At 39.9% G+C, this 288,358-nt stretch overlaps 17 protein-coding genes, 3 long non-coding RNA genes, 1 other non-coding gene and 1 pseudogene across 32 annotated transcripts in view; 3 read left to right on the top strand and 19 right to left on the bottom strand.

The window, feature by feature from the left end:
* Positions 1–6,971: 6,971 nt before the first annotated feature.
* oxtra (oxytocin receptor a) lies at positions 6,972–14,691 on the top strand. Of its 2 annotated transcripts, XM_081717993.1 has the most exons (3): positions 6,972–7,733; positions 7,887–8,305; positions 13,490–14,691. In XM_081717993.1, exons 1-3 carry the CDS (start codon positions 7,384–7,386, stop codon positions 13,741–13,743), a joined length of 1,023 nt encoding a protein of 340 aa, XP_081574119.1. In that variant the 5' UTR covers positions 6,972–7,383; the 3' UTR covers positions 13,744–14,691. The 2 variants fall into 2 exon arrangements, with proteins under 2 accessions (XP_081574119.1, XP_026853410.1); XM_026997609.3 differs by having other exon boundaries at positions 6,972–8,305.
* A 1,933-nt stretch (positions 14,692–16,624) lies between these two features.
* Positions 16,625–19,805, bottom strand: cav3 (caveolin 3). Its single transcript, XM_026997610.3, has 2 exons — positions 19,516–19,805; positions 16,625–17,533 (listed from the first exon to the last, which is right to left on the bottom strand). Exons 1-2 carry the CDS (start codon positions 19,624–19,626, stop codon positions 17,192–17,194), a joined length of 453 nt encoding a protein of 150 aa, XP_026853411.1. The 5' UTR covers positions 19,627–19,805; the 3' UTR covers positions 16,625–17,191.
* A 4,124-nt stretch (positions 19,806–23,929) lies between these two features.
* Positions 23,930–28,040, bottom strand: LOC113569401 (caveolin-2-like). Its single transcript, XM_081717372.1, has 2 exons — positions 24,966–28,040; positions 23,930–24,707 (listed from the first exon to the last, which is right to left on the bottom strand). Exons 1-2 carry the CDS (start codon positions 25,162–25,164, stop codon positions 24,595–24,597), a joined length of 312 nt encoding a protein of 103 aa, XP_081573498.1. The 5' UTR covers positions 25,165–28,040; the 3' UTR covers positions 23,930–24,594.
* Positions 28,041–30,685: 2,645 nt separating this feature from the next.
* gpr61l (G protein-coupled receptor 61-like) lies at positions 30,686–35,188 on the bottom strand. The gene is made up of 2 exons (XM_026997273.3): positions 35,058–35,188; positions 30,686–34,272 (listed from the first exon to the last, which is right to left on the bottom strand). Exon 2 carries the CDS (start codon positions 34,208–34,210, stop codon positions 32,921–32,923), a length of 1,290 nt encoding a protein of 429 aa, XP_026853074.1. The 5' UTR covers positions 34,211–34,272; positions 35,058–35,188; the 3' UTR covers positions 30,686–32,920.
* Positions 35,058–43,771, bottom strand: parp3 (poly (ADP-ribose) polymerase family, member 3). The gene is made up of 11 exons (XM_026997553.3): positions 43,423–43,771; positions 41,940–42,139; positions 41,396–41,521; positions 41,021–41,200; positions 40,567–40,705; positions 39,910–40,133; positions 39,400–39,555; positions 38,784–38,861; positions 38,464–38,641; positions 38,092–38,235; positions 35,058–37,892 (listed from the first exon to the last, which is right to left on the bottom strand). The coding sequence occupies exons 2-11, from the start codon at positions 42,117–42,119 to the stop codon at positions 37,723–37,725; spliced, it is 1,575 nt and encodes a 524-aa protein (XP_026853354.1). The 5' UTR covers positions 42,120–42,139; positions 43,423–43,771; the 3' UTR covers positions 35,058–37,722.
* LOC145658709 (uncharacterized) lies at positions 42,147–50,414 on the top strand. Its single transcript, XR_014124496.1, has 2 exons — positions 42,147–42,893; positions 49,870–50,414. It is a non-coding gene; the product is annotated as an uncharacterized LOC145658709 (long non-coding RNA).
* Positions 49,396–80,674, bottom strand: grm2a (glutamate receptor, metabotropic 2a). The gene is made up of 6 exons (XM_026997544.3): positions 79,874–80,674; positions 70,757–71,500; positions 55,437–56,274; positions 52,964–54,027; positions 49,896–50,073; positions 49,396–49,533 (listed from the first exon to the last, which is right to left on the bottom strand). The coding sequence occupies exons 2-6, from the start codon at positions 71,261–71,263 to the stop codon at positions 49,460–49,462; spliced, it is 2,661 nt and encodes an 886-aa protein (XP_026853345.3). The 5' UTR covers positions 71,264–71,500; positions 79,874–80,674; the 3' UTR covers positions 49,396–49,459.
* A 1,438-nt stretch (positions 80,675–82,112) lies between these two features.
* Positions 82,113–133,484, bottom strand: tex264a (testis expressed 264, ER-phagy receptor a). The gene is made up of 4 exons (XM_026997633.3): positions 132,988–133,484; positions 122,550–122,771; positions 89,094–89,259; positions 82,113–83,711 (listed from the first exon to the last, which is right to left on the bottom strand). The coding sequence occupies exons 1-4, from the start codon at positions 133,243–133,245 to the stop codon at positions 83,437–83,439; spliced, it is 921 nt and encodes a 306-aa protein (XP_026853434.3). The 5' UTR covers positions 133,246–133,484; the 3' UTR covers positions 82,113–83,436.
* Positions 133,485–133,664: 180 nt separating this feature from the next.
* fancd2 (FA complementation group D2) lies at positions 133,665–153,644 on the bottom strand. Of its 6 annotated transcripts, XM_035523913.2 has the most exons (44): positions 153,424–153,644; positions 152,843–152,950; positions 152,620–152,751; positions 152,428–152,495; positions 152,238–152,347; positions 151,863–151,914; positions 151,705–151,757; positions 151,390–151,468; positions 150,522–150,646; positions 150,189–150,276; positions 149,907–150,011; positions 149,664–149,755; positions 149,385–149,493; positions 149,233–149,268; positions 148,961–149,107; positions 148,486–148,620; positions 148,086–148,217; positions 147,682–147,789; positions 147,490–147,599; positions 147,308–147,362; positions 147,078–147,197; positions 146,849–146,922; positions 146,233–146,382; positions 145,900–146,000; positions 145,253–145,368; positions 144,945–145,053; positions 144,762–144,863; positions 144,415–144,512; positions 144,092–144,241; positions 143,380–143,496; positions 143,017–143,145; positions 142,739–142,857; positions 142,427–142,537; positions 142,009–142,142; positions 141,780–141,879; positions 141,524–141,646; positions 141,300–141,393; positions 141,016–141,087; positions 140,718–140,756; positions 140,521–140,595; positions 140,270–140,344; positions 139,638–139,784; positions 135,616–135,705; positions 133,665–134,185 (listed from the first exon to the last, which is right to left on the bottom strand). In XM_035523913.2, the coding sequence occupies exons 2-44, from the start codon at positions 152,910–152,912 to the stop codon at positions 134,123–134,125; spliced, it is 4,314 nt and encodes a 1,437-aa protein (XP_035379806.1). In that variant the 5' UTR covers positions 152,913–152,950; positions 153,424–153,644; the 3' UTR covers positions 133,665–134,122. The 6 variants fall into 6 exon arrangements, 5 of the variants coding, with proteins under 5 accessions (XP_035379806.1, XP_081573943.1, XP_081573944.1 ...); XM_081717817.1 differs by lacking the exon at positions 152,843–152,950; XM_081717818.1 differs by lacking the exons at positions 151,390–151,468; positions 151,705–151,757; positions 151,863–151,914; ... (3 more) ...; positions 152,843–152,950; positions 153,424–153,644 and having other exon boundaries at positions 133,667–134,185; positions 149,907–150,027.
* A 103-nt stretch (positions 153,645–153,747) lies between these two features.
* Positions 153,748–154,789, top strand: gpx1b (glutathione peroxidase 1b). Its single transcript, XM_026997566.3, has 2 exons — positions 153,748–154,034; positions 154,226–154,789. Exons 1-2 carry the CDS (start codon positions 153,819–153,821, stop codon positions 154,574–154,576), a joined length of 567 nt encoding a protein of 188 aa, XP_026853367.2. The 5' UTR covers positions 153,748–153,818; the 3' UTR covers positions 154,577–154,789.
* Positions 154,790–155,404: 615 nt separating this feature from the next.
* usp4 (ubiquitin specific peptidase 4) lies at positions 155,405–169,841 on the bottom strand. Its single transcript, XM_026997528.3, has 22 exons — positions 169,611–169,841; positions 167,957–168,084; positions 167,359–167,489; positions 166,773–166,899; positions 166,478–166,623; positions 166,275–166,336; positions 166,031–166,177; positions 165,701–165,818; positions 165,326–165,499; positions 164,917–165,075; positions 164,323–164,547; positions 162,264–162,347; positions 162,072–162,166; positions 161,745–161,927; positions 161,285–161,517; positions 160,955–161,179; positions 160,762–160,832; positions 160,567–160,682; positions 160,247–160,396; positions 158,149–158,252; positions 157,602–157,690; positions 155,405–157,351 (listed from the first exon to the last, which is right to left on the bottom strand). The coding sequence occupies exons 1-22, from the start codon at positions 169,757–169,759 to the stop codon at positions 157,229–157,231; spliced, it is 3,039 nt and encodes a 1,012-aa protein (XP_026853329.1). The 5' UTR covers positions 169,760–169,841; the 3' UTR covers positions 155,405–157,228.
* Positions 169,842–170,660: 819 nt separating this feature from the next.
* On the bottom strand, positions 170,661–178,463 carry emc3 (ER membrane protein complex subunit 3). Its single transcript, XM_035524744.2, has 9 exons — positions 178,299–178,463; positions 177,481–177,674; positions 176,655–176,712; positions 176,261–176,354; positions 176,058–176,162; positions 174,004–174,085; positions 173,673–173,752; positions 172,134–172,216; positions 170,661–171,871 (listed from the first exon to the last, which is right to left on the bottom strand). Exons 2-9 carry the CDS (start codon positions 177,633–177,635, stop codon positions 171,743–171,745), a joined length of 786 nt encoding a protein of 261 aa, XP_035380637.1. The 5' UTR covers positions 177,636–177,674; positions 178,299–178,463; the 3' UTR covers positions 170,661–171,742.
* Positions 178,464–179,281: 818 nt separating this feature from the next.
* On the bottom strand, positions 179,282–183,244 carry sec61a1b (SEC61 translocon subunit alpha 1b). Its single transcript, XM_081717727.1, has 5 exons — positions 182,993–183,244; positions 181,165–181,354; positions 180,829–181,013; positions 180,613–180,717; positions 179,282–180,431 (listed from the first exon to the last, which is right to left on the bottom strand). Exons 1-5 carry the CDS (start codon positions 183,094–183,096, stop codon positions 180,251–180,253), a joined length of 765 nt encoding a protein of 254 aa, XP_081573853.1. The 5' UTR covers positions 183,097–183,244; the 3' UTR covers positions 179,282–180,250.
* Positions 183,245–188,575: 5,331 nt separating this feature from the next.
* ip6k2a (inositol hexakisphosphate kinase 2a) lies at positions 188,576–194,483 on the bottom strand. 3 transcript variants are annotated; one of them, XM_081718161.1, is made up of 6 exons: positions 193,233–193,867; positions 192,291–192,946; positions 191,934–192,147; positions 190,972–191,144; positions 190,415–190,590; positions 188,576–189,991 (listed from the first exon to the last, which is right to left on the bottom strand). In XM_081718161.1, exons 3-6 carry the CDS (start codon positions 192,053–192,055, stop codon positions 189,395–189,397), a joined length of 1,068 nt encoding a protein of 355 aa, XP_081574287.1. In that variant the 5' UTR covers positions 192,056–192,147; positions 192,291–192,946; positions 193,233–193,867; the 3' UTR covers positions 188,576–189,394. The 3 variants fall into 3 exon arrangements, with proteins under 3 accessions (XP_081574287.1, XP_026853393.2, XP_081574286.1); XM_026997592.3 differs by lacking the exons at positions 192,291–192,946; positions 193,233–193,867 and adding an exon at positions 193,872–194,483; XM_081718160.1 differs by having other exon boundaries at positions 192,291–193,867.
* Positions 194,484–202,595: 8,112 nt separating this feature from the next.
* LOC118241069 (uncharacterized) lies at positions 202,596–213,132 on the bottom strand. The gene is made up of 2 exons (XR_004775829.2): positions 212,576–213,132; positions 202,596–203,327 (listed from the first exon to the last, which is right to left on the bottom strand). It is a non-coding gene; the product is annotated as an uncharacterized LOC118241069 (long non-coding RNA).
* A 14,698-nt stretch (positions 213,133–227,830) lies between these two features.
* Positions 227,831–227,903, bottom strand: trnaf-gaa (transfer RNA phenylalanine (anticodon GAA)). Its single transcript has one exon. It is a non-coding gene; the product is annotated as a tRNA-Phe (tRNA).
* A 2,804-nt stretch (positions 227,904–230,707) lies between these two features.
* LOC113569649 (G-protein coupled receptor 22-like) lies at positions 230,708–244,489 on the bottom strand. The gene is made up of 2 exons (XM_026997607.3): positions 243,752–244,489; positions 230,708–234,011 (listed from the first exon to the last, which is right to left on the bottom strand). Exon 2 carries the CDS (start codon positions 233,874–233,876, stop codon positions 232,413–232,415), a length of 1,464 nt encoding a protein of 487 aa, XP_026853408.2. The 5' UTR covers positions 233,877–234,011; positions 243,752–244,489; the 3' UTR covers positions 230,708–232,412.
* A 241-nt stretch (positions 244,490–244,730) lies between these two features.
* cidec (cell death inducing DFFA like effector c) lies at positions 244,731–252,463 on the bottom strand. 3 transcript variants are annotated; one of them, XM_026997611.3, is made up of 6 exons: positions 252,364–252,462; positions 251,626–251,679; positions 251,301–251,442; positions 250,281–250,430; positions 249,094–249,284; positions 244,731–247,644 (listed from the first exon to the last, which is right to left on the bottom strand). In XM_026997611.3, the coding sequence occupies exons 2-6, from the start codon at positions 251,676–251,678 to the stop codon at positions 247,473–247,475; spliced, it is 708 nt and encodes a 235-aa protein (XP_026853412.1). In that variant the 5' UTR covers position 251,679; positions 252,364–252,462; the 3' UTR covers positions 244,731–247,472. The 3 variants fall into 3 exon arrangements, with proteins under 3 accessions (XP_026853412.1, XP_081574262.1, XP_081574263.1); XM_081718136.1 differs by having other exon boundaries at positions 249,094–249,299; XM_081718137.1 differs by lacking the exon at positions 244,731–247,644 and adding an exon at positions 247,659–248,566 and having other exon boundaries at positions 249,094–249,299; positions 252,364–252,463.
* Positions 252,464–257,175: 4,712 nt separating this feature from the next.
* LOC118241073 (uncharacterized) lies at positions 257,176–258,070 on the bottom strand. The gene is made up of 3 exons (XR_004775837.2): positions 257,674–258,070; positions 257,290–257,345; positions 257,176–257,201 (listed from the first exon to the last, which is right to left on the bottom strand). It is a non-coding gene; the product is annotated as an uncharacterized LOC118241073 (long non-coding RNA).
* A 5,111-nt stretch (positions 258,071–263,181) lies between these two features.
* On the bottom strand, positions 263,182–268,102 carry uqcrc1 (ubiquinol-cytochrome c reductase core protein 1). Its single transcript, XM_026997630.3, has 13 exons — positions 267,985–268,102; positions 267,103–267,243; positions 266,808–266,894; positions 266,590–266,719; positions 265,854–266,052; positions 265,671–265,750; positions 265,434–265,549; positions 265,159–265,302; positions 264,893–265,053; positions 264,625–264,710; positions 264,261–264,349; positions 263,900–263,975; positions 263,182–263,778 (listed from the first exon to the last, which is right to left on the bottom strand). Exons 1-13 carry the CDS (start codon positions 268,045–268,047, stop codon positions 263,714–263,716), a joined length of 1,437 nt encoding a protein of 478 aa, XP_026853431.2. The 5' UTR covers positions 268,048–268,102; the 3' UTR covers positions 263,182–263,713.
* Positions 268,103–268,311: 209 nt separating this feature from the next.
* Positions 268,312–273,997, bottom strand: LOC113569239 (tubulin monoglycylase TTLL3-like; annotated as a pseudogene). The gene is made up of 12 exons (XR_014124695.1): positions 273,866–273,997; positions 273,324–273,421; positions 273,109–273,212; positions 272,868–272,956; positions 272,506–272,619; positions 272,204–272,328; positions 271,955–272,026; positions 271,323–271,501; positions 270,332–270,539; positions 269,821–270,064; positions 269,117–269,562; positions 268,312–269,022 (listed from the first exon to the last, which is right to left on the bottom strand). The product of XR_014124695.1 is annotated as a tubulin monoglycylase TTLL3-like (transcript).
* A 9,938-nt stretch (positions 273,998–283,935) lies between these two features.
* LOC113569250 (RNA-binding protein 38-like) overlaps positions 283,936–288,358 on the bottom strand; it is an 8,540-nt gene continuing 4,117 nt past the window's right edge. The window contains exon 4 of the mRNA XM_026997305.3: positions 283,936–285,741. Within this exon, the coding sequence (XP_026853106.1) occupies positions 285,429–285,741 (313 nt within the window). The 3' untranslated portion in view covers positions 283,936–285,428. The remainder of the gene's footprint in view (positions 285,742–288,358) is intronic.

Below are 288,358 nucleotides of genomic sequence, written 5' to 3' on the forward strand. Positions count from 1 at the left end.
TTACCAGTTATCGCAAACGCTTGATTGCAGTTGTTGCTGCTGAGGGTGGCCCAACCAGTTATTAGGTTTAGGGGGCAATCACTTTTTCACACAGGGCCATGCAAGTTTGGATTTTTTTTTCCCCCCTTAATAATAAAAACCTTTAAAAACTGCATTTTGTGTCTACTTATTTTATCTTTGTCTGTCTGATATTTAAATTTGTTTGATCTGAAACATTTAAGTGTGACAAACATGCAAAAACAAAAAGATATCAGGAAGCGGGCAAACACTTTTTCACACCACTGTATAATCATATAAGAATATATGAAACCCATAACTCAGTAGTAAGCATAAGCATTGTTTAGGACACAAACATCAAACGCTTTGGATAAAAGTGTCAGCTAAATGCTGTAAATGTAAATCAATCTGCAACCTACTATAAATTACTTATTTTTTCCTCATTTCTTTGTATAGGGTAGGTGTAACTTTTGCCCTCACTAGGAATAGTATTTTATACATCCAGAACTTTCTGTAGTGGCATATTGGATTATTCTGCAAGAAAGTGCTGTGGTGAAAGGGGCAGAAATCAATATCCTCACTCTGCAAAAAAGGTTCAGGGGTGTTTAGAACTAGTAATTTGAGAGGCCATGGAAGGTATTCCACTTTGTACTGGTGTTCATAAACAACCATTAAATTTGTTTAGCATGAAGCATTATCATTATTATCTTGGATGGGAATATCAAGAGGAAACAGTTTTCATACCATATGGTACACCTGGTCCTGTAAAGTTCTAGTTATACATTACAGTCTTTAAGCATTTGAAGAGTGAGGGTTTTTTTTGTCTACTACAGCACTTTGGATTTGAAATTAAACAATGACTATGAAGTTTAGGTACTGAATGTTAGATTTATTTCAGGATTGGTGTGCATGTCCCTATCAGACCAGTCATAATTGAAGCCCTGTTTATGCATAGTGCCATATCTTTAGAGACCAGCATCACTGCATTAGTTCTCAGTCCTTGGAATGGCATGATCTGACATATGTGCACATGTTTCTCATTACCACATACTTGAGGCATTGTCGTCCTCTTTGCATTCCAGCACTCCACTAACACAGTGTCTCCCAGAGCCCACAGCATTAACCATTTGCAGCAGAAAAAATATTAGAACTGCTGAATGCCTGTTCTGTATTCCACAAGGTACAAATATGTTGTACATGACTGCAAGTAAGCAGTATTATGGGCAGTATTGTTGCTAACTAATTTTAAATAAATCCTGTAATAAAAATGTAAAACTGTTAAAGATGTTAAAGGGTTTATTAGTAATTGGTAAATTAGGTTTGTTCCATAACCTAATGTGGATTTATAACTAGAGGGTTGGCTGCATAAGTGCTTTATGCTGCAGGTCCTCCAGTTCCAGCTTTATGCATGAGACAGAATGTTTTTTTGTTTTTTTTCTTCTTAAAACCTTGGCAGCAGTTACATATTTAAATGCCTTTCAAAACACGTACACAAGGCTAATGCTCTACATTTGTCTCTGAACTGGAGAAGCTCAAGAGCCTCCCAAGCCAAAGTCAATATAAAGGTTGACTTTATTTTCCCATGAAGAATTTGTTCGGTCTTGGGCATGAAATTCACAATGGACTCAAGTTAACCCAATTATAGCATCATACACAGCATACAATGAACAAAAGAAAATCACAAATTTGAAATCTGAGAGCATTATGAAATCTGAGAACTGAGAGCAATAAGTATGTGCTTTATCTATTAGTTGTAATTCAGTGTTACACTACTATCTAGTACCCACATACCTGAGAGTCTGGACCGGGAGCTAAGCACCACACTGCTGCACTGCCTCAGTTCTTTAGCCATTACTCCTCTGTCTATATGGGAGGTGAATTACATGTGTTGCCTGTATAGCCTTAAAATGGACAGATTTTCTTCAAAGGTGTAATCACAATGGTGAACTTCATGCTCTTGGAATGCTGAATGCTCAGAGTGAAAAGATGTTATCTTGTTGCTTTATGTACTTTCATTTCTACAGTATAATTATTTGAAAGATGATCTTCCACTCTCTCATATCAACTTAGAATATTATATTTGTTTTAAGCAAATGTTTTATTTTGATCTTATATGTGACAATATGATCAATCCCATGGCTATTTTGAGCTTACCCCACTGCTGTCAAAAGGAACAAAAAAGTACCTTAGGCCACTGAAAGAGGAGAAGTAGGAGAGTGATATTATCTCACTCTGTGTGCTGTGTGGATTAGGAGAGTGATATTATCTTATTCTGTGTGCTCTGTAGAAGAGTGATGTCTCACTGTGTGCTTTGAGAAGGGAGTCATACCTTACTCTGTGAAGTAGGAGACTGATAATATCTTACTCTATGTGCTGTGTGAAGTAGGAGAGTGACATCTCACTCTGTGTGCTGTTGAGCATTCACTGTTACTCAATACTGAAGTGGATTTATTTATTTTTTTTTTGGCTGATTAGCAATATTCTGAGCAGAATCCTGAAATTTAGCCAAATCAAAATATATTTGAGTGATTCATTCTTTTTATTTTTTATTTCTTTAAACCTTTTGTCCAGACTGACTTCAACATAATTGCATATATTGAACTGTGTCTGGTTGTTCTTGCTGTTCTAGGCCACCATTGGTGCATGGATATGGTAGGAAATTAAATCCTTTATTGAAATTTCTTAGAATGTCACTGTGTTGAATTCCTTCTCTGTTATATGGCCCATTTTACTATTCATGTATTAAGCTACTTACATTTAGTAATAGATATCCAATGTATGATTTGTTGCTAGTAGTTAGATATAGGCCATAAAAAACAGCCTAGAAATATTATGGCACTCTATTAATTGCTACCTTGGCAAAATGACAAAATCTGTAAATTACACTTTTTTGGTAACACTGAGTTTAGCCAGTAAAAGGGGGGCTTAATAGAACTACTGCATGAATTTGACAGCCCCTTTTGTTATGTTTTTGCTCAAGATATTTAAACAAAAAACCACAAAGCTTGCAGTGATAAAATATTTGTTTTATCTCTTTCTTGGTTTCACACATTATCATACTTTTGCATGCTCCACCTATGTTGAGTAACTGAAAGTCTAGTACTTATTGTAGGGTATTGTTTATTGCACCTTTTGTATGTTATAGAGCTTATGTCTTTTGCACTTCTAGGTATCATCATTGATCCCTGTATATCAAAAGCATTCTAGTTTAATGGCATCTTGAATTCTGAACTACTGTACTGGCTAGGATACATTCTATAAATGACAAAGCACTTTTGTAAGTTGCTCTGGATAAGAGCATCTGCCAAATTCTGTAAATGTAAACATAATACACTCGCAAATAATACAAATTTGATATTTCATAACAAGCAAACAGTCACCAACAAGTGCCCAACCAAAGGGGCTGGTTTTTCAGGATTACAACTTCCAGCTAATGCCTCAAGTCCAAGATCGGAGGATTTTTTGGGGTCAGTTTTACAAGTATACAAACATATCACAAATAATGGAGGCAAATTGTGAAAAACACATCTAAGGTTTTTGTTTGGTTTCAAGGTATAACTTTTGTTGGTCTCCGAAAATTGAAGCTGTGTTGTAGAATTTTTTAACACATGCCCTGTCCTCTAATTCTCTCCAGAACAAAGTGGCAGCAAACATAGGAAAAAGGATGGAACCCAACATTCTGAAGAATGTTGGGTTCATTCTGAAGAACTTGATTGAGTTTATTAGCATACATGATTATTTACTTTGAAATGTTTATAGAATTTGATTGTGCAATTGTTCTCATTGAATATGGGAAATGAGGAAATCTGCATGTCTGATGAGTTGATTGAATTTGATGACAATTACAGTGCTTATGCATTTTAGTTCACTAACATGTGCTTTTTTCCATTGCCAGAGTATAAAATAATTTGCATGTAACATCTAAAAATGACTGTCTCACTTTTACAAAGAAACGGGTCCAATCTAGGTGGAGACTGACTTGTTGGTAAGCGGCATCTTCCTGTAAGGTGGAGATGTAAGGTTAGCTACTTTAGACTTTACAAGTACACTAATAAGAATGATTCACAAGAGGACATACTGTTTTGATAGCCATTGCCAGCACCTCTTGGTGTGTCTTGTGTGTCTTACTGTACCATATACCCTGAATACAACAGTAAACATTCCACTTTTAGATTACACTGCAATGCACACAAGATGGAAACATTAACTATGGAGTTGCAGGATTAGGGGTGTGGACTGGATTATTGCATATAACAGCAGATAACAGATTTCTTATTCATGCACAGGTGAGCATTTAAAGTGATGTCTATGGTACTGAGAGATGTAATGCAAAAAGTAAATCTGTCCAACTACAATACATAATCAAGCTGCAGATAAATCAACTGAAGGTAAATCTACAATTTCTTATTTCTTATCTTTCTTATTTTTCTCTATTCAAATTTTCCACCTCTCTGAAAGAATATTCAGAGTCAGTACAGACTTTAGTGATTGTTTTCTTCTTTTTTGAAAAAACTTTTATCCAAATATTTACAGGCTGAAATAATTAACCAACATCCCTGTAAGAGCATAATGTAATTCCAGGGTCAATTGTGTGCATGTGCTCTGTAATAGCAAATGTTAATGTCACACAGGTACACAATCACTCTCACGAATGGTTCATACACATGGAGGTATCAAAAGAACCTCAGTGGAGCATGAAAGGACACTAGCTAATAAACACTAACCTGGTTTCCAGGGGATAAGTGAGTTGATGTTGAACCCAGCTGGTATACAACAATGACATTTCCCTTCATTTGATTTATTGGTGTGATTCAGGTAACCATGTAAATTGTCTGATCACATGCCCAAAGCCCCACAAGCACTGGGTCTGTTTTAACATGTGTGCTTTCATACCCCAAGAAATGGTCCCTTTTCAATAAGCTTGGTGTTTATGAACTGAGATTTGCAAGTACATTTTTATTTTCTTACCCTTGGGGTGAAAACTTATTTTTTTCCTTTTAAAAACATTTACAAGATTAACAAATAGTAATCTGTTTTGATTTGTAGTTTGGTAAATGCGGAACATCCGGTTATTGTCTCTCTCAAACTAGATTCTAAAGATTCTTGGTTTACAGAGTGAGCATATAAATACCTTGTTAAAGAGAAATGTTATTTTTCTAAACCATTGTAAATGAACATGTTAATGAATTACACATGATCATTTAAAAATAATATCAGATGTAATGCAATTTTCATTATTACAATTGGGTTGTAAAGATTTATTTATCAAATAACTTCTACAAAAAGTGTGACAAAATAAGCTTGGAAGAACATTGTATACTTCTTGGAACAAGTATTTTAAAAAAGATCCAGTAAAAGTTAAAATGTTTCCTAGGCAATCAAATAGGGGATTGAAATATTTTCATGTGAGAATGATAAACATTGAACAGTTTAATGTTTCCACAATGAGTCTTTATTTGTACCTTTATTTGAGACTTCTAAACAATTGAAGCAGCACTTCCAGTGACCTGTGGAGACAGGACTGTTAATATCCTGCTATAAAAAACAAAGATGGACATAAGAATGGATTGCAAGATTAGCTGATGTATTTCAAAGTGAATGGCCCTCAGTGGTGCCAGTGAGATGTTTTTATAAGGAATGCTGCCATAGTGCGATGATCCCAGGCAGTTACATTTATATAATTAATATTATATAGTTAATTTATATGAAGTGAAGTGATGCCCTTTCGCTGATGCCAAACAAAATATTAAAAGTAAGTTTAGTTGTACATGTTACAGCAATACTTTAAAATGTTTCAAGTAAGGAAGAGGTAATATTTCTGGGAACAGCTTGAGCTCAGAATATATTCTAAAATGTAAAGGTTATTAATATCCAAGCTTGTCTTTGCTGGTACACTGCAGGTGCTTAGGAACATGCACAGCAAGTATGTGATGACCTTCAATAGCCAAACCATATGTAAACTCTCGCTTTCTTTGGTTTACATAAATACAATTTAAACACTTAAATGCATCAAAACAGACTCAGCTGAATACATTGTCCTTGATTTATTAAGAAAAACTATTTTCTTCCTGAGCTGTATAAGAATTCAGAGAGGAGGCCTGAATGGCGACTGAGTGACTGAGATGACATGCCAGTGTCTTCACATTGGCTAGTACAGCAGCTCAAAAGCATGAACTGATGTAATGTTGCCCTTGTGATATTGTGGTGACATGAGGATTCCACAGTTAGAAATTTCATGACCATAAATATTCATTTTTCATTGTGTCTGTTTCTCTAATAAGAGTATTTTAAAAGTCAGTTAAACATATTGTCTTCATGTTCTTATTTCTGTTCCGAATTTAACATCTTTTTATCCTTTTGAAAAAGTATCTACTTTTTATACCTTGGGCAATTTTTAAATTGTAGATTTTCAGAAATTCTTCTGGCCCTAAAATGAAAAGGCTGAGACACGGATAAGAATTCGGGCGTTCATTTGAGCACACGTGATATGTCTCGTTCAGCGCATGCTAATAACCCTCTTCAGACAGAAGCGCGACCTGCAGAATGGAGTTTTTCTACTTTAGTCACTTTTTAGAGTAATTTTATTTTCTACACATTTACTGTTATAGGGTCGAGTATTCTGGTGCTCATGCTTTGTTTGAATTTGTATAAAATGATTTTTTTTATCATGCGATTGCTTAATTACATTTTCAAATATATCAAATGTATCAGAAACCTATGTGTAAAAGAAAGAAGTTAAGTAAAAATATTTGAGATTGCGAGATATAGAAAAATCCACAATTCCACGATAATTAGTTGATATTTCCTTTGTATAAGGGATTGCATAGGTAAGACCCCGATCAATAGATGTGTGGCATACGGACATCTAGTGGAAGTGATGGGTAAGTTTCTTTGCCGATCTTTTGCGAATATGTAAGGGTATAAATATCGTGACGTTGCTCATTCTGAGCGCGCTTAGCGAGAGAGAAAATAGAGGCTTTGCATCACTTCGAGGAATTTATTTTGCGTTTATGTTAGTTATAAAACTGGCTGCAGCATGCACAACCACTGTAAGTAGCCAGAGTCATAGACATTTTCAAGTAGTACATTTCAGGTAGTAAATCTTGTTGAAATATATTTATATGTCTGTATTTTTAAAAATGGTAATTGGTTTACTTCGACCATTATATCTGAAATAACAGGTTACGATTATAGAGGTTCTTCACATTTTTAACTTGAATCATCTAGATTTTTTAGTTTGCTTCGTTGGACGAGTGATTTCTTTTGGTATAATAAGTTGCAAAGGGATTGTTTTGGATACCAAATATGCATGAAGAAACAGTATTATCTGTTTAGGATAATCCTTGCGTTCTGTAGAGAAGTAAGTGAGGATACAGTAGTGGCATTATGGAAGAACTCTTCAAGGATCAGTACTTTTTGTCTTTCAATGATTCATGGAAAAATTCTACTTTGGGGAACGAAACTGACAGGTTAAACCAAACAGTGAACCCCCTAAAACGAAATGAAGAGGTAGCAAAAGTGGAGGTTGCAGTATTGGCCTTAATCTTGCTTTTTGCTCTCGCCGGCAACATATGTGTTCTGGTTGCTATCCATACAGCCAAACACAGTAAATCTCGCATGTATTACTTCATGAAGCATCTCAGCATTGCGGACCTAGTGGTGGCTATCTTCCAGGTCCTGCCTCAACTTATCTGGGACATTACTTTCCGCTTCTATGGACCGGACATCCTCTGCAGGTTGGTGAAATACCTTCAAATAGTCGGAATGTTTGCCTCGACTTACATGCTTGTACTGATGTCAATAGACAGGTGCCTGGCTATCTGCCAACCACTAAGCTCTTTGCATAAAAGAAAGGACCGGTTTTATGTCATTTTCTCCTGGGTCCTCAGCTTGCTTTTCAGTGTCCCACAAGTTTACATCTTTCAACTGAGAGAGGTTGGATCCGGCGTATATGACTGCTGGGGAGACTTTGTACAGCCCTGGGGAGCCAAAGCATACATCACTTGGATAAGCCTCACTATCTACATTATTCCAGTTGCCATACTAAGCATTTGCTACGGACTAATAAGTTTTAAAATATGGCAGAACTTTAAACTGAAAACTAAGCGAGATGAGTGCATTACACTGACCCCAACAGCATCGAAAAGCAACACGCTCGCGCGAGTGAGCAGCGTCAGACTCATCTCCAAGGCAAAGATCACGACCGTTAAAATGACGTTTGTGATTGTCATGGCGTATATCGTGTGCTGGACTCCGTTTTTCTTCGTACAGATGTGGTCAGCTTGGGACCCTGCAGCGCCCAGGGAGGGTAAGTTCTTGTCCCAGTGCGAGAATCGGGTGCCATTTCTTTTACACGGTAGCGTAGAACGTCGTTTCGCACAGCGCATACACCGTAGCATCAGTCCTCTGTGGTCTGGTAAGAAAGACACGTCGAGGTTGCTGGCATATTCATAACCTGAAGTCTAAATTCAGTGGCAGTACAGAAGTTTGTCAAGTCACTTTCCACCATGCGGGAGCTGCGACTCAATGGCTCTCTGATGCGACATTTTATTGTCTTCAGACGTAAACAGTGAGAATTTAACAACTCTGTCATCGAGAAGCCTGTAGGTTTTCTTTATCTGAAATTTAACAAAACACGACTAAATCAAGCGGTTCATCATTGTTTTTATGTCTTAAATATTAAATAAAAGCAAATAAAGAAAAATGATTTATTCTAAACAATTCTAAATGTTCACTCCATTAAGTGCACTGTACAACACTACAGAATAGGTTATTCACGATTCTGACACCTCATCATGATGGAGGAGAATGTAAAGAACATCTGAATTCACATTCTAAATGCTATCACAGTCAGTTCATGTTTTAAGAATACAGATAAGCTAAAGCCGGGGTGGGCGTGGGTGGGGGGTGGGGTGTTTCAAAGATTAATGCTGTATATTTAATGTTCAGTGTAAATTTCACACTTTACCGTTACCCCATTTGGTGTACTTCAACTCTTTTACATATAATTTAGACGAAATAGTGTTTGGTTTATTGTCTTCATAGGCAGGGGTGTATATAAAGTTGCGACTTAACGGTTTCCCCAGAGAATGCTTATTTCTGAACAGCTGTGACGTCGATCACTTGCATGATGGATATTTAACATTCATATCACTCCGCATAGGCTGTACAGCAACTGTTCCATAAAACACCACAGCGGCCTTGGGCAAACCATTAATTAATATTTAATTAATTCATTCGATTAATATTGAGCAATAAGAAATTAATAATAATAACTAAATTTAATTAATTAATATTGATCAGAACTGCGCCATTAAATCATGACTGTCTGGAGCATGCGAAATTATTAATGTTCTACAGTATCTCACCTATTGATGATTTTCTAAAATGGTAACCACTAATTCGGTTTTGATTTTTCAGTTTATAGCTTCTGCTAATGTTTGGTCAAAGCCAGTGTGTTTGTATAATTCAAGTTCATTTAAAAATATGAACTTGCTACATGAAAAAAAAAATATATTGGTCATCAGTGTTGTTTATTATTTTGTCAGTTTAGATCTGTAAAGAAAGTTAGAGGACCTTTTATAATCTCTTATTACATCACACCAATATTCATGTGTGGGCCATGAACACCAACTAAAATACATGCCCAACAACCACATTCCTCAGTTATAATCACAATTTCACAAAATGTGTTGTAATTAATAGTATCATAAATTATAATTATACATATATGCTTTTTATACTCCAGTCTTATTGGAGGTGTCACAGTATAGTTACACTGGATATTCTGTATATTGTTTGATTTAAATGATTTTTGTTAATGGTTACGCAAGTTGGTCCATTGAACCTATTTAATCATATCTCAGGAAGACTACCAGGTTAGAAGTCCATGTATTCAGTAATGACAGGCATGAAGCATGCATGATCTCTGTTGATGTATGGGGTGCAAAATGATTTCTGAGGTGCAGCATCCAGAAAAGAGCTGAGTCTAAATCAAACATTATTATCCAGGTGGATTTCTAATTACTCTTAATCAATTTAGAATCCTTCCAAAACCTTTAAAAATGAAGTATGAGGTTATAACTTTAATAGGTTGTTTTTGTGTCACCAGTGGGTATTTCTTCCATTCAGAGGAAGGTCAGTAAATGTCTAAAGGAAATCATGTGCCTAACCACATCATGAGGTGTTTTAGAAAGTTTAAAATTGGGGTTGTTGGAAATCTCTGGTTGTGTGTTGTACAAGAGGTACAAATTACACCTAAATATGTTATGCAATATAAGAACAATTTGATGTTTCTGAATAGAATGAACAGACCAGACTGTGATGTATTATATTTTTAAAGGTAAATGCAGACTGTCACTAAAACTGGATGCCAAACTTTCTAAAACAACATACAAATCTTCAGTCCTGGGAATATTCCCAGTGATCTTCTGGCCAGTCTGTGGGCCAGTGAAACAAGACTAATATGAATGTGTCTGTGTTCTCATATCAGTCATGCACACCATAGAATAAAAATACTGAATTATTTTACAGCATTTATTGACATTGTTATAAAGGAATGTGAAATCAAAGTCATTTGCTAAATCTGCTGCTTCTGTGGCGTAAGACTGGTTAAGTGTTGATGTTGCCCAAGTCTTGAGTGATTTTCTAATATGACCGGATGGTATGACTACATCATAATGTCCACCAATTGAATTGCATTGATTAACATGCAGGAATTATCTAGATTGGAAATGAATAACTGTTGGATTTAGCGGCATCATGAATAACCGTGTTGGGTTTAGCGGTGTCATGAATAACTGTGCTATGTTTAGCGGTCTCATGAAGAATTATGTTGGGTTTAGTGGTGTCATGAATAACTGTTGGGTTTAACAGCATCATGAATAACTGTTGTGAGTTTAGCGGCATCATGAATAACTTGGGTTTAATGGTGTCATGAATAACTGTGTTGGGCTTGGCGATGTGATGGCAGATTTGGTCTCCCATTTTGATCTCATCCTACTGGCTTTTTGCTTACATCACTAGAGGAACTAGTCAAGAATATTCTCATCTCACTGAGATTTCTTAATGTACTGAAGTAACAAGGAGTCATTAGAGCCACAAATGAGATTCATAAAATTCACTCAAACCCTTTTATGTTTAGCTAATAAAGAGAAAAGAACAGATGATTATAATCAAGAAAGCAATGAAATTCTCAGTCAAAATTTTTCATATCCATATCTGCCTTCCATATTCAACTGCACTTTATTCTTTTATCTATATTTAACTATCCCACTTAAATATGGGAATTCAAAATTAGATCATAAATAAATAGAGTACTATTTATGTTTGCACCTTGAAAACTTGGAAAATAACATCTAATGTTACTCCTCACTCAGTGTCCAATATTAGCAGTTATTTTTCTTTACCCCTGTACTAGTCTAACTGCAACTGGAAAGTTGCATTCATCCTGCTCTCAATGTTCCATATGAACTGAGCACAATCAAAAGAGCTACCCAAAGCAATACAGTTGACTGAAGAAACTACATGTGGGCTTCTTGTTTCCACACTGAGTTACCAGCCTTCTCTTCCTCAGCTCTGAGAGACTTGTAGACGTGGAACAGAACCCTCACATGCATCCTTCTTGCAGCATCTCACCATCTCCGAGCTGATCACTTGATTCTCTTAGCCAGTGTTTAAATGTGTGACTTGGGCAAGTCAGTTACAATGTATGTTATAAGGCTATCATCTTCTGTTCACTCCCTTTAAGACTGTGGGTTGTGGTTTTGGAAACAGCAGCTTTGTTCCACACAGGTAACAACAGAAATTCATCTTTTCCAAAGTAGAGACAAGATTTTAATGTTCAGTTTCACTTGTTTTCATTTAGCTGTCATGTTCAATTAAGTCAAATTATCTGTAATGCTACCATTATATGCCCATGTAATAAGGATTAAGTGTACAGTATAATATAAACTACATGACTTTAAAGAAAGAATACATCACAGGGTGTGTGAGTGTGTCAGCTGTTTCCGATTCCATGAAGTGAAAACAGGATTAAAAAAAAAACATCTGGTTGTAAGACGTATTGATGCTTTGTCCTGTGAAATGTAGAGTTCCTGTTTAGAGTGGACCTTTGTTCAAGCCATGGCTTAATGTATTGCCAGAAATTGTTGCTCTGGGGATGTTGGGGTGCTTGGTCCGATCTCTGTGGGTGTGCTCTAAAAATGTTGACACAAGCAGATGTTAAACATTAATGCTTTGATGAAATGGTGTTTTTGTTTAATTATTTTTAGCATTGTTGGCCGAATTAGGTGGCCTACATATAGTGCGTATAAACCTGATTTTTTATGTAGAAATATATCTAGAATTCTCCATGTATTTCTGGTTATCTTTATAAATAGGCATTACCTTATATGGATAGGAAATGTTTGCACTTGCTATTTCCAATATGTGCTAGAATTCTATATTTACACAATCAAATACATTAGTTTAATAGGCTACTAACTGGTAACAAACTGGTGATTTCAAAAGCCAAAAAATCACGTGTCCTTTTTTAATTTAGCCTCTGTGTAATATGCATTTTACATGCATAGTACATGTACACTAAGGTCTAGGCATGCTAATGTGCTTAGTCGTAATCTCAGTGATATCTCATACCCAAAGGGACATGTGCAAAGATGTGAGCTCACATTGGACAATCAGCTGTATGTATTCCAATTTTAAAAGACAGAAACAATCGAAAATGTCTGATGCTTCCTTTTTTTTCAAAAGCACATGCAGATCATTCTACCTTAATGAAATATACCTGAATGAAATCAGTTGTTGAATATCTCAGCATTTCTAATCACAAAAAGCATATAGGCAGACTTTGTACATCAAGAAAATATTAGTTTTGGTAGGTTGGTAAATGACTTTCATGCAAGAGGTTTTAAAGACTTTTGAAATGTTTAGAAACCTAATTATGTTGATTCAGCTGGTTACACATAAGTTTAATGAAACATACAGTAGAAAAGCTATAGATGTAGCTGCATACTTTAGACACATGGCACATGCTCATTTTCCCTGACACGGTATGAATATCTTGAGCCCAGATAGAAGGCACACACTGGGCACTTTATTGATTGAAATACAATATGTTTCTTGCCAGTACTTTTATAGAGCAACCGCATGAGAAGCTTCAGTGTGCTTTAGCCTTCACAAATCAAAATGCTGGTGAATCACTGAAAACCTGAATCCTGTGGTTTGGCCCTACTGATGCTGGCTTGTGCTGCACTATTATTGCAACTGATGAATTTATGTCATTGGTTCAATAAAACATTCAAAGCCATTGGAGTAACTCCATGTATGTGTATGTGTGTGTAATGTTATTGAAACACCCATAACATGGTAAACCAGTGGTGTAATTCCAATGCAGACAGGCACACAATTAGTAAATGCTAAAATGTGAAAATTTGGAATTACTGCTTAGTTAAACTGCTGAGCAGCTAAATCTTGTCTGTCTGTCCCCACACAGCCATGCCCTTTATCATCTCCATGCTGCTGGCTAGTCTGAACAGCTGCTGCAATCCCTGGATTTACATGTGCTTTGCGGGGCACCTGTTCCATGACCTGAAGCAGAACCTGCTTTGCTGCCCAGCGATCTACCTGAAATCATCCCATTGCCGCTGCAATCTGGAGCACGGCTCCAGCCGCAAGAGCAACTCCTCAACTTATGCCATGAAGAGTACCAGCAGCCAGAGGAGCATCACCCAGACATCCACCACATAAACACCATTGCAGGCTACGCTGATGCTAATCACACGTGAGGAATTGGAATCGCTGCATATATAGAAGGGCGATGTCACAGAAGTCTGTTTAACCTTGGATAGCAGACTAATAGGACTCCCAGATTTGGGCAATGTGAGCGTCAACAGGAGCTTTGGCTCTCTCACTGCAATTAATTCTTGGAGATATTTAAAGGGGAATGTCCTTTTCCTGAACCCTATGCTTCTTGACATAAAAAAGACTAATTCACACTGTCTGAGAGCTTGGGGGTGTGTAATATAATATCAGAACTCATTAACGTTAAATGGGATCAACAAAATAACTATCAGAATGTGTTTGAGTTATGACAGCTCAATACAGAGGGCATTCTGAGCAGTCACTTCTGGTCTTCTAACCATTACTGGAATTTAACTTCCACTAGCCTCAATACATTCACATCATTAACTCTAAAAATAATTTTTTTAAAAGAGCGACAAGAAATGCAGCATAGGTTGTTTTTCTTACTCTTTAGACTCTCATCCTGGCAATATTGTGTATGTTTTTGCAGATTTACTAATTTACTTCAAATATAAATTTTAAGTCAATATTAAAGACATGACCCTAAGTCTAGATCTATTCTAAACATGAAAACAGCAGAATCCCTTTTTTGTTTTGTTTTTAGATGTGAAGTACTTCATTAAGATGGGTTTGATGCCATTTATTATTCATTCAGTCACACACTTGCACATGTTTATTAGGTTGAAAATTGTCCACATGGGAGAGTTAACCATGAGTTGTTTTGCATTCATGAAACTTGTTACTACTGCACATTCATCTTCTTAAACGTGATTACATCCAAAGTTCTGTAGTCACACACCTTTAGTTGCTTTATTCTTATGTGTAATTACAAAGAACATCTGATAATATTTAAGATTTTAGAGAGTTTGATCCTGGTAAGAACTTTGTTAACTGTATTTAAGTAAACAAAAATATTCTGAATGTCAGTCTAAAAACATTTTTTTTTGTTTTATTTTTCCATCTTCCAAAGATATTTTAAAGCAGAGTATATTTGTAAAGCCAGCCAGAGAATAAATTTGACACATTTCACATAAAATATCACATAATTTAAAAAGAAATAATTTTTGCAATGAGTACTACAAGAAATAACTTGTCATTCAGTTTCAAAATGGTGCAGTATTGCAAAGTGGTGCAGTATTGCTTTTTTCACATCTTGTGCTGCTGTTTTAATAAGGGTGTCTGCCTGAGACTATCCAATCTTTCACCATGTTCTTACATTCTTCTATGTGCTAAAACAATTTTTGTTAAAAAACTACTGGAAATCAATGCCCATTTGTAGTTAATATAAACAACCATTAAGTAATTTATTGATAAAGTGTATGTGCAAATAAATATGACTATGACATAATGTTTTCGGTAAACATATTTTCCAAGAAAATGTGAATATTGATTTTCTGGCTTTATGAAGTTCACCAGTAAAGAAAAAACCCTCTTTTTTACTGTCTTAGTTACATTCCTAGTTCAAGGATTGCTTTTATGTGGCTATTGTGTGTAGTAGCCTACAAACATTTATTATTAGAATGGCCATATAAATGTTGTGTCCAAAGCAATATAAAGGTTGGGGGGATGGGGTGGCTAGGAATGATTGTGATTATAAATAAATAGAAAATACTCTGTTTTAAATGTTGAAAAGGAAGTCCTGAACACATTGCCCATAAAGTAACTCGATGGTAGGCTAATAGCAATGATTGAGCCCACAGTGTATTTTGTGAAATTGTACTGAATGCGTGAAAGTGAACTGGAAGTGAACTGAAATATCTTATGCAACTTTTTGTACTCGCTTCAAGCTTGTCAACCTAAGCCTGATTTTAGCTTGTTAGTTTCTTGACACATATGTACCAATATGTAATATATGTACTCAATCCTCTTTTGAGACGAGTTCATTCTGATGACATGAAGTATAACCAGGAAATACATATGTACCAAGCAACTGTCAGCTAACATTACACACCATACAAAAGTAACACTGGCGAACTCAGGCCATGCCTCTCTAACATATGTAATGTACTTATTTTACTGTTAATGAAAAAGAAACTTCATTATTGAAATTTCTTAATTTCTTAAAAATCATCATGCTCTCTGCCTTATCAGCTATAAAAGACTCAATTAAAAAAATCGGCAGCAAACATTCCCTTAATTTTCTGCCACCCTATATTAGGAGGTTAATGGCGAGACCACTTTTTGTAATTATTTAGTTGAATTCAGCTATCCCAGTTTCTTTTATCATGCCGATGCAGTCTAACGTTTGAAACTATGCACATTGTTCTCCTGCATTTTGATGCATTTAAATGATATTCTGGTTACTCTGCTGTTATTTCATGATAGTTTAGCACCGAGAAAGTCAGCAGGACTAAGTGGCCAAGGACATTATCAAACAACTCATTCCAATTAAGATTTTTTTTCCTTTAGGTTTATAACACCATATAGCTCTGCTATTCTCTCTACCCTTTTCACATTGTTTTCATATTTTAATAATCTGTTGTCTGGTGAGGTCTTAAAAATTAATAGACTATAAATAAAATATTAAAAGTATGACCTCACAAACGATTATCATGTTATGATTATTTAAGTGAAATAAACCAAAAGAAATCATATTAAAATGTGGCTAAACTGGATATATTACAGACATATTATTCAAAAATATATGACAATAGTAGCCTATCCTCCTTCATGAAGCAACGCATACCAAGGCATGTTTTAGTTCATGTCTCTTTTTGAAAACAAAACTGAATAACTCCTAAAGTCCATTATGATGACATGAAGTTTAATCAGGAAATATATTTTTTATCCCCAAATGCCAATTTATCACTTTAATGTGAAAGAACAGTTTGACCTTTTAAAAATATATTTATTTTGTGCACAGTACACATTACACAGTACATGTCATAGTGATAAAGAAAACATAGATATACCTAATTAAGATACATTTAATCTAAAATACAGGACTTTGATGACTTCTATGAGCAATTTTACCTTTGAATGTCTTATTTTTGTGACATTACATACCCCCCCACCCCCCCCCCCCAAAAAAACCCAGCATCAATAGCACCCATTATAAATGTCTATTGAACACACAAAGAGAAGACTTTATTACACAGAGGAATAAGACTCCTCTGTTCTCCACTTTCAGCACTCAAATGTTTTATAAATATTTCTCTTAACAGGTGAGTGGCCACACCTGTACAACATGAGCCCCTCTACACACACCACTGAAATTAAAACACTGCACAGGTCAGTACAACTCAGCATTCAGGCACCATTGCTTATAATTACCCAGTCATTTGTTATAGAAATGTGACTGGAACCAAGTTTAAACCCATCAAGATTTGAGCTCTTTATAAAAGCTGAAGAAAATGCATAACAGAACTTGATATCATAAACTCCTTCAGGATCTTTACACCTCTTTGCGAAGTGCAACTCGTATGCTGCTGAAGACCTTTCCCAATGCCTCAAACAATGGGTCACAGAACGTATGAATGCAGAGTGAGTAGATTCGACTTAAACACTGAGTCTCAATCAGGTAGCTCTTGATGCAGGGCATCACAGCCCAGATGTGGCAGAAGGAGATGCAGGCAAAGCAGAATCCCCACAGCAACGCCACTGGGATACCAAAAATGGCTGATAGCACGCGATAGCACCAGTACTTAGAGACAGTGAACATGGTGTAGCTTGCTTTCCACACTCCGTCCAGACTATGTGTGCCATCAGGTTCAGCGATCACGTCCTCAAATTCCACCTATGTTACAGGTAGATTAACACAAAATAAAATTATTAGGCAAAACATAGTTTGGAGGCAAGCTTTCATTGCAAAAGATTACATTGCAATTCAAGTAATTCATTCGGAGCCATCCTTGCTAGTGCTGTGATGCTATTGATTTGCTGCAGACCACAATGAATTCATCCCACCTTATTTTCAAGCATCCTATTCAAGCATCCGGTGGAGCGGGAGTACACAGAACCTGCACTGTGCTGACAAAATCCCATAGCACTGATGGAGTAACTTAGTGTGATTTGGTAAGACACAGTCTAGAAGATGTTTTCCTTGTTTCCGTTCAAATAATACAGTATGTTTGGCCTAAAGGGAGTCTTGCAGCATAGTAACTCTGCTATTTTAACTCTCTAAATGGTGATGGTCAGTAATTTGATATCAAAATCCCGTCCTAGCAGATTTAATGTATTTTTTTGTAAATACATGATAAATTGCTATGAGCATTAAGAGAGACTATATCAGTAATTTAAACTCTGTAAACAGAAGCTATATTTATGAAAGAACATATCCACCTTAAAATAGAGTTCTAAATCTATTAATGTATGACAAATGTGTATGCCTGTCTTGATCTTACTTGTGAAACATTATTTTTTTTTGGTCTAAATACAAGCAAATTTTATGATTGACAACATTGTAACATTATATATATATATATATATATATATATATATATATATATATATATATATATATATATATATATATAGTACATATTGTATGTTACAGTATATATGTATATATACACCTACGTTGCACTTGACACCAACTAGGTGTCAATGTATCATCATTCTAGTCCTTAATGAATGAAGCCTTGATAGAGCGCTTAACTAAACAAGTTATCAGAGATATATATTTTTTAAGGCCTCTCGGAATCACTTCACACATCTAGTACCAAAACTATAAAATAGTATAAATAGTTTAATAGCTGTAATATGCCATTCTGTGAATGTACTGGCATTCAGCTCATTAGTATTAGTAATAGAAATGAAGAAATGGTTGGATAATTCAATAAAGAATCAAACTGTAAGGCTTTAAAAGTAATGAAAAGAGTTTACTAAAATATATACTCTTCATATAATATGTATAAAATCAATAATATCCCAAGAAAAAATCTGAATCCAAGTTTTCAACAATAAAAAGTTAAAAACGATGTAGGATTAATGAGAAAGAAATGAGCCAGAACTCATAACATTAATGTTCCCAAATATTTTCTGACTAGAATAAACCACAATTATCCAAGTGCAGTGTACTTCATTACTTCAACTTATAAAAGCAACACATGGGGTTGCTAGCAACATGAGCACACACACCATTCATGAGGAATGACTCATCTCTAGCAACTGAATCCTAATGCAGCTTCCCACCACATAGTGCCATAATTATCTTTCCTGATGTAAACATAAATGTTGTATGCTGTAATTCTTAATGCATTTATTCTATGATTAATGAATAAATTGAGATACTACCATTACTGGCTGAAGGGACTGGAGCTCTGATCTAGCTGACGCACCCTTGTACCCCTTCCATAAATAATGGCATTGCGGTCTGGCCTGGAAGAAGTATGCCCAGTGGCTATTTTTGGGTTATGCCTTGCAGCTACACTATATAGATATGTGCAGGATACATGCAAACACATCTGTTACGTGCAAAAAGATCTGTCTCTAAAGACCAACTTTGACTGAATCATCATAATACCACCACATTCAAATACTGTTAATTCATCTGAATATTTTGGTTTGTAGAAAACAATGCTAAAAGACCTGGCAATACTTCACTTCGGTTGTAAGTATTAAGATCTTAACATGAGTAATTATGCTCTTTATATGCTAATTATGTGTTTTTCATCTTTAGGCCCAGAACAACCAAAATCCGTTTTATAATCAGGGCCCATTTTATATCTGGCTCATCAGAATGCACTGGATAAATGGGTCTTCCAAACTCTCACATACCTTTACAACATCTTCATTGATCTGTTTGGGGTCCCTGTTGATCAGGTCAATCTCTTTGGCGTGTCTGTCCTTCAGGATCTTCTCCTCATTGATGTTGTACTGGTCTGCCATGATTGGAGCCTGGGGCCCAGTGCTAGCCAGAATAGGACAGCAGTGCTGTGGTGTGGAAGGTTCCGAGTGACGGGGTCGGAGTGACGGCTAGCAGGCAAGCAGCTATGGAACTAAAGGGTGTGTGAATGCATGAGCAGTTGCCACAGAACCTCCTGTCGCTGATATGATGACACGTCTGGAATGTTACAGGACAGCTGCACTAGACTGGCCTTCGCACTAAAGTTGGTCTCTTGCATGCCCACGTCCTCTCTCTCTCTCTCTCTCTCTCTCTCTCTCTCTCTCTCTCTCTCTCTCTCTCTCTCTCTCTCTCTCTCTATCTCTCTGTCTCTATCTCTCTATCACACATGCTGTTCACACACACACTCTCTCTCTTTCTCTCTTTATCCCTCTTTTTCTCTCTCAGCCCCTTATCCTTCCTGTGCTATGTAAATGTAGCATCTAAATGGAAATTCAGAGAATGTGTCAGATTTCAAATGTGGTTGTGGAGTCAGCCAGGTATGAGATACAGACTGGCATGAAGTTCCACTTTGGGGTAGCACTCTAGGAGCTGGAGCTGCAAATGATCTTTAAAAAGAAAATAATGCTACCTAATCATTGTTGCTGTTGGGGAGTAAAGTAGTTTTAACTAAATGGACTTTAATGCTGTAGTACTTAAGAAGTACTGTGTATGATTGTAATATACAAAACAAAGTGCAAATTTAAAGTGCAAATGATTTTGCAGAAAAAGGTGTTAATGAAAGTTATTGCTGTCACTAGGAGAAACTTTTGAGGCTAGCTCAAGTTATACTGTACACTAGGGACAGTACGATTGTGGATATCATAAAGCATATTTTAAATGTGACCAGTGCTCTACAGGAAGGCTTTCTGAATGACATCAAATTCAGAAATAGGTTTTGTCTGTCATAATCATTCATCTAAATTGGAGATTACTGAGCATGGATAAGCAAAGTTACATTGGGGTTTTTCTTTTCCTATAAGGCTTTTTTCTTTTCTCTATAACAAATTTTGTATAAAGAATCCACCATTTCCTGTATGCTGTATAATAACATGCCATTAATATGTATACCATTATATATGCATAACAAATACTGTTATGCATATATAATATTATGCATACTTTTGCATAACAAATTTGAAATACTTAATCCCATTCATACATGCTGTACATGAAGAGTAATCTTTATGTACTGTTATTGACCTGTGCCTTATGCATCTTCTCAAGTTATCACCCACACAAAATATGCAAGCACATAGTACAGTGCTTCATCTGGATCTTTTGAGATGTAACATGTTTAAACTGTAGAGTTCCCTACCATGCTACACAGGGGAGTTCCCTGCCATGCTACACAGTGCTTCATCTTCTTCACTTAGTCCATTTCAGGGACACAGTAACTGTAGGCTGAGGAGAGAAGCACAGGTGTCTCTATCCTCAGCCACTTTCTCCACTTTCTTAAGCACCTCTTGGGTGATTGCCATATTGGGAGATGTAATCTCTCAAGCAGGTCTTGGGTCTACCATGGGGGTTCCTCCCAGCTGTCTGTGGCTGGTATAACTTCAGCAGGAGAAGACGAGGGGCATCCTTATCAGATGTCTGAACCACCTCGACTGGCTCCTCTCAACTAGGAGGAGCGATGGTTCTACTCTGAACTCCTCCTTGGTAACTGATTTCCTCACCCTATCACAAAGAGTGAGCCCTACAACCTGATGGAGAAAGTTCATTTCAGCTTGCATTTGCAATCTTGTTCTTTGGGGCATTACCCAAAGTTCATGGCCATAGGTGATGGTGGGGATATAGACTGACTTTGCTTCGCTTTATAGTTCAGCTCACTCATCACTTCAATTCAGCCAAGCAACTACATTAATGCAGCCTCTGTAGCTAACCTATGGTCAATCTCACTATTCTTCTTCCCATCATTCATGAACAAGGTACTTAAACTCCCCTACTTGTGGGAGGTTCTTGCCCCTATCTCAAAGGAGCATGATATCCTTTTCCAGGACCTAACCTTGGACTCAGGCTTGGAGTTGCTGATCTGCATATTGACTGCTTGAGACTCATACACATCACTTGTTCTCATATGACTGACCATGACTTCATGATTATGTTCATGATTTCATAATTATTACTTCAATTATGATGGCAAAAATATTTTATTCTCATCTCATGAATGTAAGATGTTCTAACCAACTTTGTAATCAAATCCTTCACATTTTTAGTAAATTATAGTAAATTATAAATGTATGTTTTGGCTAAAGCTTATAGAGACGTAAACGTCCTGGAAATTTGCGTCAGTGGATGAATCCAGCTACAGTATATTTTTTAGAAATTCAAGAAATGATAGCGTGATTGAGGTCATCTTAGAAGTCATCAGTGCAGAATCCTTGTGAGTTTGTTGAATGTCAGTTAACTAGTAGGTGGGAAAAAAAAAAAAAAAAAAAAAAAAAAGTATTTAATAACTTAAAATTGTATTAAATCTGTTAAAATGTCACTTTAATGCCATTATATGGAATAGCAACTATTAATATTGTGACTCTCTGTAGGCAGAGATTGACCATATCTAATAGGTTTATGGTTGATGGTTTAAAAAAAAAATATTCTTCTGTATCTTTTTTTGGAAATCATTTGAGCTTCGGTTTAGTTCATTTTAATATTGTGTACATATGAGCTTAAGTTGCAAAACAGATTTTTTAAAAAATATTTCAGATATTTTGCAAATTTTGTGCGTTCTTTCATTCTTCTGAAGGCCTATGAGTGAAAGGAGAATGTCAGGAATGATATAGAAGTTCATTCATTCTGCTGCTTCCCTAATTAGTGGAATATTCACAGTGTTCTGTGAGCTTGGGTGGGGTTTGAACCCCAGTGGAGAGGGGTACAAAAATACTCCACATAATAGCAGGGTTGACATGCCTGAGTCTACTGATTTTGCCAACACAGGCAAGTGAGTGTCTTGTCTTTGCTTAATATGGAGATGCTGCATAATACTGAATTAACGATGCAGTTCAAGACAAGACATTTGAAGTATTTGAAATCAGATGGTTGGTGTTTTTAACTAAAGTACTAATAGTGTAAAAACATCTCAAGCAAAATCATAACATATAAAGTCCAACAAACAGAATGTGCACAGGTGACTATAATTTAATTCTGTGGAAAGCTGTGCATTTTTTTGTATAGCACAAAACAAGACACCCACCAAATCAGCAAAACCCAAAATATAAACAAAAAACAAAAAATCAAATGTGCCTTTCTTTAATGAGAATAAACTGTAATGGCCAAATCATCTTTACTGCCCAAAGCAGCCTTTTCTTATAAATCCAAGAATATAATTTTATTTTGTTGTGTGTGTGAGTGTGTGTGTGTGTGTGTGCACGCGCAAATACAGCATGTCATAAACTTTGTATTTTTAGATGTTTGAGATGTTGAACATCACACATTTCTTTGTGAGATGTTTGAATCTTCTGCATAAACCCATTTGTTATGCGATGTAATTGCATTTCAAAATTATTACACTGATGTGTTGCATCCATTTTCTTTGAACATTTATTATTTTACTATAAATATTCCTATTTCTATGACTATTAACCATTTATCACACTGAAATGATTTCCAAGGTGTATACATTTATTATGAAATTTATTATGATTTTTAAAATAATGTATCATGCTAATCCTGTTAGGGTTTTGATATACTTGGTAATAACCCATTTCACTGTTAAAGGTATTACAAAATGATTTTGTCTGTAATATATATGTTCAGTATGTTCTCAAGGCTGCATATTTTTTATAATCAAAAATAATATATTATTAATATTCAAAGTTGTCTTTCATTTTAACATTCATTGCATTTAGATTCACTATTCCCATCAAACATGGACGACATGAATCTGAAGCTACAGTGTGTACAGGCTGACTGAAGCTGAAGACTGGCAAAAACGTGCCTTGCTGGGTGAATCTTATTTCCTACTGCGACATGCAGATAGGATGGTCAAAACTAGCCATAAACAGCACAAATTCAGGCATTTGAGTCTAACAGCACCAAATCTGAGTCTAACAGCACCTTTAGGATGTGGTCCAACAAGAGATGAATGAATGTGCAGCATGAGGTGATAAATCTGCATTTATGTCAGCATGGATGAAAGTTCTAAATGAATATATCAACAACTTGCAGAATCCATGCTATGAATAACCAAGGCTGTTCCCAGAGCAAATGGGCCTTCTGCCTTGTACTGTGTTCCTAATAAAACAGCCAGTCAGTTTTAGTCATTAATGGTCAATTTTATTAATGGTCAATGGACAAAGCAGCAGACCATGTTATTAACCTAACAGTGAGAATGAAACATTTAAAAACTTCAGCACCACTGCTGTGTCTGATAAAGTTGTTTCAGCGTAACACCCACAACAAAGCCTCTACCAGGGTTAGCGCTGTTCTGAGAATGGTCTGCCACCCAGTCCAACCAGGGATGAATCACAGAAAATGATCATTAATCATGTATACTAACAGATATACTGTGTACACAAACAAGCTACACTGAATCAATGTCCCTACAAGATAGGTGTACATAGCGAAGTGTCCAGTGATTGTAGGTACAAGGTAGGTGTTTCTAATAAAGTGTCTTGTGAGTGTATATAGGAAGTAGGCAACCTATAAAGTGAACTACACATTTAAAGCATGTCCCAAAATTATAATATGACATAATTCCCTCTGTTGGGCCTGGATTTTAAAAAAGTCATTTACTGCCAGGTGGATCCATTCCTTTGAGATTTCATACAGGTTCATTCCTGAGGGACAAGGTAAACATCTAAAATGTCTGCACATGGTGTCTCTTCAGTTAAAGAGTATTTGCCATATGTTACATGAGTCATCATCAGTTATGATATGATGTAGAATTACGCTGTGCCAGTTTAATAATAACTGAAGCAGGGGCTTGCTGTGAGCTAGTCCTTTGTCCAGCGTATGGGGACAGCACTAAAACGTCAGCCCAGACTGCTGAAGAAGGGAGCGATGAGCAGGTCCAGCACACTGCTCCACGCCACCCTCATCCAGTGCATGTTTATCAGGAGCAGCTGCACACTGGGCATTATCAGCCTGGAGAGGAGAGGACACAAAGCCTGCCATTATTGCATATGTATGCCCAAATATTCACCTGAACACTGTACAAACCTTCATAATCTTGCATATGTTTTTATTGCTTTCTAGTGAATACATTTAAACAGTAATGATGTATTGTAAATTTTAAAAAGCAAACAGACATAGAAATATATGTGAATCGAAAATATCAAAGCACAAATTCTGCATGCAGTGGCTATGTTTAGAGGAGCTAGGCCAGGCTGTGCCTTTGCTCTCCAGATGTGCAGGTAGCTGAGAAGGGCGAAGAGCAGGCCTTTCCCCAGTGCAACAGGGACAGCCAGCAGCAGGGAGAAGAGCCGGTAGAACCAGAGCCTGCTCACCTCGAAGTGCACATGGCTCCAGAGCCAAACCCTGTCGAAGCTGTGCACAGACGCCGGCTCCGCAATCACCTCCTCGAAGCTCACCTGAGAGCACATGCGGGTGATCTCGCAATAACATCAGAAACACTGATCAGGTTCACTACAACTGAAATGCTGTCATACCTTTGGGCTCTGCTCTGGTTAAAGCTCAATGCTCCATCTGGAATCACTGTAACACTCAGGCAATTTTTGTATTATTGCAGTATAAAAGATGGTCAAATAATGAGGATGTCTCTACCGACATTTACAGTATGGGTGGCCAGCATCACTGTTGAGTAGTTTTCATATGCTTGTGAGGATTGTTTATGATAACTGGTGCTTTTGGTCTGTAATGTAAAATGATGTGCACTGGTGTGCCTTCCAGACTGTTCATAAAAGCCTAACAATTTATTGGGCTGATATGCATTGGAGAAATAAATAAGACTAAATGAGAGTAGTAACTCAGTTTGATTAAGAGATTAAAAGGTTACGGTAAATGAAACTCAAGGGGGCAGTAGACCACAATAACCACTTTCACATTCCCTTACCTTATGTATTAGATCAGTGTTGCATACTTTGTTCTCAAAAAGTAAAACTGTGAGATGCAGAACATTATTACAGTTTCGAGGGAACATGGATAAGGTCATATGAAAGGAACTATGGTCCAGTGTATCTGTGACTGTGACTGTGCTTGTAGGTTGCAGCAGCAAAAGGAATAAGAACTGGCTGAAATACCTTAAGGTGCTTATTGATTCCCTTGGGATCCCTGTGCTTGTTGAGACATGTCATGCCATGGTGAGGAGAATCTTCTCCTGGCTGCTCCTCTAATTCCTCCTCCATTGAAATCCCAGGAATATCATTGGGATAAATCCCATGTTGTTCGAGGAGAGAATGCTGATGTTACTCTGCATTGAATTGTCCTGTATGTCAATTCTTGTGTCTTCAGAAGTGCCAGACATTGCTTGTGTGACTGCTTGGGTTTGTCTCTATGGAAGTCTCCATCTGCCATTATCGGCAGAGGGAAAAGGGAGGCTGGCTCCCCATGGAAGAGATTAAGTCATTAGCACGACGACGTTACATAGTGAGAACATTACAGCACTGTCTCTCCAGTATCCAGATGAGTTCCCCCAGAGTCCAGCAATATCGCCTCCCTCCCCTTAGACACTGCCACATACTGCTCAAACTGAAACATCATCAGCACCTGAGATGTTTCTGAGAGGAAGCAGCACTTCTTGACCCACTGTATTAAACCACATTGAAAGTGAATGGATAGCTACTAACTGGATTGCTGAGATGGTGATCTTTTGATTGCATTCAATTTATTACAAAAGAATCAAGCCATTCTTTGCATTATTTGCTGGAAGTATAGCATATATGTGTTTGAAGACACAAATAATTGCTGGGTTTAGAGATTTTCCTAAGCTCTGTCAGTTTGATTCCTAAGTTACTCATCTGTATAGCTGTGTTTTACAGAGATTATTTTCTGATCGCTTTGGAATTCATGTCAAGGAACCGGTTCCTTGGTTTTGTGACTCTATGACACACCCTACTGGCCAGATGCAAGACTACCTAAAAATAAAGTCCTAAAGTTCTAAACTTAAAAGTACAAAAGACATGCAAACCCTGTTCTGTTTCCTGACTCTGCAGAATTCCAATTTTAGTCAACTTCTTCAAGTTATATATTGTTTAGGAAGTAAACACTCTAAATTGGTTATCCTTCTTTATTTATATAGTATTTAAATGTTTATCTGTACTGTTCAAAAGCAATACATCTAATTACCTCTATCTTTGAAATGCAGCAGAGCAATACACTGTGACAGTCTTGTTTTGCTCATCACTGCCTGTTTTAATCGTCTTCTAAACAACAGTCTGAAGAAAATAAATCAAGACATGATTCATTAGGCTGCATAAATGCATTAGGCATTAGTATATCTGCTAAGCAAGACAGATGACTGCTAGATGAGTAATTACTGTTCTAACTTAAAGAATGACTTTTGAAAAGAGATATTTTCTTTATCTATTAATTTTCTGGTCATCATTCAAACAGATAAGAGAAAGACTTGCAAGAGCAACTTTCACTGAATATATTTTATGTTCACTAGTTCCTTGCCAACATCCCCTAGTTATTTCTATAATGTAAATATAATCACAAAGGGGTCATTTGTGCTGGGAGCAAAGCTCCATGTCAATGCCTGTAAGGCACGTTCCGGACCAGAACTGTGGAAGAGAGCAGTTATCAACAGTGTTAAGCAATAAGCAACAATGTAGGTCTTAGCCTCCCTTGAACACCCACCTCAGTGAACTCATATGAGATTGCATTGATCACAAGGAGAATATGCCTTCTCTGGTAAACAATGGAAAACAGATTTATTTTATAATCTGAGGTGAGAATGATACGCATGGAACAAAACCCTGCACAATGCTGTCTGATCAGCCGAACAAGTGGTAGAGTTCAAGGTTGTGTGAATTATAAGAGTTTACAGCAATTGTATTAGTCCGGAACTGTGAATTATAGGAGTGTACAGCAGTTGTATTAATCTGGAACTGTGATGCAGGAATGGGTCCATGTTGTTGGACTATGGGCTACAGTATTCCATGATCTTTTAACTCAGGCCAGCTCTGAGGAAGGGAACCAATAATGGATGTAATATGATCTACTGTCCCAGAGTGTTGAGTTCCAACACAACTGGAAATTATATTCAGATTCTTATGAAGGGTATGAATAACTGAATAAACTGAATTAACTATGCTGGATATGCATCTCTCAGGGCTGTTTAAAACCCAAAATTGCTATACTCCATATACTGTATAAATTAAATCTATGATAATAATGGTGCTTAGTCATTTTTCTGACATCTTATTTAATATGGTAATGGTGATTTTGGATGAAGCTCAAATCTGGAATTTGGCATCAGTGTTCCAAATATTGAATTTTTGTACATTTTGTTTTAGATTCCATAGATACCAATTGTAGTAGCCAATATGCCCTTCAACAATCAGTTTGTTGGAGTTCATCAGAAAAAGCAAGTCACACAAGTATATTTTTCTCCCTTTTTTACAAATTGGTATTTATTGTTTACTAATTACTGGAAATCTTTTACACTTGAACTTCTTGTCCATACTATCTCTAGACAGCAAAAGAAATTGAGGGAAGAGAAGGTAAAACTGTTTGAATCAATCAAGTGCTTCAGTGAACCGGTACCAGTGGAGGGCCACATAAATACAGAGCTGGTGGAGGACAGACTCTTGGGCAGGAGGAGACAGTTTCATATGGCCATAGGAGCTCTGTGGAACAATTTGTACAGCTTTTGTGTGCAGGTACTAATTAATTCATCAGTTGCAGTAGTTGGACCCTTATCTTTGTGAATCTACAGTAATGTTTATAATGCAGGATATTTAATCTTCCTGAGTGACTGTCTCTACAGACTCCACTAGGATCCTTTCCAAAAAGAATATTTTTGATGCCTACCTGTCAAAGCTGAGGTTTCAAGGGGAAAAGCCCATCCTAATGTGTAAGATGAAACGACACTGTCTCTATCTCAGGTCTTCTACTACTGCAATTCTGCTTCCCAAACAGTGTGCTCTGCAGGGGTGCTCAGATCTCTTCCGCATTTACACAGGTTACTTCCAAACCTGATCTTGCAATAACAGAGTTCAGAATTGAATGAACTGAAAGATGTCATTATTATCCAGCGGAACAATATATGCTAACATTAATCATCCCCTTAACATGGACCAGTGAGGTCAGGGTCAAATCAGGGAAAATTATATTCATAAACTATTATATACACAAAATTATATTTAGTTTCAGTAATTTGCAAACTGAATTAAAGTAGTGGAATTTCATAGAAATGTATCAGTGAGTTTGAGCTGATTGCATTTCATTGCAATAAATGTATAAATTGGATTTCAATTCCATCTAAATTTGAAATGGAACTCACTACAACACTACAATCCTCACTACAAGGCTGTGGTTACTTTTTTTTTTTTTTACTGAACAGTTAACACAAAACTTGGCACCATTATTTGCTTTCACCAACTGATATAAGTTAAACACTGTGGATCCATAAACAGCTATTTACATCTTGCATATTATAAAATATAAACTACTGTATATGTATAGAACGTTTATTAAAGGGCTGTGAATTTTGTTCTAAGATGATTCAGAGCATAGGAAAATTACATGATGAATACAGCAGAAGAGTGGATTTTGGACCATCCTTCCACTGCAACTGCATGTGGAAAATCCCCATCATCTTGGTGCTTATTTCAGTCCCTCTCACAAACACGGGCTCAGAAGATTTTTCCAACCTTTGGACCCATTAAGAGATCATCTTCCAGAGGTAGCTATCAATAACCACCATCAGCCTTGAATGTTTCTAGCAGTGGGGCTTCCCCCCACATAGCTAAGCCTCCCAGACAGACCTGCCACAGGTAGACTGTCTTGACAGGAGCAAGTGCTGCTTCCAAGTGCTTTTGTAACTCTATACATTACACTTTACTAATATTGTTTACAACATAATTACCACTTAACGCATTCATGAATAAAAAGCAATGCAAATATAGTAATTAACACCACAATACATTCATCATCTTCAGTGCCACCCATGGCTAAATAGACTATTGTGAACACTAAGACGGCAGGAAAGGCAGTGTTGTAATGGGCAGTGTTACATATTGACGGGAATGAAAAAATGTCCCTTGAGTTTGGAAAATGTTTAAGATTTCAATAAGCTTTTTAAAAGCATGACTTATGAGTTATTAATGCAGAGGATAATGATGTAAGTAATGATGGTTATAAGTGTTGTAAATAATGTTAGATATGGAAATTTTAAAGTATTTAATGGTGTTTTTACTGTACTGATGTTTAAAAAAAAACCAAATCATTAAACATGGACAACATGGACATTACAAGTTGACATAAATAGCATAAAACCATGAAGAATAAACATATGGCCTTAAAATAATTCATCCACGGCCTGTAAATTTCTGGATGAGAAGCAGAGCACATCTTTGATACAAGACTTTGAAACTTTTAGGCTTATAGAATGTAGACAATCTAATTTTTAATTTTTTAAAAAGTCTGATTAAATAAAGGCTTTGTATATAGCTGATTATAAGTTGTATGTGAGCGATTAATAGAACAGCACTGCAGTTAACATAATGTCAGACAGTACTCATGGACACTTTACAAAAACAGTGACTTTGTTAAATTAACGTGCAGGTGAGTAGTTTTGTAGTTCATATAATAGTTATATTGGAGAGATGTCCACTGTAATGGAGTTGGCCAAAGGTAAGTAGAATGGTACCTCCAGAGGAAGAGAAGGGGAATAGAGATAAATGAATGAGTTCAGAGTTAGTTCGATCAAGGCAAGAAAGAGCAATGGCTATTCTGGGACAGCCACCCATTTTGTTATTTTACTCAGTGGACATTTCAACGGTGGATTTAGTTGCAATCCCAGAAAATAAAAGTAGTGTGAAAAAGTCTCAAATTAGTTCTGGTTTCCATCTCAGTCACTGCTGTTATCAGAATCAGAATCTTTTATTTGCCAAGTACAAAATGTACAAGGAATGTCTCTTGGTGCAGGTGTTAACATAGGGGGATAACTATCTATCCCCCAATGCTAAAATATCTGTAACATTTATAGATATTACATCAGATTCATTTGTGTTGTTTTCTAAGATGATTTACCATAATGCAGAAAAAGGTGAGAATATTCTTCATGGCCTAATGTTTGTGAATATGATGGGGTGATTTCTCTGTTGAAACCAGACACCTTCCTCAAAGATGTGACCTGGATCCTCCTCATCCTCCACTGACTGCATTCAGAGGCTGCCCGGGGCAGCATTGTCATTAAGCCAGGATGGGAACCCTCTCTTTATGCCTTCTGATAACTGTCCTGAATATGCCACATGCGGCCGAGTAATTGGACACTAAGGTACCCAAATGCTCCTCCTGCGAAACAGCTGGCTTCCAGATACATCTTAAGGCATGGTGGTAGTTTTATCATTTATTATCAAAAACAGTGAAAAGCTGAAAGTGCATTATTCTAAACACCAAATCATTACTTCTAATTCCTCACATGTTCCTCACATGTCAGTGACTGCAAAAAAGTAAATGTTTACATTTCTTCCTTATCAAGAAAAATGTTGTTGCCTAGTGACTGAGGGTAATAGAGGCCAAAATTAGATGGCAGGAACACTGTAGGCCACTGCAAATAAACAAACAGAATTCTGTGAAATCATGTGCATTTCAGTTTTACATTGTATTAGAAAAGACATCAAATAGATAGATATCAAATCTAGGTAATGAAGTCTAAGGAGCTTTAACTGATTTTAGAGATTGGGTTCAGAGTGCTGTGTTTCGATATCCACGTCTCTACAGCTGTTACTGCAGTTTACAATGATGGCCAAGAGATCTCTCCCATGACATGACTAAATTTGCTGAAAATAAGATACCTGTTGAGGTATTTAATTGATAGGAGTACATGAGAGTATCATGTGTTTCTGTGTGTAATGGTGAAGTACTTCAGTATCCCTCATGTATTTAATAGCTGGATTATGTTTTGGCCATAGAGTCAATTCCTAAATAATGCATTGTATGACTAAGGCCTGTGAGCCATGCTAACCTGCAGTCAGCATGCTGTGCTTGCATCCCTTCACCTCCATTCAGGAAGCAACAAAAGACTGCTCACTCCCATTTATTCATTCACCTTTAATCTTTACCTCGACGTCACTACACCCTTGCAACTTCTGTTTTGGTCAAGCATTTATTTTGATCATGTCAGGTTCACTCAAGTATAAGAAACCCTAATCATGTACATCAAAAGTAGTGATTTTTTAAGTCATAGGCTCAAATAAAATATGTTGCTACAGAATGTTGATCAAACATTCTAAGTGTTCTTGTTAAATAAACCTTTCCTAGGAAGTTTATAAACCAGGATCACGGGTGGATTTGTCTTATTTCATGCCTTTACAGACAAAATCCCTAAATGAACATGACACAAACCTGTAAAATGGTCTGTCAGTGTTCCCTATATACAACTAGTTGCTCCTCATTTTTCCTCATTGTTTGTCATGGCCCTGCACAAATACAGAATAGCTCATAAAACCTCACTACGTTATCTCTGCCTGAGCACTTTCACTGTGTGCTAATGACTTTTTGGCTTCCTGGGCAGCATGTGTATATGTTGCTGTGTAATAAATGCATTTAGACAGAAACCTGTTTGTTTTATCTAGACATAGTGAGGTGATAAGTGGATTATCAACAGGTAATGTATGATCTCGGCTTAGCTTGAGTGAAAAAGCTACTGCAGGACATTGTATTTTATCCAATTTGCAAGAAAACCTAAGGACTCCTCACAAAAGAACCCTGTTGCTATGCAAGGCTGTGGCTAAACAGCATTTCCATGGTGACGAGCAGATGGAATTAGCAAGCTACATCAGGGCCTGCTTGCACTCATGGGGAAAGCTTTTGCCTCATAGCTTAGAATTAGTTCAATTAGATCCACACTTGCAGTTGTATGTGATAAAAATCATGAAAACATTATAAGATCAAAAAGACTTCTGGTTTACAGTTGCATTGTTCATTTGTTTTCAGTTTGTCACAACATGTAAGAGTTATATTGAAATTTAAATGTTCTTGCATACAGTTACTGTTGTTATTGTGATGGTTACAAAGTCACAAAGTATTGTATGAATACTCAATGAAATCATTCCATATCATGTATGACGCATTTGTAATTGAAGTGCACACCCATCCACCCACACAAATGCCAAGAATTCATGTTATATCTCAAACATTGCTCAAGTATCACCATGTAATGGGTCTCAGTCACTCCTCAGGTATCTCCCCAGGTATCCTAACCCCATGGTCTAAGGTATTTCTAGGGCTGGAGTTTGCACAGCTGGACCTGGTGGTCTCAATTGTGCTGTTTGTCCGCTGCAGGAACTGCAGAAAGTTCTCCTGGATGGATCCTTCATGGCTTGAGGCTCCAAGTTCCATGGGCTGGCTGGGAGCACAGCACCTCCTCAGCTTGATGAGTTCCTCACGGATCTGCCTGTTGAGTAGGCCGTAGAAGAATGGGTTCACTGCAAATGAGGAATATGCCAGCCATGTAACAGCCTCCTCTATGTCTCCCGGACTCTGGAGCGGGGCAGTGATAGACATGTGGAGGTGGAAGCTGAAGTATGGGAGCCAGCACAGCAGGAACTGTCCTACAATGACCACAAGAGTAAGGGCAGCTTTTCCACCCCCAAACACCCTCTCTGGGGACAGTCTCTGAGGCAGACTGCGGGTAGTGGTGATGATGGTTGTCTGGCTATTGATGGAATCTGAGCGGCACTTTGCTTGAGCAATGGCCCATGTGGGCATTGGAGTGTGCTGGAGGGCAGCCGTTCGTGCGACCTTGTAGACATTACAGTACACAGTGAAGATCACAACCGCAGGAACCAGAAAGCAAACCATGCAGAAGAGTACTGCAAAAGATTTCCTAAGACGACTATGGCTCCAGTGCAGAGAACAATGGGCAGCTGCAATGGAGCTTTGGTTCCCATATGCTGGCCAGCCAAGCAAAGTGACAAGAGCTAAAAGGATGGACTTCACCCAGATGAATACCATGACCCCAACCGCCAAGTGAATAGTCATCTTAACCTCATAACGCATAGGATGAACTATGTAATAGTAGCGCTCTATGCTAATAGCAGTCACTGTGAGAATAGAGGCACAGACCAGAAAAACATTAAGAAAGATGTAGACCTGACACTCCAGGACTGTAAACACTACAGTGCTAAAGAATGGGGAACTGGATACTATTCCAAGGGGCATCAGTAATATGGCACAGAGCAAATCCACTGCACAAAGATGACACACAAATGCATATCTCTTCATATGAGGGGCTCGGGCAATGGCCACCATAACTCCAGTGTTGCCAAGCAGAGCGGCAAGGTTAAGGGTCACCATGCAGAATAACCCTATCAGATCTTTAATCTGAGACTCGGAGTGAATTAATTCTTCCAAACTCGGTGGGGTAGGCTTGGTGGGCCTCCACTGGCTAGATGTGTCATTTAGAGTGGTGTGATTGGTCAGTAGACCAAGAATTAGACCCGATTTGGTTTTCTCCATAGTTCACAGCAGGGATGCCACATCAGGATCCCCCATTGCTAATTTTCCCCCCAATTTTATTTCTGGAAAAAAAAAGAGAAGAGTATTCCATTACAGTAAAGGACTGGGGATACATGAATCATGTGAAAGGACTGATACCTTTTCACCTGATAATGATCACATTATGTAAATCTACCCCTTTTTTTTGTACATAAACATGTGTACTCTCAGAATGAATTCTCTTATTATCATGATCATATCTCTATTTCAAAACTAGTGCACATATATTTAAAGGTGAATTTCATATTTAATCACTGAAAACTTTAATCAACCTAAACTTATAGCTCATAATATAAAGATGGTCATGAAATCTGACTGGTGTGGGGGGAAAAAATTGGTTTCTTAGGAAAAATAAATGACCTTATTTTTAACATATTTAGTTTTTTCAGACGTTTTGTTTTCATTTAAGATTGGATACAATACAGACATGTAGCAGAACCACTGCCATTGCAGCTCAACACCACTATGCTAGTATTTTTTTCTGGGATTAATACATAGGGCTCAAATCTAGGTTCTCTTTCTACGCTTTTGTTGACCTTTCCAACCAATGACAATTTAGAAAAGATGAAACAAAATTAAAAATAATTTCAACTTTAAAAATGTTTTTTTTTTGTACTACATGAGCATTAACCTAAAAGTAAGCACTCTTAAAAAGTTCAGTCACCCCACTTTTTTCTGTTCTCAAATGTTTTTGTTTTTTTTCTCAATCAGACCAAAGATATTTCACTTAAGACCATAAAACCCCAAGTACCTCATCAGTAGTAAGGTCCTTTCTAAATGATGTAGAGGACAGATAAAAAAGCCATACCTGCAGCATCCAGGGCACTATGGTATTTCTTCACCCAGACAGCTTGGCACAACCTTTCTCCTCTTCTCAGGAGGACTAGATCACAGCCTACTTATCAGGTGAAACAAGTCAACACAGTTCACAACATATCCTGCTCCCTTTCTCACAACCCCAATGTGTTAGCATCCAGCCTGTGTCCTGGTAGAGAGATGCTTCTTATCAGGTTCAAGATCCAAGACACTCACAGTTGGAACAGATGTCATCTGACCTTCTTTAAGGCCCAGGTACGAGAAGAGAATACCAGCCCATTTGCCAGTTCATGCTGGTGTTGATCAGGATTTGCACCAATCAGGCTGGTGTTGTTATCAGGAAGCTCTCTTATGCTCTTCCTCACTCCCTCTAGTGCTGTGTAGGGCAGTGACTGTCACACATTGTATTCCCTCCCTTCCCCCCCTCGCTCCCTCTTTCTCTTTGAAACACACACGTTTCTCTGTCCTAAGGAGTCTCAGTGCTTCCCTGGGTCCTACTCTACACCTGCTCACAGGCAGCAATATGGAAAATTCATTGCAAATCATGGTACATAAATCACATATTATGCTTTAGTTTCACTTTAGGAGAGGTTTCATTGTAAATGTGGCTAAACAAATTTTCATATCATAGTATATTTAATGAAATGGATGTTATTATTAACTGTGAAGTGACAGATTTGTTAATACTACAAGGCATTACACCTATATTAATACTACAAGGTTCCTTACAAAATAATAAGTATAGGTTCTGGAGGGTTAAGACAGATGTAACAACTACCTAACCTGAAAGTAACAGAAAACTGGACATGATTCTGATAGCTGAGCACATGGACAGGAGATAAATTATGAAACTGATCTAGGTGTTGGTAGTTTCAGCTTTGGAACTCAGGAACTCCGATAATGAGATTTAGACACTACAATGGCACAATTTAAACAAATAAAACATATGCTTAAAAGGTTATTTTCCCAGTTACATTTGAATCTAGGTTTTTCCTAGAATCTGGCTAATTCAGTATATTATTCACAGTCAATATTGTCTCTTTTGTACAGGCAGTCATTGTGGAACAATTTATCAGACAAACTATTCACAGAAAAGCAAGTAAAGAAATTCCAGTATTGTTTCAAGCAAGAATTCTGTAACAAAAAAAAAAGGCAATGGTTTATAAACGCAAACACCTTATCTTGCACTATTTGCATGCTGGCTATTCATGGCCAGTCTCTTGTGAATTTAAGAGTAAGGAATTCTTTAGCCCTTTGGTCTAATTAAATGAGCAGACTTATTGTAATGATGTTATTGGATCCTGTAAAGAATAGCAGAAAACTGAACGTTGAAAAAACAAATTACTGTGTATTGCTACGCATCATCAGAGACTTCTCCACTACTATTATTTTCTGAAAAACCCCATTAAACAAAAAGTGCATATAGCTTAAATGGCTAAACAGACATAAATATTACTGTTGAGTACATAGACAGGGGATAAGGAGTAAATTCTAGGCTAGTTTCAACAGTGACATCTACTGGACACTGAGTACCAATGAAGCCAAAATTTCAGATGTAAACAACTATTTATTTTTTTGCTTGTTGAGCTGCACAGCAAGTACTTGACCCAAGGCACTCATAGAACCTACACATTCCTTCAGAATCAATTATAACAAAAGTGCAATACAATTACTACAATATCATGGAGTGCAAACAAACAGTATACACTGTAAAAACAAAAAAGCATCCAGAGATTATATTCTCCATTATCTGCAGTATGGCCACAGTGCAATATGAAGAACAAACCCTTTTAAAATATTAATGGGAGTAACATGTAGGATGAAAGCAGTAGATGGGTTTTTTGGGGTGGTTCTTGGCAAGCTGAACTTGCTTTAAGTAAAGTAGTTACGGAGCCTCTGCTTCAACAGCCTTTCCGGTTTAGAGAAAAAAAATATATATATATGTATGTGTGTGTGTGTGTGTGTATAGTGTTTATTAAAAAAAAAAATTATCTAGAACATTCTGGTGTACAAAGATTCATGCAAAAGCAGTCTAAAGTAGTTCTAAAGGCTGTTCAAAGATAATTAGAAACCTGCATTTCCACATATTATTGCAATTTTTACTTTTTATTTACCATTTTTATCTCTTTATTACAGTTTTACACTGTAAAACTTTTAAGTCCCACATATGGCTATTAAACGTTTGTTAATTAACTGTAATAATTATTTACTGAAAATGTGATTAACATAATTAAAACTGATTATATATATATATATATATATAAAACACACCCCATTACTACAATGTCAATCAGAACCACACAAAACAATCATATAGCAAACCTTATTTACCAAAGCCTGTCACAAGGAAAGGTGCTTTTAATTGTACACTAGCAAAATTAGTTCACATATTTTAAGTAAAAAATGTTTGCAACAGACTAACCGGTTGAGCAAAAAAGGATCAACAGAAAACCATTATCTATTAACCTTTGTTCTCCTCAATAATTTGAGGAATCTGATATCAATATTATTTCTTACATACCAATGTAATTTGCTCTCATCAAATTATGCTGAACATGCCAGCAAATCAAACTTGACTTTGGCTCACTGTGAAGTTTTAATTCAAGAGTTTCCCCATTTTTCTTTCCCCGTTTCCTCTGTTCCTCACAAGGAAGCAGCTAGAAGTGGAGCTCCAGGAGATAGCGTATACGACACTGGCTCTCCTTGTAAATGAGATACTCACTGTTGAAGAAATAGCTGTGCTCATACTGAGCTTGGTTTATGGCTTTGCCTTGCGGCACTGCCACCTTCTTCCCACCTAACTGAATGAAGACATCTTTTGTGGGATCTGAGAAATACACATAATTGGTGATTAAGCAGTTTCCATATTCACTAAATTAACATTCTTAATCTGGGGATACACTCATGTAACACTTTATTTACAGATAGATATTAAGTCTCCTTACCAGGGGTCACAATAAAGAGCTGCCATTTTAAAACATTATTTTGTACTGAATAGGACATTTGAGGGGTAAAAGCTCACCCACCTGGTTCCTGTCTGCCCCGTGCTACAACACTGTGATAACCATCAGGCGCCTTCCTCAAACTGGAATCATCAGAAACGATAGGGTATTCCTTTCCCAGAGCAACTTCGTTCAGAAACATAATCCCAATGCCATTTGATGGATGCACTGCCAAAATACAGGATATTTACCTTAAAATCTTTATAGCACCATGCTATACATATGTCAAATTTAAACAGAACATCTAAACACCACATGGGAGAAACCAGAGGTGATAGCAATGTCACAATAATACTGATCTGTTTCTGTTGCAAAGATTCATGCAGTGACATTGTCGTGAAGTGTTTTTCTTTAATTCTTGGGCTAATATTGTGATAGGGAGGTTCTTGTCCTCACCATAACCAGCAGATTTGACATTCTCTGAGGCAAAGTAGATGCCCCGGCCTACACGACCACCCGAGTGTGGCATGATGCGAAGGCCACTCTTCAGAATGGCCGCCACCACTGCCACATTAGTACCATGCCAAAGCAGCTTCCGGTTCTCTAAAGCATCGTTCTCACTGAAGTGTTCGGCCTAAACACAGTTAACTGTGATTATGGATGCTTGCTATACTATGATTGACAAAATTGTCTAAATACTTCGCTATCAGAATTAATCGTGAACTCATTATACACACAGCACATACAAATACAGTATATTCAAACATACACCTTACCTCTTTATCTCTGTCTACTTTCCACACATCTACTATGGTAAGTCCCTCACCAGTAGCACTCAAGTACTTTTCAATAATCTTAAAACAAAACAAATAAAATGCACAAGACATTCAGACTTCAAATGGTGGGGGCTTGTGAGGGCACTGAAAATGTGCAAACAATGAAATAACTATTCAAACTATTAACATAATTTACAATGCACATTGGATTCACATATAACGTTATTTATATACAAAAATGTCTTTACATAAACCCACATCAACACCATCAAATTTACTCCAAACTTTACAATGATCTGGAAACAATCAGGTGTATATTAAAGGAGCAATAAGTCATTTTTCCATCGGTTCTTGTTCACGGTAGTAAACAGCCATTGACGCCTGCTGGCCTGGATGTTTCAGAACTTGTACTACATCCATTTTAAACATAGCTGCCTCCATGTTGCACCCACTCTACAGAGCAAAAACTGGTTCATGTTAGGACTACAAAGCAATCTGATTCTTAATAATAAATAATCACTTTAATAAACATTATTTGCTGCTTTTTGGTGACAAAAATAACTTATTGCTCCTTTAAAAATATCTCTACTTGTATGTTCTTGATAAGCCAATATACCTTAAATTCCTTGGATTTCTTATCCAGCAAGTTGAGGCTACATTTTAGAGATTCGTAGTCCTGGTCTATAGGATGAGGTACAGTCTCTACCATCTCCTCCTTGGCCTTTTCTGACTCAGCTTTGAGGCTTTGGGCTATCTCTATATCTGCCAACACCTACCAGGGGATAACAGCCATAGACAAACCATGAGGTCAACACTGTCATCACTGCAGTCACAATATGTAAATTTTACAATGCTAGACTGTTGGACAGGACAAAGACAGTTTGATAGACATTTTCCCTCATAAACATTTGCGAGTTCTATCTGATGCTGAGGGTAGAAACAGGTCCTCCAGGACAGAGGCATGTTAAACTAACTTACAGAAGTCAGTCATCTCACATTCCGAGTACAATAACAGTTTCCCAAAACATGTGCATCACAACTCACATGAGGAACATCAGCCTGATAAGGCTATATACTCAGCAAGCTCTACTACATGCCTGCTGAGTATATTCATGACACATCTTACCAGAAGCATCTCTTTCTTGCTCTGAAGGATGGAATCGGTATTGATGACAGGAGGTCTGTTCCGGCCAAAGTTATGTGGAATAATGGTGAAGAAATTCGAAGTGAGCTTTGCCAGCTTACATTCTTTACTTTTATTCTTTATCGCCTCCTCGAGTTTCTCGAGTGCCTCAAAGCCTTTAGCAATCTGCTGCTTACTGAGCTTCCCCAGGGGCATCTTCTTAATGTCTGCACAAGGAAACAGAGTTACACACAGAAACTCAAGATCTATCAATTTTGGTAATTCCTTCCTTTGTGCTGAGGGAATGACTTAGAAAAGCAGAACTTAGCTGCTCTAGGTCAGCCATGTTTGCACTTGAGACAGCTTAAATCATCTCAGGCTGTTCTGCCTCATATGAGACAGGACTGCAGGTTATAGAAAGATTCACATAATTAAGTCATATACAGTATGACTGTCATCTCACCTCTAATTTACTTTTTTGCTTTTAAAAGTTTATGTTCTCCTACCTGTTCCAAACTCCCATAAACAAATACATTTAATTAACAAAATAAATACTGCTATCTTAGTTGCCAGGCAGGTTGGTTTACTAAATAAACTATGATGAACAAAAAAGGCTTCTTAAGGCCTTAACTAAGCAAGGAGGCTGTGCTAAAATCACACCCAGGTTCATGTTCTCCATGGCCTCTTTGAACATGTCATTGTTGAAGATGAACTTAATGAGTCTTTGAGTGGGGTCATCCAGTTTGCAAGGCAGAACGTTCTTTTTCATCACCAGAGTTCCACCATCTACTGCATCAACCTGAAATATACCCCCACACCCCCACGCCAAAAAACATCTGAAGCAGGTAAAGGTATACACACTGTAACCATTATTTATAATTATTAATACAATACACCATGTTCATAGATAATGTCAATGACATACAAGTGATAAAAAGCATGTCTCAAACTCTGAAAAAAGCATCATGATGTTCCCCTTGCACCCCAGATCTACTGAAAAAGTGGTCATGAGTATTTATAAATTCTCTGACAGTAGTAATATTTCAAATTACTTCTAATACTTGAATTGTTAGAAAGGCAATATGCCATTAACTGGGTAAATTTCAGAACTTACCTTCAATTCAGCCTCCTGGTCCCCATCCACTTCAATCAGAGTATACTTCCCTGAATGTGAAACGAAGTTTTCCCGATCAGTCCAGTTATTTTTTGTCTTGTCTTTGAATTTTTTCTCAAAATTTTTAATGGCTGCATCAACATTTGAAGGCCCAGCTAAGTTATTCCGTCCTGACTCTCCCTGGCAAGAGAAAGAAGAAAATTGGACAAATACAGAGTAGGAATATATATGTAAATAAGCCAACATAAGTACACAAGTTATTTATAGCATCATCATCATGATACTACAGTAAAATTGTATGTATACTATTTATTTTGTATTATCAGTTAAATAAATAATAATACAACCCATTTTGAAAAGATAACCTAAACTTACCACTCTGCCCCATCTTGTCCAACAATAATACTGTCCTCCACTTACTAAGATTTGAATTACAAAGAATTTGTTGTTGTTATTTCCAATGTCTGTTTGATTCAGCATACAATCATAATCTTCATAGACCTGTAGGATCAAATACCTTATAGATTACTATCTACAGAGAAGTAACATTACACTGGTTAAATCACATCGGCGGTTAAGGCAACGAAATCTCATTGATTTGAGTTTCTGCTGTTTTAATCCACTCTGAATTAGTTCCATTTACATGTTTAAAAAAACGCCAGGGATGACAAAATACAGACAGAGTGACAAGTTTCATTTCAAGTGACATAGTAAAATAGGCTATTTCATGAGTCAGGTCAAGCATGAAATTATCCTCTCTATGTGTGTAACCTTTGCCAGTGAATGAATATTTTAACACCACTTAAGATGCTATGGCAACAAATAATTATTCATGACAAATAATTATTCATGTGGCTTTACTGATGGATAATGAGGCAATTTGTGTTCTGTCATGAAAACTGGAAGAAATTGTTCCAACCTCAGTATCTAACAGGTTACAACAGCTGTCGGGTTTCCTCTTGGCTTTATTCTGTGATCCTGTAGCTTTCAGAGCTTCTTTAACAGAGGTGAATTTATCTTTTACTGGGGCTTCAGGCTCCTCTTTAACCTTCTTCCCTCGTGCTTTTGTGGCAGATGCTGCTTTTCTCTTAGGTGCCATCTTCTCTCTTCCTCAAAATGCTATAGCAGTTATGAAACCATTACCAATGTTATTTAGTCAGGTAACTCACAAGAGTTTACGCTTTGACAAACAGCTTAAAACATGTTATAGTGTAAAAGAAATCGATGCATGTTTCAGCAGTTGTTTGCAGGTTTTTATCTCTGATGCCCGTGTTAGTGCCAGATGTACTGAATAAGCAGATTTACACTGGAAAAAGGACAATTCAGTTAGTTTGTCATAACACTGATGTTATTCCACCAATTATGAGCTTTAGAAAAACATATTGTTACCGTGTGTGCCACATATCTTAACAGAAATGTCGAGGAAGCTAGAAGCTAGAAGCCAATGTACAACATATACAAAACTATAAAACGTAGCATGATGACTCGTAATAAGCTGTCCTGAGAGGATAGATAAGCCTGAGCACAGTGTCTGGATATGGGACGATCATTGGTCAAGACTTGGCGACGGCCGTCTCAGTTCCATTAAGGTCCCAGAATAACGAGTGACTGCCCGGGCTTGCCCAAGTGACTATCTAGCTAAAAAACCGAAGCTGGATGTATCCAGATAATAGCTAGCTAGCACGCAAAGTGGCAGATGAAATCAAGAACGAATGCTGCTTTAAGCTGGAGAAAACTTTCGTCAGACAATAAGGCTCAGAATTTCTAGGGTATGAAACTCATATTGCACGAATCGCAACCTGTTCTGTTATACCGCAAGTGAAATATTGATTTAACCTAGCTGTCGCGAAAAAAAGTGAAATCCAGAAGCAAGGTAAGTAGTTAGCTAAGTTATCTATCTGTCTAGCTAACATAGCTAGTGAACTAAAGACCTAGTTACCTAGCATTAGCTAACCTGCCTGCTTTGCTTATTAATTATTAGGCTGTCAACAGTCTTTCTAGATTACAGCTCCAAGAAGATTTATTTTTAAAACAGCCACAAGTTAGAAGTTTTGATACGGGAAACTCGGACAGCCGCTAGCATTAACTAGCTAACATAGCTAAACACTAGCTAGCTAGATAATGAACTACATACCGTTGAACTACGCATCCAACCAACATAGCAGCTCAATGTTAGCAGTGCAGCTAGCTAGCTGTTAGCTGCCTAGTAAAACGTTAGTAACGTGCAAAGTTGCAACAGACGTTAGTTAGCTAGCCAATTAATCAGCAGTTCATTATTGAAACAGGCTAATATTCTCACCAGAATACAATAGCGTTAAAGAACTGACTTAGCTAGCTAGCTAATAGTTTCGTTTGCTACTTTTGTCTGTCAGTGAGACTCATTGAAACTTTTCGATACCCACCTCCCGGGACGTGGACTATGTTGAGATTCAGATAGGGACCGGAACGTTAGGAAAGAAATCCAATGATTGTTCCTTCAGTTGCGCGTCGTTGGAATTGGCAGAGTGCCGCTATCCGGTACATGGGAACCAAGGTAGTACGCCCAGTCAACCACATAACACCCAACACACCTGTCCCCACTGGCACCCGTCGCGTCACATAGTAAAGAAAAATAGTTAAGTGGGCAGGGGAAAGGCGGGTCATTAGTGATATGAAAATTAAACAAGAAGAAAGCGTTCTTTTTTTTTTTAAGTTCTCGAAAAGTAACGGGGGAAGAGAGGGACTACGCATGCGATAACATGCGTAGATGCAGGGAAAGGGCATCTAATCGTCGCTTGAAAGCTGCAGTTGCGGGTGCCATGACGACGTCCTCAGGGAGGGAGTTACAGGAGTCTATAACTCGCCTACAGAGCCGAGCCAAAACAATCAGACTTAGGCTTAGTCAGTGTCATATAATGTCCCCAAAGGGCTGGTAGGGGTGCTGGTGTAAATAGCCAAGTTAGGTCAGGTCCAATCTTATGCGTGAGTATACGATAGGTGAGTATGAGGTCACCCCGAAGCCGCCTATTCTGCAAGGAGAACATTCCTAGGATTTGAAGCCTAGTGCCATAGGCCTTGCCTCGGATACCATCTTGGTGCCAACCGATCTAGGGCACTCTGTAAGTTGTCTGCCCCCCTAGGCTTGTCCGTAGGAACCCATAGTTTAAGGTCATCCGCAAACAACAGCGATGACAGATCCAGGACTTCTGGGATATCATTCACATACAAGGAAAACAGTATGGGCCCAAGTACAGACCCTTGAGGGACCCCGCTAGTAACAGCAGTCCTGGGTGACATGCTGGTGCCAACACGAACACTGTTCTCTACCGTTAAGGAAGGCCAAGATCCCATCCAGCAACCTTCCACATATACCAAAGGTTCTCAATTTGAAACAAAGTCTTTGATATGGAACCTTATCAACTGCCTTGCAGAAGTCTATAAAGACTACATCCATGGCATGGCCCTGTTCGAGCATGTCGGCCCACAGTTTCTCTTTCAACTGTCGGTTCTTGCAAAAGTGACTTCTGCAGTACTTATCAGCACTATCCACACATCACCTTCTGGCACTACCCTTTTGTTATGTGGAAATCCTTTTTTTTGGTACTCATTTTATACTTATTGGTAAGACAAAGAAATACTACAATAGTCGGCGACAGCCTAAAAACACACAAACATTACTCTGAATATATATATTATATCATTTCAATTTTATATATATATATATAAAATTGAAATGATATAAGGCTAGCTATTTAGCTAGGTGACAATCTGACCCTGTGTACTTGAAGCAGATTTACGTATTTAACAATAAATACGGTTTATTGTTCCGTTTTACAGGTTAGCAGCTGCTTTAAATGGAAATAATAGATGTTACTGTTCTAAATTATTGCCTTCAATTAGTTTTACTGCGGTTATTGTGAAATTAATTATACCGACTATGCAAAAGAAATCGGCAATTTAAATGGTTCAAACACAAGAGTATATTCTGCTTCTCCCTCAAATAAAGCAATCATGAAAACGATGCAATTTAAATTGATGTACATTTTCTGAGGAAAAGCAGCATTTTGTTATGTAACGAAAACACAGTTTACCCAGAAGAACAAGGACACAGTGCCACTGATGGAAAGCACCACTGTTACATACTGCTCCCAATTCAGTACTTTCATCTTATGGCTTAGTAAAAGTGTGTGAGTGAGTGAACAAGTGAGATACATGACATGTCCATGAAGGTTTTCCCCATGTAATAAAATGTAAAAAAAAAAAAAAAAAAGTCCTCCCAGAAACCAGCTGTAACTGCATGGCTTGAGGACAAGTGAATCAGCTCCTGGGTTATGACTGCACAACACAAATGAACATATAGTTATATTATCACAAGTATTCAGAACATTTAGCATTGCAGTTAAAGAGGTGTTTGGTGTTCAAATTCAGATTCTTATTTTACTATTGTCACCTTCAGACAGATAAAACTACTTTAAATGAATATGGCAAAATAGTAGTAATATTTGACATTCAAGGATAATAGCTGTTCTAGATTGGAAAATAGTTGTCCAGGAAAATATTTAACTGTAAATGCTTGCTAAGAATATAAATAGATGAAAAAAAATCACCATAACAGAATTGAATGCATTGACTTCAAAGGACAATTTCTTCCATGTCATTATGTCTTTGATGGGTACTATGATGAATGCACACTACTTTTTTTCCCCCCTAAATCTATAAATGATACTGGTAAGACCACTTGAAAGGAATCAGCCATCATTTGAAAAATAGTTTAATTTAGTGATTGCATTTGTAAATTTGTATGAATGTACCAAGAGTGATACAACTATGGGAAGGGAAAGAATATTATTAAATATGCTTCTCCCTCAGTACCAGATACATAGGAAACACAGTAAAATGGACTTGGATATTATACATATGTCAGCTTGCGAAATACACTTCACAGCTTGTGAAGTGATACTTTATCAATTGACTGAACACTGTTCAGCTGGAAGTAATTTTATATGGACAAGAATACTATAAAGCAGGATATAATATGTCAATACGCAGGGTACATCCCATTTAGTGATTAAAGCTGTCATGTACTTAAATTGGCTTTGAGGAGATTGCTTTAATCTAGCCCCAAAAATTTGCCAATTAGTCATTTGCCTTGGTACTTGCCTGCAGCATGATGTCTAACATTTCCGGAGACCTCACTATGAAAAGTAGAGTAATCTGCTACAGCCATGCAGGTACTATGTATTTATTAGTGATTTAATGAATAATAAAGTAGATCTTCATCATGATCGTGATCGTCTTTTTTGCAGTGATGTTTTATATCCACTAGATGGGGATAATATACCATGTTGTCCATCACCGACGGCCCCAGTAAGCTATAGACACTCTATTCTTCATTCTCCAGACGTCCAGTCTATTACTGTTTGTGTCTTTTAAAATGAAATGTTTATTCCTATATTCAAGAGATGCCTTTAGTCTATATGGTCAGCATGATTATCAGGAAATGCAAAGTATCTGAAAGCTTACTGCTATTTTCTCATGCAGCTCTGAGCATTATTACCTAAAATAGTATGAAATAGTGAATCAATAAACAGTTTCAAAGAATTTTGATAACATATATAAATGTATATAGGCCTATATAACTATAAACGCAGACTGTAAACTTATCTTTTTGTGGAATATTTAAATGACCTTTGTGACTTGAGATCAGACCAGACGCTTGGGGATAACCGGGTTTTATTTGTAGCAAAACAAGCAAGAAACGAAAACAAAAACAGGCGAGGGTAGTAGCCAGAAATATATGCATGCACAGTGGGACGTGCTCCGTATTCGCGATAGAGAAGCGATAATACTTCGCAAGGATAGAACGGAACAGGAGAGGCTAAATAACGCAACAAAGATGTGATACATGTGAAACTTAAACCGGTGATGAGGATCTGTTGAGGTTGTGTCGAGGTGTAGTCATGGACTGGGGTTGGTCGCGTGACAACCTTTGATCCTGCACCTATGTTGAGTAACTGATGCTAGTACTTGTTTGGTATTTTTGTTATTACACTTATTGTCTGATATAGAGTTTATGCTTATTTTGCACTTTTAGGTAACAACATTGATTCCTGTATTTCAGCAGTATTCTAGTTCAATGGTATCTTAACCCTACTGTACTGGCTAGAATATATTAGGATACATTGTACGTCTGCTAAGTGCCGAAATAAAACACACACAAACAGCCTTGTAAAACTATGCATATGCGGGAGAGGGGACTATGGATTACTCTATTACATACATACAACTAAACGTAATCATAACCTAAATAGCATGCATAACAATATATATATATATATATATATATATATATATATATATATATATATATATATATATATATATATATATATATATAAAGGCATTGCATCTGGCCTAGTTCCTAGCTTATATTTTTGTGATTTTTTTCTTCTGCATTATTTGTACCGTTTCATTAGACCAAGTAAATATCAACATTTTGAAAAACTATGCACAGAATGACATTTAGCAGACTATGCTTAACAACATTTTATTACTTGCACCCACACTTACACTACACTGTGTTATAGATATTGTAGGTGAGTTTTATAAGTGTAGGAATGCATGCAGTTTGTCAGCCTCCTGTTAGAATGGACTGGTCAGTTTGTGACCACAGGACCACTCCTGACAACAGTCAACACAGCAAAAACACTCACATGGTAGTAACATGGTTGTGGGTGTTAAGGTGGTAAATGTTTATCAGTGTTTCTGGGGTTTTTACTCATGTCATTGTCCTTGCTGGATTGGGAGTGGTTTGTCACCCAAACATTTCAGCTGTTCTGTGGTCAAAAGCTGTCCAGTGATGAAGGGTACTGTGCATGACAATAACTGGGCTACAGGCTATAACTATACACCTACAAAGACAGTATTTTAATAGCATAATGGTGGCTGATGGGTGTACATGTTGGTAATGACAGGGTTTGTAATTGAATGTCATGTAATGGGAAACCCAACACTGATTTCTTACAAGGTCCTCTGCCAGACATAATGTACACTATATGACCTAAAGTCAAGATCTGTGCAGCTCCACACCAGACTTGTCAAACCATGTCTTTATGGACCTTGGGGCACAATCATACTGGAACAGGATAGGGCCTTCACCAAACTGTTGTCACAAAGTTGGAAGGATATAACTGTAAAATGTCTTTGTGTGCTGTAGCATTAACATTACCCTTCACTGGAAGTAAGGGACTTGGCTAAAACCTAAAAATCAGCCTGAGACCATTATCCCTCCTCCACCAAACTTTACTGTTGGTAATGTGCATTCAACTAAGTAGTCCTGGCATCCACTAGACCCAGATTCATCTATCAGTCTGCCAGATAGTGAAGCCTAATTCATCACTCCAGGAAAAAAAAGCTTCCTCTGCTCCAGAGCCCAGTGGCAGCATGTGTCAGACCACTCCAGCTGAAGCTTGGCATTCCACATAGTAATCTTAGGCTTGTGTGCTGTTGCTCCACCATTTAAACCCATTTTATGAAACTCCCAGTTCTTGTGCTGATGTTGCTTCCAGAGGCAGTTTTTAAAAATTGGTAGTGAGTGATGCAACAGAGGATGGGCAATTTTGACGCACTATGCACTTCAGCACTCAATGGGCTTCGTTCTCTTGGTTAGTGTCTACTACTGCTTCATAGCTGAGCTCCTAGATGCTTACATACTGCAATAACAGCAATTACAGTTTACTGGGGCTGTAAGACATAAACTGTCTTGTGGTAAAGGTGGAATCCTATGGCGGTGCCACATTTAAAGTCTCTGAGCTCTTTAGTATTACCCATTCTTCTGCCAGTGTTTGTCTATAGGGATGACCTGGGAATGTACTTGATGTCATACATCTAATTAGCAATGGGTGTGGTTGAAACATCAAAACAATAAATAGGAGTGGTGTTCATATGTTTTTGTCCATACAGGATATGTGAACAAAGATTAAAACTTAATTCATTAGAAATACATTCAATATAAACATTAAATCCTATTATAAACAAACCAACCACTAATCCCAATATTTATATAAAACACATTTTATTTACATAAATTACAAGAAAGCACAAACCCAAATCACCAAAAATCTACATTAAAAACATCCTGTATATAATATATTAAACAGATTTACTATAATTTTACTTCATATCTCAAATAATACTTTTTCATATTTTCCATAAAAAGAAGGGGTATACAGAGCTTTAACTGGCATCTCATTGATAATTTCTAACTAGTCAAGATAGATAGATAGATAAATAGATACAGAGAGAGAGAGCGAGATTGTAAAATTGTACTCACAGCACACTGAGAACAAGGCACTCTTTACTGCGAGTGGCCTCTTTAATATCAGCAAACACCTGTTGTTTCGACTAATAATAAGAGTAATCTATATCACACTTTTTGCAGATCGACCAAAATGTTGTCCTTCAGAGAGATGATGTTGTCGAGTCCACTACTTCTCTTCCATTACACACTGTTGGCACAACATTGGAGACAGACGCTGCCAAGCAGAAAACTTGCATTAGTCAGACAGCACCATGTACTTGCTTTAAAACAACTCAACTCCACCAAGACAACAAGATAATTTGATAAAAGGTCACTTTGAGATGACTAGCCTATGAAACACTTCATTTTCTGTTTCAGTTTCACTTAATTTTCTGTTTCAGTTTCATTTTCTGATTTGATCATTGACCCCATTCCATTACCCCACTGTGACCCAACTGTCAGTTACACTAGAACCTCATAATGTTAGGCTCTTATAATTTGGTAATTAGTGGTAACTATATGATGCAGTGTCTAAACTACAATATCAGGCCTGAGTTTTGCTGTCTCCTAGTGGTGATGGTCGTGGGAGCAGTGTACCTTGGGAGAAGCTGGAGCCAGGGCCAGTGGTGACACTGAAGCGTGTGGTGGCCACCCGGAGTGTGGTGACATTCTTCTGCGGCTGGAAAAGGATGATGTGGATCTTGGGAGCGAAGAGGCAGCCCAGCACCACAGAGCCACTCAGACTCACCGAGATGCACATGGTGGTGGTCTGCACCTGAGAGAGCACAGATACACACACCAGGACTTTTACTTTTTTAAATCATCTGAGGGGTGGAACACTTACATTATTAATTCCTATCCTTTATTACTGTTGTGATAGCATAAAGATCAGAAATTCCAAGATCTTTTAAAAAGCAGCATGGCTTCACACTCAGTGATAAGCTCAGGTCTATTAGCATGTGTTCTTATGTAGTATAAAGGTTAAAGTCTCCCTTTTTGGGCTATCCATATTTCCAGATGGTCATCACTAGTGATCACAGCTTTGAATAAAGGGCATCTCATATATGCTTGGAGGTGCATTTGCAGGTATGCTTGTAAATAAATAAACAAAATACCTTCTGCTTGTGTATTACGGGTTTACGTGGGTTTACGTGTGAACCAATAATATGCTCATATGGTCATATTTTCTGGATATATGGTAAAAAAAAAGACTGTCTTCACATCTAAATAAGAAGCAGGTGCTTGTATACAGGACATAATCACTGTTGGACCTTTCCCTTCCCTGCTGCTTCTGATACTGATGTACACTAGCAAACTCTATCATTACAACCACAAAATTATTTATTTTAGTGCTTGTATCCATGATCTTGAAGCTAACATCCATGACCTATACAATGGATTATACAGTATTAACATAGGTGAGACTGACCCTAGCTAATTGGCTAAAGTTAACGCTTATCTCACAGGTCTGTCAGCCAATTTTGCTTTACCAATTGAAATAAATGGAAATTTATCTTAGGCCATTTACAGTTGAGTTGCTATAATTTGGACAGTGCTGGTTTTTTTTTTGTTTTGTTTTGTTTTTTATACTGAATCAAATTATTTAATGCTTACAATAAGTTTATTTAAATTATTAATGAATATTAACATTTTCTAAAACAAAATTTTACTATATCATATATGCTATTCATTTTCTTTTTTAAGACTTTGAACTAAATACCATCTTCAAGGAACAGATCTGTTGCCTTTGTCCTTTCCAGAAATAGATTTAGGAGTTTCTGCACGAGAAACATTGCATAACAATAAACGAGCGCTTTAAAAGGGGCTTTAAATAATACATTCCATAGAGTAGTGAAGTGTAGAGATGAATGTGGATGTCCCCAGGAAGCATGGCTCCTCTCTGTGGACACTGGCAAGCTCATGCTTTCTGGATTATATGAGAAAATAACGGTTTTCCTGTTTGCTTAGTATTCCTATAGGTGATTAATGTATTATATACCCTGCATAACCCCACTCATATGGCTTGACTTCACACCTCACTTCACACTGGATAATGCCTCCTGTTCTCACATGTTTCCCTCATTCTTGCTCTTGGTATTTTCTTTTTCCAAGCTTCCCTTTTCTTCCTGTCTCTCCTTCCTGCTCACCTCCTCTGTGGGTTTCCTCTCCCCTGTGTCTTCTCCACATTTCTATAAGCCTTCCACACCCTTTCTTAACTGAAGCATGTTTAAATGTGCTTGATCTGCCCTTAGAATCTTGGAGGCTGTCTTTACTTACTCTTTGCTTACTGTTGTGACTGTTAAATACAAAAGCATGTAATCATTGTCCAAAAAGCCCCATACGATTACATAACTGTTTATCTAATAGTAGCTGTCATTAAGGGCACGTGATGGAAAGAGGTTCAAAAACATTCCATTCAAACTCCAATAAGTTGCCAGGATGTCATCGTCCTCACCCTTTGTTCTCCACTGAGCAGCTTTCCAGATACATGAAACGAGAGCTGCTCCTTGCATCATCACGACAGACAGCCGATCAAAGCAATTTTTCTGTCTGTCATCTGAAACAGCAGGTATTGCCCATAAGGCAAACTCACCGAATCATGCTGTTAGGAATGCGGCAAATACAGCAGAGAAAGCAAGAGTTGACTCAAGAAGTTACAAGAGGTTATCTCACATAAACCCATTTGAACTAGAAATAAGATGTTTTATACTGTCTGTGTCTGCAGTGTGATTTAAGTCACTCTGGAAGAATTTCGTTTAGAATAGCCCACAGCTCAGATAAGCTCAAGGTTTGTCCTCAAAGAAATAAAAACATGTATTGGAAAATGTCATTTTAGAGATTGAGTAACAGGAGCCAATAACAATAGTTCAAGAATTTGCTTTAACTGCTCTGGGCTAAGTAGGGAAAAAAAATCAAACATCCCGATGTTCATCCATTGTAGTGTAACAGCATCCATAAAGGTAAATGTAAGTGTTTTTGTTTAAACTGTTGGAACGACAACAATCTGCAAAATACTGAACATAAGCTGTAAATAGATGCTTGTGATCTTGTTCTGTTTTCAGATCAGGGTATAGTAATAAGAATAACAAGAATATTGCAGTACCAATTAACAGTCTATTAAAGGAACAGTAGGAACATTGAGGCAGCTGATGGTATTACTTGGGTAGGATACACATGCTTTCAGCCTGAGATTACAGTGTGAAATAATAATAATAATAATAATAATAATAATAATAATAATAATAGTGTATGACCGGGTGCCCAAATCTGGTCCAGGAGATCTAACAATCTAATAATAAGCTAATATAGATCTAATAATAAGCTATTGAAGAACTTGATTAGTTGTATATGTGTGAATATATGTGTGTTATATTAGTAGACTCCCCTGATGTATTATATGATGAGGTGGCGTGCATATGAATGTGATTCAGATCTGAATTGTTTCAGTGTCATTTTGCAGAAGTGCAGAGAAGTGATATTTAGAAATAATATTTAAGTGAAGTGATTTTTAGATCTTTGCCAATTTTTGTCTTAAAGCTGCTTTAAGAGACGAGGAGTAAGTATGTAGTGCTGTTAATCCATTTCTTTCTGCTGAAATTCAACATAGCCACCATGATAAGTAATGAATCAGCTGTGAGAGCTACAGCCAGCTTGGCTCTGCCTACCCTGTAGTCACTGGCTGTGACGTAGAAAATGGGCTGGAATGCCAGCCAGATGATGCAGGTGGTGTACATGGTGAAGCCGATGAACTTGGCCTCGTTGAAGTTCTCTGGGCACTTCCTGGTCTTAAAGGCGTAGAAGGTGCAGAGAGTGATGAGGACACAGTTGTAGGTGAGTGACACCAGCATGCTGGAGTCCTTGCTGTTGCACTTCAGCCGTACCACATCCCTCCTCTCAGGGCTGACCTCCTTCCTCACGCCCGGTGCTTCCACCAAGAGCCACACCACCACCACCAGAAGCTGGCAGGAGATGAGGCCAGCGCAGATGGCCACTTGCGAGGCAGGACTGATGAACCTTGGCCTTTGGGCACCATCCTTGACGCCGTTGAAGATCCGGGCAATGCGGTTGGTCTTGGTAAGGAGGGCCGAGTAGCAGACTGCAAAAGAGGTGCCCAGGCCGAGGCGCCGCAGTGTACACACCACCGCTGATGGCTTGGCAATGTAGATAAAGGTCATACAGTAGCAGAGGAGCACGCCCAGCAACAGGATATAGGAGAGCTCTCGCCCGCTTGCCTTCACCACCGGTGTCTCGTTGTTCTTCAGGAAAAGGCCGATAATGAAGAGCGTGCAGAGGATACCAAGGCAGGCGATTGTGACCGGCCCCACGGCCCAGGCATCCTCCCAGTGAATGTACTCTTCAGGCAGATCATAACAGCCAGTCAGATTGGCCAGGGGCCACTGGCCAAAGCTGCAGTCGGCACATGTGAACTCATTCAGAAGGTATTGGTAGGGCTGGCAAGGGATGCAGATCCAGCAACACACGTCACCAGGCTGCATGCTCTTCACCTCGTTCTTCCTGCAGGGGTCACTACACTGTGATGTGGGTATCACTTGGCTCTCCCAAGGGATTAAGCTGTTGTTTAGGCTAAGGCTCTGAGCCCAGTAGCCCACTTTGCTGTACATGTATGTGCCATCCTCTCTGTGATAGTGGAAGATGTTGTAGCGGCCCAGGCTGTCCCCATAAGCATCAAAATGAACAATGTTCTCTGTGTCAGCTGGACGAAACGGAGCTGCAAAGGCAAAAAACATACATTGTGGCAAAGGACGTTTAGCTTGATCAGACAGTGCCAAATATTTCCTGTAATAAAGGAAGTGTGTAACCTTTATGTAAATCTTTATGTAAAGCCACTGCTTTGCTTACAGTCTCAAAAGGCTCATTTGTCAGCTTTGTAGATGCACTGGACACAGGTACAAGCAGTACATTTATATAATTGAGGCCAGAAGGTGGATTCACATGTTTGCCTTGTTACTTTGATGTGATTTCACAGCTCTTGAAAGAACAGCAAAAATAGATTGAATTTGTTTTTAAACATTGACAGGATTTTTCTTTGCAGTCCTGTTGATAGCTCTGTCATGGGTGACATCACAATCTTTGCTTATTTGTTAAATCAGTACTGGAAAATATTCAGAATGAAATAAAAACAAGATACAATAATTTCTGGCTAATAAAGAACTCAAGTCATAAATGATTTCACTACAGAAGCAGTGACCATGATTCAGACTAATCTATTTTACAAGTTCCCCAGAGGACAACTTCACAAGTCTATTGATTTTTTTAGATTAGGCTGATTTTTAGCAGTACACAGCTAAACTATTATAAAGACAAGAGACTCTGACTGCAACTATTCTGTTTGACTAAAGGGAATACACAGCATGGTAATGCACAAGTCTATCTATTTGATGAAGATTTACTTCAGGGTTTCATCTTGTGTCACTTGATACTAAAGTGTTAACTTGAAGGAACTGGTCCAATTGTATTCTATTGTATTCTATGAAAACACCTACAGCATAACATATCAGTATCGCTTTTCACATCTAGCAGGCTATGCGTATGTTTGCGCATTGACTTCCATGAAATTTTTGAATGCATTATTTATACTGATAAAACTTCTTTCCCATTGTCAACAGTGTGACAAAAGAACTCTCAGAGCCTGCAAATAATACTTAATGTCTCAGTGGTGCAGACTGAATCAGAATAGCATGCCTTATCTTCTTCAGGAAATGGAAAACTAAATCCAAATAAAGCTCAACTGCTCTATGCGTAATGACTTTGTATGAGTAATTATTTTAAATCCTCTTTTTATTTAGTGAACTCAAGAGCAGATTAGTTATATGGTATTCTAATTAATTGAAGGTAACATTTCAGTTACTTTCTGTAAGAAAAACCAGTAATGCACAACAAAACACTTGATTGTCTTTACTGTAAGTTTTATAAATCTCAAACTGTTTGTAACCTGAGAGTCATTCCTATCTAATGTGCTGGAGCACAGAGTCAAAACAACAAAACTATATCACTTTACTTATTGTAGTAGTGTGTATTTACACATACATTTGTGGCATGAAATGAAATAATGGTAATTATTTCTATTTCAACAGAAATGATAACGAGAGGGAGCCATGGAAGCAAAAGTTCACTCACCATCAAACTTTGTCTTTAAGATGTAGTCCTTATAGAACTTCTTTCCATTTACTGGGTTCATGGCACTGCAAATTTTAGTGTTATTCAGACACACTGCTTGTCTCATGTTGTGCAAGGCATGTGCCATTGCATACACGGCATTCACCACAAACATAATCTTCGATTCTTGCTCGAACTTCCCATTTCGCAGCGAGTGCTTCCCACAGCTGAGGTCATGCAGGCTGCACTGGAAGTGATACTCCCAGAACTCTCTGAACCAAGGGTTGCGGCTGTTGTTGTAAGGATTCAGGTTGGTGAAGTATTCGCCAAACTCACGGATGGGGTATGAAGCGAGCTCTATGGTAAAAGCTCCATCTGCCACTGACTCACTGCCCTTCACCACGCTCTCCTGCGCGCCCCAGCCATCGCTAGCCACCCAGATGAAGGAGACATTCATGCGATTTGCTGCAACTAGAAGCTCCCTGGCATCCTCACTCCTAGTGAAAAGGATCACGACTTTAGCATTAGACTTCTGCAACAGCGACCTGATCACTGCTTCGTAACTGTAGCGGTCCATGGAGCGGCTAACTTTGGCAGATGTAGCGATGCAGATTTGCAGGGCTCTGGCCTCCTGCTGAAATGCATCAATGCCAGTCTCTCCGTAGTCACCCTCAGAGGCAACAGTGGAGACGTAGGTCCAGTTGAAGTAGCGAAGGATCTCAGCTATGGCCTTGGCTTGGTAGAAATCTGGGGGTACTGTTCGAGCAAAGTAATCATAGCGGGACTTATCGCTAAGCTTAGCACTAGTTGAGGCATAGCTGATTTGGGGAATCTGGAAAAGTCGCAGTAGATTGGCCACCTGTAAGAAAACAGAAGGATATTTAGAATTAAGTATTCTGGCACTGCGATGTACGTCCATGCTGTGCATCAGCGCCAGTTATGGAAGGGATCATGCTGATTGCAGAATCATGCCACAGCGTAGCATGGTAAGCAAAATAGGACACAGCTATTTTTGCTGGACCATCGACACCATCGACTGCAAAACATACTTCACATAAATGACTACAGTAGGGCATCCAAGATACTTGGAAATCTCTGAAGAAAACTTGTTTGGTCTTCCATGTCTTACCGCTATAAGAAGTGTCAGGGCTGCTATAATTGATGTGTCACATGTCAAAATATTAGTTCACCTTGTGCTTTGCAACTGTTAGTTATAGTCACAGCTAAGGTAATGGAGAGGTTGTCACTTATATAAAAAGACCCGTGTTACCTTTGAAGGATAATAATATATTTATACCTTCTGATTTTTTCACAAATGTTTGGTAGCAGTGTTTGAGAAATCAACAGTCATTGGTTATTATTATTATTATTATTATAAGTAGTAGTAGTACTAGTAGTAGTAGTAGTAGTAGTAATACTTGGATAATTGGAGTAATTGGAGTAATAGCTGAATGTTGCATGAACATTAAAGATGAATGCCCTTCATGAAAAAGATCCAGAGAATCCTCCATTATATAGTCATAACACTACACTGGCAATAGTCATATTGTAGTAGTAGTAGTATGGCAATATTACTACAACTACTATTTATACCATAGGTAAAATGTTACCTAAGCTATCACCAAAGTCAGCTTATGTTAGTGAAAATAATGAGGTCACCCAGTTAATCAGTGAGTAAATTAATCAATCAATCAATTTAGACTGATCTTCTAGGCAGCCCAGCAAAAATATGAGATTTCCTCTATAACTCTTGTTCAAATATTCTATTAAAGCACTCATATGATTATTTACAGCACTCAGTGAAAAACCTTTTCGTCCTTTACCAAAACACATTAAAAGCCATTTCACATCCTTCTGAGGCTGTCTCATTTTCCACAGCATACATCGCACATGTCAGCAGATGGAAGTTCTTAACTATGCATTCCTTAACTTATAGTTAATTTCCTTAACTTATTCTGTTTCTCTGCAGGGAAAGACATTAACAAAACGATATGCTAATGTTGTAGGACAATTTGCTTTTATAAGATCTGTTTCCATTGCTGACTGTAATTTCAGTTTAGATTCATTTATAACTGACACCAAGACCAGTCAGAGGAGATGCTGCAAGACTCATGCGTGTCATTCTTTACACAGACTGCATTGATGCTTAGGTCCCTTGATGTCCCAGCTGTGTGTGAGTTTGCTTTACCCTGGAGCTTGCTGACCGGGCTCTCCATCTAACCATTTCTTCTAAAGCCTTGGGGGAAGGGCATATGATACGAAAGGGAAAAAGAGAAATTCTGGTTCTTTTTACTGTGTTTCTCTTTATTTCTTTTCCTGGCAGGTACTCTAAAAGATGCCATTATATGCATGAATATATGGTGTAGCTCAGTGAAGTCCAATCATGCAGCTTACACGTCCAGTAGAAGAAAAAAGTTAAGATGATGGGCCAGAGGAGAAACAAATGTAGGGATTAATAAAAATGTAGATTTTCCATGGTGCTAAAATGATTCTGATAATGATCAGTGTCATTATTTTTAGTTCAATAATGTTGTTTTCTTATATTTCATGTTTTAAAATTTCAATAATTCAATACTAGTCAGCTTTGTGTACCCTGACCAAAATATAAACCAGTGTTTTACACTCAGTTGGTTGATGCGTGAACATTTAATGATCCATGCCTTTCATAAAAAGATTCATAGAAACCTCCATTACATACTCATTATCGTACATTGCCAATACAGTCGTATCATGTTAAGCTTTCAAACTACCTTCTTTCTGAAGCTCATGAGGAGAGCACAACACAAAGAGTTCATCTTACTCTTTCTATAGGTGTTGCTATAGAAACAGTCAGGAGTAGAATGAAAGGCTGACTTTGAGAAATAGGGAGGTTAATGTTGAAAAAGTTTAGTTCCCCAAAGGTTGATCTCCTCCATTGAGATCAACTTTACTGAGTTTGTCACACAACATTATGTTAAAAATCTTCTGTACTTAAGCAATCCTGACAGCCCATATTTGAAAAGGTTATGTTTGGAGACAGCTGCCAGGCTGACTGTTTGAGAGTGAGTGAGAATTGCTTCTCAGTGCAGGCCCCCCAAAATAAACACTTTTTATATAATGCATAACTAGGAGCTAGCAGACAAACGAGTCTGCATAGTGATTTATTTTCAGAAGGTAATCTTCATATCCAGGTTGCCTTGATGCACAGCTTTGCAAAATCTTCTTCACAACCAAAAAGTATTGTATATTGTATGCTTTCAGTATGTACATATATACTTTTGCAGAAACCAAAAAAGGCTTTAGCAAATTACATGTAGTACAGATTACATACACAATCTCTAACCAGTACTGTAAACCTGCATTCCAGCTCACTCCAGTATTCAGAGAGCACATTATTTAGAATAGGTTTGCTTGGATTTAGCTTTATATGTATAATATGCAGTTGTGTTTTGTGATATTCGTACCAAAGTTCTGTGTATAACTAGGACTGCTTCTGCGTCTGATGTCTTTAGCGGTTGATGGAGAGCTGCTCTCACTCACCCACTCTCCACAGGCCTTTCCTAAGCATGGTAATACAAACTTGTTCTCCATCCAGCAGAAGGGGGCATTTCTAACATAATGTGCACTGTCCCCTAAGGGTTGTATATGACTCACATCACAATACACCTCAATCATGACAACTAGTGTGAAAAATGTGTCCCTGGCACTAACTGGTCAGGGCAAATTGCCAGTATTCTAAAAATGTAAATGAGAATTGCAGAAGAAAGATACGTTTGCACAAAGGGTAGCCATGGCAGAACTATTGAGTCCCATAATCACAGTGCAATTTACATAAACACTAACTTCTTGAAAGCTTTCAGAGCTCAAAGACACAATTTCCACAATTAAGAACTCTGCTACACACACAAGTGCATAATATTCTCAAATGATTTTCTGTCACACATAGTGAAGCATTTCAATCCAGTAGATTCATTTTGATTAGCTTTGGGTTACTTGGTGACTTGGTGCTGGCTGATATAAACATAGTCATAGAGTTCATACCTTCTCTCATGGACTCTGAGGATAGCTGACAGCAGAATATTTAATTAAGGAAATTAGTGTGAAAGTGCTATGCAGATTTACGTATGCAAACTTGGGCGGATTATTTCTGGTAATCGGATGACTTGAATACAGGGAGCTGCATTTGCTATATGAATATGAATATGGCTTCTATATCATTTTATATGTTTATAAATGACCAGAATTCCTTTCGCACGAAGGGGTTTGTCAAAGAGCATCTGGGCAGTAGGAATCCTGAAGTTTGGAGTTTGACAGTCCCCTCATGCCTCGTCCATTTACTCAATAGCCCCAAAGAGGCACGCTGACATCTGCTTCTCCTCCATGGCTGCAACTGCACTGACATTTTAGTGAGAGAGAAAAACACTTACACAGTGATGGAGAATAGACAACAGAGTTCTAAAATACTATCGTTCCACTGGAGACTAAAACTTAATTTAGACAAATTGAATTAAAATTAAATGAATTTAGAAACATGGGCACTAAGGATGACAGTAATCCTTATTATCCGAGCCATATGGTGTTTGTAACAATGTTGTCCAGTATTAGTGATAGTTCTGTCAGATATTGGAAGTTGGTGTGTAATAACCTGCTCTCATTTAATGGCTTCTGAATAAATACATGATTTTCACTTATATATGTACAGTATATAGATATAAGATCATAAGGTCGACTGACAAAAACACTACCATCCTTTGAACAAGTAGAGATGACATTTGCCCCCTCACTAAAGGACTCTGATGCCAGCGACTTTAATCCAGTAAACACCAAGTTTTTATTGTTTCTTAATGATTTATTGTTTTTATGATTTTGTTTATTTTTTAACATTCTACCTTGATGTAATTTAGGTTGTGTCCACTTAATGTAAAACAAATACATCTGAAAGCCAATGATTTGTGTTAATGTGACTTACTATAGGTCACTGCACAATCAACATTTCTGGTACTTAATTGTGATTGCTGGCAATGTTGAATTTAGCCATATGTATCTTGTGTGTTAACAAGCAAATAAGTCACCTAGCAATGTGCAAAAGAAAGCAACTGATCATTTTTTAGGCTTTTGGAACCAGAAAGCGATTATTCCGCCAAGGGCAGCACGAGCACGAAGTCTGTTAACGTTAGTGTTAACATTAACTTAAATCTTTTAATCCTTTCACAGTGCTGGAATAGGAAGGAATGCTATTTATGTTGTCTTAACAAAGCCAACATTTGGTTCTTCATGTTCTTGTTCTTGTTCTTGTTCTTGTTCTTGTTGTTCTTCTTCTTCTTCTTCTTCTTCTTCTTCTTCTTCTTCTTCTTCTTCTTCTTCTTCTTCTTCTATTTGGAAATGTTAAGCATTTTCAGCTTTTGTCGTAGAATCACCAAATACGGCACAAACATAGTTCTCATATGGGAACAGTGTTATTGTGCTTGTGTTATTGTTCACTTTCACGGAACACATGCATGGACACTCTTCTTTCCCTCACTCCCTCAACTACACGGAGAGCTAAACAACCCCTCTGCCTCAACTACGCCACAGCCACTTACCCGTCAACTCAAATTTCCCCCCACAGCCCTCAAGCTCAACTACCCACACAGCTAAATAACTCCTCAGCCTTAACTATCCCACAGCCAATTACAATTCAACCCAAATTACCCCCACAGCTATATACCCCTCAACCTCAACTACCCCACAGCCAATTACCCCTCAACACAAATTACCCCCCATAGCCCCACAAAAAAAAATCCACCAGTCAAACTGCACTCAACAGCTACCTATACATCTCAATACCCCATCAAGCATAACTACCCCAACAACTATCCTTTCATTCATAACCCCTCAGCCTCAACTACCCCACAGTCAATTACCCCTCAACCCAAATTACCCCCACAGACCCCACAACAACTACCCCATCAGCCAAATTGCTATCAACATCTAGCCTCAAAGCTAAATAATCAACCACAACTACTCCAACACCTAAATATCCACTCCATCTCAAATCGTTTTATTTTTCTCCACTCATTCTTTAGTCTGTCCTTTCATTCATCCTTCAATGCTCCCAGAGGAATCTATTGATTTTATAACTCCTTTAGCTGTAAAGATAGAACAACTACATTTGCTGGGATAATTGAACTACTAGGCCTAGTCTCCAAACTGAACTTTATACAGATGGCACTTGTCTATTAACCAATTCTATCCTTTTACTCATCCCTCCATCCTCCCATTGGAATCCATTGATAACTCCTGCTGTAAAGACAAAACAACTATCCTTTCATTCATCCCTCCATCCTCCCATTGGAATCCATTTATTTTATAGCTCCTTCTGCTGTAAAGACAAAACAACTAAATTGCTGTAGTAATTGAATGACTAGGCCTAGTCACAATACTGCACTTCATATTATGGCTCTTATCTATCCACCCATTCTTTCATTCATCCCTCCATCCTCCCATAGGAATCCACTCATTTTATAACACCTTCAGATATAAAGATAGAATAACTCAGTTCGATGTACTGATTGAATTACTAGGCCCAGTCACCAAACTGCACTTCATATGGATGGCAGTTGTCTATCCACCACTATCCTCTCATTCATCCATTCAACAGCAATAACTTGGACTAACATTAAAATAACATTCTCTGATTGAACTATTCTAACTAATGCTAAAATAGCATTCTTGGGATAATGTTAAAATGACACTCTTGGACGAATATTAAAATAACATTTTCAAACTAACGTTATATTAACATTCTTGGACTAGCCCTATACTAACATTTTACAATAATGTTCTCTGTAATAACTAATGTTATACTAACCTTTTAAAATAATGTTAAAAGGACGTCCTCAAACTAATAACCTAATAACTAAGCTTAAAATAATGTTCTCACACTTAAATTAAAATACAACAACAAAAAAAAAACACGTGTGGAAAAGAGCGAGATTTATTAAGGGCAAATCCAGAGTCGTAGTCAGAGTAGTCCAGGGTCATACAGCCAACATGGAGATTACAGGGATAAATGATAAACACACTAAGGCAAAAAAGGGAAGCCAGCTATAACAGGCTAGGAAACACGAAGGCTAGGATAACAAAACAGGATAGCATAAACGAAGACTTTGTAACACAGACAGGCTTTCATACATCCACCAAACACAGAAACGCAACCATTCAATTAAACACAATGAAGCTAACAATGAACAGCCAAGACACAGGGCACACAACAGGGTTTAAATACATGAACTTAACAAGCATACAAACAAGGAACAGGTGTGGAAAATCAAACGAGGGGCGGAGAAACCGAAACTACGGAATGGAACTTAAAAATACACAAGATAGGGATAACATGGTACACAGAAGTTGGGAGGGACTCATCTTGACACTAACATTCAGGCGGGCGTACTATGAAATATAATCCTGCAGGTGCCCCTGCACTAGGATAGGAAGGATATATTTACAAGCAGACATTTCTGAAATCATTGGCAAAGAAGCAGAGATGCCTTTGCAGTTCTGTGACAAAATATGACTGTCAGAAGCTCTAATCATCATAAGGTGGTTAAGTGAGCACCACTATTAATATTCTGTTTAAAGGTTTTGATGTTTTTAGGAAAACTGGCCAATGATCAGCTCATCATTCTGAAACATAATGGACAGTGTGATATTTGTCATCTGAAGCTATGGATAATTTATGAACTGTTTATTATCTAACTTAATAACTGTTACATTCATCCACACACCTTTCTTTTAAATAATTAAAACACAGCAGATCCTCTTTAGCTGAGTATAAATGCATGTCTCACTCCTCCCCAGCTACTAGAGCAATGTTAGAGAAGAGAAAGGGAAAAGGAAACACAACACAAGGAGAGCAAGAAACTCTATGGTGAGAGAACCCAGTGGAAACAGACAGAGAGACCTGAAAAGGAAAAGAGGAAGAGAATGAGGAAAATAGGCAGAGAAAAAGAGCAGAACAGGGTGTGGGACCAGGGGGGGCTCTGCCTAGTCTGCACCGTGGTGTGCCTGCTCCGCATTCTTGGAGATGTCATGATTTTTTTCAACATGAAAAGTCCATCTGCTCATCCCCATGGACCATCTCTGATTTCCCTTTTGCAACAACACAGCATTCCCACTACATGGCTAGACACACACATACACACACACACACACACACACACACACACACACACGCACACGTACATGTACATGTACACACACGAACGCCCCAAAGCCTGAAAAAATAACCCACTAGAAAAAAACATGCATGTAAACAACATTAGGCAGGGAGTGATGACGGTAATGATGATGGTGACATATACAGGTATTATGACAATCAGCTGGATGGTTACTGTGGTAAAGGTAATGCTCATGAGGATAATGACAGCTCTGGATATAATGAAGAAGCGAGCACATATGGAAGAGGCCATGACAGTGATGCTGCTTTCAGGGAAAAACCTCTCCATCAGCAGCACTGTGAGCTCTGTGTGCTATCAGAAAAGCAGGATTCTACACATCAGGGTGTGAAGAGTTTGGTTGCCTGGCAACGACTGTGGATGTGTTTGACCAGGTGGAAACATGACCCTCTTTGATGGAATAGAGAGGATCTCAATATTAAAATTCCAAGCTTGAACCACAAGCTCCCTCTCTCCACTGTCCATAACTTCTGCTACTAACGAGGATCTTTAGCTATGGCTTTTATGTGCAGTGTTTATAGACTCAGTTGGTAGCTGCAAAAACCTTATTAACACTATACCCTTTAACACTACTAAATGTTACTTTAACACTAGCAACATCAAGCCCTCTACCTTGTACCAGTTAGCAGACAACAGTATAGTCCCTGGTAACTGGTGCTGAAAAGAACTGCACATTTCCCACCTTTTAACTCCCACTGAGCCTATATCATATGCACATTTAATTAAATGTAATGTCGCCCTTGTTGTACATTAGCATAATGATAATAACACTGAACTGAATTGACAGCTACTCCCTATTATTAGAAGCCATAAAAATCACTGTACAAATGAATCACAACCTTAAAATGGACTGCTCACCATGCAAACCATCAAAGTTGTCCAAGTGTTCTGGAAAAGTACATATGATTGCACTTACCTATGATTTTTAAACTGGCTCTCTGAATCTGATTTCATTGTGTTGTACATATGGAATGTACAGTTGGAAACTTCTTGAAACATCTATACACACAAGCTCTAAACAACCATACCACTGGACACACAGTGAATAAGCAATTTGTGATGTGGCAGTAATGAAGAGATAAAAGATTTTAATAAAGTTTGCATGCCTCCAAGATTATATGCTTTTAAGATGTTTTGATAAATACCCTTAATTTTTGTTTCATCACAGAGAGTGCTCAGTGCATGTTGCTGGGAAAACAATAAACAAACAGTCAACAGTAGAGGTAGCAATATATATATATATATATATATATATATATATATATATATATATATATATATATATATATATATATATATATATATATATATATATATATATATATATATTGCCTGGCCAAAGAAAAGGTCAAACAGTCTAATATTTTGTTGGACCACCTTTAGCTTTGATTATGGCACACATTCGCTGTGGCATCATTTACACAAGCTTCTGCAATGTCACAACATTTATTTCTGTCCAAAGCATTAATTTTTCCCCAAGATCTTGTATTGATGATGGGAGATTTGAACCACTGCACAAAGTCTTCTCCAAAGATTCTCAATGGGGTTCATGTCTGGACTCTGGGGTGGCCAATCCATGTGTGAAAATGATGTCTCATGCTCCCTGAACCACTCTTTCACAATTTGAGCCCGATGAATCCTGGCATGGTCATCTTGGAATATGCCCATGCCATCAGGGAAGAAAAAATCCATTGATGGAATAATCTGGTCATTCAGTATATTCAGGTAGTCAGCTGACCTCATTCTTTGGGCACATAACGTTGCTGAACTTAGACCTGACCAACTGCAGCAACCCCAGATCACAGCATTGCCCCCATAGGCTTGTACAGTAAGCACTAGGCATGATGGTGCATCACTTCAGCAGCCTCTCTTCTTACCCTGATGCACCCATCACTCTGGAACAGGGTAAAACTGAACACATCAGACCACATGACCTTCTTCCATTGCTCCAGAGTCCAATCTTTATGCTCCCTAGCAAATTGAAGCTGTTTTTGCCGGTTAGCCTCACCGGAGAGTGGTTTTCTTAAGGCTACACAGCTGTTTAGTCCCTTAGTCCCAATCCCTTGAGTTCCCTTTGCATTGTGAGTGTGGAAATGCTCTTACTTTCACTATTAAACATATCCCTGAGTTCTACTGTCCTTTTTCTATGATTTGATCTCACCACACATTTAAGTGATCGCCGATCACGATCATTCAAGTTTTTTTTCCAACCACATTCCTTCCTCAAAGATGATGTTTCCCCACTGTCTTTCCACTTTTTAATAATGCGTTGGACAGTTCTTAACCCAATTTTATTAGTTTTAGCAATCTCCTTAGATATTTTCTATGCTTGATGCATGCCAATAAGTTGACCCTTCTGAAACAGATTAACATCTTTTCCACAACCACAGCATGTGTCTTTCGACATGGTTGTTTAACAAATGAGAAGCTACTCACTCAGTTCGGGTTAAATAACTTGTTGCCAGCTGAAACATAATCACCCATGCAGTAATTATCTAATGGGAGGCTCTTACCTATTTGCTTAGTTAAATCCAGGTGGTGACCTTTTTTTTTGGCCAGGCAGTGTGTGTGTGTGTGTGTGTGTGTGTGTGTGTGTGTGTGTGTGTGTAAGCCTGTTCACTGAGCTAATGACAAGAGTCAGAGTTGGGACCTCACTCTCAAGCCTTTTGTATGGGAATCAACTTTGAATGTGTAACCTGTACCCTGCTCTGTTTTGCTGCAACTTTGCTGCAACAAGTGGACCAGATGGCAAAATGGATATTGGATGGATATAATACTGCTCAAGAGTCATGCTCCATTAGTCAGTCTTGCCATCCTCTATCAATGAATGAAGAAATTTGGTCATACAAAATTTGTAGTCATTATCTGACTACAAATAGCAAAGAAGATCATTACAAATGCTACTCAGTAAGAAAGTGAAAGTAATGCATTTATTATTGCATTTGCCTTTTTATTACAGGCATTGTTGCCAGTGGTTAACTCAATGAAAATCCTGTATTGTAGATTTATTTCCATGTCAAATGACACTGAAACTGCGATGACAAATTATTTAATAAATATGTAATCTAGCTTGGACACAAATCTCAGATATAGAGAGTGTGAATTTCTCTTTCTATTTCCATTTATACTTATATTTTATCAAAACAAGATGTATCAGCATAATGGTTGTCACTACTGTAGGTGCTACTTTATTCATGTCCTTGGCTGTTAGGAGTCATTGTCACAGATGGACAGGTATTTTACTAATGGCTTACTGTGAGAAAATGCATGTGATACACTTTCCTGGAACAACCTTGTTATGAGCAACACCAAGTAGCATGTGTTTCTTTGTGGTCACTTTTCCTGCACTATGTGACATACATCGTCGCTATCTAACAGTCTCTGTGTGTCAGCTCTCTGGAAATGCTGTAGGCCTCACAGTGTTAGTCCTAGCTGAATGACAGCATCAGCAGTGCTAGAGCTTTTGGTCAGCAGAAGAAGATAGATCTCCAGCCCGGATGTGTGACAGATGCCTAGTGCCCCTGCAGATCATCGCAGCAGAACAGAGCCAGTCTACACATCATGATCCCTGCTCACACTCACGCAGTTTTGTATCACTAACTATGTACTTTTTTTCATTGATTGTGTATTACTGAAGCTTTATTAATGTTATCTGCATACCTAAATCTTAATCTTAACTTAAACCTTATTACTCAAAAGTATCTTCTCAAATAAATGTATCTCAAATAAAAGTATCACGTAGTATCTTCTCAAATAAAAGCTTGATTTATATTTCATGGGTACCAGCCAAATACTTCACCGGTACCAGCTACATACCCTCCCCCCTAATACAACACCCCCCCACACACACACACACACACGCACACACACCATCCAGTCCCAAGGGCCTATGTGAAATCCTTCACTTTGCGCTCTATTCTGTGTGTGAGCAGATAATTCCTCTTGTCTGCAGACAGACAAAACCTCCTACTGCTCCTTCTCAGACAGTCCAGACAAAATGACCTTTCACATAGTCCTCAGCATGACTGATTATGAAGTGAAGATGGAGTACTCAAACACAAACGAAATCCTGTGGAGCTCATTGTGGAGGGTGTTGGGGACTAGCTAAAGCAAACATAGACCCTTCACTTCCAGCTCCATGATGCAGTGAATACCAGCATTGTTCAAAACTGTTCAAAGTCCTCACTAAGTGCAAAGAGTGAAACTAAAATATATATCAACGATTAGTTAAGGAAAGGTGCCTGGGTGGATATGAATTGGTTTGATTTTTTTCTACTTTCAACTGCTCCCTTCTTGGGGTTGCCACAGCAGATCAAGCCAGCATTTTGATCTGGCACAGGTTTTTGCACCAGATGTCCTTCCTAATACAACCCTCTCATTAATCCGGCTCGGGACCAGCATTTCAAGTGCTCTGCACCCCAGTGGCTAGGTTGATCAGAGGGCTAAGGCCCTTTCTGTGAGACCTAACAGATCCAACCTGCTGACCTAACACCCCCCACCTTCCAATCAGCAACACAAAGTCCTAGCCTATTGAGCCACCACTGGAGTTAAAGGGAATAGTGAGTAGAGAAGACTTCTCCAATACTCATTAATGAAACCTCAATGCATGTGTAACAGGCACGCAATTTGGAGCAAACACTTTGGAACAGAAGGTCTTCAAATATCTGCCAAATAAGGACCTGCACTTCTTTTTAATAAACAGCCCAAGAGCAAAATTACAACTCATTCATCAAATGCCCTTGTCTTGGCAGTCTGGTGAAAGCAGTGCTGGAACGTTTTTACATTCTTCCTATGAGGCAAAGCTGTGAGAAACCAGAGAAACACAGAACAGCCTGCATTAATCTTGCAGAGGCAAAGAGTACTCTGCCAATAGGATGAGGTCTCAGTGCTATTGCTTTAGTCACACCTTTACAGCTGATATCTATGTGCGTGTGTGTATGTGTGTTGGCTTGGCAATTGATAGGCATCACCATAGTAACCGGGAATCCCCCCCTGATGTGAGACATGCTTTAATACAGAAAGCTTTATCTGCTCATCCAGTCTCTGCCAACAAATGAGCAGCATGGCAAATATTGCAGCAGCCCTCTATGAGTGCCTCTTAATAGTGCGAGAGGGGTAGGCTGAAGGACTGTGTGAGTGTGTGTGTGTCAGTGTGTATGAGTGAGTGAGTGAGAAAGAGAGATAGAGAGATGGCAGAAATGGCATAGAGATTTCAGACATAGCAGAGATGTAAAGAGTGTAGGAGAGACAAAGGAGATGAGAAGATTTAGATAGTTATGGGAAGAATCTGTAGCTATAGTGACTAAAAGCTGTTTCACACACAAACCCCCCACCACTAGCCCCCCCCCCACACACACACATATTATTAATGCATCCCAGCATGTGTTTTCAGGCTTTGCCATAATTATGCTCCTTAAGCCCAGAGAAAGATGTCAAGGATCTCTAAGAGTAAACACACACATACACAATCCCATTGTCTAACTTAAGCTTACACAACGCTTTATTTATATTTTGTAAGCATACTGTTCTTAAGCCAAAGAAACACAGACAGATATGCATACATTGCTATCTCTACTGTCCCCCCTTCACATAACACACACACACACACACACACACACGCACACACACACAACTCTGATACACACACACACACACATAAAACACACAAACACTAAAAGAGCAGAGTTGGGAGTAATCAAGTTGTCACCAATTTTCTTGTCAGTCCTTCTTAAAACTAACATTTGCAGTACATATGCTCCTCTATCCCTGTAGTACCTTAGCTGCCAGTGAAGATGCAATTTCACCAAACACCTGGTGGTAAAATGAGTATGACAAATTGAGCATATGCAAAACAGGAGCCCAGATTCCACCAATCATAGTTTCATCTCATTAGCAGTGTGTTTGAATATACTGAATATATGTTATTTGTCATGTCCACAAACCTGAGCATTCCCCGTTGTCATGGCAACCAAATCACTTCCGGGTTTTCATTCGTCTCCATGGTTCCCTGTCTCCTCCCCTTTGTTATAAAAAACCCCGTCCCTACGTATTTTGCTTGTTGGTCATTGTCTTTGTCTTAGAGTGTCTTTCATGGTTTCTGGTCAGTTCTTCTTTGGTCTCTATCGTTGTGTTTCTAGTCCAATCTCGTTTGTCTGTGTTTGGTTACCCTTGTTGCATGTTGCTTTCCTTGTTTAGTTCTGTATCTTCGCCGTCAATATTGTTTGTTCATCTTATGTAGCCCGGTTCTGTGCTGTTCCTGTTTCTGTCTTTATGCTCACCGTTATGTTTTATTATTGTTGTTCTCCGTTAGTCTTCCCTTAATGTTTTATTCCCTTGTTTCCCATTTCTCGCCATCACAGTGTTATCATATTATTCTTCTGTTAGCCTGTTTGTTCTTCATTCTATTCTGTATTGTTAGTCTGTGTCGGTTATTAAACTTATTATTTATTTATTCTATTCAATCAGTTTGGTTCCTTATGGCGTCGTCACTTCGCACATGTGTTCGCTCTCCACCCCCTCCCGTGTTACAATATTTCATATGTTTTCTTAACCTGGAATTCAATAGATGTTACCAAAACTGAAAGATTTATTCTTTAAAAGAGTTCTGTTAGAGGGAGAGCTGAAACTGGCCCTTCAGGCCACAATACACAATATGTCTCCATGAGCATCTGCAACTAGATCATAAAAGTCACTTCTCACAAAATCTCAGTTTCAATCATAAACATTTCAACAATACACATTCCACTACGACAAATCAGGATTTAGTGCTGTTCCTACAGTCAGTATGAAAACCAAGAATAATTTTAAATGGAAAACATATAGTGTCAACCTTGTTAAGTGTGCTAATGCTTTTCATGAGTGTGGAAGGAGAAAATGTAATGTATCCACAGGGGTGAATGATGTGAAAGAATGGTGTGACTAATGAATTATATTATGTTTGAATGGCCATGGCAGCTAGAACATGGATCAGTTGAACATGGATAACTGATGTAATGATTAATTAAATGATAGCATATCTGCACATCCGATTTCATATGGTGTGATAATTTTAGACATGCTCTTAATCACAAGTCATTATAAAATGATGGATAGCTTACTTACCAATCAGCATTATGTATTTAACATGGAATAAATAAATAGAAGTACCTGTATGGACACATCACTGTAGGACCCCCCAATCACTGCAGAGATTGCAAGCGGGACATCGTCGTGGATGGCATAGGAACCGTCCGGACAGGTGTACTCACTGTCATCCACCTTTGTTAGAGAAGCCCGTACAAACTCCAGCGACTGCTCCAGTGCATATGTATCCTTCGAGCATGTGTCCAGAATGTGTGCACCCAGCAAGATGCCTGGCAGGATCCGCTCATCCCTGTTGATCTCATCCAGAGCAAACAGCATGGCCTCCAGCCTCTGAATACCCCTCTGGGCATTGATGCGGCCACAGTCCTCTACCCCTTCCCCCTTCTGGTGTACTGGAAAAAGGCCTCCAATCACCAGGTCTCCATTAATGGTGATCTCTTTCTTGGAGTCGGTGCTGTAGGTGGGCACGGCAAATGCATGTGGGCTCATGGCCGAGACGAGTAGCAGGAGGAGGAGACGCAGAGGCCAGGAGAGCATGTGACTGCGGAGCCAAGGGGATCTCCCAACCATCGCGTCCAGGATGGGGCAGGACTCTCTGGGGGGCTCTGGATAGTCTCAGCCTGTTGCCCGCTCTCCGCTGCGTGGGAGCGGGGTGGTGGTGAGGGAGAGATGCGAGCGCGGGGGGATGGTGAGGGGGGTGTTACGTTTGTGATCAGGCACAGGCTTGCCACAGCATCACTACCATCCTTAATTTGGTGAATCGTTGGAGATCAGAAGCTGCCGATCAGACAGAGGGGGATTCAGGGACTGCAGTGCAGAAAAACAAAAGCAAATTTGTCTCACCATTGTTGTGGTTGTGTGTGTTTTTTTTAATACATTCACACAATGCAGTGTGCATGCAATCTAACTTAACCATTCAGTGTGCTTATGGCAGGTTTCAGAAATTAGATAAAAGCAGCTTAAGAAATACAGACAGAAATAGAGACAAGGCACCAGTAATGTTTGCAAAATAGTCAGTAGTTCAACATCAACCATATATTTAAAAGGGGGATGGATGTGCACACAGAACACAAAAACTGCATACATCACAAATTATTAAAAACAGATTAAAAGGAGAGCAGTAACCATAAACATTTTTAACACACATTTGTATTGTGTTGCATCATGGTCCTGGAGGAACATTGTTTCATTTTTGCTGTGTACTTGTATATAGCTGAAATGACAATAAAGCCTTTTGAACCTTTTGAACCTTCAAAACACAGATTTCATATCATTGCATAGAAAGTGCTAATATTATTCATGTAAAATTGCTCATTAAAAGACACATTACAAAACTTGTGTTCTGCTGTTTCTTTACTTACTCATAAGGTAAATTTACCACAAAGCACTGAATCTGAAAGTTATAACTGAATGATTCTAACTGAAAATTGCTCATTTGTAACTTGGTTCACTTGAAAGTCTCTGCACATGCTTAAAATAAAGTAATGGTGCAGTAGTTAAACATTCAGGATAATTCAGTACCGTCACCATATTCAAAGGCTTATGGGAACCATAATGTCTGTCCCCAAGCCCATTCTCTGAGCTCTTGACCAGTTCATCAGGAGTGTGTGTGTGTGTGTGTGTGTGTGTGTGTGTCTTCATGTCTGATGGTCAGTGTATTCATTGTAGTGTAAAGCTTGATTGCTTAAACACATACTGATGTAGAGCCTTATCATCCAATTACTCTCTAACCAACAGTTGCTGAACAGCAAAACACACCATAACACACACTCACACCTACATACACTCACATACTCATAAAACGCAAACATAAAGACTTACACCACAAAGAGAGAGAAGATGGCAAGAGAGAAGATGACATATTATTATGTCTCTATTTCTCTCTTGCACATACATACACAAATGTTTATAAAATGCATACAAATACTTACACTGCATAGACACAAGGAGAGAGAAGATAGAGAGATGGAGGATGAAATCATTTGAGTCACACACAGAGAGAGAGATAGAGAGAGAGAGAGAGAGAGAGAGAGAGAGAGAGAAAGAGAGAGGGAGGGAGAGAGAGAGAGAGAGAGAGAGAGAGAGAGAGAGAGAGAGAGAGAGAGAGAGAGAGAGAGAGAGAGATATGCACATTTTATCATTTTAAACACACACATACATACATTTACAGGACCAACAAACACAGAACAGACACACCAATTTCATACTGAAATGTGAGGAATATGGCCTACAGCTGTAGTCAGTGATTTAATTATAGAATGTAAACTCTCATATCCACCTGGTGGGGCCTGAACAGAATGCCTGTAATGTAGTTATTTCTTCACTTACATCGATTATATTTCACATGCTCCTGATAGGAAAGAAATTAAATATAAAATACAGTTTTTTTATGCACAGTGACATCTGCACCATGAATTATGTAATATCTGCTGTTTCTCAAGAACACTGCAAGAAGAATGTTGTGGATGTGGTAGAGAGAATATTTATTGTAGTGTATGTACAGCCCAATCTGTTGATATCCCATGAAAATGCAATTGAACAATAAAATTAAATTATTTATCTTCTAAACCACTTAAGGGTTATGGGGGCCAGAGCCTATCCCAGCATCACAGGGTTCAAGATAGGAACAAACCCTGGACAGGGCACCAATGCATCATTGGGTACACACATAGCTGCCAGGCCAATGTAGAGGTACAAAACAGCCTAACATACATAGCTTTGAGATGTGGTGGAAAGCAGAGCACCCAGAGGAGCCCACTCAGGTACAGGGAGAACTTGCAACATCCACACAAGCAGTAGACAATCCAGTGCAGGTCATGGCATCTATGAGGCAGCACTGCTAACCACTGTACTTATTTTAATAAAAGGACGGAACAGAGAGTTTCCCGGTCTCAACTGGAATAACTTCCTTGGCTAGACATTATACATTTTACTGTTTTCAATTAGCCTTTAAATACTTTAAAGTGCTTGTCTTCTCTTTTACATTTTTAATGATTACATTTCACTGAAATTGCAGGTTCATGTATCCTTTTTAACCCTTGTCTGGGCCTTCAAGACTGGAACTTCACCTTGATTGGTGAACAATGATTGGTGCAAATCAATATCCAAAACAAACACAACTTAGCTTCACTCAGTATCATGATTTTACATTGATTTTTGGTCGCTGTCAGAACTGGAGTCTTTGTGTGTTGACTTCTGAGCTCTTAGAGCACCATGAACATTGATGCTTGATACATTGATGATATCAAAATCCTGCAGTGTATGCCCAACAAAAGATTCCACATGCATATTCCAGCACACTACATTTAGCATACGCCAGTCTAAATTAGTGAATGAGCAGCAAATTGTGTGTGTGTGCATGTGTGTGTGTGTGTGTGTGTGTGTGTGTGTGTGTAAGAGAGAGCGAGATATGTATGATGCTCATCTCTGTGAGACCCATCCTTGCTCACACTCATTAGGGTCTTCTCCCTACCCTTTGTTTCCATGGAAACTTGTCAGGCAGGAGGAGAGTGGGAGAGAGAGAACTAAAGAGAGAGAGTCTGAGAAAAAGAAAGAAAGAGAGAGAGAGCCTGAGACAAAGAGAAAGTAAGAGAGGCAGAGATGAGAGAGAGCAAAAGATGAGAGAGCCAATCTGGCCAGAGAACACAGGAGTAAAGTCCACTGGGGATTCTCGGGTGGCTTGTGAAAATTGACTATATCTTTTTACAGTGTACATCTTGTGAACTGCCTCTCTGAAGGGTTAACACATGCTTCCTCTCAGAATGTTAAATGGTATATGAGCTCACTCAGTCCACAAAGCACGCTTATTAGACAATACTTGATTCAGTAATCCTGAGGTATTTTACAGAATATAATGTTTTTTGTTTGTTTGTTTGTTTGTTTTTTGTTTTGTTTTTTTAGCTAGGTTACACTTCATTGAATTAAGTAATCGCTGTGTCAAAAAGATATTTTGTGAAACAAATTCTGGAACACTTTAGCTTGCTATTATGCAATATCATGTACACTAAATAATAATCAGAAAGGCAATTATGGAGAAAATAATTATGAAGGTGGAAAATGCCCTGGGGTGGTTTCAATAAACATTTTACATTTTTAAAGCATAAGTCCACTTATGGGCTTTAAAAGCATTATGCACAGACCTCCATATTCAAGTGCACCCCCAGTCAGTTAATAGACTTATAAGTCGTCATTTCTCTTGTGGCTTAAAGAGAACACAACATATGGACGGCTTTTTCAGAGACATACTGAAGTTTATGAAGTATTTTTAAATTCTTCTTTGCCACAATTTAGTAAATTGTAATATGATGAATGAGATCTTTGCACAACTGGGAAGTCTTGGAGTTGGTCCCAACTTTTGGGAAGGTGTCTCCAATATCTATATGATCTTGTTTGACCCATGATAGTACATTGTAACAACCATCTAATTTGGTTTGGATTATGTTTATCTTCATTTATCTTCTAATTATGTAACCACTGTAATTAAACACCAAATTACCATGAATTTTGGATGCTCAAGAACTTCTCTCTCCCTCTTTTTCTTTTGCGTTTCCCATGTTTTCTGCTTCAGCAGATGGCTTTTTTTAATTGAACAGCATTGCATTTGCCAGTTTCCCAGACTGCTCCAATCAGGTAATGAGTAGAGACGGTAGGAGGGAGAGACTCTGGAAGAGAGAAGCCAGAGGATGAAAGGATGAGAAGAATGAACAGGAAGCAGACAGGTGTAGCAGGTGTGATCAACCCAAGGTGATAATCTGCTTAAGTAGTTTCGCACTTGGTCTGGTAAGGAGTGCAACATTTACAGCATTATAACCTCTCTGGAGGTCATCTCTATGCAGCCAGACAATGAGTGGGAAATAGAGAGAGTGAGAGAGCGTTAGAGAGAGATGGGAAGGCTAGCTAAGATGTAAAGAGTTTCAAGCTTCTCCCTAAACAGCATTTCAGTTGATAAAGTAGAAACTTCTAGCAGCAAGACTTTTGAAATGCTTGTAGGATTTTTGATCAAGCAGTGTGCAGGCAATGTGCTGGCCCCTAAGGACACAGTCTGGTGCCTTATTTCAACTCACCAACTGCTTTAAATGCAATCTTCTCTCCAATACACTTGTGCTAGTAATGCAAATAAATAGGTTGTGTTAGTAATGCAAATAAATTCATACCCCATACAATGACAGCTTGTGTCTGTTTCATAAGTATTTTGCTTGCCATGTCAACTCTAGCTTAGCAATATTAAAGAATAAGAATAATGATTGTTGTATTGCAGTACATTTGCTTGTACTCTATCATGGTGATGAATGTCTTTTTGAACTTTCAGCAAGTTCACTTCAGCAACTGCCACATCTCCAACTAACATGTAAAATGTCTTTAAGCATTGTAGAAGTTTTTTTTTAATGTTTTCTTTGTAACTGGAATCATAAGTTGGATAAGATGAAACATTTAAGGTTTTTTAACATATAATTCATCAAATCTTTTCCAAAATACCGAAAGCTTTAAATTTGGGTCAGGGCTTTTTAAAACTGTAAAATCACAAACTTTAAAGCTTAATAAAAGGTTTTAGAAGATTTATCTTGCTGACCTTTTCAGATAGAGTTATTATTATAAGAGAATTAAGTTCATGTAAATTTAAATAATATCCACCCAGTGGAGAGAAGACCAAAGCAGCAATTAAAAGGCTGCCATTCAGCTTGCTCACTCGCTCTCTCAGGCTCTCTCTGGCTCTAAGCCTTTTTTTGTTTTTTTTCAAATTTGTATGTTACTTTCACCACAAACCATAAAACTGATATTACCAGAGTGTATTAAATAAATTGTTGATTTTGTCTCCTTAATTGTTTTTCTTATATATTTTTGTTAAACCAGCAGAACTTTTCAGCTACATGTAACTGAGTAATATGATTTCAGTGTTACAAAGTTCAGATGTGATAAGTTCTAAATCTTAAAACAGAGCAGCCCTACCCTTATGATTAAGACTGTGATCACTCAGAGAGAGGGATGGATATTGTGGCAGAGGAGAACTCACTGAGGCAATGGGTTTCTTCCTGCTGTTCTGGTGCAGCTCTCCCCACCCACACCCACTCTATACATTATTCATACTCCAACCCACTCTATACATTATTCATACTCCAACCCACTCTATACATTATTCATACCCACACCCACTCTATACATTATTCATACTCTAATCACCAGCGACCCATGGTCTGCTCAGTGCAGGGCTTCCCTTTGCCTTTAAACACATTACAGCAGGCCTTCACATTATAGATTTAGCTAAAACATACATGCATGTTCAAGCTTAATTGGATTCATTCCTTTATTCCTAATGTAGCATGTAGATGATGCAAACATTAACTCACACACAGGTGCATGCACACTCTACCTTGTATTGTACACAGACACAGACACACACACACACACACACACACACACACACACAATTTTTCCCATGCTGAGGCAAGTGTCTCCTTTGGGTCCTCTTCAGTCCCAGGGCTCTCCCATTAGTTCTCCATTAGAAGTGTGGCTGGAAAACATGCCATCTACTGTGGAATGTGTCAGAAGCCTACTGCACAACAAGAACACTGTCCTCTGCTACGACTTCATAAAAAACTGACATGGGACACATGAAGACATTTGTCTATTTTACCAAAAAGATTTCATCATTCAGTTCAGATGATTTTCATGTTACGGGATGGCTTTAAATACATTTTCCGCCTCTAAATAGTCATTTATAGATCTGCATAGATGCAGATTACTTGGTGTATTAGGCTCCATTACAATTTGTCATAGACCTGATGATTTATGATGTGTACTTTGCACAGAAAAAAAGTGTGTGGTGTGGGGTCCTATTTCGACAAAGAGATAATTAAAATACGAGAATGAAGTAAAATCCTCTTTGTCATGGGCTATTAAAAAGTGATTTGAAGTTAACTGAGCAAAGACATGATTAGTTACATGTTTGTGCGACCATTATATTCTAGGTGGAGATCTGCAGATGGTTCTTCAGGTGGAGGACCGGGTTTCTGTTTTGCTCCTAATCAGTTAAACACTGAAAGCAATTTAGGTATTTGATTTATTTACAGTAGAAACTTGCATAATTTAAAAAAAGTCTAGAAATCGTTAAGTCTGCAGCTATATGAAAGTTCATCTGCAACTCTCACGCTTGAAACTTGTACACATGATTTTAGTTTTATATTTACCAGTGAATTTCCAAATGCCACTTCATTTGTCAATAAGAATGTGTGACATCATTCAAGCAGTTAATCTCTGTCCTGCCACAAAAGTGTCTTAGACCGGTATCTTATCTCGGCTAACTGAGCCTCTGCAGCTTAAGATGTGCAGACTCCGTTAAGAGGCTGTTGTCAGGGCAGAGAAGCTGTTTTCTTCATCATCAGTCGCCAAGTGGAATTAGTCACTCACGTTATGTCGCCATCCAAGAGACCTAAACTCTCATCCCTGATTAATAACGCCCATGTTATTGCTGGGAACACTTGTGCTACTTGCAGATAAGGTGACATTCTCACACGCCGACTGTGAAAAAAGTACTGCCGCCACGCTCGCGGACACGCTGACACCGAGCTCAAGGCAGTTCACGAGACTGGAAGAAGACACATCCCCACCCACACGCCCATTTGAATGCGCGGCACTGTTCAACCTTACTGTGGCGTTAAGCGGCTGAGACACAGGTGAGGTGTCTAAAGGTGAGTTGTAAGCGGGCCGACGTGCCTCCTAATCAAGGCTTCACGAGAAGATCAGGGCATGTGTCGTGGCCTCAGTGAAGTCTTTAATTATTCAAACTAATCAATAACCTCAGTCGTCTGCTGCAGCTGGTTTACCGGTATTTCCGATATTTAGTGCTTGAAGTTACACTACAGACATCATGCAGTCTATCTGGCCGAGCACTTAAACATGCCATTGTGCCGCATATTTTATATAGACTATGAGTTCCGTAATAATACGATTTAAGTATTTCTTTTGCAGAGAACTACCAAACAAGCTAGTACGGCAAGTGGGACGAATTTTTACAAGGTCTTCATTCACACCAAGATATATGCTTATATATGATGAAATATATGTCAACTACTTTACTCCACTCCATAGGTTAAATTAGCATAATTTAAGAACCAGGCAAGCGTTCTATTTGCTGCTTTTTCAAACAAAATTACTGTTATTTGGGTCTTGAAATGTCAGAAAAATACAAAACAAGTATATCTGATCACGACTACTTTGTATTAAAATGACAATGAAACCGTTTTGACAGTTCTTATTGCACTGTCGGTGCGCAATGAGGTCTGATAATATAACACATGAACCAGCGAAGTTGTGAGCACTCCTATCTGTCACGGCTTGAAACACTTTTCATCATGTTTTTTGTTTAACTAGTCTTACTGGCGTAGTAGCCTGATAAAATAGAACTGCTAATCACTGTGCGGTACTGTCCACAGTAATGTTTAACTCCTGCAAACGTTTTATTTTGTGACACTGCGCCCCAGAAATCACAGCGCTAAAAATATTCCGTCTTTAATAAAACAGCTTCCTGAAAGTTTTCTTTTATACTGCACTGAAATAAACAAATAAAAGGCAACAACGACGACAATACTACTACTACTATTACTACTACTACTACTACTACTAATACTACTACTATTATTATTATTATTATTATTATTATTATTATTATTATTATTATTATTATAAATAATAATATTCTTAATAGTTAAAAAATAATATTCCTCAGATATTAAGTCATTCAAATGTTTGTGCCTTTTTACAAGATTTTCTCTTCTCTGTAGTGGAGTTACAGAGGTATCGGCTGAGAATTTGTATTACATGGTTTACATCATATGCCAAATTAGTAACATGAATAAGAATGTTTCCTCCATAATCTTCGGTCACTACGCTTTTTGATACACCCCAAAATCGGAAACGTAGTTTTTGTCCTCAGGGTGTGAGAATATCAACGTCGTTGTTTATCTTGCCTGATCACGTCGTCAGAGTACTGACTATACCGCAGAAAACCGGGCATCAGTCAAAACTGACCTCATCTTAGCTGATTATCTCATGTAGTTTGTATCATATGCGGAGCTTATCTTCCACCGAGAGTAAATGGAGTAGGCTTCCATGTGTTATCTGAAAGCAGCATTAATTTCTATTTAAATCAATACTCAATATCACAAAACGTTGTTTTTACCTTACCTCACTAGTCACATCGACAAAAATTCCAGGTGGAGAACTTTCAAGTAAATGTGTCTAATCCTTTCCTGCGACTCCTCAGTGACAGTTTCCTTTATTTTGTCGCGGCATATCGAAAATGTTACAACATTCCAATGGCCAAATTGTGAAGTTTTGTGCAGAACGTGCGCCTCGGTAAGACGGCGCGCGTGGAGCTGTCCGTGGTTCTGAAAACAGTAGCGCGCATCAGCAGATTCCGTGAGATTGTCTCATCTCAGTTCGCGCTCAACAGAAGTCCCTATGTACTTTACGAACTCCTTTATGAGATTGCTTTAGAGTAAAGATTCGCACTAGTCACTACTCACAGACGAGTGAGCTACCATTAACTGCGAAACCGGGTCTACGTCAGGATTTCTCTTCCCAGGAAGAAAAAAATGTTCCAAGAAGGTTTTCCTTAATCTGAATATCTCGCAGGAATGTTTTTGATAATGTCAAAGCGTGTGTATGGTCTGTTGCTCTAATGATTTTAGAGGAGTTGAGGATATCTAGCTGCTCGCGAGAACTCGGTCTCTAGAGTCCTCATACGAATACTGAGTTCCAAAAATGGACATATTCGGACAAGCAGTATTAAGTAACCTATCCTGCTGGACGGGTGACCTGTTGTTTAACTGACGTTTAGTTCAGTTAAATCTCTACTTGAATCTAACAAGTACTTCTGTGGTACGCTCTAAACGGGTATGAATTTTCCTGTGTCCGGCATACTCCGACAGCAGCATACACGTTCTTCCCTCTCTGTTCTGATTGTCGGTCAGTCAGTGCGCACACAAAAATCTGTCGAAGACCTTCAGACTACGTTGATTTTGTTAACTGACTAGGCACTTTTCTATTACATTGGCTCATGGAGATCTGCTCGTCAGAAGTTCGCAGAAAGATCGATCTGGTTCCGCTTTGGAACAACGGGCAAGTTTTGACTAGACACCGGCGGGGCTGCGAAGGAAGGCGCAAGGTCCCAATAGGCCGGAGAGAACATGGAATATGTTTTGACCTTTACCTTCCTCGCGCTAATCGTAGTGCCTGTGGATTGGTGCTGTGAGCCTAAGAGGTCTGGTAAAAGCAGATAATAATGATAGGAAAAATATTACTGCGTAACAGTGGACTTTTACAAAACCAGCAGTGGATTGTATTGCTTACTTCTCCGCAGTGGTCAGGCAGAACCCAAATAGTCTAATCTATATTAAAACGTTCTGAATAGTTGTGCGGTTGGTCCTGTGGTCATAGAGGCGGTACTAATATATGGGCTACAAGCCATAGTAAAAACACTAAGAAAACTACTAAACTATTAAAAGCGCCTTTCAATTTTTTAACGTGGGTTACTATAATTGGCATACTGTTGGAATAAAGGTTTCAAAAATGCACCATCAAACATCTGTTCAAACACAAAATAGTGTTAAATTTGCAACACTTAATATAGGTACCAACTATTATTCTCTCATGTTTCGCAAATAGAAAAATCTGTGATTTTGGGGGTAGAAAAACTCTCATAACTGAACTTTATGAGCTTATTCTGAACTTAAAATATTATATAGTTGCTCCTTGAAAAGTTAAAACATCTTATTAAAGTGTCAAGGTGTCAAGTATGTTCACCTCCCCTCACTTGGTAACCATTGTTACTCCAAAGCTTCTCAATCAACACTGACATTAACAAAGTAGGCCAACTTGTGAGCAAAGGACCCATGCTGACACATAAGCACTTGGTCATTGCAGTCATGTACATTTCTGCGCTTATGAGAAGCATATAAGATGACAGTCATAAGAAACAAGTTCCATGGATGCTGGGTCTTCTGAAACGGTCTAAATATTGATTGTAAAAGTAAGTGCTTATGTCGTCCACTAGGAGGATCAGAGTGAAATGCTGCTTTTCAGGGTGAGCTCTGCAGGAGGGGGGATTGAGCTGTGTTATCTCATACTGACACATTAAGCTGTTCAGTGAATGTCCCTTCTGTATTCAGCTACTGAGCAGTTTACAGAAATCAATAACAGTTTCTGTCGAAAGTAGTAGAGAACAGTGAAACACGTTAGACCCCCCCCCCGCCATCTGCCTCTGGTAAGATCAGATGGATCAATTTTTGCACTGAATGATTCTGATTTGAAGTTTGAAAAAAAAAACTTTTTAAAAACTCATAAAAAACTGGTGTAAAGACCCAGCATGATCACACCCTTCCCCCATTCTCCCTCCACCCTCCAACATACGCAAACACACATGTATTTACACAAGCTTTATAGATTCAAATAAAAGACAGACACATAGTCAAGACTGTTTCAAGCAACAGGAAAACAACTATGCGCAGTATCAAAATACTGAGATAATTATCATGTTAAATAGATATCCAAGATCATATAAGAACCTACACTTGTAAAAGATACATCATGAAGCCTAGACTGTCATTATACCTATACACAGTCCCTTCTGTTGGTGGCATATACAACACACATGATCACAGCAACACAGGGACATGGTACACAGAGAAAAGGATTACACTGTTATTTTTGTCATTTACTTCATGTTGTCTTTGATAATGTTTGTCAACAACAAACAAATCTGTCACATGCAAGAAGGATGTGGGTGGGTGTGTAAGGAGCCATGAAGTCTTTATCAACAACAATAGCACACACACACACACACACACACACACACACTCAGCCATTACCTCCTTTTAACTGCATCAATAAATCAATTAGCTAAACTGACCTATTAAATCTGACAATAAAAAATGGTCAATTCATCATCAGAATCAAATTCTTATTTTTTTCTACATTAGATTAATTTTATACATATAGATTGACAGATGGACAGTCTTTGTAATACAATGGAATAAGACAATTTCAAAAGTAGAGAGACCAAGGCTGGTTCTGACTGTATGGGAATATAATATTACTTTTTGTTTTCCCGTTGCATTAAAGGTACAATAAAGGTTTTTGTTAGAAACAAGATTAATATGACTCAGTCATAGTAGGCACATATTTGAAGAAGATTCAGATATTAGTAGACTAAGTCTGTGGTCTGGGGACATGCCTTTCTTGTCTAAGGTGCTCAGGCTAGACTACTTAATTACATGACCAACTGGTGAAATGCCACACTCACATATTTGGTACTTTAAAGTTAAATCAGACATGTAGTCAAAACCACAACCTGTACATGCAGACCCAGACCACGACTAAATCCTTGAGACAAATACAGAGGTCTAGCCTAAATTTATGATGTGAAACTACGACATAGATTACTACATGTGGCTGGAAATGTGTAATTACATGTTTGAAGAATATGGCCCATTTATATTTGTTTAGGGGACTATATAAAGTATATGGCCTTTGAGTTTGAGTAACAGTTCGATTTTATCAATGAAACTGAAAAATCAAATGCATTTTAGCTTTAATGGCCCTCCTGGAACCAAATACTTTTCACTAACTACTTCCAACACACACACACACACACACACACACACACACACACACACACACACACACACACACACACACACACACACACACACACACACACAATTTATCCATTAGTTCTCCCCTCCTCATCATGCTCTTTCTTCATTGTCCTCCACATCATCTTTCTTTCCATCTTTTTTCTCCTTCGCCTCTTCCTCCATGTCCATGTCTAGTTCTTCAAAGGAGGATCCACTGTCTACAGACTCACTCGAGCCCTTGGTCCCCTGGTTCCCCTCTTCGCTTTGTGCATCTCCCTCATCCTGCTCAGGATTCTGGTGTAGTGAGATTGGAGCCCCTGCCATGTCTGGGATCTCAGCACATGCCTCCTGCATCAATGGACTGTTCTGAATCTCACGGCTTTCACCTGAAACAAGGGCAAAAATATCTGTTAGACAGCACACTAAAATTAAGACCAGTAACCAACAATAAAATGTTAAAGTACAAGTTACAGTATATGGCTAAATTATCTAAGACTTTATAGAGGGTAAAACCTAATTCTTATTTCAGCAGGTTGCAGAGACAAGGACATGAAGCAGCGTTATTGAAACTAATCAATGTCCCATTTTAGAATATAAGATCTAACCAACTGTACAGATACAAATGTATGCTAATGTAAAGGGGCTTCGGTGTAGAAGGCAGTCTAGATTTTACTCTTCAGGGATTGTAAATTGCACATGTAGTAGTTTCAGAAAGATACAGCCACCTAAGAATGATGGTGTAACTGGAGACAACTTCACTGTTATTGAGACACACACAAAGTGAGAGCTCTAATTGCCTAAGAATATAATACTTCAGACAGGACACCCCTCAGAGACTGTACTGATGCCAAACACTGCCACAAAAAAGATCCCAAAGAAGATTCAGAGAATGTCAGTAAGAAAGGATAGATGTTAAACAACTGATTCCTCTTGAGAATTCAGCATTAATTAAGGAGAACAAAAGGCACACAAAATGTTTTCCTGAGTCAGTCAGGAGTCTGTTTGAACACATAAAAGTGCTCTTAAAAAGAAAACAAAAGATAAGAAAATAATGTCATTTAGTAACTGGCCTTATAAAATTTGTTTGCCACCAAGACCTTTTAATTCTGGTTAAGCATAGTGAAGAATTAATCTGTATAGCTTTTATTTTTTTTCTTAGTTATTTTCTGTGCCATATATTTAGCACACCTTTTCATACCATCACAGGATATCCTACTGATACAAGCAGTCAAAGATTCATATAATTCTTCACACTTCACTGAGATACTCATTCCACTAACCTTTAATCTGAAACATTTAACCATATATCTGACCCAACTGACACTGGGGAAGACTATATACTCTCAAACCAGTCAATTAAATCTATTTGTTTCAGCAAAACCAGCGCTATATACTGTAATGGCAGTATTTGTACATTTTATATGCTCCATAGAGCCAGTATGTGCTTACATAAACTTCAGAAATGGTACATAATGTCAAATTTCTATTAGCTATTATGTTCTCCTTTGGCACAGATACATGTGCTCTCCATGTGTTACAAAAAAAAAAAAAAAAGAGAGAGAGAAAGAGCGTGTGAGGAAGTGGGAGAGTGAGTGAGTGAGTTAGTGAGTAAGAGTGTGTTTGAGTGTGTGTGTGTGTGTGTGAGAGAGAGAGAGAGAGAGAGAGAGAGAGAGACAGAGAGAGAGCTGAACAGGGACAGAAAGACAGAGAGATGATCCCAACTCAGCATGCATATCATCTCTGATAGAAAGCAGTGGGTTCGGCCTCTTGCTTCTCTCTGTCGGTACCACTTCAAGGGGAGAGGACTGATCCCTCACGCTCACTCATCCTGCCTCTCTCTACAAATCAGTTATGGCATCTCAATTAAGCTAAATATCTCCTTTTCGCATGGAAAGGGGGGTGAAGACATACGCTGCTATTCAAGCCTGCCTTCACATGTAAATATCAACCTAATGTTATAGAAGATCTTGTGCTAATACAGCTCTGAAGTATATTAGGAATCTTTTAACTACAGGAGATTAAATTAGTCTGGGCTTCTCACCCCTTGTTCATTGCCTGAACTTGTTCTGCACCCATTGCATGACGCATTCTTGGACCTCTTGAGGACCCTTATGCTGTGGAGAGTTTTGTTCACAGCTTAGCCAACACCCCCAAAATATCATTGTCACATCTGCAAAAGGTCACTGGAGACTGGGCTGTGATGTTGAAAAAGGGTCCCCAAGTCATCGGTTCTCTTTGGTTTGCCTAACCACTTCCCCATCACCTTAATAAGTTGTCCTCATTAACAGTTTCAGCACTAGACAGCTCTGGACGTGCCTGAGATACAATAGAAGGTAAACAGCATAAAATCAATTAAACAAGATTAAAAATGTAAATTAAGTGAGCTTTCATATCAGAATAAGCAGTCAGGTACCTCTGCAGAGAACACTTAGGGAACACTGGAATGTTGTTCTTGACAAATCTGATTGAGCTCAGACCAACTGCAACAGGAATAAGCAGAACACTCTCTCTGTCCAAGCCACACCACATGCTTTCATTCACATTAAGGTGAGAGCTCAGAAAGGGCTGCACTATGTCTGATTCTCCAACTAGTGTTGCTGACATTGAGCAGAGGTTCACTGCCATGCTGAAATGTAATCTAAGTTCCTGCTCTTTTTTCTTGCAATTGACAGCAGGTTGTCATCAAGAAACTGTCTGTACCACGTAGCAAGTACCACTTTTATGAAACAGTGCTAAAGAGAAACTACAGGAAGACACAGGCTATATTTAGCAGTGCATACACTCATTGGTCACATTATCAGTAACACCTACAGATCTGCAGAAATGGGTCAAGAGCTTCAGCTCATGTTCATATCAAACACCAGAATGTGGAAAAATGTGACTGACTATGGCAAGCTTACTGATGTCAGACAGGTGGTTTAAGCATTTCATCTTATCTCCTTGGACACAACAATCTCTAGATTTTACCCAGAATGGTGAAAAAACTAATAAACAAAAATCCAAATGTAGTAAGTGGCAGTTCTCTTGGTAGAACCCATCGTTGATGAAAAAGGTCAGAAAGGAATTGCCAGACTCCTCTGAAATGACAGGAAGGCTACGGTAACTCAGATAGCCACTCTTTACAACCATGGTGAGCAGAAAGGCTTCCCAGAAGGTACAGCACATCGAACCTTGAGGCAGGGAGGCTACAACAGCGCAAGAACAAATGGACTTCTACTCCTGTCAGTCAGAAGCAAAAATGTGAGGATACAGTGGGCGTACAGTGTGTGCACAAGTATTAGGCAAAAGGTATTTTTGAGGATTCACTTTATTATTAAACAACTACAATGCTCTTGGTCAATCCAAAATGTTAATAAACCTCAAGCCTGAATATTTAAGAAAGTAAAAGTGAGGTTTTGGCATTCTTAGGAGAAAACCTATGTGTGCATAATTATTGGGCAACTATTAGTTTGCAGAATTATTGTGCAACTAAATGAAAAATGGAAATTTGTAATGAGTATTGTTGTTAACCTTGTGCATTCCTTCCGTGGCCTCACTGGTAAACCAGTATCAAGTCTTAAACTATAAAATCCCACTAACCAGTATCCAAATGAACATTTTTAGGATGTGGTTGAATGGGTGATTCACAGTATGAATAAAATCTACAGCAATTACATGATGCAGTCCTGCCAACATGGAAACATTCCTTTGAAATTTTGGTCTAACACCTTATGAAGTCCTGAGAACTGAGGCTGTAGTGAGAGCAAATGAAGTCCTACCCAGTATTAGTATGGTGTTCCTAATAAAGAAGCTGGTAAGTACATTGAAAGCACATGGCCTTAAAATGGATAGCACATCTAAGCTTTAGCTGATGTTTTCCAGACTTTTATTACAATTGAGTTCCTCAGGACAAGCCTGCAAGCGGGCACTGCTCATAAGCATGATATATGAATGGAAGCCCTGAGAAGCTGATAAAGTAAAGCACACCCAGTGGTATAAAGCCTCTTAAATAACATTTACCTGAATTAGTTTCTAAATTGGGTCCAGTGGGACTGTTAACCGAGCATACAGAGTTTGGTTCAGTAAAATCTTACAGATGAAAGAGGGGATTCTGGAGGACAGAACTGGGTAATTAGAGATGGAGGGCACAGGAAAGAGGAGGAAAGGGGAAAAAGTAGTGAGAGGGCGAGAGGACTAATGAGCTAAAACAGAAGCAGATCTGAGGGTTTCTGAGAGCTGCAAATGCACAGTCCATCACCTTGACATGCTGACAGACTGATAGTCTGATAGTCCACGTGTAGATATCCTTTTCATATTTTCTTCCCTACTTGGTGCCGTATCAACTCAACTTTGCCTGTTTCTTAATGGTGTTCCTTAAGATTATAATTTATTCACAGTGATGCCCAACTGCTTAACCGCTGACCATTAAGAAATAATTGATGACTTTATTAGCTATTATATGTTTATTGCAACTTTAAGAACAGCCATTATAGTTCTTTATTCACATGCAGTGCTTTTTATACAGCTTATGTTTGTGTGTGTGTTTTATGTATAAAGGGTAAACACTGGTAGTAAAGACACTGGAAATGTTCTATTTAAAACGATGTGTTTAAATGTATGGAAGTGTAAATGAACCAAAAAAATTGGAGAATAAGTACTAAGGCAAGCATTAAGTACTGGTGAAGCCACAAATGAAAGCTGTATACACGCTTTGCTGTGAGAAACCACTGTGTCTTCTGTACAGTAGCTGTGAGGATCTCATTATAACCAGTCCCTGGGACCATAACAAAAGGCAAAGCACTGCTTATTGGGCAAATCGAATGCTCTGCCGTTCAACTTTCCACAGAGACGATGGAGAGGAGGGGGTGACTGAGCTCAAGTGCTTTGTGCTCTCCCAAATGAAGGAGTCTTGATTCCCAACATGCACCCTAACACTGTCAGATCCAGCTGAGAAGCTGAGATTGATCAGCAAATAATTGATCAGCAATTATTTGCTGATCAATCTGAGATTGATCAGCAAATAATATATGCTGATCGCATATATTGAGAAACACCCACCCACACTCTCACCCACCTACACTGTGCTTATTCAGATGAAATGTTGACTGTGTTGAGTCAGAAACACTTGCTGAACCTTGGAATCAGTCCATGGGTATGTGTACCCCTGTCTGGCCATCAGTAACAAATGCTTTTTGTATGGAAAAAAGGGGTCCTGCAGTGTATTAGCACTGTCAAATAGTTCAGGTCAGGTTTGTAATATAATGTGTGAAAATAAATAAGGTAAAGTTCAAATGAACTCATATGCACATGCATCTCCACACAGATAGATGCGCCAGCAAACACACATGCACATACACAATTTTGCTGATTGTTGACCCCATGGGTCAGTGGCTACAGACAGGTTTAACACAGTTCAAGGGAAGACCTTGAGTAGTGCAACAAGAGGGAGGGAGAGAGAAAGACATAGGCTGTAGGTCACATTTATACAAAGCAGAAGGAAACAGAAGGAGGAGATAACAGTTTTTGACTTCTCAAATGTGGTCCTCCTGCTATGGTCTTTCAGTGTCGATGTGCGATTCATCCATGTATCATACATGTTTATAAGATGTCTTTGTACTATGGTGACATCATTATGTCATTTGAATGAGTAACAGATTTCATGGAGATAGCCTGTCTTTTCCCAACATAATCACACCAGTGTTGGTGACATCATAAAGACAGACAGGCCTGTGACTCTTCTAACACACTGTGACATTGTACTTTCCTAACCATATGACATTAAAATGTACCTGTCTCTGTGACATCATTGTCTTTCTCATCCTCTGCATTCTCTTTTTCTTGGTTCTCGATCAGTTCAGGCACAAAAAAGCTCTTCTGGTCTTCCACTGGGCACATATAGTGAATCACATCTCCCTTACATATCTCCAGGAAGGGGTATGCAGACAATCTCCGCTCCTAAAAATGAGAGAGAGAGGCAAACAGAAGAAGGCAGACAGAGAAAGAGACACTTTTCTTAGCTTTTGTAATAGGTCTGGCTGAATCCTAACACTTCACAACTATGATACAACAATAAACCATAAATTGTAAAAGGTCTAATAATTCTTTAAGTTAAATTCTAATGAATTCTTTTGATTATAAAGTGACAGTGAAACAGGCCTTTGGTGTAGACCTTTAGTGCGGCAGAGAAAATACTCTGGCCTTCTGACAACTCCACAGCTGGGGCTTTACACCAATTAGGCCATTTTAATAGGATTGCCTTGCTAGCACCAGAGATGACAATAATGTTATTCTGAGAAAGCAATGCATTGCAGAGAGCTGAGTGGTTCTGGCCCACGACACAAAATGTCTTTAGTGGGTGTTAAGTGTGCATGCAGGATGATTACAATCACCTTACAGTACCCTTCAGAGCACTGAGGTCAGCATGTTGGGCAAAACAGGGCTAGATTTCATGCAAGGCTGGTAAATGATAAGCAAACTCAAATAAGTATTTATATGCAAATTACTGGTATACATACAAATACAATTGTTATTACTCACTTTTTGTAAATTTTATATAATATATATATAAAACCTTATTTGGCTATAACTACTTCAATTTCAAGGCTCATACTACATGTGTACTAAAAGTCATAAATATTAAAAAGACTATTTGGTGACATCATGCAATATTTTATCTTTTATCTAGCTTTTATCAGCATAATTTCACAACTTACAAATGACAAATGCAAGCCATCATAAAACCATAAATGTTTCCCAAAATGCATCTTACATAAATGTGGGGTGTATGCATATTTAATTTATTATCTCAAGTCTTCTATAAAATACTTCAATACTGTCCCACACACACCCAAGATGCAATCCTTATAGTGACTAATTGTGTTTAAAAAAAGAAGACAAATGGTCTGGAAAGTCAGGAAGTGGAGGCAGGAGATGCAGGAAGAGCACTCAGGAAACATAACAAATCAACTGATGTCCTCACTAAATGATTCTAAAATAGTCCTGTTTATCACTGTACTGAGTGCTTTCCTTAAGTTTTCCTTAAAAAGACCCCTCACAGTCCAGTTCTGAGCCCTTTTAATATACCGGATACGTTGGTGTACAATAATGTAGTTATTTCTTGTGCATTGTTCTTCGAAGACACCTACTGAGGTGTGTTTGACAAAAAATGACTGTTGCATAAACTGATACTATATGTAACATATGCTTTTGGTAGATAGGCTACAATGTTTCTTTCAAAAAAAGACATGAAAATTCTGCTGTACAAAAACTGCTATAATAGCAAAGACAGATGATCACCTTATCTTAACAGCCTCAGGAAGCATCCTACCAGGCTTTTCAAGTCTTACAAATCCCTTGCATTTGACTGCTGACATTTTGACAGTAAAGCATAAGGCCAACTTATTAGTCATATTTTAAGACATGATGACTATGCTTTAGGAAGTATGAGGAATTTGTAGAACATTTCTACTTTGGACACCACAGAAACATTGGTATGGAACAAGAAGTCAATTTAATACACACACATTGTTAATACATGGCATAATCATGTGGGCAAGAGAAAGAACTGGAAGTATAAAAGCGAATGGACAGATGAGACAGTAAAGGTCAAAAAAGTGAAAGGTGCTCCAGCAGCTGAGACATCAGGAGAAGAGAATAAAGGGCCAGGCGAGAGGGAGCGAGGTAATATTAAGGAACGGGGGGGGGGGGGGGGGGGAGAGCAGCGCAATTTTCCTGCTGGATGTTATACATGGTACTCCCTCCTTCCCCTTCTCCCTCATGCCCTCGCGCTCGCTTTCCAGCTCTCTCCCGTTCGCCCTCGCACACGCTCTCCCTCCCCCTTCTTCTCAGTTATGGCTGATTGATTGGTTTTAATCTAATCCTCCATGAAGGAGCTATGTACAGAGTGGTATGAATCACCCGATACACACAAAGAGTGTGGGCCCTTTGGGCCCACATGCAAATGAGAGCACATCTCCTTGAAGCAGGAGAGATAATGAGTAGGGGGAGGAGAGAGAGAGGTGGGAAGACGACAAAGGCAATTCATTCTGCAGTCATGTCTCCACAGAAAAAGGTGTCAAAAAACAACAACAAAAAAGATGGCCTGACACAGTGAGAGGGAAAAGGCAGCGAGAACAGTACAGTAGGCATCTGTCTGCAAGGTGCATTTTTCTGTCTTGTTCAGAGCATCACATTTAATTAATAGTTTGATACCAAGTTGCATTTCTATTCAGGTCAGGGGTGGGGTTGACGAAGTACCTCCAGCTTTGTTCCACAGACTGAAAGTGACAAAGGATCCAAACGTATTGCCATCCTAATAATCTGCAGCTGGATATATTACTTTGTAGAGCTTTACAGATAAATTTAAATCTTTTCTATATGAAAAGATAAATCTCAGGTTTTATACAACACGTATCACTCCTTACCAACCAATGCTTTAGTGTTCATAAAAAAGATAAATCTTTGAGATTAGCTATTTATACTAGGATTACACAGAAGATCTAAAGAAAATAATAAAACCAATTAGCTCTACACAGAACTCTCGAACTGTAAAAACCTTTGAGCAAAACTAGAATTAATAGCAGGGTTTTTCACTCTACATTTAAACATTTAAGAGTATTTATTGCATTAAAAATTCTATAGGACAAATGTGTGTTCAAATTATTTATCAGTTCTTCATATTACACAAAAATAACCTTTAATAAACTTTAGTAAACTTAAATTTCAGTGCCAAGCACCACTTTCATACAATGCATTCATCCGTTAATAATGGTACAATAGACATCTGACAGCACTAATCGTTTCCTTAGTAGCCCGTCATGTGATGAATCGACAGTGTTTTCTCTGCCCATCAGGTGCGGGAAAAAATTAGATTAACTAAGCCTGCCAGAACTGAAAACAAGTGATTCCAGCATGAATGATTTTAATTATGGTGAGAGAAGTCTTCATTTTGCCCATTTGCCCATTGGTGTATGGAGCTTCACTGGTTTGTGGAGGACACAGGCCACACATTACTCAGTCTGAAGGCTCGGCATGACTCGACTCCACTCCACTGGTGGTGAAGAGAACACAGCAATCAGGCCCTCCCAGAGCCTGCGCAGGTTGCAGGAAGCAGGGAGGAGAGGCTCCCTCTGCCCTGCAAATCAGTGAATGCCCTCTGTGCAGTCATCAGTGCCATGGGGTGCAGCAGTTTGGTGGGGTTGAAGTGCAGGTGTAGATAACTACATACTTCTCAACTATCTTCTTTAAGAAGAAAAATTAAGGATGCTTTTGGCATAATTAATTTTTATGCTTTTATTAAATCTACCTTATTGACCTGACCTAATGAAGTTTATTTGTATTTACTATACTAGGGCTGTTAGCAGATCTTATTATCATTTAAAATTCAATGTACATGACATTTTATCTGCAGTTCATATTACACAACATGATTTTCTCTGCAATTCTTAAGCAATCTCACATCATGTCAAAAATATGTTTTCTAAACATACTGAGCACCACTTGGTTCCGGCATTAGTATTGGAAGGTTACCATTTCAGGGGATCTAAAGTGTAAACCTTGAGGTAATAACAGCACTTTATGTAATTCCAATATACAAAATGTCAAATTTCTAAATTCAAAACACGAAGATATTTACCATATTTGGATAATTTGGAGTGTGCCTATTTAGCCATACATCCACTATAACTTTCATACATAATTAGATTTTTGAGAATGCTTGAGCAAAACTCCTTTCAATCAAATTAAATTTCTCAATGACTAAAGTGTCTGCAATAAACTGACACATATGAAAAAAGGTGGCTAAAAGTAGAAACTTCAGTGGGTTGAACTGTGTTGCTCTGTCCTTAAAGAGAGAGTAAGCGAATGAGAGAAAGAAAAAAACAAATTGATACTGGTGTGGAAAAAAAGGCATTGCTCTATGCTGTAATTATCATCTCGTAGATTGCTGTATCATTACCTCTTCGACTGGTGAGCATGTTTGTGGTTTATTTTGTGTGTGTGTGTGTGTGTGTGTGTGTGTGTGTGTGTGTGTGTGTGTGCGCGCGTGTACGCGTGCATGCTGTTTAACCAGATCTTCGCTTCATAGACAAACAACACAAAAGACAAACCTCAGCAAGCAGACAGAGGAGAGATTAAAAATGAGGGTGGAGCTTAAGACTGCTATGTCTTCCTTTCTGGCCACATACTGCTGACTCCTAACATCTTTCCACACAGCAATTATTCCTGTGCTTTCTCCAAACATTTCATATTACATCCCATGGTCCTTCTGGGATTTCACAAGCAACATCAGAAAGAAAGGATGGAATCCAGCCTAGCTGCTCTAAAACAAGATGAACTACTTTTGAACATTGTCCAGCTTTTAAGAACTGTCCAATTACATCCTCATGGAGAACAAGGTGACTGAGAGGTTATTTATGCCTTCATTATGTCTTCATTATATCCTCATTATGTCTTACTTCAAACCTCAGGGCATTCTGAAGGGCTGTGCATTTTCCAACTGAGAAAGCTTAGCATCTCAACTACATAGGTTAAGATGCTATGTACTCAGAAGAATCCCAGAGTGAAAGCAGCTCTGTTGACATGGAGAAACCGCCCTGTAGCAGGATAGAGAGCTTGGGAATGGACTGAACAGGGCCATAGAGGAGTTTACTGCATAAAGACATTCCTCTGCTATGTTTTGGTCAAGAGCAAGAAGACCAAACAAAAACACAGGGACCTCAATGAAACTCATGAGGGAATAAAAATTTATAAGCGACATGCTTTTCAGATAACCCATAATTCCAAAAAAGGTTAACCATAGACAAGAGACAGTGAAGTAACTTTCAACTGAAAACAAGTGTCATGTAACTCAGCAAGCCCAAACAGACTGAGCCTTATTATTGAGTTATTCTGAACTTTCTCAGGAAATTAAACAGATTTCTTATTACAGAGTGTTAGGACCAATTAGCAGTGTGGGGAGTGTTAGACCAATTTGGTCATGTAAGGAGTTCATTAAGAGCAGACATTCAGAGCAAGAAATTTGATAAAACAGGGTAACAAGTAGTAAGGGGATTGAAAAACTGATTATAAGGGAAGACATACTGCATTTAGGAGTATCAGAGAACGAGAGAAAAGCAAAAGAATAATTTTGAATGCGGTAAGAAAAAAGGGGGTAATCAAAGATAGATAAGGGAGAGAGAGAGAGAGAGAGAGAGAGAGAGAGAGATGCAGCGAGTGGAGACAGAAAAGTTATTATCGGTAATGAAAACTATCAGGAAAAATAAAATAAAATTGAAATTAAAAAAATACATCTTAAAAATGTGAAAACTAATTCAAAATTATAATGTTTACTACAACACAAACGAAAACAAAATTAATTACATAAAACAAAACTTTAGTTTCCATATTTCAAGACATTTATGATGGCTTTACAGAAGTTGATTGCTTATGTGAAAAACTAAATTGCCCAGGAGATGGCAATGTCGCTAAGTATTCTATATAGGGTATGCATTGATGTCACTTTTCCGTTTGAGTACGCCCCCTCAGTTGGACTGAGTGGCAAAACCTTGTGCAACATGGCTGCATTAGGCAAAATGTTGAAACAAGAAATGAAACAAGCAACTATCTGCTTAAATTAAAGGCAGTTGGACTTGACACTGATCCATCCAAATTACCAAAGAACCAGTGGTTCATGGACATTGATGTGTGCCCAAGAATTGGGTTTCCAGTCATTTGTATGCAACAGTAGCTAGCTAGTCTAGCTAGCTACCTGATTTCGATTTCGACACCAAGTAAATGCCCTAAGCACAGCCTTTAAAAGCTATTATGCTTGATCATACTACAAGGCAGAATTTGTTGGAAAATCAAAGAGACAAGAACAGTAACTGATATTCAGGCTGTATGTGGACAGATTTGTGTAAATGTTTACTAGTTAACTCTAACCCAAAGTGATGTCACCTGTATACGCTCTATTGCGATCATAACACAGCTAAGTGTACATCGATTTTGTGCCAATTTAGCCATGCAAACCTCAGCAACCTTAGCCATGGCAAAACTTGTTGGAAGGAAGGACATTTTAATTTTAGAGTTTATATATCATGCATTATATATCATTTTGAATTTATTATAATCTTGTCAGGAATCTTGGTTTTCATTATCACAGCTTGTGTAATAAATGTCAAAAACTAAAATGTACAGGAATAAATATACAGGAAACAAAAACAAAATAAAACTACACACTCTTAAAATGAATTAAATCTAAACAGAAATAAACAAACTAAAGAAAAACAGAAAATAATGAAAATTCTCAACTATAATAGCAGTAGTAATAAAACACTCAGAAACAGAGACAGACATAAGTGAAGACCCCATGGGATGTGTCGTGGCTCTCCATGGCAGCTGCTTCATGCATGCCTCTCCTTCCCTCAAAACAGAAGCAGCAGCATCCATCCCCCCCCCACCCCCCCCACCCCCCACACAGGAGGAGACCACACATACAAGTAGGAGCTGACGAGCCCATCTCCCCCATCAGCCCCACTATTTACCCAGCACACAGCTCCTTTACCGCACCCTGATCACACAGACCAACAAAGGGCTGTACGCCACATACCAACTGATCAGCTGGGAAAACTGTACCTACTGTTGGAATTAGGGGCAACATACATTATTTTGTATTACCTCTTGTTCTAGTGTGCTTCCAGAACTTTTTTATTGTTGTGCTACTGGTTGTATTAATGTAGAACATACAATGCCTTAAACTGTCTGTCAGTGTATACTGACTTACAGGTAATTGTAAACCAAACTTGTATTCTATAAAATTAATTATTATATATACGGTCAGATATGTATTATCATACTCTAATGTAATGGTCTGAAAATGCAATAATAATGTGACAGATCAGCTGCTATTTGTGGGCAGTGAAACATTTGAATATGAGTAAGATAACACATTAGTGAAAAAAATTATTTTAACATGGCAATATTACAATGTTTAGTAAAGAAAGACCAACACAAACAAGGCAACACAAAGACACTTGAGGCTCTATATTAGTAACACTAGTACCAATTAGTGAGCAAAACAATGTGAAATGTTGGTTGCTTTGTTGCATGAAATTTGGATGATGAAATTTTGTCCTGTGCGATGCAATGTGACAATACAGTACAGATACAAACTGCAGACCATCTGACACTATGCATGATTTGTGGTTAGTTTCTGACCACAGTATGACTTACTGGAAATTATTTAGATAATAGACCATTCTAAACACACCACTGCCAAGGTGGCATTGACATGGTAATTGAACTGCAGTGAATGTTGTGCTGGTATGTGTGCATCGAGCACAGCAGTATTTATGTGCATCAGTGTCACTGCTGGGAATGATGTAGCCTGCCAAAGATCCAAAAATACAGAAGAATATCCAAGGACAGGATGTTCCTGTGGATGAAGCCTCAGAGAATGGCTAACACAAATTGTTTGTTGCAAAGGTTGAGCTATGGTCCAAATGTACACCTAGAGGATGTTTCTAATAACTCACTGTAAAAATGAGTTTTCTTTGTTGCATTTGTAGCTAGAGTATCATGAATAGAGATTGATAAAAATGGCTGAACCCGACTGGAGCCTCTGCTGTCTAAAGACTGATCAGCTGATCAGCTCACAGGCATAGAGGAACAGCTACAAGAAGCCAGTTTCTGACATGTTAGACACAGAACCCTGTAGCTCAGCGGAAGGCAGGGAAGAGATGGAGGAGAAACGAGGGGCAGAAATGGAGCGACAGACAGACAGGGGGCTGAATGACAGGGGGTGGCTTCAGGAACAGCTTCACTGCAAGTGGAAATCCTTTTGCCTCTGGTCCCCAACAAGGTCTTTTCATCCCCATTTACACACCACGTCTCCAGGAAACTAAAAGCTATCGCCGCCTATTCTTAGCCTGGTCATTTCTCACAAGGGTCCCCAGGCTAGATGCAGACAAAGGAATTAATACACACACAGCTCACAGTGACAGTCAGTGACAGCCCCTCGAGCCCTTTTTCCCCCAGCCTATTTACTCCCATATGCCATCCCTTACACTTGCGTGTGCGCGCGCACACACACCCACCCACCCACCCACCCACACACCCACCCACACACCCAGTAAGATCTGTGAGAACAGAAGCAAACTCCATTTCTCACTTCCAGGGGTGTTCGATTGCAACTGTCCCTTGCTGTCACTTGCTACAAGAGAGTGATGTATTTTTATCTTTCATCACAGCGCCTTTATTCTGGGCCTGGGTCCGTATGGGCATGCCCGAACTGCAGGCACACCTCCTCCAGGGGTGCCTTACCACCTAAACCCCCACCCCGCAAGAGACATGCACTATAAATTGGATTGGACTGGGGGAGTGAGGCAAGGAGCCTGTGGGTGAGCAGGTGAACACATGGAATTGAGTACAGGGGCATGTCTGCACCAATCGATACGCAGAGTTTACTAATGAACAGTAATTGGGAGGACTCGGTAAGCACCAGCACCTGGGTCTCCATCGACTTACTGGGAAGACAGAAAGCAATCTGTATTTATCCACCAGTCAGTTTCTATCACTTTCAGCATGTCTGGGTAATTGTTGGGTCCCAGAGGAAGTCAAACGTCAGAAGGTCTTGCTATGCCTTACGTTCTGACCAGGAATACTCCAAACAAATCATTTTGAAGTCAGGCCTTTTGATCACTCAACTAAACTGACCTCAAAATCAGCCCCAGGTCTGACATTTGACATTTTTTCAAATGCTCACCTTTTCTTTAAGAACACCTTAAAGATCTGCATAGTGCTATAAGGTTATGGGTTCCATATCCTTGGAGTACATTTACTGTCAAACTGATAAATATGTAAGTTATTCTGGCCAATAGTGTGCCAAAATGCCATAAATGTAAAAGCCATAAACGTACAATGACTGACAAAAGCATATGACTCTCTAATAGAAATGTGGATCAAGCCGTGAGGAATATGATGGAGCTCTTGAGGAAAAGGGCTTAATCCTGAGCTCATGTCTTCTGAGGATGAGGAAAAATCAATTCAGTTCAGTAACCCAGATTTATGCAGAAGCTCATTAGAACCAGGCTACGATTAGCATTCTTCATTAATTCTTCATTCTTCATCAAATCGGCTAACAAGCAGCAAATGATGACAGAAGCACAAAGAGATTTTAAATACATGAAACATGATTGCTAATTATTGCGTAAAGTGCTAGCAAACAACCAATCACAGGCAACTCATGAAGTGTTTTTCGACGGTCACAGTGCATGTAGAAGAAAATGCGTGAAATCCAGTGTTAGCTTGCAAGTGCCTGGGTATTTTATTCCCAGCAAATGACTAGTCAACCTCAACAAGCTCTCAGCTACTGGAATTTCAAACGCTGGTCAACACCCTGCACACACCTTACTTTCCTTTCTCTCCTCATATGTAGCGCATGCAGTCTGTGCGGTTCTCACTGAGCATCGTCTTAGGCTTATTTGTGTTGGCTTTATTTTATGTCCAGCCATAGTATGACTACTTTTATTAAATCACAGCTTTGTAAGATTGCTCTAAATAATAGAGATTATTATATAAATACAGTATATAATAATCTATGTAATTTCACTTGCATTTATCACACAACCTTTACTGGACATACAGGCCAATCTGTTGAAATCAGTAGGGTTTTGGTGAATGACTGAGATCCTGTTCACAAGTCATTACCCGCCACTCTCTTGCGTCTCCCAGCCCCCTCCCCCAATTAGAACACAGACACCAACACACACCGGCACACAAACATCCCTTGGCAAAGTCAGCAATTATTCTTAAACACCGTTGTCTGAGCTGGACACTAGGGAACTGGGACGCTCAGGAATTGTTTTTTTTCTTTTATTCTGATCCCCTCTGACACTCAGCTTCAGATACTTCAGATAGACAGACGGAACCCTCAACATTTTTACATTCACTTAGCATGTGTTGTTCATTAACAGGTGGCTTATTCACACAAACCGTCATGGCACATCAGTGAAACGGGCCATAACAAGCATGGGGGACGGAAAAGAAAAGCTTCCTATTGGCTCACTTACCACTCATGGACCCTTTCAAATGTGCTATCCTGTAAGGAGTGGAAGACTTGTTATATCAATACCATTTCTGCTACTCTGCAAGCAGGCTGTACCAGCACTTCCACTAGCACAGGCCTACACACAGGGACTATTAACTCAGCAGATTAGATGACAGATTTGATGGCTTCTATCTGCATACAGATAGGAAACATTACCACTGTATTTATCTGGACATGCAGATTCATCACTGTGTCTCGCATCACTATAAAACACAACACTACAGCCTTTCTCCCTTCAAGCCTGCTGCTCTCTTACTTCCTGGATCCTGGAGTTGTGGATGCATGCACTTCTCACTAAGCCCCATAAGGCTGTGCTGCCTTCAGCAGAGGAGCCATCACGTTGCCATGCTCAGTGGGGCCTCTCGTCCGCTTCCCCCAAACTCCTCAGCTGACCGCTTCTAAACCACACTCGTCCCTCTCCCATCGGCCGCTTCTTTTCCAGATGTGCGGAAGGGGCCATCAAGATCTGGGCGGCCTTTGGCGGTGTGAAAGTTCAGCCTTTTAATCGAACAACACAGGAACTCTTTATGCCTGACACAGGTTGAGTGGTGCCTCACTAGGGGACTCTCAGTGTTACTGTTGCCGACAGTACTGTTTGACACACCAATGAAATACGTCACGCTAAAACTGCATGGCCCATCAGGACATAAAATAACACCCTGAGGGTTCAAATTTGGTCTGAACATTTGGCTAGCCTAATACTTTAAAGCCTGTTGAAGTAAAACTGGCACTAGGCTTTCACACTTCTGAAAGGAGGCGTGGATGGTGATTTGATGTCACAGCCCGACGTGGCCCCTGCACCTGGGCTGCGTTTAAAGCCTTCCCATCAGCCTTCCCATCAGCCTTCGGTGCGAAGTGAAGCCAGCAAAGTGCACTAACAGTCTGTACTTAGTGTCTTTTTGGCTGACAAACCTCCTAATCAGCTCCAAACAGCCCTGTTCCCACACTAATGACTGTGATTTTGGTAGAGAAAAACAGACACTCTCAGAGATCCAATAAATAAGAGGAGTGAGCATAGACATGTAAGAAAAAAACAAATGCGTTTTGAATGTTTGTGCATGTGTGTGTGTACACATGATTTTACATTTTTTAAAACAAAACCTAGGATAAAAACCATTGACACTGGGTATCTGGAACAAGGACAAGCAAATTTAGACTGTTCAACAGCATAATCCCTCATTCTAGCACACAACCATGGCAGAAACAGGCTGAAAGCCTCAGTATAAACAGACATGAATAAACAGATGAAGCACAGGAAACTATCCAAAATCACACAGATTGCAGTTTCTGGTGCTCAATATGTATAGACATTTATAAATACAAATTAAATTCTAAAACTTTTGCCTAGGTTTTAAATTTTGTCAACATGGAGACTGCTTTGATGGACCTTCAGCCTATATTCACCATCCTTGACTCATAGGATCCCTAAAGTACAGTTTTAAAATCTTCCAAAACTACTTTGGTAAAATCTCTATATGTTCAATAATTTGGACTGAAATATTTTAACATCAAAAGGCATAAAAAAGGACAGGTAGGAAGCTTCCATCTTTCATAATCTCCATCTTCATAGCTATGGAATAAGATAGTGTATTCTAGGTCACCTAGTGTGGACGTATTCCTAGTGCCAGCCACAGTCATTTTGGCCATGCTTAAATACTTACCTTGATTTTCAACTCAACCATTTATCTTCAAAATACTCTGAAGTTCTTTCATAGCAGTGACACCAACCCACCGCACATAAACCTTTTGCAGATTAAGAAAAAAAATGTCAATCAATCAATCAGGGAGTACTACTGTGTGACTGAAGATTCCGCACAGTGCTGAAGATGGTGCCACTGTATGACTGCAAGTGCCCCACAAAAGACATCTACTGACACTGTGCTAACTTTTCCAGAAGTGCTGAACATAGAGTGCTAACCATCAGTAGAGTGAGGGCAATTACGTATAACCCATTACTGCTAACAGTGTGTGGTGTGGTGTAGTACAACAAGACTTGGCCTCGTTTTCATATCTAAAGCTCTTGACTTTGTAGCAAACCACTAATTGGGTTTGGAGCTCCCTGTTGAGGGCTTTGTCAGCAGCAGTGAGGGATGAAGACTCTGCTGGTCAGAGCAAAAGTGAATGTGGGAGTCCCTCGACTCCAGCTCCCATTTAGAGGCTCTGGGAGAATGTGCATGACCAGAACTGCCTGGGGTCAGAAAAGGGCGCAGAAGCTTGGAAATAATGGAAGAGGAAGTTTAATACCCGACAAAGCCAGGAAAAGCCAGAGTCCTGCATCTTAGCACTGAGAGGGCCCTCTCACTCTTGTGCACTTTCAGTCATCTGGGGTGCATTACAACATGACAACCACAGTTAGAATGGCCGAATGGGCTTTCTTGAAAAATGAAAAATCAATAACTGTTGTGATATATCCCAAACTGGGATGGAGGAACAGCTTGAACTTATGCTTTAAGTTTTTGCCTACGTGATGCAATAACGAGGAGTGTACGGACCACCTTGCAGTGCAGGCATTGTTAGAATACACAAGAGAAAGTTCTGTCTCAATGATGGCGCCTTTTATATTCTGTCAGAAAAAAACTCAGAGCTGGTGATATGGTGTATTAAAGTGTAACTGCTGTGTTTTGTTGGGCTTGCTGTACTTCCTTTACCTCACCAGGCAGCAGGCTTTAAGTGAGCCTGTTGCCAGGGCAACTGTCTCCACCAAGCATCTCTCTCACTTTTCCATGGAGACGGGATACTTTGATAATCCAAGGGATTGGAAAGGAGGTGGGTGAGAAGAGAGGAGTGATTTTCCATGTTAACACACATACAGGTTGAAAGAAAACCTATATGGAGCACAATTTTGCAATGTCTGACAACTATATCCCACCCCTCACAACTCCAAAATGAAACTATTATTAGGATAAAAGATTTCAGCATCTGGCCAATTTGTTAAAAAACAACTGGTCATATTACACATAACAAAAATATTCATTCAGCCCATCAAAGGCATAAACATTTGCAGAGGAGGATTAAGACAACCTAATCATTCAATTAAACTGAAACCATGTGGACCTTCATAGTCACCTCAGAGAGTGATGGCTGGGTACCAGTAATGCAGGCACTTGTGAAGAGTCCAATAAGCTGCCTAGCAGCCACACAGGAATTTAGTCCATATTTTATCATTTGTCTAAGCAGCCCAGAGGAGCGGTGACATGAGGAACAGAGCAAGAGCCAGCAGATGAAGGGAGAAGCTGAATAGCAGTGGGGAGAAGTGCTCTGGGCTGCCTGACAGTCTTATCCCACATCATCAAAGCAGCACAGAGGATGAATATGCGGCATAGCCAAAAACTACTGCTGCTTTATTAGAACTCCCTGCTTGTGTGTGTGTGTGTGTGTGTGTGTGTGTGTGTGTGTGTGTGTGTGTGTTTGTGTCTGTGTGTGTGTGTATACAGGTGTGAGGGAACAGGAGAATGAGAAATAGAATAAAGCACATGCAATAAACCATTCTGTCCATGATCAGTGTCATCCAATGGAGGAAAAACCAGAACCATGTACTTGAATTCACACACTGAGTAGCTGCATCTGAGTAACCATCCAATGAATCAGACAGTGAGTATGGCAGACATGGTGTGGGACATGCAGTATTTTCACTGCCATATTTGTTCAGGTACTGTCCTTCCCTAATCTCTCTGAACAGGCCTGCATGCTCTAGTTGGTATGCTTCAGTTGTGTATAACCAGCTTTCATGGCTTGACCTATGAGTTGCAATGTAGCCTAAGGAGAATTCCAGATTTTATAGTGACAGAATTTAAACTGAAGCCAATAAACAATTGTTAAGGACAGTTAAAGAAATGGTGGAAAACAGCATGACTGCAATCGTGTGCGCACATCATAAAGTGCAACATCAGAATGGTGGCTGTCAGACTTGATAGGTAAGTACCAGACAATTGCCATTTTGATTACTTGTTTATTTACTCCAAGCACTGACAGGCTACAGTTCTAGACAGAGCTGTCCAATCCAGTTCCGATGCAGGTGCGATGCAGGTCCACCTGTCACATATGAAGCCAAGAGCTCAAAATTGACAGGCCAGCCTTGCTTCATTTTTTTTAAAACCATTTTGAACTGAACTTTCCTGACACATTTACACCCCCTCTCTTTTTCAACTTTGTCCTCACACCTGCTCCCTCCATTCCCTGGCTACATTTCAGCATCTACTGACTGTCATCCATCTACTTCCTACCCCTTTCTCTCTTCTCTCTCATCCCACTAGGTGACACTCAATTCCTCTACATGCAACATAAAAAACATTTCAGTAAACAAATGAAACCTCACAACACAGAAGCTTCATTATTGAAACACAGGCACTGATCACTGCTACCAATTCTTTCTCTTCCTCATTATGGGTGGGTGTGCATGCTACTTTAGTGTGCTTTCTCCATACATTGGAGTCCTCCAGCTGGGTCATGACTCCATGTTCATGGGGTGGCTTTATGTGTGGGTGGCCAGAGTCACGAGTCGATGGGGACGGGTTTCTGGTTGCGGCTCCCCTCTAGCTCCTCCAAGAAGAAGAGGAGAACGACTTTTTTTTTTTATTTTTAGGAAAGGTCAGATGCAGGAATTGACTACCTTCCTGCTGCTTGCGTCAACCAGCACTCGCACTTCTGCATCAACAAGCTAAAAAGTCTTCATGCGTCTCCCATTCTCTGACCTGTGGCCTGCTAACAAAGCAGACACACAAGGGAAGAGAGTGCTTTTAATGCAGGCCTCTGAGAACCACACACTTTCATACATACAGGGGGTGGAGGAATAGCAACCCCCTGCTATCACACACACTCCCTTTTTCTTTATTCCTTTATTATACCTTTTTTGTAAGATGTTTCTATCTCTCAGGCATTTTCTTCCCTCTCCAAACCTCTGCATGTCAGTTGGTTGGTCTGTCCGCCTGTCTGTCTCACTCTCTCAGTATCCTTGACATGAAATGTGTCCAGAGTCTGGCAAGGTTCTTCGATTTAATACTGTTTAGAGCTGTGAGATTTAACAGGTTTATCACTAATAACACAGGCTTAAGAGTAAGAGAGAGAGAAAGAAAGACAGAGAGAGTAAAAGACATGGAGGGATAGAGGGAGAGAGACCAAGGCTGTACATGCCTGATGGTGGCATAAAACACCACAGAATTACCAGTGATGGAGCACTCACTGCTATTTCTGAACAGGTTTCTGTATTTCAATGGGAGACTTGGCTTTTTGGCACCAGTTCTATGCCACACCACAGTTAGAGGTATCTACAGTAGTTTGACCTTGAGCATCAAACTCTGCCCCCCCCCCCGGGGTGCATCACTGCTTCCCAGCCATTGAATTAAATGTTTACTGAAGGTTAGTTTAGCCAAGAGGCAGTTAAGTGAAAAAGCCACAGCTAAACTGTCAATAGCAGCAATACAAAAATGCACTGCTGATGTGTAAAGATCTTTACTTTAATATTCTTCTGGAGTGGGTAAGGAGTCAAGAGGGACACATGGCTATCCTATTCGCCACAGGAACAAAGACAACTTCTCTCCGAGCTCAGGCTGGCCTACAATTCAATAGCATTCAGCATCAAAAGCCTCCTTCAGAACTGGTTCAAAGACTCTCAATGGCACTAAAAAGGTGTCCTCATCTATGGCATATGATAATTGATAGAATATTCAAATATAAAACATTTATTCAGTGTAAGTTGTTCAGGGGCAGAAAGGTTGGCAAATGTTTTTTTTTTTAAATTTAGAATTTTTTTTTTAAAGAAAAAAAAAAATATTATGACCACAGGAATGTTTGGGATAATGGTGATGTACAGACATTAAAAATGTAAAAGGGTTTTATGCCATTATTGCAAAATGCTACTGTTTTAACATCTATTAAACATTTTCCTTCAAGCTTGGGCCCTCTACTAGAGGCCTGGTAAACTGCATAGTATCTTAGCTGTTCCCAGGACTGCATTCCTCTGGCTGGAGATCTCAAATGTTGTTCATGGGATCTGCTGTAGCCACTCTCCCAGTTTAGGGGTCGCAGGCCCTAGTGCTCCAGTTACCATGGGTACCACTGTTGCCTTCACCTTTCAAAACTTTTCCAGCTCTTCTCTCAGCCCTTGGTGTTTGCCAAACTTTTCAAGATTGCTACATCACTAAGGTGCTCTTTTGCCGTTTGTCCCATCATTACTATATCCGGTTGGTTATCCATTACCATTTTATCAGCCTGTATCTGGACATCCCACAGGATCTTAGCTTGCTCAATTTCCACCACCTGTGGGGGTATATCTCACTTTGACCTTGGAACCTCCAACCTATACCTGGCACAGATGTTTCTGTGTGCTCTACCTGCCACTAGGTTATGGCGTTCCGTATATGCTCTGCTTGCAATCATCTTGCATCCTGCTGTTATGTGCTTCACTGTCTTAGGGGCATTCTGCACAGGCTGCATCTGGAGTCCTGCCTGGTGTTGTAGATTCAAGCCTCTATTTATTTTGTATTCAGAGCTTGTTCCTGTGCTGCCATAATTAGTGCCTCTGTGCTGCCTTTCGGCTCAGCTTTTTCCAGCCAATGGTAAGATTTCTCCATATCAGCCACTTCCACTATTTGTCGGTGGTACATACCATGCAGAGGTTTATCCTCACATGATGGTTCCTGCTCCTCCTCATTCCCATCCTTCTTCTCAGGTTTCTGCTGTATGGGGTCTTCACTAATCACTTCATCACTTAGGGCCATCATCCTGGTGTACTCCTTGATCTCGGCTGTTTCATCCTGGATAGTGGCACTGATGCTCATATATATATATATATATATATATATATATATATATATATATACACACACACACATACATACATACATATATATATATATATATATATATATATATATATATATATATATATATATATATATATATATATATATATATATATATATATATATATGTATGTATGTATGTGTGTGTGTATATATATATATATATATATATATATATACATACATACATATATATATATATATATATATATACACACACACATACATATATTATATATATATATATATATGTATGTGTGTGTATATATATATATATATATATATATATATATATATATATATATATATATATACATACATATACATACACACACATATACACACACACATTGATAGATATATATATATATATATATATATGCGCATGCATACATACATACATACATACACATACACAAACACAAACACACAAACACATAGTACAAAAAAAGCCACAGCCCATCCTCAAAGTGTCCTTTGGAAACAGAGAGCTCTAGAAGGGTATAAACATCAAAGATGGTGCCTGACTATAGAAGAAATACAATGGGAGACCCTGGAGTCTACTAAACAAAGGTTAACAGCACTGCCAGCCAGACTGCAGAAAATCATGAAATCAGTGACCAAAAGAATAAATACCACCTTCACAAACAAACCACCCAAAGTATACTCTTAGTTACAGTACTACATTTACATTTTCAGCATTTAGCAGACACTCTTATCCAGAGTGACTTACAAAAGTTCTTTGTCATTTACTCACAGAATGTATCCTAGCCAGTACAGTAGGTTAGAGTTCAATATACCATTGAACTAGAATACTGTTGAAATACAGGAATCAAATCAATGCTGATACCTAGAAAAGTGAAAAATGTATATGCTCTATATCAGACAATGATAAGGGCATTAATAAACAATATCAAACTATACATGCTAGAGTTTACCCAACTGTAGTATGAATTTCATGGGTACAGGATCAAGGGACATTTTAAATATTCCACAAATGCAAGGGACTCTGCTGTCTGGACAACCAGTGTAAGTTCTTTCCACCATCTGGGAGCCAGGAAAGAGAATAGTCTCAGTGCTCGTCTTCCATGAGCCTTGAAGCATGGTGTTTCAAGCTGAACCATACTTGAGGTTCAAAGTACTTGAGGTATGGCTTGGGCTTTGACCATTATCATCACATATGCAGGGGCTGGTCCATTTTTGGCTTGTAGGCGAGCATCAGGGTTTTAAATCTGATGCGGGCAGCTACTGGAAGCCAATGAAGGGAACGCAGCAATGAAGCGACATATTTGAACTTTGTAAGACTCAAGACTAGTTGTACTGCTACGACAACAGAACTGTGTATCCACCCAGACTGTGGATCCAGACATATCTGAAACTGTCACGGAACGCTCCCCTTTCACTGTCACGTGGTACGGCCCGCCGCGTGCAGGGGGTGTTCATTGTTTGTCTCATTTATAACCACACCCATGTTGTTAAACACACACCTGCACCTGGTTTAGTCTTACTATGTTGTCTGTATTTAAACCGCTGTAGGCGTGCACTTAGTTGTCAGTCATTGCAGATGTTCGTATCTGTGTTTATGGTCTCTGTATTCATGTTACCTATTGATGTTGTATGTGAGCTCCGATTGTCTTCATTCATTGTTTAATAAATGTCTGTCACCATCAAGGTCTGTACGTCCTACTCCTTGCCCTGTGGCACTCAGGATGTTACAGAAACTGTACACTGCAGGAAAAACATATGGGAGAATTAATCATCACAGTCCACAAGCTCAGTGGTTAAGAGAAAAGGGAAGCATTGTCTAGCATTGTCTGATGTCCAAGAGTTAGAAACACACATGAGGAACTGGGCAGCACCTGGGCCTGATATGAACCATGCCTGCTGATAAAAAGAATTAACAACTCTGCATGGCCACCTAGCATAACAAATAAAACACTTGATAACTACTGGTTCCAATCTGGGATGGCCAACAAAAGGCAGGCTAGAATGAAGGCCCTCAATAAGGGACAAACACCATCCAAATAGAGACCAATGACCTGCCTGTCCACAAGATGGATTTTCATGTCAGGAATACTAGCCACCAAGCTGAATGACCATGTATGCAAGTACATGAGCACTGCTCAGACATGAACTGGAAAAAGCACCAGATATTTATTCATTAACAATTTCAGCATCTGACAGATGCTCTTATCCATAATGACTTTCATTCATCGGTAGACAGCATGTGTACTTTCTTGGAATTGAGCTCATGACCTTAGCAGTGTTAGCTCCTTACTCTACCTGCTGTACCAGGTGACCTTTCAGCACACCAACTACCGACACAGAATTGTCCAACCATGATTTGAGGCAGACCAAACTAAATGTTGCCTGGATGAACTATAAGAAAACATATGACTGAATACAACACACATGAATATTCAAAGGCTCAGCAATGTATAAAGTTAATAAGACCATAGGTGTGTAGTGAAAACAGACTACAAATTATTCACCTCATGAAACTTTGACCTACTCAAAGGGGGGCTCTCTCCTACCCCCGGGCCACGGAGCAGACCCAGGACCCACTGGTTGAGGTTGAGTAACAAAGTCATAAACGGCCTAGCTATCAAGATGGCCTGGCATTCTGACCCTAAACCCCCTCTCCTCTGATGCCATAAACGCATGGATGAGAAGGACAAAAGCTTACTAGCCTGCTTATACTTCAAGAAACTGATCATAAATGTTGCATACCTCATGTATATTGTAAACAAATTGTTACTCACTCCTAGTTGTGTTTACCAGAAATCTTATATGAACAAATTAGACAATATATTAAAGTTAGTAGTTTGTAACTTCTAGAAATTAGGAAAGTAATTAAATTGATTATCCCTCCCAGGGATTGTTTACAAACCACCCCCAAACAGAACTTTGGCAGAGACAAAGAATTTTTTGTTTCCTCAACTAAGTCAATAACCTTTCGCTAAGCAGCTAGAAATACTCGAATCCAAGTTATTTTACCATATTTTAATTTTAATGGGATTTTTTGTTTCTTTTTGTTATCATCTTACTAATTTCTTATAGTTAGTGTGTATTTTTCAGAAATTGCCCATCACGACTTATATTAAGCAAATTCATCTGGTTAAGACTGGAGTTCCAATAAACTGCCGGTAATGAATCCTCACTCACACTGCTTGGGAAAAGTCTGCCCATGAAGGCCTATATGGCTTTCCTTTGAGCCAGCTCTGAAGACCCAATCCCTGGTCCAAGAATCCTGGTCCTTTCACTATCATCGGCCTTCATAGCTCGTGCACTGCCATGGAGATGAGTTCAAGAAAATCGAAAACTCTCCTTCAGAACCATCAGATGGCTCCAAGAAACGGATTCTCCATTTGGGACGCTTTTTCTCTATCGAGATGCTTCAATATAACATATGATTTGACGGATGGTTTGACAGGGTTGAATGCTAGTGAGTCGTAAGAACCAGCAATTCCCTTCTGTGTTACCAGTTTATTGTTTATTAATCAAATAAGGTGAATTAACTCTTTCCTCTCATCTGTGATACAGCCTCCTCGGGCACTACAATTAGCCTAGTTTCCCTTACACTGTGTCGCTAAGGCTGGCACTTGTTTCACTAATCTTTTTAGATTTGAAGTATGACTGCATCACGAATTTCGTTTGATCAATGTTTTCTTTGTTGGTCTTGTTTAGTCGATAAGTAGATTACCCAGTTGGTCATTCCCAGAGGCTGGTTAAAACCTTCTCTTTTGTTTTTTCCCTTCTCTTTTGTTTTTTTACATTTTTGTTTCCCTTCTCTTTTGGTTTTTTTTACATTTAAAATGTTTTTTTAATCTCAATTAGCTACCCCACTCACCACAAATTATTTGCATTAAATTTTGCTTAGTTGCCCGTTAGGATTGTTATTCTAGTGAACTTAATACTTCTTGTCATTAATAGAATTCTAGTCAATGTTTGTTGTCATCCCTTAGTATTACGTCTGTGAGTTGAGAATGATATTCTAATGTTTAGTAGAAGAGAAATAATCATTTATCAATTTATCAACTTTAAAGAGTTGAGACTGAACTATTAATCATTAATAAATTAATTAAAATTAATACATTTTCCCAGTTAATCAGGGTGGTGCCGAAGTTAATTTTATCCATTGTAATTAAGAATCTATTAAAACCACTACAGGTGCCTTCATCAAGAACTCAAGCCAACTCGACGAGAACTGCCCATGTGACCTTGTTCTCTATAGGACTGAACCTTCTCAAGATCATCAATAAATCTGGGCGTGGGAATAGATTCAATAGTAGAGCTTCCATCAGGCACCTTTTGTACATGGATGACATCAAGATATCACCTGGGCTAGAGAAGTGTGGTTGGCAAATAGTGAAAAGAACAAAAGTGATCAGGACAAAGGGAATTGAACTATTACTGCTACTACTACTAAGCTATATAGCAGACCTGGAGGACAGCTAAAACATCTGGGGATCACGATATGAGGCAAAAACCAGATGAACAGATACATCTAAGTACCATCACAGAATTAGGCAAATCCTCAAAAGATAGCTGAGTGGGAATTAAAGCCACAAATAGGTATGCCCTGCCAGATACCCAGCAGGCACATCAAGCTAGCAAAGACAACAGCTGGAAGCTGCTGTCAAGACTGGAAAACTTCTAACAATGCATGGAGTACTCCACCCAAAGTCCAACATCCAATGGAGGGGGGAAGGGGCTTACAAAGTATAAAATCTACTCTCTGAGATGAGACATGATACATCCAAGGAATGACCCCTAGCTGATAAGGATAAGCGGAAAAGACATGGATACCAGAAAAGCAGGGGAGATTCCATGGCAAGAAAACCAAGTGGGAAAGATCATATACAGAACCATTTGCAAGGCATATGCATTGACACAAAAGTCCAAACAGGAGGAGCCATAGAGTATGGGGGAAAACAACAAAGCTCGGATGAAAAATCCAGATCTACACAGACAAGCAAGAAGTGGCAAACCAACCAGACATTGTGATAGAAGATAAGATGCAGAACCAAGCAGAAATATGGCAAGCCCCAGTGATGAAAACATTCAAAAGAAGGAAAATGAGTGGGTGTGAGAAAAATAATGACCAATGACCACTTACTGAAAGGGTGAGACAGAAGTGTTATACATAAATACAAATGTAAATGAATAAATGTTCCTTAAAGACAACTTTATATGATTTGTGTGTTTTAAAAAGCACTACAGACAGCATTGTCTCTTACAACACACATTACATTATAAATTTAAACAGGACACAATCAGCTTCTTTCTTTGTTCTGTATATGGAAAACATGTCATGCATGTTTTCTCTCTCACCCCACCCCCCCTCAACCAACACACACCCATCCTCAGTGCCCTGAAACTTTTCCAGTGAGGATCTGCTATCACCGCTGTGGTCTACCCCCCTCCATGAACTTCACTTCCAGAGTCTCCTGAAGCTTCACCACTGAGGGCCCGCTGTCCTCCCCACACATCACCACATTAGCATGCACATTTAAACATATAAACAAATAATAATATATAAAAAATATATATAATAAAAAAACAAACAAACAACAACAACAACAACAACAACAACTGCTGTCCATAACTCATGTACCTCTTATTCAAGTCTGATGTCATCTGTATACTTATCTACCACTGTTTATCAGGAAAAAGAATACAATGCTAAGGAAGGAATGTTATGCATATGCATGATCAGAGCAGACACTGCTGAAGTACCTCATTAGTTGAGAGTGCAAAGATTCTTGAACATTCCCCTTTGCAAGTCGATATCGATTCTTGGAGCTATCCTCATAACGGTTTCAAAATAGATTCAAAATGTCTGTGCACTGCTTGATATGTAGTTGATAGGAACTTGAAAACCTTCTAAGGTTTTTGACAGAGTAATCATAGAGAGAAATCATTTCTCACACACTATGGAGACAATTATCTGAGAGGATGAATTTTAGAAACACTTTCTCTGAGTCTTGGGAAGCCTACCACCGTGCTGCAATAAAACTGACAAATAATAACAACAACAACAACAACAACAACAACAACAACAACATAAGTATAACAATAACATAAAAGTATGATTTTTATAACTCAGAGGCACAACTTCTAGAAACAATGAAAGTCTACTTCCTATGATGAGAAAAATAACAAAAAGAACAAAAGAACTGTTAACTGTTAAAAAAAGTGTTAAGATGTAAGAACCAAAAATGACCTCAGAGTAGATACTGCAGACCAACATAAATGAAATCTTTATTTTTATTAGAAAATACAGAAAGAAAAGCAGAAAGCTGCAGAGTTTTGGAAACTGAGTAGTACTACTGGTGCTATGAACTGAGTTCTAGCTGGGTGAGAGGAGAGCAGAGGTGCTCCTCGGGAGATGCTAATGTGATATTTGAGGGCAGATATGATATAATAGGAATAGACAGGTTGCCAGAGATGCCAGAAGGTTAACTCTGTGTTAACCTTCAACAATAACTGTGAAATCAGACACTCACAAAAATGAGTCACATCTGAAAGAGTCAGAGAACTGGAAATACTGTCTCAGGCTGCTTCCCCCCCCCCCCCTCCCAAGTTTACATTTTCTGATATAGGGTAGTGTTCTGTGAAGCAAAATGCCTAAATCATTTTTGCTACACATAGTACTAAATGCCCTTTAATAGTAAGCTTAGTAACAGATTAGTAAGGTTTGACTTTAATGATCAAGTGGTGTCAGATGTTTGAAAACAACCTTAAGCAATGAATTCAATATTTCCCCTTGTAACAAAGGCTGAGGGCAGCAACCATACCCAGGTCTCGAACACTGGTCCAACTGGTGGTACCATCCCACTTCTGACACCATTTGACATGTAGGCTAAGAGCAGCAACCACACCCGTGTCTCAACCCTGGGTCCTACACGTGGTAAATGCGTGCCCCAACCTTGAGTGATGTGCATCACATCACCCTCTCCTTCAGGGAGTGAGAGTCTCCATCACACCCAAAACTCAATTATATGACCTAATAAAACATCTTGGCACCAGAATATTTTATCAGACATAGCAGTGGACACCTCTATGTGTTTATAAAAAGACAAAGAGGTTCCAGTGGTCAAAAGGCAGGAAGGTTTAAATGAACAAGTTCTGAAGTTCCTAGCACTGTCCTAATGAGAGCTGATTGGTCTGATGACCCAGCCAGGCCATCCAACATCTTCTCTCCAAATGGGTGCCCATTAATCCCAGTGGCCCGGGATTGCCATATCATAGATTACATTTGCTACAGAGTGATCAATTTATGACCTGCCATATTCAACCATACACATACATACACATACACACATACAAAATAGGTCTTTCCTGTTTCAAGCTCTGTGCTCATAGGAGGGGAACAGTAGTAGCAGATGTAAATGGTATTATATAGACAGTGGGAGTAACATCTATCTGCTTAATATTTAAGTATGTATATTTAGCTCACCTTTACCCAAACACAGAGAGCTAAATAAAAAATGGTAGGCAATGAGAAAAATTGCTGAAATGTCTGCAAAGCTATATCACATAAAAAAGGATACTGTTGTGTTGGGCCGGCTATGTGGATGTTAAAAATCTACCAAACGGTCCCGCTGGCCATTAGAGCAATGTGAGTTTGACTTAGCAGCATGCTGCTCCAGTGAGCCATGCTTAATTAAAGCCTTGGAGGCCTATGATTTCCGCCTGCTCCATGCGCCTGCCACAGACCTTCACTGCTGGACACTGAGCCTCAAGACGGACTTCCCGCGGTGCACAATTACAGCTGAAAATGCCAGAGTGCTCTCCAGATGCGAATAAGCAGCTTCGTCAGAGCCAGGCGGCCTGCAGTGTGTTTTAGCTTTTAATGGCTGTGGTCGGGTATGGGCAGAGAGTGAATCATGTCTCTTTAAACACCTTTGGCTCTGAACTGGGCTGTATGATAATACCGACCAGATTAGAAACTGGTTTTAGAGGGCTTTGCAAATGGGTCCAACTCTTTATTCTCTGCTCATCACTTATCTGGAAGCAGCCCAGGGAAACCAATCCAGCTCTGTGGTCCAACAGGGCTACTGCAGGCCTGACCTCAGCTAGCCTCCACAGCTAGAACACAATTGGAGGACACCATTGCTATAACCCCCAATGGAAAATGGGGGAGGAATTGTGACTCCTAGAGAGCAGAAACACAAACCCTCTGGTGTGGGAGAAGCTGGTGAAGTGTGGGATGAAGAGAGTTATGCGTTGACTCCTTTAAGGGGACCATGCAAAGCCACTGCAGGAAGTGGGAAGCTTGTGGAGTGACAGAGGAGAGAGGTTCAACCTCCTTTAACCTCTGTTTGTTACCTTCCCAAAAAGAGGCAGGTCATTTAATTCAAAAAAGGCCCACGGCCATGGATAGCCCTGAGACTCAAACCAAAATCCCAATGGAGGGGCCTAGCTCTGAACAGCACTGCTTTCGTTGTGTTCGCCCCAGGGGGCGAGGACGCCAGTACCATATATAGCACACCCTCACCCACATTTTAAAGGCGTTATGGCCTTTCACTGGCATACTGCACTTCAATTAGACTACAGGTTGGGTTCTAAGCTCTACCCATCATGCCAAAGCTAAATAAGGAAAGTCAATTAGTCGTGACTTGTGGGTCAAAAGAAGTGAGGCACGAACTGTGACAGACCTAGAAAAGGTGTGTGAGTCTAGTTCTGCACAGTCATGAGGGGCTTTGGTGGCACCCTTCTCCAACAAAGCCCACTTCAATAATTTAAGCACATCCAATATTCCATGAGCTAAACACAATGACGATTCTGAATACAGTGTGTGGTCTTGCATTATTCAGCCTTTGTCAGGAGGGGGATAATGCTCATTTTCTTTCTCAGAGAAAGTGCAGAAAAATCAAAGTAGCATCATGAAGCAGAAACACATCAAGTGCTGAGTCCTGGAGAATGAGTCAAGCACGCAGATAGAGAAGATGTAGTGTCTCTTTGTCTGTCGAAGAGAGGGAGTTTAAACACCCGGCTAAGTGGTTAAGTGGAGATGTGTGGCTGAAAAACAGAGGATGCGTTGGTACTTTTGCCAGGTAAATGTTACACAAAATGCATAGACTGTCTTCAGAAGAAAGACTCATTCATGTTCATATATTCTATGGACAGCAGAAAAACCTGAATATTACCTGTGCCCTCAAACAAACCTCTGGTGTACAAATGAAAGACAAATGATAGATAGAAAAACACAGAGGGAGACAGAGAGAAAGAGTGAAGAAAGTACGCATATAAAGAGAAGTAGTCTCTGCTTCTGGCTCTTACAAAGCCTGGTAAACTAGTGTGGGGATAAGTAGATTTGACTGTTCTATCTGTTTATTAAACTGCTGGCCTTGAGTGGTAGAAGTGTGACAGTTCCAGATACTAAAATACAAAAACAGACAACAATCATATTTACTAGAAAATAAAAAAGCTATTCATAACAATGACAATATTTACAAGCACTATGCTCTGTGAGTCTCTCAATTCGTATTCTTTTACATCAATTATCTCTTTCAACAGCTCATCTGTCAAGACTAACATTTAGAGCTCTCCTACCAGACATTGGATGGGTCCTTTCCAGACAGTGTAGGAATATTTAATCTAAATACCCCTTGGAAGGCGCTTCCCCACTTCCTCTCTCTTCCTCCAATTGGGTAAGCATATTGCTCAATACTATTTAATCCCCATCACATAAATAATAACAAACTGATGTAGGATTTACCCCATTACAAGGTAGATACACTCATGATTAAAATGAACCACCAAGTCAATAGAAACTGCCAAAATGTTGAATTTATCTCCTGCGAGTATGGTAAAACGTGAGTAAGAGTACTCAGAATACAAAAAAAATACACACACACCAGTATCCAGACCATTTTGAATGAGTTGTTTTCTGAACAGTTTCTTTATCCTTTTTTTTTTTTGGTAAATACTCTTAGAATATTTCGCCACTAATTAAAAAAGAACTACTGTAGTGAAAGGTGATACAGGAAATTGGATATATGATTTGCTTGCTGTACAAGACAGTCCTCAAATGTGTTTGTAGGTAGGCCTAAACTACCTAGCTGTAGCTGGAAAACTTGATAACTTGCTTCTAGCTAGCTTAGTGCAACTAATACAGTAGATTAACGTTAATGTAGACGTTGCCTATTGTGTTAGTTAATGTAAGTTAACAATTAAGTCACTGAGAAACAGTAGAAGTTTTAAACAAAATGTTTCAAATGAAAAGTATGACTTATCCCAGACCCTAGTAATCTGGAGTAATATCTCCATATTACTATACCTATAAGACAATATATAATATCCTAAATATCTTTAGTGATTCTGGTACAATTACAGCTACTTTGGGTATCAGCCCAAGTACCTTAAATTTATCAAAAATGTAATCACCTGTTTAGCTTTCTTAATTGCTTTTGCAAGATTTTTCTGAACAGGAAAGACTTCCCACTAAAAATATGAATGCACTACGTTCAGGATGTTTTCCATGCAAAATCTGACAGTCCATGATTCCTTCTCCAAAAGTTCCAAATGTATGAACATACTGAATTACCTGCAGTTCCTACTTGCTCTGTGACAGAATTTCTCTTTTCAAGTAGTACATATAAGCCCAACTCACTAATTTTGTTCTTTTAGTTTCATTTTCCCTTGCATTACCTGTACTGTTCCTCTGCATTATGCTTCCCTCTTTTCACTTCAAAAAACAGAGAAACTTGCGTTGTGAGCAAACATTTTGTGTATCTTGGAAAATTCAATATATAAACAAACACTATGCTCCCATTGTCATTGTTCACACTTGCGCTGCATGGTGCCTAGTTCTCCGAGTGTGAAGCCTGTGTGCGTAGGTGGTGGCCTGGCCTCACTATGAGATGTGTACACACAGACTTGCTCAAGCAGAAATGTACCATTCAGGAAAAAGACTCTTCTGCACTCTGTGTACAGGATTAAGACAAGTCCTACAACTTTTGATATTACAGGTCAAATAGGATGGGATTGAGGGAATAAAAGACATGGCTATGATTCCTTTGTTTTACACCCTGTTAGAGCAGAATACCTCATATAAGAGACAGCAGGACTCTTTCGTACTACTTTCTCTATATATGGCCTTCAAAACCTATTGTTAAATATAGAAACCAGACACAAAGCATTGACTCAGCTGTAAAAAAACCATAATGGCTGAGACTTCTCTGTTTCTAGGGAAGCAAATGTGGTACCACTCACTACCAGCACACAGTCATGCCCAAACACAGCATTATTATGAAGGAGCCAAATTTGATCAAATGTCCAAGAATCTCACTCACTCTCACAAACCTATATATACAAATTCTGTATGGAAACTGTACATAGTGTTAAATAAAGGTTTGCTTTGACTTTGAATAAGCATATTTTGCATCTCCTAACATGAGATATGAATCTGACATGATGACTTATTCCAATGGGATTTGAAAAGATTCTGATCTGAAAAGATTAAATTTCCCGCTCTTCATGCAGACCTTTTTTTTTTAAAATACACTCACGTAAATACAATTATCTTAAGACACTCTACTTCACATTTCCAGATATTATGGCCCACCTGCAATAACGGTTGATATAATGGGACTCATTATTTTTGGCTGCCAGGAGACTACATGCAAATGGGGAAGTTCTTGCATATGTACTCCATGCTATGTCATGCCCTTCAAATTAGAGGAAAAAAAAAAAAAAAATCCACAAAGCAACCTGGATCCAAGCACAGAATGGCATGAATTTTAGTTTTTACCAGTGGAAAAATTCTGATATGACAAACAAGGGGCCAATTTATTTAAACACTACTGAACATTAAAGGCACGGCAAATCAGTGGATTTTCTCTAACACTTACCTATATGCCTTCGACTTCTGTTTGTTCACAGTGCACTACAGCACATTTCTGCGTTATTTGGAGGGGGGCACTTTTTTCTCTGACTTATTAAAAGTAACCGTCCCTACCACACAGTTCCCCCTAATACCACACCTGTAAGAACTCAACACATAATCAACACAGTCCCTGTTGAGAGACAAAACACTGAAGAAGAAAAAAAAAAAAAAGAGAGAGAGAGATACAAAGGGGCTAGGGCTCATTAGAAATGTAGATCTATCTGTGAGAATCAAACAGCCTCCTAGCCTACATACAGAATGAGTGTGTGTGTGTGTGTGTGTTTGTGCCTGTATGCTTGACAAAGGGAGTAAGTGTATCCCAGAATGAGAGATGGATAAGTAGAGTTTCCCTCTAAATGAACATCTCTGCAGCCTTGTTGCTGAGTGAGGACCTCTCCTCCACTCTCAGAGCTGTGCTTCAGCAGACCCTGCAAAGGCCAGGCCCCCTGCACCTTCCTCACTCTGCACACAGGATGCTTTCCCTGTTAATAGCATTAATGGGTGCCAGAAGAAACAGATCAAATGCACCAAGAAACCAGGTTCAGCAAATGCGACCCTTGACTGGGAGCACAGAATTTCAGCATGGAGTATTTTTACTCTTGTATGAAGCAGTTAATAAAGCCTCCAGACAGCAGGAGGTGTAAACCCAAGTGGATGAGGAGGTGCTATTTTCCTGAAATTTTCCTGAAGAGGAGCAGTATAGGGGCTCAGCATAGGACAATGCTATCACCATGGAAGCCACGGTTCCTCGGGTGCCCTCCTCCTTTCTGTTTACTCAATGCGCTCTGCTCCTGCCTTTGATCTGCCATCCAGAATTATTATGATGGAGACAAAAAGGAGGCATGTGGATGCATACTTGTGACACAGCAAGATGGAAGTGAAGAAAGCAAAGGAGAAGTGAAGAGGGTCAGCATGCAGGACTTGTGACATATTATAGAGGTGAACATGTGGTTTGAATACTAATTGAAGCAAACTCAACCTCGACATAATAGGATGCCTTTCTCTCTGTCTTTGCCACGATCTTTTCCCTGCTCTCTTGCTCTCCCTGGCAGTCTGACAGGTGTACACCATCAATCAAACTGCCAGACCTGACTGTGCATCTCAAAAACAGAAACACAACACCCTCCTCCCCCAACGACCCCCAAGAGAAAGCAAAAGATATGTAAATTAAAATTTAGTGGCAATAATGTGATAGTGTTCTAAACTGTTTTGTTGACACAGTAAATTAGTTTAAAAACTGCCAATTTAAAATGCCTCTTTTTGATAATAACACAATTATATTTAAGTCACTTAATTTCCCTCTGTCTTGTCATGTGCTTTCTTCCAGCTATACGCATATAACCACAACAAGTTTTTCATGTTTAATTCAACAAATAATAATGTCAAAGAGGAGTGGAAATGAATTATTCATGAGCTGAGGAAAAAGAATCAAGTGTTGTCCAGGTAACAGCTAAGGTGGGCAGAGACAGAAAGGTCATCTTCAAACTCAGTAGAGCTTTGGAATCAAGAAATGGCCATTGTACTGACAATAAGCTTTGAAATCTTCAGGGAAACATCAAAAGTTAATGGATTACACATTTTCAAGTTTTGTGGCAGTTCATATTCAAAAGGCTGTTGAAAGAAAAACATAAAAATCAGGTAATCGAGCATGGAATTAAGTCTACGTGTAAAGAAAGAAAAGAGGATGACCATGCTGGAATAAGTACAAAATTAAATTGTTAAATTAAATTAGGATTTGATTAACTGACACTCCAAAGCCTATTTTTAGCAGCTGAGGTTTTAAAAGTCAGTGATGAGAGTTTTCCCGGGATCTCCAGTGAGGAGTGTCATGATCGCTTCAGTTTTTACTGCATTTTCTTCATCCCCGTCTACCTCAAGCTTCCCCACTGTCTACTTACACACTCCCACAACATGTGTAGTGTGTCGTACCACATATGGCTGTGCGAGCACATGCGTGCACGCGTGCACACACACACACACACACACACACACACAGTCTTTCTGTGATCAGAGCCGGCTGCCCACAGACACAGCTTCTGACATTTTTCTCTGGCATGAACCCCTACATGCAATGAGGTAAATTCTGCTTTCTCAGCTGCAAACAGTAAGGGTGTGTTTGCCTGCATTTCTCTTCTTCAGAACCCCCCTACCTGTCAACAGAAGAATGAGGTGGTCTTTATCAGAGAGGCAACCATAACCGGAAAGACAAGAACAACAAAAAGTACCTACAGACGAGCAAAAGAAAAGAAAGGGGTCAGGGATGGGTGGTGGGCAGTAGGGAGGAGCAGGACGGAGGAATAAAGAGAGCGATGACTGAAGGCTGGAGGGACAGTGTTGGAGCTTTTGCCTGGCGAGAGGACACTCTGTTGTTTAACACATGGCCCCGCAGCTACGTCGACACCTCCCTGCGCCCACTGTGCCAGCAGATGGAGCACCAGAACCAGACATGGCCACACATGTCCACCATCGCAGGGCATGGCAGGGCAAGAAGATGACAATTCAACAGCTGCATCATGTTCAGGTAATTAGACGATGTGATGACGTTTTATAGGTCACAGAGCTTACATTTATGTAAAGGTCTGTAAACCTCGGTCATGATATTACACTGTTTACAGATTGCTTGAGTTGGCTGCGGGAAATACAGAAAAAAAAAAAAAAGATTCTTACCCTTTTAGTACTAACCTTGAGTGGGGTTTTAATGTTTTAAGACAAGTCAAGACCACTCGTAATTTAATAGGAATGACAACATGACAATGTGTTCTAAATGTAAATCTCATGTGTGTAGAAAGGCAGTGGATAGTAAACTGCTGCTGATAGTAAAGGCTACTGACTGGTTGTTATTTTGAAGCTTTACCATAGACATCCATAGACAGGTCCCTTTCCTAAATCACTCTAAAGAAGAAAGAAAACTACATAAAAACCATCTTAGACACTTGCACACATCCATGGACCCTCTGCCCATTATTTATGTTTCATTCCCTCTTCTTACACACATACATCCGTTGCATTTCCACACACACTCCCTATCCATCGCGCCTCCAAACACACACACACAGAGCTCTCCATCTTCCCGCAGTGAACATGCAACTGTTGCCCTTAATGAGCCAACAGGCAAGGTCAGCATAAACGACCTGTGGGTGGAATGGTAGTCACACAATAGGGAAAGAAGAGAAAGATACAGAATGACAGAGAGAGACGGAGAGAGAGAGCAAGGGGGAGACACAAAGAGGGAGGGAGAAGGAGGGTATGAACATGTTGCTTTCCACTTTCTTACAGCATGGGGACTTGCTGCTGGCAGGGGAATGCTTATGTAACAGGACAGGGGTCTGCTGCGGCCCAGAATTCCTTTACAAATGGATGCAAGAGCAAACAGGCACTAATGGCAGTGCTCCAATATCAATTACGCAACGGCAATAAAGAAACATTATAAACGGCACCACTTTCTATTTAGCCTAGAAGCTGCAGTTGTGGACATGGTATCAGTGTGTAGTCCCCTGAGCTGTCTAATGCGTAGAAAATGATTGCTAATTTTAGAAGGAGGACATCCTCGGAGCATGTATCCAGCTCTGATTACATTCCAATGGCTCATTCTCCATGGACAGATGGGTGATGCCCACCCATGGGGTACCAGACTGGCCTCAGTCACCTCGTGGGCTCTTCTGCAGCTTGACAGCACACTGCAAGTGGACTACTATTGCTGTAGCTACTGGCAAAGCCATATGGAACACTGCTTCATGCAGAAATGCTAGTGTGTAGAATGGCAATAGGATGCCAAATAATGTGCTTACCACAGGAGAATAAGTGCATAAGATCACTCTATTGGCAATATTATAGGCAGATCAACATTTCATGCCAGTATGGCAACGCACTAACTAGCCCACGGTCCAGATTAATGAACATGTATGTGTCGATGCATCAAACCCAAGAAGACCATGCATATGGTACACCATGACCCAACCCATCCCAGAGTTCAGGACTGAAATCACAGTGAACAAGGTGAGTCCATGGAGCGCCATCTCCACTGTCCAGCAGGGCCACTTTTCTTTCTGATCGAACCTATTAAGCCCCTAATTTTGATTTCTGTTCTACATGTCACACACACACACACACACACACACACACACACACACACACTCTGTCTGTCTTTCTTCTCTATTATAGATAATAAAGTCTACATGCTGTATAATGAGCAGGAATGTTATGGAGTGTGTAAAATGTGAGGAGTAAAAGTCGATTGCTTTCTAGTCTTCAGGTTTTCAGAATGGGAGATCAGTTCTGAGACAGAGTTAGAGAGCACCACTGTTCCATTCCCATTTCCAGTCGTTTACATATCTATCCCATGGTTTACATATCAGCCACCTAAGTGACCAAAAAATATGCACTATCTGAGGAAGAATCTTTTTTAAAAAATCAGTAAGTGTCAAAAAAGAAGGATTATCCTAACTGGGAACATGGCTGTGCTTACCGTTATGTAGGCACTGAGTTCAGGGTAGACTCTGTATGCCCCACAGATAGGGGACAGGGGACATCTGTTAGGGAAAGAGGTACTGACAGCGCAGGAGACCTCTGGGAAGGAGATGACCCTAAACCCAAACTTCTCATATAGACGCTGCAGCTCTTCATCGGGCTTCTCCTCACACTCACTCAGAATACTTCCCACTGCGTAGCGGCAACAATCGGCTTGAGTCTGAAAGAGATGGAGATAGAAAGAGAAAGAGACAAACAGACTTTTATGACATTTACTGAATATAAGATAAATTCAACAAAAAGTGAAATTCCATTCCACTACAGGCTGTATTTACTGCCCTGAGTAGTCTGAACAGGCTCTACTGGACTTTACTGTGGAATTAGTTAGACTATTCTTATATAAGATAATTAGTGGAATGAGGTGTCTTAATCCAAGCAGCATCAGAATGGCAAAAGTGCTGATATACAGAAAATATCCTAACCAGTAAATTAGATCTATGATCTAATGTTATACCTTGGAGCCACAGGCACTATATAACTTGGAATCTAAAACAGATAATAAATGAAGTATTCACTGCCACAAAAAAATAGTGGAGAGGGCTCTGGAACAGTTTCATGCGAAAAGTGCTCTAGTGAATCAGGGCCTTGGTCTCACACTACCCATTCTACAGCAGTATGAAGGATGAAGGCATGCCATGTGCATTTAACACACAAGGCCATACATTACTGTTTCCCTTCTCATAGCTATCAGTCAAACTAACCTTGGAGGCAAGAACATCTGACAGGTACATTAAGAACGAATCAACCATCCCTGCCAGACACGTGTAACAATCACAACACTCCAGGACTGATGCTGGTCCAACACCCAATCACCATGGTGGTCTCAAATCTGCAGTGCAATACAACATTAAGGATCTTATGATAGTGGAATCAATAGAGCTATCAATGCCAATTACTTGTACCACTAATCTGTGTGGCTGTAAGCAGACACTTGAGTGTAAAACCTATTGCTGTGACAGTGCTCCTTGCTGTACTGACACTCTATGATGAGACCTTCAAGCAAGGCAGCTTTGGACCAGGTAGAGCGGATTTCATTTAAGAAGGGACATTCTCATTGGCTATCTCCTGATCTAATAGTTTTCCCTCTTTCTATCTGCTCCTTTTTCTCTTTTCACCCTCACAGGTCAATTTGTTCCACTGCATGCTGCTCCAACTTTTCCTACAGCCTTCTGCATTTCTGCTTCCTTTAAACATCTCACATCTATCCAGCACTCCTTTCATCTCTTCCCAACCCCCTCCAGTGTGATACCCTAGCCTTTTGCTGTAATGATCGTAGCCACGGCTCTCGCTGTCTCTCTCATCTCACACAGTCTTGAGCAAAAAAAGTCTGAATTTCTACGATGTGCTCCAGCCAACGCACCCATGGGGCTACAGGCAATTACTAGGAGCACAAAGGCCACCGCATGCTCTATCTTTCACCCTGATGTTTGGACAGATCACAGTATTTACCACTCTGAAAGGGGGCAAAAGACAGAAAAAAAAGAATATTCAGCTTCTGTTCAAATCGCATCATGCTGCCACTGATCTTTCCATAAATCAAGGATCACTGTGAAAATATGTATCTAGAAACTCATAGAAATAGAGTAGAAATAGATGTGGGGGACCGGATTATGCAAGAAGTGGAGCATCTATAAAAAGGCTCACCAAGAAGCTTTTTGCAGCAAAATTGGTTGTTGAGTTTGTTGCTTTGGATGCAGAAACAATGAGCCATGCAGAAACAAAGAACAGCGGTTTTCACATCCCTGCAAAATATGTCTACTACATGACTCATGATGCTCCTGTTCTATTGCTAATAGCTACTCTGAGCAAAACATCTGTGTGGCTGTGTTCACGTTTTTCTCTCCAGTGCCTAGCGTGCTCATTATTCTAACCTGATAGTCTATACCTGGCCCTTGGGTCTCCAAGATGGCCGCAGTCACAGATAGCTGTGCTGATTCCTCTCTCTGGTTGGTTTCCCTTCCCTTCCAGAGGCCTGTCTGTGGCCATGTCACTTCTAAAGTAATTCTCCCTCCATCGCTTGGTGGTGTAAGGGGCCTCTGATTGTTAAATGAAGGCCCTACTACAATAAAAAAAAAAGAAAAGTGTGCTTTGCTGAGGTCATTCTTTATGAGCAGACAGGTAACAAGGATTTACTTGTCTCATCGTTCCCTGTTCCTTCCCACAGGGCTAGAACTTCTGGGAATGCACTCGTCTTCAACCTGAGCTCTGTCGCCACCGCTTTATCTTAACATTGCACCGGGCTTTAATGTGCGTATCTATGTGAGCTTGCATGCATGTGCGAGTTGTTTTGTGTCAACGACACAGCAACGGCAAAGCACAGAAATGCCACCCCCCAAGTCTACTGGCCACCATAGCCACAGCTACACTCACTGATCTCCAATAAAAAATTGGAGAGCTGACACTGTGGTAAACTAGCTAGTGAAAGGTAAGGTCACTGGAACCCTGATGTAATGTTACATTGTTTCTTATGGGGAACACTGCATGAGGCACAGACTTTCTACCTATTGTGAGAAAATGTGACCATGGTTCCATGGAGGTTAGTTTAATTAGAACACTTTATGGCTGTATTGTTCATATATATTGGATTTGCTTGTTGTTTATGGTAATTTATAGACTCAAATTTATAGACGCAACTGTTCAGTTGGTAAGTAAGCAGTATCTCTAAAGGTCAGTTTTAAAATGGTTTAAATCAGTTCCATTTGATCCAACTGATCTTTGACGTGTGATATACTGTCAAAAATAATGGTGTTTAATAATGGTAATTATTGCTTACACATATTAACAAATATGGAGGTGCTGTGGTTTCAAGATTATTATATCATTAGCAATAGTTTTTTTATTATAGATCAGTGGCCACACTCCAGAAAAATCCAACTGTGCTAAAATTGTGCTAGTCCTATATATTGAATGACACTGATTTGAATTAGTTTGTTTTGTATCAAAATTTAAAACTGTACCATTCATTCGCCCCATGGTGACTTCTGAGACTATGCTTTAAGGTTTACTATATGAGGCACTTAGGGTTTTTATATAGTTTATAGCTCAGTTTCATAGCTGTATAAAATGTCTTTTTTTTGCACAAGAACATACTGCTCTTAATGTTTTGTTTTTAAATAAAATTTGCATTTTGTGTGAAGAATCAATTATTTTGCAAAAACCTTGACCTCAGAATCCAGAATTGTGATGGAAAATCAAACCTGAAAATGAGTGCTTTGTTACACCCCTATTAAATAGTGTCATTGTACTATATTGATCGTTAGGTCAGGTTCCTTTGTAAAAGTTTGAACACATCAAACCAAAAATAATTACAAACATTTGCCTGAGAATACAAAGAAAATAAATTTATTCCAAACTCAATCTCTGTAACTAAACTATATGCATTGTGTGTTTTAAGAATAATACATAATGAAATAATGATGAACGTGGCTGCACGAGTTTTGTTAATTTGCTTGTTCTCCTTTTCCTTCCGCGTCAGGTCACTGCCAGGGCACTCCCAGCTGGTGCTGAGAATACAGCATCATGTGTAACTCACAGACAAAGTGCTGGGCTTGGCTGACTACTGTTGGTTTATTTGGCTTACACTGTGCAGCTGGATTGTCTCAGAACACCAGTGGGGTGGTCTGCCTCAGTACTGACTCTGCATGTTAATCTAACCTCATTTTAGCTTGATAGAACACCAGACCTTGCTAGCAACCACTCCTTATGACAGAGCAGTGTGCGATGAGAGGACCTCCTGTGGGCTGCTCTAGAATGCCTAGAGGGTGTGCGATATAGTTTGGGGCACACAGTTGGAGTCGAGGGTTCGACTTTATGTAGGCAGCGTTGCACAACAAATGTAAAAAGTTTACAAGTACATAAGGAACTCTGTTAATGTGAAAGTGTTATGTGACTCAAATAAGCACACATTCTTTTAATCAAAATGTTCTTATATGCCTCTAGAAATACAAATAATGCCAAACAACTATTTGGACAGAGAAAATCCTCTGAAAAGGCTTAATCCCATAGGTTCAAATGAGGACTTGTGAAGTACTGAGAAAATATTACATTGGATTAAATGTGAGAATTATGAATCTTTGAGGAAAAAAAAAAAAAACAGTGAAAGAAAAATGTCATAAAAATAATAAAGAAATAGAACAATACACGAGAGAAAAAGAAAACTACCAAGGGTTAATGATACAATAAAGATACTGAAAGTATAGATGTTCTAAATTGTCTGATTGAAAACTTCTCCCTAGGCTCATAAGATGGTGAATGGCATCACACTGCAACTGAAATTGAAACTGATTTCATCACAGAAGAACTGTGGTATGTATCCCTGTCCAGCTGGATATTTTCCAGCTGGAATTAATGGGGCAGAAAATAGAGTATGCAAATACAGAGCGAGGACTGCACTGAGAATAACATTTCAGTGTTTATGAAGAGGTCAGAGGAGGTCAGAGGAGGCACTGTATGTGATGTATAAAAATTTCAAGCCATTTTATTATTCTCAGCACATCTCAAGTGACTAAAATGGCTTGAAGCTTGAAGATACTTGAAAGTTTACTATGAAAGCCAGTACAATATTTTTGACACTTTCAAGAAACTGTTTTCTTTCCTTCTATCAGCTTCATTAGCTAACTGACGCTGATGATAAAGTGCTCTGAGCCAAAATGGCTCCTTGCCAGTTATATGTAATGTGGGTTTGAGGGACCTTTGCTGCCACTTGACCTCTAGGCAGAACTCTCATGAACACACAGTCCCTTTAATTAAATGTGACAGAGTAGGGGTATTGGCATTCGAAAGGAGCAAGAAAAACAGAGTGTTTAGCTGCTGGCTAGCTGAAGCACTGTGGTTAGGTTAGATTCAACAGCTTCGCCATCTTGATCTCACGGCACCTCTCTGGCAATGTGAAAAAGTACATAGCAAGTGGAGAAATATTTCAAGAGCTTGGATCAAAGCATATAAACACTGACCTGAAACCAGTTTATGTTGCATTTATGTGGCGTTTCAGATTCACATGCGAGTGAAAAGGCAGTAAAGCAGGGTTTAGTACTTCTGCTGACCACACAACCTCAAAATTGCAGGTAATAGTTCATAAAAGCTGTATTTTCTTCCCCCATAAAAGAGACTGTACACACATGAAGTATTGAGCTGTATATCTCCACATTCATCTCCTGTTTACCCTCCATGCTCTGGGAGCAAAATTACCGTACATCAGCTCATATGACCCTTTCGATCTTCTTACGAGTGAAAAAGTAATAAAGATAAAGATGGGCAGGACGCCACAGAGAAACAAGCTGCAGAGAACACACACATCTTTCCTGACACATATATAAAGCCTAATCATGTTACATCACATCTGAAGAGTGAACCATTCATGGTCCCACAGGATAACACAGAGCTTTCACCTGCGCCATTATGTGCATCAGATGGCCTGTCTGGGCGGGGGGGTGGCGTGCAGAGGGAGGACAAGCGTCTCCTCGCCTCAGGCCTGTCTCAACGGACAGCCGCCTGGCGGTAAAATGCTAATAAATTTGAGTGAGAGTGCAGAGCGGTCTCTGATCCGCCATTCTTACTGATGAATCCCAACATCACGCAGGCTGTCAATGGGCTGTCCATTTACACTCGACAGGAACAATTCTACTCACGAGTCACTCTCTCACATTCTTTCTAAAGGAGACTTTCTGTCTAAAGGTGTGCTTCTCAATAGCTACAAATGACACCAGCTGTAGTGAAGAACAGTAGGGACATAGACAGGGGAGATGTCCATGTTTAAAGCAGACTGGAGAATGGCATCTCTGTGGAGATTGAAGCTTATTGTCCCAAATTTGAGGCACAGCTTCTATCCAACCAGGCTGTGAAAACAAATGATAAAGGGACCCCAGTCGACTCAGACACTGCGACACAAGGATTGCAAATCTACTCCACCACTAAAAAATATCTTAGATACATTCGTTCATTAATTCATAGAAGAATTAATTCATTAATCCTAGCTAGAATTAATAAGCACGACATGAACAAATGTGGGCAGGGGGACAATATTAAAACCAGTGTCACTCAGTGGCTCTTCAGAAAGCTAACAAAAGTGTCTGCCAGTTAACCATGGTGATAACTACAATCTTTTAAATGAAACTGATTATATAACATTTCTTGGTGGCATGGTTACTTTGCACAATCGTTCATTTCTAAGAATGACCAGCCTCCTCTAGCCTCATGTCTTGGGCAGGTGCCTCACAGACAGCCAAAGTGCACAGCAAGCCATTGTTTTCATTACCGCAGGTGGCTGTCTGATCAAAGCTGCCTCGGTGATGTTGAAAATTGTACCTAGGCATGTGGCAATTTCCGGATAAATGAGTGATGTAGCGAATCCCTCCTTCTCCCTGTCCAGCCAGATCAGCAGCAAGGCGGGCAGCTGACCTTCTGAAACGGACCGCTTGGACCCTGAGGGTCCGGCAGCTAATGAGCACACAGCATAATGCCAATTAAAATGGACAGAGTTCCAGGTCAGTGCTAAGTGCCTATCAGAATATGATCCTTGGCTAACTGGTTGTTGGGGAGCCAGTGACTGACTAGTAAAGGTGAGAGTGCCAATCAAGAACTGAGAGCAGTTACCATCTTGACATACAGATGTAACAAACAGACCATGTTACCATGGACACCAATTTGCTCAGGAAGTTAGGAAGTTACCTGTAAAAATAGGTAGACAGGAGGGCACTTCTGCATGGAGACAGCAGTATGAATGGCACTACAAGCAAAACAAGGAAGCCAACTTATAGGCTAAAAAAAAGAACTACATATACTGTAATATTTCGGTGTACAGCATGGAAACATACTTTCACAAAATAGCAACAAGACCCTAAGCAAAATGAGAGTTTAATAACACCAGGTAAGAAGCATAGTAGCCATAAATTTACCAGTTTAGCAAGTGTAGATAAGGAAAATTTAAATTGCGCCTAACCACAAGCTAGCAAGCCTGCATGTTTAAAACCAGGAAATAAGCAATTGTCTTATAAATTCTCTTCACTGTGTCCATGACAAGAAAATATTTTAAGTGAAATGCAGTGAAATCTATGTCAACAGTCAAGTTGAAGTTTTGTCTAGCAGTTGGAGCTACCAATCAACTGTAGCTCACACCTAGTACATGTGACGCATTTTCAAAAGGCTCTGCAAACTATGGATCATAGGAGTCCATTTTCTGATGCTGTGTGCACAACTTGGGTACTTCCTTCTCAGCTACATGTTTCTTCCCCAGATAATATTACTTAAACTTGTCACAAAGGTTCCATCACGACAACAGGAATGGGACCAGTGAACACTGAGAGGACTCCTCTTGGCTCCTCTTGAATGGGCCACATGTATGACGCTTCTCTTTGGTGATTAGTGATGTAAATCATAAGTAAAACATCTGGTGCACTTACAATCCATTACAAGTCAGATATCACCAACCGACGCAGAACATGAGTGGTAATTCAGACTTCACTTTCAGTCAGCGCATTGTTTTGGATAACAGTCGGCTTGATTCTCAGTATTCCACTTTGGGCTAAAAATATAGGCAAAAAAAAAAATCTAATTTTGCAACACTTTATGGATAAAATGATAGAAACTAGATTGAACTCATGTATAAAAACATTTTTGAAACAACAGTATTATATAATTTAGTGATGACTTAATCACTAAGGTAAACAAACAAAAAAACATTATAAATCACAGTACACGTACTCTGCTTTACGCCAAAAGCTCCCTAGATTTCTTCAACGACATCATCGCCATCTAGTGTTTATGAAAACACAGTACACTACCTTAAACTTAGAAGTTCCATTAGAGAACTTTAAAATTGGATTCATTTATTTAACTTCAACCCGACTGTCTGGACAAAGTGTGCTAGCTAATAAATCACTATTTGTTTTAGTAGTATTATTATTATTGTTAGCATTATTCATCCATTATCTTTTTATAGATACATTTATTTGCAGATCATTACACATACCTGACAGTGCAACATTAAATGCGTAACAGAAGTAAAAAATCTATGCGAAAATCTATTTCTATAGTTTATTAATAGAGAATTCTAATAACATTTTGGCAAGTTTCTTTTAAAGTGTCAACAATTCTGTGTTTGTTATCTTGTTAGTTATAAGCAGGATCGCTTGTAAAATTGAATAATACATTCTTGCAAGCCAAGCATAGAATTTCTCCTTCTCCTTAAATATTTCCCTTTTGCTGCATGACTCACCATCTTATGATGATGTTTTGCGAGTTCCTTGCTAAAATCTGGTCAGTCTGGTTATCACAGAGATGGCCACAATATCACTTCAAGAACATGCCTCAGTGTCACTCTAGCAGACTGCAGTCTAAATGTTACACAAATAGACAGAAGCGGAGTCTTTAAGACTTCAGGTTTTGGAGAAGATTGACCACTGCCACGTTGCACTAAGCAGAGCCATTGAAGCTGAACGCTGCATGGCTCAGGAGTGTTTAGCCAAGCTGCATGTAGTTCTGCTGTGCCACGTTTACTCTTGCCGGGTGTGGAAAACTCTGCCGACGCTCTGTCTTTTGAGCAACATTTCAAGGAAAACTTAACTCATAATTTACCAGCCATGAGGTATTACATGCTCTGTCTCCCAAGTGTCTGATGACTAAGTGAATTTTGCAGTCTCTGAAGCAAACTAATACATGTATAGCAGCTATTTTAACATAAGTGTAAAATGTAATGTTTATAATTATATCTAGCCATCTTGTGCACTGTGGCTACAAATGACCGCAAATGCCCGCCTACTAAACACCTGTAAAGGACCCAGGCTATTATACCTTGTTGTGTAACGGATTGAATGGCTAACAAACCCAGATGGTTTGGAAGGCTGTTCAGCTTTTGGCCTTATTCTTGGCCCCTACTGTTCCCAGATTAACATCACAACACTGCATCATTCCAAATCACACCCTGGTGCTGTATTTATTAAGGTGTGGCCATGCTGAGATGACTCTTCTGCTACATGCCTGAGAAGTAGCTCTGTGCAGCTATTTTACAATGCATTATTATTTACTTAGAATTTTGTCCCTCACCCCCATACTGGGAACATGCACAAGATTAACTCCCCTGTTGGCCACTAGTTTACATTTTCATAGGGCTGATTAAAATCCCAAAAGGCTGAATGCCATTTTTCAGTGTCAGGGTGACAAAGTAAAGTACAAGAAGAAAATGATCTGGTAAGAATCTGAACACCCTTGGAAACTATCAACCAATGTTACTATGGAACTACCAGTCCCAACATTTTGTTTTCTGTTTTGGTCTCTCTTATAAAACTGCAGCACAGACCTCACTGCATCTAAGCACCTGCATCTGACACCTTAGTTCAACCAGAACAGAAGAAGGCCTTGCCAGATCAGCTGCTCTTACTGACATTATAGCATAAGTACTGGAACCAGAGAAAGGCTACAGCCAACACAACAGAATGTGTGTTTACAGGGGACTGGCACCTGGGAACTATCTACTGACAGTCAGCTTTGAGGGGTGTGATATGATACTGCACACCAGAAATGTGCTGACACTAAAAATGAACAAACACCCGATTAGTGTAGCAACTATTGGCAGCGAGACAGCTAGCGAGATGCCAATTATTGACAATGACTGCCATGCAGTACAGGACATAGAAACCTGTTATAATAGCAAAACCAGTTATAATATTCAACTATGCTTTAGCTATCTTAGTTTACTCAGTTCATTCACAAACATGTGGACACCAATTTGTATTAGAGTTGTACTGAACAGAAGCTGTGAATTAGATTCTGGTCCATTTCTACAGCTGTCTGGCTTTATGGTGTGCAATCTTTTGACCAGGAAGCTTCCATGAGCCCAGTTATCTTTTGTGAACGTAGCTAGCATGTAGCCAGGACACCTCCCACAGTCAGCTGTTATGTATACTTTGGTTTGTTTGTGATAACAGACTAAAGACAAGTATGAGGAACAGTCAATCCTCTCTTCATACTGACACAGACACACACACACACTTGTCTACAAACTTAAAAAATACAGGTGTCTATTAGCACAATATAATATCTGATAAAGTGCAGCAATCCCCTTTACTGCACCAAAAAACCTTTAAAAAAATGTTTAACAGCCTGGACGGACATCAGAATATAACACAAATGGCACTGTAGATCATTTACGAAAATACCCATTGTACAAGTTACTCTCAAAGGGTCTGCAGAGCTATAAATCTGCAAGGCTAGAACAAAGTTGTGATATATACATTTACTTTGACCCAAACGCAAGGCGTAACTTAAAAGTGAGGGCTGTAACGCTATACAAAACATGTATGACGCGCCATCCTAGTGAGCTAAGGTTACAATATAAGGAAAAGTTATATAGCTAGCACATGGCATGAATGTTACACACTCACCTGATTTGGGTCATCGTAATATACACCGACAGAACACAGCTTTGGACAAATACTACAGCTTTCGGTGAAAACAGTTCCGCTGTCCTTGTAAGATCCTTTTTTGAATTTGTACGCAATCGTAAGCTTTTTGACCGGGGGTGATCCGGTCCGAATGACGATCTCAGAGAGAAGCCCGGAGTAAAACAAGAAACCAGCAACGGTCAAAATCAGACAAATGACCAAAAATAAAATCAACGTTAGAATGACAAAGTCGGACATTTTTTTTCGGTTATCCTGTTTTTATGTTGTGGGTAAGCGAACGCACAACCTTCGATTATTGAGATGTTAGGCAGCAATTATTAAATGTGCCGGACAGTTAAACGCTAAACGAGTTTAAACACTGAAAATCCTTAGTTACTGTGAAGGGACCGGTCCTCAAGCAAACATTATTCTCGTGGCGGACTATTGACAGAGCAGACCGCTTATTTCCCACAACACAGAGTCGCTTCCTGGTTATACCATGTTTCTAATTCGAAGGGGTGCTAAAAAACTGCCATATGATGGTAGGCTCATAAAGCAGCTTTTCAACGCGTCAAAAACAAACACTTCCAGGTGGAATGACAAATCCGAATTAAAAAGGACTTCTCACGTTTGTCTAATAGTTTTGTTCTAGTCAATTTAGCGGGTATACCAGATTGATCGGTTTCACATAACCAGTGATTTTATGAGGTTAAGATATCAACATTACACATTTACGGCATTTGGCTGATATAAAATTATCACATTGCTTCACGCACCCAAAGACACCACTTTTTATGAGAAATTAATTTATAAATAGCAATAGGAAGTGATTACACAAACATCTGAAAAGGTAGTAAGCAGAAGCAACAAAAAAAAGCCTGATTACCTATAATTTTTCAAAACAAAAAGTGGATGCACTTTTTCTCACAAGAAAACCAAACAAAAACATCATGAATCTGTTTCAGCCATAAGGACACTGTCCCAATTTTGTAATTTTTCGATAAGTAAAGGAACAGTTTATCAAGTTTAAATCATAATGATGGGAGAGTAAAGTAGAGGCAGGTGCCAAAGCTGTTGCAGACTGGTTTTCAAAAACCCTATACAGGCAGAGTGAGAAGTTGCAGCTTCTGTTTGATCAGTCTGATTCTTCTTCCTCTTCATCGAGGTGGCTGTTTTTCTTTTCCTCACAATCACTGTCCTGAGTGAAAATAACGGAGACAACTTTGACTTAAACAACTCAGAAAATGTCATAAGCAGCACAATAACTGTACCCAAATAACACAAAAAAAATGTATCCAACAGGGCTCCCCTGTCAGTTTCCAGACAAAGTCAAGTTAATCTAGACAGCATTTTTAAATACAGCATGTTAAAAAAGTGCTGAGCAATATTTTGTAAAAAGAAAAATGTAAGAACAAAATAGAAATACAAAAAAGAAGAATACATGCAGACTGAACAGCAACTGCTTTAAAAACAAATAAAACCTTAAATTCAATTGGATATCTGACTGGTCACCAGTGCAGGGAGGCGAGTACAGGTGTCATTCTCTCCCTTCTCTTGGTACACATCAGTAATCTTGTGGCTGCATTTGCACCTGTTGCAGGTGCGACATGCTTGATTGATACCCAAGTAGAGCGACTTGCAGTAATCAATACAAGAGCAGATAAAAGTGTACTGTCTTTTAAGTGTTCCAGGTCCTTAAAAGACAGCACACCTTTAAGTTTAGCTATATTTCAAAGTTGAAAGAAGCCAGTCCTCAGAGAAGCAGATAACTAGAGTTGTAAGTTAAAAGCAGAATTGAAAGCGACACGATTTTTCACGTAGCTGTGTACATTAACAAATAATGTAATAAATAATGCCCCCAAATCAACTGCTAGCACTCTGGCTGTGTCAACATGACCAAAACTGATGACCTGAGTTTTATCTTGATTTAAACAAGACTTTTTTTTTTTTTTTTTTTTTTTTGCAATCTCGCATTTTCATGTCTTAAACAGTTGGAGATGAGGCAGAGTGAGCCATTATCAACCCATTTAAGTGGTAGATACAGCTGTGTGTCATTTGCATAGCAGTGATACTGTACTTCTGGTAAAATGGAACTCTGTGAAAGCATATATAAAAGAAAAAAAAACACAGGGCCCAAGGCAGAGCAATGGGGTACCCATCAGATGACTGTCCCTGAATAGGAGGAAATGTTACCCATCTTAATAGAAAATTGTGTTTTCCACATTGTAAGCAAACCATTGATTAAATAGTACGAGTCGAAGGCAGCATTATGGTCAAGGAGACCTAAAATGGCACACTTTCCAGAGTCAGCCAAGAGTAAAATCAACTGCTAGCACTCTGGCTGTTTCAACATGACCAAAACTGATGACCTGAATTTTCTCTCATTTAAATCAAGACATTTTTTGCGATCCCGCATTTTCATGTCTTAAACAGTTGAAGATGAGGCAGAGTGAGCCATTATCTCCCCATTTAAAATGGTAGCTACAGCTGCATGTCATTTGCATAGCAGTGTCCTTAAGTAGGACAGATTTAGTACTCCATCATCTAAAACTTGTTGTAATCTAAAACCGAAGTTTGAATTTACTTAGAATACCCTGCTTACTTAAAAATTAAGAAAGTAGCCAGTACCTCCTCCTCATTCTGTTCCTCTGGAAGTTGGGAAGATTCTTCATCCTCCTCATCACTTTCTGCTGACCGTTGTGATAGAATCTCTTCACCCTAAGAAAACAACACACACCCTGCATCATAATGTGCACAACTATGTACTGCTGTAAACCAGGACTTACGTATTTGTACCTTATAAGGTGTAAGGTGTTTCAGTACTAATTAGCTATGAGAAAACTGAACTATGACTCTTGTGCTTGCCTGTGTTGCTGTGGGTTTAAAGCTCTCTTGTTGCTACAAGTACTGCATTTTTAGGACACAATTAGCTAAAAAACAAAACCTCACTCACTCAGCAAGTGATTGGGGTAATCAGTTAAATAAATAAATACACACGTACGTCCGTGTCCAGGGTTCGAATCCCAACCAGGGCATATGCAGTGTGCTCCCTTAGGCCCTTGCCTACCTCACTAACTGAGTTAGAAACAAGAGTCCGAGTCAACAAGGTCTGCGTCAGATGCTGGGGGACCTGGCAATCTGACGAAAAGTGGGCTGCTGGAACAAATGCAAGACACACATGGACAAGCATGGGGAATAGAGGACTGGTGGAATGCTACTGCACAAGCAACCCCAGTGTGAAAGGGTATATGCTCTAGAACTAATAGCGCAGCGTTATCACAACTCAAAATTGACCTAAATGCGACAGCAAAGGGAGCCAGGACAACAGGTCAGAAGGGGGATATAGATATCAATATCATCATCCCCACAGACTGACATTGCGCACCAAGACCCAATGAATCCATGCACCATGGACAAGCAGGATACCAGTCATAGTATACTACCAAGACCAAGTGAAGTACCTGACGATGTGCTAGAAGATTTGAATGCAGCACTACGAACAATCACTACTGTGACTACCACTGAAATATATGCCATAGCAACAGTAATACTTGAGATGCTTGGCTACAAGATGATCATCAAGGAACAGTATCCTCTGTGGATAAGGGCAACGTGGAGAAGTTAACCAGCTATCAGAACTGCAGAAAGGCATGATGAAGGAATCTGAGAAGTCTTCCTGTGGAAGATTAATAAGCAAAAGACTAACAGCTCTGGCTGTTAGTGAAGTGACACTCAAGTTAAGAAGAAATAGAAGGATATTCTCCCATGAGCCATCCAAAGTGTACTCATGGTGGCAGGGTAACAGCATGAGAACAGACCCACCAAAGCCGGAGACTGAATAATTTGGGAGAAACATGGTAGAAGGAGGCATCACACAGCAATGCCCAGTGGTTGTTGAAATTTAGAGCAGACCACAGCAATCTGCCTGAACAAGATCCAGCAACAAATCACATTAGCAGATGTCCAAGAGGGTCTCAATAATGAAGAGCTGGACAGCTGATATGGTCCACACCTAATGGCTGAAGATGCTAACTCCACTCCATGAACATATGGAAGCACAAATGAACCGGATGCTAACGGATGGAACCAACCCTGAATGGTTAAGTGAAGGTCCAATAGTCCTGATCCTGAAGGACCCTGAGGTGGTTCCATCCAACTACAGGCTAATAACCTGCCTCTACACAACATGGAAGCTCCTGTCAGGCATCATTTCGGCTAAGATGAGTAGGCACATGGCTCAATACATGAGTGGGACCCAGAAAAACATTAACAATAAAACACCCAAGCACCAGTGACTGGTGGATAAAACAGTCACTTGAGACTGTAAGACCAGACAGACCAACCTGTGCACCGCCTACAAGAAAGCCTATGATTCAAAGACTCACACATGGATCCTCAAATGCTTGAGACTGTATAACATCAACAGGACTCCAAGAGCCTTCTTCAAGAGCTCAGTAGGGCTGTGGAAGACAAGCCTAGAGTCCAACTTCAAACCAATAGCACTAGTCACCATCAAGGAGATGCCCTGTCCCTGCTGCTGTTCTGCATAGGCCTCAGTGAAATCAACTCCAAGAGTGGCTACGGATACCAGCTACGAAATGGAGAAACTGTAAGCCATCTCTACATAGATGAGATCAAGCTGTATGCCAGCAGTGAACAAGACATTGATTCACTAATTCATCTCACCGGGATACAGTAACAACACTGGATTGTAATTTAGACTGAATAAGTTTGGTTGGATGGTTACAAGGAGAGAAAAGGTAATCAGACCTGAGGATGCCGTACTACCAGAAAGAAACATAGCAGATGTTGAGGGCAGCTACAAGTACCTTAGAATCCCACAGGCAAATAGAAACCATGAAGAAGCCACAAGGAAAGCAGCCACAGCCATATATCTACAAAGAGTGAGGCAAGTCCTGAGAAGTCAGCTGAATGACAAGAACAAGATCTGGGCTAACACCTACTCTGTACCCATCATCAGATACCCCAATGACATACTCAGCTGGCCAAAGGAGGAGATAGAAGCCACTAACATCAAGACAAGGAAACTCCTCACAATGCATGTAGGGTTTCATCCCAAATCCAGCACTCTGAGGTAATAAAATGATATTGTAAGGAGAAAAATAGCGATGGTCCAGAATAAACTCATGCAGGAAAGGTCTCTGTAGGCTTCAGCGTAAATCCTCAGGAGGGCTCTTTGACAGGCCTCTAGGGGCCTCAGTTGAAGGATGGGACAAGCACCGGAAGAAACAATATGGACATACACTGAAAAATGTATAGTTTGGAGAACAATAGTGGAGCCAGGACAAGTTTTTATGAAAAAATAAAAAGGGTTATGAAGAAAATGTATAAAAGGTGTGCCCACCTAAGACTGTTAGACATTCTCCAAACAATGCCTCGTTTGTAACATTCAGCTCAGAATAAAGATGGGACCATCAATTAATTCCAGAGTCTGCATCTTTATTTCTATTTAGTGTGTACTGAGTCAATAATCTTGAACTTAGGAAGATCTAGCAACGACAACGCTGAGGCTATACACTAAGCGGAAAGTGGGGCGCCGAGGACTAGCGAGCAAGAGCTACTATCCAGGATGAAACAACCAAGATTCAGGAGTACACCAGGATGATGGCCCCAAGTGACAAAGTGAATACCTCAGACAGCAGAGTCCCAGGGATAGTGGGAATGATGATGGGTATCTTGGACTTTAACCTACTGCATTGTACTACTGTACTGGCTAGGATGTATTCTATGAGTAAATGACAAAGCTCTTTTGTAAGTCGCTCTGGATAAGAGTGCCTGCCAATTGCAGTAAATGTGATGGAAACTCCTGCATGGTATGTAATACAATAAAATAGTGTAAGTAGTTGATATGGAGAAATCCTACCAATGGCTGGAAAAGGCTGGATTGAAAGACTGGCTGGGATCTAGCACACTATCCAGGACCCCAGATGCAGGCTGTGCAAAGATGCCCGAGACAATCAAGCACTGATAGAATGGTAATGGATAACCAACTGCACATAGCAGTGATGAACAAAGAGCAGAAGAGGGTCATAGTGTTAGATCACAAGTGATTGCAAAATCCCAAGTGATTACAACATTAGGACCAAGGAACATGAAAAGCTTGAAAAATACCAAGGGCTGAAAGAAAATCTGAGAAAAAAAAAAAGTGCAAAGTGAAGGCAACAAATACGTTCAACCCTTAAACAGGGAGAGTGGATCCAGAAGATTCCAGGAACAACATTGGTTATCTCTGTCCAGAAGAGTGCAGTCCTGGGAACAAATATTATGAGATTCCAGGTGAGTAACTGCAGTGTACTGTAGTAAGAGATGTAGGGATAATCAGAATTGTAGTAAAGGTGCACAGTTTCCAGAGAAAAGGCATACTTTGGACAGAGGTACTGCATCAGCTGTGCAAGCAAAGTGCTTCTGAACTATTATACACCCACACATACACCCCCACACACCAAATCTCATGTTTCCGATACTATCTTCCAAGTTGGTAAAACAAACAGAAAACTTCCCATCCAAATTAGTTATGCCAAAACTCTAAAATGGGCTGACTACCGAAATGATTCTCCCAATCACTTGCCTTCATAACCTAGACTTTAAGAGAAGCTGCTAGAAAAAAAAAGGGGATTCCCAGGGTTCACCTTCAGGTCCCTGTTCTTTAGATTGCCTAGCCAAAAGGCCTCCTGGCACTGGTTAAGAGTAAGCATGGCCTTTACGCGGTACACAAACTGTTCCAGTCCTTTTTTAAGTGCCGGCACATGATTGGTCAGGCCCATGTCCTGCCTGATCTGAGAACAGAGAAGCAGTGTTACACAAACAAGACACAAGATGGACTTCACAATTTAAAACAAAACTTTATGCATTTCATCTAGGACTTGTGGATACATTTGAGTACAGGTGTGGTGGCCCATCTATAAACTCTTGTTATTCTGTGTGTGGGTGGGACATTCAACATTCACATCATACCATCTGTTACCAAACCAACCACAGATGGCTTAACATCAATGACAATTGAGATCAGTGGCAATAAAAGACAAAGCATGCATCACATTGGAAAACAAAATAAATAAAAACCACAAGCAATTAGCATGAATGGACTACTTTGGAATATGTGTAACTTTACAGAAAATTAGATTGTTCTCATCATTTGTTTTATGAAAAGAAAAAAAAAATGAATAAATCAATCAATCAATGAATCAATCAATCAATAGAAACCCCAACTCTGACTAGTGCTGCATCATACCCATTTCATAAGACACATATTGCTGGCTACCTTGGAGTGGCCACACATGTGATGGAGCTGCCTGGTACTCAGCTGGAACGTCTTCAGTAAACTCTGAACATCCTCCTGAGAGACACGGCCATCAGACACACCCGTTATAATACTATTATAATACTGTTATAATATAATACCGTTATAATACTGAATTAAGCCTCACTGGGCGTTAGCGGCAAAATTATTTCTTGCTGTGACCACTAAGCCAAACGAGGAGGGAATGCAACTGGTAAACAGAGCACAGATACCTTGTGTTTTTTAAAGCTGTAGTCGAGGAGGGGCATTCCTAACTTAAGGAAGGACTCCAGAAAAAGCCTGCCATACTGGTAAAAGAAAGCCACACAGTGAACACACAGAACCATTTTTTCCACCTCACGTGTGGTATGTAGCCTTTATTTACTTTGTGTGTGCACATGTGAGCGCACTGCTCATGCACACTGCTCACCTTTAAACACACACTGAGAACAGGTCTGCTGTCAAAAACCTTTAGAGAAGATCAAAAGAGTGAGTTTGTGTACACAGAATTAAAGTTAGTACAGCCCAGTCAGTACTTTGGCTAAGGTCAGACAAGAGACTGCACTGTTCAAGTCAGATGTTCCCTATTTAAACCTTACAGTATCTCAGTAACTTCAAAGAAAAAAAATACAGGTAGCAAGTGACTTCGGGGGCTGTAGTAGCATGATTCAACAAAGAGGTGGAGAACTGTGAAGCAGGTGCAGAGTGAAGTAAAGACGTGACTGTACCTTGACCAGGTTAACAAGGATGTGGAAATCCCGCACGGCTATGTTCCACGTTAGGAGTTTTTCACTCTGAACCTGTAGATTAAAAGAAAGAATAACCAAATGAATAAGGATAATTACTTAGTTAAGTATTACTAAAAGGCACTGCACACACACCTGTTAGGTTATAAAAACTTTTCCAGTCTGTTTTCTTTTTTTCTCTGCTTCATAAGCATTCTTTCTTTCACAAACCCACATCCTCATACACATCTGAGCATACAACCATGTGTGTGGAGGAATGCACACACCTCTTTGCTGTCAGTCTGTCTTCCTGGAGGCAGCTTGCGCACACTCCTTTCCAGCTCTGCCATCAGAGCCTTGTAGTACACCAGGAAGGTTTGCCTGCAAAGGCAAGCAAGACTAAGTACTTTTGTGGGGCACGTTACTGAGCTGCTGACGTTGCAGCTCTCCCTGTGGAAGTCTGTGTGTGCACTAACTGGTATGACAGGGGGGCTATGGGAAGGCACATCACCTGCAGAGCGTGGCCCAGCTGCGGGACCTCGTGTCCTTAGCCTCGGTCAGCAGCTCACGGATGCCTTCTCCTGCAATTTCCTCCACTGCTTTCAATACATCATCAGTGTGCTCTAGATAAAGACTGCAGATATACAGAAAGAGAGGGGAGAAAAAAAAAAAAAGAAAAAAAAAAGAAAAAAAAAAAAAAGATATGCATAAAAAGACAACCAGGAAGTGGACGTGTCTGAAATACTTGGCGGTAATGTGGGCAGTACCAGAGGAGGCTGTGGAGTGCATCGTTGTGTTTGTTCCCACGATCCTTTGCTCCACTTACTGTCACCCACTCTTGACACAGGAAATGCTTTGCCAGAGATGCTGGCAGAAAAAATATGATCTATAAGCTGAAAAGTTCCAAGTATGCACTAAACATGCTGTTTGAGGATACATTCTAATAATTTCCAAAAGCTAACATTTCTCAAGTCAGAGTACGGTCACATGACTTACCAATGGCATTTCTGTGCGAGCCTGGGCTGGGTCCTCCACACTGACCGAGTGTGATAATGAGCTGAGTTAGGCTCAGAGCTGCGCTCAGACTTGGAACTGTACTGCGCAAATTCAGCAGGTACTCAGAACTGTGCCTAAGTGTAGCGAGATACATGCAAAACCCCCCCCACACACACACACACACACACACTTATTTAAATTTTAATTATTTGAAGTTTAATACTGCCATACAATGGACCTTTGTGTTTAGGCATTTAATGGTGGAACTAATAGTTTTTGAACAATATTAACATAAGCAAGCAGTATTTCTTTCCATCTCATCCTTTCTCTTTGTACACCCAGGAATAAAAATGTGTGTGTGTGTGTGTGTGTGTGTATGTATGTATATATGTGTACGTATGCATGTATATATTCTCACTTTATAAACTGCTCCATGCTTAGGTCTGTGTCTTCCTCCTTTAGCCGGCTGGCAAGCACTCCAAGAGCACGCCTTAAAAGAGCCCGCTGCTCCGGCTGGGAGAAGCCAGACCTGAAAACGCATGGCTCCAATTCAGCTAGAACAACCAATACTGCAGCAGATCATTCAGAATTTTCCATGAGCAGATTAAGTTAAAGAATTTCCCTGGATAATCTTTACATAGTGTTATTTATTCCTACATATGGAAGATGTATGCTGCAGACATATGACTTGGAGCAGTCAGAAGTGTGCATTTGCTGTCTATACACTGACCAGCTGAAGGTGGTATCCAGCACCTGGAGCAGGAGCTGGTAGGCTGAACACATGAGCTGCTGCTCCTTCACATCCACACCAAGAGCATCCACCACGCCCTGCTTCTCTGTAATGAGGGTCTGCAAGACAACACACGCAAACACAGAGAAAACTCACCTGAGATTGCAAAGGACAAAAAAAAAATAAAAATTCTCGAGAATGTTTACATACAATAACAAGTCATTTTTATACCCACATATCTTGCAAGTACACTCACAGGGACAGGTTGGAGTGTGTACCTGGAAGTGGTTGTGGCAGTTCTCCAGGTGAGTACACAGCGTGGGTAGCAGCTGAACACAGAAGGTGGCCACATCCTTGGAGCTCTTCTGCTGCAGACGAGAGAAGCCAACTGCCCTGTCGGCCTTCACCTGCACAGTCCAGGCAGTTACAGTGACCAAGTAGTAACCACTACAGTTAAACAGAGCTTTCTAGAAACACATGAATGCATGTCACTGTGATAGACTGTTTATAGCCATGTAAGAGATTGAGTGCGCATCCAAATTAACATATGGGAAGGAGTATGTCTCATGCGATTTGCAGCAGTGCATAAAGTACCGCATGAACATGTTTGTGAGTGTCCAAATGTCAACGAGTGTCCATACTTTGAGGAACGGGGCTTTCTTGGCTGGGGTTGAAGCCAGGCTGAACTTTAGTTTGTGCCACATGTCCTCTAGCAGGAAGAGTAGCTCAGCAGGACCCAGCTGCACCTCCTCCCTCACCTACAAACCACAGTTCTACATTTCTATATCTCATGCATGTTTGAGAACACCCCTTTCAGGTGTATAACAAAGCCTCATGACACGATTCATCATGGTGCAGAAATCTGACAATGTTGCATCATGGCAATGGACGATGTCGTGTTCTGTTCGTTATGCTAGTTGCAGTTGCATTGTTTGTAGTCGCAGTTTGAACACCAGAGGTTCCACTTTAGCTATGGCAAAGCTGTGACAACAGCACATTTTGATAGAATACAATGATTTATAATGTAACGTTTTGTAAATGTAAATTTTCTATGCATTTTATTTTAATTGCAGGGGGATATTAATTCTTGTTTTAAATTTACACAATATTTCACAAATTTATTTTTCCCCCCCAGAAATTTAGTTTCAAATATTGAGAAAATCTATTCATGAATCCAGTATTGTGTATCATATTGAATCGTGAGCCGAGTGCATTGATACACCCCAAAATCCTATATTTGCTATCTTTATAGGGTTAACATATAGACAATATATTATTAAATCCACTGTATGAGATGATAAACCTTCAAGATCAAATAGAATGAGAATGGACTAGTTCAGAGGCAGTGTTGACCTTGCTGTGGAGCTCAGTGTCCAGTACTGAACGGGAAAGGAGACCACACTGCAGCACGCCAAGAGCCTCCATGTCCAGCTCTCTAAAGAAGGGCCTATATGAAGACACACTGACAGCTGCTTTGGTTCCTTTCTCCTTCTCTGGATGATCCTGTCATATCACAACACAAATCTTCAGTCTCTATATTCTCTCATACTACTGCTAGTGTAAAACGGGAACATTAACAACCTGAGGAAAAGATTATTTATAGCATGCCTAGACCACTAGTTTTGTGTATGTAAACACATTATCTCAAGGTCAATGTGATTAATGAACTGCAGTGCCTGTTGAGATTCGTTTGGTAGTGTGGCCTCCTCCAGCTGAGAGCTGTCTGTGGAAGAGTTCTTACTGTCTGACGCTTTCCTCTTCTTCCCCACTGATTCTGAAAACAGAGAGTAATAGCTGCTTTATACACATCACACAGCATTCTAAAAACTCCACACTAATTCCCCATCACAAGAAAACTTACTCAATATTTACTCTATTCTACTAAGCAAACCTGAGTAAAGCAGGAGTGCTGGACTGAAGATTAGTATTAAGGGAGCGTCAGTAAAGTGCATGTGGGAGAGAGGTGTGAGTGCATTGACTGGCTGTGGGAAAAAATGTGGAAAATGGGAGACGGTCTCCTTACTTCTATTTGCTTTCTTTGCAGGAGCAGTAGAGGACGTAGTAGCCAGAACTTCAGGACTTTCACAGTCAAAGTTAGCGAGGGGAGGAATGAAGCCAGGGCTGGCTGAAAACCACACACACAGTACGTTTCCAATCTAGCCAATTATCCTTCTGGGTGTTGTACACATTAGTTGTGTTTTGCTACCTGCCAGGCATGTCTCTAGTAAAGTCTGCAGGTAGGTGATGTTCTGAAGACGAGTGACAACTTTCATTTTCATCTCAGGGTCTGTCTGTTTGCAAAAAGCATTTACCACCTAGACATACAGATACACATGAGCACACACCATTAAGCTTTATAACATTTTTGTATTAAAAAAAATAAAATAAAAAAAATTAAGGCCAAAGCCAAGCAATCAGAATAAAGCACAGCAAAGGGAAAGAATATACAAGACACCAAACCCATCACCCAGGTCCTCATGAAGCTCTCATGCTTATAAAAGCAGGTGCACTTACCTCTCTAAACCAGTTGATGGTGTAGAAGAGCAGAGAGCAGAAGAACTCCCGCTCAGCCTTAGACAGGCTGTCCATTTTCTCCACAACCTCCATATCAGTCAGGATCAGAGGGCAGCCTGCAACCACACACACACACACATCTAAACAATAATTTAACATACATCACAGGAACGTTGTGACATGCTCCCTTGAACTGACTGGTCAGACATCCAGATAGGTTCTAATAAGATATGTGTATAATTAATATAATTGGTCTGATTTTTTAACACTTTTGAGCAGAAGTGCCAGAGCTGGCAGCCCCAGCCCAGTCTACTCTAGGCCAAGGGGGAGCAAGCCACTTCACCATTGTAATGTAAAACACAGTGGCCTGACATGTCATTAAACGCTCTGTTCCTCTTTAAGTACATTTAAGGTTCCTTATGCTGGCAGCTTGGGGCAAATGCAGCACTGCTGAAATACACTCACATCCTCAGGGGCTGATGTTATTAAAGGATCTATTCATATGTGCTCTAGGCAATTGCTGTCTACATAAGATGAGATTGCTGTCTAAATAAGATAAAAACCAAAGATCATATGGAGCTTTCCCAAAAGAGATGGGTTTTGAGATTTCTAAAAGGTGCTGGTTGGCTCAGTGTAGGGCATCTGACCTAGCAAGGCATCGATCTCTTCCAGGTCACCCTGGTGCTGCTTCTCTTCACACAGCCTCAACAAGCGGAAGAATGATGACAGACATAGAGGAGATACATGCCTGGGGGGAATAAACAAATGTGTTCCTCTGTTTCAGCATGTAAAATCTTTTTTTCTTTTTAATTTTGTAATGACCAGATTCTCTTTTGCCACTAAAAATATTTATAGCAGTATTCTGAAGTCAACAGCTCAGTGCAGCTACAAAATTCTGATCCATCATATTTAGCATGGTCAAATTAAAGATGCATGCATGTATAATGCCCTGCCAGGGTCTGAGGGGAGGCCACCCTGACCTGCCGGTGTTCCCGGGGGTTGCAGTGGCTCGGCCATCTGCTCTGCGGGGAACATCCTGAGTCTGCAGGGGCAGTAAATTGATGGCAATTCCTCCCTGACTTTCCTCGTCGTCCAGATTATACATAACTGAGGCAGGGAAGGGAAATGAGCTACACACACACACACACACACACACACACACACACACACACACACACACACACACACACACACACACACACACACACACACACACACACCCCATTACAATGGACAAATTATATAAATTCTTTTTTTTTTTTTTTATAATATTTGCTTTTCTGGAGATGTGACTTGAGTGCATTATAATACAAATTAAATATTTTTCACAATTTTATATTTAATTAGTACAACCCATGATTACTAAACTGTTTTGGTAGTTTTAGTACAATCTAGTCCTTCAGTTAAAATAATACAGCAATAATATAGTGCAACCAATGTCAACAAATGTTAGATGACTATGTCCAGATCCAAGGTCTAGTCTTGTGAAATCTGTCCTTAATATTTGTTAAACTGGGAGATACGTGTAGAAATTGTCGTCAACAATAAACACAAAGAAAGAACCTATAAGCCACCCCATAGCACGCTGACTCTTACCCTGCTATCTCTGCTCCTAAATCCACTACAAAGTCCTCCTGAAACTCCTCCAGCACACTCTTCCCAATCCATGCCTGGCAGAGGACAGAGGCGAGAGAAGGCAGCTCACACCAAGGCCAGCACTGCTTCATACCCGTTCAACTACCTTATCATTTCATGCTACTGGTAACAAATCACCAACATGCTATGGTGAGGTGCAGAGATGTGACAGTGTGGCTGAGGTGCAGACCTGCACCAGTGGGTCCAGGGGGAAGGTCTGCAGCAGGTTGGCTAGCTCATCATAATAGAGTGCAGTTGCCTCGGCGGAGACTTCACTACAGGAACGCACCAGTTCCAGTAGCGGCATCACCTGCCCATGCATGTATACACACACAGACACACACACACCTGCATAAATGACTCTTACACATATATTTCATCAACACAAACATACAGCCACACTCTGCCTGGTCTGCTCACCTGTCGGTGTGTGTCTTTGGGCAGTGTACCTCCCTGGCTTACCCCTGCATTGCTCCTGTAAGTGCCGCACGCAGAAGTGGAAAAAGCACAGAAAACCAACCCGTAGCACTTAGTATCTGGCAACTTATACCGACATGAAACAGAACAGTGTATGCTGAAGGGCATATACTGGAGGGCTGTACCTGGGTGCCGCCATGATCCCTACCATCATAACGGCACCAATGATGCCAATACGCTTGTACTTAGGAACGGTGCTGGACAGCTGCTTGCGAACCACTATGTGCATGTCATCCTAGCAGAGGGAAGGAGATTTTAGTGCCACTTAAAAGCACTGTTTCATAAGACATTGAAAGAACCATGTATGTAGCTCTTACCTGAATGTGGCTAACATGCTGGTCATGTCTGAAGGCAAGAGAGCTGAGCAGGTGGAAAAGCTGGCGGATCTGCTGTGGATTCAGTTTCTCCATGTAGTCCAGGATACCCTGCAAAGCAGGGCGCTTGGCGTTTCAGCAGGACAAAGGGCACTGCGCATGGCTTGATGCACAGCAACCTCCAGCAGCACGCATAATGCTGCAGAACTGGTTTCACAGTGGTTCACCATTTACCTTCACTGCATTCAGAACAATGACCACCTGCTTCTGGTTAACAGAACACTACAGCAATTTTGCTTAAACAGACCCTGTATTCGTTTAGTTGTATTAAAACACAACAGGTTATACGTATAACTGAGGTAGACCTGCTGCTGTCAAAACCAATGCACACGGCTGTTGAGTCCTACCTTAACAAAGACGGCATACTGAGCCATCTCTGTGGGCTTCTGGGATACCAGCTCACACAGCAGCTCCAGAGCCACACCAGCCTCTCCACTCACACCGCTGCACACATGTGTGACCAAGGAGCCCACCACCTCCTGCATGCACAGTTACAAAACAAATTAAACAGATTTGAAAAGGTTGCATTCTAAAATGTTTAAACCATGTGGTCACAGAAATTATGGTTAGTTTAACCAGAGGGCTAATTTAACCAGAGATATTTCACTGGTATTAAAATCAAAAGTTGAAAGGCTGAGGAGAATAAATCTCTTATTCAACTTTCCTCACATCCTAAAAAGGAACATAAAAAAATGAAAGAAAACATTTTGTGATGGTAAATCCTGGATCCTCTGGGCCCCCTCCTACCTGCTGGCAGTAGGAGTCAAAGGCAGTGAAGGCCAGCTTGTACATGTGGCCCCCGAAAGGCACCACACAGCAGTCTGGAGAGCGCAGCAGACTCTGAGCCAAGGCCAGGATGGAGGGGAAATATCCACGGATCACCTGCTCAACACACACACACACACACACACACACACACAGACACAGCCCCAGACCATAGCCAAGCACATATCATTACACATAACCTACACAACCCATGCAAAAACACACCATTAAACCTCAAAAAAAACCAAAAACAACACACACTAGAACACACCAATACACTTCCACTACATGGCATAACAGCTCATCAATCTAGAAACCAGGAGTGGAGGGAAACATACGGCACATAACTTTACATAAAAGGCAAATGTCAAATGTTCCCTCCACTGAAGAGTTTCAATTACATGAGGAACCTAGGGTGGAACACCCTGCAGGGTGAGCTGAAGGAGCAGCCTCAGACCTGAGCGTAGTCCCTGAACGTCCTGCTGAGGAGTGCCTCCTGGATGAGGCCTCGGCGCACTTTAACCTTCAGCAGCTGCTCCGCCCCACGCCGACTCTGGTTAGCATTGGTGGAGTGGAGGATGAGCAACACCAACACATCAAGCACCTGATAGAGTGTGAGAGAGAGGGAAAGAAATATGAAGGAGAGAAAGTGTCTCAAATAAATAATACATAGGATTATGATGAGACAGAAAATGAAAGGTGAAGATGATCCAAAATAAAAATCTGTACCTTGTGATCTTCAGTCTCATGGACATTCTCTACAGCCTGCAAGGGAAAACAGGTGCATGACTTAATGATTATAGTGTATTAGTGCTGTGAAGGATGTGCTTATGGTGTGATCGCGCTGCAGCAAGAAGGTGGGCTGCTGGATCACTGCTCACCTTGAGCCATGCCTCAGAAATGGTCTTTTGAAAGCGCACGGCTGACTTAATCACCTCCAGCACCAAAGCCACACTGTCCTTACTGCTGCATGATGAGACACTGTAGGAGCTAGCACCAGAGAACTGGGTGACATTTAAATACTGCATGCATTAATATACCTAGGGGCCTACCTCATGTAGCGTGAGCCCATGCTCAGTCCAGAAGAACACAGGTTACATGTGAGCAAGTCCAAGTCAGAGAGAGAGAGAGTGAGCATAAAACCATCTCACCCCAATTACCTTTTACTCTTCTCATGGCTTTGAGAGGCCTGCAGCACAGAAGACAACATACACTGTTCCAAATTCAGCTTCTTGTGTAAATCACACACCACCTAAAATACACATAAAAACACATTATTGGAACATGAGTGTTCTTCACATGCATATATACTTCCAAGCCCAAGGAAAATGTCAAAGATCTTTAGTGCACAATTGTGGACAGTTTAAGTGACAGCTTCAGAACCATGCAGTATATGCTCTGACCTCACTGCTATCAGAAGCAGAGATGGAGTGCAAGATGAACTTCACTACAACAGGAAGATCTTCCAGCTGCACTGCAGAAACAGTGGTCATGACAGCACCCCGCACCTGAGCCACAGACATGCTTAGGCAGAACACAGCAGAGGCCGAATGAGTCAGAACGGCAGTCAAGATCTCGTAACCAATGGAACCATGGACACAATACATTAAACCGCATTATGCTTGAAGAGTGTTCAGTCTAGAAAAAGCTCATTGGGTATCTGCAGTAGTGTGAGAGGGCAATACCTCAGCCAGAAGCGCTGAGCTGAGGTTGAGGCTGGACAGAGCATCCAGGATGGGAACGGTCAGCTGGGTGTTCTCCTGCAGTAGAGCACTTGGGAGAGGCCCATGTGTTAGTCTCTTACTAACAGGTTCATGGGAAAACCTCAGACACATTAGTATCTCATTACTATCTGCACTTTCCACTCATTATGAGATCAAGCAAAAATGACAGTTAAATGATACAACCAGACAAAAAGGTGTAATCTCACACACTGTGATTTGAAAATGACACATGACTAAAGATCTCAGGAAGTGTTACAGACTTGGTGGAACTCTAGGATAAATCAGAATGATTACTTCAGCTCTCGGGCCATGTGTCCATGCTGCGAGTCCTCGAGGATTTCGGGCAAGCTGGTAATGATGTCCCGCTGGACCTCAACAGGAGCCACAGCCACTAGCTGCATCAACTTACAGCCCAAATCCTGTACGTGCACACACACACACACACACACACACACACACACACACACACACACACACACACACACACACACACACACACACACACACACACACACACACACACACCCCTTAACAACTCAATCTTACTAGATAGAGCGGACAGTAAGTTGGTTGTGAGAAACAAGACTTTAGTCTGTTAAGTGATTCGCCACCAAGGTGAGACAGTGTTGTATTAGGGTAACAGTGTTAAGTAGTCTTAATGGCCTGTGAATAGAAACTTTTAGACAGTCTATATCTTAAATAGAGTATAAAACCATATTGATTCATATTTTCAGTGCTCTTTAAATGTTCAGATACTGAAATGCATATTTATTCCAGAGTTGTTACAATATACAATTTTTATGTTTTCAAAATGATTCAAATGTTTGCAGAAGTGCTTTGTTCACGTTGTCTAGGCACAAAATCATACTAGTGATTGATTTCTCTTGTTGTTGAAGCTGTCCTGCCAGCCTGGACACACTATTTCATCACTGTGTACTTTGTATGTGGTCTGAGATGAAAAAGCTGACTTGACTAGCAACAAAATGTAAAATAATAATAATAATAATAATAATAATAATAATAATAATAATAAAAATAAACCATTGTACACAATAATTATTTCAAACATGTATAGAGTGATCCGGAATTGACCTCGTGGCGCCAGAGGACAATTATGAGTCAGCAAAAAGCATGTCAATGCTACATAAGGAAAGCTACAAACCTTGCAATCCACGACTCGATCAAGCCACTTCAGTTGGGTTATGATGAGGTGTGGAATGTTAAGGCCACCCTCTCCGACACTGAAACAAGTACAAGTACATCTAATGACTACAGTATGCTAAGGGTATGGGACCAAACCACAAACTTAGAAAGAAAGTGGTATTTGGTACACATTTGTCCATGTGCTTATAGAACTTCAACTAATAAAAGCAGGCAGACATTGATCTTGCCATCACACTTTGCATGCACAAATCGTTCCATGACAGATATACAGGAGATTAAATCAAAAATCAGTGAAGTGGTGACCAAGACTTACCCCTCAAACATGAACTCTGGAAGCTTCTCAAACAAAGTGTTTAAGACCGGGGTCTACAAATAAGGTAGAAATTGAAAGCCCCTCAGATAAAAAAAGCAATGAGTAAGAAAACAAGAGAGCTTGAAAAGGTTGTATATGAAGAATATATCACTCTTTGCCTGTAGCATCTCGACACCAAGAAGCAGTCGCACCAGGCTCTCCTGAAATGAGCTGGCATTGAGGAAAGAGGAAAACAGAGAAAACACAAGATGAGAAGAACACCATGTTACCTTCACAGCATTACATGTTATACAACATGAATGCATCTTTAGCATTTACATTTATGGCATTTAGCTGATGCTTTTATCCAAAGCGACTTACAATTATGACTGAGTACAACTTGAGCAATTGAGGATTAAGGGCCTTGCTCAGGGGCCCAACAGTGGCAACTTAGCAGTGATAGGGCTTGAAAGAGCAACCTTCCGATTACAAGTCAAGTACCTTAACCACTGAGCTAACACTGCCCAAGAACCACACTGCATTTCACACATTACCTGGTCTCTCCCTTGCCTGCAGACCGTGGTAGAGAGGGAAGCAAGCAGTTTCTAAATCTCTCAGGGTCTTCAATGTGAGACTCCAGGCCAGATATGAACTCCTTAATTATCTGACAGAATTGAGAATATGAATGCCAGTAAAACATATGTGCCCTTTTACTGGAATTGAAAGTCTGAAATGTGCACTTACACTGGGATATCTGGGATTCTTTCTTAGATGGTGTTGCAGTCTCTTTTGAAACACAACTTGATCTACAGCTATTTAATACAAAAAAAGTACACTGAGAGGAATGCATGTAAAAATTATTTGTTTTGGGGTTTTTTTTAGTACATCGACTGTATAATTTGACACAGCCAATATTTACATCCGGGGGCATCGTACCAATTTCATTAGACATGTTGCCATGCTTCAAGATGACACCAGATTCTCGTAGAATTTGTACAAAAACAGAGTCAGGAACCTCATCAGGAGCTGCTGGTCTGGGTGGCTGTGCGCTGGACTTTTTCTTAGATTCTGGGTAAGTAAAATACACATTTACCATATTAAAAAGGGGACGGTCTGTACATTTTTAGTAAACGTAACATTATTTAACCGGTCAACTTACTGGGCGCATCGAATGAGGTTGTTCCTTCATTCACTGAAAAAGACGCTGGCCGTTTCTTCTTGCGCATCATTCTCAACTAATACAGGCTTGCCGTTCCCTTTACCTTACCTAACCGTCGGTGAGGCACATGTAACGTTATTTAAAAACGGAGGTTTAATATGAATCGTCTGGTTAGATACCTAGCTAGTTATCCAGTTAGCTAGCTACCATGTGTTTAAAAAAAGACAAGCAATTACTTGCCAACTGTTACTGAATAACTTTCTGAACTTATCTAGCTAGTTAGCTACCTGGTACCACTAAATGTGAGATTGAATACAAACTACTTAGAAGCCTCCTTGTGGTCCATCTAACAAGACAACTAGCTGACAACAAATGTATTGGAATTAGTTACCTGCTAAATACATTAATAAAAGTTACTCATTTAGGTTAGCTAACCTTAGCTAGCCGCCTGAAAATTTTAATTAATTGAACATTAACGCCTCCTATCCTGAATACTACTTATTCTCAAGTTAGCTAGATACACTTAGTTGTAGTGGTGACTGCTAACTTATTACATTAGAAGTTAATAAAAGCAAACTTACGTTGTTGTCTATTTCAAAAGTCCAGACTTGCGTTTCAGGGAAGATTCTCGCGCCAATGTTTCGTAAACTGTAAGGGATCGTTGTGCAATGCCTAGTTAAAAACGAACGTAACAGGAATATTTCGTGGTATCTGCATATTTGTGTTTGTAATTATTTGACAGAGCGATTATATATCTATGTATTACTCATTAAAAAGCACGATTTTTTGGATTTCGAGGCAAGGATTATTTTTCCCCGGAATCAACTGAGATCAAGTATTCAAGACGTTACCTAAACTTTGGGGGCGTCACTCTCCCAGTAACCGCCCTTCTACCCAAGCTACCTTCTTATTATGTGTCGCACCTTCCTTTACTTCAGTAGGTTATCCTAGGTTAAGTGTGTCGAGGTTTACAGATATGGCTAAGTCATTGTACGATATTAGCGCGAAGACGTTAGAGGGAGCGGAGTTAAAACTTTCGCATTTGCAAGGCAAGGTGATTCTTATCGAGAATGTCGCGTCTCTCTGAGGCACGACCACCAGGGATTACACCCAGATGAACGAGCTCCATGAGCGGTTCTCTGAGAAGGGGCTGGTGATTTTGGGAGCACCCTGTAATCAGTTTGGATATCAGGTAAAGTCATTAGCATGTTTGGACACGATAACTTACCATTTGTAATTCATAGCCTCAGTGCATCAAGTGGCAGGTGCGTGAGACGCGCTTACGTTCACCTGCGTTACTGCCCTGCGCTTGCTTAAATCCAAGGCAGATCGCCTCGCTTATGTCAGCCTACTTATTTTGACGCATGTTCATTCTGTTTTCAGGAAAACTGTAAGAACGAAGAGATACTGATGTCCTTAAAATACGTCCGTCCAGGAAATGGCTTTGAACCAAAATTTCAACTCTTGGAGAAAGTTGATGTCAACGGGAACGACGCGCACCCATTATTCGTTTTTCTCAAGGAGAAACTTCCTTTACCGAGTGATGAGTCAATGGCATTCATGACCGATCCCAAAAATATAATCTGGAGTCCAGTATGTCGGTCCGATATCGCATGGAATTTCGAGAAGTTTCTCATTGGACCAGACGGAATTCCGTTCAAACGCTACAGCAGAAGATACTTGACAAGTAACATTGAAGGGGACATAAAAAAGCTTCTAAACATCGCTAACTAAACGCGTCTTAAACCTGCAACAGTACAAAAGCTAGCTGTGCCCCCCTGCGCGCAATGCCGCTGTATTGGGACCCTTACTTATTGACGATATCCTTTTAAAAATTATATGGAAGGGTATCCGATGCTTTGTAAAAGTCGCAATTTCACAGTTGCATGGAGCCCATGTATGGCACATCATGTCTTGTGTGGATCAATAAATCACTTCAAAGTTTGAGTCTTAGTGTTCATTCTTACAATGCATTTATTTATGGACACTGGCTCTAGATCTGAGGGCCAGGGATCAAACATATATCTGATTCAAAGGGTTAGTTACCAGGTTAATTATGTTCCTTGGGGAAATAGTCAAACTATGCTGGACTCTGGGTGTCCAGGACTGGCACTGTGGTTTAAAGTTTATAAGTACAGCTACAGTATTAGCTGGATTTATTTATTTGTTTTTAAACACCCAGTGTCCTACAGTGTGGTGCTCAGAGAAGCACATTGCATATTAATGTAGCACCTTGGCAACTAAGTCTGTTGTTGCTGAGTCATATGTACTTGCATGTAACCTCCATGTTTCATCATTCCTCTGCTACATTTTAATTAGACTGCATTTGTGAAGCCCTCCCATGATATCCAAGAGAACTAACTCAGTTGCTATGATAGAGTGCAAGATCAAACACTAGGATGGAACAATTTGTAAACCTGGGTGTCTTGTCAGTAACTAATGATTAACATCAATATACACATTGAACATGAAAGAATGTAACAGTGTAACCTGTCTTTATTGCATCATTCACTCTTTTCCACATGCCAAATTGAAATTATCAAACAAGTGAATGACCCCCAATCAGGCTTTAACTCTTTATTGTCTTTTTGATTTAAATGATGTTTCAAAATCTGGGGTTGCACATATTGCCATGATAAATATCAGAACACAAAGAAGTTATGTATCCTATTTTGCAGATAGTACATGACTATTTACATCTATGCAACATCACTGAAAATGTACTTTTTTTAAAAATGGATATGATTTTTAATAACGTGGCAAGTAAAAAAGTACATTGGCCAGTATGTCATAATTCTAGGTTCCATGTCATTTTTTATAGCAGGATATCAAGCAAGTACTTATCCCAGCTCGACAGAAGAAGCAAAAACCTTGTCTAAACAAGTTTTCCATTTTGCAGATTTTTAAAGCTGTCTGCATGCTGATATTCCACAGGAAAGCACAAGATAGATGATGGATACTCACTGTTTTGGTAAAATTTATAACATGGGAGGGTGGGCTGTAGTACTGACATCCTCCAAATATAAAGCATGTTTACATCTGTAAGAACTTTGCATTGAGTCAGGTGACAAGCAAAGTAATGCCACAACCAATAAAAATGGCAAATTCACCACAGGGTAGCAGTTAGGGCAAAGTATTCAGTGACTGTAAGGATGCTGCTGTACAGCATCTGCCCCAGGGTTTGAGAGTAGGAGTTTTCACCCATGCCAAGCACTGCAGCCTTTTTCAAGTCTTGTAAATTTAGCACCACTTTCGAGCAGTGGCTCGATACACCTCTCCATTGGCCCTTTGAAGAGATGCGCAACTGCCTAAACAAATATCCACTGAAAATATGCCAAATGAAGATTCAGAAGCTTTTAACATTGAAAATGTCTCAACTAAGGAAATGCCATTTGTTAAATCTCAGAGCCTTTTTGACAAGCAAGACATGTATGTGTACCACATTTAAAACTAAACCCACTCACACAAGCCCCCGTTTTAACAGTTCTTGGGGCAGAAAGGCCGCTAGTGCTAACAAATCAGAGAGAGCAGCACAATATTAAAGATCAGCAGTGTAATCATCCTCACCACATACATTTTATAGTTTAATTTATACTGTCTACCCCAGGCCTTAAGAATAAAGCCTTAAAGTGAAGTACATGTAAAAGATTTCTTGCCAAAATGTCACACTACTTGACGGCCACGTGTGTGGACATAGCATCAGAGTTGATGTTTAGTCAATAAAGGAAAGTCTCCTTTTTAGAATGGGGTTTTTACAAAGCAAATATTTTTTTCTGAGAAGAAGCTATTCCTCACAGGAGGCACATAAAATGCTTTCAGGGAACACTGGTTAAATGTAGAGAGATAAAGCAGGAAATTCATCAAACACCTTAGTTTTGCATACATTTCTCACAATTTCTGTATAGATATGCAATTTTTCCCCCCCCATCCTGAAAACTGAAGATGCCATCAACACATATGCAACTTTGGTTGATACAACTATTCATTTGGCTTCTTTTGTTGTCCCCTTTTCCACTGGGTTACACATTATTTGCCTGCATCACAATGTTGTAGGCAACGTTTAACCATCTTCATGTGCATTGAGAGGCTGATTTCCCACATCGTCCTTTTCCTCTTCTTCAACTAAGAAACGGACCTCAGCAGGTAGCAAGGCCCATAGAGAAAATCTCACATCACACTTCAAACTCAAATTTTCTATTTTTGTTGTTCATTTTTTATACTTCTTGGCTCTTGGTAACAACATGTATATTGTGGAGGAACTTATAATCAAGCAGAAAAAACAGGACTTCTGACTCTTGCAAAAATCACAGAAAAGCCTGGGATGTGCATTGTCAGTTCAATCGTTCATGGAGATTTTTTATTTCAGTGCCTAAAGACTAACATGCCTCAGTTGGTGTCCATGTGGTCGTCCATGGAATCGGGGGCTCCTCCGAGTGAGGCGGAGGCAGTGGGCCGAGATGGCCCCTCTCCGTCTCGTCGCTGGTAGAACAACACATAGGCTGCCTTGGTCTGAAAAAGAGATGGGTAGATGACTGCAAAGAAGGGTCGCTCTGAGAAACAACAGCCATGAGTCAGGCGACGTGCTCCCATTTCTCAAGGTCTAAAACATTCTTTATAATTCTCGACAATAACATGGGTTCTATGCAGTCAACACAGAGAGTGCTGGTGGAAAAAGATTTCATGGATACTTATGAAGCTCGAACAAAAGTTTTCAGGTGTCTTTAAACAAAGAAGTGGAAAAGACACTTGAGTATCTTACCACTATCTGATCTTCAGAGGCAGGTGACACACTGCTGTCATCAAAGTAATACCATTTTCCATCAGACTTATTCTTAGCATATGCAGTGTCTGTAAGAGGAAGTGATAGGAGTTACTGATTAAGCAAACGGGTCTGCGGTATCAGAATTACAAATATTGAAGTATTTCATGTCATCGGCGCAAATGGAGCAAGATAAGTATTTAACCAAGCCAGTACTATTTAGTGGAGTGCGTATGATAAAGACCCCAGTCACATGCAGTGAGATCATTTACACTTCCTCCTTCTACAGTGACCAAGAAAAACACTAGAAACCCTATCATGTTGCTTGAGAAAGAATGGAGGATTGGAGGGGAAACAAATGGTGGCAATCTACTGGAAGCAGATAAAACACTCAAGAACAACGACAAATTGAGAATTCTGACAGACTGAGGGTTTGAATGAGATTAGACAAATATTAACCCACTAGCTAAGACCTGTAAAGATTACTGAGGCATCTCTGTAGAGGAAGTCAGAGTTTCAACATAAATGCAATATATATATGACTCACAGTGACCACCTCCCATTCCTCCGTAGTGGTTGGAGACAGCAACAAGGTCATAGACATAGGGACTAGCTTTAGGGTCACAGACAAACTCGGACATATTCAAATCCCTGTGAAACAGACAACCCAACATTAGCACAATACCAGGGACTTTATGAAAATTAGCTGAATACGAAATTGCATACAACCTTTCAATCATTTCACTTAACCTGAATCATTTTAGATTCTGTATTCTTGCTTAATTTATAACCCTTGTTGGAAGTTATCGTTATTAAATAAGTACATAAGAAATGATCAGACATGCTTATAATTTTTTTTTTACTAACCAGGAACAAAATGGTTTGTTTTTGTCATTTGTAAATGAGCTGGGATGTTGGGTAACAATGCAGACCACTGTATATGGTTTGTGATTTCACAACTGTTCTTTTTGAACAAGACTTTAAAATCAGAACCTCTGAGCTTCTCTTAAAAGGAATTCTTCTGTTATTAGTCATTTCAACATGAAAATATTTGTCTGAGCATTTTCTGAGATGGTAGATAAACTCCATAGCAACAACCTTTTCACCTGGCTTAAGAACACAATGTGAATAGTGACACTGTCTAAGCTAATGCATATAGCCAAAATTTCCCTGTCAGAAGAAATTAAATCTTCCGTTTGTACAAAGGTCACGTTTGTCTGAACTACTGAGCAGACTGCACTGTCATGAGTGAAGCAGTTATTCCTGTTACACAGTTATTTCACATAGAAAAAAAGGCTGAGGAATTCTGCCACCTCTGCTTCTTAATGAGAACACAGCCAGTCAGTCTCTCAGACAACATCTGGTACAACCAGGATTCAAATCAGAATGGTAGCTATAAAAGAAGAAAAAAAAAGCATTGCTAAAGAGTGTGCTTACCAAGTGTGTCCATCCACTCTTAAACTGGACACACTGCAGAATTCTCCAAACCATCATACTATGGGCCTCCAGTAAACTCACACACCACAAATCCAGACTAAAGACTAGACAAAACATATGGCACAAGGCATAAGTCATGTGTCTGTCTTGAACACTTGCTCCCATCTGGTGGAGAAAATATTATATATGTGGTGAAATTCTTTTTCTCAGCACCTTACTAGGGTGTTTTTCAAAACTTCTGAGCAAAGTACCTTATCAAACCAGATCATTCAGGTAACACATGCAAGCCACCATTTCCAGAGGCCATAAAAAAATCTGAGGCCAACCTGAGCACTTACACAGGCTCTAGAAATTGGACTAGCACTGTTTCAAATTGTTACGTTTACATATTCAACATAATGATGAATAAAACATTTCAAAAGTGTCTTGTCTTCTAGAACCACCAGTATTAGCATTATGTACTCATTTCCAAAAACCTCTCAGCATACACACGCGCGCGCGCGCACACACACACACACACACACACACACACACACACACACACACACACACACACACACACTGTATAATCCTCCTGCTTAGGGGTATCAGAGCTAGCATATTAATAACTTACATGAACGGATGCTCATTCTCTTTTAGCATCCGTGAGCACACATGACTGGAAGTTAAGGGTAAATAAATTTCACATAGCTGCAAGTTAGAATTAAACAAGACTGCACAAGCTAGCATTCACGTCTATGTTAGGGAGTGTACAGAGACTGCTTAATAACTAAAGAGGGAACAGCCTTGCCCATTTCAGACCCATCCCCCTAGTGCTTACACAATGCACTCATAACCAAAGCTGCTAACATTACCCATCCTTAATTTCAACAAATAGCTACTTAAATAAATTTATTCTATTGCCTAGCAATTTGTGATGCGAAAAAAGAATCAATAATTTTTTAATTTGCCCACAGCAGGTAATAATTTACAGTATTGTTATGATAAATACATACAAGGGCTTTTGGTCTACATTTAGTTAATTTTCAAATGTGCACAACAGATTTCCACTGTGTACACCACATGTTGCAATTATATGGGTGCTACGTATACAACAGTTTGAGGATTACTGTCGAACTTCTTAACAGGAACAAATTAAATGCTGCCTTCAGGTCAATGGCAACAAAAGGAGGAAACTGCTCATGTCCATTAAGACCAGACTGTCTGACCTGATGGGGAAGTCCACCACTGTGTCCAGTTTGTCTCTCCAGCAGCGGTTGTAGGAGAAACGTTTCAGATGCACTACCAGAATGCGGGGCAGAGACCACAGGTCAAACTTCTTAGTGGCCTGTTGGTGTTTCTTACATGTGGGGCAGTACCTGCACAGGGAGATAGCACTAATAGTTAACAGCTCAAAGCATTTTCAGACAGAAAAAAAAGCAAGTGTGCATAATAGTCAATTAATTGATAACATTAATAACAAAATTGTATGCTAAAGTGGTTCACTGCTGTGTGGCAATAGCCATGATGTCAGTGTATTCCTCCTCACCAAGGGTCGTGCTCTCCCAGGGTCTCCATAGTGGTAAAGAGCTCAATGCATTCCCTCAGAGCCACTGTAGCCTTCTTCTTCTGGGCCTGCATCATGCTCTCATGCTTCTCATAGGCCTTGAGAGAGAGAAAAGAGGTGATGTAATTTGGAGGAAAACTCCACTCAGACTTTAGGGAATGCAACTCATTAACTCACCTCTGCTTCCTGGTCATCGTAGCAAAGTCGTTTTGTGTCCGAGTCCCAGTCAATAGCTATTGTGGAATGTGCTGTGAAAATGGGAGAGGGTTTTTTTTTTTGGTTTTGACTTGATTTTCCTCCACATTCAAATTGATAGATCTCTTAAACTAAAAGTTAAATGAAAGAAAAGCAAGAAAGGTGCAATAGTTACGTGTGAGTTTGAGGATGCTTCCATCACATGGTAAGGAACTGATGTTGGCCGTGCCGTAGGAGTTGACCATGCTGAAAGAGAAGAGTTTGGGGCAGGAAGAACATGCCTTGCCACGGCCAACGGGTCCGTTCTCAGGCTCGGAGCCCTCTTCCTCCCCATCCACAGTCTCCGACTGACTGCTCTCTGGATCGGGGCTCACCTGGTGGTCCATGGCCTCGTCTTCACCTGTGACAATGCCAAAGAGAAATAGGAGTTAGCCAGTGCTCATCATGAACAATTCATGCATAATCTGCAAAGAAGTTAACGCTTCTTAAAGTTTTTCCATCTCACCGTCGCACACCCCATTCGGGCCATTGCAGGTGTCGGAGTGGCTGCTGCCATTGGTTGAGCCGGCACTGCAGGAAGCCGCATCCGACATGGGGCTGCTGCAACCACTCAGCCCTGTGCTGTGATTGGAAAGGGTTAGTGCTCCACAGTCCACTGAGTGGCTGCTGTTGGAAGATGTGGCTGAGGCAGACGCTCGGCTGTCCATCATGGCACCCTGTGAACGCTTCACGTAGCGCCTAAACAAATGATTTACCAAAAAAAAAAATAATAATTTCTCTCTTCAGTTTTTGAAGACTAACCACTTGGTTTGATTATGAGAAAATTACTGAAAGACTATTCTCCAAGTGTAGAATAAACCTGTGCCCAATTTTGGGAATTTCATTCAGAAAAGCAGGAGCCTGCTACATAGGTGTGGGAAAACAGCTCTGAACTGTGGTGCTCTGTCTAGTAAGGGAGAACACACCCGATTCTCTCCAGCACGCGTTCGTACAGTGCACCCATAGTCAGGTTGTGACGGGGGACGGAGATGAGGAGCGGCTGCCCGAACAGCACGGTACCCGATGAGCCTCCCCCGTGCTTCACATGCCTCTCTCTGAAGTATACGGGCAGGTTCATCTGCTCGCTGTCCTCCTCAAACACCTCGTAGCTACAAGACATGTATGGTATCAGAGGAATCCGTATACCTGAACACACATCATGTTTAGCTAGAAAACAAACTAGTCAAAAAGGCACAAGTGAAGTTTCTAATGCAATTAAATATTACAACACTACTTTTGATGACCGGACTTACACAAAGATGTCATCTTTTTCCATAATCTGGTTAAGACCATCATCCTTTCTATAGATTTTATGAAATCTGTGATTGTAAACATCAGCCACAATCATCTAAAATAAAAAAAACAGAGGACATGTAAACTGCAACTCAACAGCAAGGGAGAAACAGGAAACCAGCCGTAAGTAAAGGTGGTGTTTTGAGTCTCACATTGTCCACAGGAACTCCAGAGAGTTTGGCCAAAGCACTGCAGAGGTCTGCCACTGCTCCCAGTTTAGGGACGACCACACGAAACTAGAGAGTAAGGAGGAGAGAGAGAGAGAGAGAGAGAGAGAAACCCATGAAGGACTTTCATATGACCTTACTTCACATTTTATAAGTATCACTAAAATAACATTACTGCTGTCATCTCCACGTATTATATTTGAAAGAAATAAACAATATATTCATTCAATCTCAAGTTTTGTTGCTATTTTTTCATATCATTGGGAATGAGATATTGTTTCTTCTGCTATGGTACACACTACTATAGCCATGACCAAAAGTTGAGACTGACACCAGTCTTGGTTTTCAAAGTTTACTGCCTCGGTTTTTTTAGCTCCTTTTATCAGATGTTCATATAGTATAGTGAAGTACAATTATACAGCACTTCATATGTTTTGTTTAACTTTTTATTGACAAATACATCCAGTTTAAGCCAAGACAATATTTACGGCATTGACCCTTCTTTTATAAGACTGCTGCAATTCACCCTTGACATGCTGGATATCAGCTTCTGGGCAAAATCTTGAGTGATAGCAACCCATTCTTGCTTAATCTGTGCTTGGAGTTGATCACAGTTTCTGTGTTTTTGTTTGTCCACCCTCTTTTTGAGGACTGACCACAGGTTCTCAACGGAATTGAGATCTGGGGAGTTTCCATGGACCCAAAATTTCAACGTTTTGTTTGCCGAGCCACTTGGTTATCACTTTTGCCTCGTGACATGGTGCGCCGTCATGCTGGAAAAAGCATTGTTCATCTCCAAATTGCTCCTGGATCGTTGGGAGAAGTTGCTCTTGGAGGATGTTTTGATACCATTCCTTACTTATGGCAGTGTTCTTATGCGAACTTTTGAGCTAACCCACTCCCTTAGATGAGAAAAAATCCCACACATGAAAGGTCTCAGAATGCCTCACTGATGGCATGACGTGGTAGTGCTCACCTTTTCTTCTCCAGACAATTATTTGTCCACATGTCCCAAATAGTCTGAACAGGGCTTCATCAGAGAAAATAACTTTACCCCAGTCCTCTGCGGTCCAATCCCTATACATGCATAATGTCAGTCTGTCCTTGATGTTTTTCTTGGAGAGAAGTGGCTTCTTTGCTGCCCTTCTTGACACCAAGCCATCACCTCACTGTGCATACAGATACACTCACACCTGTCTTCTGCCATTCCTGAGCAAGCTCTGCACTGGAGGTGGCCTGATCCTGTCGCTGCATTCTCTTTAGGAGACGGTCCTGGTGCTTGTTTGACTCTCTCAGGTGCCCTGGAGCCTTCTTCACTGCAATTGAACCTCTCTCCCTGAAGTTCTTGATAAAATCAACCATTTATCAAATTTAGTGCTACAAGCAGCAATGTCCTTGTCTGAGAAGCCTTTTTGATAACATGTGCAGTCATCATTCCATTGTTCCTTGGAGGTAACCATGGTTAACAGAAAGAAACTTCAAGCGCCACCACCCTTTTAAAGCAACTAGTCTGCTCTTCTAATGAGCATAACAGAGTGATATCAGCTGTTTGTCCTCGTTAACACTTTCTCCTGAGCTAACGTGAACATCACTGAAATGATGTTAGCAGGCCATTTTGTGGCAGGGCTGAAAACAGTCATTTTTGTGGTTAAGTTCATTTTCATGGCAAGGAATGATTTTGCAATTAATTGCAATTCATCTGATCACTCTTCACAATCTAGAGTTAATGCAAATTGCCACCATAAAAACTGAAGCAGCAAACTTTGTGAAAACCAAACTTTGTGCTAGTCTCAAAACATTTGGCCATGACTGTAGAGTACAGCAGCACAGTACACAGCACAACATAAGGGTGCATCCCCAACACAACAGTATGAGGTAAGTACCGAAAAAGCAGGAAATACTATAAATACAGTACAGTAAAATACAAAAAATAGAGCACTATATGTATGGACAAAGACAAACCAGTACGTGGTAGCTTGCAAATGTCAAATCAAACCCAATACATCATAAAAAGTGTAATTAAGAACATGCTATGGAGTCTTACCTGCATGGGTTTAGACTGGGGGTTCATGCGGACCAGGACAACCTCCATGGTTCGGTCCTTCTTCATGGGCAGGGGCAACGTGAGGTAGCAGAAGGGGTCAAAGGTGACGGACACTTTGGAGCATTCTGGGCACACCAGCGTAGACTTGAACAGGCCGTGAAAGATGTCCACAATGATGGAATCATTACGTAGCCGATGGTTTGTCCATGCTTCCTTGGCTACAATCTGGCAATATTGAGTTGACAAAACAGTCCACACAGGAGCGTTCATTATTGACAATACACAGAAATCTGAAGTCATGGCTATTTACACAGTGAAGATGTTTCACAGAAATCAAACTTGATAAGCATACATAATCAACACTAAATAGTGGTTGGTTGGTTGGTTGGTAGGTGCCCCCCCATCTCTCTCTCTCTCTCTCACTCACTCACTCACACAAAAACAAGTATCTTCTAAATGTTTAATACAGGTGAGAAGAGTAGAGAAGGTGAAGAAAAGGGAAAAAAAAAGAAAAGACAGATTCTCCACTGATGCCCAGGGTGTGTGAGGGCCAGTGGCAAGCCCACTGCGCTGCTGTACTGGCTAGAGCAGTACCTCATCTGGCCGGCCCTCAGCATCCCTCAGGGCCAAGTAAGGCTTCTTCTTCACACGGTTCAGGTCCTCGTGTAGGCCGTCTAGCAAGAAGGCCAGCAGCTCCTGAGAGTCCTGCTGCTGGTACCCTGAGAACTGTGGAGCAAAGCGGCCAACCTGTGTCTGGACACAGAAAAACACAATCACCCTTCAGAATGAAGCCTTGCCATGCATCAAAGGTCACTTCACTTCATATTTAACATTTCTAATAAGTTTCACTCAAATCATGAATGCACTTTTCCTTTACCGGTAGGCTCTAGCTGCATGGGCTAAAAATGTTAACATTCATATATTTCATGAGGAATCAAGGATAATTGCATGACAAGCAAGTTAACAAAAATGCTAACAACAAAGCCTGTTTCTGCACATTTACTTTGAAAGTACGTGGGGCTATGTAGCTGCTCCGGCTAAGCCACATCTGCTTCACCAAATCTGCATAGGCCTCGGCTATCTCCCCCCGCATCCCTAATGGATTCTCCCGGTTGATCTCTGCCTCATACTGGTCCTCCAGAAAATATTCTGTCAGCGGGGTTGAATTACTCAGGCACTGGAAGAGATATATAATGAAAACTGAGAGAGGCATATACATGCATCATAAAGTTATTATAAAGTTATAAAATTATTGAGTACAAGTGTGTGTGTGGATAATATCTAGTATGCAGAAGTCAAATAAATGGTTTTTGTTCCATAGGAAGTTGTTGTGTGAAAGTATAAGCTATTATATTTGAGTATGTTTGTGTGTGTTTACCTGGAGTGCAGAGTTCATGAAGCAAGTGTTTCCCAGATTACTGAGGCCACAGAGGCCAGGCTGTGAGGCAGACTCTCTGTAGCCATAGGATGAGCTGTACGAGCTATAGCCTCCCAATCTGTGCGAGAGAAAAAGAACAGTCGTGACATCACAATGGAAAACATTCATCCAAGTCAGGCATGAATTCAGAAATCTGAAAACAGAAAATAAAAACAAAGATTTTCAATTTACAAACTAAAAATGGAGATCAATGTGAAGGTGACTGTAAAAGAATACATGCGGTTTTTTTTTATTTTAGATGGTACATTTTTATATCATTTAAAAACACACCTGCTACCGGTAGAGGTGCTGTTGTTCAGCATGTAACTAGAGTTGCTACTGTTGTCTCCATTGGTCACTGTGGAAGAAATGGTGGCAGATGAATTGGAGGAGAGCTTCGGGGATGTAGTGAAAGTCCTAGAGGTGGCAGTACTGGACCTGCAAGCAATTAAATTAGTCAATAAAAAGAACTTGTTAACACTGGCTGATGTTGACAAATGTCCAACAATGTGAAGAGAAATCTGAATATACTCACTTAGGATGGGAGGTTTGTCTAGGCCATGTGCCGTCTTCATTCTTCCTCTCAATTACAAGCACCTGAAGGCAAAGATCTTGTCACTGAACTCATTCAAAATCAAAGTGGCTTGCAGAGGCAACTCTCTTTAATTGCTAACCATGCCAACTGGCTTGGCTGGAAGCTGAATGGAATGGAGTGTTGAGGGATGTGCAGAGTCCTACCTGGCCCTGGAAAAGGCCGGCATCTTGAACAGTGCTGTCAGGCTTGTTTAGCTGCTCATAAGTGTTGCTCATGTATTTGTTCCACAATCGCGTCTCCTTTTCTGATGGGATATCAAAGAGAGACCTCATCTCCTTCTCAATGGTATCTAAGGGACAAAAATGATTAAAAGTCAACAGTGACCTACCAGTCACAATTCACAAACAGCTCTGACTTCAAAAAGAATTAAGAGACATGCTCCAACTGTGCTTCACTACTAGACATCTGTCACTATGTTTACAATAAAAGGTCTCATACCAATGGTATCGGCTTTGCTGAAATGGCAGGTAACCACATTGTCCATGTTATCATTTTCACAGAGGTTTAGCTCCAACAGGTAGACCTCCACTTTACAGTGCTTCACAAACATGCCATGCTCAACCACCTGGGGGGTGGGGGGATGGATCAGTGAGACAAGTTTGTGTTGTAAACCAGAACACATCTGCAATCATGGTTAAAGGGTCTGTAACCTTTGTGCATTGGACTAAGCATTAAGGTCGTGTGGGGAAAAGCAGGACAAGTACAGAGCTGGGACTAAAATCTCACATTATTCAAACTCTGCTAAAACGTCTAAACTATTTTTATATTTGTATAATAAAAAGACCCAACAAGAAAATGAAACTTAAACTTTAAAACTAGATACACTGCTGTGGTGACTAACAATGCAAGAAAATGCAAGCAAAAGAAAAGGATATATGTTCAAATACTATAAAATGTTTAATATGCTATCTCTTTGTATATTACTGCTTTTACAAAAAGTATCATATTAAACTAGACAGTTGCTAAGAAGTAAAGCAAAATGTATCTGAAGACATTATTCCCATCATGATTCAATTTATGTTACCTTCCTCACAATGGGTCGTTGACCCTCTAGACAGCCATACCAGCTGACGAGTTTATTCCATGCTTCTGTGGGCACCAGAACATAATCTAACTCATCTATAAGATGTTCTTTCAGCAATTGGCTTTCCTGGTCTGCAAAACAAAACAAAAAAACAGGAACAAAATTAAGAATACAACAACTAAAATATGCATCAAATTAAGAATGCTGATACGAGATAAATGATATCAGTGTTGCTTGGAAAGTTACAGGTCCCATATGGTAATTTTAATTGTCATTTTAGTATGTTTCATTCAGGATAATCCTGTTATCCAGGTTTCATGTTCTTACAAAAAAAAATGTTTTAACTAGTGGTGTTAATTAATTGTACACAGAAAACACCTTCAATGTCTTGTTATTCAACATGAAGCAAAAATGGTCAGCCATAATTACAGGGCAACAACCATAACAAAAAGCAGGGACTTCATGTAATGCATGTACATGTGGTTATTCATTGATGTTCTCACTTAGCAAGTAAATAAGTCTCATTAATTTAGAATCATTTACTTCTTCTATACACAAGACATATCTTTTACAAGATTCATATTGATTATATTATTACCTGAAAAAAGTCCAGAGTTGTCAATGGGTCCTGGATATAAATTGCGTTCTCCAACATTGTACATATCCCAACTATCAAAGCCCACATATTTTTTCCACTGTTTGAACCATCGGCTGTCAATCAAAAACCTACATAGGAAAGATAGAGGGCACAGTTCATCAAAGTAAATCACAAGAAGGTAATACCAATCCAATTATATAACTAACTTTTCCAATGTGTGTGATAAATTGTTTGATTAATGATTAACACAAAGCCAATATAATGCAAAAAGCAATATATAAGGTAAACTACCACATTCTGTCTCACCTTACCAATACAGAAACAGTGAACCGGAAAGTCTTAACTCTGAAGTAGGAATCTGTTTTGCTGCATAAGCTTCTTAGCAAGGACTCCAAATAAAGAAATGATGTGAATTTACAGCTGATTTTCAGTTATGCTATTGGCACAATAGCCTGTAATGACAATTCTAGAGAGTAAATTACCCAAGTCAACCCTAATCACCAACTTATATTTTTCTACTGTCAAACTAATTACTAGTACAGATCGCTAATATGAAGCCCAAATGAACAGTCATGCAGCTGGGTGGTCATATCTTGGTTCTAACATCACAACATAATACTACGGCGACATAACCTCATACTAGGGCTTGGATTGCTTTTGTAATTGCCTCGGGGTTTTTCGTTAATCGGGTTTTTTTTTATGGTGACAATCAACACAGTCGCTGGGTGTTATCCAGTGCCCATGACAAAGCAGTAGCTGGCTACTGTAGCTAGCTTGGTAGATTGGTTACTAACATGACTAACCTAAGCTTGCTAAATAGCATGTAATGCCTGTATACCTGTCTACAGACAGGCTTTGAAAAAATAAAGTGTTTTTTTCCCTCAGGGAGGTGACATGACCTTATAATAAGCAGCTATAAAACATGATTTTTCCATTCTAGCCTAGTTAAAATAGCCACCATTCTTGGAAACTGCGTAAATAGCCAGCTCCTTGTCGTAAAATTCTGGATGACCTAAGAATTGAAAGCCAGGTAGAGCCACATTATTTATTTCATAAATAATGTTGGGGAGTGTATGTAATTGGATTGATCCGAAATTCAATTTCCAAAAAAGCGACGTTTTAACAGGTGAACTGAAAAGTAACACCAGCTAACTGATTAGCAAAATAGATACCGGTAACCTTAGCTAACTTCGGGAAGCTAACGTTAGGCAACGTTAGGCTCGCAACAGCGAGCTACCCTTAGCTCAGATAAGACGTTTGACTAAAGCTACATAGGTAACTAGCTGTCAACAAATATAGTAGTTAGCTAGCTAGCTACGTCCTGTAATAGTACACTGAAATCAAATGTTGTCAAAATAAGGCATCAGCCGCATTTAAGCGACAATCAGATTAGCTACTTTGCAGGCTACATGTTAGCCAAGCGTTTAAGAACCTCGATTTAGCAGATTTGCTTCCTAGCCTGTTAGCTTAGCTAGCAGTTTCCTGTCCAGTGTCAAACTGTTTCCCTGGCGGTAGGCCTGAAATGATTCACACGATCGCAGCGCAATCAGGCTAGCAACGCTATAGCTAATTAGCTAGCTAACCTAGCTAGAAACGTAAGGTTGTTTGCTAACTTGGATCCAGCGTAGACAGCGATACGTATATTTAGTCTTACCATTCGTCTCCCTTTCGGAGTGTAGTTTTTAGTAGTGCTCCGATGGTCTGTTTTTGGCTGTCGACAGAAGGTAAGGGGGTTTGGGATAGAACCGGCTCCGCATCAGGGTCTGAAGCGTTACCCGACTCGGGTCCGCCTCCCTCCGCCATCGTGCAGTGAGTGAACCCGCAGCGGTCGTGAGCACGCGCAACCGTAGGAAACGTGCTAGCTTGCCTGCCTGCCTGCCTGCCTAGTAAACAGACAAGTACACTACTCCTAAGTTCTGCGATTCGCAGTTACATACACTCGACACTGGGGGCGCATGCTCAACCTATATGTGGAGGAAAAGCTTTATAAACATTGTCCTTACTATACCAATTGATTAGTAGACGTAAACTCTAAAATTAAATAAGTGTATAGGGATATACCTAGCAGTCTGTTGTTAACTGTCTAAAACATTTTATTTTTTAAGCGGCTATAGATAAAACACTATCTGCATGTAAAAGAACTGAATATATTTATATAGGTTACCTTTTCACATTATTGGAAGAGGGGGGGAAAAAAGTTACTCACTGGCCACTTTGTTAGGTTTTCTTATCTTACAAAGTGCCCTTCATAGATGTACTAAAAACTGTAGCCCATTTGCTTTTATGCCAATCTGTCAGCCTCATGCCAGTTTCACTGCTCAGCTGAGTGGTCTACCATACAAAAGGTATCTAAATGTTGTCAGAAACTGATTACTGATGAAGCAGTAGAGTCCATAGGTGGCATACAGTCTCTAATATTTCAATTCCAAGGTAGGGGTTTCTAACAAAGAAGACAATGGTGTACTATCCCTGGCATCAGTAATAAAATAGTAAGTAAATAATAATAAAATACTAAATAAAATAGAACACTTTCTGGCTAGGTCTCATCCTACCTAAAGAACATTCAAGGGAGGGACAATTTCACCAAAAAAAGATTCACAGCCAATATTTTCATACATTTTCTACGAGGTAAATTATAAAAAATATTTGAGTTTCAAGACAAGATACTTCTGCACTAATTAATTATGGCACAAAAACACAGCTGTTTGGACAAAACAAGTTCTATTATGGATAAACACTTCCTGCAATTGCATCATGGTGTCAATTCACCTTACAAATGTTTCAAAACAAATGATACAAAACTAAGCACAAGAATGAAGAATTGCTAAAAAAAAAAGAAAAAAAAAGACGACTACCAGTTTCTTAAGGGCAACACATAAGATGGGGTGGAGAACATGTTTCACAAAGGGCAGGAGTGGCTGCAGGTTTTTATTCCAACCAAACAGGAACACACATGCACTCTTCACTAGCTTCTGCTTAGTTAGAATGCAATCCTGCAGCCACTGTCAGGACAGGCTCCACATCCCTGATGTTAGGGATAATGAAAGGTGGGCCACACTAAGCCACTATTAGTAGAAGGAAGTTCTACAATAATCCCTGTAACTACACTTTTTTGGGATTGGTCCACTTTTTAATAATCTTATGAATATTAAAAGGGAATGTTGCTGTCAAAAACCTGGTAATAATAAGACGAGGTTTTTTTAGTTACCAATCTAATTGGGTCAATTAAATGTATATTTTCTCCCAACCAAACAACCCAGATTACTAACTAATGAGTTTAGCTTCACAGTATATGTACCCCAGGCCACAAGCTACCCATCATTTGCACCACTGTATTACAAGTAGCTATTATAGAAAGTGGTTTATTAAGTTAAGCATGATTTCATTCAACTACTTCCATAATGCAAAAATATAAAGGTAGTGGGATAAAGACAGAACAGTGTACGCATACATAACAGGGAGATGTGTCAACAGTTAGGTTTATGCAGTTCAACTACAAATACCAGAATGTGTTTTATCAGTTCCAAAACCAGTCCATTCAGTTTAATCATAATTAGATTGTAGGTTAGGCGATTTTTGCTCCTGTCCTGGGCACCTACTGCCCTGCACATTTTCAAATTTCCTATACACCCAACACACTTAATCCAGTTTATTGGCTAATTATGAAGCCCTTCATGAGTTGGATCAATCCTTTGTGTTGGGCAAAGAAAACCTGAAACTGTATAAGAACTGGAGTTATTTTTTTAGGTCATGCCCTTTAATGCCTTTCTCTAGTGTAGCAGACACTTAAAAAATGCCTGATGGCAAATCTTTGCTGAACATGCCAGACAGATCCAAGTCCTTGCTCATTAGGTCCTCCTCCACGTTCTCTAGCGCCCACTGATGGTCAGTCAACTCTAGTGCCTCCCACTCAGCCTAAGAACGAATCATAATGCAAGTTTTTTTAGAAGCCTCAACTGCATTAGTATTTGCATGCATATGTGCCTCTCCCTTGACCTAGTTATTAAGAGAAAAGTAACAATAGCATGCAGTCCTTGAAATGTTGTTCAGATAAAAACAAAATCTTAGACTAATAGATATTCATTCATCTGCAGTGATCTGAGATTGGGTTTTGCATGTATTTTGTTACATATTGCTCAAACCATTATTTTTAATCCCCAAGCTCTTTTTCTAATACCTTGAATGCTTTGTTTGTGTCTGCAGGCATTGCCATGGCGGCACCACTCATTTGGTCCTGCATGATGCGAGACTGATCTGCACCTGGCCAGGGAAAATAGAATTAATGTTAAGAACACATATTTCATATGGTGTATTGTAAAATCGGCGCTCGATCAATATGTGTGAAGTGTTCAAAGACACGATCTGAGTGGCTCGCAAATTCACTATCTTTGGACCTGTCATTGAGCCCAAGTCCAGTAGTTTGAAATGCGACTGGCAGCAAGCAGTAGTAAGTGCGATGTCATGTTGCAAACAATGAGCATGCAAAATATGGAGTTAGGGGAAACCTGGGGGAGGAGTTGTACAGCATCAACATGCATGGCTACGCTTATAAATAAATAAAAAACACACACACATTGTATGTATATATATATATATATATATATATATATATATATATATATATATATAAAAATCAATATATATACACACACACACAATATATATATACATATATATATATATAAATAAATATATACACACACACACTATATAGATAGATAGATAGATAGATAGATAGATAGATAGATAGATAGATAGATAGATAGATATCTATATATCTATATATCTATCTCTCTCTCTCTCTCTCTCTCTCCTGACTCTGCACAACACAGAGGCTCCTATCAGGCATCACTGGGGCTAAGAGAAGTAGGTACATGTTTCAATGCATGAGCAGGGCCCAGAAAGCCATTGGCAAGAACACCAGAGGAGCCAAGCTCCAGCTGCTGGTGGACAAAACTGTGATTTCAGACTGTAAGACCAGACAGACCAACCTGTACACTACCTGGATTGATTACAACAAAGCCTGCCCCAGACATGGATCTTGGAATGCTTGTAACTGTATAACATCAACAAGACTCCAAGAGCCTTCATCAAGAACTCAAAGGTGTTGTGGAAGTCGACCCTAGAAGCCAACTTCAAGCCTACAGCACTAGTCACTTTAAAGTGCAGGATTTACCAAGGAAATGCCGTGTCACTGCTGCTGTTCTGCATCAGCCTGAACCTCCTCAGTGACTACCGATACCGGCTGCAGAGTGAAGCAACAATCAGCCACCTCCTGTACATGGATGACATCAAGCTGTATGCCAGAAGTGAATGAAATATCGACTCACTAATCCATCGCAATGGGATATACAGCAATTGACACTGGAATGTCATTCGGACTGGATAAGTGTGGTCTTATGGTCACAAGGTGAGGGAACATAGCTAAAACAGAGGGGATTTATAGGAGCCATGTGCTGAATTTGGAGGTCACAATCCCTAGTGTTCCAATTATCACAGGAACCATAGATGCCTTCACCCTCCCCATCTTTTTTAGCTCTTCTTTCTGCCCCTGGAAGTTCTCAAGCTTTTTGTGTTCCTTGAGGCTGCTTCACTTGATTATATATCACACAGAGATCTGATGATTTTGAAAGTCGTGTTATCATACTAACTTTCAAATCAAAATCAATATGTGGGCCAAGCATCATAATCTTCTACTACAAGAGGGGGTTCTTACCATTGTCTTGTCCAAGAATCAATGAATACATGCTTCTCAATCCAAAGACATTCAGGAAATACCAAGATGCTGAGCTTACCCTGCAAATATAAACAGTAAAAACATCCATAATGCTGTTACATTGGATAATGTATCTCTTATACTAGGGACATCTTTTCCCCCCCCCATGCTTTGATGCTTTTGATAATTTCCATAATACATGTCAGAACATTTTTCATGAGCAGCAATAATCAATAGCGTACAAACCTGTACATTCTTTACTAGTAGAATAGGTGCACACAATATCTAAAAAGTATGCGCATGTATAAAAATCTTGCTGGAAACCACTTACCAGGATGCATCAAGTGAGAGCAACTCGATGCCCTGCTGCAACATTGGTTTGAAACGAAGTGTGAGAGGAAATGGTACCTTGGCTGAATAGAGAAAACAATTGTTCTTCATCAATATGTACAACACTGTGTGTCAGGGTTCAACATAACAATTGACCAAGATAAGTAAAATGCAACGTTGGGACAGCATCATAAAAATGAACTTGCCCAGTTGGGCCAGTTCAAGTTGGGGTCAGGGGCACAATATGTTAACAACGTAATTGACACCAAACTGACGGGAGGCTCGGAAATAAGCACATTTCCCTCTCAGCGCTAGAGTCTTGGTTTTGAGTCCCTATCTGGGTGGACTTTCCATGTTCTCCCTGTGTCTGTATGGGTTTCATCCAGGGTCTCTGCTTTCCTCCCACAGTCCAAAAACATGGAAGTTAGTTTGACTTGATACTCTAAATTGTCAAAATCATTGAATTCAGGTGTTCCAATCACTTCCATGACCACAGGTGTATAAAGCAAAGCACCTAGGCATGCAGACTGATTCTACAAACATTTGTAAAAGAATGGGTCGCTCTCAGGAGCTCAGTGAATTCCAGTGTGGTACCGTGATAGGATGCCACCTGTGCAACAAGTCCAGTCTTGAAATTTCCTCGCTATTAAATATTCCACAGTGATTGGGAATGATGGCAAGTAAGCCATGAAATGGTAGACCACATAAATAACACAGCGGGGTCAGTAGATGCTGAGGCACATAGTGTGCAGAGATCAGCAACTTTCTGCAGTCAACGGCTAGAGACCTCCAAATTAGTTCAAGAACAGTGCAGAGAGAGCTTCATGGAATGGGTTTCCATGACTGAGCAGCTGCATCGAAGTCTTACATCACCAAGGGCAATGCAAAGCGTCAGCTGCAGGGGTGCAAAGCACGCCACTGCTGGACAATACAGCAGTGGAGACATGTTCTCTGGAGTGATGAATCACAAGATTTGTCAATAATTCCCATAAACACATTCCTAAACCTTGTGGAAAGCCTTCACAGAAGAGTTGGAAGTAGTTATAGCTGCAAAGGGTGGGCTGACATCATATTAAACCTTATGGATTAAGACTGGGATGTCACTCAAGTTCATATGTGCGCGAAGGCAGACGAGTGAATACTTTTGACAATATAGTGTATAATTATATATGTGTGCGTGTGCTTCCAGTGATGGTTGGTGCTCTGTCCTGGTCTTAACCTGCGCCCTTTTCCCTACAGTCCCCAAGGAATACAGCGTACTCCGTTGGGAATACACTGCGTGCAAATTGGCTGCCGCTTCTCATTGGTGTTTACGTGATTGTAAAAGCTAATATCTGTCAAGTGTCCTTGAGTATGAGAAAGGTGCTACATAAAGAGTAAACAATCATTAAAAACTCAATTCACTTGAATATTTAACCCCTCATAATGCAAAATCAAAACAAACCAATGATATTATAAATAATGTCAGAACATTGCAGGAAACATTGCAGGGTGCAGGAAAATGGTGAAGCACGAATACAAAGCAAAGAGAGTCCAGAGCTTCCTCATGGGTCAATTTTGACCCCTCTGTACCTGATGTGTTCTGCAATGTTTGTAGGGAATATCCTAACAAGGCAGACAAAATTTTAGAAATTGCTCAACAAATCTCGTTGTCCTAATTCGTATAGCAGCAAAAGTCCTTAGCGTGTTTGGACCACTGGTCATGTGCATACGACAGATGAACAATGAAGCAGATTCCAAGTTGACCAAGTTCCAAGTTCACCACAAGGGCATATCATAGAGTTAAAAGAAAAAAGTTTGTTATGAAACCTTTGTGTACTTATTTATATGTGAGTATCACTTGAAAATACAAAGATTTGTTCATGACAGTAGAAATTTGGTTTAGAACAGTGAATATTCCAGTCACTCGCCCAACCAAGCAAGCTGGAAAATAAAAGCTAATGTTGAACCCTGTGTGTAATGCAAAATATGGTTATATCTTTAGCATGCAACCATCGACATATTTGGTGATAAACTTTGCTGTGAAACTTGAAAATGATAAAGTATGTGCCTTACTTGTGACAAATCCAGAAAAGGTCCAGTTGATCCAGCCACCAATAAGGATCATGGGAAGGACATTTGTCACATTGCCTTTCATCATATCTGTTAACATGCTGGGATCTGAATTGATAATTAAAATAGGCACAAAAAGGCACATTGAAAAAATACTTTCCAAAACAAAATATCCATTGGTTTTGCATAAACTCTGAGTTGCTTACCAGTCATTGGAGAAGGAGGCACCACCTTTCTTTTTGTCTTTTTAAAGAATCCATCATCTTGATTGTTGAAGTAAAATTTCCTCATCAAGAAAGACTATTTAACAGAGCAGTACATGTATTTATTTCTGGAACAACCTATACTAAATGGTCATAACTTTGTTTAACTATACTTTGTTCCTTCCAGCTATGTGGCCTCTTGTTTATGTTTCCTAAAATCCTACAGCCTCTTCAAAGTTAAAAACCTCCATTTGCCATGCCAACGTCATGTTATGGTTTCCTCATGTGAGGCACAAAGAAAATGTCTATTCAAAATAATACAAATGATTTCCCCATCTAAAAGTATTGTGTATCTACTGTAGATCATTTTTCCTTACTTTTTGACTATTGAGCTCACCTGTTTGGGGATGTATTTTCCATTTTCTCTTAATATTCTGCTCCTGATGAGTACTTGGCTGTGTGTTAAGCATATACACAGCACTGTTAATGTACAGAGCAAAAAAACTGTAATATAGTTAAATCTAGACAGTTTGAGGCTTTGTTTAGCTAAGACCTTCAGAAGATCTTACCAATTCTACTCCTGCAAGGGGTAAAAATTAGTTCTATAATGAGCTAAACTGAATCAAGCACTGTATTCTTTAAGGACTTTTTGTCCTTGCATTAGGGAATCACCAAGTAGGTTACCCAGTCACTTTCTGATTTAGGTCAAGCAGCTTCAATCTACAGAATGTATCTGTTATAACCAAGTCTCTATCCAGCTACCAAGTACGTGTAATCCACTGCTCCAGAATGTCGATTTCTGTTAATGTTTTTGTTCCTTAAGAAAACTTTAGCCAGATCAGTGTACTGTCCAATTTTATGAACAAAAATGGTTTGCTTGCTTGTTCTTCTGGTCACGCTTAATCCTTACAGCTCATTCCTTACCCTTAAAACTGATTAATCTATTCCTATCACTCAGCATGGATGGCATGTTTTGAAGGACCTTGTCCTTAAACTTTTAAGAGCAAATCAAATACAATACAGCACTGAGCTTATCACCTGCATGTGTAATGAAGTTAGTTCAACTCATGTCAGAGAATATCTTAGGTCCAAGAAATCTATTGTAATTTACTAGCAAGTGATAGTGTAGTCGTCAGTGTTAGAAAACATAACGTAATGTAGCTAGAACACTGTACTGTAGTTATTGTCAACATGTAGTGAATTGAGAAAAATATCAAATTTACCTGTCTGAAACCTGCTCTAGAGTGAGTTTCTTGTCACTTTGTAACAAAATCGAGACGTAATGTCGAATGACTCCAACGAGAAAAGTGATGAACACAATGGGTAACACAACCCAGAGGCGAATATTGGAGTCCAAAAGAAGTTCAGGTTCAGCCATGGTTTACTGGCGTGATGCTGGCAGGATCACCTTTCCAACCTATGGGTAAAAAGTGCTAGGTTTTTGTATACATAACTACAAATATTTATATTTCAGCAACGTGCTTTGCCTTAGACAATGGCTACAAAACTAAGTTAAATTCTTTGCTACATTAGCTAACCTAGCTAATTGAATGGATACAATCGCTAGATGCAGTAACTAGCACATAAATGTAACCTAGTTTGCTATTTTCTAAAACAAATAAGAAATCCTTATCTGTTAGGTAAGTTAAAGCAAGTCTAGCCAGATGTGCGAGTTATCCTTTCATTTAACTACTCGTCAATTGGTTTTATTCTTATTCTCCTTCACGTGCGGCTAGTTGATAGAACTAGCCATCTTAGCTACCTTGTACTAGATAATTACCAAACGGCCTAAATTTCACCTTCTCTGCCCAGCGTTAACCAGCTACCTCGTTAGCTACCTAATTTAACAAAAGAAGCTCTCTTAAGATCGACGACACTAGATTAAATGTCATTCTGAACTACTGCTTAAAAACTGTATAGCTAAATCTAGCTAGCTCATGGGGATGCTCCACTAGTCAGTGGCTGATAGTGATACAACACCTAAGCTAACGCTATTTATCAAGTCGAGAGGTTTGCTTTTCAGCAACAATAAACGTTTTACCTTGTCACAATCGGATATCTCCGTAATGTTATAACCGTAACCACGCACTAAACCAAAGCCATCAAGCCCTTCCTGCAGCATCAGCGCCGACGAAGGTGATAGCTAACGACCAAGTGTATAGACGCAATTTGCATTGTCAAATCATCCCCACTTGTGAAGTCCGACACAATGCCGACGTTTTCAAAATGGCGCCTAACGGATTTACAGACTAACAGTACACTTCGAAAATTTCCATAGCTTTTTTTATGCAAGACCTCAGCAATAGTACTGATAATACTTTTTTTTGCGATGTCCATACTTCGCTCAGGTTATTAAAATTAAAATGAAAAAATTTATTGAAAATGTATTTCATGAAATAATGCCCTGGAGGGCCAACTTTCTCCAAACATTACGCTTATGCTTTTACAGGACTAAGCTACAGTTGGCTATATTTACAATTTAAGAATCATTTAGGGCAGTTTTTTTTTTTTTTTTTTAAATAAAATACACCTTATTAACATAAAATTTAAAAAAGTATCACATACTACACCCCATGTTCAAAATTGTGACTGAGTGAAATTGTGGGCTTTTTCTTTTCTTTTTTTAAAAAATTAATTTGCTTATTTAGTATTTGACAATTACAAAGCTGCAGCATTGCATCAAGAGATTAGTTTTGGCTAGAATAGGGCCTTTCCAACCGTATAAAACAAATTGTCAAACTTTTTTTTTTTTGTTCAATACATTGTTACACATTGTTATATTGTCTTATACTACTACACTGCACCTCTTTATTCCTAATGTAAACAAATTAAGAGAAACTGCTATAACTCTTGTTCAGAAGGTTAGAGAACAGCTTCATGTCTATGTACTTTATTGTTATTTGTAAGACATCCTGGCTATTTTCTCATATGGTGTATATAGCTCATAATTTTGCAAAACATACAAATTAAGTGTATAAATATTTTTAAAGAATTTGTGGGAACAAAATATACCAATAAATTAGATCACCAAAAAATACCTTTATTAAAACGTCAAGCTTTTCTTGAGGATGGTATTCTACTCTTAGGGTGATGGTGAGGCACACTCTGCTATGTGCAGTAAACACTGTTCTAAAAGTATACATAATACTCTTGGTTGTAATCCTCTAGTTAATACAAAAATATATACCTTTCTTATAAGTAAGGCAGTTTCTGCTCACAAAAAGGTCAAACTTCAAACTCGGACCTTAACCAATATTAACATTTCCCTATGACATATGACTAAACCTGAACAAAACAGTTGAGACAGGTGGAAACAAATTACTAAAATAAATGTTTTCCAGCAATATATAGTATTTTTTACATCAGTGTGGTTCAAGTGTTTCAACCCAAGCTTACAATGACCTGAAATGAACATCCATCCCTTCTGTGCAAAAGTTAATGGGTATATTTTGTCTCACAAAACACCCACACTAACAGCTGTGTTACCTCAAAAATTGTCAAAAAGATTTTATTTACAACAGATCAATGTTTATGTCCGCATGGCATAATACCGTGGACACAGTGGCACTGGTTTACATCTTAGGTTGACAAGAAATGCTGCATATGTCCACATCATTGGGTTCAGCCAGTTCCACAACATTAACCACTTGTACTTTTAACCATTAGAAACAGGGTTAAAAACAAAGCAGGTCATGTACTGACTGAAGACAGAGGGAGAAAGAGAGGAACATTAATTCTCCAGAGGAAAGAAAAAAAAAAAAGAGAGAAAGAAGGAGAAGAAAATAAATAAATAAAAAAAATAAATCCAGGCTGCACCTTTAACATGCAGTCCTTCTAGGGAAAAAAAAAAGAAGATTAATTAAGCACACGCTTAATTAGTGGAGTGGAGTGTACTGATTGAGTCCATATGATAATACAAAAAATTATGTAAAAAGTTTTTAATAAAGTACTGAGCTCATGTCAGTCTGGGCTGCTTGCAGAGGGATTTTTCTTTTAGAAGAACAGAGCACCCATACTGCCTACTTCACTCTGTTCCTTAACGAAGATCTCAAAGTACTGATAGATGATGGTGACAGGCAGCAATATTCCTGTTCCTGAGCTGATGGCTCCAAGGAAATGGGCAATGACGGCAAGGCCGCCTATGCATAGTCCTCTGAACTCTGTAGGGATATATCTACAAGACAGCAGAAGACATTGTTTTGCCAACTTTCAATACTTATTCATGTTTACAGCATTTAGCTGATGATGTCAACAGTGGCAACTTGGCAGTGGTGGGGCTTGAACCAGCAACCTTCTGATTACTAGTCAAGTACCTTAACCACTGAGCTTAACCAGAGGGCTATGCTTTTTTTTACCTGTTGAGTTCATGTACCATGGAAGTGTCTCTGTGCCCCCTCATTACCATCTGCTGCTCTTTCAGTTGTTTAGCGACCTGTAATTCAGAAACCCAGTGACCTTTACTGTTATTACAACCCAAAATTAGCTCAGTTTCACAGTACTTAAATACATCACAAAATTCAAGAGACCAAAAAAACCTAAATAAATGCACCACCACCAAGCCCTGCACTCACATCTTTGATACCAAAACCTCGATCCAGGTTTTTGAGAAAAAGGCACAGGATCCCAGCATGAAGATGATGTAGATGACAGCATGGACAGGGTCTTCCAGGACATAACCAAAAGACTCAGGAGGGGAAAAGTAGTAGCACAGGCCTCCAACAGGGTAAGCATGTGCTGGCCCTCTAGTTGTGCTGTCCTGGTAGACACAGACATGTTAAATCTCATGACAGTACTTTAGGCACACAAGAACTTCTCTGCTCATTACTCATGAGAAGCAGAAAAAGAAAGCATTGCTAGTGAGAACTTCACTCTTTGTGGCTTCCAAGAAAACAACACTCGCTACTTACAGTCCAGGTTCCAAGTAGGTTGATCATGAAGTTGCCACTGAAGCGGGTGGGGAGCATCTGACAGATGACGTAGAGGTTGGACACCAGTGCAGACTGAAGGATGATGGGAATGTTGGAGGTGTAGAACAGCTTGATGGGATAAGTGTTGTACTGGCCACGGTAACTTGCCGACTTGATGGGCAAATCAACTCTGAAGCAAGTAATCGTTACAACTTTAAGACTAAATTTATCATCTTACAAAAACCTAAAAAGAACAATTATCAACTAACTCAATCTGGGCCACTGAATAGGAATTTATATGCTGTTATACTACCAACTACTGTTCATGAGGTTGGGCAGGTTCTGCCTGTAGAAAACCTCTGAGAGCACGCACTTTATTAGTACGTGTGGCAAGCAAGTGGAACCTATGGCTCCCTCAAACACAGTACCTACATGAAAATAACCAATTATTTACATAGCTGTTAACAGCTGGTGCTGCAGTTAAAAAAAATTATTAATTAAAATAAAAGACAAAATTTGACTTTTAAATGTAGGCTTGACCTTGATAAGACAAAGTCAAATAAACTGAATTGAAGAGCCAAATGAACAAATAAGAAAGGTTAGACTCCTTTCTTAAGTTGAATAGCACAGAACAAGGACTCCATCACTTGTTTAATAAGACCATTTAAAATATGTCCAGCACAAAAGAATTGTTGTTGGTATATATGCTGTGAGTGCCATCAGGCTGGGCAGTAGGTGTAGGGATAGATATGTATCCCACCTCTGCCCATGTTTGTAGTTGGGCTGAAGGCTTTCCATACGATGGTCTCACAGATGTTGGTGGCGATGAAGCGGGAGATGCCGGAGCCCAGACCATAGCCCTTCTGGAGCAGCTCATCCAGCAGCAGCACGATCAGACCAGCCACAAACAACTGCAGAGTTTTATTCAAGAAATTTGTAGGACTGCAATCTCAATCTGCTTTAATCTACTTCAAGATCCAAAGTCAGTCTTAGTCCACCTTAAGACACTGTGTCAAAAATGTACTTATTAGCAGCTAATCTTTCCACAAAAGCAGTGTTTCTTATGCGAGATATTCAACATAGCCAAACTGAAGATCTTGACTCAGTAACACTGAAGATCCAGCCTCTTTGTGGCAAAATGCCAGTAACTGGGAATTAAAACAGTTTGGCAGGACTGTGCACAGAGGAGCGGGCATATGGAAAAGCAGTAACCCTAACCCTAACCAGAAAAATGGTGAGCAAACAGATGCCAGCACCCATCTCTGAGGGGTCTCCATACATGCCCGTCATCACAGACATGATAGCCTGGCCAATGGTGATGATCATTCCAAATACTGCCAGCAAAAAGAACAAGCTTATAATATGGTAAAGTCAAACATACCCTTAATGGTAAATGTTGTTACAGTAAGGCTGAGTACTATATGAACTACACTTTCTATAGCTAGCTACTATACTAAACTTTCAAACCATAAAATAGCAGCAACGATCATTTTACATGTCCATTGGCAATGGTTGGTCAACTCGTAGCTTGCAAGCTAATGTTTCAATTATTCCAGTTATCTTGCAACCTTATTTCATTCACTGAATCTGTAACTAGGTTAGACAGGTTAAAAACTTTTCACAACTACCTGCAACAAAGTTAATATTTTGGCAACAGGATTAACAGCCAGTTGCCACTGCTACAGTTAGCTAGCTATCCTGCCTACCTAACTTCAGATACCAGTACCGTAGGTTAATGTTTTCTAGCCATCTAACCTAGCTAAGAAACCTAACTAATTTAACTGAAATAGCTAGGATAGCTATTAGTCTTCATAATGGCAAAACTCACTGGTCATGGTGGTCTGTGTCCGTATCCCGGGCGGATTTGGTTATCCCAGTATACACGCTCAGCAGAGATTTTGTGGTTTCCGTCGGAAGGCTTTTCAGCGACATGTCATCTTTGAAATCTCTAACAGGCGTCAGTATGCTGCTCCTTGAAAGAAGTAGAAGTGGTCAAAGTTTGAAGTAATTTGAATCAAACTACTGAAAAGGCTTTATATCAGTAATAATTAACAGATAAATTGTCTTCTGTTCGGTTGTTACCTAGTTGGTGTGTCAGCGATGCCTATCTATGTGCTTGGGAACTTCCCCCAAGCACATAGATAGGCTTCGCTGACACACCAACTAGGTAACAACCGAACAGAAGACAATTTACCTGTTAATTAACCAACACAAATTAAACAGTGCATTTATAGACAAATTAATGTCAGACTGAATATAGCTATATATTTATTTATTTAGCTTAATATATTTATAAAACAAATACGGACAACCTATTGCAATAAAGAAACAAATTACCCCGCCCCCCCTAAAAAAACCAATTAAGATTCTAATTTGAAGCAGACAAATCGTATGCATTACAGATTTAGCCAGCAGGTGTCAGCGTGGCACCAGAAAATAGTTCAGTAAATTAATTAAATAGTAATTCGAAAAACCCAATTTTAACATAAACTTAAATTGTTTCGTTAAAAAACGGTTTATATATATATATATATATATATATATATATATATATATATATATATATATATATATATATATATATATATATACTAACTATTGGTTTCAGCCATACCCATTGATAACCAGTGTATAAAATCGAAGGACATAAAACTGCAATCTTCCTAGAAAAACATTGGGAGTAGAAAGCGTTGTTTTGATGAACTCAGGAACTTTAAACGTGGTCATGTGGCACATTTATCATAAGTCAGTTCATACAATTTCGGCTTTGTTAGATCTGACCTAGCAGGCTGCAATTGCTGTCACTGCTTTACGGAAGCGTCTAAGAGCAACAACAGCTCAGCTATGAATGAATAGACCACATAAAACTCAGAGGGCTAGGCTGCTGTCCTCTGTCACCTGTCTTCTGCATCTAGAGAATTCCAGACTGCCTCTGGGATCACAAGGTTTCCAGGTGCTTTATTTACATAAAGGCTATTTTAATATCAATAAAAGCTCTCCTTTCTAGATTTAATCACAAGGGGTCATATTTAAACAAGGAGTCCCCAGTGTATCGAAACATGGACTGACTAAAATTCCCATTATGTCTAACCATATCAGAAATGATAATGTAAATATACTCACAGGTACATGATACACATTTCCAAGTCCTTTCCACTCAAAAAGTTGTTTTATTTTTGTTTTTTTGGGGGGGGGTTTTCGTTGTTAACATTTTGTTTTTGTGTTTTAAACTTTGGCAATCACAAATAAAATAATTTTAAATGCCATTCATAATGTAATCTATTTAAAATGTAAAATGTTTGAACACTTTGGATAGAAGGTAACTTAATATATGAACTGTTGGGCTTTGATGAACATTAAGAAATTTAAGTTGTTTTTTTTTTGTGTGTGTGTGTGTGTGTGTGTGTGTGTGTGTGTGTGTAAGTACTGGAGTGAACACTTCTCCACCCTAGGAGTCTAAATGAATATTAAGGAAGCACATTACCAGCTATGTTGTGGTCCTCTACTTTCATTTTTATTTAGCTTTCTAATTCATATTTGTCATACAGTAATGATGGTTAAATGGTAAATACTTAATGGTAAATACAGAGGTAAAATATAAATAAATAATACATATACTAACATAGAAATGTAATTTAATGTAATTTCACATGTTGACTGTGCTTGATCTTGCTGTTTTCTGTGGGACTGTAGTATCAGAGCATAATTCTTCTCTTGGCCTCGTTCTCTCTGCCCCTGGTTGTGGTCAGTACAGAGGGGTGTTTATGGCTAATAGATATGCATTGGCAGGGTCTGTCTTCTGCTACTCCAGTCCAGACCAGCTGGACGCTCTGAATCAATACAAAGCAGTGTTCACATCTTTTTCTACAGGTGATTCTGTTCACATCATTCATTTATGCAGATATATCATTGTATCAGTGTCTGCATTTTTATAAATTAATATCAAACAGAGATGTCTAGGAAATAGTTCATATCAATGGCAGAATCAATACATTGACTCACTCCACCACTACCATTACTCACTCTACCACTTTACTGAAGCCCTTATAGTAACAATAATAGACATTTTGGCAACTCCAGTGTGTTTCATTAGTTTATATCCCACATCAGTTTGCTTGTTTTTAAGCAAGAAATCACAATCCCGGACATGAAAAACCTCAGAACCATAAGCAAAACATACTTCTGTCACCACTTGGATATATGCCTTACTCAGAATCTCTAAAATTGTGGTGTATCAGGAAGAGCCTTCAAACAGTTATCGTGTGGTTAGACTTGAGCACCATTTTCCCACATCAGAACAGGTTCTACTAGAGTGTGCTGAACTCCATAAACACTGTTAGAATTTGTTTCTATGTTGTTATAAGAAATGTAGAGTAAAACACTATAATATAATGTGTATGTATTTAAAAATAGTGGATATCTTTTAAACACAGTGACTACAAAATCTATTACCAGAAGTCTATAAAGTCTGAACTCATATCTGACCATTCTCTGGTGGTCGGCCCATTTTCTCCATATTCCATAATAAAATAGTTTACTTTGTCCTTACCATACCATTGTACCTGGAGTCAAACAAAGGAAAGGATGACTGATAGGAAGGCAAGCTGCAAAACTCCAAAGTGAAGCTGCAACTGAAGTGAAGTTTGCACATCTATGTGTCCTTATAAACGGTCTACTCAAGGTTAAGAGTCTTATTCCAAGAGAACACCCCATGAACTGTTATCAGCTGTAAATCAGGGCGGGGTTCTGGTCTGATCAAGAGGTATTAAAGAGCTACAGAGATTTAAACCGGCTCCACCTATCTCTGCTTAAATAGCGTTACCATGGAGCAGCTCCCTGTTGCTGTTTGCCTGGTGAATTTAACCTCTGTCGTTACAACCAGCATTCAGACAGGCTAAGAGATGAGGCTAGAAGCTGCTCTGCAACCGAGCATAGCTTATGATGAGACCTCAGGGAGCAGGAGGCCAAGCAGAACTGAAGCACTAGCTGACCAGGCCTCAAGGAGCAAGAGAAGAAATGTGAATGTTTATTATTTTAGACACATATGTGTGTTTATATGTGTCTAAAAGTTTAATCTTAGAGTGGATGTGAAACACTAGTACAACACAAGTTTATCTAAGGTCAACAGACTCTATACTGTGTTTTTAAATGCTGCTTATTTATATAAGAACTGTCATACAGTAGAGAGATTTCAGAAATGTATTTCTAAACATATGTAATTCCAAATAGTAGCAAATAGTTCATATTATGGTAAGTAATAATTGACCTCTATTACTGATGCCAGTACTATACTGAATGTCATGTAGAAAAATATAAGTCAAATGTATCCTTATTTTTAAAATGATACTAAGCATATTCTATCAACTATGGATAGTATCAGCATTGAAGTATGGTGACAGAATCTTACAAAACAGAATCTTACAAAACAAAAAGATAACAATAATAATAATTACTAGAATTATTACATGATTGTGATGATTACATAACAATCATCAGTGCCGATAAACTGGCTGCTGTTGGCTTGTTAAGTCTTTCTATTCCATTACCAACACACCACCACCGCACTGAGGAAATGGGGTAAATAGACGCATGTAACCGCATGTAACCAGTTGAATAATGCCACTGTAAGGCTATACTAAAATCAACAAATCTCTCTATTGGTGAAAACGTATTTTTGTCTGCATCCTTTATTGGACACACTTGAACCCATTGTCTTTCATCACTGGAATTTAATGCTACCGCTTATATACGGAGATGAATGAAGAATGAAACTTGAAGAATTGTGTCAGGGAGTGACTGTGAATGCAAGGACTACAAAGTATGAGACAAAAGGAAATGAGAAACACTTTGTCTCCACAGGAATCTATTCTGGGAAACAATGAGAACAAAGACACTAGGTCTCACAGCATGAAACCAAAATAGAGCATTACTTTCAATGAGCCATTAGCTGATCAGACTTGTTGTGCAAGTGATTATTATGGAAGACAAAGCCTGTTTCATGTGTGATCTATTCTAGGATAGGGATATATTCACTTGATAGATTTCAGGAGGACTAATTAGTGTATGTGGGACAACATGTGCCAGAGCATCAGAAAAGGGAACAAAATCTATTGCTCTTCTCTGTTGCCATAGAGATTGGTTCACTGTTATGAAACACATTTACTTTCTACAGCAACCTAAGACTGAGCAAGGATGCTATGCAAACACACACACAGGTTTACATCTTTTCTTACAGGTATGGACACACACACACACACACAGGTGCATGCACAAATGCAAGCATCTTGAGACTGCCCACTGATTACACTGATAGGCCCACTGATTTTCATGAAACATGGCTGCACCAGGCAATTGCTGTGTGTGTAAGGGGGGTGGATTTGTCCACAGAGATTACAGTTCAATCTCTAAAGCAAGCACACCCTTTTAAACTTTAGCCACATCAAAGCCCATTCTAAAACGTGTAAGATGAAGTCTCCTGAACCTCCTGGAACAGTTAAGTGCTCTGGACAATAGCACATGAAAGTATACAGTAGCTGGATAGAAGTGATATTTGAGGTTAGAATTACTCTGCACTTACAAGCGACACTAATTTTTGTGCAAAGATTTATCCAGTGCACTCTAAAAAATATGGGTGCATGTAAGAACAATGTGAATCCTGGAGTTCACCAGTAACTGATCTAAAATTTTGCCCAGATGGAGATACAAATTTATCTACATTTCTTTTTACCTCTACTGTAATTTCCTTCTTTCTTGAACTATTCAAAGGTCACAATTCACAACCTTCTCTTTCAGCATTTCTTTCGAGGTTTCTATTGGCTCACCATTTAATTTCACAAATTAATTTCCCAGATATGTAAGCTGAACAATGAACAATGTGATCAGACATTACCGTTTGGGGTTTGACTGAAAGGTTTGCCCAAGGCTGCTTCACAACAATTTCAAAGTCAAACCTAATTGCAGTCTGATTAATGCCATTAGCAATTACAGACAATTTCTTTTATCTGCGATGTTATCTTCTGTGATTTGACATGACAGGATCCTGGACGCAGGGGCAGGCCATGCAGCTTACAGGCTAAACAAGCAGGGAAATTCATTACTTCATTACCGGTCTGGCAGGAGAAACAGAAGTGCCATCTTACCCCTAGCATGTGCTAGTCACAACACCTTTCTTCAGTGCTTAACAGCCAGGTTGACACAAGCTACTGAAACTGTGCTGTAATCACTAAATGACTGGTAAATGGTTGACAACACAGGCTTACCACTCATAGCAAAGGAGGACGCCTTCCAAAAGGAATGGGACATCCAAAAAGATGTAAACTATGCAACCCAGTCAACAGTTATTTAACATTTCTGAGCCTAACCTAAAATTTAGTATTTTACATCATAAATAAAACCATAATAAATTCAAGACTTATCAAAAGCATTTTTATTTGTCCTCCAATATATTGTTGACAACACACATATAAGAGAGGTATTTAAACATGTCAAATAGCAATATTTATTAATATCATTATTATAATATTAATAACATGGAATGTAGTCTTGGTGTCTCCATTCACATTCGTTTAATTTTTTCTTTTTTTTCCCTTTTTTTTTTTTTAGTTTCCTTAAGAAATACATTATGTCAAATAAATAAAGCTCTAATGTAGTTTCTGTACGTCTCTACCGTGTCATTGACTCTTTTCAATGGAAAAAGATGTGAGGGTAGTGATTTTTCAACGCCCCTGAGCAGTCTCTCTTTATCCAGTCTCTATTTGTTTTCCATACAAGCACACGCAAATATCTCAGTGTAAGCTGCAAGTGCTACACCCTTCTTTTGGAATGGGTGTGCGACCGGAGTCAGTTCACCATGGTAATTGACAATTTATTTTTTTTGCTTGTACATAGGTAAAAACAGGGTGTGGGGACTTTTTATCAGTAGCATGGAAGACTGTGAGGAATGCTACTGTTCACCGAGTCAGGTTTGACAAACCAGTGGCATGCCCTCAGTGTTGGGGCCTCCAACCCTTTTTAATCCTCTAGGAACAGAAAAACAGCAAAGAAACAGCAGACACAAAGAGACCCGTGGAGGCTGGAGCCAAATTAATGTCCTGCTCCCCTGGGACTGTTGAAAGAGCAGGAGTAAAGGTAAAGAACAATAGAACGACATTGGACAGAGGCTTCTGGGAAAGGCCCACATATCTATCCCAAATCTAGTAGGACAAAAGGTGAGACCCCGGCACGTGCACCTTTAGTCAGTACTGTGGTCCTCCAGCTGGGAAATGAAGGTGATGAGGTTCTGTAAGCCAAAGATGTAGTCGCTGTCCTGGCCCTCATGCACCACGCTGTCCTCCCTGTAGTGTCTGCACGTGGTGTGGGCAAAGTCGATCATGCGCACATCTACGGCAGGCCTGGCAGCCAGCTGGGCTCTGCGACAGGCCACGGCGGAGCTGACGCCACTGCCTGCACCACCTCCGCCAGCCCCCACACAGCTGCTGCCTCCCCGGAACTCCAGCGCAGCAGCTGCCGCCGCCGCCTCCGCTTCCTCCTCCTCCTCCTCTTCCTCTTCCTCCTCCTCCGAGATGCCGTCTTCGGGGGAGCGGTGGCGGGGCGGTTCGCCGTCATAGATGATAAGCAGGGAGCTGGAGTAGAAGCGGTAGCTCTCGCACGCCTCCAGCGCCGCCTGCATGTCTCGCAGACGCTGCAGCACAGGCGACAGCAGTTCACGACGTAGACGCCGCCCATCGTGGAAGAATTGGAAGAGGGCCTCCTTGAAGCCGGACAAGGTCAGCTTGCGCCCGTGGTACTTGTTCATGAACATGAGCTGACCCGAGTCAGACTGATAGACCTGTGGAATACAAGATGACCAGCATCAGACAGTGTTATTGGTAACTAAAGTCTTCAAAGCTAATTCAGACTTGGTCTGTTTCATAATAATACCACAATCTGTAAACTTGATACACTTAGTCCATATGGGACCACTACTATCTGACTCCTTACATTTGCATTTATGGAATTTAGCTGATGCTTTTATCCAAAGCGACTTACAATTATGACTGAGTACAACTTGAGCAATTGAGGGTTAAGGGCCTTGCTCAGGAGCCCAACAGTGGCAACTTGGCAGTGGTGGGGCTTGCACCCTTCTGATTACAGGTCAAGTACCATAACCACTGAGCTACCACCGACTCCTTGTAGCGCCTCGACTGAAACCACTTGTGCAGCGGGCGAAGCGGAGCACCGCATGAGGGTAAGGCACAGGGCTGGAGCTCACCTGCATGCCACACAGCCGCACACCGATGCTTGCTGATGTGCTCTGCTGACACTTGCGGATATGCACGGCTTTCTTTTCCTCTGAGGCGTCGTCGCCATGCTGCCGTGTGCCCATCTTCAGGTCCAGCACGCACGGAATCCTGTGGCGCCACGTCAGGTTCTCCAATAGTATAAACTCTGGGGGAGGGGCCGGGGTCAAGGCAAACACCCACTATACATATACACATATACTGCACTACCCAGACTGCAGCACTTTTATGAGAAAAGCAGCAAACTGTTTTAGTCTCTTTGCTTTGCCTTAGATACAATTTCAATTTTATTTGATTAACAGCAAATCAATGCCTTTGACCATGATCATCTTACCAGTAAGGGCCAACTTTTTGTACTGTTCTTTTTACAAATGATTTATTTCATAAAAAGAAATGCAAGTTCCCTTTGAATAAGCAAAGCTTTCAAATAATCACATGGGCAGAACGCTTCACTTCTATTTTACATGGCTGAGTGTGTGCAACCCCTGCACTGCGCTGGTTGTCATCAGTTCACTAAGCTGAAGGATACTGTACTGGTTGCGGTGCTTGGCATTCTCCTTCATCCTCTGCAGGTGCTGCTGGTGGCATTTGAGGCTCCAGGGGTTGTGCTTGAACTGCGGTCGGGCAGCGTTACTCCTCTCTAGGCTGTAGTGCAGCACCTCGGCTTGCTGTAACCACTCCAGCTCCTCCTCCCGCTTCAGGCTGTGCCCACACCACAGCAAGACACACTTGTTATTTTCATTTACAAAAGCCCAACTAGCTGTCTATTTAATCAAATGATTTTAAGGCAATGGCTTCTAAACAACTTCTCTATATCAGATAGGATAAGTAAAATCACTTTGTGGGTTTTTCAAAAACTATCTTGAACAACATACATGTGGCACTAAACCTGGCTTGTAGAATTTGAGTCCCTTTCAAAAAGCATTTGTCGTCGGATATTTCATAACAGGTCATGTTTCTAGCTAGCTGGACTTCACTGGTGCAGGAAGGACTGGCATAGACAAACCAGCAAATACAAGCAAGACCAAGGTCAGAATAAGGTCAGAAAAATGTGTGTTATGCTCCAATTCCACAACCCCTGCCTGGAGTTGTGGACAAAGACGCACACACACACGCACACACCCAGGGAACTAACAATGCATCTTTTGGTGGGTGGGGCAATGTGTTCACTGCTTCACCATGATAATGGTGAGGAGCTAACCGGTCACACTTATTATGTCCGTTACGAAATCCATGCCAAGAACAGTAGAACAGAGTAGAATAGTGGCCTTTAAAACCTTTTTATGGCTTTAGTCCTTTGACTTTTACAAAGGATTCAGAGTATAGTGAAACATTCCTCTGTTTACAAGGAGGAAAAGGTGGGATTAGGGGACAAAAAAAAAAAATGACGAAGGAAGTCTGCTCATGCGACACTTTCGACATGCTGCCCTTGCAAGCTTATATAGAGTGGAAAGTAAGTAAGTGTGTGTGTGTGTAAAAATGTCTCCTCACCTCTTGTCTTTGTCCTTGCGCATGTGTCTGGACCTGTCCTTACTGTAGCCTTCATTACTCAGCAGCATCTTATTGGACCACTTTGTTTTGTTCTTAGGCTCTAGGTCAGTCAAGAAGTCCATGTTCTCCAGATCATCCAGCTCACTGTGCAGTGGATAGGCCACAAGACACAGGTTGCCCTCCTCATCTTCCTCAAAGCTCACAGACACCACCCCTACACAGAGAGCAATAGGAAACGGACAGAGACGTTACTTTGAACAGTCACTAGAAATAGCACACTTACTTCATCATATTTAAACAGAGTCAAAGGCCCCAGCTCAAAAATAGGCACTCTGGGAAATCTTTAGCATCTCTTACCCACTGCACTTTTTTTGGTTCTTACAAGCTTTCCAGCGTTTTACAAAAGTTACAGAGCCACTGCACAGCCTTCTCCTAACCTGATAGAGATCAGACAAGTCCACAACAGACAGAGAATGGGAGAGAGATACATGGAGAAAGCAGAGTAACAGAGAAAGACAGGAACAAAAGAGACCTGAGGAGAGGGCAGAGGAACTACAAAGCCCGCGACATAGATATGGTTTCACTCTATCCAAAGCAAACACGCAAACCACCAAGAAAGGACACCAGCCAGAAGATTTGAAAAATTAATTTATTAAAGATATTTAGTCATAAAAGCAAAACCATATGCATCTGTCTAATGCCCCTGTCACAGCCACACAAAAGCATTATTACAGTAATGATAAAAGATTATATGCAAAGGTTGAGACAAAAATCAAAAAGTCACAAAAGCTCAGTAATTTAAATAAGCCATTTATTATTATTTAAAAAAAACAAAAAAAACCACATGTTTCCATTCCAGAGTGCAACAGCATTCAGTGGAGAAATGGCACTTTTCAGAAGTCTTAAGACTTCCAGAGAGGTGATTCCAAAACCAGTTCTGTTTTCCATCACATGATTGAGTCCCAAATCCTAAATAGTCCATGACTTTCAGATCATATTGGCCATGTTACCCTCTGTGTGGATGTGTGTGCATACAGTGAGCAAGAGAGAAACAAAAGCAAGAGACAAGTAGAAGCAAATTACAGACTTCAGCATCATTTTAAATGATGACAAAATAAGGCAGATTTTGCTCAGATCAACACATGGAACCCAAAAATATAATGGTCTTCGTTGTTAATCGACACACATTACTGTACATGCAGCAAATTTACAACATCATAAGACGTCTCTCAGAATTAAAAAAAACACTAATACGAACAAGATTCTGAACAGTCAGCACATTTTGCATTTCTCACTTACGTGATAGTACATTATAGAGGTATTTCACTTCTGCAAAACAAAATATGGTCATGGATGAAGTATGAGTCAGCGTTTGCTAGCTGAACATGTCACGCCATACTCTGTGCTAATGGAAAAACTGAAAAGGTGGAGTGAACGGCTGTTGGTCCATGGTTGTCATGTGTGATCATATAAGGCGTCCAAATATCTTATAATCCTTCTATTTCCAAAGACTCGGTTTTCAAGCATGAGCCAGAATAATTTTCACAACCATACCTTTCTTGTACGGTAAAGACAGAGATGACTATTAACTACGATTCCCGCAGCAACAGTCACCATTGACGACAGACCTACCTGTTGTTGGGTATCCATGAGACCGACCATATCAGTACAGCATTCAGTACAACGCCGCCATGTGGACAGTTCAATTAACGCCCATGCGCACCGCTGCCCCACTCCACTGCACCTGATATTCATTCATGATTATTTAGCTAGCTAACGTAAATCTTTAGGACATGAGCGACGAGCACTATGCAACGGATTGTTACCTTAACCAAAACCCGCAGTGCTATTACAGAGCGACTGTGACAGAGAAAGAGAGGGAAGGTTGGGGGTGAGACAGGCCGTTAGATTGTTAGCTAGTCAGCTAATGCTACTTACCCCGGTACTGCGGTGTAAACTTCCGCATGGCCACTGGCAGACTTTTATAGAACTGGTGCTCTCGGGGGATGAGGGGCTTGCAGATGGTCTGCTCTCCGAAGCGAAGCACACATGAGTGGCCTCCCACTTGGTGTACGAAGGGCTCAAGCAAAACCCCTTTCCCCAAACACATCTGCTGCTCTGTCTCCATCCGCTCGATGGTTGGGCTCATCCTCAGCGGGCATTAGACTCCGCAGTCGGATCCCGCAAGACAGATGCTTAGACACGGGAACCAAGCAAGAGAGAAGGATAAAGAGACTTTTCTCCCTATCAGTGTATTCGTCTTCCGTTTTGCTTATGCTTGTTTGTTCGTAAAGAGCGTCAAGCACAGCACTGCGGGACAGAAAGAAAAACAGGAAGGAGGAAGACTAAGACAAAGAAAGAGAATACAGTGACTTTAAATCCTCGTTCCTATTTGGAGCACTTAGGTCGTGTTTAAACCGTTATCAATTAGCGTTTTTATTTTAAAGTACAAAAATAGTAAAACTGTTAGAAGCAGCTGATGCCGTCTTGCGCTACATTTTCGCTAGCGATGCTTACTAACATTAGTCTGACACCGAACCTCCGAGCTGGACAAATAAAAATGTAACGACTTGAAGTCTGACTCCGCCCTCTCAGACAAACTCACCAATCAGAGTCTAGAAAAGCGTGCTGGGCGGCAACCATGTAACAGCAGCAGGCAAACAAAGGGAGGGTAGCGGAAAAGAGGCAAGGTGGGGGAGGGGAGGAGAAAAGAAATCAGCGTGAAAAACATGGGGGAATGGGGATTGCACGCGAACGACTCAGCTGTTTTCCTATGCTGACATGGATGTGTAGGTGTCGTATACGTTTTTCCATGCTATATAGAACTGGTGGAAAGAGCAGTATGCACCGATAGTCCCTGCTAATAGATTCACGACACATACGCAAAGAGAATTCCAAAGTGGCAATGGGAAATAAAAAATTGGAATGTGGAACACAATTGCTAGAAAACAACAAGGGGTTCAATTCGATGGGATCTCATATACAGTAACACATTTAATGGCGTTGGTATGGTATCGTTACAATATTTTGTACAGAATGGGAAAGAGCAGGAAGTGTAATCAAGAGGGGGTTAAAGAGGGGGGAAATGGTAAGAACAGATTGGTGAGGTCCATGTAAGAGAAAGTAGGGTGGAGTCTTTACAGTTCTTCCATGTAATCTAAATAAGTCTCAAACAGTCCTGACTCAAAAAATACAGATAAAGCCTTTTGCTATGGATGAGTCAGATTATAAAGAGAATATAGATTATATGTGCAGGAGGTTATTGGTTGTTTGTTGCTGGACCACAGGCAGTCATCACTTTAATCTGTCTAATCAATTAGTCTGGAATTCCCCAATGGAAAAATGGACCAAAGTAAAGCAAAGAGAGTCAGTTCTCCACATAACATGGAGCTTCCTATCTTAACAATGCTAAAGATGTCAGTTCCTACAAATACTTAAGGGCAGACCTCTCTGAAAGTAATAACGGTCTGAAAGTGATTAACAGTAAAAGGATTTGGTTTGCCAGTCCATCACAAAGCCGATGGCAAACATTTTTGATACGCGTAAGATGTACTGCCAGGTACCTGTCAGTTGCCTGCAAAACACTGTATTATTAAAACATATTCTAGTTGTATGACAGTTAATTCACAAAGTACTTTGTACTGAATGTTATAACCATAGAATCAGTGCGCATATCAAGGTATAAATGGTATAACAGCTTCAAATGCTACTTTAAATAAATAAAGTGAAGTTATATGTGGTTGCATGTTATTTCCCATAATTGACAAAGTCTCTTAAAAATGTGCATACCATTATCTTTTTTCTATCTAAATATAGAATTGCTTAAACTTTTGGATATTTCAGGAACTCTGCAGCAATGTTGTGGTCTTCTCTGTATCAGTAACCCAGAAAATAGCTATATAGGGACCCATACTTAGGTAATGTCACTCTCACATCCACATATCCACAAAGACATATGTAGCATAACCCATATTGTACCAAAACAAAAACAGAATTTTAACTTAATTTTAAATTCCTACATGTCAGGACATGCCAGTTTTGGGCATATAATGTAATCACAAATGCCTAATGTTTTGTTTGTTTGTTTGTTTAGCTATCTCTGCAGCTGTCCTTTAAACTGGCAGCAAAGGAATGAAATGGACAGCATGGTATTAGCTTATTCTAGCTTTTTTTTGTTGAATATCCTTAGCTCCGTGTGAATAGGTACATTTATTGACAGAGTTGACTCACCATCCAGACCACTCACATGAAATGAGAGAAGAATGACAAACAGCCTGAATGACCCTGCTCATGAAACATGCTGAACCTGAGAAAGGCATACCATGCAGTTTATGAGTACCACTGCAGCACATAGGGATATCTTGTGAGAACAGGGAATACACGTCAGACGGAAAGACGTCCCAGGTAAATTACAGGTTGTGCATGATGTTTATCTGATTAGAACTGGTTGACCTCTGAATTGAGGCTATTTGCAGAAGGTGGGATCGTAGCAGGTGTGGCGGCCTGGGGTGGGACACAATTGCAATGGCATCTTTGTCAAACTTTCAATGAGCACCTCAGATTGAGTTCTATGAGATGCTGCCAAGATATCACTCAAGGCTTCCTAATTCAGTCACTACTCCAGTACACCACGATTCAACCCTGCAAAGAAACAAAGATGTCAGGAGCAGCAGCATCCTGGTAACCAAGTAAGAGTCCTGTGCTAAGGCCACGTCTGACACTCATGAATGGGTATGGCTTAGAGTGTGGTAATGTGGATCGTGCAGAGCGTAGTTAAATGATACAAAGACTAGAATCTTAGTTATGAGTTATGAAGCTTGATAAGCTAAGTATGTCTGTGTGACACAAAGCACATTTATTGTGTATATAGAAAGATATATGTGGTGTGTACTGAGGAGTGCATGTGCACATTCTCTCTCTCAGTTAGAGCTGTGAAATCCAGTTTGACATTTTTGTGAGAAACAGCCTGATGTTTTACATGCCTGCCCTTAATGTCACCAGAGAAAAGGGGTCATCAATGTGACCCAGGTAGACATCAGTATGAACCAGACAGAATGTTATATTGATTACTACCTGTCACAAAGAGAGAATTTGTGTGTGCCTGTGTGCTTGTGTATGGAACTTAAAGAGCTCGACTTTCCCTATGTGAGTTGATGATTGAAACATCAAATATGAAACTAATGATTGATTAAAGACAGTTAAATAGGTAAAAGAAAGGAAATGAGGATGCAAAAAAGCAATAGAGGAAAAGAGAAAAAGAGGTTAGGGGCAAATGGGAAAGACTGACAGAGGAGAGAAAGGTAGGAGACAAGTATTCAGAGCATGTAGACAATCAACTGTTAGAAATAACAAACACACAAATATGCATAAAAATACATTTAAAATACAAAAGCGTAGTGCCATGCATATACATGTGTCTGCACATGTGTCTCACACACACACACACACACACACACACACACACGTAAATACAAGTTATATTGATAGGCATGAAGCAATCATACCAGCCCATGGCGTCATTCCCCTGAACCTCAGTGCCCACTGCTGACCAGACAGCTCAGAGCAAATCCTCCACAAATCACTGACTAATACCCAAACTATAAATACCACCCACAGTCAGACACACATGCTAATAATACACTATCATACTATACACACGCATGCCACCCATAAAGACTCACAGATGGCCATTTGTAGGATCTCACATGTTGACTCTCAGGTCTGCAGGCTCAGTCCTTATGTTTCACACAATCATTCAAAAGAGACTGCTAATATTCAGCATGTTAGTTACAATGCACTTAGAATTCTACAATGTCTAGTATAGAAATGCAGTGTACAGTATAAACATGTGTGACTGTGTGTACACAGACACACAGACACAAAAGCCTAACAAGTAGCTTGTATATTGTACATATATTTCCTACATATAGTACATAGTGGAAGTCCTCATCTGTAAAGCTTTTATGGCCAGTTATGTAACACAAGTGCTACATCATCAAACTAGCTTATGTAATGACAGTGACAAGCCATTGTAGTATATCATCAAAAAAGGCAGATTTACAGGGCTTATAACTGTCCATAAAGAACACTTCCATAGAGTTCAACTTACATATATGTACATTATAGGGACTTGATGACAAACTGGCACATCAAGGGTTGACCTGTGGTTATCTATGTGATAATACAACTGGAATACTGTGGCAATATGCATCAACAGCAGTGATTTCAGTGTTACGAAGTCAAACTCTGGAAGTAAAGATTCTAAAGCTCTCCCTCACCTGAACCAAAAGCTTACACCCAAATACACTCACACTCTTAAAGTACTCCTTTAATCCATTATAAAATGCTCAAATAACCAAACCCGGGTATACAGGATGAGTAAATACACCTTAAACGTCAACACATCCGACATGCTTATGTGTTTAGCTCACAGGTGAAGAAGAAATATAGATAGAAAAATAAAACAGAGTGAGAGATATTTAATTGTTAAGGCAAAGTGACAGTAAAGGATGGAGATGTAAAACATCCCCTGATACAATGCATCATCCACTCACCCATAAGACCCTCCCAACTAGGAACTTAGAACATTGCTTGCATCTATCAATCCCCATGTCATCACATATCATACCACATCCTGCCGAGGTAAGAACATTCATAACATTCATCTGAAACATGCATGCTATGTAAATATATATACAGTATGCATGTGTGTGTGTGTCTGTCTGTATCTCTGTGAAAGTAACAGCCCTCATGGCTTTAGCTCGACAGAAAACATCCCAACCGGAAGTCCAGTGGGAATCTTCAGGAGGTCAATGTCGCTGTGACTTGGCACATACTGTAGGATGGAGAGTTTCATCCAATTAAGCTGCTCTCTTAAAGGCTCTATCCTGCTTATCATGCACAGTGGATGAGACCCACTAATAAGGTTGCCTGTGTTAAGGTCAGTGCTCAATGCTAAACAGCAGTGGCCGATGTGGCCGATCAGGCCGATGTGTATGTGTGCTGACCAGCTCCCGCGCAGACAAAGGCATGTCAACCACACTCCTCACGTGTGATTTTTCTGAAGCCTTTGAGGTTGATCATTTATGCATGACCTTCTACCAAAACTGCTGGATAGGGTCATTTTTGTTTCGCCATTTATAAATCACAAGACACACACACGCACACGCACACGCACACGCACACGCACACACACACACACACACACACACACACACACACACACACACACACACACTTTTCAACCCATTAAGCAATAAACAAAATAGAGATGGGTCAAAAATGGGTCAATGGTTACGAAATCCTTTTTAGCTCCTTTTTGGAGTATTTTAGCAGCATGTGAGAGCTATTTTATTCTATTCACTTGCTACATTCAGTGTGCTGCCAGTCAGCCAGCTCTCCTCTCCATACCTCACTTTCCAAGAACATAGTGCACAGAGCTCAGTCCAGTCTGAGGACATTGCTTTCTAAGGCCCATTGTTTTACACTCATACACACACACACATACGCCACACAATAAACACAGGGAGACTGCCTAAGGAATTCAAAGTGTATTCATCTCGCCTGAGAGAGTGTGTGTGTATTGGTGCAAGAGTGGGCCTGAAAGCATGTCATGGAACAGTAAACAGTACAAAGAAGGGCCTTGTCAATACTTTTTTCTCTTTTACATCTTCTCTCATGCAAGGCATGTATGACCACACACCCCCGCACATACCCATGCACTCCCTTTGGCACTCTGTTTCCAGTATTTGGAACCCTTTCAAACAGTTTTCACATCAATAGCGTTATGATAGCATGAGGATAGTACAATACATAATAACAACAGAACAGTACTGAGGTCTCCCAAGTTAAGTCCTCGAATGAAAGTCATTTATCAGGGTCCCATAATGAGTTGATCATGTGGATGTGTTACATCTGACAGTGTTTGAATAGGCTAGTTTGGAGTCACCCCACAGAACCATGGCTCTGAATATATTTGCAAAAGAAATCACCAACCCTTTTGCTTACAGAGGAACACATTAAACACTTGTGGAGTTTAGTAGAGTGAAATCTTGCTAAATATCTCTGGTCCTGATTCCTGAGAAAACACCTTATAAAGGGGGGCTGAGAGAGAGAGAGAGAGAGAGAGAGAGAGAGAGAGAGAGAGAGAGAGAGAGAGAGAGAGACACACACACACACACACAGAGAGAGATATTCAAAATTGTAACAAAGGACCTCTGTCCAAAACATCCTGTTATTTTGCATTGAATATCTGTACATCTCTTACTACAGTTACTCACCTTTGAATATATATATATATATATATATATATATATATATATATATATATATATATATATATATATATATATAGAGAGAGAGAGAGAGAGAGAGAGAGAGAGAGAGAGAGAGAGTCCATTTTGAGACCTTATTTACAATTTTAGTGGTTAAACAACCTATGCTGCAATATACAATATATCACAGAACGTCACCCACCATGTCTGCAATATTTAATAAGACCAAACTACGTATAGTATAGTTTATTACAATAAATCATAGATGAAGTTATGTTTCCTGTAAAATTTCCTAGAACACAAAATAGAACACAGGCTTCATAGTAACAAAAATGGTGAGCATGGAATACAGTCAGAATCTCACTGGCAGGCTGCAAACTATTTATCACTCCACATGCTCAAGAGCTTAAGAACTTGATATCTAAAAAACAAGCAATGTGTGTGTGTGTGTGTGTGTGTGTGTGTGTGTGTGTATGTGTGAGAGTGAGAGAGAATGAGTGAGCGAGAATATGTGTGTGTTCCATTGATCCCAGCCAGAAGTGTACTGTCTACATTGAACATTGAGTCTAAAAGATCTAAAGTAGCTGCCTGGGAATGTGTACATAGTTTATTTCCCTTTTAAATATGTTCTCTTAAATCACAACATGCCATAAGCATACAGTAGAACTGATACAATTTAACCATTTTAAAAATGTATTGTGTGGACTGTTTTTTTTTTTTTCATTTGAAGTTGGCTAATGAAGCTATTGGGTATGATTATTCAGTGGGATTTCCCCTTTACTGTTCTTTACTGTTGCACATATTTAGTCCTGCATGGGTAGCTGTTTTCACTGCTGGAGGACAGATTAGTGTGAAGTGACTAAGAATGAGAATGCAACCACATAAAACAAGGAGGAGAAAACAAAGGGTCTCAACCAGAGTAAAAATTCCCAATGCAATATGAAACAGGCTGCACAGTGGCCATTTGAACCTAAAAAAGGGGGTACATGTTGCCCTTGGCCTCATCAATGACTTCAGTGCCTTGGTCAGACTTTTAAGCAACACTTTACAGTGCCAGTTCTATGAGGTGCTGACAATGTAGCACGCAAGGCTTCTTAATTCAGTCGCTGCTCCAGTACACCATGATCCAACACTGCAATGAAACGGAGATGTCAGAAGCAGCAGCATCCTAGTAACCCAGTATGAGCCCGGTGCTAAGGCCAAGCCTGACACTTATGAAAGGGGATAATGTGGATCGTGCAGGGGGTAATGTGGATCGTGCAGAGAGAGGAGTGATAGGGATTAATGACATGTATATCAGACTGGAATCATCAAGCTTTTATAAGATATTTATGCCTATGTGTGTGTGTGTGTGTGTGTGTGTGTGCTATTAAAGGGAGTGGTTTTTAGTTATCCTGTGTTGTCTTTACCTGCTGTGTGTTATGCATGTTTATAGGGTCTTTAATATGCGTGATGTGATGTGTGTATGTGAAGTGTATCGAGACATGCATGCTTTTGGCTTTTTTTTTTTTTTCCGTTCCTCTCATTGATGGTCATGTCACTGAATGCAATGTGTGTATGTGTTCGAAATGTTGTACTGTAGTGAGAAATGTGTTTTGTTTATATCAGTTATGAAAACTGTCTATGTAGAAGCTATATGTTTTGGAGGTGATCCATAGAGGTATTCACAGATTCACAGATTACTGATGGTCAGCTGTGGTTGTGTATGTTTGCTTTGTGGTTTTGTGTGTGTGTGTGTGTGTGGTATGCTTTGACTAAATAACAGTGCCAATGGTGATCTTTAGTCCTGACTTAGGCTTAGTAAGTGTATGGGAAAATGTCCCTATGTGATTATATATATATATAAGGTGTGTATGTGTGTCACTTGGGTGATATTGCAGTGATTGTGTTGATTTAACCAGAAGCATGCATATCTTCATGTTCAGGTCAGTCAGTGTGTTGATTGTGTACCTTTTTGTTTAAGTAGTGCAGATGTCCGCATGACATTAACATGCAATTTTCTGCAGTGCACCAGGTGAGGTGATGTGCACGTGCATCTGCAGGTGGACAGACAGCTTTCATTTCTTTCCCTTTGTCCCTAGTAGACTGAGCTGCAGCCCTCTCTGTGTACAGATATTCAATGCAAAATTACAGGACATTTGGGACAGAAGTCCTTTGTTAAAATTTTGAATCTCTCTCTCACTCACACATACACATGCCTGGGCTCAGTTTCCTTGCTAAACAGGAGTGAGAGATGTCAGCAGGAAGACAAGCAAAGGAGTCGGAGGGAGAGGTGCAGAGAGCTGTAAGACATACATATACATATACTCTAGGTATATTCCAGGGGGAGCAGACACAGCTCAAAAGCAGTGATGTGTTTGTAATGCAACAGATACTCTTGCAGATAAGATTGAATACAAAAGGTTTATTGGGAGAGGGGTAATACACAGCCATGGTTGGTAATCAGGTGTGGATTGATAACCAGGGCATGAACAAGGCAGGCAAAGAGAAAATGAGTTAACAGTACAAATCCAGAAAACAAAAGAAGCAATCCATACAAGCAACCAAACCAGAGCAAAAACGATGATCAGGAAACAGGTAAGAAAAACCAGGAAGTAACACTTGGTATGCACCCAATAGACATGGCAATACTTACGAGAACAGGGAAACAGACTATAAAGGTAAGTGGAATTGAGAACAGGTGAAAACAATCAATAATCAGAGGCTGTGGAGCAGAGACGAGAGCTGCAGTTGGTGGATCAATGGAGTCACTGACGAGGCAGGAGTATGCTGGGAAATGAAGGTCAAAGTGGAAGATGGGTTGATGTCAGGCCCCAGGGATGAAGGGGGCTGTCATGACAACCACCTGTTGCTCTCACCTTAGCTCAGGAGCGATCATCAGAGCTGTTATTATGTTGGACAGGTGAGACCAAACAAAAATGACCATCAGAACGGCCACTAGGAGGGTCTATGGGAGGGTTACTGAGGCATCGCCTTGAATGACCCCTGGGACAAGGGTCAGTCCACTAGGAGACATCCTGGGTATTGTAACTGACCAGCCCTTCTTCTGGAGTCCAGCAGCTTGATCATCATGGGGTGGCACCACATCAGGGCAAGGCCTCATCCAATGGACATGGGACTACTGGATTGAAAAGAGAAATATGGAAAGCATTAGACAAATGATACTGAGCAGGCAAGTCCAGTTGGTAAGTGACCACATTAACTTTTTCTTAATCTTGATAAGACTGATGTGCTTGGCTTGTAGCTTCCTGCACCTCGCAGCAAACTGAAATCCCTGCTTGATAACCAGATCTGGTCTCCTGACTAGTAGGTGGGGTTCTTCTATTGGCGGCAGTCATCTTAGGTTGTTGAAGGACTCGTTTGATATGTTGATGCATGTTCTCCCAGTCCTTCTCACTTTGCTGCATCCAGTCATTCACAACCAGGATGTCTGAGGTAGTCTGAAGTCCATGGCATCCTAGGGAGCAGGTAGGCTAGAGTACACTCGAAAAGCCTGTGGTAGAGCTAGTGAGGGACTTTTGAGCTATCTTGGCCCAACAGAGAAATTGATGCCAATCAGACTGGTTATCATAACAGAAAAACCTCATGAACTTGCCTAATTAGATAAGAACTTGCCTGGCAGTGACAAGGACAGCAAGATGGAATGGGGAGAGGAACTAGCTTGCCAGCTGGTAGGGCCTTGCAAGTTTTACTTTGGGAACAGGATGTGTAGGAAGCCACAAATCTGTGCACATCAGCCAACATGTTCTCCCAACAGTATATTCTGGCCAAGAGCTGTTGGGTGACCTGAGGCTTACAAGGAATGAGCCCATGTAACCACGCAATCTCTGCATGAAAATGGGATGTACTAATTGTCAGATGGGCATTGTGGGGGAATAGAAATGCCCTCCAGCTCATGGTCTATTTCCTCATCTATTTCCCATAGGCATTTGAGAAGTCATTTGGGAAACAGGATGTTCTCAGGATTATGATGGGAAGTCTCCTTACTCCTGAATGCAAAAGACACTGAATCAGCCTTAGTTTTGAATGTACCAGGTGTCAAAATGTTATGGAAAACTAAAACACGTTTAAAAAAAAATAAATAAATAAAAAAAATAAAATAAAAAAAGGGACCATTAGGCCTGACAGGGATTTCCCACATGTTGGGCCAAAACAGCTCTGATGCCTATACTGGAGCTGTCTACCTCTACCATAAAAGGCTCTGATTCAGGGTTTTTGAGTCTGGGAGCAGAAGTGAATTCTCTCTTAAGTGAGTCGAAGGTGGCCTCAGCCTTGAGGCTCCAGCAGTTTCTTGGGGGCTCCTTTTAAGAAGAGCAGTTAAGTATGCTGATATAGCCTATGATAAACAGCTGGTAGAATTTGGCAAGGCTAAATAACTGCTGAAGTTCCTTGACAGAGCTAAGGATGAGCCAATTAATTATTGCTTCTATCTTGACATTCTACTGTGACATTGTCAGAACAAATAATATAATTGAGGAATACTGTCTTCTGTAGGTAAAACTTACATTTATTTCCAATAATGTATAACTGATTCTCTAGTAGCCTAGTGAGGATCTAACAAATGTGTTTAAGGAGTTACTAAATTTGGAGAATAAACCAAAATGACATCAGTGTAAGCTATCATGACTCTACCTAACATATCTACCTAACATATCATCATTATTGTTGAGGGCCTGGAAGATGGACAAGGCATTACAGAGGCCGAATGGTATAACCAAATATTCATAATGTCTGGATGTTGCGGTTGTGACAAATGGTTTTCCATTGCTTTCCAAGATTGTAAGCACTTCTGAAATCTATCTTAGTGAAGTTCTTCAAGAGCTACCAGGACCAATGGCAAGGGATAAGATTATTTCTTACTGATAATATTCACGCCCCAATAATATATGCACAGATAGAGACCATCATCCTTCTTACTGACATAGAAAAAAAATGGCTGCTGCTGAAGATATAGATAGTCAGATGAAGCCCCAAGCTAAGGCCTATTGGACGTGAGCATCCATGGCGTTCTGTGTTCTCATCATGGGGGCCTAATCTAGCTTCAGTTAGGCCCAAGATTCAGTGTTGTATCCTCCAGCTTTGATTTTATGCATTTTATATATTTTATTAAATCTTATTTTATATTTGTGTGTAGTAGGATGTGTATGCTATTAAAAGAAATGGTTTGTATTTTTATTTAACTTTTATATACATATATATTTTATTTGTTCCTTTAAATTAACTTTGTTTTTAAACATTCATTTTTTCTTTTAATGTAATTTTCCTCATTTAATTCATTTTAATATTTCATTGTTTCAGTAGTTTTCTGTTTAAACCAACTATATATTTTATTTAAATTAATTGTTTTATGCAACATTTTCTTTTCTTTTTTTTTTTTTTATTCAAAAACTTTCCTGAGGTGAAAACTCTTAGGATGTGATGAGCTTTATTATTTAAATTGCCATCATGTATGAAAAGTATTACAAAAATAAACTTGCTTTGCCTTGCCTTGCATTGCCAGACTGACTGATAATTAGTTAGTGGGTGAAGAGGTTTGTCCCGTTAATCTTAATTCACAAGTAAACAAACCATCATATTTTCCATTATTAATATAAAAGCAGTGTTTAATAAAGGCCATTTCAAGATGTAAACTTCACTAATTGAATTGAAATTGAATGAAAAGTGAATGAATATCAAATGAAATAAAAATAATTGTATTTCATAATTGACTTTTTCACAATTTCTCATGTTTATATATTGTTGTTTTACATTTATTCATATGACTACTTATTTCACAATTTATTTTCTATTTTATTTTATTTGACATAAGTGAAAATCCATATGTAACTCTATTCCTCCTTCCCCCCTCCCCCTTCTCCATTTCTCTCTTTCACTCTCTTAAAGTGTGAAGACATGTCAGAGGACTGATGGTGAGGGAGACTAAGAGGGTGTCAATGCAATATGAGCCCAGGCTGTAGTACTGCTGATTGGTTGAAAGGGGGTGCTAGGCATTTTGATTGGCTGCTGACTGGCAGAGAGAGAGCACTAATGTACTGACTGGCTGGTCCCCAGCAGCCAGGTCACACCTGAAACCCAATGCTGTGTCAGTGCCAGCTGCAATGAACAAAGCGGAAAAATACAGACTCCTGCTGCTTCTAGCCCTGGATGCATGCATACACATATATACACACACACACACACACACACACACACACACACACACACACACACACACACACACACACACACACACACACACACACTTATTCCCAACAGTACACAATAAAGACCCAAACACCCCTACACAGCACCACAAAGCTAGCTTTTCAGTACCCATCAGGCACATGCTATACAGATAAAAGCACCCACATTTACTTTGTTCTCATGTTCCCTACAAAGGACTTGCTCTCATCAGACATTTTTGTTCTGATTGTTAGGAGTCATTATTACATGATAAAAAAAAGCCCCAATATTATTAATATTTTTTAAAATTAGCATGGTAGCATCATTTGCTATTTCAAAAGGAATTATTGCTTTGGGTAAAAGTACAATAAACACATGCTTTAAATTTAGGTCTTTATAACAGAAACTGAAGAGTATCTTAGGAAACTAATGTGACTAAGACTTCCTCAGTCAGAGACTGACAGGGAGATTAATGCTGTCACAACATGGCAACTACCTAGGAATCCCTCCCCCCCAGCACCACCACGCACCCCCCCCCCCCCCCCACACACACAGAAGGGTAACTGCTGATTTGGAAAAGATATCCTCAATTCTCACTCTATGAAATCATCACGGAGTGATGCTAATTATAAATGCCCTTCTGTCACCCCCATGGCAGCATTGGGCATCCTGGCTGCCCATAAAACAGTGAACCTATGACTTGGCAAAAGTAGAAGGAAAAGGCTACCTAACAGAGGAAGGCCAATGGGATGGAAATAAAACCAGAAAGCAGCTAATGAAATATGCCAGAAACAAGAGTGGCTGTATAAGACAGAGGAAAAGAACAATGGTAGGTAGAGAGAAGACACTGAGGGAGAAAAGAGACAAAGCATGGACATAGAAAAGAAAAGAGACTGACTGTCGGGAAGCATGAAGAAATGGTTTACAGTATGATATGTTTTCATACTAATCCATTACCCAACCTTCTACAGCCATGGTTTTAGCTAGAATAGAGCAACACCATAAATCATCTGAGGCACTTTATTGACTGAGCTATGAGTCTAAGAAGAAGTTTGTTCTGCAGTGTACTCTGTGCTGGTGGAGAAAGAGCACACCAGTTCTTGCACAACTGAGTAACTCAGTTAGTGCCAAATACAGAAGATTTAGAGATGTCTGGTGCTCACTGTCACAATCAGGTCACCAAAGTCATTTATTTTGGCAGACCTTTTATACCACTGGCACCTTTTATACTACTGGGATCTTTTCCAACAGTGTATGGACTATTCTGCCTATTCTACTGTGGCTTAGACTCATCCCTCATGTTGCAGTTTGACTAGTCTTGGCAATAACACCTATCAGGAGCTCTGTCAGTGCCTCGGAATTGGTGTCATTTCCCAGTGTGGAATAGAGCACAGTGAGTGTGGTGAGTGACACTGGTTATCTGATTGAAACACACTCCTCTCCTCAGTGGAAGCATTGATTGCACTGCTACAGTACTTGTCCAGGCAATATTATCAATACCATCATGTGGCAAATGGGTCTGCATTTAGGCTCACTAAGTTTAAATGCTTAGCAAGTGATAAAACATATTACAATCATTTTTACAGTTGGACTACATCATTTCTGAGGTAACCCCCTCTTTATAAAATTACATTTTAATTTCATCTTAATAAACATCATTTATCCCAAGTTTGCAAAAAGCAAAAAATGCCTTTTCTCAGGTGTTCCTATTACAAGTTTGAACGCAGTGTACTCCACAAGATGCCAGAGGGGTTTGCATAACACAGTGCATTTAATCATTTAAAAACAATGTGCAAAATCAAAGAGCTGATTGTAGTATCCAGTTTCAGAAGCGTCACTGTAATGCACAGTAAAATGGAAACCGAGGGAGCCCATGAATGGAAAGGATTTGCTTTGAGCAGGAGGTGGACTGACACTTCCTGAGTGGTTCTGGGCAAGTAAAGGCCATGACAATGCCAAAGCAGAAGCACAATTTAAATATAAGCATGGTGAACCTCCGACAAAAAGGTATGAGAACACAGACCTCCAGGAGGCTACACAGACAGAAAAAGTGGGATGACTCATCAAATCCCAGGAGAGGAACATGGCCAATCCATGCCTAAGTAACCAAAGGATACAAACAACCTCTTTTTTTCTTTCTCTTTCCTTCTCTCTTGATCTCTCACCTGCTTTTGCTGTTTGCTTTGCCATCATTAGCATGATAAGTTTATTTGTGTGACACAAAGGGCCATACAAGGCTATGCTTCAATGTCTGTTATGTACTTAATTAATGTTTGTCAAATAGTCAGTACCATTCATATCAGCATTGAAACACCTGGCACTAATTTGATGACTTTCTGCACGGCATATGAGACTTTCTTCAGTTCATATGAACAAACCAGGGCATGCCCCACCAGGTCACATACAATGGATATAAAAGCCAGGCAATCCTTAAAACATGAAAAGCTTGCTCTCACTAAATAGTATCCAGTGCTGTTTGTAATGAAAGTTGTTCAGGGAAGCTGTATGGACAAGCAAAGATTAGATTATATCTAGGGATTCTTTGAAACAGGTCTGGGTTAGTGTATTGTCAATCCCAGGATTCACCAAAGACCCATGTAATAAGTGTACACTGTGGAGAATATGAACAACTGAACAAGAATGTGTCTGGTGTTGCAATTATCTATTTGGAATGGTAATCTTATGGAAGGGATTAACAGGAAAATAGAAACTGGGGAACAGAACCAGAGGTAGCATTCAAATGACACGTAAACAGTCTGGCCGTCTCTCCTTTCATATTTTCTTAAGTCACAGTGCATGTTTCTCTGTGAGTCCTTTTGAGCATGTGAAAGGACATACAGGTCTGTAGATGTATGCTTATACTACGCTCTCTTTCCCACTGTCCTGCTGTTAGTCATTCATCTGCCGTTAATTTCTGATGTCCTTGACATTAGGGATCTGATTACTCCCTGCAATCCCCCACCCCTACCACAGTCTCCCCTCCACACACACACACACAGTATGAACTAGAGTAGGTCTGGTTTGGTACAATCTTAACATCAAGGCAGATACAGAATTAATTTAGATTTGCTTGGCATATATTTCTGAAAACAGAAATGTATAATAAGGTAATTCTGTGCAAACAGAATATTCAAATATATATTTCATTCAAGCATTTCTTATATTTTCAAACACTGCATTATTGAATAATAAAATGTTAGCAAAGTAACATTTTATATTAGTTTTTCATAAATTATTAAATAAAAAGTTGCTAGTGGATCAAGACTTTTGAACACAGATCATATGCCTGAACTAAGCATTGGCCTCAGGAAGTGGATTGAGATTTATGGATTGAACATGGGTATCTAGATTTACGGGTCGTCCTAGGAGCAGAAAGAGGAAAAACTAGCCTGAGATTATCTTGAAACCTAAACTTAGGCCATGGCTCATCATATTAATGATAAACCCCACTCTTCCTTACATCTAGTCATAGGAGTTGGGTTCAGAGCTTTCAACAGCCTCTCCATATTGGAAGTCTCATTCAGCAAATCTGTCACTAGGCTCCAGGAAATGTAAAATTCCCCTCCTGTACACACCATGTTATCTTATCCATCACTGGCATGATGGACCTTCAAAATAATAGTTTCTCGGCCATGCATCTCCTAAATTATGAACAGACCAACGTCATTTCACTACTTTCATCATGTCTTTCATTTTTCATTTATCTTGCCATGGGTGTTGGGAGGAGGTTGTATCTTCCATGAACTCATCTGTATCTGGAGTGGTGAAAGGGTGATCTTTGAGGGGGATCCCAATAATTTCTAGATCACTGACTTAAAAGTTGAAGCAGGGGAGGTCTCCAGCTCAGTGTCAAAAGGGTCCAGTGTCTGCCTTTGTGGGGATAGGATCACCATGCCACTGGTGAGTTATAGGCTCTCCTTATCCATATCATTTTAGAGGCAGTAAGTCCATTACAAAACCTCCATTCTCAAATTATAGCAATCTTATGCAGGTTGTGTGCAGGCAAACAATGTATTTAATAACTATGTGTTTGTATTCAATTAGTAAGAAGTGCATCACAGTTAAAGGGTGAATTTCTGTCTTTAATTAGCCAGTATCTAGTCCTCTGTATGTGGGGTAGCAAGCTGAGACCACCTTTGGGCTTTACCGTAGGTCATTTGGAGGTTTAGAGCTCAGTGCCACATCACAGGTACTATTTGATTCCTCTTGCACCGGATAGATGAGGAAAGACACCTTTCCTGTCTGGGTTTCCCATTTCTGAGGGATGACCTCTTATGCAACAACTGTAACCCATGCTACACTGTAGACTTCGATACTCCACTGTGGGGAAAACCTCTGACCCCTGTCAGCAGGGCTTGGTGGAATGATACTATAATGTGCTGGAATTGATATATACTGGCCTGAAGGTACAGTACTTTTATGAAGGTTACACAAGTTTGTTTCTTTGTTGCCCTGTTACACAAAGAAAGAAAAAAACAATAAATGCTACATCTATCTTTGGGAACATCTGGTCAGTGTGTGTACCTTTCAGTAACCAGTAAGAATGCAACTAGTGAAATGACTAATTATTTACTGTATCCTTATTATGACCTTGTAATAATTTTGGCCCACAGTTACTCAAGAAATTCTCATCTGAATGTTAACAGTTCACAAATCTGCCTCAGTACTCACCCCACTGGCCCTTTTCCACCCATAATTTACTAAACATTTACAGGAGATTAAACACTGCATGTCATAACATTTTTTTTAATTAAACACTGACAAAACAAGAGATCATGCTGATAGGGTCTAGGGCTACTCTGGATAAAGCTGGTGACCTCTGTATTGACCTGGATGACTTTACAGTAACTCCCACCACTACTTGATCATTTTTGATCCCACAATTTATTTTCAGTCACACATTACTTATTTTTGCTTATCTTTGTAATGCTCCTTGGTTCTGTGCTTCTCTCAGTCCTTTCAGGTCTCTTCAGCAAATCTCTAAACAAACTTCAATATACACAAAACTCCACTGCCTGAGGACTTTCTCATACCAGGGTATCTCATACCCACACCTCTCCTTTCTGTAAACCATTTCACCAGCTTCCACTTACAAGAAATATCCAGTTCAACATGCTAATCACTTCATGGATTTGCCCATCAGATATTTTAGTCCTTTGTGCACCAGTCCATTCACATAGACCTCACACCTTATTGTCATCCATCATGCAGAACTCTAATCACTTGGAGATAACACCTTCAGAGACACTGCTCCCAAACTCTGGAATGCATTACCTCAGCACCTCAGAGCTTGTAGTAATCAAATCAAAACTCAAAACTCTGTTTTTTTCTGTCTAGAGTGCTTATATAGCTTTACAGTTTTTACTGTTCATTTTAATATTAGTGATTTTCTTGTGTAGTGAAAACAGGCATGTGGTTGTAGTGTTAAAAGCTGTGTGTAGGCAGGTTAGTTCTGAATTATACATGGAAAAAGTAGGCCAGTGGCAAGGTCAGTCTTTGAAACCAGAGCCTAACAGACATTCCCGTAACCGAAAACCTCTCCAACACTGCCAAGAAAAAAGAGCTCTCTCTCTCTCTGACACACACACACCCCTAAATTATATTTTTATGTTCACAAAATTCCACAGAAGGAGGGTACTTCTTAGAAAATCTCTATTATGTCTGGTGTCTGAATTTGTTTTGGATATTTTAGGGAACCTCAAAGACAATGAATAAAAATGTGAACAACCTTCTACTTTTAAGGAAGCAGTTAATTACAAAAAGCATCTGTCACGATTAGTCCCTCCCAGCTTCCATGTTTTCCCTTATATATTTTAGTTCCATGCCATAGTTTCGTTTTCTCCGCCTCTCGTTTCTGGCATTAAGTTCATGTACTTAAACCCTGTTCCCTGTATTTTGGCGGTTTATTGTTTATTTGAATGGTTGCATTTATGTGTTTGGACCTTTGAATATGTTAGAAAGCCTGTCTGCTTTTCGAAGCCTGCGTTTGTTAAATAGCCCGTGTGTTATTTCCTAGTTTCTGTTGTTTGCCTACGTGTACTTTTGTTTTCATCATGTATTCCTGTAATCTCCGTGTTGGCTCTATGACCCTGGACTACCTTTAAAGATGAAAGAAACCAATGGAAAAAAATATAAAGATTCAGCAGGATTAAAAGCTTGGTTAAACCAGTTTCTATATAAACTAAAACAAACATCACACCCGCTGACCTGACCGTTCCCTGTTTCCTTATACACCGAGTCACTTCCGGGTTTCCGCCCCGTTGTCTCCAGCTGTTCCGAGTTTTTCACTAATGGTGGTTGTATTTAAACCTTGTTTCTGCGTCTCTTGTTGGTCGGTCATAGTTTCTGGTTTGATCTCGCTTGTCCTCGCACATATGTGGTTCTGGTTAGATCTCGTATGTCTTTAGGATATTCCCGTTTGATCTCGCCACTCGTTCCTCTGTACTTTCTCCCCGCACTCCCTGTTTAGTTACCATCGTTGTCAGCTGTTCGCTGTTGTACTGTCTCTCTGTTTTTGTTGGTCAATAATAAGTCCCGGTTCTGTGTATTCTCTTTTAGTTCTAGTTATATTTATCATCATTATTCTCCGATAGTCTTACCTAAGTGTACGCCCCTTTTTTCCAGTTCCCGTGCGCACCTTTTAGCCTGTTTTCTTATGTTAACCTGTCTGTTCTGTGCCGGTCTGTTTGTTAATAAATTTATTATTCATTTATCCTGTCCTGTTTGTTGTTCACATTATGCCTTGCTCTGTTAATTCCGTCCTTCATAACATCCAAGGCACTTCGCAAGTGTCTTCGCACATCACGCCTTCCCCGTTACAACAAAAAGAGTCTTGTGCCAGCTACCAAACTGTGGAAATAAATGTATAGTATCTCTCATGGTTGGGATCTAATATTAATTCAGGATTAAAAGAACACGGGCAAGATTAGTCTAAAATTAATGTAATATAAGCAATGATGAAAAACTTTGAAGTTGCAGTAGTAATTCTGAAAGTGATTACAACAGAAATTACATAACTGCCTAGAATCTATGTTGCCAAAACTGTAATACAAATAGAAAATTCTAATTCCGCAATAACCAATCCCTGCCACACAATGTTAAAATAATTTGAATAATCTGTTTACTGAACTGAGGATAAATAAAAGTAACATGATGAAGCACAAACTCTTAGCAAATAATTCCACTGATATACTGTTATGGCATGCAGGTATGCAACAATTACTCATTTATCATACGAGAGAAAGAAAGCAAATCCAAATGCTTTATTTCATCTCTTATTATTCTGCCATCTATAGGAGAAGTTGCATTTGGAGTTTTGCCTCATCTTTATTTCTTTCTGCCACTGCTTCCACCAGCTTGCTCATTGGGGAGTGAAATGCTGCTTTGGAACAAAGTTTACTGCAAAATGTTCTGTGCAGTAAAACTGAATTGAAGACCACCGTGAAATGTAGAAAAGTAATGTCACGTATAGTATTAAAACATCTATGATAACATTAGATTTTATTTTAAGCAGTTGGGTTGGGCAATAGTGGGGTAATAAATTATACTATAAGCAAAAGAAAAGATGGTTTAAAATAAACTGGCTTCATGTAGAAAAAGGCCTCTGTAGGCTTCAGTGTGAGGCCTCAGAGGGCCTCTGTGTTAGGCCTCTGGAGGCCTCAGTCAAAGGCCTTCGTCTAAGACCGAAACATCTTGGCCTAGCACGGGAACAAGCAATATTATCATGATGTAAGTATTGAATATCAATTTGCATATGTTAAATAATGTATGATTTGAACATAATGGTGGAAACCTGGAAATGTATTATGAAAAAAAAAAGTGGTTATGTAAATGTCCTTGAAGAAAATGTATAAAAGTCATGCCCACCTGAGACTGTTAGACATACTCTGGACTATGTCTCATTTCTATGCAACTTTGAGCTCACAAATAAATATTGGACCAGGTATTCACTTCAATTAATTCCAGAGTCTCTATCTTTATTTCTATTTAGTGTGTACTGAGTAAACTGTTGGGAATTTGTGGAAACTCTATGAACCACAATAGAAAGCACAATACTCTCAGTACTCTTTAAACTTTAGTAGTGACCATTTTGTTTGGTTTTGTAAAAGCTTTTTGAGAGACTATTGAATTTAGCGATGCTTCCTGGGGTAGAACTAGCCTAGAACTAACCTGTCAGGCATGATGATGAAATCAACAAACAGTTTCTGAAACAGATCCTTCTTTAGAAAGTTGCAACAGCTTCTCTTTTGGCAATAACTCAACAATCCAAATTACAATCAAAATTGGTGATAGCTGAAACAATACCAGCTTTTGTTCAAAATGCAAAATGTAAATTTCAAATCAGGCTTGCCTGGAGCCAGAGAAGTACAGTCTACAGTATAAATGCTGCCCTTACATATAAAATGTCCCCTTCAGAAATGCTGTGGCAGGGTGAGCTGACATTAATCTGGGCTCCTCAGTAGGCAGCATGAATCAGAGAGCACCACATGGCATCTCTGCAAGAGGTGCATCACTCACTGCTGTAAAACATGCTGTAGGAGGACTAAACTTATGTAACACTAACACACACACACACACACACACACACACACACACACACACACACACACACACACACACACACACACACACACACACACACACACACACACACACACACACACACACACACACACACACACACACAGAGAAACAGCTGCAGTAGACTTGTATTTACATTGTGGAAATGAGTATAGCAGAAGCACACTGACCGGCATTTTGCACTCAGTGGTGAAATCACGTGGTATTAGAGGATAGCCAAAATAATGGGTTAATAAATCATGTCAGGACTACTTTCGTGATGAATGCTTAATGACTGTCTAGTACACCAAATCATTGGTACTGCTTTGGAACACTGTGTAGTATATAATGTTGACTCTATAGATTCAAACATTAGTAGAGATATATGAAATGCATGCAGCATTTGTAAAACAATGACAAGAAATAACTATCAGAGTTTAATTATTAGAATACATTCTTCTTCTTATACAACTACACTCTACTCCCTTCAAAGTGATCTCTGCTAAATGCTGTAAATGTAAATGTAAATGATCTCTGTGTGAATTTGAATATAATGTATTAGAGTGCATAAGAGAGAAGACAAGTGACAGTGTGTGATAAGTTCTGTGTGTGTGATAAGTTCTGGATTGATGGCCTATTGAACACTGACATATATCACCAGAGCAAGGTTTGTACCTGCTATTGACCTGCTATTGAATGATTCAGGGGCTTAGGTTTAGTTCAGGGATCTTCGTTCTCTGTATGACTCTGCATACCCCACAGGACTGTCAGTCTCAGGGTCCATGAGGGAATTTTGTTGTGAATCATGTATCAGGCTATTTAATGAGTTGGTGAACACCTGTCTTATCTAACTAGGGTGAGTCACAGATAGAGCCACTCGGGAAAGCTAATCATTCACAATAAGGTGATTAATGCTGGGTTGGGACACACAGCTCTTACACAAATCAATTTATCCAGATATTCTAGGAAAACTAAGGAACAGTGAAAAGCATACTGAAAGAGACCCTCTTATAATTTAAGGGTCATATCAAAAATGTATCACTATTTCTGAAAAAGATGGCCTAAACTAATCACGTCAACATGATATAACCACAGTCTCAGAATTGAAACATATGACCAACATCACACCATATGCACATCCTAAATAACAAATATGTAATTAAAAGGTCCACTCCAACATATGTTTTTGGTGTGTTTCAGAAATGCAATGACAGATAATGAAAAAGTCATTAGTCTGCGTTATGAATAGCACTTCAAACAAGAATATCAGATTTTGCAACAAGGAACTCCTGTTGAACATCGCTGGTGAAAGCTAGTGTAGTGTGTGGGCAGCGTGTTTTTCTCTGTCTCTCCCCAAACCGGCCTTTACACCATGCACAATGAAGAATTGTTCACATTCTGTTCCCAAACCTTTGACTCCTGCAAATCCTAAGAGAGAAAGAGAGACAAAAAAAAGCAAAGACTGTAGTGCAATCGAGGATTAAATCATAACGGAATAGGCTGGGGTAGAGCATGTGACTCTGTCAGCAGTGATATCACTGGGAGGTGGGCAAATGCATGTAAAATTTGTCCAGAAGGTCAATAAACAACAACATATTAGATCTCTAAGATTATATTAGCCTGGATAACTCAATAAACAAGCTACATCAAATTAAACTAATCATAGCCATAGAAAAATATAGATGAAAGCTCCAATATGAGACTCAATGGGACTTTATGATCACCAAGAATCTATGTAGGTTTGGTTTGCTCTTCTGTGCATTGTGGAAAGTAGGTTGTGTAAATTGTGGAAATTTGTGGAAAACAGCAGCACAAAATAAGTTTACACCGTGGCTATTTAGATGATTCCCTGCTCCTCAGGTGTAAGCTTGCGCTATGCTGTTACCATGGCAATCCCGATGGATCCAGTCACCAGTGCTACATCTTCCTTCCTTCCCTGTGGCTCCCTGCTCAGTTTTGCCATTTCACCTCCGCTCAGCCACCTCTCTCCACCCCCTATGGCCTTTCTCCTTTGGCTTTATCCTTCGTGCTATTTATTTAATTATTTTTGGATGGCGTGTCAGTCAGCCATTATGCAACCCCTGAAAAAAAGTGACCAGTGCAACAGTAAGTCACAAATAAGACTAATTAGAGCAGACTAAATTAACCAAACAGTACATTTTGTTCCCTGCAGCCTGCCTCATGTTGCTGATTCATTGAGATTAGCAAACTGAATTGGCCAGTGTGTATTTGTGTGTTTGTGTTTGTGTGTGTGTGTGTGTATGTGTGTGCTTTGACATTTTCTTGAAGGCCTGATGAAAAATTGTAATGAAGAGACACTTGTTGGTGTAACTGCAATAAAAATAAGAGAAGATGCGCACACACACACACACACACACCCACACTCACACATGCACAGACTCGCACACGCACACACACACACACACACACACACACGCACACACGCACACACACACACACACACACACACACACACACACACACACACACACACACACACACACACACTTACCAGAAATCCTTACATCAACCTCTTTCAACATTCACCAGTTCTCTTGGGATCTCTCAACACTTCAGAACATTTTAACCCAACCTGTCCATCTCCCACTTTGCTTTTGTCTTGAAAACATCAGGCTCATTCACCCAAAGATGATTGCATCAATAGAGAAGGCGATGTGGAGGGAAGGGGAAAGAGAGAGACAATAAGAGCGAGACCCTCCATTCACTTCTCTGTGAATGGGTATGACGCAAATCCCTGACCATTTTATGGAACTAAGTGACCTCTGATCAACAGCATGTCCGTTTCCACCTGGTTTCTAAAGCCAGACAGACACACATTTCTGCCAGATTTGAACCCCTACCAAAGTTTCTGACCTTTGCCACACTCTCTCTCTGAAAACCGTTATTTCTGTTACATTCATTAAAATCTTAATTACTTTTGACATTAACAAGCCAAACTGTAATAAACAAATTGCTTAAGATGAATATCTGTAATATCTAATTATAAATCATGTCTCCATGAAGTTCATTAAATTCGTCCTCAAGTTTTTAATTAATAAATTATTATAAATTAACACTTAAATTAAACAGAAACAATTACTAAGAACCATGCATTATTCAAAATATACAAATTACTTGGCAATAAAAAGCAGCAATGAAATGAATGAAGAGGTGTAAAATTATGCCACTTTTCAAACTACGTGAAGAATAAAAATCAACTCTGCATCATGAAGTCATTGTACATATAGCTGCATAAATGAATAAAGAAATTAGTGCACACAGAAATAAACAAGATGATAAATAAACAATTAATAACATATATCAACCAATGAGTGCAGATGTTAGTTACATTACTGTAGTTTTTTTTTTTTTTTTAAATTAAGCGTTTTTAATAAAACAAATAATAGTCCTTTTCCAGTTTTTAAACCATTGCCCCCACCCAAAAGGTTTCTAAACAACAACAATCAAAACAAATAAAATGATAAAATTGATCCAAATAAAAATATGAACATACACTGCCTGGCCAAAAAAAAGGTCACACACAAAAAAGGTCAATCTGTTTCAGAAGGGTCAAATTATTGCCATGCATCAAGTAGAGAAAACATCTAAGGAGATCGCTGAAACTACTAAAATTAGGTTAAGAACTGTCCAATGAATTATTAAAAAGAGGAAGGACAGTGGGGAAACATCATCTTCAAGGAAGGAATGTGGTCGGAAAAAAATCTTGAATGATCATGATCGGTGATCACTTAAACATGTGGTGAAATCAAATCGTAGGAAAACAGTAGAACTCAGGGATATGTTTAATAGTGAAAGTGAGAGCATTTCCACACCCAGAAAGGGAAGGGAACTCAAGGGATTGGGACTAAACAGTTGTGTAGCCTTAAGAAAACCATTTGTCAGTGAGGCTAACCAGCAAAAACGACTTCAATTTCCTAGAGAGCATAAAGATTGGACTCTGGAGCAATGGAAGAAGGTCATGTGGTCTGATGAGTCCAGATTTTCCCTGTTCCAGAGTGATGGGTGCATCAGGCTAAGAAGAGAGGCGGCTGAAGTGATGCACCCATCATGCCTAGTGCCTACCGTACACGCTTGTGGGGACAGTGCTATGATCTGGGGTTGCTGCAGTTGGTCAGGTCTAGGTTCAGCAACGTTATGTGCCCAAAGAATGAGGTCAGCTGACTACCTGAATATACTGAATGACCAGGTTATTCCAGCAATGGATTTTTTCCTTCCCTGATGGCTCGGACATATTCCAAGATGACAATGCCAGGATTCATTGGGCTCAAATTGTGAAAGAGTGGCTCAGGGAGCATGAGACATCATTTTTACACATGGATTGGCCACCACAGAGTCCAGACCTGAACACCATTGAGAATCTTTGGGATGTGCTAGAGAAGACTTTGCGTAGTGGTCCAAATCTCCCATCAGCAATACAAGATCTTGGGGAAAAATTAATGCAACTCTGGACAGAAATAAATGTTGTGACATTGCAGAAGCTTGGGGAAACGTTGCCACAGCGAATGCGTGCTGTAATCAAAGCTAAATGCAGTCCATTGAAATATTAGAGTGTGCAACCTTTTTTTGGGGGGCCAGGCAGTGTATATTCATCAATGATATTACAGCATTGCATAATAAAATTAACAATGAATATGACATTACATGAAAATAAAAATTTACCTATGAAAGCAACCAGTTACTCATCCACTGTTACTACATGCCCAGCATTGTAGTTGTAGGGCAGATGCTCCACCCACTTCTTATAGACCATACAGATCTTCACTTGTGGTTATCAAATCATAGCATTCTTGAGAATGTGAGAAAGAATTTTAATGACATTGTGGCATGGAAAATTGCCCTTCCACTCAGTGCCTCCCAGAGACTAGATGTATCATTGCATCTGGACACATACACACCTGGTAATATTAGCAACCCTATGAAAGCCTGCAGGTCAGTCTCATCCATCCTTTTCCTGTAGTCTCCATATTTATAGAAACCCTCCAAAATTATGTGATGAGCGCGTAGAATGTTGAGGTGATGTCCTGGGCATGGGCAACTGCATATGGCGTGGACCCTGGGATCATCCTTATAATATTCGGTGCTGCCATTCTGCCCTGACTGCCATAAGGTGACAAGGATCATGCTATGTTGTTGTTCTTGGAAAGGAAATGTGTGTTTTATCTTGGGGGACTTTCTTTCATTGGAAGATGATGCACCATGCTCTAGCTTGTATTTTTTCTCATTTTCTTATTCTCTTAATCGTTCTTTTGTTCCTTCTGAAAAAACCATATCTGAAAAAACAAAGAGAGAACTGTGGGTATTCTCTTCTGCAGTACCTTTATAGCTTCTACCTGCACTCTCTCTCTCTCTCTCTCTGTGTGTGTGTGTGTGTGTGTGTGTGTGTGTGTGTGTGTGTGTGTGTGTGTGTGTGTGAGTGTGTGTGTGTCTTGTGATTATTAAATGCCGAAACAAAAATAACCCTATCCAGCAGTTTTGGTAGAAGGTCATGCACAAGTGATCAGAGATTTCAGGTCTTGTCATTCCTTTCTGTTCCATTATAGCTCTGCTTAATGATTTCTCTTCATTGTCAGCACCAAGTCACCTCAAATCCTTTTTATTAATATCACTCACAATTGCAAACAAAAAAGTTATACTGCTCAGTTTGAAGGACAGAACCCAAATATCAATAAATAATTGATTTAACCTCCTTACAGATCATTCCAATTTAGAAATATTCACAACAAACCCCAAAAATAGTTCAAAATAATTCGAGGAAACCTGACCTCATTTATTTTACGATACACTGAAAGCTCACTTTCACAGGTGAAAAATATACATAGAATTTAACAAACACCCATCACAAGATGGCTGAGATGGGAGAGATGGATGAGTAGGAGGGTGCTGTAGAAGACGGGGGTGGAGGGGAGGGAGGTTGGGTGGCTGTGGCACCTCATCACCTTTTTATATGTGCACAAACAATGAACTGTGTAACATTACTAATGAAAAGGAAAAAAAAAGGGGGGGGGGGGGGGGTAGCCAAAAATACTGGCCAAGGAAATGATAAAAAACAAACAAACCAACAAAAAAACACCCTAAGAAACACACTGAGACAATCTTTGTATCGTGGTGGTACAGGTTTCATAGAAATACTGTATGAACAAAGGCAATATTTTTTACTTTGACTAATGTTGGGTCACTTTAGGAACTTTATGTCATCAAATTTCAAGTTGAAAAATATAATTTAGGGGCTTTTCCTTGCTGTTAAAGGTGGTAGCGCGTCATTTTTCACCTCTAAGATAACACAAGGCTTAAGTACTACAATTGTATTTCAGAATAATTTGAATATATTTAGCATATTCATGCCAAGCAAGCAGGGGACCTTTTCACATACCAGTTTAGTTACAGGACCAGAAGGTTATCTGACAACCAATACAGCCCACTGGAGCAGTCATTTACCAATGAGTTTACCATCAAGCTGTAAATAACCCAAATAGGGAATAGAGGCCATTTACTGCTTTTAATGTTAACCACCCACAGTCTCTCATGGACACTGCTCCCCTACATTCGAAATGTTTTTTAAATAAACTCCACTAACTATTGAACCCGTATCTGTTAGGCAAGGGACACGCACCCCTCCTGTTGTCACCTTAATAACTGGGGTGGGTCCATTAAAGTAACTAATGCCTCTGCCTGCACATTAACTGAGCCTGCTCATACCCCAATCATAGCTTGGCTCCTTAGTACAGGGGGCGATAGTTTCCATGCTGCTCCTGAGCCTGGATTACGCTCTGGGCTTGCCATTGCCAGAGTCAGAAGTGGCTACAGTTACCAAGTAACATGTCCTATCCTCCCACATTTAAAACAAATACGTCGACCTGAATTGTCATACTGGGATTCCTGTCTTGGCCTACGAAGAAGCGCCTACTTCCTTGAGTCCACAATTGTGCCAATTTCTGAACCAATCACTCTAACCTTTCTTTCTGCCTCCCTTAACTCAAGAAGAATGGAATCAGGGTTAGGGGTCACAGTAGTAATGCTGGAACATTCTACTACAGCAGTTGTTGTTTCACCAGAAGAGGGAGCGCTACCTAAATTTTGATCTTCTTCCCAAAATAGCATAGCTTCCTTACACAGGGCAGTAAACTTTTTATAAAGGTCCTGTCTAAGCAACCTCTTCAGTTCTCGATGTAATGAAGGGTTCCTTACATTCTCAGAAAACTGATTACAAAGTGTCTGTTCCCCACATAACACTACACCTCCATTACACAGATTAATATCCTCAGCCAAAGACAATAAATCATGCAAGTATTCATATAGACTATCCCCTCTCTCACCCTTTCTTTATGTTAAAAAAAATTCTGGGCACTAATCAATGTGTGTGTGGGGTGGGGGTGGGGGGGCAACCATAGGCCTCTTTTAAGGTGTTCCAAATAAGTATTGGCTCTCTCCTGATTTGTTTAGCTTCACCTTCCAAATGATCATAAATAAAACTGCCTGCTCCATCTTTTTATATTATTTGAAATTAAAAGAATGTTGAGATTCATCCAAATTCCAGGGCTACCAGAAAACATGGATATTGTTTTGTTTTTGGATGCATAAACCAATTCAATAGAAGTATCTAAATTAATTGCAGAAGGTGAAAAAGCTGGGGAAGAAGGCCAGCTTAGCTGGGAAGCCTGTAAGTCTTATTAAGCAACCCTTTGGAAAAAGTGGACATAGTATCAGGTCACAAAGAAGCAATCACCCATAACTTAACTTTTAGTATCTCATTTTGGTCTTTCAGCTGGGCCATTTCTGTCTTTTCTCTGCAGTTTCTCTTTTTGATAGCCTCATTTTCTTCCTTTAACCGTTCCACCAATATTGTCATGGCAACCAAATCACTTCCGGGTTTTTCACTCGTCTCCATGGTTCCCTGTCTCCGCCCCTTTGTCTCCAGCTGTTCTGAGTTTTTCCATAATTGTAGTCTTATGTAAACCCCGTTCCTACGTCTCTTGGTTATTGGTCATTGTTTCAGTCACTACGTTTGTGTTTTGGTAATGTGTGTTTAGTTAGCTCTCGGTTTTCCTCGCTCATGTTGGGTGTCTGGTAAGATCCTGCTTGTCCTAGCTCTTCGTTAGCACATGTTTAGTATTGTCCCGTTTTGATCTCACTCCTCCTTTTATGTACTTTCTCCCCGCGCTCCCTGTTTGGTTACCCTCGCTGTCTTATTGCTTTCCTTTTTTGGTTCCCTGCTGTTCGTGTGTCTCTTGTACTTTCACTCTGTGTCTATGCTGCCTTACCCGTTATTGCCATCTGGCCTTGATTGTTCTGCGATTGTCTTGTTTACTATTAAACCTTTTATTTATCGTCAATTCCGTTATGACATCGCTCTTATTTCTGTTACATAACATCCAGCGCGTCAGCTCTTCGCAAGTGTGTTCGCTCGTCACCCCACCGTCGTTACACTAAGTGACACGGGCCACTCTCATACACTTTAGGTGTAAAGGTGAGCGCTAAGGAGGCGGACGCAAGTGCGGAGACGAGCGTGATTTATGAGGGTCAAATCCAGGTTCACTCGGAGGTTAAGAAGCACAAGGATAGGATAAACACAAAGGCACGGAGTAGAAACTTGCGTGCAGATACTGTGACGTGAGGAGGCAGAGCAGAATGCGGAAACAGTTGTTAAATGCAACAAAATGCTTTTTACACAAAACGGACAACTATGTGGCTAACCAGGTTCAAACAACGACAGCACTCGTGTTCAAACAGCAGACTTGTATACATGCACACTAATGATACACAATAAGAAGCAGGTGTGAAACACCAGTGCACACATATCCAGAGACATACCAGCTGATCTGTTTGTCTCTGGGGTGGGCACTGGTGATACTGCCTTCTTGCCTTTATGAGGCTTCAGCGTAGGCACGTGAGCTCTGGGGCTCCGAGCCTCTGCGGATGGAGTGTCCTCATCTGATGATGTTGCCACCCTGCAAGCCTACTTGTTCCAGAGCCGCGCCTTCTGGGTGGAGCCTTGGGCGCAGGAAGCCCTTCGCTGACCACAGCAATCTCCCTGAACAGGATCTAGTAATCACTATCAAACATCCAAGGAAGTGTCTCAAGCATGAAGAACTGGACAGCTCCAGGCCCTTACATGCTCTATGCCTACTGGCTGAAGAAGCTGATTCCACTCCATGAGCACCTGGCAGCACAAATGAACCAGCTGCTAACAGATGGAACCCACCCTGAATGGTTAACTGAAGGCCAGACAGTCCTGATCCATGTGCAGGCCCCGAATGGTATTGGGAAGAACACCAGAGGAGCCAAGCACCAGCTGTTGGTGGATAACACAATCATTCGAGACTCTAAGACCAGACAGGCCAACCTGTGCCATGCCAAGACTGATTACAAGAACGCCTATGATACAATGCACCACACATGGATCCTGAAATGCTTGAGGCTGTATAACATCAACAGCACTTCAAGAGCTTTCATCAAGAACTCAGTGGACCTGTGGAAAACAACCCTAGAGGCCAACTTCAAGCCAATAGCATGAATCACCAAGTCCAGGGTTTACTAAGGAGAAGCCCTGTCTCTGCTGCTGTTCTGCATAAGCCTGAACCCCCTCAGTGAGATCATCACCAACAGTGGCTACGAATACTAGCTATGGAATGGAGCAACCATCAGCCACCTCCTGTACATGGATGACATAAAGCTGTATGCCAGAAGTGAATGACACATCAACTCACTAATCCATCTCACCAGGATATACAGCAACAACACTGGAATGTCATTTGGATTGGATAAGTGTGGTCGTATGGTTACAAGAAGATGGAAGGTGGCTAGAACAGAAGGGATCACACTACCAGAAGGTAATATAACAGATGTTGAGGGCAGCTACAAGTACCTTGGAATCCCACAGATAAATGGGAATCATAAAGAGGTAAAAAGGGAAGCAGAGACAGCTGCAAAATACCTGCAAAGCGTCAGGCAAGTCCTACAAAGTCAGCTGAATGGGAAATCCAAAATCCGAGCTATCAATACTTATGCCTTGCCAGTTAGAAGGTACCTCACTGACATAATAAGCTGGTCTAAGGGTTTCATCTCAAATCCAGCACTCTGGGGCTGTTCAATAAACGTAAAGAGGGGGGCAGATAACTAGTGAGGGTCAAAGTCACTATCCAGTAAGAAACAACCAAGATCCAGGAAGACACCAGGATAATGGCCCCAATTGACAAAGTGCTTAGTGATTACCTCAGCCAGCAGAAACATGAGGAGGAACAGGGACCATCATGGCAGTAAAAACATCCGCACAGTATATTCCACTGGCAGATAGTGAAAATGGCTGATATGGCGAAATCCTACCAATATGCTGGAAAAGGCTGGATTGAAAGACAGGCTCGGATCTACAACACCAGGCAGGATCCCAGATACAAGCTGTGCAAAGATGTCTCTGAGACAATCCAGCATATTAAATGGGGATGCTAGCAGGCAGGGCCTACATGGAACACCATAATCAAGTGGCTGGCATAGTGTACAGAAACATCTGTGCTGAGTATGGACTGGAAGTTGCAAGGACTAAGTGAGATATACCCCCAAAGGCGGTGGAAAATGACCATGCTAAGTTCCTGTGGGACTTCCAGATTAAGACAGATAAGATGGTAATGGCTATCCAAATAGACATAGCAAAAGAAGGCCATAGTTAGTGATAGATGTAGCAATCCCAAGTGATAGAAACATCAGGAAAAAGGAATATGATAAGGTCAAAAAATACCAAGGGTTGAAGGAACAGATAGAAAAGATGTGGGGGCATGATTCCCATGGTAATTGGAGCACTAGGGGTTGTAACCCCCAAACTGGGAGAATGGCTCCAACAGATACCAGGAACAACATTCGAGATCGTGGTCCAGAAGAGTGCAGTCCTGGGAACACCTACAGAGGACTATGCGGGACTCTTGAGCTCCCAGGCCTCTTATAGGAAGGAAGAAGTCCACCCAGAGGGCGAGTGGGAAATGTTCATATATATATATATATATATATATATATATATATATATATATATATATATACACACACACAACCCACTCCTCCAACATAGAGTTCTGTTTTTATTAGTTTTTTATCAATTGTGAATTTAAATGACCAGCTTTCATTTCAATAAATACCATAATTTGCACTTTAACTAGAAACTTAACATTTTACATTGTTAAATTATAAATCACTTCATTATCTTAATAACATGAAATTAAATAATATTGACATTATTTATAAATCTTGTAATTAGTATTGTATTGTCATTAGTTATAAATCAAATATAAATACTGTTGTAATTGGTCAAAATAGTTGAGAAGAGTCTGATCACAGCTTGTGGATTGTGGAAATTCTGCCATCCAGTGGTAGAGATGAAACCGCTCTGCTCATGTGCACTGCATAAATCCTTTATGGGTCCTGTCATTGGTGTAGGTTAACTAAGGTTAGATAACATTACAATCTTATATAGCCCTGTTTTATTTGCCTATTAAATAATTAAATCATGAATTCCCCTTTATTATTTTTAGTTATTTTGAAGCCATTTGTGGTATTTGGGTTATGACAGCAGAGTGGCTTATTGTATGCTAATTTAGTTTTCATTCAAGTAAAATTATTATTCTGAATGCTTCATAAACATCGCAAACAACCCTTTAAATTCAATAAAAATGGCAAGGAACTTGACCTCTAAATATGATTAAAGATAAGTTAGATAAGCCGTCAAGTGTGGTCGAGTTTATTGTAGAATAATAACGGGTGCATTGAATATTGTTTATTTATTTGTTTAGCGAGACTCTGGTGAAAAAGATCCATTGTCTAATGACAACCACTGTACATACAGTATTTTACACACACAAATAATGATCCTGTTTGCTCTTGCGCCTCCCAGTGGCATACGTAGGTATTTAATTACTTATTTATTTAATGGTTATCCCGCGTGGATTTTTATACTTATATAGGGTCGTCATTAGACCCAATTTACTGGGGCAGGTACCCCAATAAAATGTTGCCGTGTCCCACTAAAAAGGTCTCCTGGATTGCTGAGTGGAACTACAGCGCATGCCAAGCAAATTCACTACAGGTACTATATTTCCCATAATGCTCCAGCGGATTTCAAAAGCTTGAGCAGCTAATGCTTTCAGTCCGAGCCAGTTTATTTCGTGCTGTACAATAATGGACATTTGTATATATTTAAAAGAAAGTCAGCCACGCAGCAGACAAGGTAATGATAGCTCATAGCTATGTGTTTTGGTTATAGCCACTTTTAACCTTTTAATCTACCAAAAATACATATTAGACCACTAAAGAAAAGGCATTAAACCAGCAAAGACATCAGCATCGACTGTATTTATGCTAGCTAGTAAAAGGGCATTGATAACACAAGTTGGAAAATGAGTGTCGTTATATAGCCAATAAAGCAAATTAATAAAAGTTTATTTTGTGTTAATATGTTATTTATTTCCCATCCATGGCAGAGTACTGCTTACTCTAGTTATAAATTGCTTAATCTATTTACTGTTTCACAGACTTTTTACTAGATGACAGTTTTGGTGCCACGACTCATTGGCAAGCAGAGGTGTAGCTACAGCTGTGCCCTTGTAAATTCGGTGTGTGCCCCAGTACAGTACGTAATCTAGAAACACCCACGTACTTATATATTTAAAAAACAAACAGTTGGTAGGTTAACAAAGAGGCAAGACGGAGAAGTAGATTGGACATTAAAAGTGTGAAGTATTGCTATGAATGGAAGCATTTGTTATGCGTTCATTGTTTTTGCAATAAGTTAGAAATCGTTGTACCATTTTAAACCATATTGGATGGATTGGACAAATATCATAATTGGCGGTTGAAGAACTGGTGTTATGTTTTACATGTACTAAATATGAAGTGAAAAACATCTGCCGAAACCCGGGATCGAACCAGGGACCTTTAGATCTTCAGTCTAACGCTCTCCCAACTGAGCTATTTCGGCAGCTTATCACTATACACCTCATGTACAATGACTAATATATAAATATATAAGTATAATATATACTTTTTAGCCTTTTACTTTATAACAAAATAATGTAACTACCTAGTTAGCACTTAGGTACACAGTTTAAAGTGCAATTGTCTTGATAAAATTAAAATGTGGATAGCCAATTTTGATTGCGTTCTCCCTTGAAGGCTCGACACCATATTTTTCATAACTAGGTTAACCTAACCTCACTAGCCATATATTTGGCACCGAACCAACACCAGCTAGGTTAGCTAGGTTAGCTTGCTACCAAGCTCCTATAGTGTACATTGAAATAGCTGACGATTGTAGATCAAAATCATTTATTTATATAGCGCTTTTTACCACAGCCGTTGTCACAAAGCAGCTTTACACATGCCTGAGTCAAAGCAAGCCAATGTTGACAGTGGCAAGAAAAAACTTGGGCATGCGGAAGAAACCTAGAGAGGTACCGATGCTCAAAGAGGGGGGCCCCATCTGCCTCTGGTGCCATAACTTTTGCCATCTTTAGATCCAAAGCAAATATTAATATGTGTTTGACTACATTATCACTGCGTTCCTTTTTTTTAAATAACTTATATAATACGTTTTTATAATATTTGAATCAATATGATTTCTCTGTCTATAAGCCTTAGAATGGCCAAGCAACTGACTGAATAAACACATTGCTGTCTACAGGAGCAGTTACTTTGTGGTTGTTCTCCCTTTAATCACTTAATTATAGGTATTTAATTTTAGCCAATGAATACATCATTTTCCCCCTATTGTTAGCTAACTTAACATTTTAGTAGTTACATTCATGAATTAAATATATTTTCTCTAAAGTAATAGCTCAGGGCTTGGTTGTAAAACATTTTTGCTTTCTGGCCAAATTTATTATTGTTGTTATTATTATATTAAATCTAGTTAGCCTACAATATTTTACACTTTGCCGAATATGAAAGCATCGATTTTAGCTGCTTAAACAAGCCTCACAAATATTAGCTGTTATTAGCAGGCACCAAGACTTATTTCATATGAAAGATATTTAAAAATGTCACATTTTATTAACATATCAGCAAAATTGTTTCTAAGGCAATGCATGGTTTATGAAAAAACAAACAATATATATTCTAGGAATGGGTAGGTTAAGGGAGTTTTTACATGAGTGACTGTCTGCCTTTTGCTAAAACTTTACACTTAAATTGCAAAGAGACGTAAAGCACTGTATGGCTAGGCTGCCATTTATTTTAGCTCTACCCTTAACGATCCCTAAAGAACAAAGGGAAGTAACAAAACTGCACTGAAAGACATCAGTTAAATAACTTGCAACTATTGCAGCCTCTAGGAACTGAAACATTTTCTCACCAGTAAGGTTCATGCCTTTAAAAAGGAGGCACATCTTTATCCCTGTTAGAATCTATACCTTTGACACGTGTTAAAAATTCTGTCTTGTTGAACTAGTCATGCTTGATTGTAACATTTTATACATGTTTTATTTATTCACCCTGTTCTGCCCTTTCTGATTTTATCATGCTGTATGGATGTGAAAAGATCAGTAACTTTTTGAGTTCACAAAAAAAAATCAGCAAGACAGATACTCTTTATTTAATAACATAAAATTTATGGGTGAGGGGAGTGAAAACCTAAAAAAACTACAGGGGCGTTTGTAGCCCTTTTATGCCTTAATGTTGGTCTGCTCTAAGCTATAGGCTACAATCCTTGGAGCTAGGTTTACATCAGTAAAGTAACTCATAAGGAGTACATTGGAAACAAGACTTTATTCAACAATGGTGCTTTCACATTATGCCCCCAAGAAAACATATAAATGTGGGCATATAGGCCTATGACTTTACAGGAGAGAGAGAGAGAGAGAGAGAGAGAGAGAGAGAGAGAAAGGAAGGGAGAGAGAGAGTTAGTTTGTGTGTGTGTGTGTGTGTGTGTGTTTGTGTGTGTGTGTGTGTGTTTTGTGCGTGTGTTTCCTAAGTTTTACATCTCCCTAGAGCTACAACCTACACACTGCTCTCCTGTTCTACTAGTGTACACATAGGCTGTGGATCCCACACAGACAAACTCACAGATGCTCTGAGTTTAAAGTATGGTGGTGGAAACTAAAGATATTTACTGAATGTGGTCTTTGTGGTTTTATAGCTCTTGGTCCTTACCTAATTTCACTATATTATGTTGCCGTTGTGTAATTTTCTTAATCATTTCCTTATTGATCAACAAAGATTTGAATCCATACTTTTCAAAACCTTTTGGATCAGACATTATAGATCATTTCCAGACTAACTGAAACTATCCAATTTATTGATACAGGCATACTAAACGTACATGAAAACAGCACAATGACAGTATTATACAGTAATTTCAACATTATATAACATGCAGTGCATGGTCAAAGGATGTGCCTCTGATTCAACACAACCAGTATGTGCCGAATAAAGAAAATTGTGATAAATACCTAACATGACTTTATTGTAAACCAATATAGCCACTGATAATGATGTAAAATATTCCCCATGCCTCTGTCTGATCTGCTCAGCCCCACATGGACTCCAGAGGAACAGGCCAATGTGCAATCAGTCTGGGGAGGGGCCTCAGGGTCTCATGGGGATTGTTCCTTGGCTTCCAAGCTGTTCAGGTGCCTTATTACAAGGCCTGTGGAACTAGGCAAGTGAATGGACATGTGCCATTCAGTTTATCCCCTGTAATGAAGTCTCAACAAGGGCCAAGCAACCTAATCCAGCTTTATGCATTAATATGTTACATGCATATAACAACACACGAAAACAAAACTATACAGTTTTAGGATTTATTGACATGTTTATCCATAGATGATATTGAGCCCAGTGAATAAATCATCTTATTCTACCCGGTTTATGCTGAAAGGGCATAGGAAGGGTTCTCCTACATCTAGGAGATTTTTAAATACCTCAAGCTCCATCTTTGGTGTGGACCTGCGTAGGATTGTGTTTTTTGAGATCCTGACACCGTAAACATTGTATAGTCATTGTCGACTTAGCACTTGCAACGCAGTGGCTAGAAAACAATGTAAAGTATGTACAGCAGTTAACATCTACAATATACTTGAACCTGATTCTAATACATGTTAATGCACCTCTCTCATACTGACTTGTGCAATCCTTTTTAGAGCATGTACACCCACACTCAGTGATGCACACAAGGGGAAACTGACTCTACACAGTTATATGTTGATGAGAAGATGAGAATCCTGCATTAGCCAGTGTAGAACAAAATTTACTTGTTGGACATACTCATATTGTGGTATCAGTAATTTATAACAGCCAAAAATAAATTAGTAAAGGAGCTAATTATACATCTCTTCAAACAGTTTTTCTTTCATAATCAAACTTCCAAACACCTTCTTTAAAAAACCAAACAGTGACAGATGATGCAACCCATTAGAAAAACTTGCATTCCCCTAATGATTCTATAAAGCCAAAAACTCATATTGAACACTATGGTAACCCATGAGGAGGCTTAAGGTATGGGCCAGCTTCTAAGCAACTAGATGTTTTGTAAAAAAAAAAAAAAAAAAAAAGAAGACAGCAAAGGATGCTTTTTCATGCATTTAAATGACATTATAATTGTTGTATGTTCAGTTTACTGTAAGTTGTTATAGAACATTAGCGCTTTAGTGAGTGCTCTCAAAGAGCAAATTTACCTTTACGTAAACAAGCACTTGTAATAAGTCCACAGACTGTGCTGCAAGGCTATTGAGCGCTTAATGCCCGTGTCTAACTCTGCATGTAAAAACGTGTAGGTGTGTGAGGAGGTGGCCAGGGACCAATCTAGCTAAGAGAGATTTTGCTTCAGCCTTCCCTTCATGAACCACACATTTGCTGGTGGTAGTATAATTTCCTAAACAGCAGTTGATAAGGAAGCCCAGAGGTGGCTTCTGTATCCAATCTCCAACAAGACTGCTAGTTAGCGAACAAATGAGCTGCGTAATTGGCACACCTGTGCCATTTCCAATTTGACTTTAAGTTGCAAATATTGCAGATTAGTTTATTACTGACAATTACATACATACAGTTCTTGAAAATATGATAAATGCAGTCATTCCCAATGAAAGAATAATTATATTGCATAATTACATTTATTATATTACATAAAATACAGAAAATAAATGAGTTCTTGTATTTGCCCAAAAATGCATACTACAAATGAAACATTTATTTAAAATAAATTTGCCAGTAATACACCTTTTATCAGATTAAAAATAATGTACATAATATCATATGTTATTTGTCATTGTCATTGTGTCAATCACTGCACAAAGTTAAAACAAAATCCCACTAACAATTCTGCAACTTGTGAATCCATTGGCTCTATTCATCTTTACTTCTTTTTCATCTATATGACTTTGGAATTGGACAGTACACTTTAAAATTCTGCCTGATAGGCCCACATCACCAATCCTTCTCCAGGAGTCCTTCCATGTTAGATGAATAGGTAAACCAAAGTGTGTGTTGCTTAATTTCATAGTGGTTCTGTTAGACACCTGTCAGTAGCATCACTGCCGTCTAAACGAAACTTACGTCCCTGCCGTGGCTCCACCCAAGAGTTGTGGATGACAGTTCCACCTGGGGATGGGTCCACTTGCAGCAAGGACACCACACGCTTCTTCACCTTGGCCCTGAGCGCCCGACGGAGCTTCTGCCGCGTGAAGGCGTACAGCAGCGGATGGGATATGGTGGTGCCATATGCCATTGCCAAGAACCAAAGCCGCGTTCGGACCAACCCGTCACTGGGGCCTAAAGCAAGGATGAGAATGTTGATCACAGAAATAGGTGCCCAACAGCCCAGAAAGCTGCAGATAATGATCAGGGACATCCTGAAGACCCGCCGTTGGCGCTCACGCCGGTCTCGGTGCCGCCTGACAGCCCTGCGGAGAGCAATGATGGCTGAAACCGAGGCCTGGACTCCTACGACAGGAGCGGGTCCGGTGGCAGTGCTAGCACTCACCAGCGGGGTGGAGGACTGTGCTGGGGGCGACGTGGCTGTAGGAGTCGGCGTCGGGGAAGACATGAGTGGAGGGTGTGTGAGATGCTTGGTCTGGTTTGTCGTTTGCTCTCCTCCCTCGAGGTCTGCTGAGCTGCCCTTTTTCTTCTGTCTCCTGCGGCGCCCTCTACAGGCGGGCCTGGTGCGGTGCTGGTTCCTCCTCATGTGTGAACCAATGCGAATGTTTAGTGCTCGAAGGATTCTTGAATACGTGAAGAGCATCACCACTAGTGTGGCAAAGAAGGTGGGCACCTGCAGCAGGATGTGGTAATACATTCCAAGGCCTGTGTGATAGCCCTGGCCTCCCACACACAGAAGTGTTCGGTTACGCCAGGCTGGGACCAAGGAGCCTCCAGTGAGTTCATTCTCCGGCTCTGAGGAGAAGAAGTCCACCTCAATGAAGGGGATGAAGAAGACAGCGAGAGATACGGCCCATACAGCAGCCAGCAGAAGTGCTGCCCATTTGGGAGTGAGGAACCGGTTAGCCGGCCGCACAGAGATATCGTAGCGGTCCAGGCTGATGACAAGCACATTAATGGCTGTGGAGATGCTGGCGAATGTGACACAGGCTTCGTGTAAGCAACAGATTAGCGCAAGGTTGCAACCTGTTGGCAACAGCACCACGACGACACTTAATGGCACGCACAGCACACATACAACAATGTCCAGGACATGGAGGTTAACTGTGACCATGTTACTGACCGAATCCACCAAGTTAGACTGGGAGCAGTAAAGCACCAGCACGGTCAAGTTACTACTGAAGCCCAGAACCAGCTCCAACAAGAGGAAACAGGTAAGAGACACCTGGAAGCTGATTGGATAAGGCATATACCAGCTTGTGGCAGCACTCGGTCCCATTGGTTCGTCCAAGCCAGTGATGCTGGCCAGTGTCCCGGCTCCATCACTGGTCTCCAGCTGCTCCGTGTAACTCTCTGTACCCATGGCAGACTTGTGTGGGTAGTGACCTCACGCGCTTCCACAGCTCCTGTCGCCCCTTAGGCAGGACCATGGTGACAAGCCCAAAGCATGATGGGGCTTCATGCCCTGAGCACTGTGCAGTCAATGAGAGATGGAGTCCTGGAAGGAAAAGACAAGGAGATTTATTGGAAAAAATCAGATAGAACACATACCTTATCAAATGCAGATATCTTATGCAAGTGAGAATCTGAGCATAGGAAAGAGTTAACTATGATCATGTACACATGTACTAAAAGAAAAGACATGAGACGGGGAGAAAAGCTTAATTGATGTAATCCCTTGTCTTTGAAGAAAGAAGTCTGATTAGCTCGATCTCCCTGTGAAAGAATGACTGCAAGTGTGTCAGGATGTAATTTTCACACTAACAATCTACTCTCTTGATTTTGCCATGGCTATCAGAGGAAGGTTACTGGTGATGTTGGTGTGTAGCCTATATCGGTAGACTTAAAACAACTGATATCACCAGACTTACTGTCTCCTTGGTAAATCACTGCTAAATAACTCGATTCCTGTATTGTATTTCCAGAGGCATGTAATGACTAAAGTAACCATTGATTTTTTTATTGCCCTTGGATGCACATTGATACAGGAATCATCTTAGGCCTTTCTTCTTCATCTTTTTGTTGCACTGACAGTTTCCTGTATTGTTTTTTTCACTCCCTTCCATTTGCCAGCTCTTACTTGGCACCCTGTCATCAAACCTGCCACACACCTATAGCATACTGAGCTGCAGATGTTGCAGTCTAAGGAGAAAACATATCGCCTGTTTTGATGCCTGTCAAGCTCAGTATGGTGGCTTCCTGAGCACAGACAAGTCACTAGGCCCATTTATAGCCAAGGCACTAAGCCCAGTCAATTTATAGCCAAGTCATCAAGCCTAGTCCATTTATAGCCAAGTCACTAAGCCCGGTGCTTTTATTGCAAAGAACAATTTTACCAGTGTTGCATAGATCTATGAATATAAATGTATGAAACTAATTCTTTTGATGGATACACAGATTTCCAAAACAGTTCCTGTGACTTTATCTGCACATGTAATCAAAATATGGATCTGACAGTCAGTTGTCAGAGGTGGCAAGTCTAACAGCATACTCTAACAATTATAACATTATTCTGCACTTTGGATACAAATGTATATAAAGTGAAAGGTAATGAGCAAAATATAAATAATGTAATAGGTCCAAATTGTTTGAATGTGATACAAATATGAAAATCATGCCTATTAAAATTCATTATCTACAAATGTTTCCTTTTATTCCAAACTAAAGTTAAGACTGAAGTCCAAAATATCGATTTTCAATTTAAAGTACTTTCACTTCTGTCAAATGAATCATTTAATAGTAATAGCTCCTGGAAGCTGAGAATCTGCATTATAGCCCATAGTCACATTGAAATACTAAGGAACATCTCAGTGCATTACATATTCCCATAATATACTCTGTGTGTGACATTTCACATGCTGCTTAGAAAAATACATTCCTTTTACACTTGCATATATTTTACAGTATGGTTTTAATGGTTGTCAGACATGAAGATAGCTGCTGTCTATGTATCCAAACAAGATATACTTGGCAATCGAGTATCAAGCAGCACTTTAGCACCATTAGGCAGCAGCACTCTTAAAAAGTTATGAATTGATTATGACATTAAATCTTGCAGTGAGGGAGTGACGTATCATCTAAATGATGCCTTCAGAAGCTTGGCACTCAGACAAAGTTAACAGTAGCGCTGAAGTAGGATGAAATAGCCAGAAGGAATTTTCTCTTAAATATTATATGACAAAGGTAACAGCAGCAGTGTCTATTGTTGTCTACAGCTACAGTTTATTTTTTTCAATCAAACAAAACATCACATACAAATGATGTTATGAAGGATGAAAACCTTTGCTAACCACATAGTACAGGAATACATGATTCACGTTTGGCTAATGGGAAGTGGTGAGTAAGCATGTCACAGGCTTTGTGTGAGCAGAACATGCCTCTGTGACTCCATACTCTAGAGAGCTAGAGGACTGAGGAAGAGCCTAGATTAAAGCTCTACATTCAGTTTGATCCTTATTGCTTTCTTCTGCACAGTCTACACAAATCAAAGCAATGGCAGACAAAAACACACTGTAATACAATCACTTGTCCCATCATCAAACTAGTACAAACATTTTGCACTTATGAATTGCATGTATCAAAGAAACATTTTGTGAGACTGATAGCCCACTGTTCACTTCTATTATTGTTGCCATAGCAACAGGGCTAGGGGCAATCTTTATGGGAGGCCAGATGCAGCTGATTGTTGCACACGTTATGCTTTTACTACTTGATATTATAAAATCATCTTCAGATAGCTAAAGAAATTTAAAAAGTGATGTTTTAACTGTGCTCCCCTCAAGACAAGGGAAAATATTCATTATATGTGCTGATTTAGCTATTCTGCCAATAATATGAAGACAGGGCCAGACATAATGCAAGGGTTGGTGGAATGGACAGTAAAAGGTCGAGTGGTTCATAGGGCCATAGAGTAGTGAGTGAAGACTGCAGAATGCATTACTCTCTCTCTCTCTCTCTCTCTCTCTCTCTCTCTCTCTCTCTCTCTTAGTCTTGCAGTCTCTCTCTCAGCTTGTAACGGAGCTGACTGGGAGCGTGAGCGGACTGCCTGATGTTTGCTGTGTCAGAGACGAGACATGGAGACAATAACTGACAGAAGGGTTCAGGGCTTTGTTCTCCTTCCTCCCTTTTATTGCAGCTTCTGACAAAACGCATTCAGTGTGTGCAGCGGGAGCACCTCTCTCCATTATTGATGGTTTCTGTGCTGTCCTGAGGTTGAGGGCGGAATTAGATTAGTAATTCCTAGTCCAAAGTCAGGACACTGTGAAAGGTGGGGTGGGATGGGGGTAGGGGTGCGATGGGATGGCAATCCTGTTTCACAGGTAAACATGTCACTCCAGGGGAAGAGGAGAGAACGTGGCTGTGGGTTTCTCACTCATTCTGAAGACTGAGAACTCCAGAGGCCTTTCACTCTCATCCTCTTTAATCTGTGTTGTCCTAAAAAGGCAACATTATTGGCAGTTCCAAAGAAGATGGGAAAACCGACATCAAGCCATCCAGTCTACTTTATAAAAAGACACATTTTAACAGTACCTGTGGAAAAGACGTTTTGGAAGTTGTCTGAACTTGAAAACGACAAGCATAGAATGGATATTGTATAAATCATGGTATTGGGGGTATGATCTATTCTGAACTCAACACTGTAGGCTTGTGGGTTTGGACCAGTGGGTGCTTATACTTTAAAGAAAGGGAAGGTCTCAGAGTGAAGAAGTGGAGCTACTAAGGTGCATCCTGATCTTCAACAGTGCAGGATTACTCACATAGTCTCAATGGAGTCAGGCAACTCTTTAAGAATCTCAGGTGGTTGGCATCCTCTGAGACCCCAAAAAACGTTACTTACACATTGCTAGTTTTAGGTTGTTTTCTACCCAGTTTGTAACTGAAGCAAGCATAAATTCTCTGGAGTTTTCTTCTGCACAGACCTTGAAGATGAGAGGAGAGGGGAAAGCAGGCATTGATTTCCTGATAGCGTAAAGATCTGGAGGAAATGTCTGTATCTGGGAAACATACCAATCTAACCTTCATTTGAGCCCTAGGGATGCTCAGCCCAAGAATAGACAGTAAGTCCACCCAAAATGAACAGAAAGGTGCTTGTTAAAGTTTCTTGAGTTTGAATAAAACAGTTGGTCTCTTAGCGCTAAATAAAGACCCTATTGCATACATTTGCTATTTAGCAATAAAAGAAAGATTGTATTGCTATCACATTCACATTTTGTAATATTTTTTATTTCCTCTAACAGGAAGACTTGCAAGTACAAGACAGCTTTGGAAACATACACCAACTAAACAATGATAAAACTATGCTACGAATTAATTAGAAAAGCTACACTGTTGTATAAGGGGGCAAATTTCCCCTCTGTTAATATTGTTTTGCATTCCTACCACCTCTCTATTTCTTCTCTATATGGGGCAAGCTATCCAAACACCATCCAGGAGGGTCAGTTTGCTTAATGTCTATCAATGCCCAGCATATCCCGGTGCCCGTGTCTCAAAATACTTTATTATCTCTGTCAAAACTGACATTCTTCCCATCAACAGAGAACCAGCAGAAGAGAGGGTACCCATGCTTTGCAGATTGCTGGCTTGTTGATGAGCCTGCGAGAGTGATGTGTGTGAGGCCCAGGTGCGTTCACAGCTAACACACACTTCCTAATGAAGTCCCCTGACATGGAGGGAGGTGACTGTCTGGAGGGTCTAGGGCTGCAGTTAATCGACTTTAATCACTCCTTCTCAAACCCAGAATAATGGCTTCACTGGAGGAGGCTAAGTATAACCCTGCTGTGATAGCCTTCAACATAATCAATCATCTTTCATCTTATTTACTTTCAAGCAGGCATGTTAGCATCAAAGGCTTGACGAGAATAATGTCTTAAGTCTGCAGTGAAAGGCTGAATCCACCTTTCTGATGTTTCCTGTGTGTGATTTTGTGTCATCACTACATGTCACACAAACTACAAAGACAGCAAAGAAAGCATCGAAACTTGCTCATTCTCAGTGGGCATCACAGTTCACTTCTACGGATGTACTTAGTGCAGGCTCCATTTTCAGTGCTTTTGTTAAGAGTCTTTGAGCCAGTCTTATAAACCCGAGTGCACACCAGTGCGTTTCTTTCTGCATGAAGAGCATAAATAGTTACTCATGTTACTCATGTGTTTTTGTATGCCACAGGTTTGGAATGTGCCTTGTTTGTACCGTTGCTCAGTAAAAGGATGAGAGAACAACATCCCTTTAACCCATTTTTATTTCTTCTATGGCATCAAAGTATGACCTTCCTCTTTTTACACCGATTGAGAGATGTATCATTCAGAACTCCATGTTTTTCAATGGCTGTCCTGTTCAGACTGCCATCAGGGTAGAAGGCAGGTGGCCAAAGAACTGCACACATTTGAAGAGCAGCCTTTAGCAAGATGTGAATTCTGAGAAAGTGTGGGGGGTACCAGCTTCTGTGAAGGTACAGCCTTGACTAGTCTCATTAAGAAGACTTGGAATTCAAATGCGTTTTCTTCACATACCAATTAAGATCCAGTTCTTCCAGAAGGAATGAATGAATGCAAAAGTGTGACAAGGCAGGCAGGGATTTTCTTGATTTGCTCCTGAATGTAATGATGTTTAAGATGATATTTCTGTCATACATTAAGTGCACATATCAGGTGACAATATTACAAAATAAATGTCAAGAGATATCAAGCCACTATACTGGTAAGGTATACTGGTACATTGCATTAAGTATACAAACTGCTTTTTACACCTGCTCTGATTTAGGCCACTCAAAACTGCATTTATTTACTGCAATGTTGATACAATGCCAATGTGTCCCCACGAGCAAGTGAAGGAGCAAAGAACCAAGACAATTACAGAGTGAGAGATAATCAGACAGGAAAAATGGAAGTATGGTGTTATGCTGAACTCCTCTGCTCTGAGCTCCTCCACACACCTCCTACTCGTAAATCTCTCCCAGAGAGAGAGAGAGAGAGAGAGAGAGAGAGAGAGAGAGAGAGAGAGAGAGAGAAAGAGAAGCCCACACAAATGAGCAGCTCAGTATTTCATCACAACATAAACTCAAACATCAGCCATAAAACATGGGACCACTCTGCATCCTTGTGTTGCAAAATACCTGCATCATAAAGCACTGTGTTGAGCAGGGGAGGCAGCTCTGTAGATCATGTTTTCTAATGATGTACTTTGCCTTAATGACTGCTACAACTAAATAAGAAGTCTCTCAGTTCATCATTGGGTAAACCATAAAGCAACATGCCAGTGTGAATGCTGAACTGATGATAGAAACATCACTATAAACTACAATAGCATAATTCCATATGCCATTCTCCAGCTAATGAGCTCCTGTTGCATCACTTACATTCAGATGGCTGCTCCCACAACAACTTCTAGTGATGCTGCCCATGTAGTCTAATGTGCTATGACACAATATTTCAACTTAATAGGTTATTGACATCCACATTCTCTGTCAAGCCACTGGGACTCAGAAACAGAGCTGTAGTTCTTTTGCAAAGCTGTGAATATGTATGATGTGGTCTCAAAGCAACAAACCAGTATGTGAATGATTAGATGGACATATCAAAAAAGTATATTGTGTAACTCAAACGCAAGGCAGATATCTGCTAACACTTTGGGTGTGTTCTTTGGGTCTACTGACTTAAACTTGCATTTGTTCCTGCAACCTAACATTTACCTAGATCAGAATTTAACAAAATGCTTCTGCTTGTTCTTTCACAAATCCCTCCTTTACACCAGGTTGCATTGGTCACCCAACTGGTAATGCTTGCTGATGGTCATTTCTTTTTTGTTCTTTGCTTGAACACGGTAGTCAATCATCTAAAAGATACTCTGCTTTCTCCCTATAATGGAAATTACATGATTTTTTCCACGCTTCATCTTTTTGTGCGCATTCTGCAGTGCCGATAAGATTCATCCCTCTGATTTGCTCTTTTTTTCAGACAGAAATAGCCATGCGTGCAAACTTGAAAGCCAAGACGCCCCAGCCATTTCCAGTCACATTTAGAAAGTGCAGTGTGAGCTCGCGCAAAAATACTGGCAATAGTCATGACCTTTTCATCTGCAGTGTGGAGAAATAGAAAACCCATTTACACAACGCTATCTTAACTAACTAAACACAGTAATGTGCTGAGAAAAGTTGATGCCTCAAAGAGTGTTAACCCCCCCCCCCCCCCCCCCCCCACTGCAATAGCTTAATGATGACACACTGGGCTGAAAGGAAGGGGATGTAAATCAAATTTGAGATATTTCACTGATGCTGTACTTGTACGTTGTTTGCAGGACACAGTAGGTAAGATTATGGGTAGGATTATGGCTTTAGTCCGGGAACGATAATACATTTGACACCAACTGCCCTGGCTGTGACAGTGCACCCATTTGTCTTAACGACTTTGGTCACTGTAAAACAAGAGAAACAGCATGATTCTAAAAAGAATACTCTTTTAGAACTGTGTTCTGGAAAGGCACCCAACAAGTCCATATAATCCTAAAGCTAAATGTCTGAATCAATAAAACATGCATGTGCTGCTGTGTCAGAAATCATTTAAGGAAACCAAAATATTCCTGAAGTCTTTCAGGTTGATCTTTGACCACAGGTACAAGGTTTGCTCATATAAATATGCTAATTTTAAAAAGATATGCCATTAAAAGAATGAATAACATCTCATAATTCCAGCTCAAACTGAGGAGTAGAATAACAGAGATAAGGATTTAGCATCTGGTCAAGAATTTCTATAACTCTTTAATGGAAGTTCCGTGACACCAGAGAGACCTTTCATCAGTGTCATCCACACATAGCTAGTAGCAGCAAGTGCAGACAAAGATGTGTCTCCACTTAGAAAGGTCATGTGACTTTAGAGCCATCAGCTATACCAACTCTGTGAGATGATTGTATGATATGGAATTACAAGACACTATTAAAATAGAAATGGGATACAACGCTAAATGACAAACCCACAGCAAGTGCACAGTAAGCTGTTTGGTAGGTTTTAATGAAGTTTTGGGCGCTTTAGATGAGCTCTTGTAGGTTCAATAGTTCTTAAAAAATGGTGCAATATTCTTTAAGTCATGCACTAAATAAAAGTCAATCTCAAAGCTGATTCCTTTATAGAAGTACTACAAAGTGTTCATTCTCTCTTGGCCATTGATTGACCACTGATGGTGCAGAAATGCATTTGGATCTTCGGTGTGGTGTTGTTATGGACATACATTAATAATATAAGCCCAGGCTTTCCAGGACTTTACTGATGTCTCGGGGAATTCAAATATAAAAAAAATAGGGCGGTATGTATACATAGAGAGAGACTGAGAGACAGAAAGAGAGAAACAGACTTGAGCTATTTGCCTGAAATGATGAAGTTTCTTATCTACAGAAGGGGGCAATTAGAACACAATTAATTTAATTCATCTCCTGGCAACAGAGGGAGGGTAGGACTGAGTGAGAGATAGATGAGGTGATGTTTTTGTGGTAATAGATGTCTCTGTCTGTCAAGAGGTTAACTTCCATTCATAGTGAAGGCACACAGGCAAGCAAGCCTTTCGTCGGGATTCTACTTCTCTCATTTCGCTTTGGCACCTCATCCTTTTCTCCATAGCCTGCCTTCACTCGCTCCCTCTTCTCTGCCGTGTCTGTCTTTTCATCTCCTGCTTTCCCCTTATTTCTTTCCTTTTGCAGCTATCGGTGTAACTTTTTCCTCTTGCCGTCTTCTCAGTTCTATTTCTATATGCCCCTGTTGCCTGTACAACTTTATTCTCACTCACTCACTCACTCACTCACTCTTTTCTGCACTCGCTCTCTGATATCGCCAAGCAACATAAGAAATAGGAGATGAGACTTCTTTCATCTCACTCTCCACTCCTCAGACAAGTAAACACCTCTTGTATGCTTGCGTAACAACAGAATTCTTATATTCCTCATATGTGGAAAGTAAAGCCAAAATGACTGAGGGAAAAGCAGAGGCAAGGTGGGAATCACAGTGATATTCAGTAACAGAGTGGCTCTACACCTGAGAAAAGTGGCACCGCTGAAACACAGGGACACATGCATAGAGATATCAGAGCAATATTTCTTGTACATAATATGCCACATACACATATTTTTGTGTGTGATCATTCAATAAAGCTTCTGGCAATTAAAAAATGCAGCACAGTCTATCTTTTGTTGTAATCCTGTATGCCTGCATAAAAAAGACAGAAACAATTTTCCTACTATGCCTGCTCCTTTCCTTATATTCCTCCTCCTCTTGTTTACTTTTCAAAATGTCTCACTCAACGCTTATAAAAAAAATGTTTTCCTGCTGACTCCTCAGAGAGCCTGGAAGAGAGAGTCCCAGGGGATTCTGGGAAGAATACATAATCTCCGGGTCATGAAGATGCACCTCTCTAGTCACAAATCAAAGCCCACTGGCTATGGAAATGCTTTTTCCACTATCAGATGTATAAAGTTATGTGTCTGTGGTTATGTGTTGGCGAGGCTAACCTATTTTCTCCACATGTTTACATGTGATCATTGTGAGTAATGGTAGCAATAAACAATTTATTTTACCTACAACATATATTTTATCTAATAATAAAATTTATATACTGCATCATTGTTGTTTATAGTGTATCCAAATGTGCCCTGGTAAAGTAAGCAACATCAACTAAACAAAAACCACACTTAAAGCAAATCCTTCATTTTCCAGTGTAAAAAAAATAGCAAATTATGAAACCTTGAAGTGCAATATGTCCCAACAGTCAATAAAAAACTTCCCATCAGTGTAAGAGCACAGATCACAAACAAACCTGCTCTGCACTGCCTGCTGTAACTGCTGACAGAATCTTTGTGGGTGAACACATCACTGCGCACAACTAATGCAGATACAACCTACTGATTGTTACCAGTTACAACCAGATGCTATTCAAGTGCTAATACATGGTCGAAAATTTGTAACCTTTAGGGATGTAAAATAGCTATATATGGTAATGAAAAACACAGAAAACAACAAAAACAGTTTTAAAATAAATGAAATTTCAGGTGTTAAAATTAAAGACACTTCATATATTAACAGATCGTGTAGAGCGCCGACAATTACGCACATGCAAGAAACGGGTACCATGCAGAATATAGACGAAATTGTACACAAAAACCATTAACAATTTATAATCCATGTATTAAACCTATAATGTATCCATGATGCTATCAGGTAAATGTGATACCAAAAATGTTTACAACTATGCATAACTTACCTCGCAAGCCAGAAGCGGACGATTCCCGCTACATTCCCGGACAGGTGTCTCTGTTTGTCGTAAAGCTAAGACGTAACAGGCGTCTTTTAAGATTTAACATAAATTACAAAATGCATCAACATGTGCTGCGTTGCAAGTTTATTATTTTTTTTTATCATATCATTGTAACAGCCTAAAGGCAATGTGGCATTTTGTCCAAAAACCGTCTAAATGTGCGCGTCTCATTTATCCTGCTTTCGTAAAGGAATGACAGCACTATATTTCTTGGCCAGCAACCTGCAGATATCTCTGTAGTATCTATCGGACTTAGAGCCACATGCACTGCGGTGAGAGTACCAGCGCGTGCTCGCCAAGCCTGGAAAACAGGCTCCGCGTCCGCTGTCCAATACGACGGTGTCTGCAGGCTGCGAGGGAGGCGGTGTCAGGCGGGTATAGGCTACCGGAGCACGCGGAGATAGGAGGTGCTACACATTCCACGCAAGGTCATCCAAGACATCTCAAGGGTGAACATGTCCGAGGATTCTTCATCGCCGAAACTCACATGCCAGTCTAGTGGCAGGCTTGTTCCGAACTTGATGAGCGGATGGTCTTGTCACTGCAGCATGATGCAACGATTTGTTTATCATTATGAGAAATTTCCCACGCTTTTTTGGCAGATATAGCGGTCATTTATCTCTGCAATGTGTCCCAGTTGTATCTCAAAAACTAAAAATATTGTAAGTTGGCTCAGGAAAAATAACTGTTACCCTTCAACACTTTCTGGCACGTGCATCAATGCACACTTGGTGATATCCACAGTAGTGACTATAGCCTCGTTTAGAGAGCATATTTATTAAAAATACGATTTCTAATAAATACACAATAAACAAACAAACAAAAAAGTTTATTTAGCTTTGTGAAGTTGCTGAGTTTTTCTGTCTGTACATTTTTCATTACAATATGGAAGCTCCTGGATCACCACTCTGTAGGTGTATGCATATGTGTGTGCGTGTGTGTGTGTGTGACAGAGAGAGAGAGAGAGAGAGAGAGAGAGAGAGAGAGAGAGGGAAAGAAAGAGAGAGAGAGAGACTACAAACAAAGACAGACAAGTTAGTGAAGGAAAGGACAGGCTACACAGGCAGCCAGTGTTATTCCTGTTGCCATGCTATGGCTCCACTGGTAGTTTGGTCCTACACTGGGGAGCTGACTCTCAAACCCCCCTCAACATCACATTCATCGGTCTTGTTCTTACAGGTCCTAAAAGATCTTGATCTCTAAACTTAATGTTTGATCTGAGGCTCTCGTGGTATTTGGTCCTGATTCCATTCTGTGGTAATAAGTGTTATTAAATGACACGTTATATTATGGCTACATGCAGTGCTATTAATCAAAATGCAGAGGAACACGTTTGGACTGGGTGGAATTGGATAGCATTCTATCCGTCACATTCCATTTGTGCTTGCTCGCCTCTCTCAGACACTCCAAACTGAATGCCTCATGCAGCATTACAAAGACCACTGAGAACTTCAGTGTGGTTCAAATACACATTCTAAAAAGTGGTGGGGGCAGAGGGGATGGATATGCATATGAGCACATGCAAGTTTGCTTGCATTTGTGTCTATGTGAAAATACTGCTTTACTGTGAAAAAAAAGGGGATTCTGCTGAAGGTCTCAGAACACTAGGATATATGATATATACATAAATTTTAACCTATATCTAAATATACAGAAACATACATTTGTAACAAATATGAAATGTAAATAAGATTTTCTACTAGTCTGAAACCTAACATCACTAAGTTAGTGAGAATGCAGCATACCCGGTAATTAAATAACTTCTCAATAGGGAATGGTGAAATTGCCTCTTTTGAGACTGAGGATCAATAAACTAACTGACCATATTTCTTTGTCCTTTACATCAATAACCAATTAGTTAAAAGCCTTGCAAAAGATTATTTTCACACTACAACAGCAAATGAGACATTTCTCCAAGACCTGCCTCTTCAGGGAATGGTTCATTCTTACATGAGAGGTTTGTGTGTATCTGTGTGTGTTACATCTTGTTACATCTTGATAATTCCCTATTGTCAAAGATGGAAATTTTAATGAAACATATTTGAATTATGTTTTTATTGTATTTTCTGTATAGTATTTAAAATGTATAGTATTATGTACTATAAAAATCTATTTTACATATGTACAAATCATTATAAAGACTATATTACTTCTGTTCTAGAATAGCAGGCACAATACTGCTCCTTTAAGCAGCCCAAGAAACACACCTGGGTTGGATATTCACGGGATAGTGAAGGTCTTGATTAGCTGGATCAGGTGTGCTGCTCTGGCTTGGAACTAAATTCTGCAGTGTACAGTGTACAGAAGCACCCATGCTGCAGAGTGGCTGCCTGAACTGAAGACACAGCCACCTTAGTTCAGAGCACGTTTGAGATACAGAGAAGAGAACAAAGTATAGGGCATGACTTGGAACTTTCATATAGGTGCCATTACCATCTGTTTTGCTTCTTGCTGACATTTTTCAGTATGGCAATATTGACATTTAAATGAGAGATGCTTAGTATTGTGTAAAGTCAAATCATTACATACATTTCCTCATCTCAACTTCACCCACAGTTAATTTTAGTTATGACCCTATTTGTTGAAACATGAGGGAACCTGTTGTAAACAGGGCAGCTTAATGTTCTAATTGTGTTTGCCTAATCATCAGTTTGCCAGTGCCTTTTAAAGCGGAGGCACTAACAAACTGCCCCGCCGGCAGCAAGGCCGCAGTGGGAGCCTTGAGAGAGTGAATGGGCATGATTTGGAAAGGCCGTTGACTGGTGTGGAGTGGTATGTGCAGGATCCAAATGCGTCATCCACTTTCCTCTCTGTGAAAGGCATCATTTCCGTCCCCTCCACTCTACCCCCTTCAGCTGTGCCTATCCTTATTTCTCTCTCTAGCTCCTTCTCTCTCATTCACTTTCTTTTTCTCTCTCACCAGCCTCTCTCTCTCATTTGTTAATCTGTGTAGCTCAGCCCCTCCTTTTTTCTCTCCGTCTTATAATATTCTCATGTCCTCTTTCTCTCTCTGTCTTTATCTATTCCCCCCCACCCTACCCCCACACCCCAAGTCCTTCCCTCTCATTCTCCCTCAGAGGCAATTATGGGCTGATGTGGGATGTAGGAAAGCTCCCGTCCAGAGTCCAATTACAGCCCAGGCCAGTCAGACATGCATGTCATCCCCTTTCCTAGCACTGGGCTTACAGCTGCAGGGTACATGCAGAATGCACACCACACACACACACACACACACACACACACACACTTTGCTAAAGATCAAGACTTATGAATACACAGCCAGAAACCCGAAGGCCTGACAAGACCTGAAGAAGCATCCAAACTTAATGTTTAACCCTAGCACTTTAGAAAAGAACAAGAGACAAAATAATAAATTGTATCAAAATTAAAAATAGCAGTGTGTGGTAGCAAGTGGAATTGTGAATAAATATTAATAGCTCCATTGTTAGAAACACACATTCGCAAAAATATGTACATAACTTAAACTATCAAGTGCAAATAGCAAAATATATCAAGTACAGTGGCTTCCCGGTTATTCTGATACCAAGTTTTGCCATGCCATTATACTCCCTAACATGAAATATGACACCTTAATGGTTTCCAAGCCATTTGCTTAGGAGAAAAACAAGGCCATTGCCATCTGTGTGGCTTGTCTACTCCCAGGTTTCTAGTTTTTCTTTCTCCACTGAATGGCCTGTATTGGTTTAGCTGCATGTTCCCATGCCACCTGTGCCTCAGCTTTCTCGTCCTCGTCAAGAAGATGTTGCATGTAGCAGGAGGTCCCCAGTAACACGTGACCGGTGGCCTGCATGCTGAAGAGAGTCCATCTTAGGACCTCCCTGCCAACAGGAAGCAGCAGACATGATTAATCAACAGAAGTGCTTGTTTGTCTGTCAGTCTATCTATCTATCTATGGCTATGTTCACACTGCAGGTAAAAGTGGCCCACATCCGTTTTGCTGCCCAAATCTGATATTTTTTTTAATTTGCTCCTTCACACTACCTTCTAAATGTGATCTATATCCAACAGTCTGAACAGATCATACACCTGAACTGACCCATATGTACAATGAAACAGTGCTCCATGTTACATATTCATCTTGTTCTCACTTCAGCAAACCACAGCAACAACTAGTCTTGCTAATGCTCTTGTCAATGTGGCAGGCTACAAATTTGGCAACAGATTATAATGAGAGCTAGAAGGCAAAAGAGGGTCAAGATTTTAATTCTGGCTCTCTGTGGAGACATGGCAGCTATCTTACAAAGAGGAACATCTGGATGCACCTGTTGTAGATTTGTCTTCCTGCCAGTTTAAAATTATGACAAAAACTGAGTTGGATTGACATAAAATCTCCAATCTGGCTGTTCAGACTGAGTTGATTTGTCAAGTAATGGATAGTGTCCCAAATCAGAACTGAAATTGTCAGATTCATTGTGTTTGAGCTATTCACACTGCCACACAGATAACACATCTGTGTCTTTTTATCTGTTTGTCTGTCTGTGTGTGACTTCTGTCTGTCTGTTTACAGTGCATTCTCTCAGTAATTTGCCAATGAGCTAATATCTGTCGCAATCAATCAATCAATGCTCAATCAATGTTGAAGCTGACATTTTGCATTTTAACCTCATCATCAGTTTTATTTCAAGTCCAATACAGATTTGTGTACTTTGTAGCAGGATGAAGCTATTTTAGAGGACTGTTGTAGAGTCTCACTGCAGTGTCTCTGAGTGGTTTGAATCCTATTTCTTGAGTTGATCAGAACTGTCACAAACAGCAACTAATGTTTTAGATTTGTAGTGCAATTGAAAAGCAGAAGATTTCTGATCCACTTGAAATTCATGCTGATCATCCTGCTGATCATATTTCTTCAGGAATTGAAGCTATTAAAGGCATTTTATGCATGACGCTCTCTAAATAAGTTCCACTTATCTTGTTACATTGCTTGGAGTATTTGAATGTTCAAGACACAAGTGATTACTGATTTGCTTCAAAATTAGCATAAGCCATTTTTACTCCTAACTGTACAACAAAATTTCTAATGCAGTTCCGCAAAAACAGCATCTACGAAAGCATAATTAAGAAGTATACATTAAAAAAAACCACAGACTACAATAAGACTGCAATACACAGTAAAGCTCTGTGACAGTGCATTTAGCCATGTTCTCTAGTTTATGCTGGGATTTCACAGGCTACAAGCTTTGCTTCTGCTTACCTATAAGCACATTTTAAATATCATAGCAGCTTTAGGTTTGAATTGGACAGAATGTAGTAGAATACACTTTGCTCACCTCAGCATCCTCTTGGCATGGTAGCACTGCAGGTTATATGACATGGAGTACATCCCATAGAGAGTCATCTGTACATTCAGGCAGCCAATGAATTCTTTTGGATGGTTTTTGTAGAGGTCCAGCGTCAGTTTGGCTAGATCCTTCCTCAGCTGCGACTTTTGCTCTCCAGCTTGGTCTTGTGACAGGGATCTCTGTAAAAACATAACCTATGTCTCCTACTGCATTGTTTGTGTTTGTGATAACTACTGCATACTTCACAGTTAAAAGTGTTAAAAGTAATGATAATTCAGTGTTCTTGAAGGACAGAGTCTCAGAATCACATTTTTCAACATCCTGACTGATGTGCACAACTGAAAAGTGCCCCAGGCAAATTATGTGGTGGAATTTCTACTCTGGAGTGTGTGCTTGTACGTGTGTGTGTTTAACTTTTGATACTCTCTGTTAAAATGTAATGGATGAATGCAAGAGTTGGGTCAGATTTGCCCCCACTGTTTTCCACCTCCTCTCCACTCCTCCAGCCCCATTCGGTCTCTCAAAAATTAATTTAATGAACATTTGAATACAGATTGATGCATTCAAAGAGATGGGTGATGGCGAATGATGGACAGGGGAGGGAGTAGGAAATGACATATGCTAATATGACAAGCTCAGCATGGAGAGAACCAAATAAACATGAAGGTTAATGGAATTCGGGTACCTGAAAATCATTACAGACATAATGAAGCGCATATATAAATTACCTGCTTTGGACAAACACCATTTTAAGCAGAGGAGATTCAGTGTGGTGCATAAATGCTGCTCTTATTCAGGCTTGCTGGTCAGCCTAGCATAGAGGAAATGGACTTGGCAGAGGGAGCCACTAGGCCTGGGGCGCTGCTATTTGTCAGCAGTGCAACACCATGGTGAATTCTCTAAATAATTACTCTGCACTACTGGAATCCATTATTACAGGCTATGAAAACTTAGGGGACACCTTAGGTGGTGACTTTAGAAAAAACAACTTTATAATGCTTTTTATGTCTGACATGACATAATGGACTTACAAATAGCATTGTGATTTTTGGGCTTATGTGAACAGAGCAAAGTATTTATGAGTCAGTTAGGAATGCTTACATCATGCACGGTAAGTCCTGTTTCATAAGGCACTCCCTGTAAAAGCACGATATTGAGGTTTTTGGGTCTCTTACCTGCTGAGGAGTCCACATTTCTCCCTTTTCCAGGATCATGAGCACAGTGCTGTCCTTCAGTGTGTGGAAGAACTCCTCTGTGTCCACTCCAGTCCCATCCTCGTCCAGCACCAGATCTGCCACGCAGGACACATGGAATGCATCCGTTATCTGAGGGGTCAAATGGCAAACCAGTCTCCAGTTAGAACTTGTGACTCAGGCAAATGAGGTGTTTATTAACTGGTTCCTTCATCATGTGTATTCCCTAATAACATGTCCATTATTATAATGTTCAAAAAGATATTCATGAAATTTAGAAAACATTTTCTCATAATTTACTTAAGGAAAGATAGTAAAGGCAGATGCAAGTATGGCAGGGCTGTGCTAATATCAACACTTATTTATTATATGTTCCAAGCTAAAGGACAATTTCTGTCAACTTGGAATTGCCCATAGCAATGTTAAAGAAACACAGAAGATGCCATTGTATTTGTCAAGATCTATTGGGAGTCTAATTAATTAGGTAGTTGTTAACAGTTTTAATCATTAGCATAATCTTTAATCAAACATTCTTTTGTATGAATGATTTCATGAAATTTAAAGGATGTGAATTGTACTATATATTAAACCAATGTTAAATTGCACCAAAAATGTGAATGGTAGTGCTTTTGCGGTTATTTCCATTGACAAATGTGCCCTAGGAATGACACATTTAAATCATAGATAATTCTACGAGCCCAGTATCAAAGTCGGAACACTTCCCACTCCTACTCTATCTTGGCTTCTCTAGCTGTGCCTCAACGCCGAGTCAGCCTATTTCTCTTGGCTTCTCTATCCACGCCTCAATGGCTGAGTCAGCCCTCTCTCCTTCTTCCATTCTCTCCTCATCTGCTGACTCATTTCACACTTTGAAGTGATTGTGAGGGGCCCTCAGAGGACTATCCACATGATTCGACTCCCTCTCATGTCCTTCCACTCATTCTGCTCCTCCTCTTCTCCTCTCCTCCTCCTGTCCTCTCCACGTTCTCCTCCTATCCTCACCTTGTTCAGTAGATCACTCAGTCCATCTGCCATGATCCCTTTTTTTATGGAGCGGTTGGAGTTGGTGACTCGAAAGGGTCTGGGCCGTGGGCTAAAGCTTGGGAGGACCGAAGCACTGGCTGACACACATCTGTGGGATATACTGCACACAAACACTCACACACACACACACACACACACACACACACACACACACACACACACACACACACACACACACACACAGAGTTTATTTAATTGTTTTTTAGAAATGAGGCAGCACTCTTGTGCTCTCAGATAACCATGAACATTGGAAATATTGTAAAGACAATGCTAAGGCACTCACTTGGAGAGAGAAGAAGCTGAGAACAGATTGAGAGACTTCTTGGCATAATCCATCCTGTTCAACCAGCACAAACAGTTTAGAAACAAATAACAATACCAAAATAGCAAAGATAATAGGGAAAGAAATGATACAAATATGTTAAAATATATACATGAGTCTGACAAGTGAAGGCAATGCTTTCAGTAGTCAGCAAAGGAAGCAGTCCCATCATCTAAACAAACAGTAACAAGCAATGCTAATCCAAACACTGAGATAAGTGGTTTAAAGGTGAACAAGGTAATCTCTTTGATTCTTTCATGAAGCAGTAACATAATTTAATCTGTAAAAAAACACTAAGTTTATCTTGTCAGTAGTGAAGTAAATTACATTAGTTTTTGACTGCATTTAGACATTTAGTGCATTTTTATATTTTATATTTAATTTTTCAGTTTGCCTAAGCTCGAAAAAGGTCTTCACCAAGGTATGTGTTATTGTTGGGAAGTAGAAAAACTGAAGTTTGCTAGAGTTCCTCAAAAATACTGCTTCACAAATATCATCCTAAAATGTTTTCACCCTTATTTGAATCCAGTCCTTTTTTATAAATGCACTTAAGCAAGCCAAGCCACTAACACGAATACAGCAATATGTAATGAACTACATATTCATATATTTACATATTGGGTTATGCTAAACCCATTTGTGCATTACTAGATTCGAGCAACTGTTTGAGATCTTTGCAGAGAACAAACTCTACCTTACCTTTGGTCTCAGCTAGTCAGGTACCACGTTTCAGAGTTTCCACTGCTGAAATGTCAGCATGTTATGGGCGGTTGCCCTCCTTCTAGTCCTGTGGTGTCTTTGCGTCACTCATTCGTTCACCTTTGCCCCAGTGCGACAGCAGGGAGGATGTGACCTATCACTGAGTTAAGCAAGGCAACATGGCAGTCATCCAGGCGCCAAACACTGTTACATCTCATATTAGGTGTACAAAGCACCAGACTCATCTGTTATTCATCTCCTATACCACATGAACTGATTTATGTCAAAGGTATTAGTCCATACATAATGTCTCATACTCATAACCACAGAAATTGGAATCTTACTGTTTATCTTAGCAAGTGATAAAAAGGAATTGCGTCATTAAAATCTTGAAAAGTTTCATAAATGCCTTGATCCAGTATTTTCTTAGATTTCTGATCTTCTCATATTACTTATAGTACTAACAAGGAAGTAATGAAGCAATGGATTTTACAAAATGCTACATTTATTTATGGAAAAGGTGAATACTTGTGTAATACATCCTTTAGCTTGCATCTTGAGATATGGTTGATACCAAGGAGTGTGAAAACACACTGCATAGTGTGTTCAAAGGTGTAGGAAGTGTAATATATATATATATATATATATATATGTTCGTGCTGACTTATGTTTATTAACTCCAGTCATGACATCATAAACAATACTTTATCATAATTCCATATTCCTTATATGGCGTTTCTTATCTACCGTCTTTGGTGAGGATAGATACGGATCTGACATCACAGCCATGTGACATCTATGCAGCAGGGATGACTGAGTCTCTAAAGGTGGGACGTTCTGTTTCAGCTCTGTTTCACCATGAAATCAACGCAGTATTACTAGAGCTGTCACGGAACGCTCCCCTTCCTGCTGATCGCGTGGTACGGCTCACCACGTGCAGTGGGAGTTTCTCATTGACTGTGACTTGTCTTGTTTGTAACCAAGTTGTTTAGCACACACCTGCAGCTGGTTTAGTCTCCTTTATGTCTATATGTATTTAAACCCCTGTTGGTGTGTGCATCGGGGTCGGTTATTGTTCGTGTTGCATTTGTTCTTGGTCACATCGTTCATGTTTGGTGTTTACGTTATGTGTGAGTGCCACTGTTGTATGCGTCGAAGGAGTCTGTACGTCCGGCTCCTTGCCCTGCGGCACTCGGGCTGTTACAGAGCCTAAATGTTTATCTCTACAAAATCACTGAAACACAGAACAAACAATCTAATTACCACGCCACTGTTGGTGCATAAATTGGCCATAAATACTGCAAGGCAAAGTATGTTTATTTCTAGAACAATTTTCATACACAGTGTCAATTCAAAGGTCCTCATAAATTTGTCAGAAACATAGACGAATCTAAATAATAAAGCTTGTTACATCCTTGCATCTATCACATACCCCCTGCACCCCCTTTAGTCTTGGTTCCTCTCAAGGTCTCTTCCTCATGCTCTAGGGATTTTTCCCTTGAAACTGTCACCCTTGGCTTGCTCACTGGGGGCTATGTGACAACATCTGTTGCAAAAAGCACTATATAACTATATAAATAAATTTGACTTGACATTGGGAAGATTTTTGCCAAAAATGATTAAAAAAAAACCCCAGCAAAAGTTACATGAACAAGTTATTTCAATAATAAATAATAAAATATTAAAAATGAATGAAAAGATAAAAATGCATTAAAACAAAGATAAATGGTTAAAATAGAAATAAATTTTGATTTAAAGAAAAAAGTAATAAAGAAATAAAAGCTGAATCAATATAAATATGATTGATAATATGTATAAAGTGCATAAAATCATAGCTGTAGAATAATAAGAATAAATCAATAGATGCAGCTGACTGTAGACAGGTTGGGGACAGTAGTCAGAAGTACAGGGTCCGAAGATTGACAGATGAGATTAAGCTTGTGAGACATAGATAGAGAGTGTACTTGGTTTTGGGGCACTGGGAAGCACCCCATTATCCCAGTGCAGAGGATAAAACCACATCATCCTCCCTTCATCTTGTGACCTCTTGAGTCAGGCTCAGTCCTAGTGGAGAGTTCATTGCTTCAGGCAGCACTTTGGTCTAGTAGCGTGTCTCTTTCTCAAGATGCTCTCTGCTGCCAAGGCATTTCACACAGTCCATGACCCAGGGTGGATTTTCAAAAAGTCACATGCACGCCTGCTCATCCACCCACCACACACAAACAACTTGCAATACTATATTTATAGAAGCGTTCCACAATACTATGAAGCTAAATCTATATTTATGATGTTAAATAGTGCAGCAACACTTCTACCTAACTATAATGTTATTAGATAAGCATGTAATATTTACATGTAATATGTAATGTAAATGTTCAAATGACTTAATTTTCTTTAAATAAATAAATAGCAGGGATCAGCAAATGTTCTAGAGTTTTTCTTAGCTTAGATTCTTTAAAAATAGTTCTATATGGATATATGGAGCCCCACAGACAATTTACACACACACACACACACACACACACACACACACACACACACACACACACACACACACACACACACACACACACACACACACACACAAGCCTACATCAAGTTGACTATATGCAGTTTCTCTCTTCACACAGGTTTGCAGCACTGGTTGTTATGTGGTGTACTAATGAGAGGATACGCAGGGCCTAAGGAACAAGAATGGTGCAGGAGGATGGGATAAAAGCCTCAGGTGCATTAAGATAACAGTATCCCACTGTTATTGTTCTCTCTCTCTCTCCATCTCTTCATCAACTGCACAAAGCACATTTGTTCACAGCCCTAATAACAAAACTAGTCACCCATGATATCTTGGCAATCAAGTCAGAGGCATTTAGACATGAGCAGACATTGAGGGGGTAAGACCTGGTCAATGCATCATAACTAAACTGGCAAAACAAAAAAACAAAAAACGTTGCGTCACAAACGATGCATGCCAAATATTATGTTGCCATAACGCAGTCACAAATGTCATCACACATACATCATCTACACCTGACACCACCGGCCCCGCGTGTCTACGCGTGTAGAGGTATATGGTGTGGGGCGTTGAGACTGGATACACTGAAAAACAACAGATAGGTCTTGATAATTTTGTTTGCTTAAACTGATTTTAACAAGGTGAAACATCTGTTTCAGCTGCAGTCCAGCTAATGACACCATGTGGTGAAGGAAAATGCTTCAGCTCCTGGAAACTCAGGACATGGAGATGCAGACTACGGATTATGGTCGAGGTTGGCTAAAATATAGGCGGCAAATACGTTACATTTGCGGTTAGGTTTATGTTTTCAGTTCCCTTAACAACTTCTGCTTTCACTAACTTTTACTCACTTTTCAACTTTTAGTAAATAAAATATTTTCCATTTTTAATGATTTTCAAGACGACTCTGTGTCACTGCCTGTTAAACTTGAGAATGTCCGGAGATTGGCTGCTGTGTTGTAAAGCTTTGTAACGCACGAGTTGAGGATCCACCGCGGGGCTGGCGAGCGACCGGCAAGTGTAACTGACACATTGTCAAGGCTATGTAACCAAGGGACCTGTGACTCATCTTTAATTTATTTATGCATATCTATAATACAGTTGAAATAGGCATTTGTATGATGCACATTAGTGAGTAGCTATGATTACATGCAGTGTTAGAGGGTTGTTAGTCTTAGTGGGCGGTGTGGCAGATGATACTATGGAAGTACCTTTTTTTAATTTAAATTTTTAGTATATTCATTTTTAAAAATGAAAAAAAAATTATTTATATTCTGTTACACTACTTCCAACATATGCTTGCAGAAGCATCCACTCATGCGCACATTTGTCATTTCTGAATCACCCTTCATTAAATTCACTATTTTTGAACCAACATATTTATGAGTTCAATTAATAGTGATCTTTTGCAGTACCATACATATCTTACCACTGGAGACAATATCCGCCCCTCCTCCACCCCATTGTCCTCTTATCCGTCACACACCAGCACACAATCTCACACATTCATTCCGACTTTCAATCAATGCATCATCTCTGTAATTAAAAACCGTACGAGCGTCATAAGGTCGAGCAGACACAAACTGAGTCAAATTATTGTAATTTATTATACAAGTATACAGACAAACGAGCTAATAGATCTAAATAACAGACCCTAATTTGTATTTCTGCTGGTGTTCTTTTCTTGGCTACATAATATGCTAGGCTAACAAACAATTAAAAATGACTCGGTGACACTTCTCCCCCACCCTCTGTAGTCAGGGTTCTACAGTCATTCGGCACAGATTAAGAGCAATTCGATAAACAAAACTGAAACAAATTGGTCACGACACGTTTAGGTAATATTATTTGTGAACTGTTCACTGCATATGACCACTTTTCATTGCTTCTGCATCTGGACTCACTGATACCCTGACTGAAGTCCACACGAATCTCTTGTCTATTTCCGCTTGCCAATACGAGCCATTAACTCTGCGTTGGCTGCGGCCTTGGCCCGCATGTCGTGGTTCTTGGCCAGATCTATCAGAATGCTTAAAATACTGGTGGGGACATCAAGAGAAAGCGCAAAGCGCGTACCCTGGGGCGCCCTTTTAGGAGTTGAGGACGCAGGCCGCGAAACTCGCTTTTGCCGAAGATCGTGGCTGTATTCTGGCGGGAGTAGAGAGCTGAAGACTCCCATACGGCTTAAAACATTGACGGTCATCGAGTCCTCCTTATTCTCTGTTAGCTGACAGAGAAAAGTGGAGGGGAAGAGTAGCAGCAGGTACAGACACAGGCCCATCCCACGCATGGTCACCTCTCACCAGGGCAGTCCCACACACTTTCACTGAAGTCAGAGGAGAGATGAAAAGACACAGGGGTCATGGGAAATGGAGAAAAGATCACAGGTAGGAGGAGAAAAAACTCAAACAAACCTTTTCGGAATGGAACAATCAAATGACCCTGCTGCCTTTTCACAAACAGCCAATATCTACAGATGAATGGGTGACAAACAGAATGCTATAGTACTTTTTGCATGGAATTACATTGTATCAAGTACCCAAATTTACTTGTTTTGAGCTTATTGAAACGGTGTTTTTCTTTTCTTTGGTTAAGCTTGAATAATGGATCCCAGAAGATAATGACTAAAAAATAGCATAATATGAAAACGAGCATTGCATAATTGCATAATCAAATGTTGGTGTTCTTGAGCAAAAAAATAGTGTGTCAAAAAGTCCATTAACTTCTGCAAAGTTAGTAATTATCTACTCAGATAACTGCAGCAGCACATCACATATCTAGTACTTGCAGGGTCTTACCAGGACGGCTTCAACACACCGTGAACTCTCCTTCCCCTTTCCTCGTTCTTGTGTGATGCAGTGTAGGGGTTTTTCCTCACACTTTGTTCACCTTTACTTTGCTCTGCTGAACCTCGGGTTTCGTGTCAGTACTGGTCACCCCCTCCTGCTTATCGACTAGCCAGAGCTGGACCTCTCGCACGAAAAGACAAGCATTCATGTGGAGTTCTTCACCCTTCTTCAGTGCCCCTACTCCCAGCCTTATTCTCTCTCTCTCTCTGCCTACGTCTTTCCGCTCACCGCCGCCTCGCCCCCTTTCACCCCCCCATTTATCTGCTCTATCTCTCCTTTTCATGCTCTTCTCCCTCCGTTCATTTCCCCCTCCCTCATCTCCGTCTCATTGTTTGTCTAAAAATACATATCTGAGTGATTAGAGATATTCCACATTGTTTCTTAGCTAGGCTTTAATGAAAGGGGCAAGCTGCCCTCTCTCCTTCTTTAAGCGGCACCCTTGACTAGTTACCCAAATCTGTAGCGTCCTCGTAGCACATAAACACCTACTGACGTCTCCGTCTTGGCGCAGGCCTATTCAAGGGCTATTTTTGAAAGACTGTTTATGAGACTGATGGATGTAGTGTCAATCCTTAAGCTTGTGTATCAGCAGAGAGAAAAATAAGAGAAAGCGTGCTTAGTGACTCGCATCACCTGCATGTCCCCAACCGGCACTCGTATATTCAGCATAAACATTCAACGTCATTGGTAAAAAGCATTTTTTTTTGCCACTATATTGGGTTTGAAAGTGAATGCATTGTGTTCTTGTTCTTCAGAAGATGCACTTCACCTCACAGCCAGGACTGACGTCATTTGAGCAAAGTAAAGGTGATGGCATGGCCTCCTGGTAGCATTTACTTCAGGTTTTCCTTTTGTTCCCTTTTCCTGTTCAGTCTGTTAACAGACTGAAACGTGTGTTCCTACTGTATCAGCATAAGTTTCCTTTTTTATTCTACCAGTGCCAGTACCTGTTGCGGAGAGTCCTCCCAATTACACACTGTTGCCCTTGCTGCTCACTGCTGCAGGCATGCTTTCATAAGTCAGAAGCAATGTTAGAACAGCAACTCTAATGATGCTTTAAATTTTGTGTTCTGACTCTAAAAGCTTTCTCCAACTTCTCAGTTTGAGCTCCCTAGAGAACCTCCAGGCATACCTTGAGATTACTGCTTTTAAGTATGGACCATTTTCTTTCAGTGCAGCCAAGCAAAGGTAGCAACAGAATGTTGTAGCCATAGCCCACAATCCCTGACAAGTACTTAAAAGTAACTGTAAGTAAAAGTGAGTAAAAGTAAAAGTAAGTCATTTCCTTCAGATTTTTTCCTTGTTTACTTTCAGGTTTCTGCAGTTTGCTTTAAATATGACATACTGTACTGTATATGATATGGTGAATCTCTTTTTTAATGGACAGTACAGAAATGAGTTGATTACAAAACTGTGTCCTCTGGAAGAAGCTGGATATCCTATTTATGGACCGTCACACTGGTCATGCTTTGAGAAGGTTGGCTGTGAAGTCCTGCAGTCTGGACCTAAGAAGTTTCCAAGACTCACAAAAATGGCACACTTAACCTTCCACTTGTCCACATTATGCAAATGCATTATGGGTGAATAAAATCCTACTGTCACTTGACAGTGAAAACCATGGTGCAAAGCTAATATGACCTATCAATCCGTTTACAGGTCAGGTGACAAAAAATGTATGTATTTTTTATTTGAGGGCTGAAGAAAAGGAGCTGGAGAGGGTAAGTTACTGCATGAAATTGAGGAACAAATAACAGAAGCACTAAATTAGGCCAAAGAACTGGAATAGAGACAGTATTAAGTCCTCTCTGGTCTCCTCCAATCTCCTCCAGTCTCTTCCAGCAACAGACATCAAAACATTATCTTCTTCTGAATAATGAAATGCTCAGCCTAGTGTTGCCCAGTTCTTCACGTTTCTGGCTGCAAGACATCATTGCAAGATTCACACTGCAATATTCACACCCTTAGGACAAAGCACAGCTTCACCTCCAGAGAAGGCACACGGTGAGCTGTCACAGCATTACTGACATGGCAACATTCCTGGGACAATGCGTAACATTATAAAGTTCAACACAAAAAGTAGGTTGCAATAATACAGTTAATGTTATAAAAATGTTTCTTGGTTATTCACAGGCAAATAAAAATATGTTGCATGTTTTAGCTCTGTAGAAGCTTGAAGCCAAGAATACTGATTTAAAATGTAAAACAGATAACTGCATGGATAAATGTGTTGCTTTAGACTTAATGCAAAACCTAATCAGTTTTGGTCAGATTTTCAGCAAGTCACAATTAAATACAAATATGAGCCATTCATACTATCAGCCAGATACATTTACAACCACTTTTCTTCATTATAAGCATAATTATTTCTGATGCTGCTAGTCACAAAGAAAGGTGTGTGCATAAAAACACCTGTATTTACTGTTTTGATATTATTAGTCATATTTATATAGCATCATTCTCAAAAGCAAGGACACTTTATAGACAGAAATCAGCTTTTTTATAATCAAATCACACACACCAGTGAGAGTTAGCAAGCAATGTGCACACAGCATACTCCACAACCCCCTGGGGACAGGAAGAGGGAGGAGGTAGAGCACCAAACATATATACACATACATTCTTGTAGCTATACATATCTATATACATACAGAATTCATATTAATACAAGACAATTTAGAGTATCCAATCAACCTAACCTCCATGAAACCCACACAGAGACAGGGAGAACATGGAAACTCAACCCAGACAGGGACTTGAACCCAAAACTCAAAACTCAGAGGCAAACGTATTAACCACCAACCCACAGTGTGATATTTTCTCTGTATTGGCATGTTGTCAGTTTCCACTGACACTTCAATAATAAAGGCTTTATTTAGAAACAAAATTTGCAATATTTTCCCTTCTCAGCAGGCATACACTGTTATGAATTCTCTCTTTTCCAGTATCACACCTCTATGTACTACCATCATGCTAAATATGCACAGGGCATAATTAATTGAAAATAATTTACGTGTTTATACAGATTACTCAAATGTAAACCCCTGAACTATAGGGGTTTCTTTTTTGGAAAAGCAATAGCTTTTGAATTGAAAGAGGAGACAGTGATATATAGTGATGGTCTGGTGCTGTATGTGGCTGTGATGGGGACAGTGCAGCTCTGCAGTAATGATGTAACAGTAATGATGAACTGCAGTTACATAAGAAAGGTTTAATCCTTTAGACCCAAAGGCCAGTTCAAAATCACAGTGATTCACAGTGACTCCTCATCATTTCACCATCTTTTACAATGTCATATGCACTGCATGACATCAGAGATTAATGATGCTACATCAATTTTGTAATAAATTATATATGGCAAATGATTCCTGCTCAAGGCAGTGGGTGCCTCTGCTGCATCTCAGTATAATATACTGCAGTTGGAACAGACAGATTTCTTTTTTAGTCAAGCACAAGTCTCTTTCTCTTGTAGAATGTTAGCACAGGGACTTTTTCCTAACAGTTCATCAGCTGTCTGTGAAATTCAATATAGCCTACAAAATTAAATTCAGTATACAATAAGTCTTTGTTTTTTTTTTGTTGTTTTGGTGCAGATACGACATAAGGTTACGGAACTGGTTTATTTATTGCGAATTGCAAGTTTCAGCAAGAAGAAATATGATGCAAAATACTATGCAATATATTAAAGATATCTATATACTATGCAGTATAGATTTTAATGTACATTTGTAGCATTGAGCAGGCACTCTTGTCCAAAGAGACTTACAGATGGGCTTTGCTGCCTCCACGGGCTCCTTGCATGTACATTCTATTTATACAGAATCTAAGTATACTATTGAGCTAGAACCCTGTCACAGACATTACACAAGTAGTAACTGGAGATTTTTTAACTATATGTACTTAAAAAATCTATATATACACTGACATTACATTAAAATCACTGACAGGTGAAGTGAATAACATTGATTATCTTGTTGCAGTGGCACCTGTCAAGGGGTGGGATATATTAGGCAGCAAGTGAACAGTCAGTCCTTCAAGTTGATGTTGATGTTGGAAGCAGGAAAATAGGCAGCCATAAGTATCTGGGCAGCTTTGACAAGGGATAAATCATGATGGCTAGATGACTGCCTCAGAATATCTCTGAAATGGCAGGTCTTGTTGGGTGTTCTGAGTGTGCAGTGGTAAATGCCTACCAAAAGAGGTCCTTGGACAACCGGTGAACTGCGACAGGCCCAAGGCTCACTGATGCATGTGTGGAATGGAGGTCCAATCACACAAAAGAATTTCAGTGTCACAAATCGCTTAAAGTTTTAATTCTGGCTATGATAGAAAGGTGTCAGAAAACACGGTTATATCAAAGCTTTCCGTGTATGGTCATCCATAGCCACAAACGAGTCAGTGTGTCCTTGATAACCCCTGTCCACTGCCAAAAGCTACTACAATGAACATGTGACCATCAGAGCTGGCCCATGAAGCAGTGTAGGTCTTGGCATTTATGTAGATGCTACTTTGACATGTACCACCTACCTAAACATAGTAGCAGACCCCTCAATGGCATTCCCTAATGGCAGTGATCTCTTTGAGCAGGGTAATGATTTTGTTCAGGAATGGTTTGAAGAATATCAGTTGAGGTATTGACTTGGCCTCCATATTCACCAGATCTCAGTCCGACCTGTGGGATGTACTAGAAAAACAACTCCAAGCAATGGCGTCTCCACCTTTCAACTTACAGGACTTGAAGGATCTGCTGCTAATGTCTTAGTTTTAGTGTTATGAATAAGTACATATGTAGAGGTTGTAAAAGTAGCAGCATAGTGTTTGTCAATAAACATGACATTTCCAGTCCTTAGTTAGCTGTGAATGCAAAGTGCACGCTGCACCTTGGTTTGATTAGGGGCCTGAATTCTCTAACATAGATGATTTTTGTAAGTGCTTTGTGACACTTATTGTGAAATTTGAACTAAACTGAATGCACACTAACTGCACCTACATCATTTTAACAAATGTTAGAAATAATAATAATAAATAATAATAATAATGATGTGATTGAAGGTAATGGAGGCTTTATATAAATAAGTAGCTGCATAGAGCCACATAGCTCCCTCACATTTAATAGCAAGAAAACCACATTACTAAAGAACTTGTAAAAGAGCAGAGTATCTTGCACACACAAAACATGAACCCAGTATTAAAAGTATCAGCTACGAAGGTACACTGGTCACTGCAAAAACAAAGACGGCCAATTAACACTCCTACCCATTTGTTTAAATTATGTCGCAAAACAAGAACAACCATATCCCTGGAGGAGCACCCTTGCGACTGCAGCTAACAACTCGATTTCCCCCAGCATTAACACTGGACTGTTAATTATGTTCTATAACGGTCATATTACTCTTTCATTCTTCTTAAGGTGTTACGGTTTCACATGAATTATCAAACAGAGTTATGGTTCTACAGAGCTTGAGTTTTCAGCATTTTATTGGCATGAGAGCTTCTGTTATATACAACAGTGGACAGAAACAAAACACACCACTTCATAAATAGTTCTGCTCCACGTGACATGTTGGACTCTGAAGTGATTTCCCTGTACCTGCTCATTTGAAATGTTCTCCATCTTCACCTACCTTCCTGCTTTCATGAGAATTTCTAAATGGAAATTCTTCATCACAAATATGAGGCTGTTGTTGTCACTGTTGCAGTTTAACCATCTTTATTAAGAATCAACAGCTCATTAGTTTCATATTTACGTATTTCCGCAAACCTGCTAATCACTTGACACTATCCCCCATGAACACCATAGAAACGAACTAAGCTAAGATAGTAACAGAAAGGATGGAGTTACCATTTTCAGAGCAGAAATGAGGGGAAACTTTGAGGAACAGGGACCTTAGGAAGAGGAAACAAACCAGTGAGCGGAGAAGAGTATAAACGAAGCTGAGTGATCAGTGTGTGAGGGAGAGATGAGTGGACATCAGACAAATTAAATGAACATTTAGAACCGAAGCCAGTACATGGCACTGCGCATTCGGTTGTAGTCTGGAAGCTGTTCAATTGGACCTGAAGATGAGAGAGAGTACAAGTCACACAACAAGAGAACAATTATCAGGAGGAAATCTCTTCACATTCATTCATGCAGTTGTTGGCAATATGAACACAGAAACGATAACAATTAACTCACCAACAGCAGACACGGCAGGACATTTGTCATAGATGTATTTGATGCAAACATCACGCAACACCTTGGGGGTTACAGCCTGAAAGAAAGAAAAACTATTTTAAAACACACACTACCAGGTAAAATATATTAGAAGAAACCAAACAACTATAACCATAAAAAATAGCTCTTTTATATAAAGGGAAGAGCACTTAGCAACACTTAGGTTTCCAGTTACATTGTAACAAAAGTACCAATGAACAAGGTCACACGTAATGTGGATTCATAAAAATGCAACAGCTGTTCATGGGTTAGTGTCCGAAGGGTGGAGCTCACATCAATCCTGGACTAGTTCATATGTTAGTGTCAGAAGGGTGGAACTCACATCAATCCTGGCATCCCACTCAGCTAATGGGATACGGCGGCCATAGTTGAGAATGTGTCTGCCAATGTCATCACAGATTGGTGTGGTACCTAAACACACACACACACACACACACACACACACACACACACACACACACACACACACACACACACACACACACACACACACACAGAGAGAGAGAGAGAGAGAGAGAGAGAGCAATATGAAGAGAAAGTGTGGGAATGTGAGTGAGAAGTACTATTTTGTTTAGAGTACAAAAAAAAACTTGTTTAACCACATACAAGTAACAACATATGACTGATTTTAGTGATGGAATATGTATGCATTTAGGTTTAATTTTGTGTACAAGAATCTCTCTCACCGTTCAGTTGTCCTATTAAACTGGCCTTCAGGGCATTCTTTCCTCTGGCCACATCACTCTCTGTCACTGTGGTGCACACATTCATCCTTTAAGGGAAAAAACAACAAAAAAAGGACTTTAGTTGAAATAATTTGATAAACATCCACTTTAACCGTTACCACGGGAAAACAAAATTTATAGACCTCCAAAATAGCTGGGCTCTCCTACTAAAAGTCCATATCTGATCCAGAATGAAAAACTGTAGTTGCAAACTCTGGGACTAACTGACCATGCATTTTGAGCCCAGTGCATCATGTCCTCGATCTTGTGTTTGTCTGTGACGAAATAGATGCCCATCAGTCCCGTGTCACTGTAGGTAGTATGGAAAGCCTCGTAGCTGTTGCACAAGCTTAACTCTGCAGCCCGGCGTGCTAAGGGACTGCTCAGGTTCTACACATACACACACCAACACAGTCACTTTCATTAATATTTCATTAACATTCCACTATAACGCATTAAGTAATACCATAATTATACAAATAATAAACAACTAACCATGCCACCTCCAAATGTGAGGTCATAGCTGCCGATGATGGCATTAGCAACCATGAGGGGCACGACATCTGGATTGGCAGCCCCTGCTCCCTCTACAGCAATAGCAACATGTGCCAGTGGCATGGCATCATCACGGTATCGAATCTGATCAAATTGCATCAGATTTGGACACACCAATCAGATCCAAAGTACAGCAGAGAGTTCAACATCTCACAGTTGGTGCAAAAGGGTGTGTGTGTGTGTGTGTGTGTCTCACACATGCGTGCTTCTCTTACCTCACTGCCAGTGAAGCGGCAGGGATGCAGCACAGGCACAGCATCACCCTGATACTCAAACGAAACACCACTGAAGTACTGCTTAGCCAAACCAACTAGGTCTGCATGGTTCACACCTATACCAGGGTAACGCACAGATTGAACACTCTCCGTCTTACAGCCTCCTGCCAGAGCCTCTTCAGTTAAAGGGAGGCCCATATAATGCTTAGCAGTAATAGGAGGAGGTATAGGCAGTACCTCCAGCAGCAGCCAGAACCATACGAGGAGCCTTGTAGTGGCTGTTGATGTATTCCACCAGATGCTGCCGAGTAAAAGTCCTTAAGGTAGAGAGGAAGGCAGAACTCCAATGTCACGCGATTAACTATACCACTGAGACAAAATGCACCTGAAGTGTTGGTGTGCATGCAAACATATGCATACCTAGCATTTTCAGAGGGTCCCAGAACACTATGGCTGAGTGGTGTGCCCTGGAAAGCAGTGGAGTGGAGCAGGTCCAGACAGACGTCTGACAGACTGCCCTCCACCTCCTCCAGCTCTCTGAGCACCACACCTCTTTGCTGCTCAATCTCAGCCTCACTCAGAGAAGAGCTCTGCACCACCTCAGACAGCAGTTCGACCGCTGCACACAGTACAGTTCAGCTGGTATGGGACTAAGAGGGCTTGGCTTAACCACAAAATATACAGTACAGTACAAGGAAGCAATATAGCAAGTACAATATTGTTGCTTCAAAATTAAACATTTCTAGAAGTAACCCTGGTACTAAAGAAAACAAGTATCCTAAATTGAACATAACCTTCATTGCATCCTAACTAATGAAAAATAATCCTGATGAAAGACTTCATGACCACTAAAACAAATTACATTAACATTTATTATCAAACATTTTTGTTAATATGGCCACATTTTTAAAGCTGTCATATAGAAACAAATGGTCAGCCAAGTGTTTTGCCAATTTAGCAAGATATACTGATTAGCATAACTATATAATCTATATATTATGTTCATATTGCACACAGAGCACACTATACAAAGGATAATTAATGAATTGTCTACAGCTATGTATCAGCATCTGGTAGACTACAGCACACATTAGTATCATTCATTACAGAACAATACACTAGAGGGAAACAACACAAATCAGGATGCTGGTCACACCTTTTGGCAGGTCCTTAGCCAGGGTCTTCATGTAGTATGCAGTGTGCTCACGAGAAGTGTATGTGCTTAGATGAGCTCCCATCGACTCCACTGCCTGCTCAAGAGCAGACTGAGAGTGCTTCTTTGTGCCCTGGAATTGAGAAAAGGAAATGAGTGTGAGGAGGGATGCACACTAGAAACTAATGAGAAAGGACCTTTAGGGAAATTGTATTTTGTACCTTGAAAGCCAAGTGCTCCAAGAAGAATCCAGCACCATTGTTCTTCTCGGATTCATATCGACTACCTACACTGATCCACAGGCCAACCTAGTGGATAAACAGGTTGTAAATGTGGAAAAACTATATTCAGATAAACATAAAATGAATGCTTTATTTATTTTTCTTGGAGATCCAGGAGATGCCATTTTTAAAGGTGCCTCATTAGAAATGTGTTTGCTTTGCTTGGAAAGCAATGAGCTTGATTTGAGAGAATTTCTTGACTGTAATGTGGTATGGCATACATGTATTCACTCACAGTACATGTAGCATGGTCAGTCTCCTCTGAGGCAATTCTCAGTCCATTGTCCAAGGTGGAGAGCTGTGCCTCTGAAGCACCCAGTATGCTTTGAGCATACGATACAGTTGCCTGACTCCGTCTCAGAGAAAGCAGAACAGGCTAAGGAGACCGGGGGGAGGGGTTCAATATCAAAGCATGGTGTCATTTCAATATCAACCAAATCAAGAAACACAATAATGCAAGTCAAAACAAACCAGTAAATAGACTGGACTCGCAAGACCGTCGTCCTACAGACTGTACTCTAGACAACTGCGTTTTGTACAAATTCACAACTGATATAAATCAGAATTTTCTGATCAGAGATATGAATAAGATGGAAAAACAAGAGTGGTGCTGAGCTGATAAACAATGTTAGCTAGCTAGCGATGCAGCATTCACTGTTTAACAACCCATCAGATATCTTAGCAAACCTAGCTATGTGTTAAAGCTTACATCAACTAGGTTAGCCAAGACATATGCTACCGATATATGCTACCAGATAGCAGGGCCTTCTCAATGACCTTGTGAACGAAAACTTAACGCTTGTCTTTGAGGTATAAGGCATAAATACATTCATTACGAGAATCACCATGCAGGTCCTTGTTCACAAAATAATCAGTCAGAACTACTCTGTGAAGTGCTGACACTCCAAATAAGACTAACCAGAGAACTAGCTAACGCTTCCAAGCTATACAAACCTGCTAGGTTAGCTATGCAACATGCTAACTTTAACATTCCACGGCCTACGGAAGTCATATGAATGACAAATGACTTCGCAAGAGGCGAATATCAGTTTGCTCTCGACACGTCTATCGAAGCATTCAGAAATAGTTTAAATAATTCAGTATTAAATTTACTTACACTGCGAGCTTTGGCAAAAGCTCGACTCACGGCTCCCCCGAATCGGCACACGGACGCTGCCATCTTTTCCTGGCACACCGAGGAGTAGAATGCGCGCGCTCGTGTATCGCATAGTCGTGCACGTCAAGGCATCGATCACTGACGTGTGCGGTAAGGTCACTAGGATAAACATCGACCTATCTGGGCTTTGCATTGCGGATGAAAAACGTAACGAATAATTTGTTCTATTTTTCATATAGAAAAAAATAGAGTGGGGAATGGAGCAGTAAATGAACAAATACAAGAACAAATTATTTAATATTGTTTTATAAGGTACAGTGGTTATGTCATTGTGCAAAACAAGACCTTGCAGTGAACCAGGCTGCATGTATCCTGCTTAACACATACATGTGTCAGTCCTCTAAAACCCATAACTTAGGCCTTATAAGCCATCCTTCCAACACCAGTAGCCTGGATAGCCCTATTCTGATGGTGCCATGAGAAGCGCTGAAAGCGCACATCAGAGAATGGAACTCATTTGCTGGGTGCTAGCAGTGTGGGCTCTCTCTTTGGCTCCTAAAAGCTAATGTAGCTTATGAGCAGCACAGGGTCATGGTGGGCCTGTTTTTCAGGGTGTGCTTTTTCTGGTCTTTGCCTCACAGCTGCATGGCCCATGAGTAATGGCCTCCGTGAGGTTGCATCAAGTGAGCCAGCTGTTACTTGGAGTGATACATGCAATGAGTCGGCCCCCAAAAGAGAATGGTGAAGCTTGCAGGACTCCACTAGTGGAAAAGCACACTCAGACATTTCTTGCACTATGTTTAAGGTCAGCTGCTGAACTACCATCTTCATCCAGTGTTTAGGAAAAGATTTGGGGTTCTCCGTGGTGGTTTCAGTTTCTTTAGCAGCCAGGTGTCATCTGGAAGCAATAGGTCTTGATTGGGTGTACTGAGGTTTGGGATGATTGGTGGTTTTATGAGGCAGGAGCTGGGGTTGTTTGATACGTGAGCCCTCAATAAGGAGGCTGACCCATACATATTGTGGAACTTCAACAGCAGCCTACAGAGAGAAAGGGAGATAGAAGAGTCAGCATATAGGAATCTAGAGGAAGTAGACAACTTCTCCAAACAGTATACATACTTTAGCCATGCACCTGCTTGTATATGAGCTGAAAGGCCCGTGTGAGCTCCACGGTCTAGCCTGTGGTCTAGCACCACACACAAGGTGTCTTCCTGCACAGCTGCACACAGCCTGGCTTTCAGAGCCTGGCTTTCACAGCCATGGAAGGTGCCAGAGTCGGACTGGCATTGATCTCAATCAAACAGGGGCGCAGGTTCTGCCCCAACATGAAGTCAGCTCCGTACAGTTCAAAGCTCCCATGTCTAGATTCCACTAGATCCTGTGCTGTCTGCAGTGCATGAATTATAGCTTTCTTCATCCCTGGAACTACCACATTTGCCCGCTGGGTCCCCTGTCCCTGGCTTGCAAGGAAAATACAAAACTGGTCACAGGACCACGCTGTCCTTAGGAACCAGAGTGTGGCGTGGATGAGAAGTATGGAAGTGCTTTTGGATGGAGTTGCTGCACAGGTGTACTGAACTGTATGGCAGCGAGAACAAACCAGTGCAGTGTTGTTGTAAATGCTAACAGGTTCTACTAACAAAATAGTGGGCTCAGTCATAACAAAATGCCACTATCAATCATTAAGCATTTTGAGAATTTCACTGCTAAGCTAAATGTCTGTATATACTAAACATCTAATAAAACTTTTTTTTCACCCTTCTTTAATCATTAAAGAATTGCTAGAAAAATTTCAAAGTAATTATGACAACAATGCATACTTTTTTGAGTTCATACCTGTCCGGTGTGTCCACTGAATAAGGTTGAGTGGAGAAACGTAGGTAGCAGTTTTTGTAGAACCACACAGTAGGAGGGTTCCAATCAGTCACCAGGAACTACTGCTGTATGTCGAACTTGGTTCCATGGATCAGATAGGGCTGTTCTATGTACTTCTGTACCACCCACTTGATGTGCTTAATTAGTGTGGGATCACTGTCCACGAACCTCAGTATCTCATCCAGACGCTTAATGCACATGATGCCTGAAAATGTATGTTCACAGCAGAAGCACAAGCATTTTTCACTATACCACTGATTCTGAAGAATATTCTTCAGAATATTCTTCTCATGTGCATAGCACACAATTTTGACATCAATTTCAACACAAATTGAGGATTGGTCTGTTTGTATGGTTATTACATATTTTATATTGTTAATCATTTCAGTTTGCTAGGTTTGATATGGTCTATTTTCTTTGTTCCTTCTCCAGTTGCTCTTGCTTCACCAGTCAGCACTACTCTGAGTCTCACTCCTTCCATGAGACTTAGTTCCAGGTTTGACGATCCAGATGTTCTGGACAACATCTATGGCCAGCTATGGGCTGAACTCTTGGAGCCTGCGCAGCACAGCCTGGCAGCTTTCCAGATAATGAACACTGTCCTCTATTTGTACTCCATGGCTGATAAACAGAGACAGGGACACATACAGCATTACTAAACATGCATAGCAAAAAGCAATCTGTAGAATATAGGCAATCTTTTAAGGTTTTCAATCCAGGGGTTTTCAATCCAATCCTCAGGGAGCCCCAGTCAGTGCATGTTTTTGCTGTGCTCTATTTCCCTAAACACATGCACTGCTAGGTAATTACTGGCAGGCATCATGGGGTCTCAAGAAATGTATTAGCATTAGCCTTTATATGTCATTGGATTTGTCTATATGTCACTTTTTTAAACCATTTTGGATTTGGATTTGTCTATATGTCACTTATTAAATCATTTTGGATTTAGATTTGTCTATATGTCACTTTATAAATCAATTTATAAATCACTTTTCTGTTGCTTTTATGGTGCTTTGCTTGTCCTTTAAAGCACCCCAAACATATGATCATTGGTATAAGAATTACCCTAATAAGACAAATAAATGATAAAAAAAGGGGGCATTAGAAAAATCTGCTAATTTTGAATGGATGTCAATGAACAAAAATGCTTTTCACCAACATACTGGATTTATAACATTTGACTACTTGGGATAGGCAGTCACACTGACCAGCATCCTGCCATGAATTATCTGGGTGGAGCTGGGACAGAGTAAAAGTCTGGACTGGTTTGGGTAGAGGACCCCAATAAAAGTCTGGACTGGTTTGGGTAGAGGACCCCAATAAACTTTGTTATATTTTTAGATTAAATTGAATAAACCTTTTGGTCATATATTAATTTAATGATACAATACAAAATTATTGATAAAACACATTGGTGTAAGACCATTTTAGCTACAACCAAGAGAATATGGAGCTTACTGGACAGCCAAGTAGTAGTTATGAAGGAACTCTGACCACTGCTGGTCATTGAGCGTGGGTGTCAAATCCAAGGCTATGTCTATATCATTGTGGTCAAAACTGTCCAAATAGTCCTGGCCCACCTTTATTGCACTGTCAATCATTTTGGAAGGTACCACTGACAGAGATTGCCACTTACTTTCTTCTGATCTGCAGGGAGAAATATGATTGGTGGTTTCAAATTGATAGGGTTCTATTTTCTATTGCCAGTACCTAATAGCTATAGGTAACTACTGTTAGTGAATGGTTTGAGGTACCAGCACTTACAAATACATATATGAAATTTATTCAATTTATTTTTTGTAAACCATAATTTTTTATGATAGGTGGTTTTCCCAGTTACCAACCTTAACCTGGTTCAGGGTGGTTTGACGCAAACGTTAGACAGACTAACTCAAAAATTTGGGTTGCCAAAATCCAACAGTATAAGTCATAATAAGTACACAATGTACAGTATGCTACATGCCATAGGAATAGATAAATATTACATAGACATAAACAGCCTGAAGACATGTGTCTAAACAATCAGAAGATAATGTTACTGTGATATTGTAAGCTTTACTTGAATGTGATTGGTCAGAAAATGCTTTTGCCCCACCCTCATCTGTTTCACTGTAAACTCTCTCCACTACATACTGAAGGAAGCTGGTACAGGCTGTTTTCCTGAATCCTCTATACCAACAGTCAAGGAAAAAACAAATATGGTGGCAGTGATAGGTTGGCAACAGTATACAGTATAAGATACAACGGCAGCATTTGCAGTCTGTTTTATGCCTTATGAGCAAAGCCCTAAAAAGAAAATGAGACTGTATAAAGTGAGTCAGGATGAGAGGAAAAGAGACCTCACCAACAAAGGCATTCTTCTCGTCCTCAGCCCAGAGCCCGTAACATCTTGGGGGAAAAAGCATTTGGTTCAGCTGCATCAAACCAATGCAGATTACTTAAGTTCACACATAACCCAACCAAAAGAAGCTGAGGGGGTGAGAGAGAAAGGGGGAGACAGCATCCAGAAGAACCTGAAAACTCCTCTAAGTGAACCTCAGACCAAACACATAATGGGAAATGGCTACAAGAAATAGGGGCTTGTCTGAAATACAGTATCCTGGAGGTAAATGAAACCAATAAATATTACATATTATTCAGTCAGACCTTTGTCCTGAAAGTTCCAGACTTTGCATAGTGATTGGTCATCTGCTCCTTCCTAAGACTGTGATTATTGATGGAATCTCTCCGTGTTGTCCAAAACAAATATGTCATCTCATTCTGACCATTCGAGACTGAAGAGAAAACCAGAACAAACAGAACATAAAAAACTATAATGACATTGAACACAGATATATAATGAATACTCAAATAAGTATCAGAGAGGGTGCAGAGTGATTCTGAGGCAGATGAGGCTGGTTTTGAATAAATAAAATGAATGACCTATGTCTTACATATACCCTGCAAATACACACACACACACACACACACACACACACACACACACACACACACACACACATATACACACTCACTACCTACTGTCTCACCATAAGGTCATAAATGTCATCTGGATCTTCCTCTTCTGCTTCCTCTGTCAAGAAAGAAAATAATACACAGAATGAGAAATGAAGCTTTGAGAAGTTATGACTAATCACTGAATTTATTGCAGAATAAATAGTTGATTTCACACACTTGAGCTTGTCTCATAATCATTTGTAAACACAAAATTGCCATTATCATCATCGTTATCATTGCCACTTTCATCCCCATCATTACCATCGTCCTCATCCTCACTATTCCGACGAACTAAACAGACATCGTTCAACCCATCCTCTGGCTCTCAGAGCTGCACGCAGCACATGGTACGGACCCTGGATGGAGAAGGAAGGAAGAGGGAGAGAAGAAATTGGCAGGTTTAACTCCAAAAGCAGACATGTGCTGGGAGTGGTCGCAAGTTGCAAAAGTTCACTTGCTGCCTTCACCTTAACGGCCTTCTCCACTAGGGCCTTGGCCGTGCGTAACCGCTCTGGGTTGAAGGCCAGGAGGTTCAGGATACTGCGCTGCATCCTACCCTCCGGAGCTACCAACAACCAAACACGAGTTCATACTCAGCTTGACAGTCTTGTTTAAAGCAGGTTTTCAAAACTCACACATTACTAGCTGCAACTATAGCTGGCTTTCTTGTTGTTGATGACCTCTCTATTTTTCCACATAGAATTTTAATGTCAATATTAAAAACTCTAGACAAAAAAAAAAGCTGTAGACAATGAGAAACACACAAACTTTTAAACCCCTAATTAAGCTAGTAACTCAAGTACAAACAGTGTCTGCTTCCTTTCTAACGCATTTGATCTCACACCTATAGTCCAATGCCATGTTCGGGTGTGAGCCGTATTACTTATACAAAACAAGACTCCTTTGCACATATCAGTTATAGCCTCTGTAAACTGTGGAGTTGTGTGTGTGTGTGTGTGTGTGTGTGTGTGTGTGTGTGCGCCCTTAACAGCTGGCGGTCTGGACATACCTCCCTCACCACTGTCTGAGCTCAACACAGGACATTCTTCTGTTCTCCATCCCCTTTATCCCTCTGGCCAGGTTGGACAGCCCTAAAAAGCTTAGGAGCTTGCATGTAGCCTCTGATCCTCAGTGGAACATAGACCTGCAGAATGAGACTTAGTCATATCCAGTCTGACCCAGTCTCTCTCCACCGTCCTCTACTGGCACCAATAGCTTCATTAGCTTATAGATAACAGAAGATGGCTATCCAATTTTCATATCACTGTGCGCTAGGTAAACGACATACAAGATGGATAAACAGGGATATCTGAGTTAAATTCACAATAATGAGTGGTCTCTGTGCAACCACAAACTGGAAATGGAAATAAATGTTATTAAAAATGGGAGAACTTGCGTGTGTTAGAAGTGTATTATATGCTATAGAGGCCCAGTTGGAGCTTGGCTACACTTGTCACCTCTCACCTGCATACCCGAGAAAAGGTTATGTTACATCTTCGTAGGCAAGGCAGTCGTCACGAAACAATCTATATCTAATACATATCCTTAATCCATATTATTTGAAATAATGCGTATGAATGAGGAATTGTTGAACTAATGTGTAAATCTGTTAAATATTTAGCTTTATAAGCAAATTTGACAGTAACGGTGATATAATCACTACTCTGTCAGTGACGACATGTAACGGAAACTGTCGAAGAGGCGCGTGCCAAAATTGTAAAACCCCAAACCACTGGACGTTCATGTCGGAGTGTATTACCTGTTTGTCCACATGCTATCTTCGTCCGGCAATGTCCCCCATGCCCCCTGCTGTAGCGTCCTTTAGCTCAAATAGTGAATGAACCAATAAGATAAACGAAAACGAATCTGCTACATGATGGCATTATTCATGCTACCAAGAAGCTATCAAGAACATATCTTTTGCACACCGGGCCTCACGCATTGCACCTGCGCAAACCACATTCACTCTCTAACTATCGCCTGTTTACAGTCTCCGTAACAGTGCATAAAATTGTAATATGTTATAGATCTCCAGCAACCTCGTAAGTGCCACTGCTGGTATAACACTGCTGGTAACTATAGCCCAGTCAGGATTATCTTTCTATACTCGGTTACAGTTTATAATGTATTTGCCAGTCACCAACCATTTTACTCGCCCAAATTTACAGTAGCCTGTTCGCCGTGATCCCGTTTTAGTTTACTGCATTTACCTAGGATTTATTACCGAATACAAAAGAAACCTTGAGCAAGCATTTGACCAATATAAATGTCAGTTTAATGAAATACGGACTATACACAAAACTTACTTCTCGACAGACAGTGACATCCTACACTTGCCGATGTTTTACCTATAATATATAGGTCACAGATGGTTGGAAATAACTTTTTAACAAGTTAAACAACTTTATTTTCCCCACCAACAACTGTAATATATTCATCTCCATTAGATGTCGCCCACCACCAACCTTACGAACCGATCAAATCATTCAGAGATTCAGCAAATCCAGCAAACTGTAGCTTAATTAATTATATTTCATATTGAGTATTAAATCGCTTAATACCCTCGTAAACTCACAAACAATGTTTACGAGATGAACAAAAAATCGTTCCTGCATCACGGAAGAGTAATACATATAGACGAATCAGAACAGATCGCAGCATTCCATATTAGGATTTATCCCAGACATTTATGGCCGTTCCTAAGGGACACGCGTATTTGCCGGATAGAGTGAGAACATGTAGAATATTCTCCCTCCCATGCAATAAGCAAACAAAACCAGCTCTGGAGGACCACTGGCTATTGAGGATTGGGTATTGCTCAGTCGTATTCCATGGAAGCTATGGTAATTATAGTAGTCAGGAATGAATGCAGTGCATATATAGAAGAGGCTTAATCTCAGCTGGGGCTGCAGGAGAGAAAGAACAGGGATTGAAATGTGTCTGAAATGCGAGAAGGGAATTAAAGGACTGAATTCTGAGTAAAAAGACGAGATTGGGAGAATTGAAGGATGTGAAAATATCTGTAGGGTAGAGACAGTTCATGGTTCTGTTCATGGTGTAAAAACAGATGGTCCACAGTAGAAATTTTCTTATATTTTACAGAAACATAACACAACAAATTATTGAGGGAAAAAGACAATATTCACATCAAAGTAAGAAGAAACTGTAAGTGCTGATTAGAAATTGTTCAATACCCACAAAACAGATTATTTCTAAATATAGATTAGACTAGCTGAGATTTGTTTTAACCCAGAGCTCCTCCTTTCAGAGTGATGGTACCACATAAAGACTTAGTTCACTCTATGACTCTAAGTCTGCCGTTGTTGCTCCTTTCAGATCATTTTTATTGCACAGATCCTCATCTTCTCATCATAACCATCTGAAGGATCAGTGGCTATGGAGCTTTTCTGCTGAATAACCTTTGTGTTGGGGGTGGGACCTCAACTCCGTCTAAGGTCATAGACAGTAGACCGTAATGAAAGATTTATGGGACTTTTATGGGAAGAAGCTTGAAGAGCTTAACAGGACCACACTTCATGTGAAGTAGAAGGCATCTACAGTTCAGAGGCCCTACTGAGGGAGCGTTGCGGGCAGTGGCAGCTAAGGTGCTAAGCAGTAGGTAACTAGGGAAGGATGCATGTCTATGTATGTGGTATTGTTAGCCTGTGCTGTAGCTGTATTTTCTGTGTGTGTGTATTTGTGTCTGTCCAGCACATAATGTATATGTGGTATGTAGCTGACCTTATAGCTATGTGTAGATGTGAATCTGTGACAAATGGGTATGGATGTATGATGATAAGGCTGTGTGTTGGACCTTTGTCTAAGAGCTTCAGAGAAATGGCTCTGTTTCTCAAGTTTACTCCTACTCCACCTCCGTCCCTGCATTCCAGGGAAAGAGAAAGAGAGAACACTTTGTACAATGATGGTCACGCCCCATATCTCTTAATCACAAAGTTCTATTGTTTATGATAGAATGTTTCAACAATTGTAATGTCATAATTTGTCATTCCCAGAGGTGACTTGGGGGGGGCTGTAAACTGATACTGTGTGTGTGTTTCATGCAAATGTAAATAGATATAGATAAAGATGAGAACATTCTTTTCTGCTTTCCTACTTTTGCCTTTGTTCTTTCAGGTTAAGGGGCTTTACACTCCTCTCTGAAATAAAACTATTGCACCCTCTTGTTCTGTTCTTGTTTTGTCTTTGCTTTGAATCACAGGAGTCATGAATAACCCACTCACATAGACACTATATGCCACACCCTTTAACCCCCTCACCATTGGCTGTTATTTGAATGTGATTTGAATGTTATTTGACTGGCAGTTGAAGGTTTTTTGTGCTTCCCAGTTAATTTGATTCGGTATGCAAATTACACTTTCTCTATTTCTTCAGGATGGGAGCTTTCTTTATGCTCCTCTTTTTGCACCAGGTGAGGTTTCACTTACAAATACAGCAATAATAGTTACAATAGTTTATGGGGAGTGTGTGTATATGTGGTTTATTTTCATAAAGTGACCAAACAATGAGATATATCTGGATTATGAAAAAAGTTATTTATATGTGGCCATGGTGATGGAAAAAGACTAAACTATTGTATGGGTTTGTTGAGGTAACAGTTAATAAACACATTATTGGTGCTTTTTCAGTAGTGACGATGTTTCTTGTGCTTAGATACTGTAGATGCACCCAATAAACAAAAACAAACAATCACTGGTGATTCTTAAAATAATTTTATTGTGCATCACTATTAAATGTAGCTTTGCTTAAGCAAATCAATTCTAACTTATAAGGTGCATTTTAATCGAAGCATTGTTGTATAACTTTGCATATTTGCCCTGATAATTTTAGAATATTCTTTATTTATCCTTTAACTACCCAATCCATCTTGCGTTGCAATAAGGTTTCCATGGCAACTGAAACCAACTTCGAATCCAGCTAATAAGGCAATTGGGAGAGCTGTTTGGGGGCGGCACGGTGGTGCGGTGAATAGAACTGCTGCCCCACAGCTCGAGTGACCCGTGTGTGTGTATGCACAAGTGCCCTGCAATGGATTGGCACCCTGTCTGGGATTGGTTCCTACCTTGTTTCCTGTTCTGCTGGTGTAGGCTCCAGCCTTCCATGACCCTGAACTGGATTAAGTGGCTTAGAAGACAACTGAAAGGATAGGTGTTTGACTGAAAGGATAGGTGTCTCTTCTCAATAGATTTTTTAGGATAATGTGTTTCTCTATCACACTCATCTTTAAATACCTCCTACCTATCACATTCCAGTCTATCATATCAGTGTGTGTGTGTGTATGTGTGTTTGTGTGTTCCAGGATAGAGCTAGCAGCAGTTGACCAGCTATTGTTTCCAACACACAACTGCAGTTTGCTTGTGTCACCAAGGTAATGTAGCCCAGCTAAAGGGAATTGTTGAAGATTTCTCATGCTCAGGTTGTTCCACCTTGTTAAGCCATTACTGTACTCTATAGGATATTTGGCCTGTTTGACTCTTGTCACAGCAAAGATAGGCATCGGAAGACCAGAACAATGCCAAAGGCAACTTGAAAACAGCAGAGTATGTGATAGTCACGCAGTTTCTCTTCATTTTTATTGGCACATATACTTGCACAGGCCTTTCAAGGATTCTGCTAGTTGCCTTATTTATGTGTAATCATTTTGAAGGCATAGGAAAGCATGAGCCTCTGAATGAACAGTGGAAGAAAAATGTCTATAGTCGTCACTGTAAACAGTCAAGGAGGTATTCTCTCTCATAAAGTCCCAACACAAACCACAGTTTCCTGCATGGCCGCCTGCAAAAAGAAAGCTGATGGTGCTTGCGATACTCGCACGCTGTGAAGGCCGGGACCGTAGGAACTCAGAGACAATCTCTACTTGCCTGGTTATTATCATCTGAGTCATTATCATCCGCTATGTGTTCTCTCCTCTGCCACCCACAGAGAGAAGGAGAGAGGGAGAGACAGAAAGAGGAGAGAGAGGGAGAGGCATGACAGAAGTATTCTAAATTTAGTGTGCTTTCCCCCCCCTGTCCTTATAAAGCACTGTGGTGGAATCAATGTGTGTGTGTGTGTGTGTGTGTGTCAGCAGAGTATCCCCGGCTTCCCTGCTCCCAGTCAGAGGAAAAGAGCAGCCATGGTCCAATTCAACATGCTTTTTCTCATTGATTTTTTAACAGAAAAAAGGAGGTTATCTATAAATTCGCTGTCATATAACAGACTAAGAGGAGTCAGAGAGATCAAAAAGAGAGATAGAGGGTGTGTGTGAGAGAGAGAGAGAGAGAGAGAGAGAGAGAGAGAGAGAGAGATGAAGTTGTGGTGGTGAAGAGGGAAGAGATGAGTTGTGGCTGCTCAGAGGAGTTTTACAGTATCACAGCAACATGGCTTCCTTCAGGGGATTCCTTTGTTCTCTTTGTTTGGAAAACTTTGTCATGTTTGCTCTTTAAGTTGTATCTTAGCTTATTGTATTGTTCTTGATCTTTGACAGAGACAAAATCAACCATAATCATTAATTTTTTTAGAAAATAACTTACACTGTCCATTTCACAAAATTTCATTTGTTCAACCACTTTTGAGTATTTAATGTTCAAGAATAGTTGATTACATATATGGCATTTAGCTTTGAGCAATTGAGGGTTAAGGGCCTTGCTCAGGGGCCCCAACAGTGGTAACTTGGCAGTGGTGGGAGTTGAAGTGGCAATCTTCCAATTACAAGTCAAATACCTTAACAAGATGTTCTAAGGCAATAAATAAGTGAAGACAGAGAAAACAAAGACAGAGAAATATAAAAGCTCACTCACATATACTGTGACCTTGTAGCCTAAACATCTCAATTTAGTGAAACACAGCACTAAATAGGAAATTTACATAAGTGTAAGTCCTTATATTCTCTCTCTAACACATGCATTCACGTGTTCACAAAGACAGACACTCAGATGACTCCCTCACACATGCACCTCTCCATCATTTTTTCTCTGAGTGAGCCTACAAATGTCAAAGCCTGAATCTTACAAATGCTCTTTAGGACACCTGCAGATGATGGGGAGTGACAGGAGGCCATTGACACAGCTGTTTCTAAATGACAAAAATGTTACTGAAGCACTCTGAAGTAGTCTTCATGCCTACACCTGTTGCCCTGTCCTCCCATTTCATACTGTCACACATGGAGGTCTCTCTCTCTCTCTCTCTCTCTCACACTCACACACACCAGATTTATACACACAACAGAACCACAGCAAAAGGACAGAACAACATCAATCAATCAAAGTATTTTATGCTTCTTCCTTGTGCGTGTATGTGTGAGAGAGCGAGTATGAGGATTAAACAGCTGTGGTGGACAACTACTCCTTTATGATCACTACAAGGGCTGACTGGTGGCAGCAGGTGTGTGTGAGCAGCGGTGCACCCACTTGGTATTGTCCTTACAACAGCACATGTTGAACAGATGTAAAACAGAAACCACCCCCCACTACAAACACACAGTTGTACATACATATTCACACAATGCATACAATACATAATATTTAGGACTAAGATAGATATAGACATATCAGGAGTGCCACATTAGTGATCAATTGAGTAGCACAAAATGGAAACCAATTAATGACTTCTAGTTGTGATGGTGCATATGTTAAAGCTCTTCAGTAAAACAACTGCTATAATGATGTCGTTATTGCTTTAGGGATGTTTTTCAGGTCTGCGTGTGTTTGTGTGCCATTGTGAGTTCCTAGGTGTTTGAGAGCACCCATCTGTGTTCATGTCTGGGCCTCTGGAAGAGCCTGAGGGTGGGTGTCATGGGGACCAAGAAAGGAGATGTCCCTGGGCTAAATGCATGCTGACCACAGATAAGCATACTGGGCAGAAAATCAAGAAGTCAACAACTCCCCCCCTCCAAAAAACCCCCAAAAACCCTGCAGAAACATGTAACCACTGAAAAGTGCACGCATGCATGTGTGTGGGAGAAAAAGAATACTTTCACACCCAGAAGGGGTTACAATAACTTTTATATAATCCTAAATTTTCATATGCTATTATTGCCATTACCCCCTGCACTGAACAAACCCTCTTCTTCTGGGGCAAAAAGTCATTTACTTCAAATACAGGGGTATAGGGTTTCACCAATGAGTCTGAATGCAGATGGCATAACACAGAGAAAACAGACTCGGACATCTCCACCTCTGACTCACTGTTTATTTATTTACAGATGGGAATATTTAGGAGGTGCGTACATCTGAACAGTGCTAAATATGGTGGGATTTTAACGCTACCTCTCATGTTTTAAGACTGAGCTTATGTTTCTGGAACTCAACACATTTGGAATCAAATCTATGTTTAAGTTGTTCCACATGATATTAGGCATCAGAAGAGGTATGTTCTAAGCTGCAGAGGGGAACAAATATATAAAGTTACAGACTGTGACAGGAAGTACCATCTCATATTGATCAGGGGACCATGTGTAACTTTGCAACCGATTATTACATGACATGTAACTGATCATTACATGATAAGGCATGCTCATAGAATCAGAAATTGTCTTTAAAAATAGCTGTCACTCATTCGTTAGTCATACTCTCTTATCTGTCCTCTTCCAATATTCACACCCATATCAAGAGAAGGCGAGAGAGGAAGAGAGAGAACACACATGGGAGCATGCAGCATGAAAAAAGAAAATGCCTGTGTACGAGTTGTGATACGATCACAGATAGAATGTGTCCCTGTGCCACCCCTCGCCACCCAGTTCACTCGGAACCCCAGGTCCGTCCTCTTTATCTCAATGAGACGGCCACTGATAGCAGGCATGCACAGGGACACACAGTGGGACAGGACGGCCGACATCAGTGTCGCCATCTTTAAGTGCTTCACTAAATATAGAGGCTAAGGCTACTCTGACATGACACCATGCTGAGGGTGTCATCTGACAATAGCCAGATCCAACCAACACCATAGGCTTCACAGCAGTATCTAATCTGAACTGACCAAGGCACAAGAAAATTAGGGTAAATTAGAACTAATATATTAAGAAAATGTGGGATCTGAATCTTAGAAACTATGCATTATCCCATTATTTCATCTGAATTTAGAAATAATCCCTGTGGATGGGAAATACCACAGGGCGTGCCCATAGAGCCAGAGCCAGGCCCTGTGGCGTTCTGAAAATGCAAGCTGCAGGTGTGAAAAGGTGAGGCTAAAGGTTTCTATATATTAAAGTGGATATCAGGGTGTATGGCATAACAGGAAGCCTTAAATGTTTCATAGGTTTGAAATATACCAACTTGACTGAGCAGGCAAGGTTATGACAATGCAGCTGTGCGTATCAGTGACTTAGCATAAAGGTCTCCTCTCAGTTAGCATGACCTTGTTTGTCAAGCTGACACTCACCTCTCCCCTTACTTCCCTCCTACTGTAAATCTGTGAGGGCAGAGAGTGTGGAGCAAAAAAACAATGAGGGAAGTAGAGAAAAGACAGTAGAAATAAAACAGGAAGAGTTCAATAAAATAAAATCAACATTGATTTACTGAAACCTTGAAAGGAAAGCTTAGGAGGAAGAGATCTTGGATGTTAGGATTGAAAAAAAAAGATGAGAACATGTACAGTATGAACAAGTGAGCCCTCTCAAAAGGAAGAGGCTAGAAGAGCACTTAGGAGGGCTAATACAAAAACAGCACTATGAATCTAAGAACACAGGGCATATGACACAAAGTAGAGCATGTAAGAGCTCTGCTTGCATGCTCATGTGAGACCCAGCTTAAGTATTTGCTGCCAACTGAGAACAATCAGACTTAACACAGTGACAAAACAGATCAGCACACTTGTTCCATAGCTTTGTAATCATCCATAAATAGGAAAGAGCACATCCAGCTCATACACTCAGTGAGCCACTGTTTATTTAAACTAGCCTTGTGACTCTGTTACACCAAAGCAATGCTACATATACCTACGTGCTTACATTCATCTCTGCTGCTCACCCAGCAGCTACCTCAAGATTATCCAGAAAAACCTGAGACACATTTACAATGGAACCCACAAAGGAGGAATTTCCCCAAAGGTCACCAACAGCAGTTTGTCATAAAGTTCATCTATATTAATGAGTTGGAACTCTAATGACAAACAGTAAGAAACAGCTTGGCTTTGGAACGGTTGAAAATAAATGGTTGTTTACTAGACAGAAACGTTTCTTCATAAGGGAAATAGAAACAGGAATTTGAGAAACAAGTGTTTGCTGGCACAGACTGACAAGTAGCAATGACTATGAAAATATTCAAGTGCTGTTTATACAAGCCGTACTAGACAACCCCCTCCCCCACTGGAGCTGGCGGAGGTTGGGCCTCACTGCAGAGGTGCCTGAGCGAAGTAGGCACAGCAGGGCTGTGGCCTGTTGCAGACTGATAACCAGTGGGGCCCCTTCACCATGACCCAAAACCAAACACCACACACACTCTAAACACACTTGAAGCTCGCCGATAGGGGGAAGTCAGATGTATAGTCCCAGTCCCACCTGGCATGCTGCCACACATGCGTCACACGCACGCACACACACACCAGGGAAGCTTTTCAATGATGAGTACATACACAGCTGTCCTATCAGAAATGGCAACATGGTTAACCACTTGAATTTAAACCATTCAATAGGCAGCCCGATTTCACAATTTATGACATAATACCACTGAAGTCACAATCAGGACTTTCAGAATAAAGCTAGGCTGACAAACTCCACATCGTCTTGGAAGCAGAGGTTGGGGATATTTTTCCCTTCTACACTTATATACAGACCTGCAAGGGAAAGTCAACAACTGAAAAGAGAGAGATTTAAATATTGTGTTTATATCTGCTACATTTGTAAGCAAGCAAGAATATTCAGCTCACAAGAAAAGTAGACCACCCATGTTTAGTAAAATGAATCAGCAGAGAATATCATGTTAGTGGCAATATACCCTAAACTGGATGCAAACAATGAGCCTAAACAAATTAAGCTGTAAGACTGCTTCACTCAGACAACAAAGAAAAATGATAGAAATGCTGTTCAAAACAAAGAGATCATACAGGCACAAATTCAAGAAATAAATAAATGATTGCACTCCTATATTTAGTATAAAGTTTTTATTTTACCTCCAAGACTTTTCTTGGTATGGCTTCATTGCAGATATTGAAATGATGTGACTTAAAAAATGCTTCATAGAGCAATTATGTGACTGCAAACAGCAGGTGCAGACTGTGACTCAAGAGACTACAAAAAACAAAAAATGCAAATGAATCAGTTTCTTAGGTGCAGACCAGTAACACATGAGAATTTTTCAAACGACTAAAAAGGGGAAAAGAAAATGAGAAAATGCTATAGGCCATATACACTTTCTCTTGTGGCATCCACAAGCCTGACACTTTGCGTTTTGCTTACATATGGCTTGACACCAATTTATAGGGAAGCGAGATGAGGGGAGGAAAACAAACAAACCACAGACCACTTAAATATCTTAATATAAATACTGCAAAATGCACTTAACTGGAGCAAGATTTTGAAAATGCTGTACATAACGAATGTCAGCTTAAACAAGACATTAAATTATCTTAGTTATAACAGTTAGACAAAACGCACTATAGGCATCAGTGTCAGCTACCATACCTGTTAATAAAAATCAAATGCTTACTGCATGATATTTCCACCCATGCATGATCTAAACTGGGATCAACATTCAACACATCATGTGAATAGGATGCCTGTCTTTATGGTATCTTTATGGTCACATTCATCAACATGGACTGAAACCTGATCAAAATCCGATCTTCAATTAGCACCCTTACTCTAAAATACCACGCACCCTGGACTTAACTGTTCTGGGAACTGCAGACCAGGCTTTTCATGTAGAAGCAGGTGGCAGCTTGTTCACAGTTTACCCTGCATACAAATCTAAAAATGAACTAAATCTAATGGGAGATTCTACTTTTAAGGCCTCTTCATTATAAAAAGATATCCCTGGGGGCTTTCGGGTGTCTTCAATTATGAGTTCTCCATTCTGTCAGCCTGATAAACTGCCATGTTGGAAGAATCTTCTGTTAAAAGGCGTGTGTGTGTGTGTGTGTGTGTGGGGTGTGTGTGTGAATCTTTCCTCCTTTAACTCACCTTTGAAAGTTTGCTGTGTATCCTGTCAAGTTCAGAGTACAAAACCCTCTCCCTAGTGTTCTAAAGCAGCAATGCCCCATTAAACCTTCAAGAGTGGTAACTTTATACAGTCTCCCGCTTTTCCAATTTGCACCCACTACTCAACATCCAGGCACCTTACTTTGATCTTAACATAATAATAATAATAATAATAATAATAATAATAAGCACATTGAGCACAAGTACTAACAAAGAAATATTAATACAATAAAGCTTATGGTAATGAGTAATAGTAACAATAACAATAATAATTTTTAAGGATCCTCCCAAAAAAAAAAAAAAAAAAAAAAAGGCATCAGTGCTTCTGGAAGCCCTTTGAAGCCATGGCACAGTTCGACTCTTTCTGGACCTCACTCGAATCCACAGCCGGAGCCAGTCCTGATGGGACAGTGCAATAGTTTGTCCAGAGACGACCTGCTGCTCACTGCATGCGCTCGGATTGCAGGTGCTGCTGGGGTGGATACTGGATAAAGGCGGGTGTGGCCAGGGTCTGATGCAAGGTGGCCGAGGCGGGGCTGGAGGTGGGGCCCCCACTGGGGCTGGCGGCTGTGTAGCTGTAACCCACAAAGCCTGGGGAGGAGGTGTAGGGGTAGTGCTCGAAGGCTGATGAGGCGAACTGGGCGTAGGCTGCACTGTAGTCCACATACTGGGAGCTAATTGATGCAGCCACCTGTGAGGGGAGCACAAGGCTGGGCTGGACAAAGGCCTGCGGGTAGACGTAGTGCTGGGCCAGTCTGCACACAGGGACACAACAGTTAGAGCACGAACACACACACACACACACACACACACACACACACGAAATGACAGTTAGTGGCCATTTCCCAATTCTATTAGCAATATCAGTGCTATTGGACTTATTGATGATGAATTATTTCCTAGCAGTGCCACATCAATATGGCATTTGAATTTAGATCTGAAGCAATGAGAAAGCTTTGACACTGGGAGAAGGCCAGCAAGCAAGCATTTAACCCAAGTCTTATACCAATGAGGTCAGAAATACACATGAAGGAAAGCTTGTTATGCAGGTTTATGGGACAGAAGCCCAACCCCCAAACCCAATCCCCCTGCCCAGGCAACAGTGAGGTGTATGCAGTGTAAACTCGACAGTTTGAGGAGCTGCAGGCACAACTGGGCCATCGGCAAGAGAGGCAGCAGACAAGACGCTTCTGGAAGATTCTCACTCAAGCGTTTTAACAGCTGCTACTTTTCTTGTTCAGAGAGGGCTAGAATTCTCACACTCACTCACACACACACACACACACACACCCATGTAGTAGCATGTTTATATCAACATCTATAAAATTGTGGAAATAGTAATCACTCATGAGTCTTTAGCTGTACAAGAGAGGTAATTAAGAGAATGGAGCAGAAGAGTTTCATCCATATACCCCCACTCAACACTGTTTGAATGCACACGGGAGGGGTACCAAAAAACACACCACACCCCCACCCCTCTTTCCACACAGAATGGGCACATTTAAGGAAGGTTCTTGTGGTAGGGGTGCCGTTGTGGAGGAGAGGTGTCAGAGCGCAAGAAACAGCAGCTGAAAAACAGAACGACTTCCCCAGAGAAACGACGATACATGTCACTGGGGGCCCCTGTTCAGACAGTAGAAACTAAAACACACTGTGGTCCACCATTTTCTCTGTGAATTTGGTTAAAATATAGTGCTATGAAGGAGTTAGTTAGCTTCAAGTGAAAAGCACATGTAAATAAGAGGAAAAAAAAAAAAGGGAGCTTGGATGCTACTGTATCAAATATAAAAGGAGAGAATGTATCAGATTAATGGCAGTATCTATTGACCGGGAATATTAAACATGGCAGCATATGGAAGCCTCAAGAACCAAACAATACATTAAGTGAACTTACATGAGAGGACTCTCAGAACTCCATGCGTGTATATGTGTGTGGTGAAAGAAAGACTGTACACACCTCAGTTCAGCAGAGCAAAAGATGTGTGGGTGGGCATGTGAAAAACATCCAGCAACACCCCACCCCTTACTTTCACCCAAACACACACACACTAAAATCAATCAATCATTCAGGTCAACACTGCAAACCAAACACCATGCAAAATTCACAATTCTGCATCAGCACGACCTTCTCCCTCTCACCACCCCTCCCCCCCCCCTCTGTTACAGTACACAGCACAGCACTCTCAAGTCATTTCTGGCACCTTAAAGGTGGGGGCAGGGCCAGTGGCACGCCTCGGGACCTTCAAAGGCCCCATCGAAACCTGGGGCTTGATTGTCTTCTTCCCCCACTGATGCACTCCATCAACTGGGTGACCAATAAAGCATGGACGGAAGAGCAGTGGTTAGCCGAACACTAGATTTAACACTGATGATCCTATTAGAGAAAGAGAGGGGAAAAGAAAAAAAGAAAAAAAAAAAAAAAAAAGGGGGGGGGTAGTAAAAAAAAGCCTCTTGCTTGTTCTCCCTCACTAACACACATACATACACATGGGAAGAGGGACACTGTAGCGGGGGCTGTGGATTGGCCACACAATCCTCCGAGTGCCATGGCCTAAGGAAAAGTATTTGGTTGGTTTATTTGTCGGCAGAGTCGACCAGACATCACTGACCATGGTCAAGGATGAGTTAGTGTGCGCGCGCACAAGCGCACACCTGTGTCACATTCACACATTAATATCTTGTACAATGGAGCATTAATGGGTTGATGCTTTAACACTTTTCTAAAGCTTTATATTGTGATACAGGCAAGCATCATACAAAAAGTTGAACACTGGATAAGGTAGATCAAAACCAAAGCTTCCAACTCTAACTCTGTTTACCATTAAGGCATTTTTTGCAGATAAACAGTATACTGATAAGAACCAATACATAATGAGAATAAAAATGGTATCACTTAACCTCTAAATCTCCAAAGTTAATAGCCCTTCACAGGACAAAGAGGCATTCAGACTGCTGCCAACTCAGGCCCACACTCCAGCATGAGCCAGTGCCCCCCCCACACACACACAATAGTGTGTGTGAAGTGACTGCTTGGAAAACTGTACTAAATAATACAGAACTACAGCAATTGCAATCCCCATGGAATGTTTTTTAACAAGCAAGATGCAAAACAAGGTGTAAAAGAACTATTGGTTTTTTTCCTTCCATCTTGGCCAAAGAGAAGACCCATTAGCCACTAAGTCAAACATGAGACCATAAAGAAAAAAAGAAAAACAGGCAGGCAGGGGGACACAAATTCGCAATTTTTACATAGACAAAGTGCAAAGCTTGGAGACAGGGACTGACATTTCATGAAGACACCAACTCACATCCTGCAATACAGGGAACCCTGAGGTACATTACTGTATACCAGACCCATGTCAGTGCCTCATT

Source organism: Electrophorus electricus, chromosome 7 (genome assembly GCF_041902795.1).
Source record: "Electrophorus electricus isolate QZ-2024a chromosome 7, ASM4190279v1, whole genome shotgun sequence".
NCBI lineage: Eukaryota > Metazoa > Chordata > Actinopteri > Gymnotiformes > Gymnotidae > Electrophorus > Electrophorus electricus.

What these genes read in the sequence shown, in the direction of transcription:
- tex264a (XM_026997633.3), bottom strand. Translation starts at nt 133,245, where the DNA reads ATGTCCGACTTTGTCATTCTAACGTTGATTTTATTTTTGGTCATTTGT. An exon ending in AACTCAGTGCCTACATAACG is followed by an intron (nt 89,260 to 122,549) that starts GTAAGCACAGCC and finishes TCTCATTTTTAG; the next exon opens with GAGCGGAGATTGTCTGCATA. An exon ending in CAATGATGTCACAGAGACAG is followed by an intron (nt 83,712 to 89,093) that starts GTACATTTTAAT and finishes CCCTTGTTTCAG; the next exon opens with GTGAAAGCCGTGAGATTCAG.
- fancd2 (XM_035523913.2), bottom strand. Translation starts at nt 152,912, where the DNA reads ATGATGCGCAAGAAGAAACGGCCAGCGTCTTTTTCAGTGAATGAAGGA. An exon ending in AGCATGTTAGCCACATTCAG is followed by an intron (nt 147,600 to 147,681) that starts GTAAGAGCTACA and finishes TCCCTCTGCTAG; the next exon opens with GATGACATGCACATAGTGGT. An exon ending in ACACTGAGCTCCACAGCAAG is followed by an intron (nt 143,497 to 144,091) that starts GTCAACACTGCC and finishes TGTGGTTTGTAG; the next exon opens with GTGAGGGAGGAGGTGCAGCT.
- parp3 (XM_026997553.3), bottom strand. Translation starts at nt 42,119, where the DNA reads ATGGCACCTAAGAGAAAAGCAGCATCTGCCACAAAAGCACGAGGGAAG. An exon ending in GCAAGAAAGAGATGCTTCTG is followed by an intron (nt 39,556 to 39,909) that starts GTAAGATGTGTC and finishes ATCCCCTGGTAG; the next exon opens with GTGTTGGCAGATATAGAGAT. An exon ending in AGAAATCCAAGGAATTTAAG is followed by an intron (nt 38,862 to 39,399) that starts GTATATTGGCTT and finishes TTTTGTTTTAAG; the next exon opens with ATTATTGAAAAGTACTTGAG.
- LOC113569649 (XM_026997607.3), bottom strand. Translation starts at nt 233,876, where the DNA reads ATGGGTACAGAGAGTTACACGGAGCAGCTGGAGACCAGTGATGGAGCC.
- uqcrc1 (XM_026997630.3), bottom strand. Translation starts at nt 268,047, where the DNA reads ATGGCAGCGTCCGTGTGCCGATTCGGGGGAGCCGTGAGTCGAGCTTTT. An exon ending in GGACCCTCTGAAAATGCTAG is followed by an intron (nt 265,751 to 265,853) that starts GTATGCATATGT and finishes CTCTACCTTAAG; the next exon opens with GACTTTTACTCGGCAGCATC. An exon ending in TCCTGCCGTGTCTGCTGTTG is followed by an intron (nt 263,779 to 263,899) that starts GTGAGTTAATTG and finishes TCTCATCTTCAG; the next exon opens with GTCCAATTGAACAGCTTCCA.
- usp4 (XM_026997528.3), bottom strand. Translation starts at nt 169,759, where the DNA reads ATGGCGGAGGGAGGCGGACCCGAGTCGGGTAACGCTTCAGACCCTGAT. An exon ending in TCATGAACTCTGCACTCCAG is followed by an intron (nt 165,500 to 165,700) that starts GTAAACACACAC and finishes TATCTCTTCCAG; the next exon opens with TGCCTGAGTAATTCAACCCC. An exon ending in ACGATGACCAGGAAGCAGAG is followed by an intron (nt 160,683 to 160,761) that starts GTGAGTTAATGA and finishes CTCTCTCTCAAG; the next exon opens with GCCTATGAGAAGCATGAGAG.
- LOC113569401 (XM_081717372.1), bottom strand. Translation starts at nt 25,164, where the DNA reads ATGTGCTCTCAGGTGAGCTTCGAGGAGGTGATTGCGGAGCCGGCGTCT. An exon ending in TCTCAGCTACCTGCACATCT is followed by an intron (nt 24,708 to 24,965) that starts GGAGAGCAAAGG and finishes CTCTCCTCTCCA; the next exon opens with GGCTGATAATGCCCAGTGTG.
- grm2a (XM_026997544.3), bottom strand. Translation starts at nt 71,263, where the DNA reads ATGGTTGGGAGATCCCCTTGGCTCCGCAGTCACATGCTCTCCTGGCCT. An exon ending in ACAGTGATGTGTCCATACAG is followed by an intron (nt 56,275 to 70,756) that starts GTACTTCTATTT and finishes GTTTTCTTACAG; the next exon opens with GTGGCCAATCTACTGCGACT. An exon ending in CTTAAAGACAAAGTTTGATG is followed by an intron (nt 54,028 to 55,436) that starts GTGAGTGAACTT and finishes TTGCCTTTGCAG; the next exon opens with CTCCGTTTCGTCCAGCTGAC.
- emc3 (XM_035524744.2), bottom strand. Translation starts at nt 177,635, where the DNA reads ATGGCTGAACCTGAACTTCTTTTGGACTCCAATATTCGCCTCTGGGTT. An exon ending in GAAAATACATCCCCAAACAG is followed by an intron (nt 176,355 to 176,654) that starts GTGAGCTCAATA and finishes TCTGTTAAATAG; the next exon opens with TCTTTCTTGATGAGGAAATT. An exon ending in CTTTTCTGGATTTGTCACAA is followed by an intron (nt 174,086 to 176,057) that starts GTAAGGCACATA and finishes TTCTCTATTCAG; the next exon opens with CCAAGGTACCATTTCCTCTC.
- sec61a1b (XM_081717727.1), bottom strand. Translation starts at nt 183,096, where the DNA reads ATGTCGCTGAAAAGCCTTCCGACGGAAACCACAAAATCTCTGCTGAGC. An exon ending in GACACAGACCACCATGACCA is followed by an intron (nt 181,355 to 182,992) that starts GTGAGTTTTGCC and finishes TACTTGCTTCAG; the next exon opens with AGTTGATTTGCCCATCAAGT. An exon ending in ATGGTACATGAACTCAACAG is followed by an intron (nt 180,432 to 180,612) that starts GTAAAAAAAAGC and finishes GCTGTCTTGTAG; the next exon opens with ATATATCCCTACAGAGTTCA.
- cav3 (XM_026997610.3), bottom strand. Translation starts at nt 19,626, where the DNA reads ATGGCAGACCAGTACAACATCAATGAGGAGAAGATCCTGAAGGACAGA. An exon ending in TCAATGAAGATGTTGTAAAG is followed by an intron (nt 17,534 to 19,515) that starts GTATGTGAGAGT and finishes CCTGTAACATAG; the next exon opens with GTGGAATTTGAGGACGTGAT.
- cidec (XM_081718136.1), bottom strand. Translation starts at nt 251,678, where the DNA reads ATGGATTATGCCAAGAAGTCTCTCAATCTGTTCTCAGCTTCTTCTCTC. An exon ending in TGAGTGATCTACTGAACAAG is followed by an intron (nt 250,431 to 251,300) that starts GTGAGGATAGGA and finishes TTGACCCCTCAG; the next exon opens with ATAACGGATGCATTCCATGT. An exon ending in AAATGTGGACTCCTCAGCAG is followed by an intron (nt 249,300 to 250,280) that starts GTAAGAGACCCA and finishes TAGGAGACATAG; the next exon opens with GTTATGTTTTTACAGAGATC.
- ip6k2a (XM_026997592.3), bottom strand. Translation starts at nt 194,082, where the DNA reads ATGAGCCCAACCATCGAGCGGATGGAGACAGAGCAGCAGATGTGTTTG. An exon ending in CGCAAGGACAAAGACAAGAG is followed by an intron (nt 191,145 to 191,933) that starts GTGAGGAGACAT and finishes GTGTGGGCACAG; the next exon opens with CCTGAAGCGGGAGGAGGAGC. An exon ending in CAAGCACCGCAACCAGTACA is followed by an intron (nt 190,591 to 190,971) that starts GTATCCTTCAGC and finishes CCCCTCCCCCAG; the next exon opens with AGTTTATACTATTGGAGAAC.
- gpr61l (XM_026997273.3), bottom strand. Translation starts at nt 34,210, where the DNA reads ATGGAGAAAACCAAATCGGGTCTAATTCTTGGTCTACTGACCAATCAC.
- oxtra (XM_026997609.3), top strand. Translation starts at nt 7,384, where the DNA reads ATGGAAGAACTCTTCAAGGATCAGTACTTTTTGTCTTTCAATGATTCA. An exon ending in CCCTGCAGCGCCCAGGGAGG is followed by an intron (nt 8,306 to 13,489) that starts GTAAGTTCTTGT and finishes GTCCCCACACAG; the next exon opens with CCATGCCCTTTATCATCTCC.